Raw genomic sequence first — 254,117 nt, 5'->3', positions numbered from 1 at the left:
AGCCCCTCTCAGAGCCTTTTATAAGCGATGCATTATTAAAAATACCCCGCGCCATCACTCACGGCCAGCGTGTCTCTGAATGCGGCACGGGCGCCGCATCAAACCTGATAAATATTTCAGGCCCTGAAATCTCCCCGCGCCTTTATTTTTTATCCCAAGCACCCCCCCACCACTCCCCGGATTTATTAGCTTGTTTGCTTCCCTGCGATTCGGCACCGAGGGTGCGGCGGAGGCAGGGTCGCTGCACGCGTGGCGAGGCTGAGACCCGGCAGCAGGGCTGGGACAGCCCCGCTCGTGTCCTTCCCCCGTGCCTCAGTTTCCCTCCCTGGCTGCAGGGGTGCCTGCTCCCCCGAGGTCGGGAGGATTAACGCAGCCCTAGAGCAGCTCTTTGAAGAAGGAAGCAGCCCCGTGACCGCAGCACATTTCCATCACAATGCCGGTTCCTGCTCCTGCTGCACCCTGCTCGGCCCCTCGCCCGACCCCTCGCCCCGACCCCTTGCCCCTATCCAGGCCTGGGGGGTCGCTCGCTGCCAAGCCACAGCTCCAGCCGAGCACCCTGCGTGCGGAGAAGTGACCTAGGGCAGCGATGGAGCTGGCTGCACATCCCCTGCGCAGATAGAGCCAGCGCAGCCCCACTAATCCAAGTTTGGGGCCAGCTGGGGATCCAGGGGCACTTCCCGTGTCCCCTGGGACCCTCACACACCTCTTCTGGCACCGAGGAGCCTGGCACCACCACCCATGAGGTGGCACCACCCTGGCACCACCACCCATGAGAGCAGGCTGGGAGCACGGGGACAGCCCTGGGCACGGACCCCATCCTGGTCACCCCCCCCGCACCCCTTCCTGCAGCCGCCTGAGCTCCTGGTCCTGGCAACTGCAGCTGCTAATTGTGGCGTGATCTATGTACGGCGGGAGCGGGATATTGATGCCGCCTGTCACCCCGCTATCGGATTAATGTCACTTAGGCACCGGTAATGGGTGGCTCAGAGCTCTCTGCTGCTGGGCTGGGAGGGGGGCTGGCAGCGGCTCAGGCACCACCGCCCTGCCCCAGCACACAATCCGGGTGCCTCTCGCCACCCCCCCTAGGTCCCGTTCCTCGCTCAGTCCCCGCGGCTGCTCTGCTGGTGGCTCTGTCACCCCTCTGCACCCAGGGCACCGCCGGGGCCATGGTGGGGTGCACACGGCTGCCTGTGCTGGGATGCAGCGGGTGGCCCCTGTGCGTGCCGACAGTGCCGGCACGCGTGCGCCTGCACACACCCACGCACGCTCACCCTCAGGGTGCACACGGGGCCTCGGGCACGGGCAGAAACCGTGGAGCTGGAAAAGGCCAGGTGTAGGCAGCGTTCGAGGAAGGCGAGACGCCCGTCGCCCCCGCGCCGCTGCCAGCCCTGAAGGCAGCCTGGGAGTGTTGGAAGTGGGTCTGTGGGACAGCACGGCCCCAAAAAAGGCTGAGCCGAGCCCAGACCCCGGTGATGCTGCGAGGCCAAAAGGGAGCTGAGCACCAGGGCAGGAGGTTGCAGGCCCAGCTCTGTGTCCTTGGCCCTTTTGTGGGGAGCAAGGGCTGCTGTGCTGCAGTGGGGCCAGGTGCCAGCCCCCACCATGCTCACCCTGGTCCGGCTCCCTCCCGGCACAGCCCTCGCACCCCCTGGAGTGTCCTTGCCATGGCTGTGCTGGAGCAGGAGGGGCTGGGCACAGGCCAGCGGGGCTGGGGCTGCAGCTGGCAGATGATATTGGAGTGATCTTGAGGCCAGGGAGGGAGGTGTGCCACGCAGAGGAGAGGAGAGGAGCTGGCTGAGCCGCTCAGCGCTGGCTGCTGACACAGGCGCTTCTTGCCAGGTAGCCCCTGCTGCGGGCACGGGGGCTGTGGGGCCGAGCGGTGTGGGGAGAGGGGGCAGCAGGCCCCCCAGCACCCCCCCCAGCACCTGGTTTCCACCTGCACCCGCGGTGCTGCCTCGCATTGCGGTCCGAGGCGTGCGCACCGGTGTCAGCGGCGCCCCGGGGCATGGAGCCCGGTATCGGGCTGTGATCAACCGCGGCAGCACCGCCGCGCCGGGGAGCAGCGTGGGGTGACAGCGGCTGCGGCTGCCGGGCCGTGGGAACCCCGGGGACCTGGCCACCGCCGTGTGCATGTCTACGTGTGTGCGCACACGGGCAACCCCAGCGCCTCCTGCCCAGCCCCTCTGGGTGCCCGAACCGCCGGGTGCTGGTGGGATTTGGCATCGAGGAGTCTGTGTGCTGCCCCGCCGGAGCCAGGCTTCCTGCGAGCAGGCGCCTGGCGCCCAGGGCAGGGATCCTGCGGCTTCCTCCCTCCCAGGGGAGCAGGAGCTGCCAGGCCCCGTGAGAAACCTCGGGGCTGGCAGCGGCGGAGCCAGGAAGGTATGCATGACTTAATCCCGGCGACTTCGCGAGGAAGCTGATTTCCTCCGACAGCCTGGCTCTGCGCTGCCACTGCCACCCGGCACAGGCGCCTGCTCGTGTGGCCGCTGCGAGCGTGGCGGGGCTGCTGGTGGCTGTTTCTGCATCGGTAATTAACCCTCCTCTGCGAGCCTGTGCCATCAAGTTCCCCATCAATTAACTCAAGCCATCGAGGCGATAATTAACAAATCACCCCCATGTTCATCTCTGTAGCGGAGCTCACCTCCAGCCCCCCAGCCCCTGCCACGCACAGCATGAGACTTCCAGCGAGGTGGCCCCATGGCCCTGCCACCCCTCTTCCTTCCTCGGTGCCACCTCCCTGCCCTCAGATGACACTGTCTGGACCAGCAGCACCGCCACCATCCCGGCTCAGTCATGGGGCTGCAGTGCCAGCAAGACACAGGGTGTCCAGTGGGAGGCTCCCAGGCCGGGGGTCCCCCTTCTCCCCAACACGGGTGTCCCACCCAGCACCCGGCGCTGCCACGGGGGCAGCTGGAGCCCGGCGCTCACAGAGACGCTGACGCAGCGCGACCATCCGTGAGGCCTTCATTCAAATTTAAAGACCGACACGTGGACGAAAAAGGAAGCGGGGAGCAGGGCGCAGGGCGACCGTGCTGCGGCGAGACCGTGCCCCAAGAACGCCAGCCGCGCGCACTCCCCGGCGGGCCGGCGGCATGCTCGAGCTGCGGCACGGGGCTGGATGTGGCCGTGTCGTTTGTACGGCTGAGCACTGGGCTGGATGTGGCCAGGCCATTTGTAGGTCTGAGCGCTGCCCAGAGGAGCTGGCACGAGCCAGCTCCGCACAGATGTGCCCGAACCTCTGGCCACCTGCTCCGCAATCCGGGGGCTGCAGCATGGCCCTGCCGCCTGCACTGCGTGTAATTAGCATGTTCTTGCCGTGTCCGCTTGGACACGCGCTGGCGCCTGGCTCCTCCCCAGCAGGTCGGGAGCCCTGAGCTCAGCGTGTTCGGGGACGTGTAGGTGTGGCTGGTGAATATTTCATGCCCGCGTTCACCGAGCCCTTTCTTGGTTACACTCCTGCCTCCTCCCTGCGTTCTCGCCATGTTTATTTATTTAATGAATTATTTATCGGCTCCCCCTCTCGCTTGGCTGGTCGCTGCTCCGCTGCTGCCCCCCCCGCTCTGCTCCCACCCCCCCGGCGCCCAGCCCAGCGCGATGATTTATTGAATGCTGGCTCTGCTTTGCGGTTGCGACATGCTGTCACAGGAAGCCGTGGTTAAATATTAACCAGAGCAGGCGATGTGGGTCCCCCTGCCCCGCCGGGCACACACGGCCGACAGGACCCCTGTGCCCACCCCAGCTCAGGCACCGCGGGCTCGTGGTGCCCCCCCCCCGCGGGGACAGGGCTGGCCAGGGACAGGGTGAGCCCCGCATGGGGTGGGAGCTGCTGTGCCGGTGCCCACATCCACCTGCTGCTCTGCTCCGACCCCCCCCCCGTGCCCCCCGTGTTGATGCACAAATCTGCTGGTCCTCACTGCGACGGGCGCAGGGGGTGGAAGAGCCGGGGGGCCTTGCAAATGGAAGTTGGGGGGGGAGACCCCCGGCTGCTTCATACCATGGCGCTCCTGGAGCTGCTGGGAGAGCTCGAGGCCTCTCGCATCCTCCTGAGAGCGCGGCCGCCCGGCTGGCAGTGTCCCCAGGCTGTCCCCGCTGCAGCCGCCGTCTCCTGCTGCTGGCAGCAAAATGGAGCCGAGCCCCTCCGCGTGCAGGGTTGGGGGGGACGGGGGGGGCCTGCAGGGTGCAGGGGGTGCTGCCAGGTGCGTGCTGGCACCCACAAGTGGGTGCACGGAGGGGGCAGGGTTCACTCGGCCACCCAAGCCCCTCCATCCCCGCACCTGGGCATGATGGTGCAGTGCCCCCTCCCCCTTCCAGTACCGGGGGCGGGGGGTAACGGGGTGCGCGGCCGTGCACGGGGTGCTTCCAGACGGGCGAGCGCGTTGCCATGTGCGGGGTGTCTCCATGTGGAGGTGTGTGTTGCCATGGGTTTGCCGAACGATGGCGTTTCCATGGCTGCAGGCGCGTTGTTGGTCGCGGTCCCTTCCAGAGGTGCGCGCCCCCCCCCCCCCCCACCGGCATGGCCCCCCCGTCCTCCCAGCACCATGCCCCAGCCCTGGGACAGCGCAGGGATGGAGCCACCACTGCTGTACGGGGGGACCCGGGTGCCTCGATCCCCCCTGCAGCCCCCGGCCCCCTCCTGTGCCCCCCAGCTCTCCGCCCACCTCCCCCCCATCCTTCCCCCCCCCCCCCCCAGGCCAGCCGGGGCCCTTTCTCACGTGTTGTATTTTCTTCACTTCACTTCTCCAGATGAATAATTAATAGATGCTTTTTTGGTCCTCCCGGTTGTTTCACCAGCACCCTCCCCCTTCCTGGCAGGACTCTGCTGGGGGCTTGGCCCCCCAGTGCTGCTGGTGTGGGTGGGGGCCACGGGGCTGTGGCACAGCCCTGCTGCAGGCACCACTGGCAGGAACGGGGACCAGGGAAGGACCCAGCACGTGCTAACTGGCAGCGAAACCAGGCAGAAAGTGGGACCAAGTGACCTGCCCTACCCCAGGCACCGCTGCCCTCAACCCCCCTCCACGGTCTGGGGCAGCATCCGCTCGTCTGGAGGGTGCTGGGGAGCCCGCAAAGGGGTCCCCAGGGGGATGAGGCTCTGCTCCCACTGAGAGGTCCTCGTTGTCTGGCAGCAGATTCCCCCCAGGTTACACCGCGTCTCCCTGCCAGTCCTGGGAGCAGCCGTGCTCGGGCGCAGGAGGCACGGGGAACGGGCGCTTGGCCCCGCACCGCCGCGGCCGCGCTCGCTGCCACCACAAGGCGCTGGGCCCGGCAGCACGGCCACCGGCGGCAGCACCCAGGGCTGGCTCAGCAAGCTCGGCTGTGGTTTCGATAGCCTCCCGGTTTCGCTTGCAAGCTCCCAGAGCCGCCGAATCCCTGGGTCATGTGCAAGGGCTTGGGTCAGTGCCGGCAGCGGGCACGCGCGCACGCTCGGCCACGCACCCATGTGCGAGCTCGCAGCGAGCCGGGTGCGTGCGTGCCAGTGCCTGCACTGGTGCGAGCGTGCTCGTGTGCGCACACGTGTGCCGGGGCGTGGAGCGCCTGGCACATGGGACCTCTGGGCGGTGCCGCACCAGCAGTTGCTAAGGGAACTTGCTGAGGACGGGCAGCTCGGAGCTGGCACCCAGCTCGATCGGCACCCAGCTCGATCCCTTCCCGCATGGCCCACGGGGACTGGTGCCCAGGGAGCACCTGTGTCCCCCGCCCCAGCTGCCACGGGTCCCCTGGGCACCTCTGCCCTCCACGGACCTTCGGGGGAAATGAGCCACGAGCGCGGGAAGGGCAAGGAGACAGGGCCAGCGGGTGGGTGCGCAGCCAGACGGGCTCCTCGGGGCAGGACGGGGCAGAGCCTGGCACTGTGACTGTCCTCCCCCGGCATCCGGGGTGCCCTGGCTGGGTGCCCACCTGCTCTCTCGGTTGCCTAATGGCCTCCGGGGCGGCCAAATCTGCGAACCCCCGGCCCCCCCGTGGTGCCAGCAGCACACCGACCCGCAGCTCTTCCAGCCACGCGAACCTCCAGGGGCTGGGGTGCTCAGCCCCGCCATCTCCCCCCCCACTGGGGGGGCTCGGTGGGATCCAGCCCCGGTGCCCCCACCCGTGCGGGTCCCGGTGAGCCTCCCCGGCAGGACACGGTCCCAGTGAGCCCCCAGTCCCGGTGGGAACCGAGCCCAGTGCTTCCACCTGCGGGGGTCCCGGTGGGACCCAAGCCCCTTCCCCTCCCCCCCCCTCCACCGCCGCGACCCCCATCCCCGCCGCCCGGTGCCGGTGCAGGCGAGCCCCGGGGCGGCGGCGGCGGCGGGCGCGCGCGCGCGCGGGGGCGCGGCGGCGGGCGCGCGCGGGGCGGAGCTGGGCGCCGGGGGCGCGGGGCGCGGGCGGCTCCGGCTCGGTTCTTCCATTCATTGGGATCGCGGCGGGCACCGCGGCGGCGGCAGGATGGCTGCTCGGCTGCTGCCCCTGCTCCCGCTGCTGCTTTTGCTGGGCCGGGGGCCCCCGGGGGCCCTGGGCAACCGGCACGCCGTGCACTGGAACAGCTCCAACCTGCAGTGAGTGCGGGGCGGGGGGGGGGGAGTCCGCCGGTACCGGCATGGGGGGTGGGTGGGGGTGCAATGTGGGGGGCGGTGGTGGCGGCGGGGGGGGGTCCCCGGCGCCGGTTTGGGCGGGGGGCGCCGCCGGGAAGGACGCGGCGGGGGCGCGCTGAGGATCGCGCTGAAGGATGCGCGCCCCGGGGGCGGCGGGGGGGGGGGGGGGTCTGCACCGGTCCGGGGGCGCGTGCACCGGGACCGAGTCGTTCCCCCTCCCATCCCACCCCCGGTACCGGTGCCGGTGCCGGCGCGACGCCCCCGTGCGGGCGGGGCTGCCGGGGCACGGCCCCCACCGGCCGCTCCGCTGCCCCTCCCGGGCCGCCGCACCTCGCCCTTCCCGCGGAGGCGGGGGCCGCTCCGGCCCGGCGCACCGGGTTTTTTTTTTTTTGGGGGGGGGGGGGGGCAGGTACCCGGGCCGCCCTGACCCGACCGGCGGCGGAGCGGAGCCCCCGGTGCCACGGTGCGAGGCGGCGGGGGGTGGGGGGGCGCGGGCACCGTCAGGGTCGGAGCCCTCCGGCTGCGGACGGGCTCGCCGCTGGCACCGGGGCTCGGCGGCACCCGGTGAACCGGGGGGCAGCGCGGCGGTGCGGGCGGGGGTCGCTCGGTGGCACCGGGGCCGAGCCCTCCCCGACGGCGCGGGAGCTGCCGGCGGTGGGCAGCGGGGGTCCCGCGGACCCCTCCCGGGGCGCCGTACCGGGCACCGGGGTCCCGCAGCGCCGCCGTTCCCGTGGCCGCGCCGCCAGACGCCCCCCCCGCACCGCCTGTCTGGGCGCGGGAGCGACACCGGCGGTGCGGCGCGGGGGGGGGGGGGGGGGCTGAGAGGGGAGGGCGGCGAGACCCCGCTGCCCCCCCGCCCCCCGCACCGTCGGGTGGCCCCGACACGGCGACATCCCGGCCAAGGTGGATGCGAGCGGTGGGCAGCCCCCCCCCGCCATTCCCCCCCTCCCCGTCCTACCGGGGCTGCCGGCTCCCCCGGCGGGGGCTGCGGGGGCGAGTGGATGGGGTTTGGAAGCGAAGATGTGGAAATTGCCGTCGCGCCCACGGCTGCTGTCAGCGGAGCCGCAGGGAGCCCGGGGCGATCGATGGGCACGAGCAGAGCCGGACCCACGGCGCGGCCCCCACGCCTCGTGGGGGGGAAGCTGAGCGCTGCCCTCGCCGGCGGGGGGGGCCGGGTGGGCGCGTGGCACTGCTGCACGGTGCGGGCACGGCTGTGCCGGGGGGGGCACCGCGTGGGCTTTGGGCACGGATGGGCACAGATTGATCGGGCTCCTCCCTGGCTTGGCAAAAGGGGTTTTGGGGACCCCAGGGGGTACGTGGACCCCCCTCCATGGGAAGTGGGGGCCTCAGCCTGCTGGGATGGCCCCTCTCGCTCACTCCTTCTCCGGTGCAAGCGCTCAGGGTTGTGGCTGGGGGCTGCACCCAGCCAGAGGGACCCCCGCCACCCGTCCGTGCTGGGGCTCCCCCAGGCTCCCCTTGACCCTGCACCCCTTTGTGCGGGGAGGGAGCGTTTGCTGGGCAGCTCCTTCCCCTCTCATTGAGGCTGTGTCTCCAGGCGGAAGCCCAGGCCCCATAAATCGTGCGTGTGTAAGACGTGCAGTGCCGAGGCGCAGCACAATGGCAGGGCACTCGGCTCGTCCCGCTGCGCTTGGGCACCTTCCCGCACCCCGCTCCTCCGGCCAGACCCTGCTGACGCCCCCATCCCCGCTCTGTGACATTGCCGGGACCCCGGCGGATGGGCGATTCCCGTGCCCACCCTCGTCCTGCTGCTCCCGAGGGGCTGCCTCTCCCCACCCCATCGCCCGCAGCCAGAGCTGTGACCCTGCACTGCCCTCGCCACCTCCTCGGGGACGGGGCGGGGGGGTGCCGGAGGTGCCCCCACTGTGCTGTGCCATGCCATGGGCGTCGCAGCCAGCTGCCTGCGCCCACCGCGCACGCGTCTCTGGCGCGGCTGCGAGCGTCCAGCTCAGGGCACGGGCGGCGAGGTGGGGGCGGCTGCGGCAGAGACGTGTCCCAGGGACTCCGGAGCGAGGATATTTATTGTTAGGCAGTGCGGCAGCTCGGCCGCAATTATAGCCGCACGGCAAAGTGTCTGGATTAGATAAATTATGGGGGGAATTAGGCTCCCTGGGCCGCAGCCTGCAAATCCCAGCAACCCCAGTGCAATCAGAGCAATAAACAAGCCCTGCACAGCACCCGCGGGGCTCTCCGGGGAGCAGGGCGTGCGCTGCCAGGCTCGGCTGCGGATCTGTCCTCCAGGGGTGCCGGCTGCGGCAGGAACCCCACAAATGTATCGCAGCTCTGCACCGCTCCGGCCACCGCAGCCGCTCCCCTCGCTGGGAGGATGTCGCTTGTTGCTTGCTGGCACGCTGCTCTGCTCCTCCACGTTCCCTTGCCACCACGGGAGACAACGGGTTGTGCACGGAGGACAAGGGAGGCAGAGAGGGCAGGGCACCCCTCTATGCAGCGGTTTTGGGGTGCCTGGTTGCAAGGCCTGGGGTGGGGGCGAAGGCAGGAATTGAGGCTCGAAGGCAGCGGAGGCTTCTGGCCGTGCTCTGCGTGCCGTTTGTCTGGGTGTGCTCTCTGTCTGTCACGCTGTTTCTGCTGGTGGCAGCGTGAGGGGTGCGGGATGATCCTTGGCCCCTGCCCTCCGTTCCCAAGTCCTGCCAGGAACAGGCGCGGTGGCACGGGGCAAAGGTGCCAGGTGGCCGTGTCCCACCCAGCGCTGCCGTTCGGGGCCACGGCTGCCTCCCAGTGGCGCCCTGCGGCCAGGGGCTGGGAGCTCTGCAGGGTGACCCCCAGAGTGCCACCTCCCTGCTGGGAGCCCCGTGCGCAAGGGATGGGGACAGCGACACGGGGTTTGTCCCCACACATGGGCACGGGCATGGCCAGCTGTCCCCAATGAGCCCCCAAAACCAGCTCCGGGGTCTGCCCCGCTGGCTGTTCCTGCAAAGCCGCGTCCCCCGAACCCGCGTGCCCTGGGAGGTGGCAGCAGACCCATTGCCCCGCGCCGGGGGGACACCGCGGGGCCCAAGGGCACAGCTCGGGGTGCTCAGCACCACGGCTGGAGCTGTGAGGAAGGGGTACGGGAGGTGCCGGTGGCCGGCCAAGGCAGGTGGGTCAGAGCCCACCTGCGTGCAGGGAGCGCCCAGCATTGTGCAGCCCCCCCAGCCGCCACCGCCGCCGCTGCGCTCACCACTTCAAGGCGGCTTTTATCTGCCTGACTTTGTATTTCAGGCGGCGAGAGCTGGAGCGGGCTCTTGAGAGAGCCCTCGTGAGGAGCAGCCTCTCCTGGGAGCATCTCACGCAGGAGAGCGGCCGCGGCCCTGCCGTGGGGCGGGGGGAGCGGCACACCCAGGCCCCCCGAGGGTGCTGGGTCCCGGTGCTGCAGCTCCATCCCTCGTCACCTGTGGTGTGATGGGGTCCCCCCTGTCCCCCGCGGGCATCCAGGAGGGAGGATGCTGCAGGTGTGGGGCAGTTACGCCATGCAGGGTGTGTATGGGGGGGGGGGGTCGCTTCCCACCCCCAGCGTGGGTGTGGAGATGGGGAAAGTGGGGATTGCACCTCTCCGGCTGGTGATGGCCTGGTCCCGGCTGCCAGCGTCCGTGCCATGGCATCCCCATGTGGGCTGGGGGTGACGGGGGGGGCTCAGCCACCCCCACCCGCAGCCGTTCCCCCCACCCATGGAGATCTCCCTGGGGTGCAAAGCCCTGGCTGCCCATGCAGCGCGGGGTGCTGGCTGCAGCGTAGCAGGAGGCGCTGCCCGGGGGCAAAGGGTGTTGTGCCCCGTGAGTCACCGTGCGGGGCGGCTCCGAGCCCAGGGGATCGCAGGGGCCGTGGCCGGTGCCCCGCGGGGTTCCCATGCCGAGGGAGGGCCCTATGGGAGCAGAGGCTGTGGCATCGGGGCGCAGGGGCTGAACCGAGGGTGCAACAGGGCTGGGGCCACCCGCTCCTGCCCAGGCTGGTAATTGAGTCACCGGTTGCGGATTGATGGTTTAATTAAAACCCAATTAAAAACCTCATTGATCTTGTTAGCAAAGCGGGAAGGTACGGGCTTTAGCAGGGATTAAAGGGATCGTGCAGCCGTCGATATGGATGGGGGGGGGGGGGGGCAGGGGCACCTGTAAGGCAACGCCGGGGACACCGTCCTGGGGCTGCGGCTGTGCCTGCCACCCCAGCATGGATGCGGCCCCATCCGCCCGCTCCCCAGTCCCTTCTCCTGCTGCCACCTCCCCGAGAGATTTATGGCAGCACTGGGGAGCAGCCCACGGCCCCCCAGGAGCCCCGATCCCCCCCCCGTGCACGCCCCCGGGGGTGCGAGCCGGGGAGGTGGCCCTGGGGACAGGGACGCCGTGTGCTAGCGATGCCTTTTGTGCCTGCACCTTGCGGCTGCGCCAGGCGTGAGCCAGGCGTGCCGGGGAGGGGGGCAGCACGGGGGGGCCGCCGTGGCACCGTGCCACCCGTGCGCGTGGGCTGTGTCGCAGGCGCTGTCTGCCGAGCGAGCGCGCGTGTGCGCGGCCGTCTGGGTGCCGTGACTTTGCAGCGCTGCCTGCGTGGGGAGGGGGACATCCGAGTCTGTCCCTCCGTCCGTCCATCGGGGGGGACCGGCCGCAGCGATCGATGCGCCTTCACCTCTCGCTGTCGCGTGGAGTGACTGGAAGGGGAAAGCATAAATCAATGGCACTTTTTTTGTTCGCCGGCTGATCGATGGGCCCCGGATGTGCCGAAAGGGCAAAGCTCCCAGAGCCAAACAAAGGGCTGGGGGAGGGGATCCGCTGTGGCCCCCTGCGCTGTCACCCACACTGGGGGACGCCCCACATCGCCCCAGTCCCCGGCACTGCCCTCGGCACTGTGCGACACCGAGCCCGGATCTGTCCCCAAACCCTCCGGGCCTTTCCTGGGACGGATCCCGTGGTGTGGGGGTCCCCGTGGGGGTCTGGTTCCCCCTCGTGCTGCTCCTGCCAGGGGTGGCCCAGGCGTGCTGCAGTGCACCAGGCGTTCCGTAGCAGCGCGTTAGCGAGCGTGCAGCGCTCAGCCCAGATTTATCGCAGCAGATGGGAGCGGAGCAGCCGCCCAGCTCGCCAGCGGCTGCGGCGTGCCAGGTAGCCGGGGTCCTGCCGGTGCAGGGCCCACGGGCGCCGAGCCCAGCCTGTGCTCGGGATGGTTCTGCCAGGGGAAATCCATCTGCCCAGCTCCGACAGGATGCTGGAAGGTACCACTGCTTTGCGAAAGCCCTGCTCTAAAAATGCAGTCGTGCAGAAGTGATGCTGCCCGTTCTGCTCCCACGCTTAACCCTTCGGGCCCTGCCGGAGCCCGACGTGGCCCGCCAGCCACAGCAGGGCTGTCTGCACCCAGAAGGGCTCTGGGATCTGTCCCGACCGGGGTCACCTCTCCCTGGGGCTTCCCGATAACCACGTGGGCCGCCAGGAACCTGGCGCCCTGCACGCTCTCTAGGGTGCGTTTCAGTGGGGAAAGGAGGCTCGGGACGTCATGCTGGGGTCTGTCCCATCCTTCTGCCTGAAAACAGGGTGCTCCGGAGGTGGCACCGGGACTGCTGGGATTCAGGGGCATCCAGCCATGCCCTGCCGCGTCGCTCCTCACCCTGCAGGTGGGTGGTCATGGGGGGCTCACACAGTGCAGGAGCCGAGGATGCAGCATCGCAGCCAGATCTGCTGCATCCCCGGGAAGGGGTGGGGACACCCTGGGGCTGCTCTCCCCCTGGTACCAGGGAGCTGGCAGCTCTGTGGAGGGGGCAGCAGCTCGTGTCCCGCCAGAGCCCCTTGCCGTGCCCCAGGCCATCGTGGCCCCCCAGCTCTGCCCGCTTTGGGGGTGATCCCCAGCCCTTCCCGGCTGGGGATGGTGCCCTAATGCCTGTGAGCTCCTTGTGCACGGTGGCCGTGGGGCTTGTTGCTGGCCGTGGGGCTCGCTGCCACGGGGCACAGAGCCCCTGCAGCACCTCCTGGGCTCCCCAAACCCCTCCACTGCAGTGCTGGCGTGCCCCAGCCCCGTCCCTGCCCGGGGGAGCCCGGCCCTCGGTGCCCCAGGGAGAGCGCTCGTTAGTTAGCGAGGCTGTTTATCAGGAGCCGTGTTTCCTAATGGGCCCCGGGGGGGTCCCAGGTGGGGGCACCCTCAGTGCTGGGTGCACCGGGGGAAAGGAGGGCTTCCAGCCCCGCTGCTCCCCGGCACAGCGTTTCCCTTGGCGCAGCGGATGCGGCGCCTGTTTTCACTCCCGTGCAGCCTCAGCAGTGGTCCGGGGGGGGGGGGGGGGGGGGCACGGCTGCCCCAGCTCCTTGCTCCTGTGGTGCTGAGCACCAGCTACCGGCCCCCCCCTCATGGTGTGGGGCAGCTGGTTCGGGGTGTGCTGGCGTCCCAGCCCTGAGTCCCGTATGGAGTTAATTGCAATTTTCTCCCCGGGGCCATTTCTTTAATAACAAGCCTCCCCCCCCCCCCCAACACCTCCCTTTCACACCACATCAAAGGTGGAACATGAAAGGTCGCCGGCACCGCGCGGAGCTAGGGTGGCTGCCTCAGCACCTTGATGTCGGAGGAGTTGCCCGGCGGCCGGCGGCTTGCTGGGCTCCTGCCTCGCCGGGCTGTGGGGCTGGGACGGGGAAATAGCGGCTGCGCGGCGAGGGAGGTGCCACGGGGGGGCTGCTCCCTGCCCCGTGGGGTCTGGCTCAGAGCTCCCCCCGGCACTGGCAGCACCGCCAGGAGGGCGGCAGCGCTGCTGGGGTCCCTGGCGGATGCTCGGCCCCATCCAGTTCCCTCCACGGTGCCGATCCGGGGCGCTGCGTGCCGGGTGCCCCGGGCCCTGGCCGGACGCCCGGGCTCCCCAAATGGTGCCGGGGGCAGTTTCCAGGGTGGGGCGTCTGCACGCGCAGCCTTGCCCGCTGCCTGCCGAGCCCTGCCGGGCGGCCATGGGAAGCTGCGCTGCGGGCACGGGTGCCAAGGGGTCCCCGAGCTCTTCGCCGGGGCCCCGTGCACCAAGATTCACTGGGAAAGAAGGGAAAGGGGCCGTGGGGTGGCGGTCCCAGGGGAGCGGGGCAAAGGGGAGGCTGCTCGTCCCTCCAAAAGCAGCAGGGTGGTGGCACGCAGGGGTGCCGGGGGGGTCCCCTCGCCGCAGCGTGGCCACGGAGTCTCTGCCGAGCCGGGCGATGGAGCCGGGTCTGGTCATCATCCCAGGGCTGCTGCGGCATCTCGGTGCGGAGCCAGCGCCTCGCAGCGCCGGTTGGTAATTAATTGGCAGGAGCAGGGGGTCAGCGCCAGGCGGCTCGGCTGCGAGGATTACCGCGGCCGGGATTTCAATCGGGCACGGATTAGGAGCCAGCAGAGCCTCTCCTGAGTGGATCTGAGGGGATTGCCGCTCCTAATCAATGTAAATGAGGCTCCCCCAGGGCCACCCTTTACGGCATTAACAAAATAACGGGATTAGCCAGAGCGGGGTGAGAAATCCTTTCTCTGAGCCGCGGCGCGTGGCGGTGCTGGGGCTGCGGGGCTGGGTGCGCAGTGGGCAGAGGCTGCCAGAGCACGGGGAGCACCGGGGCCATCGTGGCCGGGGTCCTGAGCCCCTCCTGTGTATCCATGGCCGTGCTCTGCCCCAGGGCTGCGCAGGCTCTGTGTCTTCCAGGGTCCCTGCATGCCTTTGGGACCCTGGTGTCCCTCAGCCCCGCGCACTGCTCGGTGTGTCTGTCTGTCTGTCTGTCTGTCCGTCCCACTCTGAGGCTGCCGACGCATTGCCTGCAGCACCCAGCACCCCCGTCTCACGCTCCCGTGCTCACACGGCGGTGTCACCCGTGCACGTGGCTTGGCATCCGTAGCATCCTTCCCTGTGTGGCGGCGTCACTCCTGCCTCAGGCAGCCCAGGGGGGTGGTGAGTGCCCGGGAGCCCCCACCCCAAATCAAGCCCCAGGTCCGTGGGGCACCGGGCTGGGGGGATGGGACTGTGGGGAGAGGGGTTTGCCCAGCCTGATGTGGGGACACAGGGTCCCCCCTGTCTCATGTCGCAGAGGTGGCCCAGCCCCGCTCTGCCCCCCGAGCCCCCCATGGCACGGCCCTACAGGAGCAGCAGACCTGGCTGCAGCCCCCGCGGGCTGGGGGATGTGGGGCAGCCCCAGTGTGCCACAAGCTCTGGTCCAACGTCCCCGTCTGTGCCGTCTCGCCGCGTTGCTCAGCCCCACTGCTGCCTTCCTGGTGTCCCGTGGGTCTGGGAGGCTCGCAGTTACCCACGGCAGCTGCCCTTGGGTGTCGTGCACGGTGCTGCAGCGGTGCCTCCCGGGACAGGGTCTGGGGCCTGGAAAGGGCCGGATCCTGCCCCAGGCTCGCCCCCACGCTGGGGGTCCGTCAGGCTGAGGCTGGGCAAGGCGGGTGCGTGGGGTGGCTCAGATGGGGGGGTCAGGAGGTTGGTGGTGGGGGCAGAGCACTCTGGGGCCGGATCCTGATTGCCGTAAGCAGGTCAAGCACGGGTGTCCCTAACCCCATCCCCATCCCTTCCCTTGCAGCCTGCGGCGGGAGGGCTACACGGTGCAGGTGAACGTCAACGACTACCTGGACATCTACTGCCCGCACTACAACGCCTCGGTGCCCGAGCACAGGCTGGAGCAGTACGTGCTGTACATGGTGAACGCGGAGGGCTACCGCACCTGCAACACCAGCCAGGGCTTCAAGCGCTGGGAGTGCAACCGGCCCCACGCGCCCCACAGCCCCATCAAGTTCTCGGAGAAGTTCCAGCGCTACAGCGCCTTCTCGCTGGGCTACGAGTTCCGCGCGGGGCAGGAGTACTACTACATCTGTACGTGGGGCAGCAGGATGGGACCCCCCCCCAGACACCCCTCAGCATGCCTGCCCCTGACGCTGGGTCCCCTGAATCCCACCCCAGCTCGTCCCCAGGCTCTGAGGGTGCCTTTCCACATCCCCCCCAGCTGGGACCCCCCCGCACACCCCTGGCCAGGCGGCTGTGCCCACCCCTGCTCCGAGGAGGCCCCCTGACCTCAGGGATGGGGCGAGGGTTTAGGGGTGCTGTGGAGGGACAGGGGGTGGGGGGAGCTTGGGGGTGGGGGTGCCAGTGTGAGGTGGGGATGCCGGAGCAAATCTGGGGTGCTGATGGGTGAGGTAAGGGGGTGCAGGGTGGGGATGCAGCGTGTTTCGGGGTGCAGGGTGGGGATGCAGCATGTTTTGGGGTGCAGGGTGGGGATGCAGTGTGTTTCGGGGTGCAGGGTGGGGATGCAGCGTGTTTCGGGGTGCAGGGTGGGGATGCAATGTGTTTCAGGGTGCAGGGTGGGGATGCAGCGTGTTTCGGGGTGCAGGGTGGGGATGCAGTGTGTTTCAGGGTGCAGGACGGGGGTGCTGCAACCCTCCCACACCCAGAGCCAGTGGGCAGCAGCTCGCTGAGCCGGGGGGATGCCCGGCACTGGGGTCCCCTCCACAGGAGCCACCCCAACCCGCTCTTGCTTTGCAGCCACACCGACACACAACCACCGCCGGGCCTGCCTGAAGATGAAGGTGTTCGTGTGCTGTGCCTCCAGTGAGTAACCCCCCCGTGGCACCGCGGGGTGGGTGCTGCAGGGATCCATCGGGTCTTAGGGGGCTTCCAGGTCCCCCTGTCCTGGCTGGTGGGGCTGCGGGAGCGGGGTTGGCCAGGGTGCATCACCCCGTCCCCTCTCTCCCTCTTGCAGCGTCGCACTCTGGGGAGAAGCTGGCACCCACCCTGCCGCAGTTCACCCTGCGGCCCGAGGTGAAGATCGAGGACCTGGGTGAGTCTGGGGCAGCCCCAGCCCCACGGCACCCGCACCCCGCAGCCGCCTGGTGGGGGGTCAGGGCCAGCAGCCCCCGCCGCTCCGCTCACCACCTCTCTCTTCCCGCAGAAAACTTCAACCCGGAGATCCCCAAGCTGGAGAAGAGCATCAGCGGCACCAGCCCCAAGCGGGAACACTTGCCCCTGGCTGTGGCTGCCGCCCTCTTCCTAATGACGCTGCTGGCCTCCTAGCTCCGAGCGCGGCGGGGGCCCGGCCAGAGCGGCACCGCGGAGCGGGGACCCCTCGTCCCCCCGACCTGCTGCTGTTTGCCAGGATGGAGCTGCCCCGGGAGCTGCGCCCGGCCCCTCTGCACCGTCAGCGCCTCCAGCCCAGGGACCCTTCCCGTGCGGGGCAGGGGATGGTGGCACGCGCCCGGCCCCGCTGGGACCTGCATGGGACTCGCCCCCACCCACGTCTCCAGCCCCTGCTGGGGGGACTCGGCTGGGTGCTGCCGCCTCCCACCGATGCCGTCCCACAGCGTGGAGCCCCCAGCCCTGCCCCAGGGCTGCTGCGGCCCCCCGGGCGTCCCATGGCTGGGAGCAGCGCTGGGCCCCGTGAGGGCAGGGCGCCGGGGCCGGGCAGCCTGTACATACCTATATAGAGATCTATACATACTGTACAGAGAGCGACTATATAGATATATCTATAATGTACCATAGGCAGCGGCGCTGGCCCCGGGCTGGCTTGTACATAGTCAAACGTGTTGGATTTTCCTCGTCTTCCGTGAAGACCCGACCTATGCAAACGCACAGACACTTTTTGGGGAAAAAAAAAAAAAAAAACAATCTCGACCTTTTTTTCAAAGTGCTTTGGCTGGTGATTTTCATATTCTGCTCTTAGTCTATAAAAAAAAAGGAAAAAAAAATCAAATAAAAGGATTTAAAAAAAAAAACACGAACGACCCCCCATGTCCCGGCCGTGCGCAGCGCACCCCGGCGCCCAGCCCTGCCGGTGTGGTCCCTCCATGTGCAAACGGACCTTCCACGTGCCCCCCGCCTCGGGCACAAAGGCGCCATTCGTGGGGCTGACAGCAAGGCCCCCCCCTCCTGCCCCCCGGCTCGTAGCTGCCCCGGGGCTCTGCGCTCCCTCCTGGGGGCTCTGCTGCCCCCCGACCCCGAGGCACTGACGCGGAGGCAGGAGGGAAGGATCCAGCTGGGACCTGGCGCTGCAGGAGCCCGGAGCACGCAGGTAAGGGCAGTGCGGGGCCATCGTGTTTGGGTGCCGGGTTGTGTCCCCCAGCCCTGGGGGGGAGCGGGACCGGGATATCCCCAGCCCATCCCTCCTCTGCGGGCTGGATGTTGCAAGCAGGGGGGAGAGGAGGGGGTGTGCAGGCACCCCCACGTGCATGGTGGCCCCACGGGAATCCCTGTGGTCCCCTGCTCGTGTCTCTGGCTGTGCCAGGCACCCCGGGGCTCCTGCTGGCACTGGGGGGGTCTCACATGCCTGTCTGCATGGGGGTGCCCCCGGCGCTCAGGAAGGACCATCGGTGCCTAGCGGGGGCTAAGGGATGCGTAGGGAGGGGACTGTGCCCTGGGACCCCCTGGGAGGGGGGCACACCAAGGGGCGGTGCTGGGTCTGTTGGGGAGTGAAGTGCACCCAGCCCCACGCCTGGCACCCCACAGCCCCCACGGGGTGAAGGGGAGCAGGCACCTGGAGCAGCCCCGGGCCTGACCCCGCACCCTGCTGCGCCCTGGGGGGGGCTGGTCAGCCCCAAGGGGGGGGCAGCCTGCTCTGCCCACCAGGCAGGGTGGAACAGGGCTGCACCCCCTTCTCCTGCTGGGGACGAGCATGCTGTGGACGTAGCCTCAGGTTCGGGGGGGGGTCCCCACGGCTGTCCCATCAGCGTGACGTGGCCGCTCTCCCCCCAGCCGGCGCTGCTGGGCGGTGGCTGCGCTTCCCGGCCGGCCTGGGCTTGTCTGGGTGCAGGACGAGGCGGCAAACCCGTCCAACGGGTCCTCGCAGCGCTCCCAGCAGGCGCCGCGCTCCCCAGCTCCCCGCGGCCCCGTCGCGCTCGCGCAGACCCGGCCCAGCTGTGGGGCCAGGGCCCCATCCCCCTGAACCCTCACCCTGGGGGCTCGGAGTGGGGCTGCCACGGCCAAGCTGGGCCACGTGGCCAGGTCGGGGGCCGTGGCACGCCATGCTGCCCAGTGCCGTCCCCACGCTGGGTGCTGGATTTTGGGGAGCAGCCGCAGCCCCCGTGCCGGCGCTGGCTCCCCGCAGCGCACGGCAGGGCAGGCTGGGGAGCCCAGCGCAGCCCCATTTGCCATTGCGTCGCAGTTGGGGGAGCCAGGGACTGAGTCAGCCACCCCGGCAGGGCGAGCTGCGCTTGCAAAATCCCTCCTGCCGCTTGCCTCGGCCTTGGCACCATTCCCCGGGCAGTGCGTGGCACCGCTGCCACCTCGCCGGGCACTGGCCACGCAGCCCTGCTCCGCTCCGTGTCCCCAGGCGCCACACAGGCGCTGGTGTGGGGACCCCCAAGCCCCAGGCAGGGGGGAGCCCTCGATGCAACCCCAGCTCTGGGGCTCGGGTGCTCCCCACGTGCAGGGTGGGCTTCCCCAGGACCCGGCAGCAGGTCAGGTCTGGGCTTGGGCGCAGGATGGGTGCCTGGACCAGCTGCATCGCGTGAGGCTTCGCACCACCCCACAGCAGTCCTCCAAGGTCGGGGCTGGCTGCACTGCGCTCTGGCCAAACGTGTAGGGGCCTGGCGTGGCCAGACAGCCTCCGGGACGCCGCACTGCCCCTGCCACGCGTGGGGCCGGCCCAGCCTTTGTCTACCTGCCGGGCTGCACGCAGCCGGCGCGGCACGTCACCGCGGCCTTCGCTCCCCGCATGGAGGGGACGGCTCCCGTCCCTCCTCCGGCCCCGTGGCCGCTGACGTCAGCCCAGGTAGTGGCTGGAGTGCACCTGGGTGTCCCGAGCCGATAAACCATAAACGGTTTGTCACGAGCTCGGTGGCCTCCAGCCAGCCCCACCTGCCCTGCTCTGTTTTGCTTCGAGTGTTTACGGTGTGTAAAGTTTTCACCTTTGGCTGGCGAACCGCGCCTGCGCGGCGGGAGCACTGCCTGCTCGTGCATCGACACCGTTCCGCGTGATGTGTGCTGGCCCCATGTCCTGCACGCACGCAGGGGGTAGCGTGGCCGTGACCTTGCACCCCCCTGCTCCTACCTCCGGCGTGCTGCGGGCAGGCACCCACCCCGCACAACGCGACGCTGGCTCCAGCAGTCACCACGTGCCTGCAGCAGCCTGTCCCCCCGCTGTTGAGACATGGAGAGCCAGCACGGGGATGTAACGGGGCACCCTCCAGCCCTGGCTTGTCCCCAGGCTGTCCCCAGCATGGCACGCGTGCTCGTCCTCCCTCCCCAGGCCCAGCCTGCCGCCGCCCTTTTGCTGTCAGACAGGGAGGGAACGACGCTGGGACCCGGCCAGGTCCCTATGGCCTCGCTTCCAGCCCTGTCCCATGTGCTGGGGACCCTGCCCCAGGGCTGGGGACCGCAGCACTCTCACCTCCGGCCATCCAGAGCAGGGGGAGCCCCTCAGCCACAGCACTGGGTGTCAGATCCCGGCCGTGTGTGGTGCTCCAGGATCCATCCCCGGGATGGATGTGGTGCAGTGCTCTTGCCGCACACCAGTGCTTGCACCAGCCCGCTGCAGGGGCAGCCCGGGGTGCTGGGGTTCGCTCAGCGCTGGAGCAGTGGAGGTGCCCACGGGGAGGGGACTGCGTGGCCCCCCCCACCCATCACTGCCTCAGTTTCCCCAGGCGCCCAGCCTGGCCTGGGGCATGCTTGGGGCAGGAATGGGGACAAAGCGAGGGGTGGGAAGAGGCCGTGGCGCTGACCCGCTCCACCCACCCACCGCAGCCTGGCTGCACCCAACCCAGCATCTCGCGCGTGACACGCTCGGGCGCTCTGATCCCGGCGGGCCGCAGACCTGAGGGGTGTTCCCGGGAGTTCCTCCCTGTACAAGCCGCAGCAGCGCCGGCTTCCCGGGAGCAGGAGGCCTCGCACAGTCATTCCAGCTCAGGGGATGATGTCAGGCCTGGCCACAAAGAGGGAGGATGAAAGGCAGCGAGCCGGGTCCCCGCTCCCCGGGGAACGTGGGGTGCAGGGACGGAGGGTGGGGAGAGTGGTCCGGGGTGGGACGCGGGGAAGGATGTGGGGCACGGAGCTGCAGCCCCGCACAGGCCCCGCACCGGCTCCTCGGGCAGCCGAGAGCCGTGGCAGCCGCTCTCCGGTTACAACCGCGGTGCCGCCACCTGCCCGAGCCCTTGCCGAGCGTCGGGGGAGCAATCCTCGCACGGCTGCAGCCAGCCCGCACCGCCTGGGCTGCGCCGGGCATGCAACATTACCCACAATCAATGGATCATTATGTAATAAACAAGAGGAAAGTTGTTTTGCAAATGCAGCTGAGTTATCGCTCCACGACACGGTGGCGAAGCATCTCTCCGCCGGGCTTAACAAGAACGGATCGGTGTCGGGGGCGGACGGGAGCAGGGAGCGAGCAGAGGCCAGGCAGCCGGCGGGGAGCCCGTGCCCCCCCTGCTCCTGCGGCGGGGGCTCGGAGGTGGAAATTTCACAATATCGAACCGACAGAGAGCGAATGTGAGCGGGGTGGGGGCCGCCTGCTGTGTTTGTCTGGCAAAGCCCTGGGGAGCGGAGGCAGCTGGTAAGGGCAGCAGGAGGACGAGGAGGAGGATGAGGAGGGTGAGGAGGGCTGCGCTTGCTGCTCCCTGTCCCTCTCCCTACCCCCACACCTTATCAGCAGCCGCTCTCAGCCCCCAGCCCCCACCTATCCAGGTGTTTCTGAAGTCCCCAAACATCTCAGATAAAGTTTTTTTTTTTTCTATGGCAAGGGCCGGGAGGACAACAGCAAGGCCCTGCGTGCCAGCAGCCTGCTGCCCGTGTCCCCTCTGCCATGTCCTCAGCGGGGGGGGGGGGGGAACGGACAGTGGCAGCTCCGTGCCCAAACCCCCGGCACAACCCAGGTCCCCCCCGGCACAAACACACGCGTGTGCGCACGGGACCCCGGCCTCCACGGGTGCCACAGCCACACGGTGCCACCGCAGCGGGTGGCAGCGCCTGACCCCGGTGACCTTCGTGCCGCATCCGTGCCTCCTTCATGCTGCCCCCCGGACCCCCCAGCACAGCCGAGGGGGGGGGGTTCAGGCCTCCCAGCCCCTCCCCACCTCGTCCCGGGGCTGTCCCCGCGTGGGGACGGGGGAGGTGGGGGGGGATGTCCCCGCGTGGCACCGTCCCCGCGTGGGGGCCGCTGCCCGTCCCCGCGCCGCCCCCGCCGTGTTGTTGTTGTGTCTCGGCCCCGCGGCCCGGTGAGGCGAGGCGGGGCCGGCGGGGGCGGGCGGGGCAGCGGCGGGGCCGCATTTAAGGACCGGGAGCGGGCGGGGCGCGCAGCCCGGCGGAGCGCACCGGCGGAGCGCATGGAGCGGCTGCGGGTGGCCCTGGGGGCGCCCCTGTGGGTGCCCCTGCTGGGGCTGTGCTGGGCGGCGGCGGCGGCCGAGCGCCACACCGTCTTCTGGAACAGCTCCAACCCCAAGTGAGTCCCGGGAGCCCCCCCCGACGCCCCCCAACCCGGGGCGGGGGGGGCAGCGCGGACCGGGCGGGCCCCCGAGGGCGCGGACGGCGGCGGCGGGGCCGGGAGCGGGGCCGCGTTCCCCGGGGCTGCGGGCTTTGTTCGGGGCGGCCGGGGGGGCCGCACGCTGCCCCCCGTTTTGCTCTTCCCCCTCCCCTTGGCTCCCCCTCGTTCTCCCGACCCGGTACCGGGGGCGCCCCCGGGGCCGGGAGGGGCCGGGGCGGCAGCGGCGGGGTGAAGTCCGCGGGGCCAGGTGCGGGCCCGGAGAACCGGGAAGGGGGGGGGGGGTCACGGAGAGGGGGGGCGCCTTTCCGTTCCCAGGGCCGAGCGGAGCGGGGCCTCTTCCTTCCCCGGGGGGGTGGCGCGGCGCCAGCGGAGGCGCCGGGGCTCAGGGAAGCCGTGTTGACAAACACGGGGCTGGCCCCGGGTCCCGCGGCACGGGCAGGATGTGCGCGGCCGGCGGTGCCCCCCCCCGGAGGTGGGGGGGGAGGGGGGTGGGCGGCAGGGGCCCTGGGCAGTCCCCGTGTCCGCCCCGGGGCTCGGTCCCCAGGTAGGGCCGGGTTTGTGGGGTGCCCACCCGAGGTTGTGGGGTTCCCTTGAGCGAAGTGCCCCTGTGTGTTGTAGGGGTGCCCCCCTTCTCTAGGCCGTGCCCCCCCCCCCCGCCTATGGTTGTAGGAGTGCTCCCTTACACGCTGGGGGTGTGCTCCCCAGCTGTGTGCCCCCATGTGCTATAGGGGTTACCCAAACCCCCGGGATGTGCCCCCAGCCCTGTACCCCCACAAGTTACAGGGGTTGCCTATCCCCCAGCCCTGTGCCTCCACATGTTAAAGGGGTTGCCCAAACCCCCAGTTTGTGCCCCCCAGCTCTATGCCCCTACATGTTATAGGGTCACCCCCCTTCCCTCCCCCCCACCCGGGATGTGCCCCCCCAGCTCCATGCAGGGCAGCAGACCCAGGCGGGTTCCCACAGGGGGGTTGGGAAGCTGGAGCCGGCCCCACTATGGAGGCCGTGCCTTCCCCGGGCTGCCACAGCCAGTGAGGTGAGGAGACCTCTCTGCGGCCCCTCGCAGGCTGCCTGCGGCCCCCTTCATCCCCCCCACAGCGGCCCCGGTGCCGTGCAGCCTCCCGGGAGAGCCGCGCTGGCGGGAGAGGTGTGGGGAGCAGCACCCTGGAGCCGGGCCGGCTGCCCCCCCCCCGGGCGAGAGCTGCTCACACCTAATGGCTCCCCGGAGCTTTGGGGACAGCCGGGGAGCGCGTCCCAGCCGGTCCCCTCCCTCCTGCAGTGGGGCTGGCCCCAGGGGGGGAGGGCTTTTCCTTCCCCAGCGCCACCAAAAAAAAAAAAAAAAACCAAAAAAAAAAAAACAACAAAAAGCACTCCCAAAAAGCACCGCGGGGGCTTTGTGCGGCGCTGAGCAGTTCTCAGGTTGCCCTGCGATGGGCTCTGAGGGTTTTGGAGAGTTGTGGGGCATGCTACCTCCGTGCCCCAAATCCCCCCTCCACACGTGCTGACCCCCGCCGCCCCCCTGCCCCAGGTTCCTTTGGAGCGACTACACGGTGGAGGTGCGCCTCAACGACTACCTGGACATCATCTGCCCGCACTACGAGGAGGGCAGCGTGGCCCCGCACGCCATGGAGCGCTACACCCTCTACCTGGTGGACCTCGAGGAGTACCAGGCCTGCAAGGCCCGCTCCAAGGAGCAGATCCGCTGGGAGTGCGACAAGCCCAGCGCCTTGCACGGCCCCGAGAAGTTCTCGGAGAAGTTCCAGCGCTTCACGCCCTTCACGCTGGGCAAGGAGTTCAAGGAGGGGCACAGCTACTACTACATCTGTGAGTGCCCGGGGGGCTGTGTTCCAAGCCCCGTGGGGCTGGGGTCCCTCTGGGTTTTTCCCCCTCTAACCGCCGCCTCCTGCCCGCAGCCAAGCCGATTCACCACCACGGGGAGACGTGCCTGAAGCTGAAGGTGACGGTGGTTGGCAAAGGCAGTGAGTATCTGCGGGCTTCCCCCTGCCTTGTGCTGCTTGCCCTCCTCCCCCCTCGAGGCCTTGGGTCCTCCGAAGGCTCTGCCTTTCCTGCGCTGAGTCACGGCGGGGCCGTGGCCCCCTGCCAGCCCCGGCTGCGGGCGCTGTGGGGCCGGGGACGGTGCCAGCAGACAGAGTGGGGATGGCACGGGGGAGACCGGGCTCCTTGGCTGGGGTGGGGGAGCGCTTGGTTGGGGGCTCGGGGCACTGGAGCAGCCCCTCACCGGCGTGTCTTTGTGTTTGCTTTGCAGCTCAGGCGCCGCCTGCCCCCGCCTCGACGCAGAAGGGGAGGATCCAGGCAGGTAGGTGTCGGAGGACGCATCCGAGCGGCTGCAGGGCTGGCGGGGAGCTCCCCGGGGCTGGCTCAGGAGCAGGGTGTGGGGCACGGGGGCCGCTCACAGCTCCTTTCGCCCCGCAGACGATGCAGCCGCGCATGTCCTGAGGAGCGTGGGGCAGAACTCGGCGATGCGGGCCAGCAGCCCCTTCACCTTCATCAGCCTCCTGCTGCCCCTCCTGGTGCCGCAGGGGCTGTGAGCGGGGTCGCCGGGACGGACCGCACCGCGCCGTGCCACCGGGGATGGAGCCCTGTGGGGTGGCCCCCGCCTGCTCGGGGACCCCGTGGTCCTGCACGCACACCTGTGGTGGGCTTCCCTGTGGACATCTGGGCAAAGCAAAGGATTTGTCAGTATTATAGGGCCAGCGGGCCTGAACTGGAGCAGCCAAAGCCCTTGGGATGCCACCTCGCCCTCGCAGGAAGGGCGCTTTCGGCAGCTGGAGGTTGAGCCCCGGACTGGACGGGCTGGGGGCTGGCCCCCCTGCCCCAGCAGCATGCAGCTCCCTGGTGGACGTCTCTGGGGGGGGCTCCGACTGTGAAGTGTCCCGCGGGAAGGGACACGGTGCTGGCCCAGCTGTGGCGGTGCCCTGGGGCTGGCTTCGGGAGCCTGGACGTGCTCGAGATGCCAGGCAGCCGGCGGAGCGGAGTCGCAGGGGACGGCGACTGCACGGCGCTGGGACCCCCTCCCCAGCATCCCCCCTCTTGGGTGGGGGGGGGCTGTGGAAGCTCCCCCTGCCTGGTGCCGGAGGGGCACGCGCCCCCTGCCTGGGCCAGCACAGAGGCCGTTTTGCCTGCCTCTCGATTTGTACAGCTTTGTACAGCTTTCTAACACTGGAATTTTTATACGATTGTCTTGAATAAATAACTGAGACCATGCCTGAGTGCGGGGGGAGGAAAGGGCCTGTCCCCTGCACTGGGGGCTGCACCTGGGTGGGGGAATGGCTATGGGGGGGTTAATTAATTAATGGGTGTTTGCACAAGGCTCTGGAGGGGGAGGTGTCACACGGAGTAGTGCCAGGGGTTGGTTTCAGGTGGAGGTACAAAGTCCTCCCGGGGCTGGGGAGCAATGAGTGGGGTGAGCCGGGGGGGGGGGGGGGGCTGTGGGTTTTGGGGTGCAGCTGGAGCCCCCTGAGCTGCTGGGGCGGGGGGGGGGGCCAACAACAGAGGGTGGTTATGGGGAGAGCTGGGCCCCAGAAACTGGGGGACTCTGGGGAAAAGGGGACCCTGTGGGGTGGGGATTCTAGGAAAGGGGGATCCCGGGGATGTGGGGTGCGGGGGGGGGGGTCGCAGGGCCGTGGGCCCCATGCACGCAGCACCCCGGGGTGCTTTGGGAGGAGGTCACAGGGCCGTGACCCCAAACCTGGGACACCCTGGGGGGTGGGGGGGGTGCCACAGGGCTGCGGGTCCCGCGCACGCAGCACCCCGGGGCGCTGCCCGCAATCCCGGTGCCGGTCCCTCCCCGGTAGTGCGCCCCGCGTTTCCCCCCGCCCCGCCCCGCCGCGGGCAGCACCGCCCCCGCCCCCCCCCGCCTCCGGCTCCCGGTGCCCGCGGCGAGCATGGAGCCGCTGCCGGTGCTGGCCGCCGCCTGCCTCCTCTTCACCGTGGCCATGTTCTGCAGCGGCCTGTGAGCGGCCCCGCGCCGCCGGGAGCCCCGGCACCGGGAGGCGGCGGGGGCGGGGCGGGCAGCGGGGAGCGGGGGGGGGGGGGAGGGGGAAGGGAGGGGCTCGGGGTGCCGGGGGAGGGTCCGGGAGGGGGAATGGGGGGTGCGGGGGAGTGGGGGGGTGCAGTGGGGGGTTGGGGGGGGCAATGGGCGTGCAGTGGGGGACTGGGGGGTGCAATGGGGGGGTGCAATGGGAGGCTGGGGGTGCAATGGGGGGGAGCAGTGGGGGAGTGCAGTGGGAGGCTGGGGGGGAGTGGGAGGCTGGGGGGATGCAATGGGGGGTGCAGTGGGGGGGTGCAATGGGGGGGTGCAATGGGAGGCTGGGGGTGCAATGGGGGTGCAATGGGAGGCTGGGGGGTGCAATGGGGGGGAGCAGTGGGGGAGTGCAGTGGGAGGCCGGGGGGTGTGCAATGAGGGGTGCAATGGGGGGGTGCAGTGGGAAGCTGGGGGGGTGCAATGGGGGGGTGCAGTGGGAAGCTGGGGGGGTGCAATGGGGGGTGCAATGGGAGGCTAGGGGGGTGCAACAGGGGTGTGCAATGGGGGTGCAACGGGGGGTTTCAATGGGGGAGCAATGGGAAGCTGGGGGTGTGCAATGGGGGGTGCGGTGGGAGACTGGGGGGTTGCAATGGGGGGGAGCAATGGGAGGCTGGGGGGGTGGAATGGGGGGGTGTGATAGGAGGCTGGGGGTGCAATGGGGTGTGGTGGCGCAATGGGGGGATTCAGTGGGGGGTGCAATGGGGGGAGCAATGGGAGGCAACATGGGTGCAGTGCGGGAGGCATTGAGGCTGGTTGGGGGGGCTGGGGGTCCAGGCTGAAGGCCAGGCATGCAGGGGAAGGTGGGGGCTCTGAGGGTGCGGGGGGGGGCACTGGGGTGTGGGAGCAGAGGCAGAGAAGGTCACAGCTGCTGAGGAGGGGCTGGCGGTATTTCAGGGGGGCTAAGATTGTAGTCCCCCCCCCAACACTGTAGGGCCCCCCCCGTGGCGCTGGGCACCCAGGAGGCTTCTCCCCCCCTGGCCCTAGGTCTGACCTGCGCTGGATGATCACCGCCAAGAGCGTGGAGAACATCCAGCTCCTGCCCTTCCTCGCCACTGATGCCAAGTACACAGGGGTCAAGCTGCGGGGGTGGGGGGGTGGGGGCACATCCTTCTGGGGCCGGAGGGTTGAATTTCGGGGGTGGGTGTGGGCAGAAGCCCCCAGCCTACAGCAGCAAGCAGCGCCTGTGCCGCTCGCCCTGCAGCAACCTGGGCTGGCTGGGTTACGGGTGCCTGAAGCAGGACCGGACGCTGATCGTCGTCAACAGCATCGGGGCGGCTCTGCAAAGCCTCTACATCCTGGTGTACTTCTACTACAGCACCACAAAGGTGGGTGCTGGCCCGGCTGGGTCCGGGGGGGGCACACAGCAGACCCCCACGCTGATGGCCCCGCGCTGTGTGCTGCAGCGCGAGGTGCTGCTGAAGGTCCTGGGGCTCCTGGCCCTGCTGGCCGCGGGCTATGGCTTCTTCACCTGCCTGACCCCCGACGAGGACACACGGCAGAGCTACCTGGGGCTCTTCTGCAGCACCTTCACCATCGCCATGTACGTCTCGCCGCTGGCCGACCTGGTGCGTAAAGCTGGGTGGGACTGGGGGGGTGGGTGTGTTGGGGGGGGCTGCGTGGCACCGGGCCAGCCCCTCGCTCCCCGCAGGCCAAGGTGATCCGGAGCAGGTCGACGCGCTGCTTGTCCTTCCCCCTGACCGTCACCACCTTCCTGGCCTCCAGCAGCTGGACACTGTACGGGCTGCAGCTCTCCGACCTGTACATCATGGTGGGTTGGGGGCAGCGGGAGGCCGGGGGCTGCTGTGGGTTCCTCACCCCCCCCCCCAAACCTCCAGCCCCTTTCAGTGGGGTGCTTGGCACCGGGCCGGACCCCGTCCGGCGTCGCGTGTGTGTCACACAGCAGAGCCCGTGACTAGGCTCAGCAAGATGAGTATTGATTTTAATTAATTAGATGGGATAAGGCCAATAAATCTCCCCCGGCGACGCGGGGCTGATGGCGGGGGGGGAGGGCAGCAGCACCGCGAGCTGGGTAACGCCGCCCGGCCCCGTGTCCTCCGCAGGTCCCCAACGTGCCGGGCATCGTCACCAGCGTCGTGCGGCTCTGGCTGTTCTGGCGCTACGCCCCGGGCCGGGACAAGCCCTACAGACCCCTGCACGCCTGAGGGGGTCCTGCCGATGCCGGAGCCCCGGAGCCAGGCCGGTCTCAGACACTTGGTGACCAAGGAAGGCCCCCCAGCTCGTCATTCTGCTCCTGCTGCCGCAGCGTGGCCAGCTCCCGCTGGGTGACACCAGGGCGTCCCCATCGGCCGAGGGCTCCCAGCAGGGCTGGGGCCCTGGGGGGGTGCCTCCGGCCCTTGCCACCGTGGTTTGCCCTCTGGCAGCTCCTCTCCGTTGTCCCTCGAGCCGGTTTTCCTGCGGTGGTGGTTGGTTTGTTTGCAGCGATGCCTTCGGGGCGGCGGGCTGCCCCTGCCCCCGTCCCCGCGATGTTCTTCCAGGCCCTGCCCCAGCGCTGGGCTGGGTGGGCAGCCCCATTTTGTACGAATCGAAGTGCCTTTTAATAAATCGCAGACTCTTCCCAGTGCCTGCTTGTCGTCCCCTCCCGCTTTGGGCTCTGCTGGCTGCAGAGGCCGGCACGGCTCCTGTCCCTGCAGCGCTTTGGCCTCGGGATGCTGGGGGCTAATCCTGGCACCTTCTGAGCCCCGCAGTTCCTCATCCACCAGCACCCGCTTGCCCGTGGGATGCAGCAAGCCCCCTGCAGGAGGCTCCAGCCTCAGCCTGGGGAGCGGGCAGCAGCACTGGGTGGTAGGGGCAGGGAGCAGGGCACGGAGGAAGGCAGCGCTGCCTGAGGGCGCTCCTCCGACCTCCCCAAGCAGCAGCACAGGGACACCGGTCACGACGTGGAACGAAAAGTCCTTTCCGTAGCATCGATACAGGGCTTGCTACCGCCCATTATGCCAGCAAACTTAAAATCAATTAAAATCCTCGCTAAAACCACGACGCTTGAGTGTGCGCATCAAATCAAGGCAGCCGTTGGCGTCGACCCAAGCTCAATTAATGAATTAACAATGATCTGGAATGAAGTTATCAGGCAAGCGCATCAGCAGATGGACAGGAGCGAGCGCGGGTGACCAAGTTACACAACAGACGCCGGAGCCGTACAAAACCGGTGGCCCGGGGTGGCGACAGCCCCGCGCAGCGAGGAGCCCCGTCCCTGCCAGCTCCCGGGAGGCCCTCGGCGTGGGCACGGCCGCAGCCCGGCTGACGCAGGCCGGATTAAGGAAGTGTTGACGAGGAATTTGGCCGTGCTTGTGCACTCAGACGCTCGCTCACACCTTGCGCCGTGTCCTGGGAAAAAATCAATACGGCGGCAGCGGCCCTGCCACGCCAGCAACAGGGCAGGGACAGGAGAGGGAAAGATGAACTCCAGCTGTGCTGCAGCACTGCGGGGCGTGCTGCGTCCTGCTGCCGTGGCCTGCGGGGTCCGAGCCCTCGAGGAAGCTCCTTCGCTGGGCTCCCCTTGGCTTTTCCAGCTGTGAGTGCAGGTGTTTCTGCCCTCGGGACTCCCCCATGGGGCTGCGCTCCCCGGGGCCCCACAGATGCTTTTCCCACCAGGTTGGAGCCACCGATCTGCTCCTCCTGGCCCAGGAGGAACATGGGGGGACAGGGCAGCTTTTCCCGGTGACGCAAGCGAGCAAAAACCCAGCTGCCAACCGGTCACTCCGGCTGGCGTGTGCCGCGAGCGGCCGTGACGCAGCCCCGCTCGTGAGGCTGGAGGTGAGCAAGAGCAGCCACCGGCTACGCGAACGCCCGCAGCGGGCACGTGCCCGTGCAGGGAGAAGCCGGGGCCGTGCTGCTACCTGCCAGCCTGCAGGGCTGCGGGGAGCCCGCCGAGGGCTCCCGGCCTCGTGCCACGCCAGCACCGCGGTCCCAGCCCCGTAAAGGCTGCGCTGAAGCTGAGGGGCTGCCACCCCCCCCCCCCAAAACGGCCGCACACAGGCACGGGACTGCGGGAGCCGCCCACCCCGCTCCGAGCTGCCACTGTTGCTCAGGAAACAGCTAATTAGTCGCTCCTGCTAATTAGCCCGAGTCCTCCCTCATGATACCAACTGCTCCTTTTTGCAGAAGGATGCGCAGCCGATAATTAAAAAAAACAAGAAAGTCCTTCGGCTGGTATGCGAAGAAGCCGGGGAGGCTGCCAGCAAGGCAGGCCCCAGCATGCGTCACCGCCAGCAGCGCGGCTCCGCCAGCCGGGCCGGCAGCGCGGCTCTCGCGCACCCCCAGACAGGAGGCACCCCCAGACCGAGGCCACCCAGGGCTCCCCCCCTGCTGTGGCAGGGACGTCCCTGCTGCAGGAGCCCCACCCGCAGCTCCGGAGCACCTGCGCCCCGTTTTGCCCGTGGAGGCGTGGGGCAGAGCAGCGGCAGCCGCAGCCAGTGCTCCGCCGGGATCCGGGAGCAGCCCCCCGGCGTGGGCTGCGCCGCCCCAGCAGGCTGGGGGAGACCACAGGCTCTGGGCACTCTGCATTTTAAAGGCTGCGCCACCCGCTCCACCCAGCCACGCTCTCTCCTCCTTCCCCGGGAAGCAGGCCAGCAGGGCCGGGCCGACTCTTTTTTCCAGCTCCCACCTGACGGCGCAAACCACATCTGAAGGGCTGCCGGGAGCCCGCTCTGCCCGCAGTGCTACCCAGCGCCGCGGGCTGCTGAGGCAGGGCCCGATCCTGCCCTCCCTACCTCGCATCCCTGCCTGTGCGGCCAAGCTCGGGGATGCTCGGAGGCTGGGTGGGACGGCGCAGGCTCCCTGCAGCACCTGCGGAGGGGTGCGGGTGCTGAGAGGGGGCCGAGGGGACGCCCTGCTCTGCTTGGAGCCCGCACAAAGACAGCTGGAGCCCGGCTGCACGTGGCAGGGCAGGCGGCTGCCCCCTGAGCAGCACCGGGGGGACTCAGCCACCCCCTGCCCGCAACTAGGGCGGCACAGTCCCGGCCGGGACCCCCCTTTCCCCTCCTGGCAGCATGGCACGGCCCAGTATGGCCCGGTACAGCCCATCACGGCCCGGCACAGCCCATTGCAGCCCAGTAAGGCCCGGTACAGCCCAGCACGGCCCGGTACGGAACACTTTGTCGTCTTTATTGTGCTCAGAAACGCAGCCCCCGCCGCCGCAGGTCCTCCCGCGCTGTGTTGATGTGCTCCCGGAGCTCGGCGGCCGCTTCCTCGCAGTCGTTGAAGGTGGCCACGCGGTAGCCCACGGTGGCCAGCGCGTAGCAGCCGAAGGCCACCAGCAGGTAGACGGGCAGCGGCAGCAGGGCCTGGCGGTACGGCGCCGGTAGCCGCAGGCCCGGCGGAGACAGCGCCAGGGCGGCCCAGGCCGAGCCCAGCAGGGCGAGGCCCCACAGCCACTGCGCCAGCTTGGTCATGGCGGCCTGCGGAGAGACGGACAGCGCCGTGAGGGGGCGCCGAGCCCCCGGAGCCGGCCCCGGTCCCTCCCGGTGCCCCCGGTGCCGGCCCCGGTCCCCCCCAGGCCGCCCCCCCCCACCTGCAGCGCTCCCAGGCCCGGCGCTGCTCTCCCCGTCGCTAGATGACGTCACCGCGGCGCGGCGGGCGGCGCGGGGCACGCTGGGAGTTGTAGTCCGGGACGGGGCCCCCTGGCGGCAGGGCCCGGCCCCGGTCCCGGCTCAGGAAGCGCCGCGTTTTGGCCGCCGGGGCCGGGGCCGGGCCGGGCCCCGCCGCAGGAAGCACCTGGCTTCCTCCGCGTCCGGCCGCGGCGGGGGGCGCGGGGGCGGCGTGGGAGCGGGCCCGGCCCGGCCCTCCCACGGGCCTGAGCTTCCCACGGGCCTGGCCGGGCGCCGAGCCCCGGGGGGCACCGGGCGGCCACGGCCCCGAGGGCCGGGGGTCTGCGTGGCCCCCCCCCCCCCCCCCCCGCACCCCCAGCTCGGGGGTTTGGCGGCGCAGCAGCTGGCAGCGAGGGCAAGAGGTGGCCCCGGGGGCTGCTGACGGCGCTGCGGCCACGGAGCGCGGCGGTGCTGGAAACATCCGAGCTCAGGAGACAGCGGCAGGAGACCGGGATCGGCCCGCGCCCCGCTGCTGCAGGGGGAGCGGGGTCCCCGCGGCTCCCGGGAGCTCAGTTAATCGCACCCGGGGCTGCTGGCGCCCCTCTTTCAGCACGTCACAGATGCTGTTCCCGGAGCAGAGGGCTCCGAGCATTTGCGAGGTGCCAAATCTACCGCAGGCTGCCGCAGCCGCAGGGTTGAGCCGGATCAGCAGCACACACGAGCACACAGCAGCTCGACAAAGCCAGGCTGAGGGCCAGCAGAGGGGACCCCTGGGTGCTGAGGAGGAACCAACCCTGAGGCTATAAAGAAACTGCTTTATTGCCTGGCTCAGAGTCCGAGTCCAGGCTGGAGGAGGGGGAACTGCCCCGGGAAGGGGCCCCGGGACATCAATTCCTCTTCCTGCCTTTGCCAAGGGCTTTGGTGGGAACAGCTGCAGGTGCTGCGGACTGGTAGAGCGTGGAGGAGATCTTATTGATGTAGTAGAGGCCGACCATGGAAAAGATGAGGCTGCAGGTAAAGAAGAGAAGAGGCTACTCAGCTGTAGCCCTTGTGCTGCAGGCAGGAAGGAATACGCCAAGGCCAAACTGACAGCACCCCCGCGCTCCCACTGCGCTGCAGTGCCTAGCACCGGTCACCCCAGGTGCCCCCGGCCAGCCTTGGCCCCGCTGACAGGGAGCACGAGCCACCAGGGCCCCTGACAGCCGCCCCGGAGCGTGACAAGCTGCTTCCCCACCCTCCGGGGCAGGCTCTGGTCTTACCAGGTGGTCACGCAGACTCTGTGGATGAGGCCGGAGGCAAAAAGAGCCAGCAAGAGGCAGGTGAGAACTGCAGGGAAAAACAGGAGAGAGGAGAGATGCAGCCACACCGTTCCGTCAGCTGCACAGCCCCTCCTGAGAACCTCAGCAACGCGGCGAGACAAACCCACATAAAGCACAGAGGGAAAGAGCAGGATGGGCTCTTTCCCTAGCTGATGGCTGGCATGCCGAGGTGCCCAGGGAAGAGCCGCGCTGCGTGCCCTCTGCAAACCCAACGTGGGGCTGCACGCCCAGCGCCCGCAGCCGACGGCGCCTTCCCCTCCCCGCCGGTGGCACTTACTCTCGGGGAATATCTTGGCCTGGAAGCCTTTGCCAAACACCAGGTTCTCGAGGTTGTTGAAGGCCTGCGCAGGGGGTTAAGGCACGGAACCGGGAACCACCTCCCCAGCCCCGCTCCCCGCGCGGCCCCAAAGGATACGGTGAGGGAGCAGACGAAGAGCGCGGCGCCCAGCAGCCCGCCCTGGATGGTGAGCCACTCGGTGGAGGCCAGCTGCCGGCTGTACATCTGCATCCCGGCGAACAGCAGCAGCGACAGCAGCGACGAGAGCGCCAGCGACGTGCCCGTGCCTACGGCTGCAGCACAGCCCCAGCTCAGCAGGGTGGGGGGCTGACCTCCAAAGACCCCTCAAGGCCCTGAAAGCCCCCTGAAGCCTCCCCAAGGCCCTGATTGCCCCCTGACCCCCCCCCCCAGGGCCCCGATCGCCCTCTGCACCCCCCCCGAAGCCCCCCCCACCCACTCAGGCCCCGGTCCCAGTCCCTGCAGCCCCCCGAGGCCCCCCTCGCCCCCTGAGGCCCCGGTCCCAGTGCCTACAGCCACCCCCCCCCCAGGCCCCCGATCGCCCCCTGCAGTCCCCCCAAGGCCCTGATCGCCCCCCCCGAGGCCTCCGCCGCTCCCTGAGGCCCCGGTCCCGGTCCCCGCAGCCCCCTCCCGGGGCTGCAGCCTCCCCCCCGAGTCCCCCCCGCCCCCTCTGGCCCCGGTCCCGGGTCCCTGAACCCCCCTTCAAGGCCTCGATCGCCCCCTGACGCCCCCCTCAGGGCCCCGATCGCCCCCCGCAGCCCCCCCGAGCCCCCCCCGCCCCCCCGGTCCCGTTACCCATGGTGCCCCGCGGCGTCGCCCCCCCCGGCCCTTTCCCCTCCCGGCCCCGCCGCCGCCGCTCCCCCCGCACTGCGCAGGCGCGCCCCGGATCCGCGCACGCGCGCTGCGCGGCCCCCCCCCAACGGGACACGGCGGCAGCCGCGGGCACGCGCGGCTCATGCGCGCCCCCGCGCGGGGCTCGGCCGCGGCTCGGGCGCCCCCTAGCGGCCGGGCGCGGCGCTGCAGGCCCCGCCGGTCCGCGCGCCCCCCGGCGGCGGGGAGCGGGGCGCGGGGAGGCCCCGGGGCACCGGGCGGGGGCGCGGCCGCCCCCCCCAGCAGCCCGCCCCCTCCTCTCCCCCCCCCCCAACCCTCCAGCCGGCTCCGTTCGGCCCCTTCCCGGCTCCGCAGCGGGTCCCGGGCCCGGCGCCGCGCTGCCGTCCGCGGGGAGCCGCCGGGGGCCGCCCCGGGGAGCGGAGGGGGCGTCCCGGTACCGGCCCGGTGCCGCCGCCCCCCGCCGCCCCCCCCTCTCCGGGGCGGGTCCCTCGGAGCATGCGCGCCGCCGCCCCCCCCCGCCCTCCCCCCGGTTCCGCCGCTCCCTGCACCAGAACCGGGCGGCCGCTGCTGCCGCCGGGACCGGCCCCGGGCGCGGAGCCATGGCCGAGGGCGAGGACCTGCAGACCTTCACCTCCATCATGGACGCCCTCGTCCGCATCAGCGTGAGCGGCGGCGGGGATCGAGCGGGGACCGAGCGGGGACCGAGCGGGGCCGGGCCGGGCTCTCCCGGGACCGGCGTCGCCATGGCAACGCGGCGGGGCGGCGGCGGGGCCGGGGCGGCGGCGATGGCCGCGGTGGGGGGGGGGGGGAGCGGCCGGGGTGCCCTTGAGGGCCCGGCAGGCCGCGGAGAGGCCTCGCTGCCTCGGCCCGTTCCCCGCCGGGCCCGGGGGGGCCGGATCGGCCCTCACCGAGCCCCGGGCGGGGCGCACCGGGCACCGGGGAAAGCTCCCCGAGGCCTCCCAGGACGCCGAGAGCCCAGCGCCCCCCGCGGGGACCGGGGCGGGGAGTGCCCGGTGCTACCCGTGCGCCGTGGTGGGGGTCCTGGGGCTGGGGCTGGTCCTGCTCCGGACCTGATCCCGGTGCTGGCCTCAGCCTGCATGCAGGTCCTGGTCCCTGTCCTGGTCCTGGTCCTGATTTTGGCCTTGATGCCAGTCCCTGATCCTGGTCTTTGATCCTGGTCCTGATCCTGGTCTCGATGCCGGTCCCTATCCTGGCCCTGATCCTGGCCCTGGTTCTGGTCTCAGTGCTGGTCCCTGATCCTGGCCCTGATCCTGATCTCAATGCTAGTCCTGATCCTGGCCTTGATGCCGGTCCTTATCCTAGTCCTGATCCTGGTCTCGATGTCGGTCCCTATCCTGGCCCAGATCCTGCTCCTGGTCCTGGTCCTGGCCCTGATTTTGGCCTTGATGCCAGTCCCTGATCCTGGTCCTTGATCCTGGTCCTGATCCTGGTCTCGATGCCAGTCCTTATCGTAGTCCTGATCCTGGTCTTGGTGCCGGTCCCTATCCTGGCCCTGATCCTGGTCTTGATGCCGGTTCCTGGTCCTGGTCCTGATCCTGGTCCTGCTCCTGGTCTTGATGCCGGTCCTTATCCTGGTTCTGATCCTGGCCCTGATCCTGGTCTCAATGCCAGTCCTGTTCCTGGCCCTGATCCTGGTCTCAATGCCGGTCCTTATCCTAGTCCTGATCCTGGTGTTGATGCCGGTTCCTTTCCTGGTCCTGGTCCCTGCTCCTGGTCCTGCTCCTGGTCTTGATGCCGGTCCTTATCCTGGCCCTGATCCTGGTCTTGGTGCCGGTCCCTATCCTGGTTCTGATCCTGGCCCTGATCCTGGTCTCAGTGCCGGCCCGTATCCTGGCCCTATTCCCAGTCCTAATCCAGGCCCCAGTCTCCATCCCGCCCCGGTCCCCGGCCCGGCTGCGCCCGGTGACGCTCTCCCCCTCTCTCCTCAGACCAGCATGAAGAACATGGAGCGGGAGCTGGTGTGCCCGGTGTGCAAGGAGATGTACAAGCAGCCGCTGGCCCTGCCCTGCATGCACAACGTCTGCCACGTCTGCGCCAGCGAGGTGCTGCTGCAGCACGGCTACCTCTGCTGCGACCCCACCTCCGAGCCCTCCTCGCCCGCCGCCACCCCGGCCACCCGCAGCCCACGCCTGGGCCGCAGGGGGGTCCCCAAACCCGACCGCCTGGACCGGCTCCTGAAGTCAGGTGGGACGGCCGGGGGGGACGGGGACGGCGTGGGCAGGGGGCAGAGGGGCTCCGCCGGCCCCGAGGAGCCGCAGGGTGCTGGGCTGCGTGTGACGCCTCCCCGGCCTCCTGTAGGGTTTGGCACCTACCCGGGGCGGAAGCGGGGCACCGTGCACCCCCAGACCATCAGCTTCCCCTGCCCGGCCTGCCAGCGGGACATCGACCTGGGCGAGCGGGGCCTCGGCAGCCTCTTCCGCAACCTGACCCTGGAGCGCGTGGTGGAGCGCTACCGCCAGACCATCAACATCAGCGCCGCCATCATGTGCCAGTTCTGCAAGCCCCCGCAGCTGGAGGCCACCAAGGGCTGCACGGAGTGCAAGTCCAGCTTCTGCAATGAGTGCTTCAAGCTCTACCACCCCTGGGGCACCCAGAAGGCTCAGCATGAGCCCACGCCGCCCACGCTCACCTTCCGCCCAAAGGTACGGCCTCCTCCGGCAGGGGATCTTTCCTACTTGGGGTTCCCCGGGTGCCACAGCAGACGAGCTGGGGAGAGACCCTTGGGGGGGGGGGGTCCTAAAACTCTGCTGAGCTTCCTTGTGTCCGTGCAGGGTCTGATGTGCCCAGAGCACAAGGAGGAGGTGACTCACTACTGCAAGACCTGCCAGCGGCTGGTGTGCCAGCTCTGCCGCGTGCGACGCACTCACACCAGCCACAAGATCACGCCGGTGCTCAGCGCCTACCAGGCTCTCAGGGTAAGGGCTGCTGCGGGCGCGGGGCTGCGCGCTCGGGTCGGGGTCAGGACGCCCACGGGGAGGCAGGGAGGAACCAGGGGTGCGAGCTCAGCTCGCAGCACAGATGGGGCGAGGGCTCTGTTTGTAGGTCGGGGGCGCACGAGGCCAGCGGTGGCTAACCTCCTTCCTTGCAGGAGAAGCTGACAAAGAGCCTTGCCTACATCTTGAGCAGCCAGGACACGGTGCAGACCCAGATTGCTAAGCTGGAGGAGACGGTGAAGCACACGGAGGTAAGGGCGCGAGGTCCCTGAGCAGTCCCTAGGTGGGGATTGGCACCGCCTGGCTGGTCCCCCTTTGTCCCGTGCTGTCTGTGGCGTGGGCAGGGGGCCGTACAGCACGCTGACAGCGCCACGCTTGGCAGGTGAACGGCTCGCAGGCCAAGGAGGAGGTGTCCCAGCTGATCCAGGGGCTGTGCGCCATGCTGGAGGAGAAGCGGGCGTCCCTGCTGCAGGCCATCGAGGAGTGCCAGCAGGAGCGGCTGGCCAGCCTGCACTACCAGATCCAAGAGCACCAGGCCATGCTGGAGAACTCGGGCATGGTGGGCTACGCCCAGGAGGTGCTGAAGGAGACCGACCACCCCTGCTTTGTCCAGGCTGCCAAGCAGCTGCACAACAGGTACCGGGCTGCGGGGACCCATGTGGGTGTCCCCGCGGTGGCGGGGCTGGCCGGTGCCCAAGGCAGCCCTCGTGTGCCACCCTGACGTCCCTGCCCTCCTGTGCTGCAGGATCCTCAGGGCCACCGACTCGCTGCAGAGCTTCCGGCCTGCAGCCACGGCCTCCTTCAGCCACTTCCAGCTGGATGTCAGCAGGGAGCTGAAGCTGCTCACAGACCTGGCCTTCATCAAAGGTAACCACAGCAGGACCCTGGCACCGGCTGCAGCCCGTGTGGAGGCGCAGCCCCCGCGGGCAGAGCAGCTCCGTGCCCGCCCGTCTCCTCCCCTGGAGCCAGAGCTCGGCTCCGGCCACAGAGGGATGCGCTCAGGCAGGCGCTCGTGGATCTGCCGGCCCCCCTCCCTGTCAGGAATGGCCCCAGCAGCCCCCAAAGTGCTCCCTGCCCTGCCCTGTGCCAGGGCTGCAGGCAAGAGGGCAGGAAAGGCAGGGCTGTGGTGTGAGGTAAGGGCAGCAGGAGGGTGAGTACGGAGTGGAGGCTGCCCCAGGTGCAGGGCAGGTGCTTCCCCCCCAGGGCAGGTGCCGCCCGGGCCCTGCCGGACCGGCTGGCAACACTTTTCAGACCTGCTTCTACCTCTCTTTGTTTATAGGCTGCGGCCGCTGCTGATCGTCACCGAAGTAACTGAGGCAAGTCACTCCCCTGCCCCAGAGCCAACCCTGCTCTCTCTGTCCCATCCCTCCATCCCCACTCCTGCCCCATTCCCACTCCGCCGCCATTGACCATCCCCGTCCTGCCCGCTGGTGGTGGCAGGCGGTGGCTCTGCCCATGCTCGCCACCCTTCTCTGCCCCCTCCCTCCATCTGCTGCAGCTCCTCCTGCCATCCCCATCCCCTCCTCGCCCCATTCCTGTCTCTGCATCCCCTCCTCACCCCATTTCTGTCTCTGCATCCCCTCCTCACCCCATTTCTGTCTCTGCACCCCCTCCTCGCCCCATTTCTGTCTCTGCATCCCCTCCTCACCCCATTTCTGTCTCTGCATCCCCTCCTCACCCCATTTCTGTCTCCTTTCCACCCCTGCTTCCCTGCTCCAGTTCCACTGGCATCTTCACACCACTCTGCCATTCCCATCTCTTTCTCCTCCTCCTCTCCTGCTGTCTCCATCCTCTCTCTCTCTCTCTCTCTTTCTTTCTCTCTCTCCCTCCCTCCCCCCGACTTGCACTCAGCCTCTCTGGTCCCTGGAGCCTCACAGCAGCCAGCTCCTCTGTCTCCCCAACTCTCTCCCCCCTCTGGTGCCTACACACAGTCTCTGCAGCCAGATTCCCCCTAGACTCCTGCTGGTTGTGCGTCCGTCCGTCCGGAATGCCCCCTCCCTGCGTCTGGCCGCCTCCCTGCCCGCGGGGGGGGGGGATGCTGCCTGATGCCTGCCCCCCCCCCGTGCCTCTCCCCGCAGTGCCCGAGGCCCCCGTCATCGACACGCAGCGCACCTACGCCTACGACCAGATCTTCCTGTGCTGGCGGCTGCCGCAGCACTCGCCCCCCGCCTGGCACTACACCGTGGAGTACCGCAAGACGGACACCAAGGCCAAAGGGCTCAAGCTGTGGCAGCGGCGGGAGGAGGTGCGCGGCACCAGCGCCCTCGTCGAGTACCTGGACACCGACAGCGTCTACGTGCTCCGGGTGAAGGGCTGCAACAAGGCGGGCTTCGGGGAGTACAGCGAGGACATCTACCTGCACACGCCGCCCGCCCCAGGTGAGGGGACGCCCACGGGCTCCGATGGGGAGCAGTCTCCCCCAGCCCGCCCGCCCCTCGGGCTTTTCACCGTCCCCTTCTCACCTCCTCTGCTCTCCTCCTCCCCGCAGTCCTCAACTTCTTCCTGGACAACCGCTGGGGCTTCAACCGGGACCGGCTGGCTATCAGCAAGGACCAGCGCGCCGTGCGCAGCGTCCCCGGCATCCCCATGCTCTTCGCGGCGGAGCGGCTGATGACCAGCTGCCACCTCTCCATCGACCTGGTCATCGGCGACGTGGCCGTCACGCAGGGCAAGAGCTACTGGGCCTGCTGCGTGGATCCCAGCTCCTACCTGGTCAAGGTGGGCGTGGGGCTGGAGAGCAAACTGCAGGAGTGGTTCCAGGTGCCTCAGGACGTGGTGAGCCCCAGGTGAGCGGGGGTGGGGGGCAGGGGGGCTTTGTGGGTCTGCGGGAGGTGGTGAGGCGGCCTTTGTAGAACCTCTGCGCCGGGCCTCACCTGTCCCCCTGCCGCAGGTACGACCCTGACAGCGGCCACGACAGCGGGGCAGAGGACACGACGGTGGACGCGCCCCCACCCTACGCCTTCCTCACCATCGGCATGGGCAAGATCTTGCTCTCGCATGGCTCGGCACTCACTTCTCGTGACCCCAACGGCTGCACCGTGCCCTTGCCACCGCGCATCGGCATCTGCCTGGACTACGAGCAGGGCAAGGTGAGCTTCTACGACGCCGTGTCCTTCCGTGAGCTCTGGGAGTGTGGCGTGGACTGCTCGGGGCCTGTCTGCCCCGCCTTCTGCTTCATCGGAGGGGGTGCCCTGCATCTCCAGGAGCTGGTGGCCAACAAGCAGGAGCGCAAAGTGACCATCGGGGGCTTCGCCAAGCTGGACTGAGCTGCGCGCGCGCTCCCTGCACCCACATCTGGTGTGACCCCTTATTGTCAAGCGAGCTTCAGGGCCTGGAGGGGACGCGACCATGCAGGGAGCGCAGCTCAGCAGGGGCAGCCCCAGCCCCGCCCGGGGCTTGGAGCAGGCCAGGTGTGTGTTTTGTGGGACTGGGGGGGGACGGGGACAGCTCCGCCGTCCCCTCCCTTCCCCATCCACCTGCCCCTTTCACCAGCTCGGCTCTGTGGTGCAGACCTGGGGCTGCAGGCAGAGGACGGCAGCAGGTCCTGGCAGAGGGTCAGCCCTAGAGGTGGAGCAGGGAGGGGGACGCCAGGGGGACGCAGGGCTGCACGGGGAGGGGGGAGGCAGGAGCTGGTTGGGGTGACGGTGGGGGGAGCGGCTGGGCAGTGGCTGGGGCGGGGGAGGCAGATGGGCTGGGGGAGAGAGGGAGGGGGGAGGCTGGGCTGGAACAAGGTACGAAGACTTTTTTGTAAAAATGGCTCATTTTTGACGCGGCTCACCCGGCTGCAGCATCGCGGCCAGGCACAGCCACCGCTGGGTCCTGTGGGGCTGCGGGACCTCGGTGTCCCCCCGCCCTCCTGAGGGGCTGCGGAGCACTGCCGGGTTCTCTGCTCCCTCCCCACTGCGTGGGGCCAGCCCAGCGCGGCACCCGCCCCCAGGACCCGCTCAGTGCCCCCCTTACACCGCTCAGTGCCAAACAGCCCCTGCCAGCCAGGGCTTGCGGGGTTGGGATCCGACGTGGCCAGGAGCCACGGGGGGGCTGCCCCCCGCTGCAGGGGCCTTGGGGCTGCGGTCCCACGCTGGGAGCCGTCCGAGCTGCTGTAGTTTCTCATGGGTTCTGTTACAATTGCTGTCTTTTCATGGTTTCCTACAATAAACTGCAATGCCAGACTTATCCAGAGCCACCCGAGGGCAGCCGCAGCCCCCTGGGGGGTTGAGGACAGAGCAGCAGCACCCACCCATGCTCTGCTGGCCGCTCCCTGTGGGGCAGGGCCCCGTGGTGTGGAGGCCGTGGGGCAGAGCTGTCCTTCGGGCTGTGGCCAGCAGAGGCCAATCCTGCCCGGGGCCGGCCTGGGCAGCGCTGACGTGTCCGATGCCCGCTCGGGCTGTGCCCGGCCACGTGGCCGCTGCTGCCCCCCTCTCGCTGCTCAGCCTCCCGGGGTCTCGCTCCCGTCCCACCTGGGAGCAGCGGCCATCTCCTGCTGGCCCTGCGAGGGACAAATCCTGGTAGTGGGTTTAACATTAGTGGGGTATGGTGAGAGGGAAACATCGGGGTCCTGGGAGCGCTGGCGCAACCTCCTGGGCTCTCTGGCATCCTCTCGGGGTGAGCGGCAGGGGCAGGAACCCCCCCGGGACCATGAGGGCAGGCGGAGGAGCTGCCTGTGGGGCTGGGCCCCCTCCCTGGGGCCGGCTCCTGCTGCTGGGAGAGGCGGCACAGGTGGGGCCAGGCAAGGAGCGGGGCCAGAACGGGCACCCTGCAAACAGGAGTTTCATTGTGGGGCCCAGCCCTGCTCTCTGTTTCGATTCCTCCAGGCCCTGCCCAGGGCTGGGAAGGGGGGTGAGGGGAAGGGGGGTGAGGGGAAGGGGCACGTTCACAGGGCTGGTGCACCCCTGGGGCTCTGCCCCAGCAGCATGGCCCCGCTCTGCTGCCCCGTCCCCAAAGCTGGCTGTGGGGTGGGAAGGGTGGACGTGGCCCCACGCCGCAGCCCACCTTCGGGGCTATTTTTAGCTTCGTTCCTTCCTCCCAGCAAATGGGGCAGGATCCGGCACAGCCCTCCCCACCTGGGCCATCCTGCTGCGGCCGTGCACGTGAACCCCCCCCAACCCGCGGTGCTGCCCTGCCTGCTGCCTTCTCCCACTGCAGCCCCTCGGCCCCGTGCCACCCGGCTGCTGGTTTCGGTTGCTGTTGGCAGCTCTATCGGCGAGGCACAATGGAAAATATAAAGCATCACCCCCCCTCACACACACACCGCATCCACACCCCTCGGCCCCATCTCCAGCCTCAGGGCTTGCGTCACCCACCCTCGCAGCCAGCGCAGCCATGCCCCGGAGCTCCCAGCCCCTCACCCTCACCCCCTGGCACCCCCCTGGCACCCGTCGGGGTCCCCAGGCACCCAGGTGACGTCCCCCTGCCCGGCACCCACGTGCTGTGGCCAAGGGGCCCGCGAGCCACGTGCCATGGGGTCACAGCTGGTCCCGGTCCCACGGCTGGTTCCTGTTGAAGCTGCTGGCCCCGCGCCCGATCTGACAAATGATTTCTTTATATAAGTTGTGTTTCCTTGTTTTTCTGGCCCTTCGGTAGTTGCCAAAACTCTCCCAGCCCCCAGAGCAGGCGCCCTGGCCCAGCCCGAGCCAAGCAGCTCAGCCCGTGTCCCCACACCGGGGCAGGATGCGTCCCCAGCCCCGGGACTTCCCGCTGCCCCTCCGCACACCCTGCAGCCCTGCAGCCCAGCTCCTCCTCCCAGGGCCTCCAGGAGCAGTTTCAGGGCTCTGGCTGTGCCAGGATGGCTTCAACCACAGCTTTCCAGGCTCCTGAGGCCAGACGCAGCCCTGGCTCAGGCAGGGGACGATTTTGGGAGCAGCCTGGCTCAGACACGACTGCAGCCCGCAGGCGGCTGTGACAGTGATGCACATGATACGTCTTTTACAGCTCTGTCCCCACGGCTTTATGGCTTGACCGTCACCTTCACGCGCTGCTCGTGCAGGGTGACAGGTTGCACTGACCGAGCCCCGTGTTTGCACTAAACAAACCCCAAGAGAACAGTGCTGGCCAGGCAGGGGGGGGATGTAACAGGAGCAGGGGCCTGGAAGGAGCCTGTGTCACACCCCGGGGGTGGGGGGGACGGACACCACCCACATGCAGGTGACTGTAGGAAAAGTGACAGAAATAACCTCATAAGCCGGAAACCTGAGAGTGCCTAGAAAGAGAAACGAGAGCAGCCGCCGAGCTGAGCGTCACTCGAGGTGATGGCGATGCTGGGGAATCTCCACCAGCCGCTGCTCCTGAAGGCATCAGCAAAGACCCCCCCCCCGTGGGAGCCGCCCCACGGGTGCTGGGGATGCCCCCCCACAGGACGCTGCGCCCAGAACCACCGCAGACCCCCTCGGCTGTGCAGGGAACCAGGCCCGACTGCGCCCATCCTTTTATTGTGAAATGCGATAAATACACCACCGCCAAGGACCCCGCGACCCCGCAGCCCCGCGGAGCCCAGCCGCAGAGCCTGGCACCGCCATCCCCTACATATATATATATATATATATATTATATAAAACAACACCACAAAAAGAACAATTGGAGCCCCGGGGGCGAGCGCAGGCAGGATGTGAGCCCAGCCCCCCGCCCGCAGCACGGAGCAGGGGGTGCACAGCCAGGCTGGGGGGCTTGGAGTGGGGCCATGGGGGAGGAAAAAAGGGTGTGTGGGGGGCACTTGTGCCCCAAATCTTTGTTCTTCCAGTTCTGTCATGCGCGCGAATCCGGCTGCTCCAGAACCATCCGGCTCCCGCTGCCCGTGGCGAGGGGCTGAGCGGCGCCGGGGGACGTGCCCAGGGCCAGTGCTGCCGCCCCAGGAGCTGGGGGGTCGCGGCCGTCCCGTCCCCTCGCATCCCTCAGAGGTTGTCGGAGGAGGCAGACGGGTTGGTGTAGGTGAAGGTGCCGCCCCCCGCAATGGTGCCTGCCACCTGGGAGGGGGGGAAACAAGGTGGGGGGGGTCACAACAGAGCCGGGCTGGGGAGGGCTGGGGGCTGAGCCCCCCCAAAGTCCCCACAAGGCCTGGGGGCAGTGGGAGACCCCCTGGCAAGCAGATCCATGGGGGTCAGCCCTGCAGCAGCCAGTGCCATGGGCACCACGAACAGCCCGGTTTTAACCAAAAATACCCATGTGGACACCCCCGGCCCTCCTCTGGGGCCGTCCCAGCCCCCCGGCCACGGGAGCCAGTGGAGGATCAGCGCAGCCAAAGCAGCCTGGGCCGCTTTTCTCTCCTCCCGCTGGCTAAGCCTGCCCAGCAAGAGCGAAGGTAAATATTTACCCAGGCCCCTGGTATTTGAACAGCGCGAGCTGCTTGCACAGCGCGGAACAGCTGGATACGGCCCCCGCCCCGCAGCACCGGGCGCAGCAAACAGTGGGGCCGGGGCCAGCCCCGAAACCCGCACCGCTCAGGGCAGCCGCAGCCCCGCACGTGCGCACGCGGCGCCCGATGCTGGTGCCAGGTCTGGACCCCCCCACACCCCACCCCCCCTTTGCCCCCTCGTGCCCCAGCTGCAGGGTGCCAGGATCTGGCCGAGCCTGAGGATGGGGCACGGGGAGGCAGCGGTTCCGCCGAGCCCCCGCGCACCCAGCGAGGGTGGGCGGGGGGGGGCGGCCGCCCAAGGTCGCCGGCAGCTTCCTGGCTCCGGCCACGGCTCCATCCAGGCGTGAAAGGTACGCTCACCTCCCAGCTCACCTCCCAGCCAGCCACAGCCCAGGGCAGGCTCCCAGGGACCGGGGCCACCAAGTCCCCGTCCCCACCGGCTGTTTTCGTCCTGCCGGCTCCGTCAAGGGCAGGGTCGAGGGACGCGGCCGCACCAAAAAGCAGAGGCCCCGGCACCACCTCGGTGCCAGGGCACCGCCGGCGCTCGGCTCTCACCTGGCTGTAGGGGTTGTGCTTGCTGTTGGGGGACACGTAGCGCCCGTGGCTCTGGTACGGGGGGTACTCGGCCATGGGGTGGTAGGAGTCCTTCGTGCTGAACAGGTCCAGCTTCCCTCGGCTCTTCCGGCGGCAAGAGCAGGTGGTCTGGGGGGACAGGGGGGCTCCGTGAGTGGGACGGGGCCAGGGGCCCAAAGGCAGCGGGGACGGGGACACGGGCTCAACAGCGGAAGGCCGGTGAGGATGAGGATGGGGACTCACCAGGAGAGCACAGATGAGGATGCTCAGCAGCAGCAGGATGCAGACCAGGACCAGCAGAGCAATGGCCCAGTCCGGAACCTGAGGCTGCGCCACCGGGGCCGTCACTTCCACGCCACCTGAGGAGCAGCAGAGCCGTGTCCATACCATCGGGCACAGCCCCGCCAGACCCCCGGGAAGGGGCCAGAAGGGAAAGAGCCCTCCTCCCCTCAGGCCCAGCCCAGCACACTGACACAGGCACTCGTCCCACTTGTCCCACCAAGGATAAACCCAGGACGGGTGCAGAAGCCACCCAAAGCGGCCGTGCTGGGCTCCCCCTGCTCAAAGCACCCCCGGGGCCCGAGACCCCCGCTCACTTTGGATGTCGGCCAGCTGCAGATCCATGATGTACCCGTTCGAGTCCAGCTGGCTTCTCAGCTTCTTCTCGGCAGAGTCACTCGTGATGGAGTCGTTGCTGTGCCCAAACACGAGGGTGGATTGCACTGCCACCGACCCTTGGCTGCTTGAGAGAAGAGGTGTTTGAGCTGGGACCGCCACCTCCCGCTACCCCCCCTGCTGTCCCCCCTGCCAGGGGCTCTGCACTGCGCTGGGCTTCCCAGCCTGAGCCCCTGCCCACGGTACCTGAAACGGAGCTCACTGCATCCCTTGTAGGTCTGCCTGCCCATGCAGCTTGTGCAGCCAAAGACACTTTCAAACTGGAAAAAAAAAGCATTGGGGGGGATCACGACCACATCCCCAGCTCTCACCCCACTGCCTCCCAACCCTGGCATCCTCCCCTTCACCCCAGCATGGCCCCATCTTCTGCTGCCCCCACTTCTCTCCCCAGTGGGACGGGGCTGCAGAAGCAGCTCACGGAGCTCAGGGCACGTTTACAGGGAGCCCCTACCTACAGTGGCTCCTTCCTGGCACAGACCACGAGGTCTTTGCTTGCCCAGGGCAGCCAGCGGGCAGGGCTGGCACTCACCATGGTCAAGACAGCACGGCTCAGGCTCCTGTACTCCTTCGACGTGGGATCGAGCAGGCTCTGGCTGAAGTTTCTGTTCAGAATGCGGAAGGACAGCGGGACGCGGAGGAGCAGCTGGACCACGGTGGGAGGCAGAGCTGCGGCTTTGCTGGGGTTGGGACCCCCGCTGCTCCCGAGCACGGCCGTGGGGGTCTTGCCGTGCGCTGTGCTGCCCTGAGAGGTGACAGAGGCTGTCTTTGTGGGGACAACCTCGGCGCTGCTGTTCGCGGTGGCGTTGGTGTTGGACGTGGGGATCACGGTGCCACCAGCCACGGGGGAGGTGGGAACCACGGAGCTGCCGTTGGCTGCGCTGCTGCTTTTGGAGGGGGGGACCCCATTGCTGTCGTTTGCGCTGATGTTGGAGTGGGGGAACATAGGGATAATGGAGACGGGCACCGCGGTGCTGTCGGCTGTGGCATTGCCAGCAGAGCTGTTGCCTGTTGTTGGGAACGCTGTCACATGGGAGGGGACAGGGCCAAGGGACCCATTGCCGCTGGTGTTCTGGGAGGTCACGTTGTTCAGAGTGGGCGTCATCACCGTTGTCTCAGTGGTGGTCTCGGTGGTGGTGGTCTCTGTGGTGGTGGTCTCTGTGGTGGTGGTCTCTGTGGTGGTGGTCTCCGTGGTGGTGTTCGAGGCGTGCGTACCTAAAGGACAAAGGGGGTCAGGAACTGGGGCTACAGCATCAATTTGGGAAGAAATTCTACACAACGAGGCTCCTTTATGAGACCTTCCTTGGGACAAAAAGGTGCAGAGAAGTCCCACAACCTCCATGAGACCAACGCCTGCGAGGCCAGCAAGAACTTCAGGAACAGCCCCGGTGAGACTCATGCTGGGCGCATGTGGCATGAGCAAGGGGTGCCTGGGCGGCTGCCCCATGCCCAGCCCTGCAGAGCCGTGCCCCGCTCAGGACCCACTGCCACGTTGTGCCACTAAAATCTTTGTGATGAATGCAAACGGCTGGGCTACAAAGGCAGAAAGCCCCACGGCGCTCACACCCCTGCTCCCCAGGATGTGCATCGCCTGGCTCGCAGCCAGCGCAGGCGGCTCCTCGCGGGCGCTTTCCCAGCAGGTGCCGCAGGAGCCCTGGAGGAGCGCCCGGGGTCCGGACATCTTGCTGAGGCACACGCCCGCATACCAGCCTGCGAGCCCCAGGCGCAGCCTGCTCCATCCAGCCCCAGCACAGCCCGTCCGCCCCGTGCTCAGCCCCGGCCGATCCCTTCGGTCGGCGCTAAAAGGGACATGGACACGGCCAAGGGCTGAGCAAGGTCCCCAGCTCCTGGGTTTTTTGGGGACAATCAGCCCTGGGGCACTGCACCCCGGGGACAGAGCACACCAGGCGGTGATGCACCCGCTGCTGGGTGCTGAGGGTCACGGGGTGCCACCAGGTCCCTGCTCACAAAGCCAACCGGGAGACCCCCCCCCCCCCCCCCCACCTCCCCACCCCGTTACCACCCCGCGCACCCAAGTCCCAACCCAGCTCCCACCAGCTCAAGGTGCCGCCAGCCCCCGGTGCCGCCAGCCCCAGCGCCTCACCTGCACCCAGCACCACGAGCAGCAGCGGCAGAAGCGCGGTGAACTCCATGGGGCTCGTCCGGGGGGGTGGGCCCAGTGCCTGTGGGGGCTCAGCGGCAGCTGCTCCTCCCGTTAGGCAGCGGCGTTGCGTGATCGGGAACTGGTGGCTCGGCGGCGGCTGCGGCTTTATAGAGCACCTGGAGCAGGTGGGGAGGCCCCACCCCGCCACCGGCCCCGACCTGCACGTGGTGAAGGGGGGGCCCCCTCCACCCTGCTTGACGCAGGGCACGAGGGTGCCATCTCACCACCGGGACCCCTGGGGCACCCTCCGTCCTGTGCTGGGGTCCTCCTGCAGCTCCGTGCCTTCCGTGCTGGGGTCCCCTCGTGGCTCTGCGCTCTCCCAGCTTGGGGACCACGGAGGGGACACTGCCACAGCGTCCCCCGTGCCGTGGGACGTGGCCTCAGGCAGGGGCGCTGGGTAGGGGGCAGCCATCGGATGGTCCTTGTGCACGGGGGGTCCCGGCCGTGCCATGGCCCCTGGGAGCTGGTGGGGAGCATGGGGTGGGGGCCAGAGCCCCGCAGCCCCCCTGTAGATGGGGGGGCCTCATCCTCTCATTCAGCCTGGGGTTAATCATTACCGGCCCGGCCACTGCCTCGCCCTACACTCAAATAAACTCTGGCACCCCCCCCCCCCCAAACTGCTTACGCAGGTGAGGCCCAGGGCCCCACTAAACCCCAGTCCCTCCCCACCGCCAAATGTCCCCACCTGGTCCCTGGGCTTGGCACCAGGGTCCCAGGGGGCACAAGCCCCCCTCTGCTGCTGGAGAAGACTTTCCTGCTCGCCCCGGGGGACACCAGGAGCAAACCCCGTGTGGGAGATGCGGCCCCCCATGCCTGGTGCCAAGCCGGATGCCCGAGCCCCACCCCAGAGGCACCAGGTGCCACCCAGGCCAGGCACAGAGCCCCCGTCCTCCCCTGGGGCCATGTGCTCCCCCCACGGCCAGGCTGCGGGGTCCTTTCCACCCCCCTGCCCCTGCCCAGGGGGGAGAGCCCCAGTTCCTGCGGAGGGCTCGGTGTCCCCGCTCCTGCCCAGCCCCAAACTCCCCCCCCCAACCCCATGCAGGTGGTACTGCTGTGTGCTGCGGGGGGGGGGGTCTGGGGGCATTGGGGCAAGGGGGAGGGCAGGAGAGGGGGGACCCCCGGCTGCAGAACAGCAGCACAACGGAGAGGCCGCCTGGGCACCAGACCCAGCTGCACCCAGCGCCCACGATGGGACCGCGCTTTCCTTACCCAGCCCCTCAGTTCTGTGCCCAGCTCGGCCTCAGCACCGGGGATGGGGGTCCCAGGCTGCGAGCCGTGCCCCCCCCCCCCCCCAGCTCAGCACACGGGCACAGGTTTGTGGTTGTGTCGTCGTTTGGCTTTGTTTTTGGCGTTTTTATGGGCTGCGAAACTCCTCTTAGCAGAAAAACACGGGGGGGGGGGGGGGGAGGAAGGGGCCGGGCACCCGGAGCTGCGCCCCCGCGCCCCCAGCGCCCCCCAGCACCGGGCTCGGGAGCCGCGGGGCCGGGCCCCAACCCCCCTCCACGCGTGGACGCGGGGCACGAACCCCACGCGCGCCCCCGCCCCACGCGCGCCCCCGTCGCCCCGCCCGGCGGCGCTGGAGCTGCGGCGCCTCCTGGCGGGCGCGGCCCCGCGCAGCGCCCGCACCGAGCCCCGGTGGCGCGGAACGGGACCGGGACCGGGACCGGGATCGGGACCGGTACCAGGGCCGGGACCGGGGCCGGGACCGGGGCCGGCAGCGGAGCCCCCGCGCCTCCGTCCCCCGTGGCAGCCCGCCCCCTCGGGCCCGGTGCCGAGGGCTGCCCGGGGATACGGGCACGGCGCCGGGCCGAGGGCGGACGGGACGGGACGGGACGGGAGGTGCCCGGTACCGAGCGGTGCCTCCCCCCGTCCCGTCCCGTCCCGTCCCGTCCCGCTCGGCGCACGTGCCCGCAGCCCCGCCGCTCTGCCCGGTACCGGCAGCACCGTGCCGGTAGCAAGCACCGGCCCATCCCCTCCAGGCTCCGGTACCGACGGGGCGGCGGCTGCCCGGTACCGCTCGCGTTGCCCTTTTAAGAGCGGGGCCCACCTCCGCCGCCGCCGCGGGGCCGGTGCCGGTGCGGGCCCCGCGCGCTCCGGGGCGGGGCGGGGCGGGCTCGGGAGGGATGGGGGGGGTTCGGGCGGGGGGGGGGGGCACATTCCGCCGCGTTGCCGGGCCAGCCGTCGCCATGGCGACCGGGCACTGCCGCCGGGGCTCGGCGCTCACGGCGCAGTTCCCACGGAGCGGCCCCGCGCGGCGGCGGCGGCGGCGGCGGCTCCGCTCCGGTCCCTCCGGGGCGGCGGCAGGGCCGGGATGCGGTGCAGTGTTGTGCCCTCGCCTACCAATATTGCACTCGTCCCGGCCTCCCGCCGTCCCGGGTTCCGCCGGTAGGACCGGCCGGGCACCGGGCTCCCCCCCCGACGACCCACGGGAGGACGGCGAGGGAAGGAACCGGGAGCACGGGGCGGGGGGGGGGGGGGGGGGGGGGGGCCGGGGCCGCCCCCTAGGAACGGGGCGCGCAGGCGAAAATCCGGTGGAAACTTTATGGCCCGGCGGCGGGCGGGGCAGGGCCGGGGGGGGGGACACGGCCCCGCCGCCCACCGGAGCCGCCCCGCTGCTCCCGGCAGTGCAAAGTCCGCGGGGGGGTGGGTGGGGGTTGGGGGCGTCGGGGGGCAGCGGAGCCCGGACCGAGCCCGGGTGCCGCGGGCGGAGGGGGGGCCCCGGGCCGGGGGGGGGCGGCTCACTCGCGGCCCTCCAGCAGGAACCGGCGGAAGGGCTCGAAGTCTGCGGGGATCGTGTCTGCGGGGGGGCGACAGCGGGGGGGGGGGGCCGTGAGGAGCCGGGGCGGGGGGGAGATAAAGCCCCCTCCCGGGATAGCCGGACCCCCCCCCCGAGCTGCCCAGCCGAGCCCCAGAGAGCGGGACAAAACCCCCCGGGCACCGGGACAGGCCCCGGCCCACGCGGGGGGGGGGGTCCCGGGGGACTCCCCGCTGGGGGGTGGGGGGGCATCCCGCTCCCCCCCACCGCCCCCCGTTCGCCACGGGGCAATAGGGGCGAGGCTGCTCGCTCCCCGCCCCGGTGCTCGGGGGAGGGGTCCCGGTGCTCGGGGGGGGTCCCGGTGCTCGGGGGGGGTCCCGGTGCCCGGGGGGGTGCCGGTGCCCGGGGGGGGGTCCCGGTGCCCGGGGGGAGCCCCGTGCTCACCGTTGCAGCGGTACTGCAGGTTGGACCAGATGATGTTCTCCTGGGAGAAGCAGAAGACCCCCAGCCGCCCCCCGCGCATGGTGGTGTCGATGATCACCCCCGAGTCCGCCACCAGCCGCGGGCCTTCGTACAGCCGGACCCTGAGGGGGGGGGCAAGGGGGGGGGGTCAGCCAGGACCGGGGACCCCCAACCCGGGGTGGGGGGGGTGCGGCACGCTGAGGAACGGGGCGGGGGGGGGGGGTGAACAGGGGCACCGCGACGGGGCCCCCGTCGGGGCTGGAGGCGCACCGGGGGGCTTCTGTGAGCCCCCCCCCCCCTTCCCCACCCCCAAAAAAATAACCACCGCCGGGATGGAGGCCGGGGCCCCCGCGCCGCCCCCGGCCCGGCCCCGCTGCCTTTTGTCGGGCGCTTTGCATGTGAAAGGCCCCGGCGGCCGGCGGGGTCGCCATGGAGACGGGACAATGGCCGCGGGGGCCCGGACGGGGCGGACGGGCCCGGCCCCCGGAGCCTCCCCCCCCCCCCCCGCGCCGCGGCGGCCGCCCCGACGGGTTCCTTAAAGGGGAAAAAAGCGCCGGGGGGGGGGGCAACGGGGCCGGACCCACCCCCAGCGGACGGAATCTGCCCCACAGGTCTGATCCCCGCTCCCAGTGGGTGCCGCCTCCCCCCCCGCCCCGTCGGTCCCACCGGGGCAGGAGCCCCTCCGACCTCCTCTCCGGGTCAGTCCCAAGGGGACAGGACCCCCCTCCCGAGGGGACAGGACCCCCCTCCCGAGGGACGCCATCCCCGCCACCGTGGCAGTCCCACGGGGGCAGGACCCCCTCCTCATTGCTGTCACCCCCCAACTCCAGTCGGTCCCACGAGCCCAGGACCCCTCCCCATGCTGTCACCCCCTCACCAGGCCGGGACCCCTCCCCGAGGACCCGCAACCTCCGCGCTGAGACTGGCCGGGCTCCTGCATCCCCCCCCCGGGTGCTGCCAGCCCCAGCGTCCCCCCCCCCCGCAGCCCCCCGCTCACCTGATGTAGCCCACCTGGGGCCTGTGCACCAGCTGCCAGCGGTACGACGTCTTGTCCCTCCAGCCCACGTTGCGCGGGTCCTTCCACAGCAGGCGGACGTGCTCGGGCGTGTGGCCCGTGTGCCACAGCGCGTTGCGCAGGTGCTCGCCGGGGCCCGTCGTGGACTTCACCGCCTGGGGGTGCGCGGGGCATCAGGGGGACCCCGCTGGCAGGGCCTGACCCGGTCCGGGGCAGGGGGGGACACACAGGAGGGTGGCAGCACCCACCTTGAGCTGCAGCCCCGGCTCGGCCACGGCACGGAAGGGGGTGGCCTGCCAGTACGTCTGCTCCGTCTGCTTCCACATCACCACGTAGAAGCTGGCGCTGTCCTGGTAGCTGAAGATGAAGCCAGCGTAGTCATCGTCGGTGACGGTGTTGACGTGGAAGGTGCCCTCAAAGTCCACCCCGTTGAAAGCTGTGTAGCCTGCGGGTGGGCAAATAGAGGAAGGAGCCCCCTCCCCAGCATGGGGACGGGACCCCGCGCACTGCCGCCATCCAGGGCGGTTTTTACCCCTCTCCACGGGGCACAGAAGTGGCCCTTGCCCCCCAGCAAGCAGGGGACAAGGATAAAGGGGCTGTCCCATGGGGTCTGCACCTCTTACCAACAGCCAAGCCTGGGTCGCTGTTCATGGTCTGCACAATCTCCATGCCCTGTGGATGAGACCTGGGTTAGGGGCGTCCCCGGGGACCTCCCGGCCCCTCTCTGCTCCCACCCCAGCAGAAACATGGGGGGCAGCACCCACACCTGGTTGAGGACAACCCAGTTGGGATCAATCTGCGCATCCCCCTCGGGGTCCAGGATGACGGTCTGGTAGGCGCGGAAGTCGGTCAGCGTCACCTCGGCGCTCTCCGGGCACACGTCCAGCTGGTCGATCACCGTGTCGTTGTCGAAGTCCTCCTCGCACGCGTCGCCCACGCCGTTCCCTGGGCACACGCGCACGGGTCACGGAGGGACGGGTCCTTCCAGAGGGCTCTGCCTCCCCCTGCCTGCCCAGCGCTCACCATCCGAATCCTTCTGGTTGGGGTTGGGGATCAGGCGGCAGTTATCCGGGCCGGGTGGTGTGTAGTCAGGGATGCCATCGTTATCATCATCATTGTCACAGTCGTCCCCCAGCCCATCGTTGTCTGAGTCCAGCTGGGAGCTGTTGGGGATCTCAGCGCAGTTGTCCTTGGTGTCCTGATGCCCGTCCCCATCACTGGCAGGAAGAACGCAGTCAGGGCAGCACCACAAACGCGGGGACCTGGCGCTGAGCTCCAGCACCTTCACCCACCCCAAAGACCCCTCATCTCAAGGACCCTCACCTGTCCTCGTTGGTGTCACAGATGTCCCCTACCAGGTCACTGTCCATATCTGTCTGGAAGAGACCAAAGCCCTAGTTCAGCGGGCACCCCAGGGCGACAGGACCCCAAACCCCGCCAGCCGGGGGGCAGGGTCCTGCAGACCCCAGGACACCCGTCTCGACGTGTGCTGGCTGCCCAATGCCATACCTGAGTTGGGTTGCTCATTTCAGGGCAACTGTCACAGGCATCCCCAACGCTGTCCTCGTCCCGGTCTGTCTGCAGCGGGTTGGGCACCTTGGGGCAGTTATCCAGCATGTTGGGAATTCCTGCAAGGACAGAGGCGTGTGGGTGCCCTCAGCACCCCAGCGTGGCTGTGACAGTCCCCGCTCTGCAAGGAGCCCCCCGCCACACGCAGTCAAGCCTCATGAGCCGCTCACCGTCCCCATCGATGTCATTGTCACAAGCGTCCCCCTCGCCATTGCTGTCCGTGTCCCGCTGGTCATTATTGGGCACGTTGGGGCAGTTGTCGCAGGCATCCCCAAAGGAGTCGGTGTCCGAATTCTGCTGGTCTTTGTTGGGGAAGAGCCGGCAGTTGTCCTGCAGGGAAGGGAAGGACAGAGATGCCCCCATTGTGGTGGCTGGCAGAGCAGAGCCACGCTCTGGCATGGGTCAGGGCAGGGGGACATCTCCAGTGTGCCTGGTGAGACCGTCCCAGAGCCACAAGCCCCGGTCTGCTGCCCCCCAGGAGCAGCATCCTGGGGGCGCCAGAATCAAGCCAAAGCAAGAAGCTGTGCCCCTTGCCCAGCACAAGCCCTAGCGCCACGGGCATGTCCTGCCCGCGTAGCACAAACACCTCCACGTTCTTGATGCCATCACCGTCTGCGTCATCGTCGCACTGGTCCCCAATGCCATCGTTGTCGGCGTCCTCCTGCCCTGAATTCGGCGTCAGGCGGCAGTTGTCCTGGAAGCACAGACACCAGTAAAGGCAGGGAGGAGGACAGCTCTGGAGCCCAGCCCCATGACAGGCTAGTGGGCTCCCAAGCCCCTCGCGCCCCTCGCCACGGGGAGGCCCACCTGCTTGCAGTGCTTGTTGTTGTCGATGCAGGGCAGGGGCTCATCGGGGTAGCCGTCGAGGTCCGTGTCTTGCCCGCACACATTGCCGTTGCCAGCCCAGCCCACGTTGCACTGGAGAAAGGAGGAATCAGGGGCTGGGAAACAGGGAAGAGTCCTGGCAGGAGCAACCGCTGCTCATGCCAATTCCTCCGGCACCCTCTGCTTCTCGGTCGTCCTGTCCCCGCCTTCCCGCTCACCGCACAGGAAATTTCACCGTTCCTCTCAAACACGCAGAAGCCGTTGATGTCGCAAGGGTTGGAGGTGGGAGTGCTGCAGGACCGCTGCGGGATGCAGCCGGACGTCTGATTCCCCACGAACCCTGACTTGCAGGGGCCACATTTGTAGGAGCCCTGGGAGAAACGGGGCACGGGGCAGGATCAGGAGAGTGAAGAGGCCCCCGATGTCGGGCAGGGGAGCAGGGCAGCTCCGCTCACCAGCGTGTTGGTGCAGATGGAGTTGGGGTCACAGCCACCATTGTTCCCATCGTTGCATTCATCAATATCTGTGCAAACCTGCAAGCAGGATGGGAGAAACCATCGACCTTCTGCCCCCGCAGCTCCTGCAGGAGACCCACCCCATGCCCGCGGCCTGCCTTCGGCACTGCTCTCCTTCAGAGCAGGGTCTGGCAGGCTCAGCATCCCCTGCTCATCGCTGCAGCCCAACAAACCGGAGCACCCATGGCCAAGCCCCACAGCACCGCACTCACCTGCTTGCTGGCCTTCGCGTAGTCGGCCCCCACACCAGAGACGGTGTTGCCTCGATAGCCACGGGGACAGGGCTCACAGCGGAAGCCGGGTGCTGTGTTGATGCACTTCGAGCCGGGGAAGCAGGGGTTGGCATGAGCACACTGCGGGCACGGGGAGAGAGAAAAGCTTTGCCCCGGGTACGGCACCGGCGAGAGCACCCCGGTGGGTCTGTCCCCACCGGGTGGCTTAGGGACACATACAGTGAGGGGAAGCATCTCGTGTGTGACACCTGCCCATGCTGTCTGCCAGCTCTGGGGCTCAGACCTCCCCCGTTGACAGGCACAAGGCCTGCTCACCTCATTGATGTCGGCGCAGTGTGTGCCGTTGCCCTCCAGGCCCGGCGGACAGGGCCCGCAGCGGTACCCGGGGTACTCGTACGTCTCCATGCAGTCCACGCCGCTGAAGCAGGGGTTGGGGTTGCAGCGAGAACGGTGCTCATGGAAGCCTGCGGAGATGAGGGCCGGGCAGCGTGGTGAGCTGGGATGAGCGCACGCTCCCCGGGGTGGCAGCCGAGCCACGGCAACACTCACCGCAGACCTGGCACTCCATGATGGTGTTGCGGATCAGGGACATCTCCTTCACCTGCGAGGCAGCAGAGCACAGGGCGTTAGGGACAGGGGTGACTTGGGGAACATCACGCCCCTGGGGTGCAGAACCCACATCCAAGCCCTGCCACGTATCTTCGAGCTCCACGCTGCCCTCGCGGTGCCCAGCGCCCTGCCCTTGGCCAAGCCCAGCCTGGGCAGTGCCGGTACCACTGCCCCGCCTCACCTGGTCCCTAATGTCTTCTCGCAGGTCTGTCAGGATGCGGTTGAAGAGGGTCAGCTGCGTGACCAGCGCCTTGGTCTGCTCGCCTGCCACAAGCAGGGAGGACAAGGTCAGCCCCAGCCCCAGGACAGAGGCAGCCTCCTGGGGCCAGGGGCTAGGGGCTGCCGTGCCCATCCCACGCCACACCGGTGGGCACGAGGCAACCCCCGACCCTTCCTTCTCCTCCCTCGTCGGGCGCAAAGTCACCCAGGTCCTGGGCCTTGCACTGCAAGGACAGGTGCCAGCAGCAAGGACCTGCCCAGCTAGTTCATCCCCACTGGGGTCCCAAGACCTCGCAGGACCCCTCCTGTACAGCACATCCCATGCCCCTCTGATCTGCCCCATGCCGGGGTGCCCAGCAGGTGCTAGGGACTCTGGGACAGGCTCCAAAGGGTTTTACACCTCCATGGAGCCTCAACCACCATCACCATCCCCACAGCTGGAAAAAGGGGAAGCAGAGCAGGGACTTACCCAGGATGGAGGCCAGCGCGTTTGTCACTGCAGGGAGGAAGACAAGATCTTGTTGAACACTGCTTTGGCCAGCACTCGGCCTGGAGACCCAGCACGCCCCCTGCCAGGGTGTGCTTGAGGGACACAGGAGCCACCAAGGAACAAGTTCCTCACGTGGAGGACTGCAGTGCCACCTGCCATCCCTGCACAACAAACTGCTGGGCAGGCTCTTGAGGCTCCGTGGCCCTCCAGACCGTGGTCCTCACCTTCCCTTGCATGGTTGCTCCTGGCCACCACGTGCACAGGAGCTCCCGTGTGCATAGGGCTGTCTGGCATGGGGCAGAAGCAGAAGCTCCCCCTGCACGATGTGATGCTGTGCCCCCTACGCACCAGCCTGTGCTCTTTGTGGTGCCCACCCAACGTGCCGTACGACACGTAGCACGCATGGGGGAACCAGCCAGCCCCCTGTGCTCGGAGCAGAACATGGACGTGCCGTTACCTGCGCTGTGAATGGATTCATCTCCCTGGAACGGACACTCGCTCAGGGCCCCGACTCGGCTCATGGAGCCTCCCAGAATCAGCTTCATGGACTCCACGAACCCCTGACGTACCAGAGGAGACACAGTCAGCCACGGGAGGCTCTGCCTGTCCGAGGGGTGTGAAGGACACTCGGCCCCACGCGGGGGTCCCGGCACTCACCTGCATCCTCTGGTAGGCCTTCTGTCCTGTGCGCACCTCGATCGACTCCACCTCTGCCAGGGGGATCTCAGACAGCTCGGGCAGCCCCACGCTGGAGTCCACTTGCTTGCAGTCCACGTAGAGCTCCACGCTCAGCATGTCCCCGCGCAGCCCGCTCAGGCGCACGATCACCGTGTGGCTCTGCCCGTCCGCCACGTGCGCGTGCTGCAGGTTGACCGAGTGGAGCTTGTTGTCTTCCCGCAGGTAGCGCACCAGCACTGCGGAGGAGCGGGAAGGGGCCGTGAGCTCTCCGCCCCGGCCCCTTGGGACCAGTTGCAGCAGACCCGAGCAGTCCCCGCCGAGCTCGGTCCCTGTTTCTCTTGCCACATCCCCGGCGTGTGCCCCCCACGTCCCCACGCAGCAGGCACCTACCCTTGTTGATCTTCCCCACCACGGACACCTCCAGCCACCTCGTGTTGTCTTTTTTGGAGTAGAGGCCAAAGAGGGTCCCCCCCTGCTTGGGGGGCAGGCGGAAGGTGGAGAGGAGGAAAACGTCGTTCACCGTCAGGAGCTCCATCCGGATTTTGTGCGTGATGCTGGCCATCTGCCGGGCCTCGCTCACCAGGAGCAGGTCGATGACTGCGGGGAGCCAAGGACGGGGGTCGCATCCTGCCCGGCCGCGCGGGATGCAGGGGGATGCCCGCTCCGGGGCACCGCCGCCGGCCCGACCCGCTGCAAATCGGCCCCGCCGGGCCCGGGGAAGCCCCGAGGACTCCCGGGGAGGCTCCGCACGGCCCCGCCGGCTCCGCCCAGCCCCGGCCCCGCGCGGTGGCGCTCCAGGACCGGGAGCGGGAGCGGCCGCCCCGCCGAGAAGGATCCGCGGAGTCCCCGCCACCGGCGGCCCGGAGCCCGGGAAACGGGCGGGGCCCCCGGCTCGGGGCCTTCCCCGCTCCCCCGTCGCTCCGGGGTTTCCCCGCGGGGGCGGCCGCACCGCCCCGAGCATCCCAGCTGCCGGGCGGGGAAGGCTGGCGGAGCCCCCGGCCCGGCGGAGGCGGGGAACGGAGCGGAGCGGGGACGCGGCTCCCGGGGAGGCTCCGGGAGCGGGAAGCGCGGAGCCCCACCGGGGCCGGGCCCCGGGAACCGGCGCGGAGCAGCCACCGCGGCCGCCCCGCCGAGGCGCTGCGGGAACCGGAGCCCCGGCGAGGAACGGGCCGGCTCTCGGCGCAGGCCCGGGGCGCTCCGGGGGAGCACGGAGAGCCCGGTCCCGCCGGGGCACGGCAGCCCGCTCGCTCCGTGCCGCCGCACCGGGCAGACCGGGAGGAGCCGCGACCCCGGGGCGAGCGGCGGCCGCGCAGCCCGACCCCGGCAGCCTCCCCGCTGGCCCCAACGCCCCTCGAGCCGGAGCCCTCCCGCCGCGGGCACCGCTACACGGAGCCGGGACGGGGACCGGCGTCCAGGCGGGACTGGCGGCGGCCCTGCCCGCAGCTGGCCCCGGGACTGCGGGCAGCGGCGACCCTCGGGGGTTCTGGCGGCCGTCCCGAGCTCCGGGGATGAATGTCCCTCTGTCCCCAGCGCGGAGCGCCGGCTCGCCGCAGCTGCCCGCAGCCCGGCTGCCAGACCTCCCAGGGAGAGCACAGCCGCTGTCAGCGGCCCCGGGCCGCCCGGCGGGGGCCGGCAGCCCCCGGCTGAGGGCAGCGGGGCAGAGAACCGCCGCCTCCCCGGCTCGCAGCGGGCCGGGAACGGCGGGGGCGCCCCGTTCGCGTCGCCCCGTCGGGGCTGTCCGACCGTCCCCGCGCCTGCCGCTGCCCGGCGGGACGGAGCGGCACCGGGAGCCGCCTTACCTTGCAGCCCCTGGCGAGCCGCGCCGGCGGCGCCCAGCAGGAGCAGCGCCAGGAGCGCGCCGAGCGCCGGGCCCCCCGCGGCCGCCGGTGCCCCCATGCCGCCGGTGCCGCCGGTGCGGAGCGGAGCGCGGCGGGGCGGAGTGGCGCGAGCGGGGAGGGGCCGGCGCTGGCGGCGAGGAGGAAACAAAGAGCCGTCAATCACGGACGCGCATCCCGGGGACCCCGGCGGGCGCTCCGCCGCGGCGGGCCGGCCGCAGCCCCGCCAAGCGGAGAGGAGCGGGGCGGGGCGGGGCGGGGCGCGGTGCACCGGGACCGGCCGGCGGCAGGGCCCGGAGCTGCGGGCGACCCCCGGGCACCTCGGCGCTGCCCGCCCCTGCACGGCTCCCGCTCACAGAAATTGAGTGTGGCAGGCGCCGGTTCACCGGGAGGTCAGGCAGTCTGGGGCCGCCTCGCTGAAAGCCGGAGCGGCCCCGGCAGCGCCGGAGCGTCCGGCCCGGGAGAGACGGGGACCGGGAGCCGCGGGGACAGCGCGGGGGACGGGGGGTGGCCGAGGCGGAGCCGCTTTGCCAAGGGTGCCTCGCGGCGGGGTCCCAGCCCCCGGGGCCAGGCGGCGCCCCCCGGGCAGCGGAGCCTCCGGGGCCGGCCCCGCTCCCCTGGCCGGAGAGGAGCGAGCGGAGCCAGGCCACCTGGAGCCGGCTCAGCGGCATAAATCAGCCTCAGGAACCGGCCCAAGCCTCCGGAGCAAAATAATGAGCTCATCCGAGAAGCTCCTTCACCTCTGCCCCGGGCTGGGAGCGGGAGCCCTGGGGACGCCGCGGGAGCCCCGACGGCGGGTCCCGACGGCAGCGGGGCGCGGAGCTCGGGGTGCGCCCAAGCCCCCGGACCGGGGACGCTCAGCCCCGGGGGCCGCCTCCGCTCTCAGGCCTCAGCCTCCCGGAGGGCTCGGGCAGAGCTCGGGGCACTCGGCCAGGCTGCAGCTGGAGGCCGCGGGGAGCGGAGCCGCGCAGCCGGGAGGCCGGGGCGGGCCCGGCGGCGGAGCAGCCCCGGCAGCTGGCCCCGCAGCTCCCGCTGAGCGCCGGCCAAGGCGAAGGAGCAGCGCGGCTCCCCGGCCGTGTTTACGGCTGTTTCCCCCGCCTCCATAACAACGGGCCGGGCCGGGCCGAGCCGAGCCGAGCCCCGGGGGCCGTCCCAGCCCCGCTCCCCCCCACATACAGCCGCTCCGGTGCACGCCAGGGCTGCCGGGGCCACACGGCTGCCTCCCCCTGGTCCCCCCCGTCCGGTGCGTGCCCGCTCCCCCCCGTTTTTTTTTTTTAATTATTTATTTTTTATTTTTTTTTCCCCATAGCAACGCGCGGAGCGTCCGGTAACGGACCGGTGTGTGTGGGGGGGTGGGCTCCGCTCCGTGGTGCTCGGTACCGGGATCCCGGCCGCGGAGGGGCCCCGGGCGCTGCGGAAACTGCCCCGACGGCGCGGCCACGGCTGCCGCCGCCGCCGCTAACGGGCTCGCCGCCGGTGCCGCCGGTCCCGCCCCGCGGTGGTGGCGGGCGGAGCCGCCCCGCCGTGTGGTTCCGGGTCGGGCGGGAAGATGGCGGCGCCCATGGAGCTGTTTTGCTGGGCCGGGGGCTGGGGGCTGCCCTCGGTGGATCCCGACTGCCTGGCCGTGCTGGTGAGCGGCGGCGGGACCGGCGGCGGGGCCGCTGCGTGCCCCCGGGCCGGGCCGGGCCGCCCCCTCCCGCCCCGTCCCCTCTCCTCTCTTGCAGACGTACGCGCGGTTCACGGGAGCGCCGCTGAAAGTGCACCGGGTGAGCAGCCCCTGGAGGAGCCCCTCCGGTAAGGGTCCGCACCGGGGCACCAAGCCCCGCTGCACCCCCTGCCCCATTGACGCACTGCCCCATTGTAGCCCCCACCCCGTTGCACCCCTTTGCCCTGTTGCACCCCCATTGAGTCATCACACAGCCCTGCTCCACTGTGCCCCCACCCCACTGCGCCCCCCACCCCATCGCATCCCCCACCCCATTGCGCCCCCGACCCCATCGCGCCCCCGACCCCATTGCGCCCCGACCCCATTGCGCCCCGACCCCATTGCATCCCCCACCCCACTGCGCCCCCCACCCCATTGCGCCCCCACCCCATTGTATCCCACACCCCACTGCGCCCCCCACCCCATTGCGCCCCCCACCCCGTTGCACCCCCTCTCCAACTGCATGCCCCCCATCGCAGAACTGTACCCCAGTGCACGCCCCATGCCCCGTTGCACCTCCCTTTGCCCTATTGCTTACCCCCCCAGCGTGCTCCACCTATCCCATCACGCAGCTTTCATCCCCTTATCTGCTCCCCTCGCATCGTCCTAGCCCCCTAGCCCCGTGCGTGTGCCCTCCCTCCCATCCTGCACACCCCTCGCTCTGCCCTGCGTGCCCTCACCCCAGCGTGGGGGCCCTGCTTCCCCCGCGGACCCCCCCAGCCCCTCATCACCGGTTGCAGGGGGACGCCCTGCAGCCACCCCTCTCCCTGCCCTCAGGGCGCCTGCCTGCGCTGAAGACGCGGGACGAGGGCACCATCTCCAAAACGCAGCAAATCATAACTCACCTCAGGAAGCAGGTAGGAGATGGCGACGGGCACCCCCTGGGTGCTGCAGGGGGCAGGAGCGCTCGCTGGGATGGAGGAAGCTGGAGCTGGAGCAGCAGCAGCGAGGGCATCCCCGGGGATGGGGCCAGGGCGCTCTGGAGGCAGCATGGTGCAAACCGGTGCGAGCTTTGCCCTGTGGACCCATCTGGCTGTCCCAGTGGTGGTGTTTGTTCTGGGGGCAAGCACAACACCATCTCGAGCCTCATGTATCTCGGGCAAGGTGGGCGCTGTCCCCTCCGTGCTCTGTGCTCCAGCGTGGCTCTGAGCAGGGAGCAGACCTGCAGGGCCCCTGGGGCACCCTCAGCTGCCCGCTCCCAGCTCTTCCCTTTGGGCCTGGAAGTCAAGACAAACCGTAACTCTCCTAGCGCTGGGTCTGGACACGGGTGGGTAGCGCTCAGAGGGAGCACAGCACCAGATCCTGCCCGCTCCGCTCCTGGGGTTGGCCGGGTGTCCATCCGGATAACCTCCCAACCTCCCAGCACACAGAGGAGCGAGAGCAAAGGGGGGTACGGAGCAGGGCTGGCCCTGCTGGCCGGTCCCTCTGCTCGCAGGCACTCGCTTTGTCACGGTCCCCTGAGGTTGCAGGATGGCTGCTTCCCTGCCAGCTCAGCCCCGTTTCCTTTCCTCCGCAGAAATACAATGCAGACTACGACCTCTCAGCCACGCAAGGAGCAGACACGCTGGCTTTCGTGTCCCTGCTAGAAGAGAAGCTGCTGCCAGTGTTGGTGAGTCTCAGTGTGGCCGCAGGGAACATCTCAGAGGTGCCTGCGTGCGCTGGGCACAGGCTGTCCTTGCGCCACCGCCATCGGCTGTGCTGGCTCTGGCACTCCCCGGAGCGTCGGCACGGGTTGTCCTCTGCTGCAGATCCACACGTTCTGGGTGGATGCGAAGAACTACGTGGAGCACACGCGGAAATGGTACGCCGAGACCATCCCCTTCCCGCTGAACTTCTTCCTGCCCAACTGCATGCACAAGCAGCATGTGGAGCGGCTGCAGCTCATGTGGGGAGATGGCTACATGGAGGATGAGGAGAAGCTGGAGAAGGAGGTGAGGGGATGTGTGGGAAGGAGGTGCCCAGCTCCGGGCACCGGGGCTCCTCGGGGATTGCCCGGAGGGACCATGTAAGGCCGAAATCTCAGCCTGGGATCTGGGGTTCCCAGCCTGAGCACCCCCTCCCCGTCGCAGTGACACCGCGACGCTCTGCAGCCCTGGCTCTGTCTTCATTCTCTAGCTGTACCGGGATGCTCGGGAATGCCTGACACTCCTGTCCCAGCGCCTTGGCTCCCAGAAGTTTTTCTTCGGAGACTCGTACGTGGCTACAGGGAGAACGTACTGCAGGGACTGCAGGGACTGCAGGGACTGCAAACCCCCTGCACCCAGGCAGGACTGAGCCCCCGTGGCTCACGGGGAAGCCGTAGCCCACAAACATTGCTTTGGGGAGTTGGACAGGCTGGAGGGGATGGAGCAACATGGGCAGGAACGATGTGAGAGCTTGTGGGATTTGCCACCAGCCTCAGCATCGTTTTTCCCCGGCTGCTGGGCATTTGTTGGAGCCGGCAAGGCTGCTCAGAGACAGGACTGTCCTGCATCCCACACCCCTGCCCTGTCCGCACCGCTGGGACTGGGAGCAGGGAGCCCTCCCGGCAAGGAGGAGCTGCTCGCTATCCCCAGGAGCGTGGCAGGGTGGCACAGAAGGGTGGGGGTGGCCGCTTCTTGGTGGCTTCGGGTGGGGACGGGGGATGGAGCTGCCCATGACCCAGTGGCGGATCTCTGTGCCCCAGGCCCGCTTCCCTCGACGCCTTTGTCTTCAGCTGCCTGGCGCCGCTCCTGAAAGCGAAGCTGCCCAACGGGAAACTGCAGCAGCACCTGAAGTCCCTGCAGAACCTGTGCAACTACTGCACCTCCATCCTCAGCCTCTACTTCCCCTGGGACGGAGGTGAGATGCACCCCCAGCCTCACACTGCACCTTTGGGGTGCCCCCCCTCAAAAAAAACCACACATGAAACCAAACACTGGTGCCCTGCTGCACCCTGTTTCCCCGCCCCCCCGCTCTGTTCCCCCCCAGGTGACCCCCCCACCAGCGCCCCGCGGGTTGGGGGTGCCGAGGGTGGCGACACGGAGGAGGACCCCCACAAGCGGCGCAACCAGCTGCTGTCGGTGCTGGTGGGGCTGGTGGCCATGCTGGGCTACGCCTTCCTGAGCGGCATCGTCTCCATCCAGCGCGGCGCCGTGGGGCCGGCTGGCCGCCAGCCCATCGCCCTGGAGGAGGAAGAGGAGGAGGAGGAGGAGTGAGGAAGAGCGGCCGCTCTCAGAGCTGTGATTATTTACTCGTCAGGCCACTTGAACTGACTGTTTTTACGCCGGTGGCCTCGCAGCGTTGCTCCCTGCAGGTGTGCCGCTCTGCGTCCCAGCAGAAATTACAGCCCTCGCCCGCCGCACCAATAAACCTCACTTTCTCCACCCGCGCTCTCCCGTCCTCCCTGCGGCCTCTCGTGCGTGCAGGGCCAGCCGCCTTTCCCCCTTCTCCCAGGTGCCCAGGCTGGGGGCACTAACGCGCTGCTCCATGGTTCCTCCAATCCTGTCTGCCCCCCCCCCCCCCCCCCAAATCCTTCCCTTATCCCCAGGAGGTGGAGGTCTGCAGGGTCTACAGCACCGGGAAACGTGGCGAAGAGGGAAAACTGTGGGTTTTCAAGGTCCTGTAGCTGCTCAGCACCTTTGTTTGCATCTGTGGCAGTGCTGGGAGCATCTCCCTCCCTCGGCAGTCGTGGGGCTGAGCCCTCTGCCTCTTGCCCTCGCAGCTCCCCTGCCCTCAGGCTGGCCAGGCAGAGCCAGCAGCACGTCCCATGGCACTGGTGTCCCCCTCCTGCTGTGCCACAGAAGGTGGTGCCACCCAGGCGGTGCAGCAGAAAGCAGCAGCGCAGGAGCCCAGGCTGGCAGCAGGACGTGTCCCCGGCCCGGCAGGCCACGAGCTCTCCCCTCGCTGCTGGAGGGCCGCCCGCCAGCCCGGCTCACCGCAGCAGCGCGCGTGGGGCGGCGAGCAGCCACCGGGCCTGTGGCTGCAGCAGGAATTCCTCCAAGGATGACAACTCTGTTTGCATTCCTCCACGCCTGCCAGGAATGGGGAGTTCCTTGCAGCTGGCACTGCCAAAAAGCACGTAGTGCGGTGAACGTCGCTCCGCAAGCGCTGCAAGACCCAGGGCTGGGGGGTCGGGGGGGGCTCTGTCCCAGCACCGAGCGGAGCTGCCGCTCTCACCAGGGGCTGCCCGGCCTCAGGGCTCAGCACCCGGCCCCGGGGGCGAGCGGGGCCATCAGCGATGCTGCGGTTTGCCCCAGCTGCCGTCAGTTTACGAGGATGTAAATGGAAAAGCGGTGTCTGGCCAGGCTCGCACACGCGTGTGCCGGCTGCCAGGCGGCACACAGCCCTCGCTTGTTCGGCTGCATGCTGGGGCTGCCACCCTGGCTCCGGTGCCCTCTGGGGTGGTGGGGGGATGGGGGTTGGTTCTGCACCCTGGGAACACAGCCCCATGGCACACGGGGTCCCGGTGCAAAGGTCCTGCACCGGGCATGGGTTTGCAGGCCAGGGGCCCCCGGGTTTGCACCGGGGCCGGGAGAGGAGCCAGGGTGTGAATGGTTTCCCTCACCCGCGTGGCGGCCGTGGAGCCTCCGGTTCGAGGGGCCCTGCCGGGAGGGGAATGACTCAACGCAGCTCCCCCCGGCCCCGCTCCCCCCATAACGTCACTCGGGAAGTATGCGCCCGACGCTCCAGTTTCCCATTAGCGGAGGGGTTTATGGCTGCTCCAGCAGCAGAAACCGCAGCGAGCAGCCTCCTGCTCCTGCCAGCGGGAGAAACTGGGGCTGCTGACGTCAGGCCCCGCACCGAATCCCAGCGGCCGAGCCCAGCTGCCACTGTCCCCAGGCCCGCACTGGCTTCGGGTCCTGGCTCTGCCACAAGGACCCTGCCGGGGGGGGAGGGGGGAGAGCAATGTCCCCGAGCCCCCCCGGGCACAGCCTTCATGAGGCTGCCTCCCACCGAGGTCACGGCTTGGGGGACGAGTGGTGGGTGCCCAAGGGGTGCCGGGGGTATGACCGCTTCCATGCCTGCCTCCTCACCCAGCTCCAGCACCATGAGGCGGCAGCAAGGCAGGGCAGAGGACGCACAGGCAAGGTTGTAGAAAACCTCTTTATTTTATGAAAACATCTAGAAAACAGCAGGCGTCGTGGCCTGTTGATCAATCAGGTCCCCTGGGGCGGTGCAGGGCCACAGGGGACTGCCCCCGAGCCCCCAGGGGGGTGAAGCAGCCCCCCAGCTGCGCTGCTGGCACCGGAACCGCTGCAGCCACGCTAGGCCGGCTGCTTCCACAGGAACGTCTGGATGGAGTCGCTGGGAGCTGCGGCCTCAATGAAGCCGACTCTGGGGTCTGAGATCCCAAAGGAGACATCCAGGGGGGACCTGGGGGGGATGCGAGGAGGGAAGTGGGTCAGAGGAGGTGGCTGGGCTTTGGGGTCAGGGCACAGGGCCAAGCTACTCACCGGTTCAGGACCACCAGGACCACAGCGCCGTCGGGGCGCAGGAAAGCCGTGTGCTCCAGGTCACACCTGCGACACTTCTTGGAGACAGCCAGCCCCACACGCTGTGAGCCCTCAGGGATGAACTTGCTGCAAGGACAAGCAGGGTCTGAACGCAGCACCCAGGGGTGCTGTTGGGTCCCCTTGCCGGCCACCCCCAGCCCCAACCCACCTGAAGTGCCCCATGTGGTAGAACATGGGCTGCTTGTAGAAGACGTCCTTGCTGCTGTCCACGATGACGGGGCTGTCCACGTAGTTCTTGCTCCAGTTGGGGCCCCCCTGAAGGTCCAGCGCCAGGTTCCAGTCGGTCCAGCCCGTAACATAGTTGTTGAGGTCCTGCAGGAGTGGTCGCGGTGCTGAGCTGCACGCAGCCGAGGGGGGCAGCACATCCCACGGGCCCACCCAGCCCTACCGTGAGGATGCTGTGGCTGTACTTGCTCCCGCGGTCCCAGCCACCAAGCACCACCCGGGGCTCCCAGAAGTAGGAGCCAGTGGAGGCCTCCGTAGAAAGGAGGAAGTAATTGGGGAAGAGGTGGTGGGTGATGGAGAGGGTGAGATCGATGGGTGCCAGGAAGTCCAGGTACCAGTGGATGCCAATGCCGCTGATGTAGCTGGCGGCCACGGGGTCTTTGAGAACCTGGGAGGAGAAAAGAGCGAGGCCCTCAGAGCCGCTGTGGGGCAGGGCAGAGCCGCCGTGGGGCAGGGCAGAGCCGCCGTGGGGCCTCACCACTTGAGCCCAGTAGGGCAGCATCACGCGCTGGTCATCCAGGATGATGAGCTGGACGTTGCGGTGGGAGCTGTTGGCCAGCGCAGGGCCCAGGTCCTGCGCGATGAAGTCCCGCTGGTGCTCCGGGGAGAAGCCCAGGCACTGGAAGGGGTAGAAGACGATCTCGCCGGCCGTGGGCTCGTTCCCTGCTGTCACGGCCCAGAAGGTCAGGTTGTGCTTGGCATATTCGTCCAGGAACCTGGGCACAGGAGCAGCAAGGTGAGTGATTTTATCACAGCAGTACCAGCCTGGCTCTGGGGTGCAGCCCCCGGTGCCCTTTGGGGTCCCTCAGCTGCTCACCGGATGAAGTATTTGGCCCAGGCCTTGTGGTACTTGTCCCCCGGGTTTCCCTTCAGTGTCCCTCTCCCTGTCATGGCGCCATTTGTCTTCATCCAGACCGGGGATGTCCAGGGGCTGGCATACAGTGACAGGGGGCGCTTGGCTACTGCCTGGGCTGCCTGGAGGATCGGGATCTGGGGACAACACAGAGATGGCAGCGAGTTCTCCCAGGTCCGTGCCAGCTCCAGCACCATGGGTGGCAGGGTGAGCCCTCTCCCTCCCCCTGCCATGGGGAGCCACCTTCCCCAGGCCACCCGTCCCACCCAGGACCCAGCCCCAGCACCTCAGGCTTGCCCAGCCCATGTCTGCCCCCCATCCACGGGACTCGCCTTCATCCGCGTATCCTCCTCCGTCAGGTTGAAGTGCTTCAGCTCAAAGTCACCCTCCGCATCAGCATAGGTGTAGAGACGCACAGAGAAATCGGTGCTGGCCATGGGGACGCGCACGAGGTTGTACTCAATGCCTGGGGACGGGGCGGGGGGTGATGGGGGGGCCCTGGGAGGCATTCGGGGGGTGCAACCCCCCAGTCCCTCAGCTGCTCTCCAAAACCAAGGCCAGGCACCCAGCGCTCTTGCCCTGCCCCGGGCTCACCTTCCTCAGAGAAATAGGAGCGGAGCAGGTGGCTCTGAGCCTCCTTGGACAGGGACTGGATGTTTATGGCAGCCGAGTCTGTGACGGAGCCTCCAAAGCCCTTCACCTTCTGGTAGCGCTGTGCCGTGTCCAGAGTGAGGTGGAAATCTGCGAGGGGTGAGCAGCATCACAGCCACAGCATGGGGACAGTGCCTCCGTCCCTGGGGATGCGGCACCGCGTCCGCACCCGGGGCAGGTACCTGGGGTCTCTGCGTTGCGCTGGAAGCTCCCCTCGCTGCGCTCCAGCCGCTTGCCAGCCTTGCTGCTCTCGTACTTGACGTAGGTGCCTGGGGCCGGCAGGACCACGGGGTCCAGCGTGTCGCAGTACACGGCGCTGCAGGCACACACCAGCGAGCCGTGCCCGAAGTCCTTGGCATTGCAGGGCCGGCCGCCTGCAGCGGGAGGAGAGGGGCAGGCAGAGGTCTGCCGCAGACCATCCCCTGCCAGGAGGGAGCTCCTCCGGCCCCCAGCTCACCCCTTCTGCCCCGCACAGATGCCAGACCCCGGCTTGGGGACACAGCCCAGCTACTCACCTGCCACGTGCGGTGCTGCCTGCAGCAGCAGGAGCCAGCCCAGGACGCTGGCACACCCAGGCCACATGGCGCCTCCACTGCCGTGGGACTCGGACAGATGCAGTCAGCGAGCTCCGGGGCTGGCAGCAGGGCGGTGGATGTCAGCAAGCAGCTCCTCTGCCCCGCCCCAGCCCCACACAGGGTCAGAAACCCCAGGCAGTGACAGCTCCTGATCTGAGACAATGGGGTCTGGGAGCCCCAGGACCCACCAGCACCCTGGCCCGGCACTCGCCCTCCCTCTTGCCTCACTGGCAGCATGCTGCTCCCATGGGGCTGTCACCCATGGGTGTCTCCAGCCACACTGAGGCCCAGAGCATGCGCACCCCAGCCAGAGGTGCAGCCCCCAGCATGTGCCGCCCTATGCCCGGTGTTCTGGCACTGCCAGCCGCCCACGCTGGCGGCACCCGGCGGGTCGGATCACTCCCGTCCTCGCCTTCCTCCTTCCCTGCTCACGGTGCATGCCTGCCTCCTTCCCTCGTTGTGTGACCCTCAGCCGTGCCATGCCCCCGGCAGGACTGGGGGGCTAGCACATGCTGTGGCCCCACGGGATGGGCTCTGGATGTGTCCCTGGTGCCTCCTGAGCCACGGCCAGGAGCAAGCAGCTCCGTGCTTGCACCCCAGAGCGTGGCAGCCAGGGCTTGCCCAGCCAGAGAGGTTTGGGGCTGGAGCCCAGAGCATGGGGAGGTCCCACATTTCCCTGTCCTCTGCAGCTGCTCCCACACTGTCTTGTCCATCCCGCTCTGCTGGGCAAGGAGCATCTCAAAGAAAACACGGGATCAGCCACCTCTGTGCCTCCCTGCGCTGCTGGCACCAGGACAGGGGGAAGCAAAGTTCGGGACAGTGCCACCACGAGACCCTGCGGGATGGGGACCGGGGCCAGGAGGGCTCTCATGCACCCGTCATCTCCTGCCAGCAGTGACCAGCCAACACGGTGCTCACAGCCTTAGCCTGGTCCCAGGTCCTCGGCCAACCCCGTCCCCGCTGTCTGAAAAAAAGCCATTCCAGATCCAGGCTACTCACCTGCTCCCAGAAAACCTTTTCTTGCCGTGTCTCTGCTCGGGAGCAGGGCGGCGAAGCGGCAGGACCTGCTCCCTGGGCTGCAGCTGGGTAGGAGGCGACAGCTTCTGGCTGAGCAGGAAAGGTGAGTCCCAGGCGAGAGGACGGCTCATGGGATTTGGGTGCGTTTGAAGAGGAGCCCGAGGAGGGTTTTGCAACACCGCGCCAATGAGAGCTTTCAACACTTCCCTGCAGCGTTTGCAAAGTTCTCCCGAAACCTGTCCCAGCATCTGCAAGGCAGCCAGGGAGGGGGACGGGACTGCCCACCTGCACCTCCCTGCAGCAGCTCCCCCTTATGCCTTGGTCATTCTGGCCACATCTCCCCATGCAGATACCATCCCTCAGCCCTGACGTGGTTCTCTCCGTGTCTCCTGTGCCACAGACGCAGGCAGAAAGCGTCTCTAGCAAGTGCTGTGGCTGAGACCCACGTCCCACTCATGGGGAGCACGCACCAGCTGGCTTTCCCCATGTGGCAGCCGTGTGGCCAGGGCTGCAGGGCACCCCAGGACCATCCGAAAGCAGCAGGAGCCATCACACCACCCCTCACCGCTCCTCCTTAGGGGTGATGCCAGGGGCCGCAGGCTCTGCACCGTGTTCCCCTAACTCGCCCCTGCCGTGGGGTCGCATCCCCCGACGTCAGCCCCGGCCACGCGGCAGCGCTGGGTGGAGCGGGCTGCAGCACTTCATCGACCGCATCGCGGGCTGCGGAACAAGCCCAGACAGCGCACCTTCTAATTTAGGATCCTTTCTAATTGCCAGCACCTGCCCATCAAGAGAAACAGGATGGGGGCAGCACCTGCCCCGTGCCAGCCCCACTCCCCCCCAGGCTCCCCCCTGCAAGGTCCCCAGGGCAAATCTCACAGCCTGCGCCCTTCGCAGCCACGGCACGGCACCGGGGATGGCACGGCCCTCGCCGTCTCCATCGGCGCACGGGGAGGAAGGCAAGGCACCAGCCTGCGGCAGCCGTGCTTGCAGCTGGCAAGGGAGCACCGAGGCTGGCTGCTGGGGCTGTGCCGAAGTGCTGCAGCACACGCGTGTGCTTCAAGCATGGCAAACAGCAGCTGCAGGCTCCAGACATGCCCATGTGTGCCTCCTCTGCATGGTAGAGCTTTAATTTAAATTAGGAAGGGAAGGAATTCCAGCTGCGGTTTGGTTCAGCACTACCCAGAAGCATCGACAGAAGCGCAGGACGGGCAGAAGTGCCCTATGAATAGGGCTGAGAACGAGCCAGGTGCTGTCTTCATGTCGAGCTCCAAGACAGCTGTTAAACCTCTTTTTTTTTTTTTTTCTTTTTCCTCCAACATCAGCAACTCCGCAGCTTACACACAAGTGGAATTTGCTAAGGAGCTCTCTGGCTTTCTAATTCCTGGACTTCAAAGATACTGGTAACCTTCCCAAAGACTGGAGCAAGCAAAAACTGTAACTGGTATTTAAAAAGAGTAAACAGGATGGTCAGGTAATTGTAGCCTGTCAGCTTGATTTCAGACAGAGCCAGAATAGAGGGGAGTCTGTCATGAGGCTCTATTAGCAGAGGATTACTGGAGATGGCAGGCGGTGTGAATTTATGGAAGAGATGGTATCAAATTAATCTGGCTGCCGCGGCTGCGGGGTTTGGTCGATGGGGACATGGCTCCAGCATACTCGGCCTTTTGTGCAGCGTCCCCCCTGATGCAGCATGACATTTTGATTTAAAAAAAAAAAAAAAAAAAAGCAAGCTAGGAAAACCAACGGCACATATGAAACGAATCAAAAGCTGGCCCCCGGCACAGCCTCTGGCTGCAGCTAAAAACGAGGCAGCCACACGGAGGACGCGGGGACGGAGGCTGCCCTAGGACCCCCTCGGCACTCAGCGCCTCACCCACGTTGTGGAGGAAAAGGGAGGAAAACGGAACAATTTCCGAGCACGTAGGGGAAACAATGACGGGGAACGGTGCATACCGGAGAGAGCACGTCAAGGCTTTACTTGGCGTGCGAGACACACGCGAAGGTTTGGAGGGAGCCACGTGTGGAAGCGTGGCCTGGTGCAGGGCATGGTGTCCCGGGGGACGCTGCCGCACCGGGAGGGGGATGCAATGGGACCGTGGCATCCCTGGCACAGAGGTGGGAGGACCCCTGGGCCACCCCATTTCCCCAGGGTGCCACCACCGCTGGAGAATGCTGGAAATGGTGTGGGGAGGGCTGCCACCCGCAGCCCCCAGCACCCACCCCCAGCCCTGGGGACAGCCCCATCACTGCTGCTGCCACAGGTAGGTCTGGATGGAGCTGGCCGGAGCCACGGCCTCGATGAAACCGACCGCGGGGTCCGAGATCCCGAAGGGCACATCCCAGGCAGACCTTAGGGGGAAGACGAGAGGGGCTGAGTAGGTTGGCACCGCGAGCCCCCCTCCCCAGCCCCCACTGACCTATTGAGGACCACCAGGACGACAGCGCCGTCGGGGCGCAGCAGTGCCACGTGCTCCAGCTGGCAGAAGAGGCACCGGCGGCTGCTGCGCAGCCCCACGCGCCGTGAGCCCTCGGGGATGAACTTGCTGCAGGAGGGGAATGGGGGCTCCAGGGGATGCCAGCAACTCCGTCCCACTCCCAGTGACCGTGGGGGGCAGGCGGCCTCATCCCAGGCATGGGGCACAGCTCCGAGGACCACTGGAGCCAGCCCCAACCCACCTGAAGTGCCCCATGTGGTAGAACATGGGCTGCTTGTAGAAGACATCCTTGCTGCTGTCCACGATGACGGGGCTGTCCACGTAGTTCTCGACCCAGTTGGGGCCCCCCTGAAGGTCCAGCGCCAGGTTCCAGTCGGTCCAGCCAGCCACAAAGTGGTTCAGGACCTGGGCAGCAAGGAAAGGGGCTCAGGGCGGCCATGCCGTGCTCGCGGCCGTGCCGGGAGAGGCCGTACCGTCAGGATGCTGTGGCTGTAGCGGTCCCCTCGCTCCCAGCAGCCCAGCGACACGGAGAACCGATAGGTGAGGAAACCACTGCAGGCCTCAGTGTAGAGGAGGAAATGGTTGGGGAAGAGCTTGTGGGTGGCCTCCAGGCTGCAGCTGGCTGGGACGATGCTGTCCAGGTACCAGTGAACGCCGACGCCAGCCACGTAGCGGGCGGCGGTGGCATTGCCCAGGACCTGGTGGGACAAAGGAGATGCCTCAGGGGCCACCCCGGTCCCCACGGGGCTCGGCACATGGACCCCATCATGCTCTGCCAAGACTGCCTGCCTCCCCTCTTGCAAGCACCAGGGGCTCCTTCACCTGCACCCTAACTGGCAAGGAGCACCCAGAGGTGGCTCCAGCACCCTGCTGGGCACAAGGAGGGACACCTCCCACCCTTCCTTCCTCATCCTTGGCACCGCTGACCCCCAGGGTCTGCTGCTCTGAAGGAAGGAACACACTCACGCTTTGTCCGCCCCCTGCAGCTCCATCCTTGCTCAAGGCAGAGGCAGGAGCAAATTTTCCTTTCCTTGTTCCTAGTCTAGATGAATTCCCATGGCGGCTCTTCAGTATGGCAAAGGAAGGAGGGCAAGGAGTAAAACAAAGCAGCTGAAACTGCCTGGAGAAGCAGCCGGCGTACAGGCAGTGCCTGTGGCTGCCCTGCTGCAGGAACATGGGACGAAGAAGCCACCTCCCGTCCCTGCCTCAGACAAGAGCGCAGGGGTGGCTGCTACCAATTACCCAGCTCCTGCTCCCTCTGCAGCACGCCTGATTTGCCTTCCCGTCTGTCTAGGACTGGGAGCGGCTGCAGGCCTAATTTCAGGTTAACATTCAATGGTTAGGCGTGAAGCAGAGCAGACTAGCTAGAGGGGAAGCCCTGCGCCTCACCGCTTTGGCCCAGGCGGGGAGGTGGATGCGCTGGTCGTCCATGATGATGAGCCGGGTGCCGTGCGAGCTCCGGGCCAGCGCAGGGCCCAGGTCCTGGGCCACGAAGTCCCGCTGCTGCACGGCGGTGAAGGCGATGGTCGGGAACTGGGGGTGCGCTAAGAGCGCTGCGAGGGGCTCGTTTTGCGCCGTCACCGCCCAGAAGGTCAGGTTGTGCTTGGCGTATTCGTCCAGGAACCTGGGAGAGGGGAAAGCGGAGGGATGCTGGCCACGCCGCGAGCGTCCCCTGCCCCAAACACGCTTCCCTGTTTGCCCCAGCCCCAGGGCATCCCAGCCGCAGGGAATGGTACTTGATGAAGTAGTTGGCCCAGGTCTTGTGGTACTTGTCCCCCGCCTGCCCCTTCAGCGTGCCCTTCCCGCGGACATCCTCATTGCTCTTCATCCAGGCTGGGGAGGTCCAGGGGCTCGCGTACAAGGACAGCGGCCGTTTGGCCATGGCCGAGGCTCGGTGCAGGATGGGGATCTGCAGCACGGGGCAGAGAGAGGCTCAGCTCCAGCTGCAGCCCTTCAAAACCCCAACAGGAGGAAGGGGAGCACCGAAGGGCCCTTGCGAGGAACGGCAGCCAGAGAGCACCACCCATGGCACGGTGCCCCGGCTCCGCTCCCTGCCAGCACCAGGCGGGCACAGCGGGACGCACCCCAGAGGAGGTGCCAGCTCCTGCGGGCTGTCCCCACGCACCCCGCACCGGGATGGCAGTGCCCGGGCACCGGGGTCCCCACGCAGGAGCTCCTACAGCTGAGCCGATGGAAAGAGAGGGACCCAGGCACTGGCGGCGGGCTCAGCCTCCTACCTTCATCTTCACGTCCTCCTCTGCCAGCTTGAAGTGCTTCAGCTCATAGTCATAGGGGACGTCGTCGTCGTAGCTGTAGGGGCGCACGGAGAAGTCGCTGCAGGCTATGGGGAGCCGGACGAGGTTGTACTCAATCCCTGTGGAGAAGGAAAGGCACTGAGCAGCACCGGAACAGCAGCTCAGGCGATGCACGTCCCTGCAGCTGGGACACCGCAGCTTCCAGCAGGGACCCAGTGAGCTGCCCCATGCTGCCGGCACCCTCGCTGCTCACCGTTCTCGGAGAAGTAGGACCGCAGCAGGTTGTCCTGGGCCGGCTGCGACAGCCCCAGGATGTTGAGGGCAGCAGCATCTGAGAGAGACCCACCGAAGCCCTTCACATGCTGGTACAGCGCAGAGATGTTGAGCGTCAGCAGCAGCCCTGCGAGGGACAACCCAGCCTGGCTCAGCTCACAGGGGACCCGCAGGACCACCCGCTGCCTGCACACAGCAGGTACCTGGGGCACGGAGGCTGCGCTGGAAGCTCCCCTCGCTGCGCTCCAGCCGCTTGCCGGCCTTGCTGCTCTCGTACTTGACGTAGGTTCCCGGGGCCGGCAGGACCACGGGGTCCAGCGTGTCGCAGTACGTGGCATTGCACACGCACACCATGGAGTCACGGCCAAAGTACTTGGGGCTGCAGGGCTGGGCGCCTGCGGGCACAGGCAGATGCTGGAGGGGGATGCTCCCTAAGGGGCTGTGGCCTCTCGAGAGCTCTCCCTGTGCCTTGGGGTGCTCCCTAAAACCCTACAGCCCCGCAATCCCCACCCTGCTCACCCCACCCCGCCACGTCCCTGCACTCACCTGCAGCTCTGGGCACCGTCTGGAGCAGGAGCAGCCAGCCCAGGACCCCGGCACGCTGGGCCCACATGGCACTGCCACGTCCCCTTGGCTCGGGCAGACCCCAGGGAGCAGACTCTGTGTTTGGGGGGCACGCCGTTAGGAAACCCTGAGCTGGCGCAGGAGGGGATGGACAGGGCAGGCTGTGCCCTGCATCGGGGAGCAGGGCTGGATCGGCTGCTTTGCCTTCAGCTGCTGGAACTGCTGCCTCACCAGCCGTCCTTGCCCTCCTGCCAAGACCCTCGTTTGGGGCAGGGGAGGTAGGTCTATCCTGCCCCCAGGGAACCCGGAGCCCACCTGCCTGTGTCGCTTGCCGTGCGTTGCTGCCTCCGGCCCCGCGCTGCACCAGACCTCCTCCTCCCGAGGCAGCTCCGAGCTCCCCACCTTGCCTTTAAGGGGAGCCGAGTCGAGACCTTCCCTCGCAGCACACCCTCCTCTCCCACCCCCACAGCTCCTCCTTGCTCTCCCTCTGGTCTCGGACCCGGACCATCAGGTATGTGTCTTGCCACAGGCTGGCGGGGCCAGGGCTGAAGGAAATCAGGTCCCGTTTGCCTCCCACTGCTTTACCCCCAGCAGAGGCAGAGCCAGAGACATCGTGCTGATGGATCCGGCTGTGCCACCAGCCCTGCCAGCACGGGGAGACACAGCGTGGTGCAGCTCTGAGAAGCCGTTGCAAGGTTCTGAAGAAGAAACTCATTTCTTTCTTTTGTCAGACAGGCTCTGGATGAATCCCAAAAACCACAGCAGAGCCCACAAACGCACTCGGGGACATTTTGGGCTGCCCTGCTAATGATTTCCAACAGCACGTTGGGCAATTTACTCCTGCCCGTCACCTTATTTCCCTAAGAGCTGCCACAGCCACACGCTGGGCTGAGGAGGGTCCTGGATGCCCTGGCAAGGATGGCAAAGGGAGAGCAGCCACCAGGCACTGTGCGGGAGCCGGGGTTGCTGCCATGCCCGAGCCTTTTTGCGTCGCTCGCCCCCACCCCAGCACTGCTGGAGGAGGGCAGCAGCAGGCTGCCTAGCGCCGCCGTTCCTCCGTCTCAGCACCGAGGAGCCAGACCCGTGGAGGGGAACCCGCTGCGGTGCCAACGGTGCCTCCACCCCGACAGCAGCGCTGCCAGGGAGCAGAGCTCAGCTCTTCCACGCCCGCGGGGCCAACTCCGGGAACGCTCCCTGCCACGGGGCTGCTCCTCGAGCAAAGCTTCGCAGTCAAAATTGCCAGGGCTGAAACTGGCTGGGCACACCGCCTGCTCCTGGTCACATCGTGCGGGACACGCACCCGTTTCTGTACAGGCACCCTCAGCAGCCCGGAGCGGCAGGGAACAGCTCGCCCCCTGCCCGAGAGCACCAAAAGCTGGGGCTGGCAGCAGAGCCCAAAGCTCCCCGCTGCTTCTCCACCAGCACTTGGTGAGGGTTAAACTGCTCAGCCACCCTCTGCGCCGTTAGCTCTCCCTCTCCAGGGTGGAGCAGCAATTTATGACTAATTTTCTCCTTTTCAGCCATATCAGATACAGCTGTAGGGCAATCCGATCCATCTTCCCCTGCCCTCCAGCACCGTCCCGCTGCGGTGGGGTGCACACCACAGCCCCCCACGCGTGCCTGGGGCCAAGCCCCAGGGCCACCCACTGGAGGAAGAGGGTTCCTGGGGCCAGGCAGCCCCCGGATAAAACCTAGGGAGCCAACAGCCAGCCCCAGAAGGAAGCTGCTGGCCCGTCCCCTCTGCCCCATAGGACTCCCACCTCCAGCTGTGACTAACCTGTCAGCCAGGTGCTACGCCCAGGCTAATTAGCCCCAGTTTTGGGGAGGGATTAATTGATCAGCTGCATCCTGAGGCTGCTGGCCTGCTGCCCCTGACCTGGGATGCCCCGTGCTTGCCCCATTCTTTTCCTCCCCGTTTTGGGGTCTGGCACGGCTGGGGCCCCGTGGCCAAGCTGGGTTCCCACCGCAGCCCCAGCAGAGCCTGGCAGCCCCGAAATGTCCCCAAACAAAAACAGCGCGGAGGCTGCCGGGATAGCCGGGAGCTCGTCCCTATCAACAAGGGCTGATAAGAGCTTCTTGCTCAGCAGGAAAAGTGAGACCCAGGGGAAGGGCAACGCCTCGGCGCTGAGCTGGTGGCACAGGAGCCACCGGGCAACCCCGTTGAATCCCCAGCCAAGCCGTTCCTTGCTGACGTCCCCAGCACATGGGATTTCTCGCTCCTTCTCGGGTGAAGGAGCCTGGGGCACGAAGAGTTTGTCCCTCAGCCAGGCCAGCGCCGTCCTGTGGGGACGGGAACCTGTGCAAACACAGAGCTGGGGCTGAGCTGCCTGTGCAGGACTGGGGGGTCTTGTGTGTGCCCCAAATGTGTCAGTGCTTTGTATGTGGGTTAATGAGCCAAGCCCCGAGCGCAGCGATGGGATTTTCCCCTCTGCGTTTAACCCAGGCTTGTTTGGTCCTTCGGGGCCGAGCAGAGCAGCAGGACGAGGGGATGTGCGCGGAGGAGGTGAAGCATCTGGACACTGGCTTTTATTACTGAGGCTGGGAAAACCTCCAAAAGCGTGTAAGTGAGGGACCTGTGAAAAAAAAGAAGCGGGTGGGAGAGCAGCAGCTGCTTGCTGGAGCCTGGTGCTGGGCTGTGGGGATGCCTGGAGCAGGCTGGGAGCCGCCGCGATCCTGGAGAAATATTTCCCTCTTGTGGACAAACGCAAAGGGCCTCTGGGCAGCAGTGGGGTCCAGCAGCCACCCCACTCCCCAAATTGCAGCTGTGCCCCCCCAGACATCAGACAGGGGGCTTAAGGGGAAGTCCCTTCACTGCTGTCAGCCCTGATGGCACCGGGAAGCTGCATCTTGCCTGCCCTGACCCAGCCCCAGCCTCCCTTCCCAGCCCTGCCTGCAATCGTGACCTCCCCTGCCCTAATCCCCTGCCCAGCACACCCTCGTCGCTGCCTCCTTCCTTCCTGGGTGTGCCGGCACTCTGCACCCACTCCTGGTCCCATGCCTGCTTACTCACCCTGCCTGGCCCCGCAGCTCCGGACGGTGCTGAGTCCCACTGGGGACAGCGTGCCCCCTCACAGGGCTGCTGCTGCCTGGCGGGTGCCATCTCGGCTCCTTCCCTGAGGTCTGTGGGCTGAACCTGCCTTGCCAGGGCTGAAGCTCACCCAGGTGATTCAAAACCTCAAGTGGCTCGTGGGTATGAAAGCCACCTGAGCTCCAGCTACATCCAGGGATCCACCTCCCTGCAGAGCCCCACGAAGCTTGCAGACCCGTGACCCCATCCAGAGCAGACTCGTGTCCCAAGCCCCCCACGCTGCAGTGCTCCTGGAGCTGGTTCTGCCTCCAGCCCCGGTGCTGGGGAGCTCCCTGCAGCCTGGGCTAAGACATGGCCAGGGAACATGCAGCCCTGCAGGGCTGGGGAGCCCCAGGACAGAGCAGAGACGACAGGGGGCAAGCCCCAGCTCCAGGAGAACGAGGCCAGGCCACATGTGAAGCCCCCAGTGCTGGCCCAGACGGCTCCCACCTGGCAGGGTGGAAAGCTGAAGCCTCCTCCTGCTCCAGGAGCATGCGTGTGCAGGGTAAACCTGGAACCATATCCTAAATCTGCCCACAGCAAGGCAGCTGGGGAGCATCCAGGCTTGCTCATCCCCCTGCCAAGGATCCCCTGGTGCCTGGATCCCCTCCCAGGGCTGCACCCAACCACTGCACCCACGGAGCAGGGCAGGGACCCGGAGGTTTCTCTTCCAGCCACAGACACAGAGCCAGCATCAGCATTTAATGTTGGAGCAGCAGAACCAGCGCTCACAGCCTGTAGGATCCCCACCCTGGGGGTGCCAGTGCCCCCGACCCGTGCATGGCGCTCCCTGTCCCATCTTGCCCGAGCGCTCGGCTCCGCCACGGGGCACAGCACCGCGCCGCCTCGGCCACATCTTCCCGGCCCGAGCACGCGAGCAGCGTGGGGCCGCATATTCACTGTCTCAGTCCAGCCCCTGGCCAGCCATGGGCATCTCAGCCCCGTCACTGCCGCCGCCACAGGTAGGTCTGGATGGAGCTGGCCGGAGCCACGGCCTCAATGAGGCCGACCACGTCAGCCAGCCCGAAGGTCACATTTTGCAGGGACCTGGAGGGTGAGGAGGGGCAGCAGGGTCAGGAGGACCCTGCAGCAGGTCCTGAGCGCCAACAGTGCACGAGGCCCAGCAGGATGGGTGCGCACGTAACGGCCTGGCTGGCTGGGGTCCCGTGCTTGCAGGCCGGGCTGCGTCGCTCACCTGTTGAGGACCACCACCACCACGGCACCGTCGGGGCGCACGAAGGCCGAGTACTCCAGGTCGGTCTTCTTGGACTCTTTGGAGGCGACGAGCCCCACGCGCTGGGAGCCCTCTGGGATGAACTTACTGCACGAGCAAGGCCAAGAAGCAAGCCCAGGAATGAGGTCAGACCCCAGCAGAGCTCTCTCAAGACGTCCTGCACGGCTCTCCTCCCAGCAAGCTGCTGCTGTGACCACAGAGCTGGAGGCCAGGCAGCTGGGGAGCCCCAACCCACCTGAAGTGCCCCATGTGGTAGAACATGGGCTGCTTGTAGAAGACGCCTTCACTGCTGTCCACGATGACGGGGCTGTCCACGTAGTTCTTGACCCAGTTGGGGCCCCCCTCCAGGTCCAGCGCCAGGTTCCAGTCGGTCCAGCCGGCCACAAAGTGGTTCAGGTTCTGCAACGGGACAGCACAGATGTCTGCCCAAGCAGCAGGGCGATGAGGGGAGAGGGGGGTGCCAGCACCCCCCCCGGGGGCCCACCATGCAGGGCAGGGCAGGCTCTCACCGTCAGGATGCTGTGGCTGTACTGGTTCCCCCGCTCCCAGCAGCCCAGGATAACATCCCGCTCCCAGAAGTGGGCCCCGATGCATGCCTCCGTGGCCAGGATGAAGTAATCCGGGAAGAGCTCATGAGTGGGCACCACGGTGTCCTGTATGGGACCGATGAAGTCCAGGTACCAGTGGATGCCAATGCCGTGGACGTAGCGAGCTGCCTGTTCGTCCTCCAGCACCTGGAAGGGACAAGAGTCGGCCAGCGCCAGGTGCCGGGGGGCAGCACGCCAGCACCCGAGCCCCAGTGCCGCAGGACGGAGCAGCCGAGCCCTCCGTAGGGACGCACGCCCCAGCGGGACCGGGCTCAGGACCCCCTCTCCTTCGCTGCGCTCACCACTTTGGCCCAGTGCGGGAGGTGGAGGCGGTTGTCATCCAGGATGATGAGCTGGACGTTGCGGTGGGAGCTGTTGGCCAGCGCGGGGCCCAGGTCCCGCGCAATGAAGTCCCGCTGCTGCTCGGCCGTGAAGCCCAGGCACTGGAAGGGGTAGTTGTTGATCAGCCCGGCCGAAGGCTCGTTCTCGGCCGTCACCGCCCAGAAGGTCAGGTTGTGCTTGGCGTATTCGTCCAGAAAGCTGAGCGCAAGGGAAGAGGTGTGATCCAGGGATCTCCCCAGCTCCACCGCCGAGGATCCCCTCGGCGTCTCCCCCCGTCTGCGCCTCTGTACCGCACGAAGTAGTTGGCCCAGGTCTTGTGGTACTTGTCCCCCGCCTGCCCCTTCAGCGTGCCTTTCCCAACGAAGGACTCGCTGGTCTTCATCCAGGCCGGGGAGGTCCAGGGGCTCGCATACAGGGACAGCGGCCGTTTGGCCATGGCCGAGGCTCGGTGCAGGATGGGGATCTGCAGCACAGGGCAGAGAGAGTGGCTCAGCTAAAAGCCCCTGTGCCCCTTCCTGCGTGACCCCTCGCTCCCGCCCACTGCTCACCTTCAGCTTCGTGTCCTCATCCCGCAGGCTGAAGTGGGTGAGCTCGTAGTCATAGGGGACGTCGTCGTAGGTGTAGGCATGGAGGGAGAAGTCACAGCTGGCCATGGGGATGCGGACGAGGTTGTACTCAAGCCCTGCCAGGCACAGAGGGGTTGGGATGGGCAGTGGGACAGGTGGGCTCCAAGTCCCATCGGCTCCCACACAGCAGCTCCCGAGGGTCCCCATCACCAGCCCCTCTGCCTTCCCCACGACTCCTCACCTTCCTCAGAGAAATAGGAGCGCAGGAGGTGGTCCTGGGCTCTCTCGGGCAGGGAAAGGATGTTTATGGCAGCCGAGTCAGTGACAGAGCCACCGAATCCCTTTACCTTCTGGTACCGCTGCGTCGTGTCCACAGTCAGGACAAGATCTGCAGGGGAAGAAACCCAGCGTGACAGAGGGTTGTGGGAAGGGCTGGGCCCATTTCCACCAGCCACAGCAGGTACCTGGGGCACGGAGGCTGCGCTGGAAGCTCCCCTCGCTGCGCTCCAGCCGCTTGCCGGCCTTGCTGCTCTCGTACTTGACGTAGGTTCCCGGGGCCGGCAGGACCACGGGGTCCAGCGTGTCGCAGTACGTGGCATTGCACACGCACACCATAGAGTCACGGCCAAAGTACTTGGGGCTGCAGGGCCGGGCGCCTGTGGGCACGGGCAGATGCTGGAGGGGGATGCTCCCTAAGGGGCTGCGGCCTCTCGAGAGCTCTCCCTGTGCCTTGGGGTGCTCCCTAAAACCCTCCAGCCCTGCTCTCCCCACCCTACCCGCACCCCAGAGCCCCCCAGAGCCCTTGCCACCCCGCCATGTCCCTGCACTCACCTGCAGCCCTGGGGACCACCTGGAGCAGCAGCAGCCAGCCCAGGACCCCGGCACGCTGGGCCCACATGGCACTGCCACGTCCCCTCGGCTCGGGCAGACCCGGGGGAGCAGACTCTGCAAGTTAGGGGGCACGCCGTTAGGAACCCCTCGAGCAAACCCCAAAAGAGCCGTTCGCAGCTGTGCTGGCACCGCGTCCGCGCTCGCTGCCAGGCCGCCTCCGCAGCGCCAGTGCCAGCCTCGCCTTTAAGGGGACCCGAGCTTCCCGTCCCTCCCACGCCGCAGCTCTTCTTCCAGGAGCAAGATGGGGACAGGGCGTGATGGGGACAGGCCGCGGCCCATCCCGCACGCGTGCCTGGCACGGCAGCGTCTTGCTCAACCGGGGTCACGGAATCACGGCACCACGGGCTGGGGTGGCGGGGAGCTCAAAGTCCCCGTCGTTCCTGCCCCCACCATGGGCACCGCTCCTGCCCCCATCCCCATCCAGCCCCCATCCCAGGCTGCCCCCATCCCCATCCAACCCCCAGCCCCACCCAGCCCCATCCTGCCCCCACCCCCATACAGCCCCCAGCCCCGTCCAACCCCATCCTGCCCGCAGCCCCATTCAGCCCCACCGTGCCCCCAGCCCCACCCAGCCCCATCCTGCCCCCAGCCCCATCCCGCCCCCAGCCCCCCCAGCCTGGCCTTGCTCCCCCCATCTCCCCCGGGCAGCCTGCGCCGGTCCCCGCCCCCCCCCCCGGGAAGGATTTGAAGGATTTCCCCCCGGTACCCGCCCCAAAGCTCCCCCGGTCAGCCCCGAGCCCTCCCCCCCGCTCCTCTCGCCGCAGCCCCGTGCAGAAGCCGCTCCGCGGGGCAGGAGCGGGGCCGCCCCGGCAGCAGCAGGGCCCCGCAGCCCGGTTCCCGTTCCCGGGACGCCCGAGGGGAGCCGCCCCGCCCCCCCCCCCCCGCCACCGGCGGAGCCCCGGGAGGAGGCGGCCGGGCCGCCCCGCGCTCACCCACCGCCGGCCCGGGGCTCGGCCCGGACCCAGGCTCCCGGACCCAGGCTCCCGTCCCCGGGCACCAGCCCCGTCCCCTCGCTCCCCGCCGGCCAGGCAGCCAACGGATCCGCCACCGGGAGCCGCTCCGCCCCGCCGCTCACGTGACCGCCGGTGTCAGCTGACACACCGGCACCGGTCCCCCCCCCCCCGGTCCCCACGGAGCCCCCAGGCGCCCATCCAGCCCCCCCCGGCCCTGTCGGGCAGGCGAACACCTTTATTTGGTTCTCTAGCGAGTGGCAGAGCAGCTGCAAGCGCCGCGGCCCGGTGGCAACGGGACAGGCCCCCCCACCGCCCTTACCGACCCCCCCCCATCTGTGCAGGGACCCCCGGGGCGGTACCGGGGCGGCGGGGGGCGCGGGGACACGCAGGCACGGCCGGTGCGGGACAGGGCTGGGGGGGCCAGGCACAACTGGCGGGGCTGGGACGTGGGTGCAGGGCCAGGGCGCTACCGGTATGGGGCCAGGGCACTGCCGGTATGGGACCTGGGTGCTACCGGTATGGGGCCAGGGCACTGCCGGTACGGGGCCGGGGCACGGCCAGCGCAGGGGACCAGGGACAGCAGTGGGGACAAGGCACGGGCACTGCGGGCACAGGCACAGGGTCGGGGCAGGGGACGGGGGCACAGCCCGCTTGGCCCCACAACAGCCACCCCAGGGGACCAGCCCCTCGCCCCCGACCCCGGGAAGGGGCCATGAGGAAGCCCCAGGACAGCGACACCAGGGCCCAGCCCCGCAGGTGGGCAGCAGCGTCCAGGAGCGGGGCCCTCCTGTCACCCCCCAGCTCCGGGGGTCGCTGCGGAGGCCGAGGCCGTGCCACGGGGCCAGCGACACCCTCAGAGGACGCTCTCCTTGCAGGTCCCACTGAGGCTCCGCGGGCGGCCACGCTCCAGCCGGCGGGCAGACAGGAGCCGGCGCAGGGACGAGGTGGAGCTCAGGTCCCCACAGCTCCGCAGGTGGATGCCTTCCTGGGGCTGCTCCGCTCCCGGCCAGGCGCTCCAGGGGACCTGCAACCCCATGGAGACAGGCTGTGGCAGTGCTTGCCCACCCCGTGGGACGACCTCCCGCAGTGGGAGGGGAGGCCCGTGCTTTTTGGGGAGCCCCGTGCTTTTTGGGGAGCCTGTGTGCTCCAGCAAGGAGGCTGGAGGCAGGCGGGCGCGCTGGGCAGGACAGCAGGAGTGGCAGGGGATGGCAGAGGCGTGCATGACACGCATACGCTGTCATTAAGGACAGACTCATTCCCATCGCGGCTCCCCAGGCTGCGCAAGGCCTCCAGTGTCCCGCAAGGGAGGGCTAATCCCAGAAAGCAGGAAAAGGATCATTACGCTCCCCGGCTGGGAAGTCAAGGCTGGGATGTCACAGCGGCTTCCTCGAGGCTGCAGTGACTCAGGAGCAAAGGCAAAGCCATTGCAACACACGGGGTTCCCACACTCACGGCTACAGCTGGTCAGGGCCAAGGGGAAGGGACGCATCCTGGCTCCCGGAAAAAGGAGCTGGCGTGGTGAGAAGGGCTGGGCAAGGGACGGTGCTGCGGGACAGAGCCCCCGCCTGCAGCCAGGGCCCCGACACCAGGACAGGCAGCACCCAGCCGCAGGGGGCCAGGGGAGCCAGGACCCCAGAGAGGCCAGCGCCGAGGTGCTGGCGGGTGGGAGAGGGCACGCGTGGGGCTCCCTGGGGAAGGGGAGCTGGGGAAGGGTGGGCAGGGATGCCCCGGCTGTCGGAGCCTACCTGCTTGTGCCCCTGGGGGCTGTGCCCAGGCACCTCCACTCCAGCTGCGGGGTTGCGCTTGGGTCTCTGCAGGAACCTGGCCACCAACCCGCGGGTGCCCCGGCAGACCTTCAGGTCCCCCAGGGAGCGGGTCGTTGTCTTCGACAGCTGCTGCGTCACCTTCTTGGACACCGGCAGCTTGTTCTTCCCCACGGAGCCAGCGCGGAGCAGCGGGGGCGAGTCACAGTGCGAACGGTGGAGCAGGCAGGCCTCCGAGCACAGCCCTGCAGAGACGCAGCTGTGAGGTACCAGGCAACGTGGCCCTGTCCCTGCAGTCCCTGTCCCCACTGTCACTGTCCCCGCAGCTCTGGGGACCCTCTCGCCTCCTGTCGCCTACCAGTGGGCACAGAAGCACATGCAGATCTCCAGCATCCCATCGCCAAAACGGGTGGTGCTGACCCCTCAAGGGGCTGCCGAAACCCTCCCCCTAACCCTCCCCAGTGTTCCCGAGTGCCCTGACCTGTATCTGCAGAGGAATTGGACACGGTATCCTCCAGTGCTTTGGTATAAAGTACTTCCCTGAAATCTGCTGGAAGCACAAAGAGCACGTTCAAGGTTTGGCGCTGTCCTGTGCTGCTGTGCAGCCCCACAGCTCCAGCCAGTGCCCCCGCCAGGCCCAGCACCAGCATCCCCATCCTCCCAGCCAAGCACTCCGTACCTGCCTCTCCCCCATCCCCCAGAGTAGCCGCCAACCCCAGCCCAGCTTTAACCCTGCCCGGCCTCAAAGAAATGCAGCAAACCCCACGGAGCATCCCAGCTGCACCAGTCAGAAACCGCTGCACACATGTCCCCGTCTCGGCAGCCGTTCCCACCTACCGGTGTCACCAACCATCAGGACACCGGGGTCGCTGTGCGATCTCACGAGTGGCCGCTGGCTCAGCCCCGGGGCTGGAGACGAGGGGCAGGAGGTCTCGCTGTTGCGCCGTGGGTGGAAGAGGCGCCCGCTGCCGGGTCCTGCGGAGCGGCTGCCCCTCTGCCCCTGCAGCGAGCTCTTGTCCTTGAGCCGCACCTCGGGGAAGCAGGGCCCGATGCAGCGGGCCAGCCCCTCCAGGCGGTTGCAGCTGTGGGTCACGGCTCCCCCCACCAAGATCCCGTTGTGGCCAGGCTCTGCTGTGGAGCAGGAGTAGGAGCGCTCGCCACGTGCCCGGGGCTGCGGCGTCTCCTCGAAGGGCCCCTGCAAGCCCAGCGTGGGGCTGCGCGCGTGGTGGCTGCACTGCACGCAGTCCACGCTCAGGCAGTAGTCAGCGCGGCTGCGCTGGATGGAGCGGAAGAGGACGTAGTCCACGGAGCGCATGGAGCCCTGGAGCTCCAGCAGGCATGAGTCCTCCGAGGGGCTGCTGTCCCCGGGGATGTCCACGATCTCAGACATGATCAGGGACCCGCTGTCCATGGACACTGCAAGGAGAAGAGCGGGCGTCAGCAACGAGCTTGCTGCAGAGGGCAGCTCCTGCAGCGCCGGGCCCGGCCCGCTCCCTCCTGCCCCGTGCCCTGCGCTTCGCAGCGGGGGTGCGCAGACAAGGCTGCGCTCACCTTCTCCGCTGAGCACGATGGAGGGGACGCGGTCGCAGGTGCAGGCGTGCGAGCCGTCAGTCAGCTGCGAGTCGAACAGCGTGGCCTGCAGGACAGCACCATCAGGGCACAGGCAGGGCAGGAGCGGAGCCGCGCTCTGCCCACGGCCCTGCGGCTCCCACCTGGCTGTCCCCACGCAGCCCCATGACAGTCTCGTAGGAGGGGGGAAAGTCGGTCGGGTAGAGAGGCACAGGGCTGTCCATGGAGCCATTGTAGGTGATGCTGAAGAGGCAAGAGGAGAAAAGCCACCTCAGGTAGGACAAGCTCCGTTCGGTGACAAACGGCCCCCCCCTGCTCCTGCACCAAGGCGCGCAGGCCCAACTACACCGGCCTTGCTCCCTGCCGGGTACCTCTGCGCGTCGGTCTCGGAGCTGCACGTGTACTCGGGTGGGTAGTACGGGGGGGGTGGCACCGGAGGCACGAACTCCTCGAAGTCCAGCATGCTCTGCAGAAAGGTGTCGGGGGGCGACGTGCATTCCAGCGTCACGGAGTTGGAGCGCTGGGGGACCAGCTGCAGGGAGAGGGAACAAGGAAGAGCTGGCACAAGGGGCAGACCTTGTCCAGAGATCCGGCAGGAGCGCACGTCCAGCTCCTCTTGGTCCCCGCAGGGCCCCTGGGCCACGTCCTGCCCCGGCCCCCTGGTGGCCCAGCCAGCCTGGGGACGCTGCCTAGTCCCGTGTCCTCCCGGGTCAGGGCTGGGCCTCACCACGTGGACGATATCCAGGGAGAAGATCTGGATGCAGCACACGACGGCAGAGAGCGTGCAGATGATGGTGGAGAAGACGGTCAAGCCACAAACGCTGAAGAGGAGATCCTGGGGAGGAGCAGGACGAGCTACGGACGCCTGCAGAGCCTGGAGGGGTGCGCAGCTGCTCTCCGAGGAGCCCTCACCCACCTTGAGTGCCACGCGGATGCTCCGGCAGTCAGGGTTGGGGAACATGGTCAGCATCTCGTCCTGCTGGCTGCAGGAAGCAGGCGCGTGCCCTAGGCGGGTCTGGCAGCAGATGCACGAGTCCTTCTCCTGGGGACGAGGAATGCCATGAGGGACCTCCAGACCCCGTGCTCTCTCCCAAGAGCCACCAGAGAGCCCTGTCACCAGCTCCCCACGTCCTTGGAGCCCTGCAGCTGGGGACGATTCGCTGTGCCACGGCCTCTCCGCCTTGTCCAGCCTCACCCTCTCGCAGGCCTCCAGGGACTTCACCAGCTGCGCGTTCTGGCAGGACAGGATGGACCCGGCCAGGCTCAGCATGACACCCAGCACCGACAGCAGCGTGAAGAAGGTGATCTGCAGCAGGGAGGAGAGGGCCTGAGAGCTGGGCAGAGCTCGCAGCGCAGGGAGCCGAAATGCGGGCACGGCCACGAGTGCGAGGGTGGTGGTGGGGGGCACACGCGGCCCCCTCCAGCCTGCCCCAGGACATCTGCAGAGGGGAGGGTCCCCACGACACCTACCACCAGGGTGAAGGGCCGCTTCCAGGAGACGATGCCGATGAGCCCGGACAGCGCCAGCTGCAGACACATGCCCAGCAGTGAGGATGGGGAGGGGTCCCTGCTGGGCAGCGTGGCCCAGAGCAGCCCCCCCCTGCCTGGGAAGAGCCCCCCAAGCCTTGCTGGCCCAGAGCTGGCCCGGGAGCAGCAGGGCCATACGGACTGCTCCTGCGCCGCAAGCCTGGAGAAATTGCTGATTCAGGGCAGCGGAGAGCCCGGGGACTGCAGGCAGCTCGGTGCCGGGCAGCAAGGCCAGGCCCGGCCCGGTGCCGCAGGGTCACACCAGGGTCCTGCCCTCGCCCAGTGTCCGTGGCAGGCAGAGCGTCCCGCGGCACAGCTCGGGAGCAGGGCCAGGCTGCCCCGTACCCCTCCACGCTGCCACTGCCGCACCCCGCACACCCTTCCCCTGCCCCTTCAGGACAGGGCCGTGAGCACATCACCTCGATACGTCGTACCCCCCCCCAAGACACTGCCCTGGGGTCCCCATCCCTGACAGTCACCCCAGGGGAACCCCTGGGATTCTCCCGCGGTGCCTTGCGGCAGCCCCCGGCACAAGGTGGAGGAGCAGCAGGGCCGCACTCCCCCCAGGAACCGGCAGCGCATTCAGCATGGCGCCTCGGGAGCAGCGGGGACCCGGAGGAGCAGACCTGCCCCGGGCCCCTCGGCACGCGAGCCCCTGCCCGGCACTCACCGAGAAGCCAGCCCAGGAGGGGCAGGAGTGACGGATCTTGGCGGAGGGCGTGATGGTGGCTGCCACCAGGCTGAAGGTGACGATGAGGACGCCCAGGATGACCTGGATGAAGCCCAGCACCAGCAGGATCTGCAGCCAGGTCCTCTGGACGCGGAGGTGGGTGAGGCTGCGAGACGTCCGGCCGGTCAGCGAGCGGCTGGAGTCGCTGGGGGAGGGCATGGCGGCCCCGGGCAGCGAGCGGGAGCCGCCAGCCCCAGAGCCCCCTGGAGCTCCGGGGCCGCCGGTGGGACCACGCCAGGACGGGGACGAGCGGCCCAGGGGAAGCAGGAGCGGGCGCTCGCCACGAACAGGCCGGGCTCCACCTTTTGTCTCCCGGAGGATGCTGAGGGTGGTTCTTCCCAGCGCTGGGTGCTCGGGGCAGCGCCCACGGCCACGCAGGACCCGGGGCCGGTCCCGCCGCTCCCAGAGGAGGTCCGGGGGACGGCCCGGGAAGACAACCGGCCTCAGCGGTCTCTGCGCATCCCACCGCTGCCCTGGCTCGGGTCACAGAGCCCGCCCGGAGCTGCGGGCTGGAGGCAGCGCTCGGGCCCGGGGCTTCTCCTCTCTCGCCGGCCCCCCAGCCCCAGGGTCAGGCCGCCAGGCGCCGGGGCTGCTCCGCAAAGGCCGGGAGACGGGGCCGGGAGCGCGGCCCCGGGGCCGTGCAGCGGGTCCCCGAGGCGGCAGCGGCGGGCAGGGGCGAGCTCGGGGCTGCGCTCCCCCCCCCGAGCCCCCGAGCATCCTCCGGAGGCGGCGGGCGCAGGGGCCGGGCGCACGGAGCCCCGCGCGGAACCGGCCCGGCCTGGCCTGGCCCGACGCCCTCCCCCCCTCGACCCCCCCCCGAAAAAAAAAAAAAGAGCCCCGGTTCCTCCGGTTTCGCCGCAGCCGTTATCGGCGGCCGCGCCTCCCCGGGCCCCCCAGCCCCGGCTGCGGGCGGAGGGAGCGCCCGGCCGCCGGGATCCCGCGGGGAGCGCGCCCGAGCATCGCCCCCGCCGCGGCCTCCGGGGCCGCTTCCCGGAGGGCGGCGGAGTTGGGGGCGGGGGGGGGGGGCGCCGGTGCGGCGGCGGAGCGGGCGCGCCCCAGGCAGAGCCGGGCGGATCCGGGCACGCTCCCGCAGCCCCGCCGGGAGCCCCGGGATGCGGCTGCCCCCCCCCCCCCCGGCCCGCCCCTGCGCGGCACGCCGGGAGCTGTAGTCCGGGAGGCTCCGGTGGGGCCCGGCCGTCCCCCCCCCCCCCGTCCTCCCCCCCCGCCCTCCCGCGCCCCTCTGGCGCCGCAGCGGAGGCGAGGTAGGAGTCGGAGTCGGTTTATTTCTTAAATAAAACCTGAAGGCGGCGTGGCGTTGGGCACGGCAGCGCGAGAGAGGCCCGAAGGGGAGCAGGAGGGGAAGCAGGGACGGGGCCCAGCCCTGGGGGGGACGCAGGGCAGAGCCCCCCCCCCCCCCGCGGCAGGGAGCCGACCCCCCGGGGAAGGGCCGACCCCTTCCCACCAGCCCAGTTTCAGCAGGAGGGGAACCCAGCCGCATCCCCAGGTGGATGAAAGCAGAACTGGCGGCCCCCATCGCCCTGGGGATGGGGCTGGGGCCACCTGGGACAAGGGGACACAGGGCACAGTGCGGGCAGCGCTGCACGCAGGGACCGGCTCAGCTCCCCCCCCCGAAGGGAGGAGGGTGAAGCCACACAAAGAAGGGACACGGCTGACTGAGGAGGGCCAGGGAGAGGGAGGGGGGCACTGGCCCCACAGCGGGCAGAGAGGAAGAAGGGAGAAGCTGTTCCCCATGTCCCCGAGGGCTGGGAGCGAGGAGGTGCAGAGGGAGCCCAAGCTGAAGAGGTACAAGGAACCTTCCTCAGCACCCAGCCCACAGGTAGGGTCCACCAAGCACCAGTCCCAGAGAGGGACTGCACGCAGGCTAAAGGCAAAGAGCCGCCATCAGAAGCTGATGCGCCACCGCTGCCTGTCCAAGCAGTGCCCTCCTCACGTCCCCGTGCTTGGAGTAGGCTCAGCCCAGCACCATGAAGGACAAAAGAAAGGGAACTGGATGGAGTCTGCCTCCCAGCTCAGCGCACTGGGGCAGAGCCAGCCCAGTCCCACATGAGCACTCCCCTGGGGAAGACAGGAATGATTTCTGGGCAGGGACTGAGGTCCTGCTTCAAAGGAAAGGCAGGCAAAAGCCTCCAGGGCTGAGCCAGCCCACGCACACCCTGGGACTGGACACAGGTGGGAACCCTCCGTGCCCCGGAGCACACAAGTGGCATCACCAGGTGGGGAAAGAGGAGATCCTGGCCAATAGAGGGGGGAAGGGCAGCAGCCATTTCAGTCCCTGTCACACACCCGGAGGAGACTCCTGCCCCCCACCAACTGGTGCTGGAAGGGAGGACAATGACTGGGCCACTGCACCTCCCCACCCTGCTCCTTCCCCCAGTCCGCTGAGGGAAGGGGGCCAGCACGAACCAGACCAGCCTCCATCCACAAGGAAAGGGGTTAGAGCAGCAAACGATTCAGGCACCAGCACTTCCAAGCTGGGATGAGGCAGCCTCTGACAGCTGATGCAGACACACGGGGATCCAATGAAAGTGCAACTTGCATTTCCTCTTCTTTACCAAACAGCCCACGTGTGAGGGAGAAGCCAGGGCCCCCACCCCGCTAGGGTGCCCGGAAGGCGTTGGTGGCTGCACCCGCGGCAGCGTTGGCTGCCGCTGTGCGCACCGCCTGGTTGGAGAAGACCCCTGCGGCAAACTCCTCCTGTGCCTTCTGGAAGCTGGCACCCGTCCGGCGGTACAGAGAGTGAATCTGCAAGACAGCAGCAGGCTCAGGAGCCAGTGCCCCAGCCCCATTCCAACACCAAATGCACAGAGCCGTGCTCCACGCCAGCCCAAACCCACCCGTCCCAGTGTTTCGCCCCAGCGTTCAACTCCTCACTCACCTTCTTCAGCATAATGATGCCCAACACAGCCACCGCCGTGAAGAACAAGGACACCAGGATCATCATCACAGCCACAGCCGTGTTCTTCCTCAGCGCTATCAGGCTCAATATCCAGCCGCTGTAAAACAAGCAGCGGCTGTCCCCGGATTCTCTCTTCCCCACCCGCCTCCTCCCGCTCCGGGGCGAGCGCAGCGCGTACCTGAAGCCCCAGTTGGGTATGCCGATGGCCTGCAGCACGTACATCACGTTCTGGGCAAAGAAGACGAAGAAGAAGACAAAGAAGTTGAACGAACTGTCACTCCTGGGAGAAAGAGACAGGCGAGGTTAGGCCAGAGAAAGCGATTCTCAAACCTTCCTCAAAAGCAAGGAGAACAGGCAGGCGCCAGACGTGCAGCCACCGGTTAAGGGACTTGTAACGGGGAGAAGGGGGAAGCAAGAGGAAGAGGCACGAGGCAGTACAGGGACCTCCAACAACGGCCACGGGAAAACACTCCTGGGACCTCCTTAGGACGGCCCCATCCAGAGCAAAACGTGTTCCTCACAGCGAGGTTCAGCCCAGGAGCACGTCTCTGAGACCCGTAGGGAACACCGACACGGAGCTGGGCCACCCTCCGCGCGCAGTCCTGCTTTAGCACAGAGCCCCGCTTCCCCCGCTACAAGCGCCAGCCTGGCAGACATCCCACCCCGCCGCTTTGCTGGCCAGTGAGCTCCAGCAGGTACACACCTGAAGGCTTTGTACATTGGCCTATACCAGCAGACGAAGGAGCAGGGCGTGTAGAGAAGAGCCCAGAGAATGGAGAGGCCGAACCCAGAACCTGACGAGGGATCCACGCAGAACCAGGCGAGCGAGGACAAGAAGTTCAGGAAGAGAGCAATGGTGCTGGCTGAGGGAGAGGACGTCGGTCAGGCCACCCGAGCGAGGCTCCCCGCTCCCCATGCCGAGAAATCATCCCCCTGGGGCCTGGGCACCAAGCTGCAATCGCAGCTTCTCCAGAGCGGCAGCATTCCCTCGCGAGTAGGAGGCTCGATCCTCTACCCGCTCCCCAGACCTCAGGTTCCACGCGGGGACTCACCCATCCAGAGGTAATACATGGTAGAGACGGTCTTCTGGAAGTCCGCAGGGATCTCCACGGGGATGTCCTGGTAGAAGCAAGGCTTCACGGGGCAGAAGGACGGCAGCGGGGGCCAGTTGTTCGGTCTCGCTGCGAAACGAAAGGAGGTGAGAAGCAGAGAAGAGCAGCAGCCGTGCAGAAGGGGCCCGAGGGGACCTCAGCCGCCACCCTGGGGGCACTCACCGGCACCGCTGCTGAGGGCGGCGTTCTGCAGCTCCCGCTCCCGCCGGTCCAGCTCCTCTGCCTTGCGGTTCAGCTCCTCCTGCCGCTTCAGCAGCTCGGCCGTGGCTGCCGCCGCCGAGGCCTGCGGAGGACACGCAGCCCTCAGCTCCCGGCTTCTCCCCCGGCCCACCCGGGCCGCCCGCCGCCAGCCCCGGTACCTGCGTCCCATAGGAGCCGTAGTTCCGGGGCTCAGTAGGGCTTGGTCTCCTCGGGGGCTGCGCGGTTCCCTGCGGCGGCGGCACTCCTGCGGCGGGCGGGGCCCCGGCCGGGGCATGGTACGGCGGCGGTGGAGGCTGCGGGACCGAGAAGGGGGCGGTGAGCCGCCGGTACCGCCCGGCCGCGGCGGGCAGAGCCCCGGGCAGGGCCACCGGGAGGCGGTCCCGGGGCACCGCGGGGCCCGGGCCCACCACCCCCGCCTCACCGCGCCGTTCTCGAAGGGGTTGTAGGCGTCCAGCGCCGCGCTCTCGGGGCCGGGCCGGTGCTGCACCACGGCGGGGTCCTGCAAGAGACGCGGCGGAGGCTGGCACCGGGAGCGGGACCGGCACCGGGGCCTGAAGCGAGGCCCTGGGGCAGGACGGAGCCGCCCCGCACCTGGAAGGGGTTGTCCGGGAGCACCGCGGGGCCACCGCGCTGCGCCATGGCCGCACCGGGACCGGGACCGCCCCGCAACTGCACCGGCGGCTCCGGGGAGGCCTCGCCGCAGGGGGCTCTGCGCCTGCGCGGGGCGGGGCGGAAGCGAGCACGTGACGCGGCCACGTGGCCCCAGGGTCACGTGCCGGTGAGCCGTTTTCTCTCCCCCCCTTCCCTTTTCGGTCGCTCTCCCCCGGCCCCAGCGCAGGGGCCGCTGGGAGCGCGTCCCCATGGCAACGCCGTCCCCATGGCAACGCCGGGATGGGGCCCGGCCTCTCCGAGGCCTACCAGGCCCCACCAGGCCCCACCGGGCCTGTGCCTCCCCCCCCCCACCCCCCGGGCCGGTTGCGCTGCACGCAGGGCCCCGTTGAGCCGGGCCCAGCACAAAGCCGCCCTCCCCTGCGGGTACCCAAAAGGCCTCAGCCCCAAAGGCAAAGGTTTGCCCAAATCTCACCGCTGCAGCTCCCGCGGACAGGCGAGCGTTAGCCCCAGGTGCTGCAAGGTAGCTGCTTCGCTACCCCCCCCCTCCCCCCGGCGATGCATGGCTGAATTCGTGGACGTGAAGGACGTGAAACGGTCGGGGATGGATTTGTGGCATGGCAAGCGGCTTGGATAATTAAAGTGGGGCCTCCCGGATCAGTTATTCGTAGGGATCGCTGATTCCAGCAGCTACAGGCAGCATGCCGACAGCCCCCTCCCAGAAAGGAATTCCTCAGCATCCCGAGGGCTGGGACAGCAGCATGAGAGAGAAATCCCCACCTGCCCTTAATTGCCATCCCAGACTTCAGTGCTTAGCGGCAACTACACCTCTCATCTAAAAATATTCCCTCCCTCTGAACGGAGGAGACTTAGAGTTACGCACAAAGCAGTGAGTTCCCCCCCCCTCAGCCCAGACAGCTGGCACCTCAGCGTGGTGCTCTTGGCTGGGAACTTAAAAGCTGTGGATTCAGATTTTGGACACCGGGGTGCTGTGTTTTTTGAAGTCCGAGAGACCGCAGATATTATTTGCTCAATTTAATTCTCATCCAGGCTCACCCAGGGGCTGGCTATGGACGCAGCAGGACCAGGTCTTCCCCACACTCTCGTTCCCTGGCACGCACCGCCTATGAGCTGCATGGCTGTCTGCCCTCTGACTGAGCAGTACCGCAGGAAGCAGGTAAAAGCTCCCAGCCCAAGCTCTTTAAGACCACAAGCGCGTGAAGATGAGCCAGTGTCGCTCCTTTTGCACCTCCCCCCCACTAACTCCAGGTGAAGCTGGTGTTTTCCTTTATCTCTTTGCATGATGACATGGACAGAGCCTGCCACAGACTGATGGCGCAACAGCAAAAGGGACACACTCGTGTAGAACAGACCATGTGTCTGCTGTTCCTGACGCAAGACTCTTCCAGACATGCGTGGGCAAAGCAGCAACACAGAGGTCCCATCAGGTCCGTGACTTCCCCCAGCAAATCCCATGGAAAAGTCCAAATCCCATGGAAAAGTCCAAGTCAAGGGCCCAGCCTCACAGAAAGGCACAGACAGCCCCAGTTCCCTGTGCTGGGCTACAGCGTACACCGTTGGGCCACCCACCGTAGGCATCTGGACAGCCATCGATCACCCTGTCCGTGGAGCGAGGGGGTTTCTCTAGTAAAGAAAAAGCACCTAGGCTGCTCCCTTCGGACCTTTTGGGCCTGCATTTACCACACTTATCGAAGTAGCCCCTGTTGTCCTTTTGCTAGAAGAAAGACTTGTTCCGTATACTAAATCTTCCCACCTTTGAATACCGGTCTCAGGGCACAACACAGGATCCATGTTTCGCCACCCACCGTGCCAGAATCTGCTTTCCCTGGGCCTACTTCAGGCCCAGCTGCAGCAGCTCAGAGCAGGTGCAAGCTCAGGCAACAAGGCCATCATCCAAGCTCGGGAAGAACTGAGCAGGTGGGTGGATAAAGCTGGCTTTATCACACAGGGTCACAGAGGGGTTTACCAGACTGAAGCAGCTTTCTTCCTGCAACCCGAGGATGTATCTTCCTTCCCTCTGCAGGGTGCAGCACACAGTCACTGCCTCTCAGGAGTAAAAACAAGCAGCAGAACAGCCTCACGATAGGCTGCTGCTGGTCCGAACACCAGCCGGAAGGTTTATTCACTTCATATTTATTTTTCACAAAGACTGTACAAAATTCTTATAAAACTCTGGTGTGGGGATGGGCTATGACATCGATCCAAAAAATAATTCCCATGCAATCCCACCAGTTTCATAACTTACAAGGAAACAGATAAGCTACAGAGCTGCGAGTCCTGGAGTATTTACACTGAGGCGGGCAGGAGAGAACAGGAGACAAAGCAACACGTGAACAGAGGTATTTACAACATGGACATACAAGCCCCTCGCCTCATGACAGCGGCAGCAGCAACGGCAGGAGGTTGTGGTGCTCAGAGGCTGATAGAGAATACGGGCTATTTACAGTATCTCACATATTAACAGCTTTACAAACATGTCCAGGGAGTTTATGTATAAAAAAAAGCACCAAATGTCTGAATAGAAATCACACAGGCCTCCACGGGGGCTAGAATCTGAGGGCAGGCTGGCACCTGTGGCGTCACCGGCTGATGTCCCGGCTAGAGTCCCACATTTTTGTGCTTGGCTCCATCTCCAGCATGTCAAAGAACGGGTGCTTGAGGGCTTCAGCCAGGCTGATGCGCTTGGACGGCTCGTACTCCAGCATGCTCTCAATGAGGTCAAAAAGGCGGTGATGGTCCTCGGCCTCAGAAGTCAGGTACCGCTGCGGAGAGAGAGGGGAGAGGTCAGGGCGGAGGACACTGCACACCCTGCTGGTCACAGTACGCTCCCTGGGCTGAACAGCTAAGGTGGGGGAGGACTGGTCTGTTCAGACCTTCATTCACCCTAAACCTGAACTCTAGGCCACTTTAAGAAGCACGGAACTGTCGAGGGTTTCCCCCAACCCCTCCCCATCTTCCCCAGACACTTCCTGAAGTCTCCTCGCCCTCCTCCTCATCCACTTGAGGTTAAGCTCAGGCTGCTGCAGTCTTCCTAGTTTATGTCTGGGACAGCCAAGGCTCCTTCAGGAAGGTACTGGTCTGACCCTTTCAGTGGCCCAACCTTGCCCACGGGAAGAATCTTCAGAACCGGGGCTGGCACTGTAAGACTCTGCAATGAGAAGAGGATAAAGCAACCAGGTGCTCCTGCCCACCCCACCTTACCCGCAGTGGCTTGCAGTTTTCCCTAACATAACGGCCAGCAGAGGTGTTCTCATCCCAGTCCAGGCGGCCATGGTAGAAATATTTTTGCTTCCTGTCAGAGTGAGAGGTGGGAACAGGTTACACCCAAGCACCAAACGCCTTGCAGCAGAAGCAACACGCCAGCCCTGCCACTACTCTGCCAGGGGCGCACAGATCACTCAGGACACTGCGGCAGCACGGACTGACTCAGGAGGCAGCCGCAAAGTTTGATCCCTTGAAGAGAACCGCTGCACATAAAGCGGGAAAGAGCCGGGAAGCCTGCAGTGCCCAGCTGGCCTTTCTTACCTGGTCTTCCGGATCATCCGAGAAGGAATCGGCCCCAAGATCCTCTCCATCATGGCCAGGTGCTCCCGGTTGTCATGCGTCTGAGGGAGACAAACACAAAGGGGAGGCATGGAACGGCTTGCACTCATTCTGCCTCCAGACCTGGGTGATTCCCAGTTCAGGACCCCCTGCTGGCCAACACCTTGGTCATCCCTACAAGCCTGCGGTGATGGAGGGAACTCCAGCAGCCCCTGAGGCTCCTGGCTGTGCTGGGACACAGCCAGCGTCCTCTTTCATCAGCTGTGAGGAAGCCACAGAGCACACGGTTCTCACCTGAAACAGGGTGAAACCCACATAATACTCAAAGATGATGCAGCCGATGCTCCAAACATCACAGGGCTGGCTCCAGCCAAGCTCTAAAAAACAATGTTTTTAAAAGAAGATATAGTTATGGCCCAGGATTCCAAGCCCCTCTCCCTCACCCTTTCAAAAACCAACAAGTAACTGGAAAAACAATTCCCATTCTGGCCTTCCCCTGCCGCGTCAGTGGCAACACACTGCCCAGCTGATAGCAATGCCAAACCCACCAGTTTCAAGTTGTTGCCCCCAGCCCTCTCTGAATTAATCCAGCAGGCACCACCCGGCGCCCTTGGGACAAAAGCCTGCCGCTGCAGAAAGGCCAAGGAGAACCTACCCAGTATGACCTCCGGGGCCCGGTAATGCCTGGTGGAGACAATGGTGCTGTGATGCTCGTGATCGAAGGTGGCACTGCCAAAGTCCACCACTCTGATGGCCGTGCTTTTCACACTCCGCTCATCTCGCTTCTTTGAGAGGGAGAAAGACAGCAGTTACTCAGGAGCTTCCAAACAAGGACTGACACCCTTCCTTACACAACCGAGGCTTTGCCACAGGGGAAGGGAATGCTCTGCAGGGTCTATTAGGGCTGGCGGATACCCTCCGATATGCAGCACAGCCCCCCCCAAAAAAAACCTCTCACTCAGCTGCAGTCTGTGGTCTCCACAGCTTACTTGTATACAGGCCGTTCACCCAAATTTGTCCTGAACAAATGCGTGAACGCAGCCGGCCAACGCTATCTGCTATATTCCAGCTCCTCCCCCTGCTAAGGTCAGGGACACCAAGAACCCGAGAGGAGACTTCTAAAGCAAGGCTGTTGCGTTACCTTTTCCAGGTTATAGGTGAGCTCATAGTCAGAGTTCACAAAGAGGATGTTCTCGGGCTTGAGGTCAGTGTGAGTGAGTTTATTGTCGTGCAGAACTGAGGAAGCAAACAGAACCAGGGTCAAGAAACAGAAGCAAAACGATGCTGCATCCACCTGAGGAGCGAACAGCATTAGCTCGGGTTGCTGCTGGCACGGTTTTAGCCCGTGTTTGAAACTGGGTGTGAACAGACAGGCTACTCTAGGCCAAGGTGCTTCGACAGAAGCACAAGGATTGATCGTATTGATCACCACGACGTACACAGGAAGGTGGACGCTGACGTGCTCTGGGCTGCCGCCAGCCCACAGGCATCAGAAACACTATAACCAGGCAAAGAAAAAGGATTCGCTCCAAGCACACATTCACCACCGAGGGGCAGGGAAGCTCAGTCTGAGGACTGGCAACAGCAGCACCACGGCAAAAACTCATTGCATCGGGCCAGCAGCTGCAGAACTGGCGCTCAAGTTGGGAGTCGCACAGCTCTCCAGGTCAGTCTAGGACCAGCAGAGAAAAAGAGCAGTGAACACTTACATTTCACGGCCTGGCACACCTGGTAGGCCATGTGCCGCACTTGGTGGATGGGGTAAGGCAGATAGTTGTTGTCCTTCAGGAAATCGAAAGTGCTGAGCCCCAGCAGTTCGAAGGAGATGCACATGTGGCCATGGTAGTCAAACCAGTCAAACATCCTGACACATAGGCTGAAGAGAAAGATTCAGATTCGGGACGGATCTGCACACACCACTCAGACGGGCTGTCCCTGCACCAGGCTCGCCCCTTCCTTGCTCGGTCTGTATCCCATGCCACTGAGAGCTAGCTACAGGTGAATTCAGTCACGCGCCAACCCAGTACCTCTCTCATCCCATCCCTACAGCCGCGCTAAGGTGATGCTTTCCCTTCCATTTTGTCACACGCTGAGCGCACTCACTTCTTGTTCTCGGGATCCTTCTCGTTGATTTTCTCCAGCACATTTATTTCTAGTCGGGCAGCCTCTTTGTATTTCTCCACGTTTTTAATGATTTTGAGAGCAACGCGTGCACCACCCCTGGGGAGAAACGGGAAGAAAACTCGAGGTCACTCTGGAGTTGGGTCAGAGAGACTGTGCCCTGCAAAAAAAGGGCTTTCTGAACTGGTCTCTTCCTGCGAAGATTTATACATCCTCCCCCTCCCTATGAACAGCCCTGAGACTCCCCCCAGTCCCTCTCCACTACACAGACGACCCACCGGGTGGAGCACCCACACCAGCGGAGGAATACTAGAAATCGAGACACCCGTTTCCACCCCAGGCTCCTGCTTTAAGCAGGGGACTATTTCACCAGCTGCGCTGTCTTTTTTCCCTCATCGCCGCAGCCCTCCCTGCCCCAGGAGCAGGCGTACCTCCGGTGATCCATGCACTGCACCACTCTGCCGAACGTGCCTTCCCCTAAGGTGCTAATAATCTCATCTGGGAGGGAGAGAAGAAGAGAAAAGCCCATGAGAGAGTGAGCACGACCTGGATGCAGCGCATACACAAGGCAGAGGAGAATGCATTGCAACACCTAACCTGCACACAGCTTGAGAGACCGGAGCAGCGGAAGGCTGACACCGGCTGCACAAGGCAACTGCCCTAGTTCCCTGGCACTTCAGTAACAATACAAAATATAAACGTAGTTTTAACAAAAGGGGAAGGAAAAGGAGAGGGTTTCTCTTTAATAAACAATGAAAATAAAATGAAACAGAAAGATAAGACAGATCTGCGACTGCGATGGGAGCTTAACTAGAGAGCTAAATTATGTTACGATTTGGCTGTACATCTTTCTTGTAGCCAGTCGCCGACGCGATAGATCAGATGCCCCTCGTCGTCGTCCTCCACACTCTTGGCCCTTCTGCTGCTCTGTCGACTCCGCTGCTGGCCCAGGCAGACAGGGAATTCATCATTCACCAATCAGATTTTCAAACCAGCGCAGCAGCCAGCGTCACGCATTGGTTGGTTTGGAAATTCACATGGTTGTTTGAGGAGGGGTTGCAGGAGGAGATTCCCAGCCAATTCATACGGCACAGAGGAATATATAACGATAGGGATATTGCAAGGGAACATGTCAAGATACAACACACTAGCTCAGAAAAGAAAAAAACAGTTTGCTTTTCGTTGTAGCAAAAAAAAAAAAAAAAAAAAGAAAAAAGAACCTACAAACAGCCCCACCCGAACCAGTGTGAGAGCAGAGACGGGCAGAATGAGGGCTAGCAGAGGGGCAGTGAAAGGAGCCAGCTGCTCTTGCTCCTGTGGGGGCTTGGAGAGGAACGGCGCTGGCCTATGGGTCCCGGATCAGTGCCAAGAGAGCACGCCAAAGCACGACTCCGCAGCCGGGCACTCAGTGACCGCAGGGAGAGGCTCGCTTCAGCCCCGCATCAGCCACTGAGGAAAGGCAGCAGGAGGCAGGGGCTGGGAAGTCCTGCACAAGCAAAGGGCCAGACTGCCCCACAGACACTGCCCATCCCATTCCAACAACCTCCCACGGTGGCTTCCCCCAGCCCCACCACTCGGATTAAGATGAATTCAGAGGTTTCAGAAGCAACTCTTGGTACAACGATCCGTCAAAAAAACAGAGGATTTACAAGTAACTGCCTGGGGGCAGATGTGACACTTCTTTCTAGACCCTCCCCCAAAGAAGCTGATCCTGGAAAGGCCAACTTCCAGGAGAGAAGCAGAGGCCCAACAGGGAATAGGGACAGCCTGGGACGAGGCAGATGAGAGATTTTACGCCAGAGAAGAGAAAACTCCTGCCTTTGGTTCCGCTAAGCATCCCCACACCTGGGAGCAACCAGACAGCAGCCTTGGGACCTGAATCCAGCCCATAACCCCGTCCCCGGACACACAGTCAGAACAGACCGGACAACACTGAGAGCTCCACACACAGAGCAGAGAACACGTCTGGGGTCTAACAGAAGTGGAAGGCGAACAGCAGAACAGATGAGAAGAGAAAGCCGGGGACACTGCTGGGAAGAGCCTGGGATGGTTACTGCCTCCACCCGGACTGACCAGGCCACAAGCTACGTTCACCTGCCAAAGCCCCTGGCACGCCAGCCCAAGTCAGCTGCGCCCGCCCAAAGGATCCTGCTCTGCCACAGGACCCAGCTCACAGAGACGGGGCTTCCTGCCACACAACACAGGCCCGGATCAGGGATCAGCAGGGGCCACGGGGACCTGTCGCAGACAGACCGAGCTCTCTGGGATCAGGAGCAGCTGAACGCTTTCTGTACAAACCTCACACAAAGACCGCTCAGCTGGGGTCCCTAGCCAGCCCTTTAATGGGCATCACCAAACCGAAGCAGCGCTTGGTAGGGATAAAGGAGCTGTGGAGCACGGCACCACGCCAGGGGGACGGTGCCAGCCCTGCGGGGCACGCCTGTCCTTCCACTTCTGAGTGGGCAACGCTAAGGCAGGGTCTGAGCTGCCTGTGCCCAGCTGGCACCGGGCAGCCACCGCTGAGGCGCACCAGGACGGTGGACAGGAACCGCTGCCTGCATCAAAGGCTTTCTAGGCATTTCTCAAGCTGAGTCCGAGAGAGCGTTAGAAAGTGAGTTTTCTACTTACCCAGCTTGCCACCTGCGAGAGAAAGGTTACAGGGGAGGCCCAGCACAGCAGGATACTCACCGATGAGGAGCGACTAAAGGACCGGCTGCGGCGCCGCCTCCGCCTGTGCTTACGCCGGCTGCTTTTGCAGCTCCGGTAGCTGCCCTCGCGGTCCCGGGAGCGCCGGTACTCGTAGGAATGACGGTATTCGGGTTCATAGTAGGCTTCTCCTCGCTCGCGGCTGTAATCGTTCCGCCGGTAGCTATCACAGTAACGCCGGTCGTAGGCCCTCCTGTCTGCCGAGTGGTCGTCGTAGCTGAGGGGGGAAGCAAGCCGTGGGGATACGATTACGAACGCTGCTCGGGAAGGGACAGCTCAGGGCACGCGAGCCCGCTGAGTACAGGACGGGCTGAAACGCTTCGGGCCACCCGGGGACAGGTGAAGCGCGGGGTGGCTCTGGCAAAGCGATAGCAAAAACGAATCGGCCAAAACCTGAGCAGCTCTGCGGGGCTGACTCACCTCCTGGACCGAACGTGGTAGCTGTCCTCCCGACGGTGCCGACGGTCACGCTCGCTGCTGCTTGACCGTGACCGCGTCCGCCGTCGCTTGTGCTTGCGACTTCTGTAACGCTCATGGTAGCTGCCCCGGCTGCTGCGCTCCGACGAGCGGTACCTTCTGGAGTGAGGCATCTGCAGGAACGACAGGAGGCTGTGACTACGAGGCGATGGCAAGGGAGAGAAACCAGCACGTACGGCCAGTAGCCAAAGAACCATTAGGGCAAAGAGGGGGAGGCAACCAGCAGCGTGTCCGAGTACCCACGAGGGATTTGAGAGGGAGGGGACAAACCTCTGAGAAACCCCAGAACCTCGTAAGAGCGAAGATGCAACCACCCCCACGGGCCATGCCTGCTGTGTTTTTGTTCCCCAGGTTACGTTTCCCCCTTCACTTCTCATCCATGGTCTTTACTGGCCACAGCTCCAGGAGCAGCATTTGCACTTTCAGTGCCCCTGCTTTCTCTCCCTGACCCGACGCACTCCCCAGGAAGCAGAGAAGCTCCACCGGGATGAATTGAAGATAAAACAAAGCTCAGGATATTACTGATACCAGGCCCAAATCCTTGCAGCAGCACTGCAGACACCTAAGTGGGCAACTGCTGAAGAAATGCCTCTGTCCTACTGCCGAGCAAGCACCACCTACAGCTCTCACTCCAAGCGCAGAGGCCCCTACAGGCTCCAAGGAGGAGCAGGAACGCCGTCTGCATGCACAGATGTGTGAAGGCAGCCTTGCAGGCTGTACTTCAGAGGCAAGGAATACTCCCAACTCTGCCCTGCAGGTGGGATGTTAGAGTCAAGAATGAAGAAGAAAACACCTCAGTGAGACCACACACCAAGTTCCACCTCTGAAGCGTGAGTTCTTAGGGTCCTGCTCCTATCCCCAGACCTCGCCCCACAGCTACCAGACTTTCCCAACGCGTATTTTGGTTCTCAAGCATCGAGCTGCTCAATCTGCCTTGTCTCCGCAGGTAAGAAGCTGGATTTCTGCCCACAAACCTCCTGGTGGATCTTCTCTCCCTCCCCCAGAAGGCACACTCGCCTACCTGGCTGACTTTCCGCACGCAAAACTCTGCTGACGTTAGGGGCAGGGCTACCAGAATGCGAAGCTGCTCCCACAGACGTGGCGAGCTACAGGCACGTACTCAACGCCCGCCAACAGATTTCACCCTCGGCAGCCAGGCCGGGCTCTGCCGAGCCCCAGGCGGTCCCTCCCCGGCAGTGGCTTCACCGACAGCCGGCGCCGGGGCCGGGGCAAGCGCCGAGCCCGTCACACCCCCCGCGAGCGCCGCGCAAGGGAGCCGCTCCCAGCCCTTAATTAAAGGCAGCGCCGGGAGGCGATGCTGGCAGCCCTCCAGCGGCCGGGCAGCCCTCCTCACAGGCAGGCGGAGGCCGCACCGGGGCGTTTCGCTGCTCTGGAACCGGTTTGGGGATCAGCGGCGGCGGAGCCGGGCCGCGAGCAGCGAGGGCGGCCGCCGGGCGGGGCCCGCACCGGACGCTGGCCCACCGCCGAAAGAGGAAGCGCCGGGACCCGGCCGCCAAGAGAGGCCACCGGCGCCGGGGCACCGGGACGGACCGCGCCGGGGGGGTGGGGAGTGGGGAAGGAGCGGCGGGCTCGGAACCCCCGCCCAGTGCCCCCGGGCCTGGCCGCGGCCTCCTCGGGCGCTCCGGGCCCGCCCCGCGAGCGCCCCCCCGGAAGCGCTCGGGCCTCGGCAGCGCGGCCCCGACCTTGGCGAGGAGCCTCCGGGCGGTCCTACCCGGCCCGGCCCTGCCCAGCGCGGCCCCGGGAGCGACGCCGCCGAGCACGGAAGCGGCCGCCGCGGCCTAACCCCGCCCGCCGCGCCCCGAGCCGCACCGTCCTCGCAGCCAGCCCCGTGCGCTTGTCCCACAGGAAGTCCGTGATGGCGGCCGTGGGCCCCCGGGGATCCCGGGCCCCGCTCCGGCTCCTCTCGGGCTCCGCCGCTCGCTCGCTCGCTCTCCGCCGCCTCCTCCTCCTCCGCCGCGCCCCGCCGCGCCGCGCCGCCGATCCGGGTCTCAGCCAGGCCGCGCGCACGCACGACGCGCACACGGACGCGCTTGCGTCACGCGACGCGGCGCGCGCACGGGCCCGCGCGCGAAGGCGGCGGGGCGGGGCGGGGCCGGGGGCCCGGGGGCGGGGCGGGGCCGGCGGGGCGGTGGGCGGGGAGGTGGGCGGGGCGTCGCACCGGGCCACGCCCCTCCCGGAGCCCCGCCCGCCCCGCCCCGCCCCGCCCCGCCCGCCGCGGGGTCCCGCGCTGCCGCCGCCGCCGCCGCTCCGGTGCCGCCGCCCGGGCCTCGGTTGCTCGGCGCCGCTCCGCTGCCGCCGGCGCCTCCCCGCTGGCGGCGGGGCCCGGCCGCGGGGCCCGCGCCAGGGCGTGCGCAACAGGCGGGCGCCGCCGGGGCCGCGGGCGCCGGTGAGCGAGAGGCCGGGGGCGGCGAGCGAGCGGCCGCCCGGGGCCGGGCATGTGCGGCGGGGCGGCGGGCAGGGCGCCCGGGCAAGGGCGTTTGAAGGAAACGTGAGGCGCGGCGGCGGCGGCGGCGGCGGCGGCGGCGGCATGGACGCGGCGCCGGGCCGGAGCCCCGAGCCCCGGGAGAAGCCGCCGGTGGCGGACGGGGAGGCGGCGGCGGCGGGGGCGGCCGCTCGGGGGGCGGCGGGCGCGGCCCCGGCCTCGCCGGCGGCGGCGGAGCAGATCGTGGCGGAGGGCGAGGCGGCGGCGGCGGCGGCGGCGGGCACGTTCGTGCAGCGGCAGCTCGGGGCCATGCTGCAGCCCGCCGTGAACAAGTTCTCGCTGCGCATGTTCGGCAGCCACCGGGCCGTGGAGATCGAGCGGCAGCGGGTGAAGTCGGCCGGCGCCTGGATCATCCACCCCTACAGCGACTTCAGGTGGGACCCGGGCCCCGCGCCCCTCCCCGGACGGGCCTGGCCCCGGTGCCCGGTGCTCGGTGCCCGGTGCCCGGTGCCCGGCCCCTCCGCCGCTGTCCCTGGTGCTGAGCGCGGCTCCCTCCCGGCCCCGCCGCACCGGCAGCGCCCGGCGGGGCAACAAGTGAGGGGCGGCCGCGGCGCTCCCCCGGCCCCTCACGGGGGCCCCGGAGGGCGGAGGCGGCCTCGAGCAACCGGGACCGGCGAGGCTCCGACCCCGCTGCCCGCACCGCGAGCCCACCCCCCCCGGTCCCTTCCCCACCCTGGGCGCGTCCGAAGCCGGCCCCGCAATAACTCAGCCAAGTTTCCTCCGGTTCAGCCCCTTCCCGGTCTCCGGTATCCCCCCGGTCCCCCGGGGCTCCCCGCCGGGCAAGGAGCTCCCCGGCATCCCCCAGCTCCGGGCATGCCGAGGAGGAGGAAGGGGCCGCCTGGTTTCGCCCCCAAGCAAAGGTTTCCTCCCTTGACACCGCTTTGAATTTCCAAACGGGCGCAGGACTCGCGCCGACCCCACACGGTGCCCGCGGAGCCTGCCCGAGCACCGGCCCCGGCCCCCCGCAGCCCCGGGCTGCCGGAGGAGGAGAGGGCAGGGCGCTGCGAGGCGCCGGGCCTGGCTCACCGTGTCACCGGGATCGCCGGGAAGAGCGCAGGGCCGGCTGATGTGGGAGGAACTGGGTGTCACGGGGATGTTGAGTCATATAGGGTGGGCTTTCTCTACGGGGGATGAAGCTGCGAGGCAGTCATCTCCCACGGCGAGCTGCGACACGGCCGACGTCCCCAGCCTGGTGAGGAGCTCCGGAGCGGGGCTGGCACCCGGCGCGGGTCCCCGGCACCTGTGGGCAGCTCCGCAGCCTCCAGGGCCTGCTCTGCCCCTCGCAGACTGCCCTGCGCCTCCCCAGCGTGACCCCGAGGGGCGCAAAGCCCTTACGGACCTTTTTTGGGGGGGGGAAGCTGCCCCCCAAGGTTTGCGAGCCCGAGCTCTGCAGGAGCTTCACCCCGCTGTGAAGGTGACATGCAGCGAGCCGGCTGGATTACGCCGGTGTTTATCACATTAGGGGGATACTCAAAGGCCACGGAGATCAGGGCCCTGTGTGTTCGGCGTGACACGGAGTAAAGGACGGGGCCTGCCCTAAAGAGCTTAAGCCTAAATCTGAATCGAGCGCGCCTGGCAGCTGGGGGGGGGGGCAGGCTGTTTTCCCATTCCGGGCGCAGAGTTGGGGTGCGGGAGGCGTTTGTGCAGCCAGGTCAGCTCCGTTCTGCCTGGCCGGTGCCTCCTCACCGACACAAGCAAGCCCTGGCCGCGGCTGAGACAGCGTTAACACGGGCGAGGGGTCCTCGCCCCCGGGGGCAGGGAGCACCAGCCTCAGCTGGGACTGAGCGGGGCACCCGAAGGCGGGAGCTGGGCTTTCTTTCCCAGATCCCGTAAAAACTTTGGGCGTGGAGCTGGGAAGCCCCCCCGAGCATTACGTGCGCTTGCATGAAGGAGGCAAACGCAGCATTTACGTGTGGCTGGGGATGCTGAATTTCACGGCATGGTCAAACTCTAATCAACCGATGCTGGGGACCTCATGGTTTTTCTTCTGAAGCCTCTGAGCTTGTCCTCTCTCAGAGGAAGGAGGCAGATGAGGTGCTCCTGCAGGCCTAGCACTGTGTGGCTCCTGCCCACAGCTCTCAAGCACCCTTTTGGGGTCAGACACGTTCCTTCCACCTTCTCCATGGGGATGGCACTTGTCTGGCCTTGCTTCGCTCCTGCCCGGCTGCCCCACGCTCCCGTCCCAAGTGCCTCCCTGGCCCCGAGTCCCTCGGATGCCCTGGGAGCTCAGCACTGGGTTTGTGTAAGCAGCAAGGCTTATCCCAAATCCTTCTAAGCCAGCCTGGGCCGTGGTCGGGAGCTGGCGGACGACGGGGAGCTCTGGGGAGCAAAGCCCGTGTCCTCCCTGCGCTCTCCTCTCTGCGACATGTTGGACTCTGGCTTCGGTCCTGGGTTTCTTTTCTAACTGGCTGTCCTACCCCTCCTCCTGCTCCCTGCCCACTCCCTTCCTGCAGGTTTTACTGGGACCTCATCATGCTGCTCCTGATGGTGGGGAATTTGATCATCCTGCCTGTGGGCATCACCTTCTTTAAGGACGAGAACACCCCTCCCTGGATCGTTTTCAACGTGCTTTCAGACACCTTCTTCCTGGCTGACCTGGTCCTGAACTTCCGGACAGGCATCGTGGTGGAGGACAACACAGAGATCATCCTCGACCCTCACACCATCAAAATGAAGTACCTGAAGAGCTGGTTCCTGGTTGACTTCATCTCCTCCATCCCGGTTGACTACATCTTCCTCATTGTCGACCTCGAGACCCAGGTGGATTCGGATGTCTACAAGACAGCGCGGGCCTTGCGCATCGTCCGCTTCACCAAGATCCTCAGCCTGCTGCGCCTGCTGCGCCTCTCACGCCTCATCCGCTACATCCACCAGTGGGAGGAGGTGAGGGTCCCTCGGAGGTCCCAGGCCCGGGGCAGGTCAGGGATCTCTGGCTGTGGGGTCCAGCTGGCTGGAGGAGGGAGTTCAAGCGACCGTACTGGGGAAGGAGACAGTTTCTCTGTAGCTGCGCTCCTGCCTCTTCCCCAGATCTTCCATATGACTTACGACCTGGCGAGTGCTGTGGTGAGGATCTTCAACCTCATCGGCATGATGCTGCTGCTGTGTCACTGGGATGGGTGCCTCCAGTTCCTGGTGCCAATGTTGCAAGACTTCCCTGAGGACTGCTGGGTCTCCATCAACCGCATGGTGGTGAGTGCCCCGGGCGGGGGCGATACCGGTGCTGCATCCACCAGGGGGAGGAGAGGAGGTGGTTGCACGTCTCAAACGCTCAAACGCCGGGGCACAGTCAGCCCCCAGAGCTGCCCGGCGGATCCGTGTGCTGCGGAGCAGCAGTGAGATGGTGTGGGGGGAATCTCTGCATCCTCTTCCTGTCTCAGCGCACCTTGGCTGCTGCTGGAGTTGGACCAGCCAGGGGAATCCCCTGTGCCCTGCCAGGAGGGAACGGGGCACCGGGGCTCCTGTCTGCTCCCCCAGAGGCAGTCACAGTCCCTGATCCTCTTCCCCGGGCAGAGCTCTGCCCTTCGGTCGTGGCCACATCAAATACCTTTTCCCTGGCTGCGGGGAGGGGGAACTGGACGGTTCGGCCCAGCGGCTCCTTCCGACAGAGCCCCCCAGCGCTGCTGTTCCCTCTTCTGCAGAACGACTCCTGGGGGAAGCAGTACTCGCACGCCCTGTTCAAGGCCATGAGCCACATGCTGTGCATTGGCTATGGCCAGCAGGCGCCCGAGGGTATGACCGACGTCTGGCTCACGATGCTGAGCATGATCGTGGGAGCCACCTGCTACGCCATGTTCATCGGCCACGCCACTGCGCTCATCCAGTCGCTGGACTCGTCCCGGCGCCAGTACCAGGAGAAGGTCAGCAGGGTGCTGGAGAGAGTGCCTGGATCCTGGGGGAAGTCATCCCGGCACAAGTGGGTCGAGCTCCAAAACCTGCTCGGTGCGGGCTCCCTGCCCTGCAGCCTCCTGCCCTGCTGTCTGCCCTTGCTGCCCACTCAGGAGGTGGGGGTGTCAGGGGGGCAGGCTCCCCGTTTGGATAGGGACACCCCACTCATTGTGCCGGGGTTCACCCTAGCATAGTGAGGCCCACATCCTGGCCTCTGCCATGGGACCCTCTCTGCCCTGAGTGCACGGGGGTCTCGTGTGGCCGGATCCCAGCTCCGGCAGCGGCTGCTTCTCACCGCCAAGGGGAGGGAAGGCGTGAGCCGGCAGTGCTGCCAGCCCTGGCACGGCGCAGCTCGTTTCAGCGCAGCCCAGCGTGGCTCTCTCCTGTCCCCGCAGTACAAGCAAGTGGAGCAGTACATGTCATTCCACAAGCTGCCTGGGGACACGCGCCAGCGCATCCACGAGTATTACGAGCACCGCTACCAGGGCAAGATGTTTGATGAGGAGAACATCCTGGGGGAGCTCAGCGAGCCACTTAAGGAGGTATGGGCAGGCACCCCAGTGCTGGCGGCGTGGGGGAAGGAGGGCAGTGCTCGTTGGGGTCAGCGCTGACCTGCTCCTCACCCCACAGGAGATCATCAACTTCAACTGCCGCAACCTGGTGGCCAACATGCCCCTGTTCGCCAACGCGGACCCCAACTTCGTGACAGCCATGCTAACCAAGCTGCGCTTCGAGGTCTTCCAGCCTGGAGACTTCATCATCCGCGAGGGCACTGTGGGCAAAAAGATGTACTTCATCCAGCACGGGGTGGTCAGCATCCTCACCAAGGGCAACAAGGAGACAAAGCTGTCTGATGGCTCCTACTTTGGGGGTGAGGCTGTGCTGAGGGGCTTGGAGAGCAGAGGGAAGTGAGAGCTGCTGGGGGATACGCGATGCTTGCACCCTCTGTCCATCCCCTCAGCACCAGCGCCAAAGGCTGGGCGTCCACCTCACTTGGGGTTTCTGGGGCTCAGAAGTCCACCTCCCTGGTTCTTGCAGGGTGTCTTGTCCCCAAGGTGAATCAGGGGAACCAGCAGTCAGAGAGCCCTGAATTCTGGCTGTCTTGGCCAAAGGGGGCATCCACCCAGCCAGCCTCTGGCCATAAAGCAGAGGTGTTTAGAGCAGAGCACCTGGGCCAAGTTTATGGGCTACAAGCACAGTTCTGGGAGAGAACTGGGTCGGGTGACTGCAGGAGCTGCATCCAGGGATGTCTCCGTGGCCCAGGGAGGGAGGAACAGGTTGTGCGTGGCCCAGGGCACGGCTGTGGCTGTCCAGGCTCCTGGCTTCGCTCCTTCTCCTGAGCCGTGCTGTTCCTGTGGGAGCGCTAGGCAGTCCTGTCCCCGCTCTGGGAAGGTTGCTGGGGAGGGGACGGATGGCTGCATCACCCCGCCACCCGAATCTCTCTCCCTGCAGAAATCTGCCTGCTGACACGGGGCAGGCGGACGGCCAGCGTGCGAGCTGACACTTACTGCCGCCTCTACTCCCTCTCGGTGGATAATTTCAATGAGGTGCTGGAGGAGTACCCCATGATGCGCAGGGCCTTCGAGACGGTGGCCATGGACCGGCTGGACCGCATAGGTGAGGAGTGGCCCCTGTGCCCCGCGCAGCCACCTCTGTGTCTGCTCCCAGGGTCCCGGCACCCCAGCCTCACGGGTCCCCAGCGGTGAGGAGGGGGAGCACAGGGATGCAGCCTGCCACCAGGGCCCCTCTTTCCTCCCAGACAGGATCTGGGCAATGCTGATGAGCTGCCCAGGGTGGGGCTGTCACCCTCCCTACACGTATTTGCACTGTCTGGCATTGGCCAGCTGCTCGTCCTCGTCCCCCCTTGCCTGCTGAGTACAAGTGGGACCACAGACTCCAGCCCCCAGCCCGGAGCCTTTGGGATCATCCTTTGGGCTCTGTTTTGCCCCTGCTTCTCCCTCTGTGCCGAAGCCAGGACCCTCCCCAAAGCCTTGCTTCCATTTGGTAAAGCAGTGAGGTTTTATTGTCCCTTCCCCACCGTCACCCTGCCCTGCACGGTGTCCCTGAGAGCTCCTAGGGTGGGTGACACCACTACCTCTCACCCAGGGAAGAAGAACTCCATCTTGCTCCGCAAGCGAGCTGAGCACAGCTCGGGGCCCATGAACAACGAGATGATCCAGCAGATTGTGAAGCACGACCAGGATGTGGCCCACAACATCCAAGAGCTGCAGCAGATGACAATGGGCCGGGAGCTGAGCGGCAAGCCGGTGATCTGGGAGCCGCTGGTGCACGCGCCCCTGCAGACAGCCGCTGCCACCACCAACGTGGCCATTGCCTTGACTCACCAACACAGCCTGCAGGCCCACATCTTCCTGCCGCCCTCCTCCATCTCCAGCCCGCTGTCACCTGAGGCCACCCTGCTGACGAAGCAGGTGCGCAGGTCCCAGCCCAGCCTGGGGGGCTCCCGGCCCTCCTCTGTCAGCTCCCCGTCGGGGGCGCAGTCCCACCTGCAGACACCGGCCGCCGGTTCGCCTTCCTCCCCGATGGTCCAGTCCCAGGCACCCCTGGAAGGCGGGGGCCAGCGACCAAGCCACGGGGGGCAGCCCTTGCCGCGCGCGCCGCAGAAGGGAGAGCTGCCGGCAGCGGCCAAGCAGCCCCCAGCAGGATCCCAGCCCCAGCTCTCCAAGTCCCGGGGCACCTCAGTTTCCACTTCTCTGCTGCAGCAGGCGGCGGGGGCGCCGTCCCCCAGCTCGGAGCAGGCGCTGCCGGCGGGGAGAACTCTCCACTACAGCCTGTCCCGGGCCACCGGCTCCCACATCTCACTTCTGATGCAGCCCCAGCAGCTGGTGAAGCACAGGAGCATCCAGGGCCTGCCGGTGGGGCGGCTCACCCAGGATGTCCGTCTCCTCTCGGCCTCCCAGCCCTCCTTGCCCAACAAGGTTGCTCAGCAAGCAGATGGGAGCTCCTTGCAGCAGGGGAGGAAATCCGTGGGGAACCTGGCCCGCAGATCCTCTCCCTCGGTAGCCGGACTCCTCGCCAAGCCATGTCCGGGGATCGCAGGCCAGCCAGCACACCCGCAGCAGGTGCCTTCAGGATCGCTGGCTCAAGCGAGCCGCTCCGTGGCAGGAGCGTCCACCCCGCAGTCCCCAGTCTCTGCACCCAGGCAGGCAGCAGCTCCCTCCCGCAAGGGCTCCGTGGCCTTCAGCCCTGAGGTGGAAACGGGGAAGCCCAAGCTCCCATCCAACATGTGAGCCCCCAGCAGCACCCGTGCACGGGTAAGAGAGAGACGGGCACCCGGGTGGCACCCGCGGGAGGAGAGCGGAGGCAGCAGGAGAGGCAGAGCACCTTGTGGAGGCCTGGCTGTGTCCGAGGGAAGGCGAGGTGAGAGGCAGGGCACGGGGATGTGCACCGGCCGTGCTGGGTGCTGGGGACGCAGCAGGGGTGGGCTTGGAGCAGCCCCAGGAGCTGGCCTGGCAGGATGAGGAGGGGGCTCTCCCGAGTGTCCTGAGAGCAGGACCATGCCCTTGCTCTCCCGACCCGCTCCATCACCGTTTCCATCCTGCCACCTACCCTCCTCCTGGAGGCAGCAGGCAAAGCTGGAGCCCTCGCCCCAAATCCAGGCCTCCCAGGGGAGCCCAGCTCCCCACAGCTACTCCTTCGGGGCTGGGCCCCTCTCTGCTCTGCCCTCGCACCCTGCAGCCTCTCCTCGGGGCTGGGGCGATGCTGGCAGGCTCCGCTGGGCTCGTCCTCCCACAACAGCACCTGCAGCATCCCCACCTCCATCCCTGCAGGTGCCCAGCGCTTTGGTTTTTTGGGAGAGGGGAGAGAGCCAGCAGCCTGCTGGTGCTGAGGGCAGAGGGGGCTGGAGCCCACTGTGGGGTCTCACCGGGCAGGCAGAGCGCGGGTACCTGGGGCCGGGCGGGGGCCAGGTCCCCGCTCCCCGAGGTGCCAGCAGCCACGCTCGGGGCTCAGTGTCGGGCCCTGGTGGTGCTGGAGCCCTGTGCCAGCCAGGCAGACGCCCTGGTGTGCCAAGTGCCAAAGCCAGGGGCAGACAGCTCTGCCTCCACAGCATCCCCCGGGGTGCCTCTGCCTGGCTTTGCAGGCCTCACCTCTGAGGTGCTGCAAGGCCTCTGCGGAGCGCGTGGCCCTGCCGAAGCTCCGCTGGCAGCTCACCGGGGCTGGGATGTGCCTGGCGGGGCTCTGCCCCGTACCTGGGCACCAAGCCCAGGCCCTTGGCCGTGCTCCCATGCGGAAGCAGCGCGGGGGCAATCCGGCTGCCCGCAGCTCCAGGGGGGATGCGTGCTCCGGGCTTTGCTCCCCTCACGCCCTGTGCTGCGGTCCCCTTTATGGACCGCCTGGAGAGGCTGATCATCAGTGCCGCAGCGAGCAGAAGGTGGTCTTGAGGAGACACCAACCCCGGGCAGCGCCTGGGTGGCGTGTGGGGCTGTGGGGCTGCCTCCCCTCGCCCTTCCCGCACAGAAGGGCAGGGGCTTGGGGGCTCTGCAGCCAACCCCGACTGCCCCTCCGGAGCCAGTAGTCATCCGTGTGTGTTCGAGTCGTGGCTCTGCCGAGCAGCTGAGCTCTGCTTACAGTGTTGCTTTGGGCTCAACCGCGTTACCAGTCCTGGTTAGAGTAGTGTTCCCTCCCGACCCCGCTGCGCTGTGCGAGCTGCTTTCCACTACTAGAGTCAGGAACCATGGCTTGTAGTCGCGCTCTGGGGCTTGGCTGCCGCTGAGCGGGGCCCGGGGGACCCAGTGGCCCTGGCACGCGCGGCCCCAGCCGCCTGGCGCAGCGGGCGAGGGTTTTGTTTCATGCAGTACTTCTTGAAGTGAGTTCTTCAGTTCTCCCCCCTCGTGTTTTGGGATATTGGGACCAGTCTGAACCACTTGGCTGCTCCGGGAGCCAAGCCCTCAGGGCGCAGCAGCCCGGTGGGAATCCATTAGCGTGTCTGTCGGAGGGGATGTCCAGCACTGCCTTTTTTTTTCATGGACTTGAACTCCCCTTCCCCATCCAGCCCCTGCGTCCCGCTCTATCCCCATGGTCGGTGTCTCCCCGGCAGCCCCTCGGGAAGGGGTCTGCGGCCGGGCCGCGCAGTCAGACGTCCCCCAGGCCGTGTTTACGCCCCGTGTTGTAGATGTTTTAGTGGTCATCATAGGTGTTCCTCACAGAGCGCGTGGGCCAGGCTGGGTGGCACCGGGTGCGGCACCATTTCTGCCAGCTGTGCTGCCGGTGACCCCTCCCCACGGCCGCAGACCCACGCCAGGAGCCGGAGCCACCCCGCGTTCCGGTCACCGCTGCGGCCGGCTCCACCGTGGCGACCAGCGCCTGCTGCGAGCTGCGGCAGCTCGTGCCCCCGGCTGGCAGGACCCTGGCGTCCCGGCCCCGAGGGGAGGCGAGAGGGGGGCGGCTGGGGGGGGCCAGGGCCGGGGCTGCCGGCCACGCGCGCGTCTCTGTGGCGTGGGTGGGCGCGAGTCTCGTCACCAAAGACCATGATCCTTCACTCTTGCACTCACGGCAGTCGATGTACAGAGCTTGTAGTTTTCATATTGCAGAGAATTTAAAGGCGTTTTTTTTTTCTTTTTTTTTTAATTATTATTTATTTTTTGGTCGTTGTACATAATGGATTTAAATAATAAAGAGAGATTCTGAGCTGGTCTGGGGGAGCCTCCTTCAGTGCAGCCGGTGCCTTGCCCGCGAGGATGCGATGGGGCAGCGGTGGGGTACCGCAGAGGGGCAGCCCCGCTCCTTGTTAACAGCAGGATTTAATTGCCTTCCCCTGACAGCCAGGAGCAGATGGGAAACCCCGAGGAGCATCTTGGGGTGCCTCCGCCCGGCCCCACAACCTCGGGCACCACAGGAGGAGCAGAACGGCCGCAGATCCCCCCCCCCTTCCCCTCACCCCACCAGGCATTTGGGCCCCGGGGGATTAATGTTTAATCTTTGGTTATTTTCCCCTTGCATTTCCCTTCCGTTTATTAACTCGGGGGGGGGGGGGGGGGGGGGCTTGACCCTGCTCGCGGAGCAGGCTGCGGGCATTAAACAGATTAAATGAAGGTCACGCAGCACGGGGTGGGCTGGGGGGGGGTGGTTTGCGGTGCTCAGCCCCCGTTCCGCCGTGCCAGCACACCCTGCACGGGGCTCGGCTCGGGCCTGTGCCCGGTGGCTCCGCCCCTGCGCCGGCACCGCCGGCACCGGGCACTGGGCACGGGCACCACGGGCACGCCCCCGCGCCGTGCCCAGCCGCGGGCTGCAGCACCGGGGCAGCCCCCAACAAGGATGAGGCTCGCTGACGCCCGAGGAGCCCCGGGCCCACCGGCGGCCCCTCCCTCACCCCGTTATTCCCGGTTACACCGGGGCGAGGCGGGGCAGGGGCGCGTGGAAGCCGCCGGTTCCCCCGGCCCCGGCCCCCTGAAGGGGCCAGGCTGTGCCGACGGCTCCCTGGCAAAGACGATCCCGGCTCGTGCGTCCCACACCGAGCCACGGCCCCCACCGGGCCGGGAACCCAACGCGGGACGGGAACGGGAACGGGAACGGGAACGGGAACGGGAACGGGAACGGGAACGGGAACGGGAACGGGAACGGGAACGGCCCCGGCCCCGGCCCCGGCCCCGGCCCCGGTGCCCGCCCCCGCCCCCGCGCTGCAGCCGCGCCCTCGCTCCATTCCCTCCCTTCACCAATCGCACGGCTCGGTCCCGCCCCCCCCGCTCTCCTATTGGCTGAGCCTCCTTGGTTCCATCTTCATGCGATGGAGCGGGCCAATGAATGCAGGCGCCAGGCGCGGCCTCCCGCTGCCTCCTCCCCCTCCTCGCGGGGTGCGCCGGGAGTTGTAGTCCGCTCTGCTGTGCGGCTCGAGGGGCTCCTCCGGCTCCGGACTACGCGCCCCGGCGAGCCCCGCGCCCGGCGCCGGGGCGGAGCCGCCCTCGGAGGTCGCGAGGGCGCGCGGACGAGCGGAGCAGAGGGGTCCGGTGCGGGCAGGGCGCGATGAGCGGGGACGGGGCGCGGCGGGCGGCGGGCGCCGAGCGGGAGGAGTTCGTGGGCTTCTTCCCGCAGGTGGTCCGCGACCTCACCGGGGACGGGCTGGGGCACCCCGAGGTGGGCGACGCCGTGGTCCGCCTGAAGGAGGTGAGGGCGGGGGGGTCCCGGGGGGGTCCCGGTAAGGCCCGGGCGGGGGGCTTGGGGGGGTCCCGGTGAGGCCCGGAGGGGGGGTCCTGAGGGGGTCCCGGTGAGGCCGGGGGAGGTCCTGGAGGGGTCCCGATGGGGCCTGGAGGGGTCCCGGTGATCCCGGTGAGGCCGGGAGGAGTTCCTAAGGGGGTCCCAGTGAGGCCCGGGGGGGTCCCAGTGAGGCCCGGGGGAGGTCCCGGGGGGGTCCCGGTGAGGCCGGGGGCTGCCCGCTCGCCTCTCCCCGCAGGTGCTGGAGTACAACGTGCCGGGCGGGAAGTACAACCGGGGGCTGACGGTGCTCGCAGCCTTCCGGGAGCTGGCGGGCCCCCAGCAGCAGGACCCCGAGAGCCTCCGGTGTGCCCTGGCCGTCGGCTGGTGCATCGAGCTGGTGAGAGCGGGGCACGGGGCCGTGCCGCGCCCCGCGCCTCTGAGGGCTCCCGTCCCCCAGCTGCCCCCTAACCCAGCCTTTTGCAGTTCCAAGCCTTTTTCCTGGTGTCCGATGACATCATGGACCAGTCCCTGACGCGCCGGGGGCAGCTTTGCTGGTACAAGAAGGTGAGAGCAGCCGCGGTGCTGGGACGCTGCTGCCTGCTGGGGGGGGGGGGGGCGCGGGGGTGCCGCAAGGTTGGGTGTGCTCAACCTCTTCTTGTCCTCCTGGTGCAGGAGGGAATTGGGTTGGATGCGATCAATGATGCCTTCCTCCTCGAGTCATCCGTCTACAGGATGCTGAAGAAGTACTGCGGGGAGCGCCCGTACTACCTGCACCTGCTGGAGCTCTTCCTGCAGGTGAGGCTGCCCACCATGTCTCCTTCCATGGACCTATCTCGGGACTAGTCCCAGTCCTATTTGACAGCGTGTGGATCTTAGTCTGCTCTCTAAGTCCTTGGGCATCCCACCAAAAATATGCACCCTTGCTCAGCCTTGGCAAGGAGCTAAAATGGGGCTGAACTTCAGGGTTTTTACTGTACTGTTGGGACTTTTCTGGGGACCGCGTGAACAAATCCTTAAATGTTTCCTCTTCAGACTGGCTACCAAACTGAGCTGGGGCAGACGCTGGACCTCATCACTGCTCCTGTCACCCAGGTGGATTTGAATCGCTTCAGTGAGCAAAGGTGAAGAAATTGGAGGGGACAGATGCCAGCCCAATGCTGGCTGGGTGGCTCTGCTGCTGGCCGTTCTGGACTGTGAAGGAGACAACCAGCTTGCTAAAATTCTGCTGTCGTCTATCAGACCAAAGTCCAGACCAAATCTTTGTTTGCTGTCAGAACTTGGAGGTGGTTTAGAGGGAGATGCTGCTCTTTTCCTGCTGTCTTTGATTTGCTGAGCACCAGTGGGAGGGGAAGGCCTGGGATTTCTCACTAAATGTGATTCCCCTCCCACAGGTATAAGGCAATCGTTAAGTACAAGACCGCGTTTTATTCCTTCTACCTGCCAGTGGCTGCTGCCATGTACATGGTGAGTCCTGTGGAAAGGAGTTAAGGGGAGAAAGGCAGTGCCTAAACAGCATAAGGCTGTCTAAGAGAGCAGGTGGTCTGGGAGATGAAGATGTAAAAACAAATACTGGAAGGCTTTCTTTCTTTTTTTAATTCCTTCTCCCTATTAGACTGGTATTGACAGTAAGGAGGAACACGACAACGCCAAAGCAATCTTGCTGGAGATGGGTGAATTCTTTCAGATCCAGGTACAAGGCGCCTCCCAGTCCCTCAGGACTTGTAAGACGGTGGTTGTGGTGCTCATGTTTCTGTCTTTGTACAGGATGATTACCTGGACTGCTTTGGTGACCCGGCACTAACAGGGAAGGTTGGCACCGATATCCAGGACAATAAGTGCAGCTGGCTGGTGGTGGAGTGCCTGCGGCGGGTCACACCAGATCAGAGGAAGATCCTGGAGGTAATGCCTTGCAGAACCCCTCTGGACACAGTGGGAGAGGTAACACGGACTCCCTGCCTAAGGGCACAGTGTAGAGGAGGTGTAGAGCTGTAAGGTGTACCTGGAAAGCTGCGCTAAGCATTGCAGCAGTGGTGGTACCTGGGTGGGAGGAGGCTCAGTTGTTCTGAGCACTGTAAGACACAAACGGAGCAGAAGAGGTGACTCTTGGCACGTTTTGAAGGAGCAGCTGTTGTTGTAGCCATAAGCTAAACGCCAGACTTACTCATTCTGGTGCCTCCTCAGGAGAACTACGGCCGTAAGGAGCCAGAGAAGGTGGCTAAGGTGAAGGAGCTCTACGAGACTCTAGGCATGAAGACTGCTTTCCAGGAGTACGAGGAGAAGAGCTATCAGCGCCTGCAAGAACTGATCAACAAGCACGCAAACCGGCTCCCTAAGGAGATTTTCCTTGGCCTAGCTCAGAAGATTTACAAACGACAGAAGTGATGGGGGGCTGGCGGGCCTGTTGGTGAACTCTGGCCTCTGCTGCCAGGGGTGGGCTGGCAGCCCTGGTGCTGGGTGCGTGCCGGTGCCCCCCCCGCCACCGCCCTGCTGCCTTGCGGTGGGGGGCGGCGCGGCGCGTAGCAGCCCCCCTCCCGGTGCTCGGGCCGCCAGGCCTGCTGCCAATAAACGTAATTTATTGCCGTTCTGCTGCCTCTTGTGTTCGCTGACGCTGGGGGCAGGCCGGCTCCCCCCCCCCCCCTCCTCCCGGGGTTGCGCTCACCGGGGCGGGGCCGGGGCCGCGGCTCCTCCCCGCCGCCGCCGCCGCCGCCGCAGTCAGCGCCCGGAGCCGCCGCAGCGCCGAGGGGTGAGAGGGGGAGCGGGGCCGGGGGGCGGCGGAGGGGCTGGGGGAGGCTCCGAGCTCCGGGTCGGGCTCTCGGGAATCCCCCGCACCCTCCGGGCTGGGCCCCGACCCTCCGGCCGCGGGGCTCTGCGGTGAGGCCGGGGCGAGCCGGGGCTGCCCCCGGTGCGGGGCTTTGGGCTGGGGCCGGAGCTCGGCAGCGCTCGGGGAGCTCCGGGCTCCGCAGTGGCTGCAGCGGGGTCCAGGCTGCAGCCTCCTGCTGAGGCCAGGCCAGGGCCGAGTGACCCCCCCCCCCCCCAGCGCATTTTGGGCTTCTTTGGCCATTGATGCGCTGGCCTCGGGGCACCGCCGGGGCCGCGTTCCTCTGGCCAGAGGCCAGGAGCTTCGCTGTCTGACATTTCAAGGGCGTTTTCTCCTTGACAGCATCTCTGAGACGCTCCCTGGCTGCCGAGAGCTGGCAGAGGGAATCCAGCCCTGCTACTGCAGGCGCCTGGACCTGCCCACGCTTCCTCAGCCTGCGCTCGAGCCCTGCCCAGGGGAGCCGCGAGTGGCTGCAGCCCCCTGCCCAGCCACAAGGCCTGAGCCCGGGGGGGTGCTGTGGGGGAGCCCCTTCTTGCTGGATGCGTTTCTGTCCGCGTGAGCCCTCAGGCTGGTCCCTGCAGCCTGCCCTGCCCGACGACTTCCACAAGGTCAGCATCTTTGTTCTTTTTCCCAGTTCGTTGTTCTCCGGGTTTGCGCTGCTGCTTTCGCCGCCGCTGTGTGAATAGACGCTGGATGTTTGCAGGGAGCTGGATGGTGTGAGCAGAAGAGCTGTGGGGCTCTCTGAGGAGCCCCAGAGCTAGCGGTAAGACAGCATCATGCTGGCTCCGAAGAAAGGCCTGCTGTGCAACCTCAATCACATCCACCTGCAGCACATCTCCTTGGGGCTACATCTCTCCCGGCACCCGGAGCTCCAAGAGACCTCTGACTCCATGAGTCAGGGGGAGCAGAAATGCTGCAGCGGCTGTCAGGAGAACTGTGAGCAAGTGGATGCCAATTCCAACAATCCCTCCTTGAAATGCCAGTGCTGCGAGTCTCACGCTGAGCTGCCTGTGACGCTGGCTCTCCAGAACCAGGCAGCTCAAGAAGATTTCTCCTGCCTGCATGCTGGGGAGGAGGTGGCTTCCCCTTGCAATCTGGCTTCCACCTCCTCCTCTGTCAGTAGTTGTTCAGATTTCAGCTTGGATGACTCCCCGGTCTCCGTGTACTGCAGGGGGTTCTCAGGAGAAGGGTCCCAATCCCCTGAAAATCAGCCCAATGTCATTCCCATAGAAGATGTGGGGGACGGCCTGCTGCTGGCGGACCAGGGCAGGACGTGGGATGGAACAGATGGCAACCTCAACCCAGCAGTGCTCCAGAGAGCAGACATCCTGGCTGGAGAGAGCCCAGACAGCCTCTGCAGCAGCAGCTCGCTCAACTCCCAGTACGACGAACCCTTTCTCAGCACGGTGACACAGGAGACCACAAGCACCTGCGTTGACCTAGACCCCAACTGCAACCCCCTTCCTGACCCAGTCGCCGCACCTCCAGCGTTGGCTGTGCCAGGCCAGCAGGATCACAGTCCGAGCAGTGCTCCTGAGCCACGGACCTGGGCTAAGAGCATCCCCCCTCCCATACCTCCCCGTCCCCGGAGACAGCTGCAGATTCTCAACGGGCACAGAGCAGAGCAGCCGGTGCTGCCCGTGAAGCCAGCTGAGCCAGAGCCCGCCTTGGGTGACCTTGGCAGAGATGGGGGCAAGAAGAACATCACCTCCTTCCATGAGCTTGCCCAAAAGAGGAAGAGGAACACCACTGGGACCACGCTCACCCAGGCCAGGGGTGACCGAAGTGACTGGCTGATTATTTTCTCACCGGACACAGAGCTGCCACCCTCCAGTGAGCTCCTCTCCAGCACCGCAGGCCAGGAGCTGCCCCGGCCCCAGCTCCAGCAGGAGTGGCGGGTGAGACCTCCCGGTTTGAGGCAGAGAGAGGTGACCACTTTCAAGGAGCTCCGGTACCGCAGTGCCTCCAACAAGCCCAAGGGCCAGCCAGACAGCGAGCGGGTGGAGCCGGTGGCATCTCAGCACCCGTCTGCACTCCTCGAAATGCCTGCAGGCAGTTGTGGCTCGAGCTGGATGCCACCTGTGCCCTCGGGCAGACAGTTGCTGGCATCTACAGAAAGCCACCAGACCAAGAGGAGGAGATCTCGACCGGGACTGCAGCCCATCGCAGAGGGACAGCTGGGGGATGCTGAGGAAGGCAAGCTGCTGCCACAGATCTGCATGCCAGAAGAGAAGGGGCCAGGCTCTGGCTGCAACGGAGAGGCGCTGATTTGGAGGCTTGGGGGGCCTGGCGGGGACCCCTGGGTGCCAGGGGAGGTTGAGCGAGGAGATGAGACCTGCAAGGAGGGTAAGTTTGCGTCATCAGAGGTGACCACCCTTGCTGCAGGGCACCCCCTCTTTCAGGTGCCGGGTAAGGGGACTGGGTCTGTAGGATCGCCCTTTAGAGGACCTGTGCGCGGGGCAGGGAGGAGCTGCAGGATCCAGGGCTGCAGCTGCGGCCAGGGGCTGCCGGTCCTGGAGCTGGCGGGTGCACGCCGCAGCTTCGCGTCGAGCTGGCCTCTTCATTGCTGGCCGCTACAGATCATTTCTTTGCCTCCCGGTCGCTGCGTGCGAGGCAGGCCTGGTCTGCTGCGAGGTGCCGGGTGGTTCCAGGGGCTCCTCGCACGCGCGGGTTTCCCCCTCCGTCACTTCTGCAGGGTTGGCTGCCGCGAGGACGGGGGGCTGCGGGGGGCCGGGAGCCCCCCCGGGCTGCTCCCCCTGCGTCTTGCGGCGCCTCCGGCGCGGCCCTTCCCTCGCCCCGCCGCCCTTCTCCCCTTCTCCTTCGTTTCTCGCCCCGCCCGAGCCCGCGGGGTAAGGCCCTGGGCGGGCCCCAAGGGCGGCAGGGCCCGGCCCGCCCCGCTCCACCGCCGCCCTTCGCCCGGCCGCGGCCTCCGGCTCCATGAGCGACCGCGGCCCGCCCGGGCCCGGCCCCGGCCCCCGGCGCGGTGAGTGGGACCGGGAGGGGCGGGCCGGGGCCGGGGCCGGGGCCGGGGCCGGCTCCTCCCGGCGGGGCCGGGCCTCCCTCCCGCGGCCCGGAGCCCCCCCCGGGCCCCGCTCCGCCGGCTCTGCCCCGAGCGAGGCGGCGGGGAGCGGCGTCGGGCCGCGCCTCACGGCGGCCTCCCCTCTCTCCAGCCAGGCCCTCGCCGCCCGCCGCGGGAGCCACGGGCGCGGCGCAGCCCCGCGGGGGGAGCTCGGAGAGAAGCCGCGGGGCCCTGGCGGAGCAGAAGAAAGGTAACGGGCCCCGGGGGGGGGGCGGGAGGGGCGGCGGGGCTCGGCCTCCGCCTTTCTCGGGCAGCCCCGGGCGCAGGGCTCGGGCCCCGCGCTCGGCAGGCGGTGCTGCTGAGCCAGGACCGGGCTGGGGAGGCCCCAGCACGTCGCGGGCTCCTCGGGTGCATGCTCGCACCCACCTGGGCTCTTCCCTCGGAAACCGCCGCTCTTCGCAGCCCCGAGGAGCTGAGGGTCCCCACGGCAGCCCCCTGGCAGCCCCCTGCCCTGCAGAGGCTCCTGGAGCCCCCGGTCCTGCCAGCCTGCCCCTCTCCGGCTCCTCCAGGCCTTGGGGTGCTGAGCTGCTGCGCGCCGCAGCTGGGGCTGGTCAGCCCCATGCTGCTGCAAAGGGACGAAGCAGGTGCTGCTGCAGCCGCGGTGTTCGTTGCCGCGTTGACTCCTTCCTTTCTGTTGTCTGGCAGCCCTCTTGATCGCCGTCAGCACCGCCGTGGATAAGATTATCGCCCACTTCAGCACTGCGCGGAACCTGGTGCAGAAGGTGAGGGCCTGGGCTGAGGCGCTGACGGGGTTGGGGTGGTCAGAAGTAAGGAAAGGCCACACAGGCTTTGGCAGGAGGGGTTTGGGGAAGCTCAGTCCTGCTCCCTGGTGCATGTCACGTCCTGATTGCCCATCTCTGGAGGTGGCACAGTCAGGCAGAACCAGCTGGGAGTGAAGAATCCCACCATCTGCCCCTGCAGGCTCAGGGTGAGGGGCTCCCCTTCCCTTCCCCTCCCCTCTCCTCTCCTTGTGTCTAAATGCTGATGCCACCCTGCTTCAGGCGCAGCTGGGAGACAGTTGGCTCAGCCCAGATGTGGGCTACCTGCTGCTGCACACGCTCTGCCCCGCACTCTATGGCTTGGTGGAGGATGGGCTGAAGCCATTCCAGAAGGATGTTATCACAGGCCAGAGGAGGAATTCCCCCTGGAGCTTGGTGGAAGCCTCCGTGAAGACAGGTAGGTTGTGGGGGGTTGTGCTCCTGGAGACATTAGGACCAGCACCTCAAGGTGCTTGGAGTCCTTTTCCAGCCTGGGCTCTGACTGGGGAGGACTTGTGTCCATAGTGATTATCTGCATATTGTGTGTTCCACAGGGCCCAATACCCGCTCTCTCCAAAACCTCTGCTGGCATGTGGCTGGACTGGCCCCTCTCAACAGCACCAGACAGAAGTTTCATGCCTTTATCCTTGGCCTTTTGAAGTGAGTATTGGTCCTTGTTGACCCAGGCTGTCCTTGCCGTGATGGCTGGCTGGAACAGAGTTCTGAGGGCTCTAACTCTGGTTTCCTTTACTTTGCTTAGTACTAAGCAGCTGGAGCTGTGGATCTCTCACCTGCAGAATAGCCCAGGTAGGATACAGTGCCCAGAAGTGTCCGTCCTCCCCCAGTCCTCTTCTACTTGTGCAAAGTCAGCCTAGTAATTCCCACACCCTTTCCTCCCACAACGCTTGCTCAGGATTCCCACAGTGAACGGGGGCGTTGCTTTCCGTGGCCATCCCATTGGGTGAGGGCAGTCAGGGAGGCAACTTGGAACACCTTCAATGCAGCCCTCAGCAGAAAGCTCTTTGTCAGACCTGCTAGGATGGACCAGCTGGCCCCGGGGGGGGGATCTGTGGGTAAGGGGTAGGGGGCATTTGCCAGCTCTCCAGTGTTGCTCATATCTCGTAGGTGTAATATCCGTGCTATATTTTCCCACGGCCTTCTTTGCCCTGAGCCAAGGCCCTCTTCCCCACCTCGCTGATGAACTGCTGCTGCTCATCCAGCCCCTCTCGGTGCTGACGTTCCACCTCGACCTGCTCTTTGAACACCATCACCTCTCCGTGGATGTAAGACCTTTGTCCCGTCAGCTGGAGTCGCCCCCAGCTCCTGCCCATCACTCTGCTCAGGCTCGGGGGATTGCGCAGCCTCCTCTGGAGGGCCAAAGCACCACTGCAGGGGCCAGCCTGGAAGACGAGATGCCCCCTGATGCTCTGGGGAGGGCAGCTGGTGCGGAGGAAACCCCGAGGTCCCAGTCCCAAGCAGCTGTGTGCAGCCTGCTCCCCAGCCCCCAGGTGGGGGCTGCCCTGCAGCAGACCTTCCAGCACGTGCTGCGCTGGGGCGACCAGCTCAGTCGTGCTTTCCTGGGAACTGACAGCTCCCCGGAGACCGGCAGGCCCGAGGCAGGCCCTTGGGATGCAGAGGCTGGCCCTGGTGGCTGGTGGACCCAGCTGAGCCAGGCCTCCAGGATTTATGCTGCTCCTAGCAAGGAAAGGTTCCCCTTCGTCTGGTGGACAAAGACGGCTGCGGGGGATTCGAGCCCTGGCCAGGTGGCGCGACCCCAAATACCTGCAATCGAGCCTCGAGGCACGGAGCTGCAGTTCCTTCAGACCAAAGCTATCCCTGAACTCTCCAGTCCCAACTCCAGCAGCGGTGCTGACACCTCTGGGACCTCTTCCCCTGAAGACCTCATCCCGCCCTCTGGAGCAGGCGCACCCACCGATCCAGCTGTTCCCACTGCTGGAGAGAAACCCCGGGCTGCTCCTCCAGAGCCTTGTGTGGCTAGGAACCAGGCAGCCCCTTCCAGCCCACCGGCCAGCAGTGCTCCTTGCCCCGACAAGGGCACCTGGCTGGGCCGGCTCTTTGGAGCCAGCAGCCCCTCTGCCCGGAGTTCCCTGCGCAGTCCCAACACTGTCTCAGCTAGGTCCAGGTAAGGCCCAGCTTGGGCAGGCGGGGGGCTGAAGCAGCTTGTGCTCAGGAAGGGATTGTCTCACCCGGCAGCACGGATATCTCATTTACTTTTTTTTTTTGTAGAGCCCGTAATCCAGGGCTGCTCTGCCCTGTCATGGGATTAGTGCGCGTCCCAGGTGCTGCTGCCATCGTATGATGGCAGTCCTTTAGAGCAGGAGCTCATGGTCAGGCCGCAGTGGTATTGCCATGGCTAAATCAGCTCCCAGAGCACCAGAACTGCCCTGCTGAGCGGAACTGCTGGTGCCTGGCACTTGGTGCTGCAGGTGTGCCTGGTGCACGCAGCATGGTACTTACTCAAGGTTTCAGATGGCACAAAGTTTCTCTTGGTGTCCCGGTCGTGGCGCAAAGCCTCATCCCACCCAGACACGTTCACAGCCCCAGCAGCTTGCTAGCTCACAGTGTTTTCCCTCTCCTTTGTGGCAGGAGACCCTCTAGCTGGCTGTCCCCCAGCGCGCACGTCCTTGCCGTGGTGGTGAAGGGGCTGGCGGCCGAGAAGATCCACGCCCAAGAGCAGCCGGAGAGGAACACATCCAACTCGCCCCAGACCCACAGGTGATGCAGGGCACTTGCTGTGATGGTTGGGGTTGGAAAGCTGGTGGTGGACTTTTTTGGGGGGGGGAAGCAGCGGTTGCTGCCAGGCATGGCTTAGAGATCCAACACCCTTTTCTGGTGAAAGGCTCATTTGACCTCTCACTGTTGCTAACTTGAACCTTGACTGCCCGCCCTGGGGCTTGCCCTCCTCTTCTGCTGAGCTGCAGGTGACTGTGTACCTGCCTACATGGAACCAGTTGCTTTTCTCAGACATTTTGGTGGGGGAGTTTTGAGCGTTTTCTTCGTGTGCTTTCTGGCTTCGTAGTACCCCGTTTGGAGCAAGTATGTGGCAGGTCCCCACCCAGCTGTGGTGGTACTTCTGTGCTCCCCCAGCCTGTCCAAGCGAGCACAGAAGGGCGCCTGGCCCTCCCGCACTGCATTTGGCCATCTCCCTGCTCCCCAGCACTGACCTAGAGCTTTCCTCCTCCGCAGTGCAAATGCTGCTCACATTCTGATGCTGCTCCAAGGGGCTGCTTGGCAGGATGCTTTTGTGATGTGGACTGTTGATCAACTATTGGTGGTCACTGGCTCCACAGCTGAGCATCAAAGCCTCTCCCAGTCTTAGGCGAGCCTTTCTTAGCCATCTGTGGGGTTGGTGGGGAGGCGAACCCCTGATGGCATTTGTTGTGTAGGGAAGTTCGGGCGCTGTGTGACCACACAGGTGCTGCCGATGGGCACCTGAGCTTCCAGAAAGGAGACATCCTGCAGCTGCTCTCCACTGTGGATGAAGACTGGATCTGCTGCTGCCATGGAAACAGCACTGGCCTTGTTCCTGTGGGCTACACATCCCTGATCTTGTGAGGAGGAGGAAGAGGAGGAGCCCTGAGGAAGCAGCTGAGTTTGCAGAAGCAGGTGCCGCCTCTGGGAAGGACTGTCTCCCTGCCACATCTTCACCACCGTCGGGGCTGGCAGTTCTGCAGGGGGCCCCTGCTCTGGTGCCAGCCCCTGCTGCTTGCTAGCACGATGCTACCTTCTGCCAGGGCTGCGTCCCGCGAGCCGTCGCTGCGCGTGTTGCCACGGAATTGCTGCCAATTCACCGCAGGCCCCCCATGGGACCTGCTCTTGCTAATGTCGTCTCAGCTGCTGCCCGTGCCTGTGTGAAGGGAGGGAAAGGCCCTGTCCCCGTGCATTACTCACAGTCCTGTATGCTGTCTCTGTGCCGTCATGTCCTGTCACTGCCACGTCCACCACCTGCCTTGCTTTGCCCCATGGCTGGGGCATGCAGCCCGGGCCAGCCCCAGCCACACGTGTGCTGTTCCAACACTGTAAATAGTTGTAACCATGGGAAGAAGCGTATTCCAGGGAAAGAGCTGGAAATAAAGGTTGTGACTTACGTGTCCTCGGCTGTGACTGGATCATTGCAACTGTGGGGCTGGAAATGGCTGCATTGCCCCTCCCTGCACGCGTGGCTGGGGCTGGAGCTGGGTGGTAGGTGCCTGCAGGGGAAAGCCACGTGTGCAGGGACGGTGCTGGTGCCCAGCTTGCTGCTCCCTGCCCATCCAGGTTCCTCCCGTGCTGGGGACAGGCTGGCATTTACAGGGAGGTGCGTAGAGAACAGGACCAGGCTCCTGTGAGGTGCCTAGCGGTGCCAGGACACCAGGCAATAGCACAAAGTGAAGCACAGGAGAGGCCACGGTTGCTGTTTCAGTGGCACATGAGACCGTATTTCAGGAGCTAGGCTGTGTCCTGCTTTGAGGATAAAGTGGATTTTTTTTCTTTTTAATTCTGTTCTCATTTTCATTTCTCGCTCCGTAAGTTTTATTCTCAGAAAAGGGATGTTACAGCTTAATTGGAATGTTATTTGGCTTGCCTTAAGTAGGTTTGATTGAATTCCACAACTGCCTCTGGATTTTGAAATGGGGTCAAGCCAGCAGGATGGTAATCCGGGTACTTTGTCAATTACTGTCATTTTTAAAGCACTACAATCCTTGGCATGGTGTCTCTGTTTAAAAGAAAAAGACATTGCAAAGTGTACAGGTCAAGCATGGTGTTTTAATGACACCACAGAGAGTCAGGAAATGGAAAAAAATTATCAAGTTACATTAAAAGGGCTCATCAATATACTATTTCATTCCTGCGTAACTAATGCGGATAGTTGCCAAATTTATTCCCAGAAATTACTTTTGAACCAGAGGAAATTTAAACCCTAAATGAAGATTTGTGAGGATCATCGATCTCATTAGTGCCAACCTTGGTAGAGGCAATCGGAGAAAGTGCAAGGTTGAAGATGCCTCAGAAAGGACAGCGTGCAGGACACAATGTTCTCAATTTCTGTCTCTCCCCGTTGCCACATCCTGTGTGTTCCTCATGATCACGCCGATGGTTCCCAATAACTCAAAATTAATTACCTCTCAGTCTTTCTAGCTTGCTTGACTTTTCGGTAATGGCAGGGGGGATATTGCTTACAGTGCAAATCATCTGTCTGATGTGACTCGCATCTGATGCTAGTGGCGACTGAGATGCACTAACAAACCTTGGAGCTGACGGAATCGACTCTGTCGTCTCTATGGGCATGGGGGGCACTGCCTCTAGGCACCAGGGGTCTATATTCTGGAAATAGGCACTAAATTCATAGACTGAATTATTCATGTACTAACCTGCCGTTGTACATGGTTACACATCCTCTGACTACCAAACTGCATGTCTGTGCTGATGCTGCTGTCTCTGCAAACACGCTGCCACCATCCTTCCTGCCAAGGGCTGAACAGAACCATCAGCATCAAGCTACAACCTCGCAAAATGCCATCAGCAAGCAGGAAATTGGGTATCTGAAAGAAACGGGGCAACAACTCACATAAAAGAGGCTGCAAGAAAGGCAGGACATGACAGGAGGGGCCGAGTCAAAGAGGCAATTAAAAAAAAAATAATAAACCAAAGACATGTCAAAAAACACCCCACAAGTCATCGATAGGAAAAGATTTTCCATTTAATACTAGACTCTCTCAGGATTGAGATGCAGGCTTTTTATGCAATTACATCCAATGTTAAAATTGGTAATACATAATTTACAAAGATTAACATCAAAACAATGATCTATTTAGATATGCTTTGTAAAAAGGAAATATATTAGCAGCATTTATTTTCAGCAATCACACAGCCTACACCCATGCAGACTAAGAGTTCATATCTATTTGCAATAATGTAGTGCTTCCTGGTCTTAAAACAGCGATCCTGGTGACACACTGGTCTTCTCATTATTATAAAATAACCGAAAAATAAAAAAAGTCATTAATTTCTACACCAGTAAGAAAAACAATTCTTTGCACTTACCTAACATTTGATTGTCTAAAAAACATTTTGTTTAGTCTTTCAACAAAAGAAAGATAAAATGACAGAGCTAGTGTCTCGCTTCTGTACGCACTTTATTTTTTAAAAACTTTTTAGTGTTTAACACCATTTGAGACAATGATTTCTGTTTTAAACTAAATGAGACAACTCAAGATTTTGGACATGCGATATTCCTACTACACGCACGAGTATTTTATACTCAGGGTTCCTGGTACTGTACAGTGCTTCTCTACAGTAAGAAAATATTCCAAACTATTTTCTTATTTCTTTTTTTTTTTAATAAAATATTTTTTCTCAAAGGGTTTTTTTCCTTTCTTTTTTTTTTTTCTTTTTAAATCAACACATAAAAGTTAATGGAATGAGTCATGTTCCACTAAGAGTAAAATAATTATAATAATAACAAGAATGTACATTAGGACAAGCTTGGTCCATTAAAAAGGAACATGTAACTACTGTATTGCTTTACATCCACGCAGCAGATATATACAACTTGGCACATTAAAAACTGGTTTTCTTATAAGAACATCTAAAACAGGACTGTATATGCATATGTACGTCTGAAAGACAAAAAAGCAAAGCCATTTTAAAGGGTCAGTGTATGCCTATCACCCCCTCCCTCTGCCACAGCCTGGGCTGGACCCAGAGGCAGGTGACAGCTTTGTGGCTCCTCACGCCAGGGCAGGTTATCGGTGTAACGCGAGGGGTCCTGCTACAGCACTAGCTCATGGTACACCACGGAAATCGAGATTTCATGCAGTGAGATTCAGTGCCTTGGCTCTTACTTTTGGGAATAATCATCTTTGTCAGGGCAGAGAGAGAGGGTGGTGCGAGATACACTGTCTCTTAATTTAAGAGACGGACATTTTAAGCTGTACAACCAGAACACAAGAATAGTGTTAGCAGTTGATATATTCTACAGTTCACAACAAATACTCGCTCTGAATACTGCTTGACGGTTCATGTAGTGAAGGTTTCCTTTTTTTTTTTTTCCTTTTTCTTTTTCTTTTAACAGGTTTTAATTTGCACAACACACTAGACACACAAGAACCACAGCTTATCAAAAAAACCAACAGCAATGGTGTTGTCAGGATTTGACTTGCTTTATAAAATTTCTCTGCAGAAAAAAAGTGAAAAAAATCACACCCCACCCCCTCCCCCCTCTACAATGCAGTACAAGTGCCTCAACCAACCAACTCTTGCTTTACTCCAGCGTGACTTTGGAAATTGCTCCTTGTCACAGATCAAAGGTACATGTGTGCACTGGCCGTTCCACGGTGAACATTTTGCACATTCGGGTACGTTTCTCTCTTCTTGGAACTTGTGCAAATCAGAGGCCACAACTTTAGGGCAGCCTTTAATTTTAAGCCACTGGGCCTTCACCCTCCCATCTGGATTTCATTCACTGGCATGGCCAATGGTGGTGCCAACAGTATCTTGTACAATCACAGGTTAATTGGCGAACGTGGGGAATATTCTCAGAGTAAGTCTGTCCTCATCCTTCTTACCTCCCCATCTTTTTTTTTTTTTTTTTTTCCGCTGAGTGGGAATATCAAGCAAAAATAAATTAAATTTGACCATCCTGGACAATAACCACGAGGTTTTTCTCAGTACCTAACATCAATACAAGGCACGCCCAACAACACACACACCATAAGAGCACTGCAGAGCAGGGCAGGGCAACCTGCCAACCCAGACATCTAAGTGCTAACTGTTTGTATATTTGTCAGTTTTCTGCTGCCCTCTTTTCCTTGGCTGGTGCACAAGAAGTTGGGCTCCTGCCCTCAGTCCTCAGCAGACCTTGTAGCAGACTCCAGACCACAACTTCCTCTCGTGGCATCACTTTCTGAAGCTGCTCTCTGGGATGGTGAGAGTGCGCCGCCTCAGTTTTCTTCCTGATCCTTCCTCCAGCAAGTAAGTGACATCAATAGCTGCAACAGACCACAGGCTATTGGTAAAGATGGTGACACCAGGTATAGCTTTACTATTTCCTTACTCACAGTTTTTTCAAGGATGATTGCATCCATAGGGATATTCAAAACTCCACTGGACAAGCTGCTGAGCAACCCAATTTGTCTGAAGTTCGCCTTGCTTAGATGGGAGGATGATTAGACCTCAACCCAAATTACTCTATGAGGCTATGCATTATTATTTTGTGTTAGCTCCCAGAACATGAAAGAAAAAAGTGATTTACTGGTCTGAACGCAGCTCATCCTAGGTTTTAATTCTAATAGTTATCTAAGCTATCTCTAGATCACCCTGAGAAGCGTGTTACAGTATGATTATGTATACACAAACCAGTTTGTGGGGAGCATACGCCAGCAACCAAAGCACGAACTCTTCGAATACCACTGGCCTGTTAAAAGGATGACCTGTAGCAACATTCAGGTTGCTGGATCTCCACTGTCACAGCAGCTAATGATATTGCAATTAAAAACAGGGAACTACTTAACCAGGGCAACCACTGCACCATCATTCTACAGTTCAGAAGTTACCCAGAACCCAACAGTAAGAACTATCACTAAAAGTCAAAAATTACTTCCTAAATTCTTTCGTCTTTCATTGCATGTCTGTTATGTTTCTCAGTTGTAAACAAGGAGTAATGGGGGAATGTCCTCAGACAGTCTTTGTGGTTACTAAAAATACTATACAAAACAGTGTCAGTAGTAAGAAATTTCATATGAATTCAGAAAACTGCTACTGTTGCAAAAGAAAACATTACTGCAAAGAAAACTAATTATTAGTAATGTCCACTAGAAAAATATTCAGACAAAAGTATTAATTTTATCAACACAGTCTGCAGTGAGCTAAAGAAAAAAACAAACAAAACAAAAAAATCAAACTACAGAAGAAATGCTCTTGTGTAACCACAGCATAAAATCTCACCGTTTTTCCCTGGGATTTTCTCTAAGAGGGTTAGCAGGATTTGATTAAGTCTCTCTCTCTGAATATGCCGCCTTTCCTCTGGAGTGCACAGCTGCCTTGTGTCAGAATTGCCTTCTTCCACCTTTTTATCAGTTTCACAGGTCTCACTAGAGACTGCCTCTTTTTCTGGCTCCTCTGTGCTAGGCACCTCACTTGAAGTTTGCTCTTGGTTTCCTAATACATCTTCAATAAGTGGAAGAGAATCTTCTTCTTGGTTTAAGTCTTTGATCTGTGTTTTTGAGCGATCTGTTTTCCAGGATGATCTGGCAGGAAAAGAAGAGTTTAAATACCAAATTTTTTCCAGACACTTACCTGAAAGGTGAATTACTAGAGAGTCAAGGACTCTTCAATAGGTAGGAGACTTTCTGGAATCTCGGTCATTTTACTTAATAATACATGCATTCAAACCCACCAGATCTATGGGAGGATATAGGCCTATAATCTCATTTGCATAAGGTCAAATGCAGTCTTTCAAAAAACAATTCCTTTTTAATTTCAATTTGTAAATATTTTCATTTGCCAAAATAGTTGAGCACAACACATACTGATGTTTTCTTGTCAACTACCATGGCTCCTGGTAAGTACTTGTAAAGTCTCTAACAGAACTGAGAGAATGCACTGGCCCTGGCTGTTATTACAAGGAATACGTGGTCAGTCTATTCAGTGACTGATCTCCCTCCTGTGCTGGGCTATGCCTTCTCCCACATTCAGCTGCTTCTGCTAACTTTCAAAATGGCTTCTGTACTTTCCTGACTAATAAGCATATTATTAAGGAACACCAAGGCTGGTTCTATATTCCCTCTCTTCCCCCTCATTCCCTTTTCTTTCTCTGAAAGTTCAGAGAATTGCTTTAAAGAATTTAAGTATTATTTCCACAGCACCCAGGAAAATGGGTACGAAGAACACTGGACACTTGACAAGCACACAGGATCTATCCCATCTCTTCTCAACCAACAATCTGGTAGGTAAGACTTACCGGCCTCCATTTCTCTTGTAGTTGTCTGGTACATAATGAGGCTATAACAACAATAAAGATTATGGTTAATACTGAATAAACTTCACAGTGCTGGTCTAGTATTATGGAAGTACCAATACAGGACTTGCCTATCTGGCACTTTGCATATGCCAGTGCATGGCTGGTGTATCTCACACATTAGACAAATCCAAAGGAGAAGGGATAAAAACCTCATGTAATAGGGATAAATTAGAGCCAGACTTGCTATCTGATTCTTTTTATCTTCTAAACAAATTTTAAGCCATAGACCATTATGAAAAAAATGCTCTTTACTTTTTGCACAGCACAAGTTCGGAGCCTTCTCGAAATTCACTATAAGAATCTCTCTGCTCCCGAAGAAAAGTGCTTACTTGCAGAAAATCTGCTACATCTGATACCTCAAAACTCAAGAGACAAAGTAGTGTTGTGCAGGAGGATGTACACAATGAAGAGTTGCTACTCCCACAGAATAGAGGAAAATAAGACTGGAATGAATGGACAATCAGATGCAGCATGGTAAGGCAAGGTGTACTTCATGATCAGGCCACCTACCTATTAGGCTGCTGTTTTTTGATAAGACATCCATTTTCAGTGATTATTATATAAGAAAGCAAGTGGTATGTCATTTGATAAAGCAGAGAAATGGAAATAAGAAAATTCTGCTTTTCTGTATTTGGAATTCAAAGGTACTGCTGAAAAGCATTTTATAGGCAAAGTTTATTAAAACATCGAGCAATTATATCAAAGGAAAGAAAGCCTGACACAGACTGGCTAACAAACTCACACTGGACTATACGCTGTGTGGTTCTCTGAAACATACGAAATTATTTTAGAGCTGCAGAATTGCTGCCCAAAAGTGAATTTTAAGATTTCCTCTGTTCAGGAACGACTCGCACGAAATTACCATCTAGATTTCTGTCAGAAACCAACATCTCCAAACTTCCACATCACTATTTGTTTGCCTCAACATCTGTTTGCCTTTCAATTGCATATTCTGTGTCTACAGTCAATTTTTATTTCTGAGCTTTTTTCTAGCCAACTATTCATCCAGTCTGTGTATGCTTATGTGCCATTTTCCTCAGGTTTACAATCCTTCATTCATAAACAGAGAGGCAGGGGCTTCCGAAAAATATGTCCAGCCTTCTGGTAAAAAAAATAAGGAAGCTACGAGAAGAAACACTTACTGAGAAGTCTCTCTTGGGTGTGAGTTTCTTGGGGAAGTGGTCAAAGGCATAGGGCTTGGTGCAGACAGGGTAACGATTCCGGTGGATCTTGTAGAAGAGATGAGCAGATTTATCAAGGCGGTAATCACAAATATATACATCCTGCTCCTTCACACCTTTTGGCCTCCCTGCAGTTTCAAAATGAAGTACATATGAAAAAAATATTAATCAGATTCAAGAGAAGACAGAGGATACCAGAACAAAGCCATACGCAGTGTCAGAAGTATGGGCTTTAAGGTGTTAAGTGGGATGGCAGGTATCGTTACGATTCTGAATCAAGGGGAACAAACGCTGGACACATTCCTAGTTCAAATGTAAGAGAAAAACCTGTAGATTCCAACCAAATAATTCCAAACCTATTTTTACCACCATCACCGTCTCTTCCTTATGCACTGCAATACAACCCTGCCGCTATCTCCTCAGTACTGCCCCTTGTGCAGCAGAAACCACTGTTCAGTGCTAAGGCAATAGCGCCTCCTCAGCTCTGATACCCTGTAAACACTGGCTACTGCCTTTTTGCAGCACTATTTTAGCATACTTCCCAAATTTAATTTCTCATCCTATTAAGTTTCCTTACCTTTGCAGTAGGTGTATAGGTCAAGAACACAGCACGTTCCCACAACAGCCTCTAAGGGGATAATTTCATACAATGGCACCCGGAACAGCTCATTGTGATAAAACTTTCGAGAAGGGGAATGATGTGTTTCATGTGGACGGAAATAATGATGACCAAATGCAAACCGCTCCTCTCTGCTCGAAGATGTGTAGGTAAGAGAAAAGAACAAACAGAAGAAAAAAAGACTATTTCTATAAACTTGTGATACAACTTTACCTAATGCCCTCCATTTAATTTTGAACTATCTACCTTGTACTTTGCAATGGCTGTGATGAAAGGCAAACTTACATGAATATAACACTTTCAACTTTATCTCCTTCAGCAAGTGGAAATATTCCTATTGTGATTTTTATGAACACAGCAGACTTACCATGCTGCTATCAATGGGGCATAAGCATTTAATCATGTTACAGTGGCTTAGCAAGTCAGTGATCATTAGCTGAGCCAATTCAGCTGTCAGTGTGTATTCTCAGCCTATTCCAACAGTGAAGGAAATGTATCAACTTATATCTCTTATCCCCTGCTTACACCTCCAACTTTATATGTTTTTACTTCACAGTTGTGGAGTACATGCAGAGACAAGTGGGAAATCATCTAGTCTTTGTAACTTAACCATGTTCAGTCCCGCATTTTTAAGCTATAACAAGACTTCCACAAAATTACTGTATTTTGACAGGTAGGTATATGGAATGTCTCAAATTCAAAAGATGCCTTGAACATACTTCTCATTTTTCCAGAGTTTTTCAATGCGGAAAATATCGAGTTTCTCCCTGTTGATGTGGGACAGCAGCCGATACGACTGCCGGACAGGGTGTCCATCTGGAGTTCTACGGCTGTCTCTCATCAGGTAAACACAATCACCTGGCAATAGGCACAAAATACACACCTGTAACTTCTCATCAGTCCAGCACACCAAAAATAGAGGAGTAAATGGTTTCATTAAAACTAACATGACAGAGCTACCTAACATTGAATTGCAGAGTGATGCAAAACCAATCCAGAGCCAGTAAAAGGAGGAAAGGTGACCCTCATCATTTTCAGAAAAACTTTACTAGCAAAGAACTAAACATAACTTGAACTGCATGCCCACACTGAAAATAGTAACGTGTAACGAATCCGGATAAATTATGGCAGGACATGTAACAAAGTAAGTTTTTATAATGACAGTATGTACAAATTAGTGATAGCTGCAATTTTTAAAGAATAAGACTTTAAGAGGTCCTCTAACCAGAGACTGAAGAACCCTCACTTATTTATAGGGATTCAATCACAGTAAAGTGTACACTCACATGTCAGGCAGTTGGAAGCTTTTCAGCCTTGTTCATTGAAAACATGAGGAGTTCTCAAGCTTGGAACTTGAAGATAGACTAATTCAATTGTTCAGACAACTCCCTGGCAGTGAAGGCAGACTGACATAAAGAAATGCTATCCTCTCATAAGCCTTTTCAGTCTTATCACAAGATCAGCCTCTTCCTAATATACAACATGCAGGAAAAATGTCATAGTCTATGCATACTGCAACTGCAGGCCTGATGGTCACTACGGTCTCTTTTGCCTTGCAATCTGCAAATTGCATGACCTTATGGAAACCAGAGACAGAAAAAAACTGTTTCAACTCTGCAACTGAATCGCAGCAATTACTATAGGCAAACATCATGCTTCAGAACCTTTGGTGGAGAACTCGAGATCAGCAAAGAATCCATGTTTTTTCCCTTTTTCTACTGTAATGTGTATTACTTCCTAGCACCTTCCGGGCATAACCTTGCTCAGTCTATTCCCTGTAACTGCACAGGCACTGTTGGGGCCTAACTGTTGGTGGCAGTTCAGTCTCCTTTGTCCTCTGCTAATGATAAACGGAGTTTAGCCATGTAAGCTAACATTTTTCTAATTAATCACCAATCAAGCCCTACAAAATTAGAGGTATGTGGTTTTGTCATGACAAAAATGACCTTAACACTATAAATGACTGGAAGTTGACACAAAAAGAGCTAAAACATAACTAAATGAAACAGATTACAGAAATGCTGATGCAACCCTAGAAAGACAGTTATTCTCCAGGTGGCAACCCAGCAGAAAAACATGAGATGGGAACACCAAATGGCTGAGCTATAGACAAGACAGAGAATGCAGAGCAATGTTGAGAAAGAATGAGGGAATGTAAATTCTAGAATGCTGCAGAGGATAAAGAATGCACTGTTCCTTGGTTTTTTTTTTTTGTTTGTTTGTTTTTTTAATTCTCCACTTCCCTGAGGACTCCTATTCCCCACTAGCAAACATGCCAACTGGTTTCATTCACTCAAGAGCATTTCTCTTAAGAATAATATAGGATTCTTTCTAACCTTGTATGTATCTGAAGAACGAAGTTTAAAAAAAATCAGTGATCTTCTTTGCCTCTACTTCTAAATGTTAACTACTGGAAGCTGACTCTACATCTTTCTTCTTTGGCCAGAAGCAGAAACCTATCTGTGTTAAAGGTAATTAATGTTTCTTCGTCAACCAGTCAGTGAGAACTCAGGTTCCTTACTATGTGTCATCCCCATGCTAGCACAGGGCGCAGCTTTTTACTTCTAAAAAGATAAAAACACTTGAAACGAGGCGATGCCAGAAACCTGTGTACTCTTATCTGATGGAAATCATGGTAGGCACCAAAGTAAGCACATACCTTGGCGCAGCAACAGATCATCCCGTAACAAGCATATGTAGTAAACGCAGCCAGGCTGGGCATAATGGGGACGAGGAATCATGGGAACCTCCTGGAGGAGGAGAGAAAAAGAAAGGAGATGTTAAGACAGCCACCATAATCAGCGCAGAAGCAGGTCTGATACCCTTTTTGAAATATGCAGACGTGGCTACAGAAGAACTGACACTTAACATGACTAAATGTAATCCAAGGAAGCTACATTATAAAGTAAGAATCTCACAACGGCCTTGCCAATGTCACTATATATAAATGAAAAAACTGCTTCAATTTGTAACTGTAGTAATGAAGAAATATTTTTTACTCTGTTCACAGATCGAGGTTCACACTGCTCACACAAGTAGTGTTCAACGTCAGAATTCACACCCATACAGTCGCAATGCTGCCAGACCTAGAAAAATAGATGCATCCCAATTAGAAATTCTTGTGATATATATTATTTATAAATTGTACTTTCTCAAAAAGTATTAAGGAAAGCACGAAAATAAGCTTCACAAAGGAAATTCAAGACTTTCTCTGAACTATTTCATACTGTGTAAGAAGACAGGTAAGATCTCCATGCAACTCTTTATGTAAAAGCCCGTAATTGTTGAAATTCTGCTTGACCAAAGACAGGAGTTCTGGCAGTTTCAGGAAGTGCTAGCTACTCTATACAGAAATGCAAATTGCATTTCCTCTTTGAAAACAGAATCTCTCAATTCTTCTGGAGAGGAAATGAAGTTCTGAAGAGGTAATTTAGGCTATTATTAGTGATGCAGAGGCTGCTGGTGGAAGTTCCACTGGTTATAGTGAATAGAAAAAGAGCTCCATTTTGTGTTCCCAAGCCTCACCATGCACTTTTCACACTGGATCATGAGTCCTTCATCTTTGTAAAGGCCACAAATGCAACGGATCACATCCTCGTCCTTCTCATGACCATTTTCTTTTTCGCAGACAGATGTCTCGCTGCTGTCAGCTTCACTTGCTGTTTCTCCCACTATTTCATCAATTTGGGCAGATGCCTCATGACGAGCATTATAATACGCTTTCCGTAGCCGGCATACATCACGACCAGTTGGAGACTTTCTGCCGTAGTATTTCTGAATAAAAACAAAACAAAGAAACAAAAAACCTTTGTATGTGTTTGGTTTCCCCCCGCAGGTTCCATGTTTTTGCGCATTTCTCCTGTTTGTACACACTCTTGAAGGTGCATCCACCCATGTGGTAACATGACTGTACACCTACTTCCTTTACTTTGAACCGCAGGTCCATGTATCTTAACGTATGACACTAAAGGACAATTTACTTCTCCCCAAAAGTACTGAAATTTCATTACGCTAGCTATTGATGCATGTCCTTTACTTTCATTCGTCTGACCTAAGGCAAACAAAAGCACTAAGAATAAGCTGAAGTACATTAATTATCAATGTCTGTTCATCAGAAAAGGATTATCAAAAGTTCCCCTTCTCTAAAATATTTTTTCTTCTTTCATTACTCTAAGTCAGCAAGAGCATTAAACTAGGATATATTCCCAGTGTCTATGCAACAGCCTTAAGGCCAGAGGGAGCCTCACCTCTGCATTCCGGAAGACCTTCAGCATGTCTCCATCAAAAGCCTCCACAGTTTTATAATAGCCAGTCAAGATCTGTTTCTCAATGGTGGCAAGGTCCAACGGGTCAGAGATCTTTTCATAATAGTCTGCATTTCTAAAATGGGAACGTATGCAGAATGTCAATTTCACCAGCATTTCAAATGTATGCAAATCCCTTATAGAAAACCATGGGTTGCTCTGAGAAGCAAATACTTACTTTTTCTTTGGGGGTAGGTTGAGGAGGGGAGCTGCAAGAGCCTGCCTGGAGGAATCTGTAACAGGAACACACAGTTTAGCAACACTTACTTGAATAAAACTTAAAAAAAAAAAAAAAAAAGTAACTAACTATATTCTATCCATTTTTAAAAGAAAGGCTCTTCTGGTATCAGGGAACTAAAATGGAGTTTGTTTCAAGAAGCTGGTTGCTGTACTCTGGATATATCAAAATGGAGGGCAGTTTCCTTGCAGTTCAGTAAATTGTACCATTTTGCTAAACTACTGAAAAATCAGTTTAAAAGCACAGCAACACCTGCAGATTCTGGTGTCAGAGGAAGGGGTTGAGGATAACATTGGTAGCAGGAGAAAGGAAAAAAAAAAAAAAAGCAAGAGGTTATTTAAAGTCCTGACATAAACTCTTTTTTCTATTATTTCATATTCAGAGAATTCATTGTTCCGGAGGCTGAAAAACATCTCTGCAGAGATTTTTCAGGAGCATCACATCACCTTCACCTTTGTAGGATATGATGCTATCACATATTTCCTTGAAGATTTGTGCTAGGCGGGCAGCACGAGCCACTTCAATATTCTCTTCAGCTGCAGCCAAGCGTCGTGTTCTCACAGAGCGGGCGGTCTGAAGGGCTGAAAACTGGGTCATGAAGACGTCTGAAAGAGAGCAAAAAAGAATTATGTCTAAACAAGAATTTACTTGAAGATCAAATTACAGTGTCTTTTCGGATCCAGCAAGTCCATCACCAATTATTAAAATTAACTTTTTTTAAAGCTACTATAATAGTAAAAGATTATTTTCACAAGTAGGTTCTCTCACTGCTTATAGCTCATCCAAATGGTTAAGATGGTTACTAAGGTATTTTATGTTGCTGGAGCAAACGTAGCATGTCGCTAAATTCACTCAAAATACTCATTTCCCAACTTCTCGTATACCTTACAGTGGGGACCAAATCCTGCACAGCAGTGAAGATTATGGTCCTATGAACAAAGGGCTATTTTGAAACAGTATTAATACATTCATTCCAATACCTATGTTTTGTCCCATTCCCAAAACTGAATGCCAAAAAGCTTTCTTCTCTAAAGGCCTAATTCGTAAGAAAAAAGCATTAATTATTTCAGAGGAAATTGCAGAATCCCCTAATGCAAAAATACATTGAAAATATAAGAAAAAGTCTGTCTTACCCTGCTATGTAAATATAAGAGCATACATACACAACTACACACATATGTATTTTTTATCTGTAGGGCATTCCCTGTGTGCATTACAATAGACACATTGATCCTGTAGGAAGGCTAACTTTGATTTACATACAGAACTTAAGCTCTTCTTGGACATATCACATAGGATCTCAAAGGAGAAGAGTAGCAACATGAGGAACCTGTCCTGGCCTTACCAGATTTAATGTTGCCATCATCCCGACAGATTCCATTCCAGCGGTTGTATAATGATGCAGTATGGATATTATCACTGACATGCTTCACTTCCTCTTGTTTTTGTCGAATCTTTTCCCAGTTTCGTACCAAAAACACATGGTGTTTTAACACAAAATTTCTATATGAATTTAAAAAAAAACAGCATTCAGGAATCACATTCTCTGTAATTAATACCTTAACATGGCAAAAAAGAGATGTTCAGACATAAGCTTCTCATGTCAGTGGTGAGAAATGCCACCCTAACTCGTTAAAGAAGAACCAAGAACTTCTTACTCAGACATTCAGCGATGCCCTACCTTTTAGAAAATATCAGTTCAACATTTGCACTGCCCCTCAATTTCGGAGGAAAAAAACACCACCACCACCACTGAAATCATTCCCTACCTTTCTCTGTTAGACATGGGCTTCATCTGAAGCTGTGGCGTCAGCCTTGTTGGTGTGTTCACGCTTTCACTGGGTTCCTCTGGCATGTGGCCCCTCTGGAAAACAGATCATTCTGATAGACAGGAAAAACTGTGCCAAGAACCTAGCAAACCAGTAAAAGTAGTTTCTGAGACAGAAACCGTAGTATTTCTTTTACGTTTAAAATACACTTTTTTTTAGTATGATGTCACAAACTGATTTCTTACTAACTTTTATCCATGAAAGAAGCTGTCTTTACTACTTACTCTCTTTTTTAGTTTGTGCTTTGACTTCCTTTTCTCTTTTGACCGTCCAGTCCTTCTGTGAGTGCTCACAGGCTGGTTGCTTTTGCTTGCAAGTCCATTCATTCGTTGACTTTTACCTCCAATTATTCCTCTGCATTTGTCAAAACCACACTTGCAGAGTTGCTTTGGAAAAAAGAAAAGTTACTTTAAATAAAACCCGAAACACTTGGATTATCTCTCAGCATTAAAACCCGTTCTATTAAATACAACACAATAGGTTTTGCTAATTGACCTTCAACTCTACTGAACTGTTTGTCGTTGGTTATTTTTTTCAAGGTCTTGCATTGTGATCCTTACCTGTTTTTCAACATTAAATGAGTGAAAATTGTAGTCATAAGTCAATTCAGTACCAGCAGGCATGTCTTTAAGTGCATACAATCCAATCCGGTAAACACCATTAACAGACCTGCAGAGAAAATATAATGAAATATTCCAAATAATTAAAACGAAAATTGTCTTTGTCCACATAGTGGAAGTGTTGCAGACAGGAAACAATACTTCTGCCATGCTCAGGAGTACTCTTGTTCTTCATTTGACCTGTTCTCTTGTTTCTGTCTCTTACAACAGACTTTGAAAGCCACCAAAACTCAATGTTATGTTTACAAAGAGCAGGAAGTTGTGCTACAAATAGAGAAGCTATAAACTGTATCAGCTAATATGGCTGATCCACTTATCAACTCAGGCCCTCTCCATAAATCAAGAGCTTACACTGAATGTTTCACCTCATTTCACAAAATGCGCCAAAATTTACTGTCTCTCTGATTCTTTCACTCATTTTTCGTGTTGGATTCTAATATTTTTAAACTTAATTACTATTGCTTAAAACTACTAGAACCATCTGAGAATCACAAGCTTCCCTGCTGTACTACCACTATAGCTGATCCCTATTACAACCATCTGCTTTTTCACTCCGAATTTCTCAGAAGCCCTTCCTACTAGCCTGGCACTCAATTTATTCTGCTAACATAGTACTGGTATGACACAGGGTGTGCTGAAATCAGACCACTCCCCCGTTCATATGCTTTAAAAACATATTTGAATTGCCAGACAGAAAGGATCTGGCTGGGACGGAGTTAGCTTCTTCACAGCACCCTGTAAGGTGCCATGCTGTAGATCTGGTGCCAAAATAATGCTGGTAGCACACTAATGCTTTAGCTGTTGCTGAACAGTGTTTGCACAATGCCAAGACCTTATCTGTTTCTCTCTCTGACCCTACAGTGAATAGATGGTGTGTGTGCGCGTGCATGCGTGTGTGTGTTTCACAAGAGGTTGGGAGGGGACACAACCAGGAAGATGACCTGAAATAACCAAAGAGATATTTCACGCCATATAACGTCATGCTCAGCAATAAAAAGGGAGTGGAGGGTGTTCAGAAGGTTGGGCATCAGCCTGCCCATGGGACGTGGTGAGCGATTACCTTTACATCACTTGCTTTGTCTTGTTTTCTTTCTCTCTGTCTTCTTCCACTTCTTTTTTAGTTATTAAACAATTTTATATCTACCCACAAGCTTTCTTGCTTTTACTCTTCTCCTGTCCTTCGCACCAGGGGTGTGCAGGGGAAGTAAGCAGCTGTGTGGTGCTTAGCTGCCTACCGGGATTAACCCACAACACCAGAAGGAAAGAATACACACAGCGATTGTTTTATGGCATTACCTAGTCTTCAAAATTTGTAGCAGGTTAACAGCACGACAAACAAAAATGTTGGATTTGCCTTGCCAGAAAACTTAGATCCTGTCTCCAAAATGTCCACTTGAAAACAATACTTCTCTTCTGCAATGCGACCATGATAGTAAATATTTTTTACACCGTTCAGCTCGATCCCCCTATTTTTAGATTAGATTCTCTTAGATGATCTGGTTATCTATATTTTAGCCACTGCCATACCAGTCTCCCAGTAAACAGAATATATTTTTCTTACCATTTCTGCATCTCACAGTTAGGATTACAGCTGTGGTTGATAAAACGAGCCTCATTGCCCATACGATAACTATCTATCACCATTCCACTGTCTAAATTCAGGCAGTAATGATCACTGTGATTATGGTACTGTTCAATCATCCGGTTCCTATGAAGCAACACAGGAAAGTTATTTGTGATTCTCCTTCTTGCTGCAAAGCATACAGGGAGTAACATAGGAATAGCACATTCAAGAATTCTGAGAGAGGGTTTTGAAGAAAAAACAATTGTAATTTTTATACTTTATAGAATCGTACACCTAGAGATGGAGGAAAACCATTATAATACCTATTTTTATAAGTCAAGGCCACTGACAGAGCTTGGATTAGAATTTAGAAATTTGCTCTTCTGGAATGCTCCCTTTTGGGTTCTGCAGATTATTTGTATACATTTCATGTTGATAACCTGTGTGTGGAAGAGAAAATGCAAGTATACATTCTTCGATGTGTATATGTATGCATGTGTACAACAATCAGCTCCTCCCTTTCATTATCTGGGGTTGGACACAATTTCTGCAGTTACATCCATGGATTACAGCTACTTCTTTTTCGCAAGAGAGCAACAGTGACAAGAGAGTCAGTTGTGTCAACAGTTATCTCTGTATGAGGAGATCGGATTTGCCTTCTGATGGAGCTCTAAGAGAAGCACATATGTCTCGCCAAACTAAATTATCCTCTGATGTTATGTAGTTAACAAGACTCATAATTTCTTTCTTCCATTAGGTATTAGTGCTCCCACTTGTTCTTTTGTCTTCATACCTATCTGCGAAAGCTCATTTCTTTTTCTGCCCCATTCTGCCCCCTCGATTCTATTTTTCACAATTCAAATTCTGCACAGTACTCATAATATCAAATTCACATTCACTTGTGGCATTTGGCATTTACAGAGCAGATGTTGCATTCCATACACTAATCACTCCTCTATTTGACTGAGAAAAAGCTGGTTGATCAAGAAAGCTGAATTCTAAGCCTTCCTTCTGGTGGCAGTGACCAGAAAAGCATTCTTTTTTCTTTCCATTATTCTCCCATTCATTTCTGTCTTAGGATTTCCCAACAATTATAATAGATGCTAAAGTCATTTATTGAGCCTTACATGCTAAAATAGTGAATAAATATTTCTACCTGAATTCTTGCTCACTAACAACTTCTCCCAGATATTCAATGATAAACTGTCCTGCTTTCAGGGGTTCTTTGGTACGAATACCCCATCCTTTCTCCTCAGCCCGGAACCTTTCCAGGCACTGCACCCATTCGTGCCTCTGTATCCGCTGGTTACAACACTGTTCACCACAAGGGCAGGTGTTTGGTGAACACTCCGCAAAGATCATCCTAAAATAAAGAACAAAGAAGTTGAAAGAAGACAAACAGAATACTCTTTAAACTATCACACAAGCAAAAAACCTTCCTCTGTTAAGTAAAAGTTAATTAATAATTAAAATGCTTCTTGTTTTCGAGGCACAATTCACACAAAAATTCACACCCCGGCTCTCACTGATATTCAAAGAGCAAGATGTAGCTTTTATTGGGATATTCCTCTGAAGAAAAGGTAGAGGAATACCTGCAGCAGAGAGTTACAATGTTTGCTCTTTAACAAAACCATTTTTTTTAACAGGTGTGCATTCAGCACAACTCTCTTCTTAAAATATTATTAGTTTATGTGAAATAATACATATGTTGAAATTCTCTTATTATTTACAGTCAACCTGTTTCTAACCTGTTAAGACAGTCTTCCACACAGCCCTTTCCGTTGCCATCATCTGGTTTCTTACAATTGCAGGTAGTGGCCTCATAGCCAGAAAGAGGTTTGACATCCACATAGACATCTATAGAGGGGAGGGGAAAAGAAAAGGAGAGGGGGGAAATTCTTGCCAGGTGAAAAATGTAACTATCTAGAAATTTTTCAATCCACTTACGTAAAGCAAAAATAGAAGTTGGAAGTGTCTTTGTTAGGATGAAGAGCACAAAAGAAAGGAGGAGTGTTATGAAAATTCCAGTTGTACATTTTAGTAACAATAAGATTTTACTTACTAGAACGGATTTTTTTATAAAGTGGGACATCTGGCTTTTTATACAACTAAAAGGAAGAGAAAGAAAATTTTAATACATTGCATAACTGCATCTGTTATTCAAAAGAATCAGGGAAATTATGTCCTGTTAATATATAAAGGTTTTGTAATCATTACTAAATAATTTGATTCTATGAAATATATCTGCATTCTCTTCTTTAGGCCCAGATTACATTTAGAAAGAGGTCACAGAAGTACCCAATCAAGTAGAAGTTATGCTTAATGAAGTAGCTAAGCAGTTTTTCTAACATACTGCTTATTCCCTCCATAACATCTGAACAGAACGAGATGTTATCATGAGGACCAACTATTTTGGGATTATTCTGAGCAATGCTGGTTTTTTTCAATATTTAAAAGAAGAACAATTATTTAAAACTACTTTGGAGAAAGTATCTTTGGTGGAATTATCACATGCCAACATTTAAAAAAAAAAGTGAAAAAGTAAAATTAAGGTGATAATCAAAACTGTGACTACAGGTAACAACCAAGAGAAATGAAGATTCCATCTTCTAATTAGAAAAGCGTCCTCTGCAGATGCAGATGACTGGAGGGAAAAGGGAAATTCTTTCAGACAAGCTTTAAGGAATAATTTCAAATTACTACATATATAACCCACGTACTGCACTAAGAGCCTTCCATCAGTAACATACATGGCAGACAGGCATTGTACGAACTATACAAATGTTGTACAAACAAGACTATTCTGTAATGGTTTTCAATATTCTAGGTAGCTATGGAAAATGTCAAGGAAATAGATCATATGTATCCATTATTTATGCAATATTGAACAGATAAGTCAGGCAGATGTAGGCAATCTTCAGTACACGGCAAGAAACTGTCCTCAGCTGAAATGTCAAGAGCTATCATTACTTTAAGATTACATTTTGGTGGTATTTCAAAAGGTAGCTGGAGCCACAACCACCTGGGAATTTGTCTTGCTCATTCACATGCTTAAGTTACATGTCTCAGAGCGCTTTCTTGCTGTACAGCTGGGGACAGATCTACCTTCCAGCATTAAATCCTGTGTTAAATCACTTGGTGGAAACTTCTCAGGGAAAAAAAAAAAAATCCTATTTTTAGTTTTGCACATATTTAAAGCTCTTTAAAAAGAATGTGACTGTTAAACACTTTCTCTTCTTTCCTCAGTACGAAAATTTCAGCTTGCAAGTGAAAAATAAATTCCACTCTGCTGGGAGTGATCCAAGAAAAATAAGGCCTGAAATTTCTCTGTGCTGTTGGCAGTACATCTGAATTCTCCTGAGGCGTGTCTAAAACAAGATCATTGCAGAAAGCAGGCACACTACCAAAATAAAAGTCTGCAGCAAAACTAATGACTTTTTTGGCAGAAACTTATAGGATTGCTATTTTGTAAGAGATAGAATAATGGAAACTCTTCACATTTAATACATATGCAAATCCTTTTTTCCTCACCCAGTGGCAGCAATAAGAATATTCATTAATACATAGAATATATAAACATAGCTTTCATGCAAGAATTCTATTTTTTTTTTCCAAGACTTCCAATCATAATCTTGGCAACGAGTAACTTTTTATCTTGTACCTGATTGTGTTTCCACTGCCAGAGGATGTCGTAAGGCAGCTGGAAGTCAATTCTCTTTTGTCTGAGATACTTCCCTGAAACAAAAAGGTTTATAAGTTGTACACATTCATATTCACATATCCCCAAGGGGCAAAAAGGACTGCTCCTAGGCATACTGCCAGAATTCTGACAGGGCCTCTCCATGTCTGAAAGTCAAAAAGTCAGAATAGCAGAATCTTCCGAGAACATTTTATTTATTAGTGACGAGCACAGGAAAGAGCATTCCATCTTGCTAGCCTTTGCATTCTACTCTGGTTTTGCACTGAGGTTTAAAGCTGTATAGACACCACGTAAGCTACTGTCTCAGAAACGAGATGGGCTTGCTGAGTTAGGTGACAGAGGGGAGCTGCATTCTGCTTCGATGACTGAACTTTAAGGGTGTCATTAAACTTTAACAGTTACAGTTAAAGTCTGAAGAGCCCTGCCAGGAACCCTGCAGGTGTTTGTCCAGGAGGGGTTAACTGAATGCAAGTTACAGAACAGCAAATAATTGACAAAACTGAAGACGGCTCTGTGTCATACAGCAGACACTGGTAACTCCTTGCAGCAATCCCAAACAAAGGAGATGCTTTCTCCTTAGCTGTGTACATACTAAAATGACTTAGCACAGAGATCAAACACATATACAAAAATTCTGCATATGTGATTCATACAAGGTGGTAAATCACAGTAGCGTACTTAAAGGAAACAGATTTTGAGTTTTGAAAAGTTTCCAAACCTTTTCCTACAACCTTTACCAAAGTAATTCAGACTTGACAAAGACATTCCTAATTGTTTCAGAATGACTTCAGGATATTTTCAGCAATATTTGAAACTTTTTAGACAGGAGACACTGCTTTCACTGTAGATTTTGTCTTTATTCCAAAACTTACCGTCACCCCAATCCTTTCCTAAAGGAAGGAAACTGACTTAATAAATGCTCTGTTAATATTAAGACCTGAGGCTTGACACAAGTGCTAGGCTACTTCTAGCTAAGATTAAAATGTTCTCTTGGCATGTTGTTGGAAAATTGTCACAAAACTGTAGCGAGAAGAGTGACTAAAGATGAGGTGTCAGTCTCATGTCAGATTTTCCCAGGTTTTCTAAATGGTGATAAATGCCTTTACGTTCCTCCAGCAATAGACTGTGATTTTGTGTAAATTCACATGCATACCCTCACAACTGGAAATTAAAATTGTGCTGTTTTCCTTACAATGTACTCCTAAATTACTTTTTATTTTCAATGCTTTATTCATCCATAGCAGGTTCCAGGAAAGAGCTAAATCTGCCGGGAATTTGCTTTCACTTCTATGACCTCACCAGGCGAAACAAAAGGCTCTTTCAAGTGCCCTGGCACCGTGCCTGCAGTATGTGGAATGTCCTTCCAGCCCTCATCAAGTAGGCACTAGTACAGTTATCTGGCACAGTCCTAAACCTTGTAACTCTGCTCTGCAGTTAAACTACTCTCCAGCTACCCAATACAGAGCAATTAAAACAGCCTTATCTTTATTGCAGAAGCTTGTTTGTGTCTGCTACTACAAACAAACTTGAGGTCACGGCCTTATGAAGAGAACAGGATCACTGCACTGCAAACTGAACCTGAGCATCCCAACAGATGGTTCAGTCGTGCAGCAGGGTTATATGACCTAATTCAAAAATGAATTGAGAAAGGTCATGTTCTTGTCAATTTAAATTAACACCTTCAGTTCTGAAAACTGCTTCTTAAATGTTTATGCTTACTGATTCAAACAGATCTTTCAAACTCTTCAGCTGGTATTGCCTCTCTGGGAAAGCTGTGCATGGAGCACAAAGGTTCAGTTTAAGATGACAAACCAATTAAACATTTGTATTTGATGGGACAAATACTCCTTCTGAACAATGTAAAAATTCTCAAATCCCTTTGCATGACAGTACTTGAAGTGAAAAACCGCAGCATTTTAGGGGATGAAAAAATTACCTTAAAAATAATAAATCGATTTTGTTTTGTACTGGGAAATGACACGAGCTGCAAAAACTTCAGTCTGAGAGTTCACAACCATCGTCCCCAGGCAGTTCAGTCAAATGGACTGGACTTGTCAATGGCGTCATGGGACACAAGTTCTAAGTCCTCATGCTACCCATAGGTCATGGTTTCCTTATGCAGAGGGCAAAGAAAAGACCCAGGCCTCATTTATGTCCTACTTCTCATTTCTATCCTATGGGGGAATTTATTGCTTGCTTAGCATTTGAGATTTAAGAAACAGTAATCATCATCTCTGGCTATTCTACTGTAATATTAGTTTGAAAAGGAGGCTACTGTACTGCATTTAAGCTAAAGCATTATGGCAGTTAAAGCGTGCTTAGAACTAGACTGCTACTTTCTTATGATAAATAAAAAATGAGAGCAAAGGTCAAACAGCAACAAAGAAGCCTGGAGTCAAACTTGTGCACTGAAAAACACAGAAGGATGAGTATGACCTCTGACAAAGTTCATATGCTGAAAGATATGAGTAACCTGACAATGCCGTAAAATAAAAAAGAAGAAAGGGAGAGAGACAGAAAGACTATGAAGTTCAAGCAGAGTACTTCAATGTCACCTAAGAGTGATATTTGTTTCCCAACAATTAAAACATGTGAATTACCCACCAACGTGAATAGGGGCTGGAAACAGTCCATGCTCGTGCTCTCCAGGAGTGTACTCCAGCTTTTCTTTCTTTAACTGTATGAGGCGGCTCTTCGGACTGTGGACAACAGATGAAGGCAACAACAACAAAAAATCAGAATGAGGCACATTTCTGACATTTGCTAAAAAAAACGTATTTTCTGTTTTATTAAGGCATGAATGTCTAGAACATCGAGCAAGAGAATAGTAATGTAATAGGAATGGCCAAAAAAATTAATTTCCAGGTTGCTTGCCAAATTGACTTATTGTATTTGCTTTAAAACTGGTGATTTGATTTTTTCCCCGTAATTTCTATTTAGGCAACACCTAATGGGACACCATCAACTTTAAATTTGTAGTACGCAACAGATAAGTAATAACTAAGATTACAAGAGTAAAGCAAACTTAACAAATCATATCCAATGTTGTTTGCTTAGGTATTTGACATGTTATACATATATAGTGCCTGCTTTCTTACTTTGCTGAGAAGAAATGTTCAGGTTCTGTTCCTTTAGTAGGCTATTTATCATTAAAAGCAGGAAAAGAACAGAAACCAGAGTTAAAAAAGCAACAAGATAGCCCCTATACAGAAGGAAAAAAAAAACAGGAACATGAATTAAAAATGGTTGTATGGATCAGGCAGATGTCAAACCACCTAGCTCAGTACCCTCTTTTCTAAACACCTCCTTTTGGCTACTGACAAAGAAAGCATGGAAAGAAAAAACTGATGTGGTTATATTTAGTACCATAGCTCTGCAACATTCAGAAGAGGCATCTAAATGTTAAATATACCAAAGATAAAAATGTTATTAAAGCCTATTAAAGTTTACTAAGCTTTTTAAGGAATTCATGTTTAATAATTGGACATACAACTAACTGAAAGCTGACATTAAAAAAATACGGCATTGTTTAACCAGTGAACAGAAAACTCAAGTTAAAAACAAATTTTGAGATACAGAGATCAACAGTGGAAAACCATTATTCAAGGTAAAAACAGAACTTATGGATGGCAGTAATATGTGGTCTGCACACTCCTGTAATCCCTTCCGGATTTCTAATATTTATTCTCAAAGTATAACAAGTTAACTAAATTTTAGATAGTGGAAGAGAAATTAAGGCATACTGCTGAAATGAGGGCTCTGAATTAGATGCTGCATATATTCTTCATTAAAGTACTCTGCTTTTAATAGCATTGTGTGTTAGGGCTCTGGTTACTACAATACGCTTGCGTTTAACCTAATGCACATATACAGGCAGATACATACACACGGTAATGAGACATTTTAAGATCAGAAGATATTTTTACAGTAAATTAATTTGACTTCTGATATAACATCATACACTTGAACTCAGTCAAGTTTCTCTCTCTAGCCAAACAATCCCTACATTTTGTGTTCAAAGGATGCATTTCAGGAAGCCACTGTACCTTGATTCGAAGATCTGAAATGAAAGACAACTTGCTGTCTTCTCTGAAAGACTGTTTTGGCAGCTCGCTACAGTGCATTATTAAAATGAAACGGGACTATCTGAGTACAACACATCTGAAAGCTATTATCTTCATTTAAGGCACACAGGTATTCCACCACCAGAAGGAGAGGTTAGCCTGCTCCAGGTCACAGCGTAGGGCAGAAGGAATGTTAAAACACAGATCACCTATTTCCAGTCCAGTGTTTCATGTTCCAGAACGTATCACCAGCACAAAGCTACTGCTTGTTCTTTACATAAATACAGCAACTGCAAACTGAAGTATACTTTGTCGAGCTATCCTAATAAAAAGCAGCAGCATTCTCTCAAATAATAAAGGTTACTGCTTTTAATATTAATTATGACCCTCTGTTTACTAACGGCAGGCATTTGTTTAATTTGCTTTGGCAAACAGACAGCTCCTTCACCCACCAGGAAAAAGAGTTAACCTAGAGAGGATAAAAAAAGAAGTCGGGTCTTCTGTCAAGTTGTGCTGCACTGAATCACTAAGACTTGCAAAGAAAGTTACTCTGCAGTAACTACTTACAAGACCTGGAAGGCAAGTTCTTATTGAGAGGCAAAGGAGAAGCATTTTGAAAAGGCAAAGTGTGGACCTCCATTCTCAAGAGACAAGCAAATCCTTAAACTAAAGGCAAAAAAATAAAGAAAGGAAAACCATTCCATAGAAAGGTACGACCTAATTCCAGCCAAACACGCACCCTTTAACACCCACCTACTCAGTGGTAACTGAACTGTAAGGAGGAAACCAACTGGAGAAGGAAGCAGCGAAAGCAACTAGCTAAAAACACTCACTGTAACACAAAGTTCTTTAGGCATTGTCACAAAGAACAATGGGAAAGCACCTATTTTATTTTTCTCCCGAACACAGTGATGAAGTATTGTTAGAGCCACTTAAGAATTGTCATGACAAATCAATGAGCTGAACCAACGTCACCAATACTTCTGCGATTTCAGAAGGATGGGGTGAGAAGTTAAAATGAAACAAGTATTCAATAAAAAAGGAGAGTATGCTAAAGTAATCAAGGATAGACACACAGCTTTATAAACATCAATACCATGCAAAAAAAAAAAAGTCACTTGGATTAAAAGAGGCCTCTCCACAACATCAAGAAAAGGTCCGTATTAGCAGGCCCATGCAGCCCCACTAGGAAGATAACAAGCTTTTCTTTTGGGTTGGGGTTTCTGGAATGGCAATACAGGTTCTGTTTGGTGGACAGACCCCTCCATTCCCCTTTGCTGAGGCACGCCGACGGCCTCGCAGAAGCTTCCAGCGGGTGGCCGAGTGCCACCACCAGCCCCTTGTGACCCTGTGCAGCCTCGCCAGGGGCTTCCCGCAGGTCCTGTGCCCACGGCCCCAGGAGATTTGTTTATGCTCAAGCCCTGGGCACCCGGTCCCTGCCAGGCCTGTGCTGCGTGCCACCCATCTCCAGCCCAGCCACAAGGGCTGCTGATGTGGGGCGAGCCCTGTGCTGCCTCCATGGCTGCAGCCTGCACCTCTCTGGTGATCCCTGGACTGCGTTGGACGCTGGTCATTGCCACAGGGCCTGATCCTGACCTGCACATCAACGCCCCCGCTCCACCTTGGCCTGCCTCCTCACCACAGACGGCTCTGGCAAAGCGGACTCTCGGTCTCTGCAGGCTTTTTCTACAGCTTTGCTTCTAAAGCATTCCGTTAGCTACTGTGATTCACCCTGCAGCTCCACAAACATCAGCAAAAGGAAAGCCCTGATAGGAGTAAATGGGTGGAAACCTCACATTCCAGCCCGTGCTAAACTGCAGTGTCTGCGTACGCCAGGCGAGATGCAATTCAGTTCTGATCACAGCACAACTGTGCAGACAACACTCCTGGAATGAGAACTCAGAATTTCTTATTGCTGATAAAAAATCATATACAATATGAAAAACCTTGCCAGATATTTCCCTAAAGATAACCATATTTTTGTTAAATACTAATTTACTTTTAATTATTTAATTTCTCTGGTGAAGTAGACTTTGTACTCCTCTAGGAAAGCTACTACTGGGTAAACAGATAGTGACTCCAGTACACAATCTTCCTTTGTTCTCAAACCTGCAGTCTTGTGCAACCACACACTGAACTTCTCTTCAGCAAAAGATCTGTGTAATTCTTCCAGTGGGAGTTGAGGATTTTGGAAAATTCATGTGGACCTAACAGCTAATGCTGTCTACAAAATTACTTTTGGAAATCGAGGTAGAACTGAGGCGAACTTCAGACATCGCTCCTTTCCTTCTTAGCTTATTTGCAAGGAATTACAAAGTTTGAGCTTTCTTCACTGCGTTTTAATAAAATCTCTACATCGAGGTCAGCTGGAGTGAAATTCTGGTTAGGCAAATCGTACAATTCAAGTGGCAGCAGAGAAACTAATGCACAGTTCTCTCTTAAAACAGCACAGTAAAACTAGCAATGAAATGACAAATATTTTCTCTGCTGTTGTTTTAGCAGTTGGATGTAACTGATCTAGAGAGAGGCTGTAAACTGTAACAATAAACGTCAGTAAAACTTCCACTACTTTATCTGTTCTAAGGACACTTAGGATAATTTGAGAAAGACGCAGTAGGGTAGGAAAATGGCCTTTACAGTGAAACGTCTGCAATTGTACATTACAAAGAGAAACAGAGACAAATGAGTACAATATCAAGTAGAGAATGCAGAAGCTGTTTTTGAAACAATGATGACAATTAACTGTATCATCACTAGAGGGTGCCGTACAATTACAGAGCTGCATTTCTGTTTTCAACTAAGATCGTGTTTTCATACTCACACAGCTGCAAGTTATATGAATTATCAGGATAATAACATGAACTTCTGATGTCCTCTTGCACTGGCACACCTCTGACTGCAACAGAACTGGAAGAGCGAGTTTAATTAACAGAAAATTATTTATAAAAAGTGACTACTACACTGCCAACTTAGTTTGCTGAACCAACTTAGTACAAGTAAGAAGAGAGCCAGTGCCAGGACAAATGAAATGCCAGGATCAGCCTTTTGCACAGCACCTTGGTGTAAGAAAGGACACCTAGAACAAGATGGCCACAGTTCTGTCCTTGCCCAACTATGCATCTCCGTACCTTGTTTCAGTATTAGTGTTCAAAAAACTATCAAGAAAGGTAGCTCAGATTGTGTAGGCTGCATTTACTTACTTGACCGGGAAAAGTTTCCTCAGTAGTCTTAAGCAGCTCGTCACAAACATCCTTACCAGTGCAAGGGAAGGACTCGCTATGTGGAGCAAGAGGCAACGTGAAGACCAAATCAGGCCTCTTCAAGCTTCCATGGAAATGCAACATGAGATGTGATGGGAGAGGGAGGATTGCAAGCAGAGGTCAGCTTTGTGCTGGTCTTCTCCATGGCAGTGACCTCCATTCCACCATCACTCACAAACCTCAACTTTCATTTCTTGCATTCATGCAGTTTTTCAAATGACATCTGCTTAAAGGCTATGAAGTAAGGGTCCTCCCTGGGGGCTGACTAGGACTGACAATGTCACTGACGTTTTATTGTAAAAGATTCTCTCAGGTCCCATCCTAAAGCAACACACCCCGTTTTTAAGAAGCAATACTGGAGTGTTGCATGACTGTGTATACCAGTGACAGAACATCCAAATACTATAAATTTTAGCACAGCTGCAAAAGAGCATGCTTTCTAACTATTAGGAACAGATGCACTTCGATCAGACCTAGATCTTTGCTTCTTCCTTAGAGTCTTGATCCCTTATTGATGCCCTCACTCTACAGTACAAAGGACAGTGACCGGAACAGCAGATAAAACTACGCTAGCAGCCTCCCAGCAGGCTGCGTAACCTTAAGTGGTCTACAAAGTAGGATGAGTCAGAAGGTGAACAGTTTCCCTCTTTTTAATCTGACAGATCATATTATAAGAGAAGTGCAAATTCCTGACTTTCAACACAATTGCTCAAATGGCTGCAGAAATCTTATGTAACTACAAAGAGAAGCAGAAGCGAGCTGGTTATCAGAAATGGGAGATGCCCACCTTCTAACGTACACCAATGAAGTGCTCGATTTTTACACTGAACAGCTCATACAAAGCAAAGGAGATGAACTTCACTTAGCTGTGAAATGAACAGGGTGCGTTCCTGAAATTCTTTCATACCAAAGATGACCACTCAACACCATTCAGTCAATAAAAATAGAAAAGTAATGGCCCCTTTTATGTAGACGCTGTACTCGTTACCTGAACACCTCAAGCTCTGCCAGCAATTTTACTGCCATGATCATTAAGATTGTAGAAAGAAGCTGTCTTACCTTCTTCAAGGTCGATACTCAGAAACACTTTCAGATTGCTGGAGGCTGCTTTCTGACCGGGGCTATATTTTAAATCTTCACTGGGTCAGATTCTGATAATTATCATGTGTGTTATTTTTCACGGGCTTGAATTAAGTTGATGGTTTTATTTCAGCTACTTATTAGTAGCAGCTCTTTATGGCTCTAGCTGAAAGGAGACAGTTTCCACCGGAATATCAGACAGCAACTTTCCCCTGGTATTACTTACTCTGTTGTTTTGTACACATCAGAGTAGAGCCCTGCCTTCTGGTACTTCTTCTTTGGGGGCCGAGGGGCTTTTTTCTCACGCTGGGCAAGAGAAGGCAAAGGCTGTTCAGTGTTTTCAGGTTCCTGTGGTTTCCCAAGGGCATCATGTGGACTGGGTGGTTCAGCTGCTGTCTCAGAAAAACTGGAAGGAAAAGTAAAGATTATCTTAAGTATTTCTTACCATAAACATTATCTTACCACATGTCATTATTCCTTTTTATGGTCAGCAGCAAAATAAAAAGCCCAGGTTTCTGAATTACTAGGTGCCTCAGCTATTTAAAAATGTAACACAATGATCATGATCAAGTGGTAGTTAATCATAAAAAATGGAGGATCTTTTCAGAGTAATGTTATTACTCCTAATATTTACTGGTTGGAGCCTTAGTGGAGTAATTTAGAAGGTGGCTTATGCCATCTGCTTTTGTACTCTAAAAATAGTATGTGGTAAACCTTTTCTGAGCTTTTGGGAGAGCCATACAATATATCCTTTGAACACACAGTTCCAGCAAAACTGTGCAATTCTAAATGTCTATATTTTAGTATTAATTTCTGAAACACAAATGGATGATTATTGTTCCAAATTGTTCTGAAAACACAGGAAGGAAGGCTTCTGAAAGAGCTTGATCTGTTTATACCGATGACTTTGGGGACAAGCTCGTGAAGATTAAATCAGAGACTTCTAGTGGGTTCCTTTACCAGCCAGTGATTGCACTCCTAAGACAGGTGCATAGCGTAACTCCCATTTGCAGCTTTGGTTTTACTCTTTATTTGCTGTATATCAGTTGATCTCACCTGACATTGTGTCGCTTGTAAATATTTGCTTATCATGCATAAAAGTCACACACTTCAGGTTCCCATGGAGCATGTAGCTCCTATAGTTCGTTATTCAGCACATGATGATCTTTGCTAAAGTGCCTCATTAGTAAACTTGTTACCAACACATTAAATGTATTCTTCATTGAGATAATCAGAAAACATGTTTCACTTGAGACACAAGCACAAAAACAAGTTTTAGATTACCTGCAATTCCAGTCCATTTTGGGGTGTGACGTTTGGTAGCTTAGGAAGACCCTAAGCTTTCTTAACACTGACAAACTCCTTTGTGAAACCAAATGTAACGAGCAGAGCTCGTATGAGTAGGATCCTTTGATGGTATGAAATGTTATAAATGCCAACATATAATGGAGGTACATAATTGTAAGAGAATTACCTCTTAGTGCTCTCCTGTTCTTCTTCTGGTAGAGACTTTTTTCGCTTCCTGACCTGTTCCTCTGCAAGCCACCTCTTTCTCTTCCAGCCTTTTCGGTGATCTGTATTCAAGTTCACACTTTGCACTACAGCTTCAATTACGTCTGTGATGGTATCAGGTCCAAGGTGTAAAGGACTGCTGCTTTCTTCCCTTTTGTCTAACTCCTGACTGACCAGTCGAGCTGCCTGGAAAGCTTGCATTGAGACAACAGCCTGCATTGGGTATTTCCGGGGCCTACCTGGCCTGCGCTTCACAAAATTATTCCCTGTCCGTGACTGCCTTTGCAGCTTTTTGGCTTTCAGAATTTTATTGACGTGGTCAAGATTTTTTTTTGTTGCCAAGATCTTGTTATAATTGCACATTTTCCTAGCTTGTCGCTGCATGGCTTCAACCACACTTCTCTTCAGATGATGTGGGGAATAGCTGTTTGGTAATCTGTCTGACAGAAGAGAGATACTATCACTGCAGGAGCTGCTTGGAATTGCTGGAGCTACAAGGCTGTCCTGTTTTCCTAGGCTCCTCTCCCTGTTGTGGTTTCGAGCAGGACTGGCTGATGGTGGAACAGATACATTTGCAATGACTGCTTCTATGGTTTTGTCCAAAGTAGCCTGGCCTTCATGTTGTGCCATGCGCTGCAGTAAGCTGTCCACTGAATCATCAACAGCAGTTGCCAGCCTTGTCCCCCGCGTAGGTACTCCAATCACTGAAACACAAATAAATATAAATATACTGGAACTTAAGCTGGAGATTGAAAAGCATGTACTAATGTAACTGCTAAAGGGAAGATGACAAAATATTTCTGTCAAAGGGTTTGTCTCTTTTGGCAATAATGACATCAAGCATTAGCTGTCAAAGATACAACACAATGTACAGTATTTTCTAGTCCAAGTCTGTTACTTTGGGGAAATGTGATCCTCATCAATTTTCCAAAGTAACAAATTTGCAAGTGCAAATGAAAACACTGTTCCCAGAGTCGAAATGATTTAAAGGAAGAAGAATCAGCAGGTCAACTTCTAAAAATCCTCCTATGAACAACCTTCTTCCTGCAGGATTCAAAAAAGAAACAGAGCAACATGCTTGTATGGGCACTGCTGTAAGCACAACTACAACCACTTGAAAAACCTAGCAGCCTGAATAATTCTGAAAGCAAGGGAAGGATTTACACTTTCAGCTTTCAATTTTAGATGAAATAATGAAGACAAATTACCCTGCTTTCTTATGGTCTTTAAATACACATTGGGAGGGAGCTGAAAGTTTCTTGCAGAAACACCATCTGTTTAGCACAGTGAGCTCCGTAAGCAGCTGCACCGCCCGTGATAACCAAACGGCATGACACAACGCATTTGGACAGCAGGTCTAGTGGCTGTCCTTGAACTAGTGGTTCTGTTTGGAAACTGATCCAAAAGGATCAGACAACTGAACCACAAACCCCAAAACAGCTGCAAGCACTGGTCATGCATGCTTGCTTGGCTGCAAAGCAGCTCTCTCTATGACAAATGCACTGAAATCCCACATGCAGCCAGATCTGCATAAAAAGGTAACGAAGTCTGGTCTTTACCAGCATCACTTCAATGTCTTTGAAGCTGAAAAACCCATGACTCAGTTTTATTCCTGTGCTCTCCTGCACAAGAAATGCCTGACCTTTTAACACCTGCCTATACACAGCCTTAGTTTGCTGTTGCTCCTTTTAATTGAGCAAGTAAAAGAAATTTAACAAGTCAGAGAAAGAGAACACTTCTTCACTGTATTTTCTTTAGCATATGCTGAAGAAAGCATCTGTGACAATGTTTGTTTAAAGGGAGGAGGAAATAGCAGTTTTGCCACATTCTTTACATACAGAAATTGTAATACGTAGTTCTGTAAGTACATATCCTAAGGATGTTTACTACAAATTTGCAATCAACTTCACTGTCTAAGAATGTCTGAATTCTAACAGAAGCTTTTTCTGCAACTGGGATTCCATACAAAATTCATCAGAGTTAAGGATTTTTTGTGTCCAGCAGCAGGTAAGCTTACACTCAGTGGCAGTGGGACTGCAAACAGGGTCTCTTTTTACTACATGGCTGACAGCTTCCCGGGAATACACAGGAAATGAACATTTTCAGATCTCTTTCCCTCTGACAATTTGGTCAAAGGATTCAACAGTTCCGTAGCTGTGAAAATCCAACAGAGCAACACGTACGCATTCACTCCCAGTGTGACTGCACGAGTCTTGCCTCCCTACAAAAAAAGGGCTCAAATCCCGTAAGTGCCTTGCAGAACGACTGCTGACTACACTACAAGTCACTTCATGCTGTTAACAGACAACTAGGCACACTCTGACTTAACGGCTGTCCTATTAATCCAGCAAATTCCTGCGATATTACTGAAGTAATTTATACGTTGATACAATTTACCTTTGCTGCAGCGCTCCCCAATCTATCATTTAAGGACTACATGAAATATGGCTCCAAAACTGCAAATTGCTGGATAATCTGTAAACACACACTACATACGCTACTGTGCAATGACCCACAACTTTTCCACTCACGCAAACGTGCGCGTTTGTCTGTCACCCAGCCCACTGAAACATAAGACCTTTTCTTTAAAAGAAAGTTACCCGTGGACAGAAAGCAGCAACACAGTTACAGCAAAAAGCAGACTCCATGTCAAAGACAGGATTAGACTGAAAATCGAGGAGAGGACAAGCATTGCTCCTCCACAACATTAACTGTCAACTTGCAATTTTAAGAACAGTACGGTGCACGAGCAAGAGAAAGGTGTGCTGTTATAAAACAGCAGCTAACACAGAAATGCATTCTTCATCTTAAAACCTGCCAGCTTAAGTAGCAGTTTATCTAGCACAAGAATAACAAGAAACCAGACTAGAAGGGAACCCGATGCCTACTTGTTAATGCCCTTTCTAATGAGAACTGGAGCAAAAAATGCACCGCATTACATGTACTTCAGACACACTGTGATTCTTAGCATCACTTGAGGAAAGCCTTCCCCCTTTGCTAAGCATCAAGAACAATTCTATTCCCTGCATTTCTTCTAGTTAACGCATACTCACAGGATGGATTCTTCCACCTTCATGTCCCTTGTTAGTTTTATCTCATTATAGTTCTTGAGGATTTGTTTTGTGAGGATTAATGTCCTCACACGTTTGTGCTGTTCTTTTATAATTAGCTTTAGTAAACTGTCCTACATTTCAAACCAGGAACTTTTAACTTTCTACATGCTTTTGTGCTTGCGTTTGAGATGACTAAAAGGTCGTGGATTCTGCCAAGCTAGTCTTTTCACATGCTTCTTCTCATCCATCATCTCCAGTTCATGTCCCGAATGACGCTTTTTAGTGTGAGCCTACCTTTAGCACTCTTTTCCATTAAACTTGCCTCCTAAGAAATCATACCTACAAGATCTGAACTCACTGATATCTTCCTTCATGAAATCCAGTTTTTATTTTACTGTTTGCTATCCAACTGCTTCCTAAGGATATTTTTTTCGTGCATCTTTCATTCATATTGTATTTCACATTGACATTTTCAGTCTGTTCCCCCCTAATGATCACAATCAAATCTAGGAGTCTCTCTTCCCATTGCTTTTCCAGTTTTATGGTTGAAAAAGACTGTCCTCCATGCTTTGCTCATAAGTTTTTATCTTGCCGAATTCCCTTTCTAATGAACGTCACACCAGTTTCTTACTGCTGTTTGAAAGATGCTGCAGATTGTGCCAAATATGCCTTTCTTGCTTCATCTTCTTGGCCCAATGGGCTGTGGTAGATTGTTACGATAGTGCCCACAAGCTTTCCTACCACTAAGTATCACTCGAGTTATCTTCTGCGGCTCTAAAACCTCCCTTCCATTTGGGACACGAGGAGGTGAAAAACCCTTCACTTTCTTCCTTGCCTAGCCTTTCTACAAAAGTTACATTATTTAGTGTGAATACCTTTGTAGTGAACTACCCCACTAGGTGTTCATTGTGCCGGTTACTCAATCTTTTAACTAGCCTTCAAACATTTCTATCTAATCCTATTTATTTTCCAACCTTTTTTGCATTAGTATATTGGCTTCTGTTTATTAGATTTCTGACTCATCCCTCTCCTTGTTCCTCTTTCTACGCAACGCTATCTTTACCTCCCTTCAAATCTTAAGCCTCTGCTGAGGTTCTCAGTGTTTATATTATCTATATGTTTTTATCACCTGTCTTTGCTGAGCTTATTTTTAAGCCATACTTCCCCAAATTAGCAAACTGGTACACAAATATAGGCTTTGCCTCCTTTGTCAAGTGACGGGATTTGGACTTCAAGCAGCAACCTGTGTAGCATGTCACCCCACGGCTGACAAAGCCAACTCCATTGACATCTTGCCGACATTCATTTGCTCAACTTCACAATACATTTGTGCATCAGTTCTTGTTTGATAGAACTGATGAAGAGTTCCCAGCCCTTTCGGTACTTCAGACTCTTTCCTGTTGTGATTTTTGACCTGCCTAGGCTCATTCACAACTATGCAATTGGGGTTGACTAGGATGGACGAGCTGCTTGTCATCCTCCATCACCTTAGCAGGATTCTCGCATACGACAAAGACAACACATCAGCACATCCCTTGTTGATCCTAATAATTATCTACCCCAGTTATCTGCCTTCGGAACAGCCCAGAAGTCAAGCTCTTCCCCACAGAGGAATTTATTCATCTAATTTATTGATTAACTGTAGTGTCACAGGTCTTAATAGCAATTAAAGACTCAAGCTTCACGAAGACTAATTTAACATGGTGAGGAGCCAAACTCCATTCCACCATAGCTACGCTGCTGCTTCCATATGTATCAGCTCAGTCTCCCCTATTCTACAGTCCAACCTGAACTGCTTGTATCCCAAACTCTAAGCAGAAAAACTCAGCATCTCCATGAAAATACTGCTGCTGTAAAATTCTCGTAACAATGTTGTCTTAGCTGCCTGTAGCAGTATAGGTCTTAGTATTGCCGTGGTCCCCAAAACAAGATCAGCAAATATTACTTGCCTGTAGAAGATGTGCTCTCAGATGTTGATCTCTTTCTGGAAGGGCTGCAATTTGTGCTCTCTGACTGCCTCTGGGAAGGTTTGTCCTGTGTTGGCAGAGTGCCTGAAAAGCAGATTGGGGAAGACAAAAGCACAAAAAAAACACCTCACTTCAATCTGGCAGTGACAATAAAACACACTGTAGATGCTAAATATTCAAACTAATATTACTCTTTTTTAGCTTTAAGAACACTTGCTATGATGCACGTACCTGCAGAAGGATGGAACTGAACCAACACAACAGAATTTCTTACAGACCAAAGGCATAGAAAGGACAATAAACAAGCCATATGGAAGAACCACTTGGTATCTGAGTATTGGCTTTTATGTAAAAAGCAAAAAAAAGGAAAAAACAACCAACACGTCCAGGGATGGAGACTCCATAACCTTCCTAGGCAACCTGTGCCAGACTTCAATCACCCTTATAAAGGCACATTTTTTTCTTCTGTATGAACATCATTTCCCATATTTGAGTTTGTGCCCACTGCCCCTTGTCCTGTCACTAGGCAGCACCGAGTTTGGCTCCATTTTCTTTAACCCTTGCCATCAGGTATGGGCAGCATGGATAGGCTCTCCCTTGAGTATTTTCTGCTACAGGCTGAACAATCCCAGCTCTCTCAGCCTCTCTATGATGGAATTTCCAATCCCTCAGCCGCTTTTGGCTTTTCACTGGGCTCACTGCAGTATGTCCATGTATTTCTGGTACTGAGGAGTCCGGAACTTTTATGATGGGTATTATTAGCTTGTGGTGTAACAACTAAGAAATGTTCCACTGAAAGAGGAAGTAAACAATACCACTGTTCCAATTATTCTAACTTCCTGACAAGGCAGAAGAATCAGATTTAATTTCTCAGGAATTCTTCTCAGCAAGGGCATGATTGTAAGGCTGCTGGACACTGTCCTGAGCTGCAAACCAAAAATCTTCCTGTGAAGATTTTCAGGTTTTCCTGCATGGCATCCTGACGTAGAGATGGTGCTGAGGGCTCCTGAGGTGGCTTCTTTACAGTCTGTTTCTACAACATGCAGGCAGAAAGGAAGGTGTACTGGGACTCTGCAGGGAGACTACATGCAGTTGCTTAATCTTAGAAAGAATGATTGTTTCCTTATTCCAGAATCAGTTTTTCTAGTAAAGAACTGTAAGAGACAGTGATTTCATGCTGCACAGATTAAAACAGATGTCCTGGGACCTCAGGAAAATAAGGGGGTTAAGGAGAAAAGAGGGAAAAGAGACGAAGCAGAGAGGGAAGGAGGCAAAACAGAGAGAAAAAAGAAAAAGCGAAAAAAAAAAAGATCAGAAAAAGAGGGGGAAAAAAAAAAAGGAAGGAGAAGACTGCTTGCTCTGAGCAGGAGGAGGTTATACGGCTGTCCTAGGACAGAAGAAAAGTGAGAGGGCCCCGGGGGGCCGCTCGGTCTCGCCCCGAGTCCCCTCCCCGGGCAGCTCGGTGCAGGCCCGAGGCGGCGCGGCCCAGCCCGGCCCAGCGGCGGCAGGGGGCGCCGCTGCCCGCGGCCCGGCCCCGGTACTCGGATGGAAATCCGGTACCGGTACCGGCACCGGCCCGGGGGTGGCTAAAACGCCAAGAGGCCTCGCTTGGAGAAGCGGGCTTCCCTCGGCCGCGCGGGCTGCCCGTCGGCCTGCGGGCCCCAGGCCTGCCCTCGCGTTGGAATGGCTCCCCGCGGAACGGCTTGTTTTGATTTTGCCCTTTCCTTCCAGGAATTGTGAGCAGCCCACCGAGGCCGGCCTGCGACAGGCGATCGCCGCGAACAACTCGTGGTGCAGAGCTGCACACGCTTACACACCGCTGCGAGCCCCGGCTGAGCGGGTCACGGTGCCCACCACAGCCCTGCTCCTCCACACGGCCCCCAGGCCGCGCTCCCCCGTTTGACTTTGGCAGCTGGCTAACAAAAGCACGCCAGGAAGGGAACACGAAGCAACGAAGGAGCCCGCGATACTTGCTTCTCAACATCCTCGCTTCACGGTTTAAGAATAAATCCGTGCTTTTTTTGTGGGACCCCTGATCGGAGCAGGCGCTGTTAACGCTGCTCATGTATAACGCAAAGCAGTTTTGCCTCGTGGACACGAGACTGAGCCCGTCACCCGCTGTGCTTCCATACCCTTTTTGGGACGTGCTCCCAGCTGCTCTCACCAGAGCCAAGGCAGCAGGCGAGGACGCTGCCACGGGCAGCAACACCAGAGCTACCGCCTATTTCACCATTTAAAGACAAAAAGTTACAGCCTAGGGGCCTTTGTGTCGGAGCGTGAACTGCCAGTTTTAAACAACACATCTCTAGCATGTAAACATCTCTCTAAACTCCATCCCCTGTGAGATACCAACACTCGCTAGCATCCCTTCCCCAAAACATTCACATTTTGATTACAACTCTGATACAAGCGATCAGAGACCGTCTAGCATCAGCTGCAATCACAGCATCTGTCGGTTCAAAAATCTGTGGAAAGGAAGGGTATTTTTCAGGTGGGTATTTCTGAAATAAACTATCATGAATGTCCCCTATGGATCATACAGGTCAATTTTAGGAAGCATTGCCCCAATGCTGGTCTTGGACTTTTCTTTTTAACAGCTCTGATTCAGCATTCCCCCCACCATGCACCTTAGCTGCATCTGGCTTAATAAATAAAAAAAATCTTTGCTGCACTTCATTTTTTCTCTCCATCTATGCTATTTTGTGAAGTACACAAAAATATCTAAGTCTTTCACGGTAATAGCTTCAGAATCACAATTCAGCAGCAGAGAGAAAAAAACCAAACAACTATGCTACTTGACATCGATCTAAGCAAAAATAGAGGCCCTTAACACGCAGCTTTTTTCTAGATGCAGTCTTAAGTTCTCTGATGTACTGCACATACGTGATGCGGGGCACTAGGAGCTCCTTGTGAATGAGATGAATACTGAGCTGAAGGCTGGCCTCACAATAAAACAGCTGGTTGCAATTGCGAGAAATACATGCACTGGAAGTGATACATTGCATCTGATGAACCAATTAAACACTCCAAGAGGGAGAGTGATTCAGAGCCTTCACTAGCAGGTTTCAGCTTAAAGCATCTCTGCTTTTTCCTTTAATTAGGCTGTTCCTCATAAAAACCCAAGTCAGATCATTCACTGTAATGGAATTCCTCAGGAAATTCCCTGAACTGCACAAGCTACCACAACTAATGCTTCAATCCTCCGAGACAAATTTAACCCTTCAGTGACCCAGCACTTTGAATTTGTCTTTCCATTGCAGCAAGAGAAGCAATCTTACAGCTTTATCTCTTTCTCCTGACACCCTCCCCACAAGTAGTTTTAATAATACGAAGTAGAGATATGAAAAACCTAAAATTTTATGTTTTTCTAACTACATTGTATGCAATGTACTTTACTTTCCTCATACTGGACCATAAAACAAACGCATGTTTTCAAAAAAAAAAAAACACCCCAAAACTGTTTAGATACACACTATTTAAATATATCATCAAAAGTTATGCTTCTTGGGTGAATGGACAACTTGTAAAAGAACCCTGCCACTTCCAACTGCCCTTAAAATAATGAAGCAAACCAACCAACCAAAAAAGCCAAAGCCAAAGGCAAAATAACACCTCCATCCATGCAAGGTACTGTAGTGAGAGCACGAAGGTGGCAGGAGGCATCAGAATGGGAGCGTTACAAGAAAAGGAGGAAGATGAAAGTAAGGAATGCGCGGAGTTAGTATTCCTTATTGACAGTTAGCTGTTTCCTTAGCTCTCGGTCTGTGAAGTATTAGTCACAAGCGGTTTTGGGTAAATGACTTAAATTTACCAGGGAGAGCGTAGACAAAGATCAGAGCAAGGGAGGAGAAGCTATCAGGCTTCTTTTATGCAACAGAAGCAAGTAAGTAAAAGCACAAGCCACACTTTTGTCTTCTGCATATTATGTTTGTTATGTACTCTCACTAAAACCTCCATGGCAATTAAGACAAAAGTGGGTAAAATGTGAAAATTACTCCCACCAACAACTGTAATAATAAAGTACAGCATGAAATGACAACATGAAGCCAGTAGGGAAACCGAGGTATAATATAGTTTGTTCCAGTCCTAAACTTTGTATTACATATTCTGTTCTTACTATCATGTAAATGACGAAGTTCATAGCTTCAGAGACCAGGTCCTTCCCTTGAACAGCAATCTTTTGATACCGTCATTGCAGTTTTCTGTGTATACAGTCTCAGCTAGTTCCGTTTCACTTCTGTTTGAGGCTATATAAGATGAGTTTCCCAGCTATTAATAAAGCAGTCATTACAAAGTTTGGTCTTAAGCATTCCCAGAATCATTTAGCAACTGTTTGGAGGTACTGCTAGAGGCCTCAAGTCAGGGATTCAAAGCTACACTGCAGTAAAAATTATCAAAATACCTAAAATGGAGTCATAAAAGAAATATGAAACGTTTTCTTTAATGGAGAAGTCCTTCGCAATAGTAGTACTAATAGCTAGTCTAAAACCAATGAACCAAACTTCAAAATAAGCAGAAAAAAGACTTTTACAGTATCAACAGCCTTGAGAAATTTTAGATAGTTAAAACTGTAAGGGAAAAACAAACAAACAAACAAAAAACTTTTCATGAGAAAGCATCCCTAGCAAAACTTTATATACTGTTATAACAAAGCAAGACAGATCTGGTGGGAAGAGGTACTTACACAGTCCCAGAAGTCTGTACCAAAATATACGCAGAACTTTAATAGTAGAAATTTTCAAGAGCAAAAGCACTAGTAATACCGAAATTCAACGCAGAAAAACTGCCACACAGCCAAAGCTATACTTGCTTGCCTTTTCTAGGGCACATTTGCTAGAACATAAAATAGCAAGGCTCGTATGAAATGATACAATTAGAGCTCCCTTACCTGACAGAGGCTGCAGTGCCTTTTCAATAGAAGGCAATGGTTCCTTTCTAAGAGGTCGATTTAGCGAGGTGTCTTGTGCACTGAAGAGTCCAGGGCTGTCAGTTAATTTTTTACGTCCATTGGTGCTGGTAGAGTTCGTGACTCTGCAGCTGCCTATTGCACTTGTGAAAAGATTTGTGTGCTCATCATTGCTGGCTGGCTCCGAGCTGGGAGTAAATCCCCCCAGGGACAGACCTGGGGAATTTTCCGAACAGTCTATCTGTAACGGTGTCTGCAATCCCAGTGCTAACGAATTCGTCTCCGAAGGCTCTCTCCTGACCCATTGTTCATCTCTGCTTAGCAAACCCTTTGAAGGTGACAGGTGTGGACAAGACATATGACATCTGTGTTTCTCCTTGTGTTTGTACCTCTCACCAACAGCCTCCTTCCCAAATCGGTAGCGCTTCAAGGACTCCAGAACAGTTCTCGAAGAGCTATTAGCTGTTATAGTGTCCATGGAAACCTGTGGCTGTTCAGAAGTACGATGTTCTCTGTGTTTGTGGCGATGTCTATGCTTATGTTCAAGCATCCAGCCATAAGCCATTTCAGGTGGCACACTGGGGTAGGTGCTCATTGACAAGAGCGGAGTCCTACTCGTTGTGAGGAAAGCCTCCTGGCGTAAAAGTTTATGCTTCTTCTTGTGATATTTGGTGGGATTGAGAAGCAAATGGCCTGTATGCATGTAGGAAGGTGGTGGCAGTGGGGTAGTGAAAGACGGGGAAGGTGGAGGAGGATAAAGGGTTGGAGGGTACCTTCCATAATAACCTAAACCTATGGGAGCAGCTGCAAGGGGAGATGGAGAATAAGGCATGCCGTAAGAGGGATAGAACCCGGTACTGGAGAGAGGAAAGCTGAGACTATGCATAAAAGGCATTTCTGCCATAGCCTCCCGCATTTTTGGAGGCCTGCCTCTCTTTTTCTTTAAGTCAGGTTTTCTAATGTAGTGCAATGGATCTAAAGGAAAAGTAGGGTGAGTATAGAAACTATTGAAATTTATCCTAAAAATGGTAGGCAGCAAGTCTCGGGGTATAAAATGGTGACTTCTGTGGGTTATTCTAATTTCACTTAACCGACTTATTAATTCTTCTAATTCAGCTAGAAAATCTGGGTCCTGCCTGCCTCGGAGTTGAGGATACTTCTTTTTCCTTTTTCGCTTCTGCCTCTTCATTTTGTCGTAGCTAAGGTAATCGTGACTTCGGCGCTTGCACTTGTGTTTATGCTTCTCTTTGAGATTGCTTAAAACCGTGGAAGTTTCAGGCGTAATAAGGGAAACATGATCAAATGAATGCCTTTTCTTTTTTTGCCCACAAAACTTCTCCGCTCGATCCGAAGTACTGTTATTATCTGTTCCTATCCCGCTGTCACTGGGTATCGTCTCATCGCTGTGAGACTCGCTCACTGGGGAAGGAGTAGCTTCTTTCAGGGATGTCAGCTCACTCAAGTGAGAAGGAGAGTTTGGCAACAGCGTAGGTGGAGATAATCTCCTCCTTCCCTTAGCAGCTTTCTTCATTGCAAGTGTCTGAACAACACTTCCTTGTCTGGAGTGGATATGTAAATACGGCACAGAGCTGGGCTCGATAAATCCGGCGTCGCTGCTGACGGGGCTCTGTCCCCCACTCACGGCAGAAGACTGAGAACAAACGGGAGATGGAAGAATCTCGGAACTATTAGCTGCTGAAGGCAGCAAATGGGGAAGTACTTGTCCAAATGATGTCCCGGGAGTTTGCTGGGCAGACTTCTCAAGAACCGTCAAGCTGGCAGAATTGCTAGTTAAAATACCATTCAGGACAGCTTTAGGTTTCCTTCCTCTCCTTTTTCCTATATAAATTGTTCCTTTCTTGCTGACATTTATTTGCTGGCCTAATTTTGAACCAAAAGTGGCAGCAAGAGTTGACACCGTATTGTGGAGTTTAGATTGCACTTTCCCTTTGTTATTTGGTTCCACTGTACTAGAGAGAATCTGATTCAAAAGTTTCTTTCGCTTCAAAGTTTTCATTTTATTTATTTTTCGAATAATTGTTTTCATTAACTGTCCATTATTTCTCTTGGCAACTTTTCTGTCTGAGTCTACTTCCAAATCAGTCATGCTACAAATATTAGGTTTTTGGACTTCTTCTGGCCCTCGGAGCTGGTCCGTTCTCTCAAAAAAATCCCCACTTCGATGCTGATCACTTTCAGACTCTATCTTGTTTGAATTCTCTGTTCCAACAAAAGGTGCCACAGAAAGAATAGGTGGCTTCATTTTAATCGATGACCTGATCTGTCTTTTAGGTCTCCCTCTCTTTTTAGGAAAAGCTTGTCCCGATAAACTCTGTTTTAGTGAAGGAATTTCTACTTCAGGCTGCAAAATGGGAGGTTCTTGCTCTTCTTTTGACTGCACTGAGAAGACTTTTGATGCTGGGATCTTTAGAGTTCTTTTGGGGGGACCTTCCAGCTCTGGCATCTCCTTTGATTTGGGTCTTCCTCTTTTGGGTTTATACATGTCAGGTAAGAAATCATCCGACATACACAAACTTGAGGGTTGTTTGTGAGTGCTGTAGAACTTTTGAGTCTGCTTGTCAGTCTCAGTTAACAGTGCAAGAGACTGTCCATTAGCCTCATTCAGTTTTGGCAACTGATGTTTGACAAATTCGTGCTCCACGAATGTAGATGATCCTATGTTTTTCAAGAACTTGGCCTGCTCCAAATTACTGCTTGATAGTGCACTGTATGAAATGTTTTTAAAAAGCTCTGACCTTTCTAGTTCCAGACCCTTTGGAGGTCGACACGTGTTTCTTGACACCACTTTAGTCCATCGTGGTTTCCTCCCTTTTCTCTTCTTCAAAGGTTTTGATTGCTGACTAGCGCTCAGATTTTTTGCTCCTTGGCAGGATTTATCTGGTGCAGCTATTGCACCAATCTTTAGGAACTGCTTGCTACTAAACAAGCTTGTAAAACTAACTACTGAAGGGGTGACAGTAGCATGAATGCTTGTTTCAGCTGCCAAAATAGGTTTTTTCCCTAGAGAGGGACTAGTTCTTGAAGTTTCTACATAAGTAGCTTTCGAATCATTTAGATCTTTATCAGCACCTTTAAAATCGGTGCTCAGAGTATGGTTCAATGTTCTGTTTATATTCAGAAGTGTACTGTCAGGCGAAAACTGAGTTTTGCCAATCTGATCTGAAATGCCTTCTAAGAGATCAGCTGTGGAACTTAAATGCAACGTGTTAGATGCTAACTGGGAAGATGCTGTTGAGAGGTTCCTGTTTAAGGTTGTAACAGACACCGTGGGTGAAGGTGATGGGAGGTTTCCCTCTCCTACTGCACTAAACGGGGACTTTGCTGTGGATACATCTGAAGCACCTCCTGTCCGGAAGTCTGGTGAAGTGCAATATACTGGAGGCTGTTTTTCATGCTTAGATGCTTCATAAATCCCTTTTTCACTAGTTGAGTAACTGTCCTGTGGAACACAGATTCCTTCATTAAACATCTCTTTGCCCACATCAGCAATTTCCTTCCGAATTGAAAATTTTTCCAAGATACTTTCTTTACTTTGCCTCATAATATGCTTCTCAAATGTTTTGCTGGTAGTATTTTCTTTCAGTAGATCTGCAGAATCATGGCTTTCGAGGCTACCAAGGTTTGAATTGCAAGGAAGCTTAAAGGGCTCTGAGGCAGGCGTAAGAGTGTCTGCTTTCAGAGTTCCAGAGTCCTTGTTAACCAAACCCACTGGAGTGCTGATTCCTGTTGGCTTCTTTCCAGAGTCCTTGTTAACCAATCCCACCGGACTGCTAATTCCTGACATCTTCCTCCCAGAGTCCTTGTTAACTGGTCCCACTGGGCTGCCAATCCCTGGTGTCTTTCTTCCAGAGTCTTTGCTAGTGAGAACTGTCGTACTGCCATTCCCTGGCATCTTTCTCCCAGAATCCTTGCTAAGCAATCCTGTAGGACTATTTATGCCCAGCAACTTCTTCCCAGCATCCTTGTTAATCAAGCCAGCTGGAGTGCCAGTCCCTACTGCCTTCTTTACAGACTCCTTATTAGTCAATCCAGTTGGAGTGCTGATACCCGGAAATTTCCTCCCAACATCCTTGTTGATTAATCCAATTGCAGAGCTGGTCACTGGCTGTTTCTTCCCAGAGTCCTTGTTAACTGACCCAGTCGGAGTGCTGATCCCTGCCGGCCTCTTTCCAGAGTCCTTGTTGACCAATCCAATTAACGGGCCAATCCCTTGTGGCTTCTTCCCAGAGTCTTTGTTAACCAATATGGCTGCACTACCAATCCCTAATGGCTTCTTCCCTGAGTCCTTGCTAACCAATCCAACAGCAATGCCAGATCCTGGCAATTTCTTTATCAAATCTTTGTTTACTATCCCACTAGCAGTTATGGTTCCTGGTAGCTTCTTCCCAGAGTCTTTAACCAAACCAGATGCAGTTCCACTTCCGGGCTTCTTCTGCTTTGTTTTGGAAGACTTCGAAGGAGGACAAGTTGCAATAAGCTGAGCCAATTTCTCTGTTACAGTTGTTGCTCCATTAATTTGTGTTCTATCCTTTAAGTCAGAATTATGGCTACTGATAAGAGTTGGAGGAGATGACTTTATATAATCTGTCATTTCAGAGTGCAATGGGGAAACTTTCTTAGATAAAGGATTTGTTTCTACTTGTATACCTTCTTCCACATGTAATTCAACTGTTGCGACATCTCCAGCTTTCTTGTACGACTTTGAAGGGTCCTACAAGTCAATAGAAAGAGAAATTCTTTAGGAATAGAGCACAAAGACTCTGAGTGACACAGTGTCTTGCGGAGCTTATTAATACTTGCTTTTGGTAAGGTAACTGTATAACCTGAATCTATGAATTTTAAAGCAATTATATTTCAGTGGACATGTTAAGGCTTTTCTAATGTTAAGGAAAAACAAACTCACCACCAGTTCTCAATACAAACCATTTAATCTGTTCCCTAGTTATAAGAATTCTCCCACCACCCCTGAAAAAAACCAACAACCCACAACCAACCTACCAAGCCCTACTGATATTAAAACGTCTCAATCTTGTCTCGTGATACTCTCAATCAATGTAGTACCAAGTTCTCCCCAGAGAAGACTGCTAATTGTACTAAAGTAATTCAAACTATTCTCTTGTTTGTATGGGATGAGGGAGAGGGAGAAGAACGTGAAGTAAATGAAGCTTGCAAAGTTTTTTTCAGTTCTGTTCTAATCAAATTTGAAACTCTGTAAAAAAAAAAAAAAGCGCAATATCCATTACCTCAACAAATCCTATTAGGAATCTGTCAATAATATATTTTAGTTGTTGTTTTTGAAGGACTTTCTTTTTACATATAGCTCCCAGCACATCTTTGAAATGTATGGGATCCAGTCTCTCCAACCTGGACCTAAAAATGGAAGACCGCCATCCCTTACAAGATAATTACATGCACACACTATTTGAAAACTTTATGGGATCTACTATCTCAAAGATTAAATGTACAGCAGAAGACATCAATGCCATACCTATCCATCCCTCTCCAATAAAAATAAGACAATTGCATAGTATTTCTTGTACTTAATTACAGTCAGCACTAGATTAATTACATTTTAGAAAATTGTAACTATGGTTGGCAAATATCTGATTATGCTGAAGAAAGATACAGCCTGGATTCCTCTGAAATTATTTGATAAATAGCAAACTTTGGTGAAATGAATGAGGTATTTACTCAGCAAGCTAACACCAGCATGATTTTAACAGAGGACTGCAAGCTGCATTCAGGCTCACATTATTTCCTAGAGATGGGAAGAAGTTGCTTGGGTAACACGTGTTGCCTGAGCTGTCAGAGCCTCTGCAGTGCATAAACAGGCACTCCTCATGCTGAGCTACTGCTTTTCTGCAGGGCCGGAGCCAGAGGTATGCTTCTTTCCGCCTGGCACTTACATGGAAGCTACTGAGTCAGCACGATGCACAGAGTGGTTTCAAACCTGGAATCCAACCACTGCAGCCGAGGCTCTCAGACGTACCGCAGGTGCAGGCAGACAGAGTACTGCAGATCTTCACTAAGCAGGATTAAAGCAGTCTTTCTGATCGGGGTGGAAAAGACCTTCAAGATCGTCATGTCCAACCATCAACCTGGCCTGCTGAGTCCCATCACTGAACTGTGACCCTTAGTCCCATGTCCCCACGGCTCTGAAATCCCTCCAGGGATGGTGACTCCCACTTCCCTGGACCCCCTGTTCCAATGCTTGACCACCCTTTCCAAGGGTGGTCAAACAAAACACAAAAAAGCACACAGATTCAGAGCTCTTTCTTGCAATTTTGTATTATTAAAAGTTTCTATTAAAGTGAAGGGGAGGCATCGCTGTCACTAAGGAGTATCACAAAGAGTAACTGCTGTAAAAGGATGATAAAAAATTAAACTTAAGCAGTGCACAGACATGAACTTAGGAACACTAAGGAATTTTTTGTACGGAAGGTAACAATGGAAGAAAAACATCTGAATATACTGCTCCCATACTGAGGAAATCAAGCAAGTCTCAGCTGAAGCCAGCATCTGTACAACTCCACCGGCACCAGCCATAGCCTAAGTGCTTATAAATACCAACTATAAGTATTTTTAAGGAAGTTATTTAAAAACTAGTCAAAACAGGTCACCCCATCTATCTGAGTCAAGCCTTGATCACGGGCTAGATCTTTACTAGGCTCACACTAAAATCCGTGATGGACCAGAAGCTAAATTTCACCGGCTGTTACCACCACCGCCCTATCAGCCTAAGTGTGTTTCCAGAAAACGAACAAGATATCCCCGGAGCAATATGTAACTGATCAAAGTGCTCCTTTTGGGGGAGGCTGCCGACAAGCACTGGTAGGGGTCGGATGCCTCCAAACCTGCTGCAGCACCAGAACAAAACCCACCAGTCATATTGGCTCCTGGTTTTTAGCTGCGGTGCAAAAAGACTGTGGTCCCCAGAGAACAGTTTGGCGCATAGCCCAGCTTTTCTGTGGCAGCTGCAATCTTATGTAAATTACACAGGAGCGTCACATTTCAGAAACTTCCCCCCTCAGTTCACCCACCCTTGTACTCACAAAACACAGAGCTGGGGGGGCAGGGAGCAGCCGTGGTATCCTAACGCACGGGCAACAAAAAGGTGCCAGTCCTTCATGAAATGACTTATATTGTGCAAACAATCACTGCACTGCATGGAAAGGAGTAATCTGAAGTCCACAACATATTACAGAGTGCTTTTGATGAGGACAGCACTTCAAAGCTTCAGTGGTTTGCTTGGCCATGTTCACATGCAGCTCCACAACCGTGCAGCGAGTCTCATGCCTTCGTTTTGTCCCTGGTGCGGGAAGCTTGCCTTACGTGTGGCTCAAACAGCATTTCACTTTTCTCTTCTTGTGGTTCCGCAGAGTAAAGAGCCCTATCTCACCTTCTGAAATGATGGAGTACAGTTTTATATTCGAAAAAAATTAAAGTTAAATTTTAATGGAGATAGTTTGGTGAGCACTACTAACAAATCACTCAGAAAAAGAAATCTCATGTCCCCTAGGAGTTTTGTCCCTGTAACTCGCCTAACATTTCTGCAAACAAGAACACATGCCAAGCTTCTGCTCTGATAGCTCTATGCTGCAATACGCAGAGACCGGGCCATACGAAAGTCCCAAACAATTCTTGGATTACATGCATTTCCAATTAAAAATTTGTCCTGGTTTCGGCTGAGGTAGAGTTAATTTTCTTCCTAGTGGTTGGTATGGTGCTATGTTTTGTATTTATGATGAAAACTCTTGACAACATACCAGTGGTTTCGGTACTTCTGGACAGCGCTTATGGAGCAAGGACTTCTCTGCTGGGGGGGCGCAGGGATACGGGAGGGTGCCCAGCTGGCCAACGGGATACCCGTGCCACGTGGCGTGCTGCACAGCACAAGCTGGGGGAAAGCAGGAAGAAGGGACGTTCGGAGCGATGGTGTTTGCCTTCCCAAGAACCGTTACCTGTGCTGGGCCCTGCTGGAAATGGCCAGACACCTGCCTGCCGGTGGGAAGCAGCGACTGAATCCCTTGGTTTGCTTTCCTTGGGCCCACGGCTTTTGCTTTACCTGGTGAACTGCCTTCACCTCGCTCAACCCACGAGGTCGTGCACCTTCACCTTTCCGATCCTCTCCCCCACCAGCGGCTGGTACTGAGCCGCCTCCTGGGTTAACCTGCGCGAAGGTCCTGGACCTGCTCTGCATTACTCTGCCTTTCAGATAGGAAGTTTCAGTGAGGCCCCAAGCTATTAAGAAGCTCTAGATTACATCATGACAAAACTCATTCTGCGCTTTAAAACCTAAAACATTTATTCCCGTGCAATCTTTACCTACGACTGCCTGGATTAAAACTCTGTTCAACAAAAGTCTCACCCCAAACAACTATAAAATGCGTAATTTTTCATAAAATTGCTATTATTGTTAATTTTGCACTGATCTGCATTTAAAGTTTTAAGTATCCTATGTGGACATACAGTTACTAGACTTGCATTGTTAATTAACAGGTTATAATCAATCACTGCAGAATCATCATAGCCACCAACAGCAAAAAATTGGCTCTACTTCTGGAAAAGGCATTCAGTGTTACACGACAGTGTGATTTCAGCCTTTATTATTACTAGATTATTGTTTATTATTGATACTTATTTGCAAAAAGCTTAAGAGCAGATAATCTCTTGAAAGAGATCAGCTGCTACCTAGGGAAATTTAAACTTCTCACACTAGAACGAAATTAGGAACTGCAGGAGAGCTTCCAGCTCCAAAAGCTGAAATGGTTAAAAGCAACCAGCCTGGTAACAAAAAGTGTGTTGGTTAACTCTCTTGAGAACTACCAGCAAGCAGTAAGGATTATATATAGAGAGAGAATTTTAAATATATAAATAATAAATATACATGTATATAACTACTATATAGAACGTGTAATATATAATATACCATATATAATACATATTTACTTGTTATTATTTTAGCTGCTATACTTCTGGTAAATGCCAGGCTCTAATTCAAACAAGCATTCTGAAGAATCACAAAAATTACAGTGCGTATGTAGTTGTGGCATCAACGTGTTCTACACGAGTTCCCAAAATAAAGGGTGAAACCGTGTTTTGTGTTTTTTACCACTGAGACTCTTCTAGTCTTTTCTAAAGGAAAGGTTTAACTAACTACCAGGAAAAACGTGATTTTGCGTAATTAGACAAAAAACTCATGTCTCAGATCCCGCAGAAAAGGTTCTTGGGATACCCAAAAGAAAGCAAAACATTTCTTTAGCTTTGTTATTTTTTTTTGCTCAAAAGTTTTCAGTTAGCGGCCGTGATTTCATCAGCAGACGTTCCCACAGAGCTTCCCTATGTGACCAAGGGCAACAGAAAGCACTACAGAATGCTGCACTCAGCAGTTTTACAGAGGAGTAAGAAGATGGAGCAAAAGGGCATGTTCCATCTTGCTCCACTGCTTTGCCATGAGTATTTTAGGATTTCATCTGACTGTTACTATCACTTCTTGCCTTCCTGTTTTCAAAACCTTCAGTAATGCAACCTGGCTGTGCCGCTGTCTGTACCCACCCCGTATCCGCAGGTGAGCTGTTCAGACACCTCTCGTGTTAAAACCAGTGGAAGATTGTATTTATGTCTAGGGCTCCCATTTTCAGGCTTAGGAAAGGTGCACTAGCCATACAGCAGTGTCTGTTGGTCACAGGACAGTTTTTTTTTCGCATCAAAGAAGTCCAAGTTTCGTACTCGATGCCAAAAACCAAATTCAGCACTGCTTCGCTACGACAGTATCTTCTAATCCTGTTCCTCTTAGCACCTGGGAATCTTTGCCATTTCTTTTCTGCCCAATTCTCTTCAGCAGGCTGTTAGCTCTCTCCCTACACACTTCTGGAAGACAAACTAAACAAACTTACCCCCTTCTGCTAACCCACTGGTCTTTGCAAGTGAGGGAAACCCTCTGTTAACAGCTGAAGACGCTGCTCAAGCTGTAGGAGTCCTTTCGGCAGCGAGCTTGAGAAAGAAGTGTAAAGGTAAAGAGATGGAAGCGCAGAGGATTTTCCTACTACTTTGATGTTTTACACTGATATTTCCAGGCAAGGAGTAACACTGCTTGTGTCGTAGTGGTTAACTGAGTACGCTACAAGTGCTAAATTGTCATTCAAGTTCTGAATTCCTCCTGTAAGTACGGACAGCCTGGCTTCACAGCTCAACAGCTCGTCACACCTTGCCCTGAGCTGGCCACGTAATTGCTTCCCCCCGCCTCCTCTCCACAGAAAGGAAAGATTAAGGGATCAATTTAATTTTCCGAAGCGTAATTTTCAGTGCTGAAGCTTGCTTTATTTCACTGCAGTAAGATAAAAGAAATCCCTCGGGTATCATATTCAAAACATGCAATAGTTTTAAACCACGTCTGCCATTTGTTTCTAGAAAGACAATTTTCATCACTTGCTAGAAATGAGTAGGATGCTGTAAACCATTGTTTCTATCAGGGGACACACGGAGTTAAAGAATTTATAAAACATTTTGGTACGATTCTACAGAGAGAGTAGGGTATCTGAAGTGAATTATCATTAGTCAGGGATTTGGAACTATTTTAAGCAAGGAGCATTTGAATCGTAGAGACAGATCTGCATTTCTCTATGCTACGCATTTAGGTTATTAACCAGACAAGCAGCAGGAGTAACTCCACTTAGAACTGCTGGAATGAAAAATCGATACCAGATCTATGATATAACATACTGACAACATAAAATCATATAAAAAAGGGTACTACTGGAAGCATGAAATATAGCTTTGAAATTTATTTAAGGGCAGAAAGGACCACTGATCATCCACTGTGACATCCATCTGAAAAGGACCAGGAACTCCACCTAACTGATTTTACCCCCCCAAATTTCTAATTTCCATTTGAAATATGATGGATCTTTTTGAGAAAAATCCAGTATACAAAGATGTCAAGGAAGAAGAATCCACGTTGTCACTGAGTTCCAACATTAATTATTCGCTCTGGTAAAAAAAAATCCCAGGGCATGATCAATTAATGGAGTGGAAAAGTTTCCATCCTTAACGGTTCAGGGCTTTGCTAAAAAGAGAGTTTTAAGCGCAAGAAGTACCTCAATTCGGACGTAAAGAGAGATCAGTGACTGGATATTCCAGACTGCCATAGCCAAAGTATTACGTTACATACTGCACCGCTCCTGTATCATAGGCTGGCTAAAAAATCCCTTCTGTTGATAATGTAGAAAAGGAAAGGAAGTTGTGTGGTAGAATCTGGAAGAAGTCATTTGAGTCATCACCTGTAACATACAGCACACTTGGTCCTTAAGGGCATCGTTTATTATTTGTCCTTGAAGATGCTCTTCCTGAAGGAAAACTTAACCATGGGCATGACAGGCAAAAGAAAAAGGCTTGGGTATGTCAGAGAGACATCATCGCGGTACAAAATAAAGGAATTTTCCTTCTTTGGGTAGGCTGTACCAAGACAGAATTCACACAGGCAACCTGACCAACAGGACGCAGGCTGGAGCAATGAAATGATCTTTGGTTTAGGGGACCTTTTACCCAGGATCTGTTACATGCCGTAACAAAACACCTCTAAAATTTAGTATCTCTGCAACTACATTTGTAGGTCTTGTCATTTCTCCTGCTCTCCCCTTCTCTTATGGCTGCTGTTACTTGTTGTATCATGACGATGATGACAACAAGACATCCCCGAGGCAGGGCTATCTCTTCAGATTTGGAAAAGTTTTAAATACTATATTCAAATACCATAGAGACAAATACAGCAAATACACAGTCCGACTTCAATAGAGGAAAAAATAAAAATCTTCAACACAAGAGACTTAAGATTACACTGTTGCTTTTCAGGTTCACCTCAAGTCAACATCATTTTTCATGACTACTTAAAAAAAGGTGAAAAGCTGTGAAAGAGCAAAATCTCTCAATCAGAACTAAATCAAACCATTTCTAACTTCAGTATCAGAGGTCACATCCAAAGCAGTCAGTAGAACGTGATCATGCAGAGATGCTAAAAGCTTTTAAATGGAGTTTAAATTTACTCTGACTTGCAAAACACTTGATAAATAAAAGCACTACTCACTTGTTTTGAAGGACAATGCTCATTCTTCTCATCTGTCATCTTCCCACTCTTTGGTGCCCTTCTTGGTTGCTTGATGCTGGTTTTTATAGCAGGCCGGCACACATAATTCTCAAGGTTCTTAGGAGGCTTTTTTGTTCTCTTTGCTTGAAGACCAATCTTCAATTTCAAGTTTCCCTCTGAAAAGTTTGTTTCTTTCACTGAAAACTGTTGCTGTGCATCAGTTAGACCCTCGTTCTTCCCATTCTCAGCACTGCTCCCCTCCCGATTCTTCTTCTCACCGTCTTCTTCCTTGGTACAACTTTCTAGCTCTACTTCTCCTTTTCCCACCAGCGTGCCAATGTTTACCACAGAGGGGCTTTTCCCAGAAAACCCTTCAGAATCAGAGCCCAAGCCTAACATAGCAGTATTCCGAGGGTCCATCACAGGCGGAATATATGCCTTCGGGTAATTTTAGGGAAGATTTACAGAGATATGTTCCGCAGCAGATCTGTTCTACTACTGGCAGTCAGCATCTTTTACTCTGGAACAAGAAAATAAAGACAGAATTAAACTTCAATTTTACAGCAGAAGTGAAATAAATATTCAAAATGATTAGAAAGCAATCGGATTTCAGAAAGTTCCAGAAAAGCTGTCACACAGCTGAAGTTTCAAAAACACCAACCCTTCCCGTAACCTACTACAAAATAAAATTTATCTGTAAAACCAATTTTAAATTGTAGTTGAAAAACAAAAATATATGACTATTACCATATACTTTCCAATTCACCCACAAGGCATTTTTAATTAAGGCTTTAAGACTTTTAATATAGATCATGAAAATAACTTTTTTTTTTTTTTTTTAAATCTGTACCCTGCTGCTTCTAGCACTGTCACCCTGCCCGAATGAAATGAACTAGTCGCAGCTAAGGAATGATGCAGATGCAGCCAATGAAACCTACGATAAAGCATGCAAAAATAAGAAACAATGTGGCTTTAATCATCTGAGCCACCAGGAAAGTTAGGCTTAACCCAAGTACTCGCTGGTTCTCAAAGACGCTGCAACAGGACTTTTCACAGGACTTTTCACAATCCTAGAAGGATGGGGAAAGGGGAGAACAGCAAAAAAAATAATGTCACACTAATTTGTACTTCCAGGCGTACCGAAACAGGGAAGTCCATCCTTCTACCCATCATTGTTGCACTGTTATGTATGTATAATTAACCTGTTTGTCATAAGATAAATTATGACAAATGATACATTTGAGGGAACTTTTTCATCTCAAATTCTCTAAGAACTAAAGCAAAAGTTTACTTCAATCACCTTGCTACTGCAAGGCTTCCTGGTCCCCGGCTGGCAGACTGCTCGAGCAGCGTGCCAGCACCACCTCCTGTGCTTGCACACAGACCACCGCAGAGCCAGAAGCTATTTCCCCCGCCGCCAAAGAACAAACCAACTCCGCGCACCCCGTTACATTTTCATCCACAAAACCAAAAAAGCATCGTAGAAAGCATCCGCGGAGGGCACAAACACGGCGCATCGATGACTGCCGGCTGGGACAAATCGCAGGTCTGTGTGCGTGGGCCAAGCTAAAAGCACGCCTTGCACCATGACCTGACATTTGGAGAGAGCGATGTAAGAAAAGGGACCCGAGCGCCGGCCGCAGAGTGGGGGCTTGGATGAGCACGAGGGCAGGAGGAGCACAGCCCCTGGTGCAACGCGACGACGGCACAAGGGCGGACGCGGCCTCACGGCACGCCGAGCGAGCGCACAGTCGTTCTGCTGCTGCTCTGGCAATACGCCGTCCACCTGCTCGCCCACCCCGTGGATGTAACACGTGGTACCCCAGATCAACCCCCTCAGCCTTAGCAGCCCCTCAGGGAAAGGCTCTCCCTTCGGAGACTCCAGGGGCTGAAAGTCAACCAAGCCAGCAGGCGGCCTTTGTTACCTTTGGGGCATTGTAAGCAGATCGTCTTTAAATACCTTAATCGTTTTTGAAGATGCAAATATACAAGGAGCAGGCCTGAAAAAACCATCAACGTACTGAAAAGAGCACCACAGGAACTAAAGCAACATGATCTCCTGTTCTTATTTTCTATAGGATTAAGGTAAACCAGCACGATCGTGGAATCGTGGGATGGTTTGGGTTAGAAGGGACCTTCAATATCATCTGGTTCCAAGCCCCCCGCCATGGGCAGGGAAACGATGAAATGAGCACAACGATCCGTTCCTATTTTCTACATGATTAAGGTTGAACTGTAACAATGCCACGAGAAGATTTTCGTGGTTTCAGTGAGCTCCAAAATGAGTTTCAACGGTCGCAGAGAGCTCGGCAGACCCCTCGGACACACGGCCTCCTGGGGGCTCAGACCACCGGCACGCAACCAACGGGGTCCAGAGCCACCGGCCATATGGCCCACGGGCCTCCTGTCGGAGTCAGGAGGTGACACTGGGAGGTGGCTCACCGAGCACTGAAGTACAGAGGAGACAGGAGCAGGGGTGTGTAAAGTGGCCCCGAGGAGGACAACGGCGGCTGCAGCAGGCATAGACTGGAAGTCAGACACCAGAATTATGGGGGGCAGAACACAAAATGGAAATCGCCACAAAGCTGGGCTTCACCAGCTGCACTCTCAGAGAAAAATGACTTATTTCCGTGTTATTAAAAGGGATTTCTGTTTACAGCTATGACTTTTTAACTAAGGACATCCCCCCCCCCAAAAAAACAAAAATGGTATCGTTGCTCAGAAGACCAGAGGTAATTAGACAAAATCTCCATTTTACAGCCAGAAATAAAAATAAAAAATCAACAGAGGAGCACTAGAAAGCAAGCTGGGGACAGCTCCCAGGCCAAGGCCCAACGTTCAGGCCACTAGGCTACCTCAGATCAAGGGAAACGGGATTTTCTCCTACATGCTGATGAACAAAGGAAAACCGGCCAACAGTATGGTAATTCTAAGCCAGGACATGAATTTTTATTATTCGTATTAAGGAAAAGGAGGGAATCCACCAGCCAAGGCAAGTCTCACGTCTACATTCACACATACGTTTCCTTCTCTAGTCCGGTAACTATTGTCCACAACAGCCACAAACCTTCGGTCATTTTCTTACAATTATAATTAATTAATTAGCTTAGAATCTGAAACCAAATCAAACTGAAACACCACCATACAGCACTGCTGCATTTGGCTCCGTATTTACTTAATAGTGAGGCTTTGAGGAGGAGGAGGATCACACTCGTGCTGCAAACCGCGAGACCAAGACAACGTTCAGACTCCAAGGCTGAAGGGAGAAGGGGGCTAAAACCTCAGTGCGTGGCAATGCCGCATCAGTCACCACCCAAGAAACAAAGTCACAAAATTGATGACTCTCATAAACATGTGGCAGGCCATTTTATTTATCCATTAATTCCTCTCTAAACGGACAACAAAAATGCTAATCCCGGACCTAATCATCGTGTTGCCTTGATCACTGTAATCTTCTTCTCTCAGACTCTCCAATTACCCTACGCTAATTCATAGCAAACGTGTCTGCCAATTTGATCATTTTCATAACCACGATGAGCAGATCTCATCTCTTTGAATTCCAATAATGTTTTTTTCTTCCCTACCTCAATACAAGCTTCCTGTCATTGTCTTCAAGGTGTGCACAGCTGGACCTTGGGTCTTGAGTTGTCCCCCTGCCTTAGTGCTTTCTGTTTCGCTAGTGATAACCATGGCATGTGTTCTTTTTTGGTTGTTTTTTCCCCTTTTCCTAAGAAACTACAGTTTCTGCAGTACTCTTCACGCCTGGGCTGGTTGACTTGTACCAGCCTATAGGATCTTCTTGCAGGTCGTGCCTTAAGATCTCCCTGTGGATGTCACGGAACCAAGCAGCAAAATGCCAACAGCCACAGTTGGAGCCATGGCAGAGAGGAACCTCGGGAGGTTCAACAAAGGATCAGCTCCGGAGGCCCCTTCCAACCTCAACCACTCGGTGGTTCTGTGACACTTCCACGGCGGCTATAAAAGCTTGTAATGAATTTACCCCGAAAACTCTGACAAATTGGTACTTTTGAGACAAAAGTGTGATATAACGTACGTATCTGTGTCTTCCCTTTCCACATTTGTTCCACTAACGTGCAAAGACTGTTTTTTATTATGCTAAAGGCTTCTTCAGGTCAGAAAAAACAGACTATCGACTTACAAAGCACCTGCTTCGATGATGCCGACCCCTGGAAGACATCTCTGCACGTCCTGCGCTACCAGGAGCTTTCCAAGAAAAGTAGCATATCCCGTCCGGTGTGCCCCAGAAGATTCACGTGGAATTAAAGCAGTGAAGCCTGACTGCCCATGCCCACAATTAAGTATTTGTTAAACTTGCAAGCTGTCATTTAACCACACCGCTTCTTAACTTCCAGGGCTAGGAAGTACCGCCACCGCCAAGCAGCACGGCATTCTGCACCAGGCCAAGAGCTCTGCTCAACAATTCCCTTCCCACTGCTCGTGTTCTGCAGGTCTCTCCACAGCAACACCCACGTCTCTGCTGTAAAGCCTCAGCGTGATGAAACAAACTGCCATGTCCCACTCTACTCCAAGACCTAATCCGCATCTGCCAACAACTTCCTTCCATGGGATCAGAGGCTAATGCCAAGTTTGCTAGATTACGAACTCTCCAGGATCAAATCTCTCTATGGCCCAAACAATGATGAAGACCCAGCCTACCCATCTCCCTAAACGAACTCCCCTAAATGCCTACCCATCTCCCTAAACGAACTTCCAGGCCCTCACCCAGCAGGTTCTGTAGATCTCAAATCACTCCTGTAATCGCTGCTCACCACAAAAGATTCAGTAAGAAGCATTTTAACATCCCTTTTGACACGTGTCCCTAGAACTAAAGGGTGTGCATTAATGACGTTTCTAATTTCGTATACAATTTTAATTCCTGTTATTCCTTCTTATTCCCTTGTTGACACATCCGAAGCCCTTTGTGCCTGTTAGCCATTAGGATTTCGGTTCTCCAGACTCCCTACTCTTCCAGAAAAAATGCCAAGAGTCGGCTTCTACCGTCAGCTCCTAGATACGCTCCCCCCCCCCAAGTTATAATAAATTATTTTTTTTTCCTCTGCTATCTTAATTTCTGTTATTCTTATGCTGATGTGAATGTATTGTGATTTTATATTTGAAAGATGTTTTCTTTTGGCTCTTTCCATTGCCTCTGTTCCAGAGGACATGTAAAAAATTCAGCTGCCAGAATCAAAAATTTGAAATCCCACAATATTTCTAATATCTGTATGGCCTCCCACAAGTCCTTCTCATATGCCTTCCATGAATTCTTTTTTCTGCTACTTAAGAAAGCTGCTACACTCAGAAGTTCCTTCTCAAAAGGAGAATAAAATGTCATAAAAAAACCACAAAAAACTATATTCCTCCACATCACGTACCCCGAGAAGCAACACGGATCACTGGAAGTCACTGAAACAGAACTTCAAGGACCTGGGATTACCTCTGTGAGTATTTTATAAAAGTTCAGAGATGGAGACACTTGCCAGAAATAAAATGACTTTGTTTGTTTGTTTGTTTTAAATACGAAGTGACAAATATTTTACAATTATAATCTGTTGGATGTGTTTTTGACAGGCATAAAACAACAGAGCCCCTGTCTTGTCAGGAATGAATATTCTGCAAACTTGTCAGTGGCAAAGACAGTGGGGACCTCGTGCTGGAACGGCCAGCGGTGGCGGGACGTGCATTTTGTAGGAAGAAACGAGTGCAGACACGAGGGCACTTCACAAGGATGTTCTAGCGGGAGAACAACTCTGTAAGGAGATACAGGATTTCTTTTGATTTCCTAACTGAAGAGTTTGGAAACACAAAATTGAATTTTGACCCGCCTGATAATTTGGTTGTTTTGCTGCTGATATGCAAATTAATTTGTAATTGCTGAACGCTGCATACATTTCGCCTTGTACTGTTTGTCCCAACATTGGCCAATACTGATTGCCTCGAAAAAGTATGAAAACCAAACGGACAAAGTATGCTGTGATAATCCCCCTACAATATTCTCCTAGCCCCTAAATTTGTGATTCAGGAGCTTCCCGAGAGGTACATCTCTGGGTCTAATGCCTTTCAATTTTTTTTTCTGAACTCCAACTTGTCATTTATACCCACGTAGTAAAAAATAACGTTAAGGACATAGTAAGCCAGTATTTTGCCTTGAACCCAAGACATACTGCCTTTGGTTATGCCAAAAAGCCACTGCTAGGACGCTCACACAAACCACGTGAGCCATGCTGCCCAACAGGTAAGGCTGTGATACAGGAAATTAGGAACAAATAAAGATTTTGTTTTCACAGAACAACCGCACTAGATCTGCATATTGGATTTTTTTTTTTTCTAAGCTGTGAAATGAACACAGGATTTCACTGGGGTGGAAGAGATGTGTCCACAATGGCAGAAGCCCACTTCTTGCCACTGGCAGCGCAGCAATTTAACAAGTCAACAGTCCATATGACAACAACACCTATTTCAAAATAACCACCATTTAATTGTACATGCTGCCTCCGTTTTTCTCTTCTGACATCAGCATTACAGCTTGTATCAATAAGCCTGTATCTTGCACCAAGTGTTGAAACTGCTCTTGGTATCCTCAAGGACAGTTTAAACTTCTAAAAACAACTGAAAACAAGTTTCTTCTTTTTGTAAACTATGACTTAAATTGTTTTGCTGTTCATTAGCGCTTAAACATTAACTATTTTTCAGATGACTGTTGATTGCTTGTAGCAATCAAATGTAACTGGAATCCAAAAAGTTGGGATAATTTTGTTTTTGAAAGCAAGATGCATGAGAGCCCTCCCTGCCAGTCTGCCTTTACTTTTATAGAGTTTAGTATAGAGTTTAGGAAAAGCTACTGAAGCTTTCATTTTCGAGTAAGAATGCTTCTTAAGAACTCAAGTAGGCAAACAGATGATGATTTTAGAGCCCATCTCTACCCATATGTTCAACCAGCTGCTAGAACAACTCCATTCACACGGAGGCGGAAACACCAGGGATGGTCTCCAGGTCCTCATGGATGACCATGCGAAACACAAAGCGTTCAGGATTAACCCCCAAAATCTTACACGCTCCCACATTCACAGAAAGCACTGCTTTTGCAGGTGCAATCTACGGTAACACAAGGAAGACAGCCCAAACAAATAACACGAGATGCAAAAAGGCATGCTGTTCTTGAGAATGAAAACTAAGTGTATGTAAATGTATGGCCATAAAGTCAAAGAAAATTTATTTAACCACACATGCAGCAGGGCCAGCTCCCCCAAACTCTACTGACAAGACTGGAAAGCCAGTGTAAGATCCCACTGCCTCGTTTCTCTGACCTGCTCCTGATAACGCACAACTACCAAGAGTGCGAATCTATGTCCTGAGGCCATCGCATGGAACCCACGCTCCAAGTTGTTTCCAGTTCTCTGCTAAGTAATTAACGGGGTGAAGGAACCACAAAACCAAGGGTGCAAAGCAGAAGCTACAAACTCCGGGGATTATCTAATACAAAGAAAAGGATAGCAACACGCTTTGGCTTCTGGTCTTACAACCGAGTCAAGCTGAGGACCCACCAAATCCCAGATTACCGGCCGGGAAACTAAACGAGATTAAAACCGCAACGGAAGGGAAATTTTGTGAGTATGATTTGGGGCGGGGGGGGGAGGCCCGCAAGCAGAGGAGCCCACCCGAACCAGCCGGCATCCCGACGAGCGGAAAGCCGCCTACTCCGCGAAAGGCGACTCGGGGAGAGCCCAGCGGGGCCCGGCTGCCGAGGGGGCTCCCCGGGAACCGGCTGCCGCCCGCCGGGCCCAGCTGTCAGGCGGCACCGCGCCCCCCGCCCGGCCCGGCCCCACGCGGGGGCACGGCCGGCGGCCTCCCCCACCCCCCCCCGAGGGGCTCCGGGCGCACCGCGGGCACCCCGGGCCCCGCTCCTGTCACCGGGGAGCCTCCCCCGCCGCGTCCCGGCCCGGCCGCCGGGGATCCCCCACCACCACCGCCGCCGCCGCCGCCTCGGCAGGCCGCGCCGCCGGGGCTGCCCCGAGCCCGCCGGCAGGGCCGCGGCGGGGGTGCGGGGCGGCGCGGCCTGGGCGCCGGTGCGCGGCGGGGCGGCCCCGCGGCGGCTCCCGGCCGGGCTCCCCTCCCCCCGGGCTCCGGGCCTGAGGCGGTCCCGGTCCCCGCCCGCCGCCCGCTCGCTCGCCCGCCCGCCCGCTCCTCACCGTGTCAGCGACAACGCGGCCGAGGCCGAGGCCGGGCTCCTCCGCGCCGCATCCTCCCGGCCGCCCAGCGCGGACGGGGCCAGGGCGGGACCCGGACCGAGCGGCCGCCGCTCCGGCCCTGCTCCGAGCCGAGGCAGCGACACCAAAATGGCGGCGGCTCCTGCTCCTCCGCGAGAGAGCGCCCGGCCACGCCCCCCCCGCGCGCCAGGCCACGCCCCCGCCCGCGGCCACACCCCGGGGTGGCCCCGCCCCCAGCTCCTCGCCCCGGGGGGGGCGGTGCCGGGATCCGCGGCCGTGCCCCCCGGGTGGGGCCGGCCCGGGCCGAGCCCGCCCCGCGCCGCCTTTGGGCCTCGCGGGGACCCGTAGCGGGCTCGCGCGGGCCGCGGCCTTGCCTCGCCGTGGAGCCTGGCGCCTGAGGTGAGTGCGGGGGCGGGGGGCGGGGGGCAGGAGCGGTTTTAATCTCCTCTTTCCCTGCCGCCCCCCTCTGAAGGAGCGCCAGACTTCCCAGAGGAGCCCTTACGGCGCGCTCTGTGCTTGCGGAGTTCTGTCAGGGCGGCGGGGATGCCCCGAACAAACAGGGACCAGCGCACCTGGCCGTGCTTGAGCCTTGCGAGCCGTGTCTGAGGAAACGGGGCTTCACCCTGCTCTTTGTTACCGTCGCAGCTGGGGCTGGAAACAAACGGGAGCCGTTCCCCTGACGGACTGAGTTTCTTCCCCCCTGCCCGCCGGACGTGCACAGCAAGGTAAAATGACCTGAAAGGCCCTGTGGGCTCATCGCTTCCCTTATTCCCGAAGCAGAAAAACTGGAGCTTGGTCTTCAAATGTGTATTGTGCAGTAGGTGAAAGAATGCAAAGCGTCCTCACAAAACTCCCATCCTTCAGTGGGAGGTTTTTTACTTGTCCTGTGTGCTCACAGCTGTAAGCATTGTCCTGTACAGTCCGAGCAGCTTCGACGTGCTTAGCGTTAGCGCTGCAGTTAACCGTGAGTTCCACAAAGACACAAATTCCTCCTAAGGAATTACAGAGTAATTATCTTGCTTTGACTGTACCATGTGTCTCACCACAACCAAGGATTCTTACAGCATCTCGTTAGGGTATTGTCATTTTCTTCTAAGAAAGTGGATGGAGAAGGCCTTGAATGCCAACGGAGGCGATTTAACTAATTTACTTACGTTTTTGCCTCCGTTGCATCACAATTGCTCGAGTGTATTTTTTTTCCTCCTGTCATAACCAAAGATGTCTGAGCAGTAGATACTGATACGTGGTTATGCTGAAGCTGAAAGCATAGAAGCACTTTCAATCTCTTCCTTATTTCAGTTTCTTCAAAATATTCGCTGTGTAGCCCTTGCTGTTACATTTCTAACAGCTGCAGTCAAAATAAATGCCCATCCCTGGGAAAAGAATCTGTCTTCCTCATGAGAAGAATGAAAGATCTTTGCTTATCAAATAAGTTGCTTGTTTTTCTCCCCAAATGCTTTTCCAAAATGGCAACATAACTAATGGAATATTTTTTCAGATAGGCAAATTATGCTGACTAATAGTCAGCTGTATTTCTGTAGAGCAATCTGAGAGCTTGTGTGAATTATTTGTGTGCTTGGACTTTAACCTCTTTGGGCAGGAGTGATTCTCCCCCAGGCTAAGATACATTAATCAAAATAATCAAAACAATGGAAAATTCACTTCTGTCTCTGCAGGAAAAATGCTGAGAAGTCTGAAAGGGCTTGTCTGCCATCCTCTGAAGGTAAGTCTTGTGGCAGTATGATGCTGCTTCCAATACTTCAGCTGTCCTGTGACCTGGAACAACAGTCTACAACTATAAAAAGTGGTGTCTCTTATAAACTGGTCGTGCAAGCTCCCATTATGGAGAGAGACCACTGAGTGTTATTTCTACTTTTCTCTCCATTCCTGTAAACGTGTGGGACAGCAAGTGTGTCAGTGAGTCTGGGCAGTTGGCTCAAGTGAGATGGTTGTTAAACGACTGAGTCTAGCATCCTGAAATGTCCAGAATGCTGAAGAGTCTATATCTTTGATACAAGCGTATCCCAGAAAACAGAGAACCTACTTGCTCTGCACTGCTGGAAAATGTAAAGGAAGAAGCCCTTTCTCTCGGTACAGAAGAACCAATCTTTCACGAAGGCTGTGTGTGGCTCTTTCACAAAGCCAAAGATGGCTTAGTGCTTCAGGTGGGTGTAGGAATGTTAGCTCTGTCACAACACTGCAGCAACACTATGTTATTAGTAAAGCTTCCTTGTATTATATGCAGCATAATGAATTGATGTTGCATATCTGGAGTGACTTCCTAAAGGTAAAGAATTTCAGTTGTTTAGTTTTCTGTTGTCTTTGAAATGTTTTTTCATTAGTACGTAGTGATTATGCACCCGTTGAAGAGGAAGACTGTTAAAGTCCTTGCTTCCGGAGACGAGATCCTGGTTGTTACAGTACGGGGTTTATCATGGCAGCCTGTATGAAATCAGCAGTCTTTTCTAGAGACTTATATGTAGCATCATGCAGGAACAGCTCCACCTTATGGCACATGACTTTATGATTAATCTCCATGTACCACGTGATAGTTTGCTGCCATTTCAGGGATTTGAGTTAAACTACTGTCCTTTTGCAGATGGAAACTTACTATAAAGTCCACTCTATGTTGTTAGGATAAGCTGTGTTAAAAGATGACACGACAATGTGAGAGCTTTGCATGCATGTTAAGATTTGCTATGCAGACCTACAGTGAGCCAGAAAGGTGTATGCACGTATTTCTGTCATTCTGTGTAAAGCGAGGGGATCAGTGTTAAGCACTGTCCTCTGTTCAGGAGAAGGGACCAAGTGATGTGTTGCTTGCTACTCCAGAAAGTCAGAATATATAATGCATTAAAAGTGATATTTTAGGTCATTCAAAGGTACTCTTCTGTAGCCTTGTTTTATCCAGATGTGCCTATGCCTAAGGCCAACAAGGCAAGCATCCTGGTGGGGGTCTGTTACAGACTGCCAAACCAGGATGAGGAGACGGATGAGGAATTCTACAGGCAGCTGGCAGAAGTTGCGAAATCGTCAGCTCTTGTCCTCGTGGGGGACTTCAACTTCCCAGACATATCCTGGACATGCAGTACAGCTCAGAGGAAGCAGTCTAGGAGGTTTCTGGAGAGCGTGGAAGATAGATTCCTGACACAGCTGGTTAGTGAGCTTACCAGGGGAGGTGCCCCGCTGGACCCTCTGTTCACAAACAGAGAAGGACTGGTGGGAGGTGTGGTGGTCGGGAGCTGTCTTGGGCAGAGTGACCACAGAATGGTAGAGTTCTCTATTTCTGGCGAAGTCAGGAGGGGGGCCAGTAAGACCGCTGTCTTAGACTTCCGGAGGGCAGACTTTGAGCTGTTCAGGACACTGGTTGGCAGAGTCCCTTGGGAGGTGGTTCTGAAGGGCAGAGGAGTCCAGGAAGGCTGGGCAGTCCTCAAGAAGGAGATCTTAAAGGCTCAAGAGTGGTCTGTCCCCACGTGCCCAAAGAGGAGCCGGCACAGAAGAAGACCAGCCTGGCTGAACAGAGAGCTGTGGCTAGAGCTTAGGAAAAAAAAAGAGGGTTTATGATCTTTGGAAAAGAGGGCAGGCCACTCAGAAGGATTATAAGGATGTGTAAGGATGTGTAGGGACAAAATTAGAAAGGCCAAAGCTCATCTGGAGCTCAATCTGGCTACTGCTGTTAAAGACAACAGAAAATGTTTTTATAAATACATTAACACAAAAAGGAGGACTAAGGAGAATCTCCATCCTTTACTGGATGTGGAGGGGAAACTTAGTTACAAGAGATGAGGAAAAGGCTGAGGTGCTTAATGCCTTCTTGGCCTCACTCTTTAGTGGCAAGACCAGTTGTTCTCTAGATAACCAGCAGCCTGAGCTGGTGGAAGGGGATGAGGAGCAGGATGTGGCCCTCATAATCCACAAGGAAATGGTTGGTGACCTGCTACATCACTTGGATGTACACGAGTCGATGGGGCCAGATGGGATCCACCCGAGGGTGCTGAGAGAACTGGCGGAAGAGCTGGCCAAGCCGCTTTCCATCATTTATCGGCAGTCCTGGCTATCAGGGGAGGTCCCAGTCGCCTGGTGGCTAGCAAACGTGACGCCCATCTACAAGAAGGGCCGGAGGGTAGACCCGGGGAACTATAGGCCTGTTAGTTTGACCTCAGTGCCAGAGAAGCTCATGGAGCAGATTATCTTGAGTGTCATCACGTGGCACTTAAAGGGCAAGCAGGTGATCAGGCCCAGTCAGCATGGGTTTATGAAGGGCAGGTCCTGCTTGACGAACCTGATCTCCTTCTGTGACAAAGTGACGCGCTTGGTGGATGAGGGAAAGGCTGTGGATGTGGTCTACCTCAATTTCAGTAAGGCTTTTGACAGCGTTTCCCACAGTATTCTCCTCGAGAAACTGGCTGCTCTTGGCTTGGACTGGTGTACGCTTTGCTGGGTTGGAAACTGGCTGGGTAGCCGGGCCCAAAGAGTTGTGGTGAATGGAGTCGAATCCAGTTGGAGGCCGGTCACTAGTGGAGTCCCCCAGGGCTCAGTGCTGGGGCCAGTTCTCTTCAATATCTTTATCGATGAGCTGGATGAGGGGATTGAGTGCACCCTCAGTAAGTTTGCAGATGACACCAAGTTAGGTGCGTGTGTCGATCTGCTCGAGGGTAGGAAGGCTCTGCAGGAGGATCTGGATAGGCTGGAGCGATGGGCTGAGGTCAACTGCGTGAGGTTCAACAAGGCCAAGTGCCGGGTCCTGCACCTGGGGCGCAACAACCCCAAGCAGAGCTACAGGCTGGGAGATGAGTGGCTGGAAAGCTGCCTGGCCGAGAAGGACCTGGGAGTATTGGTGGATAGTCGGCTGAATATGAGCCAGCAGTGTGCTCAGGTGGCCAAGAAGGCCAACAGCATCCTGGCTTGCATAAGCAGCAGTGTGGCCAGCAGGTCGAGGGAAGTGATTGTCCCCCTGTACTCGGCTCTGGTGAGGCCGCACCTCGAGTGCTGTGTTCAGTTTTGGGCCCCTCGCTACAAGAAGGACATGGAGGTGCTTGAGGGAGTCCAGAGAAGGGCGACCAAGCTGGTGAGGGGTCTGGAGAACAAGTCTTACGAGGAGCGGCTGAGGGAGCTGGGATTGTTCAGCCTGGAGAAGAGGAGGCTCAGGGGCGACCTCATCGCTCTCTACAGGTACCTTAAAGGAGGCTGTAGCGAGTTCTCCCTGTGCCTGGTGACAGGACGAGGGGGAATGGGCTAAAGTTGCGCCGGGGAGGTTTAGGTTGGATATTAGGAAGAACTTCTTTACTGAAAGGGTTGTTAGGCATTGGAATAGCCTGCCCAGGGAAGTGGTTGAGTCACCATCCCTGGAGGTCTTTAAGAGACGTTTAGACGTAGAGCTTAGTGATATGGTTTAGTGGAGGACTTGTTAGTGTTAGGTCAGAGGTTGGACTGGGTGATCTTGGAGGTCTCTTCCAACCTAGATGATTCTGTGATTCTTTGCATGAATTTTGTAAAGGGAAACACAGTAATTCACAAAATGCAAGTCTGTGTCTCTGAAATCCAGATAACTGTTAGTAGCGTGGAATTCTCTCACTCTAGGACCTTACCTTGGTTTGGTAGCACTTTGAAGACTTAGGAAGGATTTCATGTCTGCATGTACTTAGAAGCTGCGTCTACAGCCCAGCATGATCTCAAGTCCACCGTGGAAAAGTTCCAAACCACTGGAAGGCTACGTAGTGATTATGAGGAAGATGTCATGCTAAGGGGCAAACAAGTGATATTCTAAAACGGTATCTTTCCAAGACTCTGTAATGTAAAGATGGGGTCTGTTCTGCTGATAAAAAATAGAAATTCTGCGTATCTGGCTGTGAGAACAGAGATCTGGACTTCATGACAAAGTCCCTCTCACGCTTGCATCCTGTCTTACCATGCTGTCTCCTACTCCTTTCGCAGGACTTCCTAGTAACGGGCTTTTGTACCGCAAAGGCTTTGTGTGGTACTCCAGGTAGAAGATGCCCACAGTGCAGTAACCTTGTCTTTTCTCTTAAACGAGCAGAACACACGGCCCTAAGACATCCACTTGTGATTTGAGGAGGCGGGAGCATAAAATGCTCAAAGAAAATGAGAGAGCCTGAAATTCTAGGCTAAGAATGACCTAGGGGTGAAATGTTCTGGGTGAATGGGTGACAATAGTTGCGCATTGTACTTATTCATGTATTAAATTAGCACCTTAGTGTCTTGCTCCAGGCTGTAAATTAAGTCACTTTAGAATAGCCAAATAAGATATCCTAACTGATCATTTGAATTTAAGGAGGAAAAGAACACTGTGGGAACAAGAGAAGATGGTATTAAAATGTGATGATAAAAATCAATATTTATTGTTCTTCCATATTTACACCGCTGCTGTTCGTTATATAGGTACACAGTATTGAGTGCAAGACTGTTAACTCCTTCCTTCCCCCCCCTTTTTTTTTTAAATAATGTGCTGAAATGCTGATTGAAGAGTCCATTGTGTACTTAACGGGGGATGTGGGGTAATCCGACATCACACTTTCTTCTGAGCCCTTGTGGCTCTCAGATGACCCCCTGAGGAAAACTCGGGTGACAGCAGAATTGCATCATGCTGCGTAGAACTGCAACAGCTGTTCCTGTCTCTAAACTTGAGTTTAGGACTACTCTCAACTACGCACACAGACAAAATAGGAAAATACTTGCTCTGTTTATACTTGGGGCCTGCAACTGTTCCAGTCAGTAATATGGAGGGTAGCTTTCAGTTTTGGTTGCTTTGGTCACAGCTGCTGGAATATAAGCATTTTTTATTCATTGATGAATCTGTTTTTTTCATATTTTCTTGCACTGTAACATAATAAAATGCTTGTCCTTCTACTGCTCGCTCTTACCTGTTCTGGCTGGGCTTTATGGGCATGCTTCAGGAGTCTGTCTATGGAGAAAAGAATTAATCAGCTTAGCTGGCTGTTTCAGTTTCTCAGCCACATCTGTATTATAATGAAAGAGTCTGTATGCAGGGACACAGTTAGGAAAATCAGTGCAGGGAATGTAATTATAAATATCAAATAGTGGGCAGCGCTGTGCTAATCCCTCAATAATTGAGGTGATTATGGATTACCAGACAGCTTGAATTTTCAAGGTAGTAGCTACTGTTCATCAGTGTAGGCAGAAACACTATGGGAACTTCCCAGCAATAAGGCCCCAATGGCTGTACGTGTGCTCTTAAGCAACCTCAAAGGGGGTAACTCGTTTTGGTGCAGGATTTGGCTCGTTAGATGACCTAAGTGAACGGAAACAGTTTAGAAGCAGGCATCTAAATATGAAATGTGGTTTTAAAGCGCTTGTTTTTTTCATGACGAGTTTACACTCTAATCGTGAATTTGTCTTCTGATTGCAGAGACTTCTGCCCTGTGTTGCGTGTTACCTAGAGCCTATCACAATGTGCATGCAGTGGGTGCACAAAACAAACTCCTGTCTGGTTTTCACTGCTACCAGTCTTTGACTGCTGAGAAGTTGGTTGTCTGATTGCATTTTTCTTTCTGTAGTTGGACCACGGATATGCTCTCCATACAGCAGCCAAAGATTGCTTAAGTTCTGTCCTCAGCCAGGATGTCCAAATCCCAGCAGAAAGACCAAGAGCAGTTTTCTATACCAACGAGACTGACCCGGTGAGTAACTGCCAGGATTGTTATTGTCAAACAGCAGGTATGTACATCCCAACAGTCTGTGGATGTGACGGAGCCAGGAGTGCTTACCGGGGCTGTGTTGTTCTGGTAAGCATCAGGGAAAGCAGCACAGAGACCTAGTAACAGGTACCTAGACCATGATGCCCAGCCCAAAGGAAAACAGGCAATGGCTGTGCAGTTTAAAACAATACAGGGCCGGTCCTCTGCCTCAAAGCTCCTGGGAACAAGTATTGATTCCTTCTCTATAGTTGCGTAGATGAAATAGCCACATCTGAGGCTCTGCAATATACAGTTTTAGCTTGTCATCAGACACCATTAATTTCAACTCCAAGGTTATCCTTCCCTGACTAACCTCCCCAAATTGCCTATGGAGGGGGATAAAAAATACACCCCAGATGACTTCAGCACAGGATAGCTCTCCAGTCTTCATCTCGAGCACAAAATGAAGTGGGATAAAGGAATGGAATAAGCCTTTGAGATGCTTTTCTGCTGCCTCTGTAATTGGAGTCTTTCAATACTGATTCCTCTGGGGTCTCTATGGAAACAGCAGCATGCAGATGATCTTGCTCATGTGGTCGGAGCGTCTCTATAGATTGCACAGGAGAGTCCAGATGGCAAGAATTGTCTCCACTGTCCTGTACCTACAATTTATGTTGCCAGGCAACTGGCTTTGGCATTCTGGCTTCACGTGCTGATGTTTGGCGACATCCACCATTGCTTACTAATTTATCAGATCAGCATTCCTCAGACTTGCTGTATTGCAGATCGCATGTTGCAGCGGATCAGCTCCGCTGGCTTGCTTCATCAGCAAACCCGATAGTTCTAAGTGCAGTCATACTTGTGCACAGTAAAGACCCATTAAAAATGGATTAAGAAGGCCAGACAAAAACTAAATTTTTAATAAGACTTAGCATTTATATACCTTTCCATTATCAAAACTCAAAGTGACTAAACATGATGATAAAGATACTGACCCACTTTGCAGGTGTAGGAGCTGAAGAGTGAAGGAATTTGCCTGAAGTTACGCAGTGGGTCAGTGATGAAAATGAGAATAAAAATGATCTCTGGAGTACTGCCCGTCTATTCCAGTCCATAGATAACGCTGCCATGCAAAAACACAGCTGCTGCTAGTCTGTGTCAAATGGAGATACACGCTCCTTAATCAAGTAACAGATACTTAGTGAAATTATCTAGTTGCAGACCTGAAGTACACTTGAATCTAGCAGACAACTCAGAGGGCAACCACATTACTGTTCGGGTATTGCGGTGATCAGAAGTACAAGCGGACTAATAAAAGATTACATAAATTCATAAAGCACAGGGCTGCGGGTGCCCACAAAACAATGGCTCATACACAAGTTGAAGTAATCTGTTTCTTGCCTGGTAGGATATACTTTAGACTGTTCCTAAGCATCTGCCAGTAATTTTCTGATACTATTTCTGCCTTGCTTTAATATTCAAGTTCTTCTGACTCTCCGTAAGCATCTACTCGTTTTGATTGAGCGTTCCCTCCCAAGCCTTCTGGGTGCAGAAGAGGTCAGACTATCTAATCAGACTATCTGGAGCCTTACAGTTTGCAATTTACCTTCCCAGGCCAACCACACAGAACACCACGAGGGTCGCCACTATAGCATTCCTCTTGAGGAGGTGAAAGCTGTTTTTCCACATGGACTGCCCTACCGTTTCCAGCAGCAGGTACTTTTGTCTTAAAGTAGATTTGTAGGGAGTGGACTGGTACTAGGGAAGAACCGATCTATCAACTGCCATGCTTTTCTGTTGGAATAAGACAGAGTGGTAGGTGTGCTGATTATTCAGCTGAAAAAAATATGCAAGAATGCAATTATTCCTGGTCCTCAGCAGCATTTTCTACATCTCAAAGATACAAATCAGTCTAACCAAAACAGTGGCAGAAGAACACGTGGATTCTACCTTAGGCAACATTCCTTCCAATGTTTTTCACCTGTAACTTTTGAATGCATAATGAATTACAGAAATATTTTTCCACAATTACGTTTCTGTATGAAATGGGGTAGCTCAAGAAATAATCTTACCAGCGACAGACGTCTTGCTTCTTGATTTCTGTTGTGAGACTGATCGTGCCATGACTGGATCAGGCTTTGTAAACACGTAACATAGACTGACTGACTTTAGGAACAGATTTCTTATCCAAGTTAGCAATTCTAGGTGGTCAGATCTTGATTCATTGACGCTATTGAAGCACTAACCACTTTTAGTCTTGCACTCACTAGCTTTCCTACACTCAGCATTTTCCCAATTCAGACTGCAGTTGGAACCTCTTAATTTCTCAATGTGCCTGTTGTTAGGCTTAAGATAACACAGTAGGGAGAGCGTGTCTACTACTACAGCTTGGTAGCTTGCAATATTCAAGGCTTGGGTCTGTAAGAAACATTTTTAATATTACAGAAAAGACGGGAAATGAAAAGATAACATTCTTTAACATCTTAGATGCTTGGCTGTTTGATAACAGGCTTGATGAAGTATTACAACTATTTATCCAAGGCTTGGGAACACTGAGAAATACAGAAGTATTGTTTAGGTTTTATATTTGAAAGTAGTTGGCTGTTTTTTCAGCCTGAGATTACAGAAGAACCTCAGTGTAAATTGCTGTGTTTCTGGTAAAATCACCTCTTTACAAATTTGTTCTGTTCTAGTCTGGGAGATTGAGAGACCAGAGTGCAGACTGGTTAGAACTACCATAGAAGTTTGATGTGGAACTTAGAACGGCCCTTCTGAATATATTAGAGATGGTTGTATAGAGCAACAGCAGAAATGTCACGATGAACCAAGGCATAATGGAGTTTTCCTTCTGCTGGAACCATCCGGGAAGGACCGTTGACAGTATCAGAGACGGAGTCATGCTAGGAACAGCTGTTGTGTGCTGGCATGTGGCTTCTTATTCATGTTCTGTTCCTTTTTTCAGGTGAAGACCTTCAATGAAGCCTGCCTGATGGTGCGAAAACCAGCTTTAGAACTTTTCACTTACCTGAAAAACTCCAACTTTGCCCACCCAGCTGTCAGATATGTGATCTGTATCTTTTATCACTTACTTGATAGTAGAATGCAAGTTAAACACAAGCAGGTGAGATTACACACGTGACGAGATCACACACATTTGATTACTGCTGAGTACCGTGGTTTAGTCTTCAGGGGGTGGTTCTACCATGCCTGTTGTCAGCAAAAACTCCTCTGAGGAGTTCCTGAAGCTTGTCTGTGGCACAAATAAATGTGTACAAGTCTGACTTAAGGTCCACAAACAGTGGTATCAGCACAGCTGAGGGAATGGCTATCAATTAACAGTCAACTAATGCTCATTAGCGTTTTGTTGGAGACTTTCCTTGATAGACTGTGTTGGAGATGGTGAGAGAGGAACAGGGAAAACCATGACCCTGTGCCATGTGGTTCACTACTGCGCGAGGCAAGGCTGGCTGGTGCTGCACATCCCAGATGGTAAGACCACTGATGCTGTCTGTAACTACATCAAATACACTTGCCTATCTGGAATATGCTGCTTCAAGAGAAAGCTGCAGGGTAGGCCAGTGCAAATTATCTTTGTTTTTCTGTAGTGGAGAAGGTTTACTAAGCACACAAAAAAAACCATCAACAAAATAAAGTGGAACATAATGTGGCGTTCATCTAGAAGAAGGGTTCTAAGGAGGACCTGGGGAACTACAGGCCTGTCAGCCTGACCTCGGTGCCAGGAGAGGTGATGGAACAGGTCATTTTGAATGCAATAACACAGCATGTGCAAGACAAGTAGGGTATCAGGCCCAGTCAGCATGCATTCATGAAAGGCAAGTCCTGCCTGAGCAACCTCATCTCCTTCTACGACCAGGTGACCTACCTGGTGCATGAGGGAAAGGCTATTGAAGTAGTCTACCTAGACTTCAGCATATTCTTTCTATGTAGCAGAATAAGGATAAGAGAGAGAGACCCTTCCATCCAATTTATACAATTATTGTAACTAAAAATGGCAACTGTTTTCTTTTGCTTACAGCTCATCTCTGGGTGAAAAACTGCAAGGAGCTTCTGCAGTCTTCCTATAAAAAGGAGCGGCTTGATCAGCCTTTGCAAGCATCTTCCTGGCTCAAGAATTTCAAAACCTCAAATGAGCACTTTCTAAAAGAGGTTTGTAGAGTTGTCTTGGTTAGTAGCTAAGAACTATCCACAGGATTGTTTCTCAGGAACTACATGTGCATGTGCTTCCAGTCTTTGAAGACCTGGACGTGAAATCTAGACTTGCACATTTTTGAGAAATGCTTCATGTATTAATGCATGCACTCATATTGCATACAAACCCTACCCATCACTAGAATGCAATTTTTTGTAGAGAAAGAAGTACTATAAATCCCCCTCTGGGGATGGCTATTTGAGCTGAATTCTTTGCACAGATTCTGCACTAGACTTTAATGCCAGAAAAGAAGCAGGAATCTTGCCATCCAGAGCTGCGAAGCTACCTCTGTGCTCCCTCATTCCTGATTTAATTCTTCTCTTACACAGATAAAAACACAACAAAAATATGTATGGGGCAAACGAGAAAGTACGGAGCAGGGCAGACCACTGGGTGAAGTGGTAGAACAGGTAAGGAGTAACAACCATTTCTGGCTTTGTCTTGCCTTTTATTAGAAAATTTCATCATTGCATTTGTAAAACAATACTGCTTCTAAAAAAAACAACTTACAAACAGTATTCTAGGAAGCGGAAGGCATTTTCCTATCAACAAGGTCACTATAAAAACCATAATGGAAGTTGCGATGGATCTCTAAAGGGATATGTAGACCCAACTTGAATAGAAGCAAAAATCAGAACTTTCAAGTTCCTACGTTGTTTACTATGACACCAGGTTGCTCCTTTGAAAGGAAAGAACAGACTTGACTGTTGTTATATCTTCCTTACCACTTAGGAAGGACAGATAGTGCCCAGAGCTGCCAACATCATCTATTGACGAGAACAACCTGAGTTATGTTTCTTTTCCTACTCTAAGGGTTTAGCTCGAGTGAGGAGTGCCAGCGATGCTGTAGGGGTGGTGCTGAAAGAGATAAAGCAGCAATGTCATCTTGGTTCGTTTAGAGTTCTTGTGGCAGTGGACGGCGTCAACGCGCTCTGGGGAAGGACTACGTTAAAAAAAGAAGACAAAAGCCCTGTAAGAAGTGATTTGCTCTGATGAAATTTCTGTGTATATAGCTGTACTGCAAGGGAGAGCAGGGGAGGGTGTATTGTTTGAAGTTCAATAGTAATCCCTACTGTAGAACTTCTTATACGTAGTAAGGTACACATTTGGCTTGTCGCCTATAGTAAAATGCATGTTTGGCTTTGCTAGCTCAGAGGGACCTGCAGAATACATGCTGTTCTTTACACATTTTTTGCTGAAGAAAGTTCTCTCAATAAGAAGAAGGGATGTATACATAGTGTTTTGGTAGGAAAGGTTTGGGCACTTCTCCATGTAACATTACTAGGGCTGAATAGTGCTAAGTAAAAGCAAAGGAAAAAAATGCACCTAAATGATGCACACGAGGGATTTCCACTCTAGTTTAAAGTGGGGGGAGAAGAATTTATTTCTTGGATGAAAACTACTGGCAAAAAAAAAAAAGTCATACCAGACAATTTTCATTAGGTTTCTCCAGAGGAGCTGACACTAGTGTACAACCTAAGGAAGATGATGATGAATAACTGGGTGAGTCTTGTTCTTTACCTTCGGGTGCCTTATTTGCAGCAATTAAAGCTACATGCTGGTAAGTGTAAAGCTGCAAACTAACATTGTGCTATTTCTTCAGTGAAGAGGAGCATAAGCACAATGCGACTGTTTAGGGTTAGTATCTCATCAATGTTTCTGACATCGGCCAGCAGCAGCTGTGTGTACCAGAGTATAAGAACAGCTTAAATGTGTAGTGATGATTTTCTTGAATGCCAGACTCCAGTTTGACTCACACTTCCTGAGGTAGCAGTTTTTAAAAACTCTTAATAACATTTTGTTTTATGATTTTGTTGAACTAATGAGAACTTTTAGTTTCTAGAAACTGTTAAACTTCGTGCTGTAGGAGGTTAATTCCTTCTGCTGCTTTTTCAGTCCCTTGCATGTTAATCTCTCAGGTAGTCTTCAGATTTAAATGTATACAGAGAATTTCTTTTAAAAGTCTCTTCGATGTTTCAGGTGTCATTCTTACTCATAAATGGCATTCATGTTTCAGTGCCAACACTTAAACACCAGCTCTCTTTCCTGTGCTGCATGTATACTTGGAATAGCCACGATTAACATACTTAGGAGCATTATATTGGGTCCATTACACAGAATTTTGGAATTGAAGTAACTGTGAGAACAGGGAAGAAAGGACCTCACTTGTTTAGAATCTGTAACTATTTCACAAATGCAAAGTTTGCAGGTAAAATATGCTGTAATCTACATCTCTTTTAGAATGGAGGTGCTATTGTGACAACGCTTAGCCAGACTGGCTCTCTATTCAAACCAAGTTCTGCATATTTGCCCCATGAGTTACTAGGAAAGGTGAGTTGTCTTTTTTTTTTTTTTCTTCCCTTTCTTTCACATTAGAAAACAAACAGAAATCCTTGTTTTGGAACTGTATTCAGGTCCAAAGATTGCAGGCTTTCTTTAATCATCTTCAGATCACGCGCATCGTTAGTTTCCTTTGCTTAATTCTGTGTGAGCTTGCCCCTTGCAGACAGCTCCACCAGTGCCACGAAGCTGTGCCCGTGTGCTCCTGACTGTCGGCAGCCTTCCTTTTGGCACTCTCAGGCTTCCCTTTCCCTTCCAGGAAGGATTTGACGCTTTGGATCCTTTTGTCCCTGTCCTAGTTCCCAACTACAGCCAGCGGGAATTTGAGAGCTGCTACCACTACTACCTCCATCGGAAATGGCTTCAGCACGAGCAAGGTGCGGCCTGAGCCGGCCGAGGGCCGGGCAGAGGCGGGCCGGGGGGGGATGCCGAGGGTCGGGGCCGGCCGCGGAGCCGCAGCCTCAGCGCCCCTTCTCGTCCCTCTTGTCTTGCAGCGCGCACGGAGGCCGGCAAGGAGGAGCTGCGCTTCCTGAGCGGCTCCAACCCGCAGCAGCTGGAGCGCCTGGCGGGGCCGCTGTAGCGCCATCAATAAAGGGCGGAGCCGCTCCCGGTGTCGCTCTCGGTGTCGGTGGCTGGAGGGGGGCCCGCGCCGTGACGCGCCTCCGGTTCCGCGGCCCGGCGGGGCGATGGCGGCGGGGGAGGCGGTGACGCTGCAGCTGGGCCCCTACGCGGGCTGCGTGGGCTCCCACTGGTGGGGGCTGCAGGTGGGCGGCGGGAGGAGGACGGGGGGGGGGACCGGGAGGGACCGGGAGGGGGCCCGGCGCTCACCCGCTCGCCGTCCCCCGCAGGCCGCGGCGCCGCGCGGCTCCGCCGAGCTCGGCAGCGGGGCCCTGCTGAGGGCCGCGGGCGGCCGGGAGGAGAGCCGCACGCCGCGCCTCATCGCGCTGGAGCTGAAAGGTAGCGCCGGGAGGGCCGGCACGGGGTGAGGGAGGGCCGGAGGGAGGCCGGGGCGCGGCGGGGCCACCCCGCTCCCCGCTGCTCCCCTCTTGCAGGCGGCGTGGGCTCGCTGGGGCGCGGCGCCGCCTGCCCGGAGGCTCCGGCGGCCTGGTGAGTAGCGGCGGCGGGGGCGGTGCGGGGCCGCCGAGGGGCAGCCGGCAGCCGCCGCCGCTTTGCGTTGCAGGCGCGGGGACGTGGCGAGCTACGTGGAGCAGCCGGCGGCCGGAGGCGCCTCGCCGCGGGACCGCGGGCAGCGGACGGTGAGGGAGGGAGGAGCGGGGCCGGAGGCAGGGGCTGCGCCGGGGGCCTCGCCTCGGTTTCCCCGGGCGCGGCGCGGCGCCTCCGGGTCCCGTCCCTGGTGCAGAGCAGGGCGCCCAGCACCGCGTCTGGGTGGCGCTCGGAGATCTCCAGGGTCTCTCGGGGCTCCGCGCTCGCTGGGTACCCGTGCCGGGGCTCCGTCACCTGCCCGGCCGGGCCGTGCTTCCCGGTGCCCCGGCAGAGCCTCGGCACGACGTGGAGGCTCTGCTGGACACCGCTGGCAGGAGCCTGCTGCTCTCCGCGCCTCCCGGCAGCGATTGATGGACGTGGATGGGATCCCTCGGAGCTGCCTCCTCGTGGCTGAGCAGCCCCAGCTCTCAGCTTCTCCTCCCCACAGAGGGGCTACAGGCCTGTCCGCGGTCTGGTGTCCACACGTTGGGCTTTGTCCTGTACGTCCACGAAAAGAAGAGGCAAAGCGTCCCGTAACCGCCTTCCCTGGGCTTTTTCTTTAGGGAGATGCTTGTTCTGATGGAAAGGGCAGCTTCGGCACTTCTCGTCAAGGTGTGCATGTGCTTTCTGTATGTTATGTTTTTGTCTTACCTGGTTTGTTCAGTCCTGATGGTTTTGGTTTCCTTGCTGAAGATCAAAGAATTCTGGAAAGGCAGAGCAGCCCTCGTGACTGCAGACTGATGGTAGATGGTTTGTCTGTGAACTAATACAAGGGCACAAGAGGAAAAGTTACAGAATAGCATTTCTTTGCTTAAAGAAGCATTTATTTGCTTAAAGAAGCAAACAGGTTGAGCAACTGTACCACACAACTTCAGGGGAAGCTTTTTTCCCCATTTGCCTTTCCTATCAAGGGGATATTCAGAGTGGAAAAGATGTTGGCTCTTCATACTGCTCTCTTTCCAGATGCATCTTCTGCCCCTGTGCAGCTCGATGTTTCCCAGGATGTTTACTCAGGTAGCAGCATGCAGGTCTGGTCCGATTACCTCAATGTGCAGCTGCATCCCCGGAGCATCTACGTCATCCAGCAGTACAATCACAACGGGTAGGTCTTAGCAGAAGGCTAACAGGCAACAGCCATTTAGTTCAGAATTTGTTATCCAGAACAGGATCTTAATTTTGTCTTCAGGGGAACATTAAGAGAGAGTAGAATAAGAGCTTTTTCTACTTTTTAGGGAGTCTGGTCGTCTAGAAGCCTTTGGACAAGGTGAAAGGCTCCTGCAAGAGCATGGCTGTGTAGAGGAGCTGGAAGATCGGTTGCACTTCTATGTCGAAGAGTGTGATTATCTGCAGGTTTGATAGCTCAGTCCAACCTCCCCCCCCTTTCTTTTTAAACAAACTTCTTTTAAGATTGAACAGAAACTCATGTCATGTCTCTTGTTTTACACAGGGATTTCAAGTCCTCTGTGACCTACACAGTGGGTTCTCTGGAGTTGGTGCCAAGGTGACAGAACTGCTCTACGATGAGTATTCAGGAAAAGGAATCCTGACCTGGGGCTTGACTCCAGTCATGCATAACATGGGGGTAAGTAACTGAAAAAAAAACAAGAATATGTAAAGCTATCATGCCCAATCTGAATTAAATGATCTCGTTTGCATCTTTAAGAACACATTTGTTGGATTTTTCTCCCCAGGATTCTCAGAAGAACTTTTACAGGCTGATGAACACAGCCCTAGGAATTGTACACCTCTCCAGTCACAGCTCGCTGTTTTGCCCAATGTCGCTCAATGGGAGTCTAGGACTCAAGCCACAACCTCCCATTACATTTCCCTACATAAACTATGATGTATGTACTGTGTAGCAGTTTACCTAAAAAAATGCTTTCTTTCGTAGCTTACAGCATTTTTTAAGACTTGACACTCAAAATATTTTCTGCAGCTACATATTTTAGTTGTGTATTTTATAATGGTGCTCTAGTAAGCAGAAATGATTTTTTCCCTGTCAATAGACCCATCTGCTGACCTACTATTCCCCCTTTTTTTTTTTTTTTTAACTTTTAAAAAGATTAATGAGTTTCTCTTTTTGGATGCTTTCAGTTAGTGTACTATTTTTAGTTTCTGCACTGAAAAAAAATACTGGCTAATAAGCTGTTTCTCCCTTTTTATTGTATCGCTCGGTCTTAGCTCCTGTTCCATGTTATTATTTGCATTATTACTGTTAACTTTTAATTAAGTGTCAGTCTGTTACAGCTGAAACTAGATTTCTGAAGTATATTAAATACATGCAAAGCTAGTTCTAAGTCAATAGCCTGCTTGAGGTATGAACAATACTTCATTCCGTTACAGTTTAATCAACTGAACAGAACATGATCTTAACAGTGTAGGTATTCTAGAGGTGCAGGGTATGAGGGTATGCACCTCAAGCCCTGTCCAGGCACTAAAAAGCTGCTGACAAGAAAACAAGTAACAGATCAGTTGTTAGCCAACAGCTGACACTTACCCAAAATCTTAAATAATTGTTTAGCATACAGTTGTTTTTTTTATATAGGCCATGTTTAAGTTAATTGCTTTTTGTACATATTTTTAAGGAACAAAAGAGTTTAACTTGTCCTGTAACAGTTCCATTTGTGTCCTCCATAGGCGTCACTTAACTACCACAGCAGTGCAATTTTGGCAGCAGCACTTGATACCCTTACTGTTCCTTACCGACTCTGTTCCTCTCGGGGCTCTATGATGCACCTTGCTGAAACACTTAATTTTTCTGGGAGAAAGGTAAGGGCTTAGAGAACAGCACCCTTTAACTCTTTCAGCTCTACCTGAACTACTGCTGTAAACAAGAGCTGGTGTTATTCTACTTCACGTACATGCAGCAATGTAAGCACCTTCTTTATAGGACAGAGGCCTGTGTCGGAAGCATGGGGAGCGTATTACAGACCATGAGTTGTCACCCCCCTCTCCAACTCACAGGTTGCAGCTGCATGGGCTTCAGTTCCCTTTCCTGCTGTGTATGGCCACTCGCTTCCAGATGTTTTACACACATACCAGCAGGACCTGCCCTGGAAGCTGCTGTCTTCATGTAGGGAGCAAAACGTCAGCTGCTGTTTTGCTCAGTCTGTTGTGCTAAGAGGAATTTGCAAAGAAGGTCACATCAGGTAATCAACATTTGCACTACCCTTTTCCTTCAGAACTCTGGCAACTTCTGACACAAGTTTTTACAAAATGACTGTCTTTCCATTAGGAGTGTGACTTGAATTAAGACAAGCTAGCGATCTTATGCTGCTAGTTTAATAGCGAAACAACTGAAGAGCAGCTAAATCATCACCATCTTCATTCAAGCCCTCCCCCCCCCCCCCCCCAAAAAAAAAACCCATTAATTTTTCTTTGTAGCAGCTGTCCAGGAAAGCAGCCTACTTCTCCACTCGATGCTTTTGAGACAGCTGAGCAAATTCTGCAGCAGTATTTACATGCTGTGTTTCCTGGGGCATTCAGGTGGGTAAGTCTCTTTACAGAATACCAACTAGAAAGGGAAGATAGCATTTTGTGTAACTTTATTCAGTTTCTTCTTTACAGCACATTCCACGTTCTTGAGCAGCCGTGTATGACCCGGCCTCCATATCCCCGTTTTTTTTCTCCTCTTCTGACCAGACAAGGCTTCCTCCTGGACAAACCTTCCAGTTATTCTGCAGCAGGTAATGTGTGGTTAAACTTATTTTGTAACACAAAAAGGGGCAGTAGGGTCTAACAGAGCTAAAGTGTTATTTTTTTTTTTTTTCCTTAAAAAGCACTTCTGAGGTAGCAGGGCAAAAAATGAGTCGCAAGCGCATTTTTTTGCTATGCTGACTTCAAGTAAAGCAACTGCTTATCAAGAAGATCATTAAGTAGAATAGACTAGGGAAACACATTTTGATCGCTGTATTTAAACAACGCTATCTTTCCCTGCAGCTGTTGAAAGTATTCCTGTATTAACATCCCTGCAGTCTTCGTCTGTTCTGCACACGCTCCTCTACAGCTTATACAAGGATCTACAGAAACTGAATACTCGACGATGGGCCAGCTTTTTCTCTGCAGGAGTTGAACAGGCTGACTTCCACGAGGCCGTAGAGGCACTAAGAACTCTATCACAATGCTATGAGACAGGTTTTGGAGATGATAAATCTGAAGATGAAACAGATTCAGACTGACTCATCTTTATTACTGGAGATAGGGGAAGGAAGAATATTCTTCAAGATTGCTTTCAAAATAAAGGAAATGGTGCTTGAAGATGGCCCCTCTGCTCCTTCCTTTTAATTTCACCCTATTACAAAGGCTGGCTTAAGTTGTCCCCCTACTTGAAGTTGTAAAGGAGGAAAGCTGCTTGTTCTGGTGGTGTTCTGTTTTTCTAAACTCTGCAAACTCGTGTGCTTTGCATGTTAGATTAAGACCACACAATAAATACAATTTGAATTCTGTAACTTTCCCATGTACAATCAACACAAAGGAAAAAATTACAAAAAAAATCGTGTTCCACATGAAAACAGACATCTTATGATACAGTATTTACATGTTCTCTGCAAAGGTATGATGGCTGAAGTCGTCGTAACAGACAGAGGTCAGTGTCCACAAACATCACTCCTGTCATTTTGTTTCTGAAGTACCCTGTATAGATTCTGAAGGATGTTAACGCTTTCTTTGTTCCTTTAGTTTGATACAGATGGAGAAGTGCTGCTTGTCAGAAGTTACTAAGAAAGTGAACCAAAAAAGGTGCCGTATTAAGTACCTGCAAAAGCATTTTTTCCTTTATCCACAGCACCTGTCTAGCAGCGAACTGGCAAACAGCTCTCCTGATGCAGTCAGCAGCTTATCAAACCAGGAAACCCTTAGTCATCAGGTTCTTCCTCAGAAAGCAGCAGATCTTTATCTGACAATTGGTCTGCATTACTAGTACTAGTTGCATCCTCCTCATCTTCAGAGCTCCCATCACAGGATGTATGAAACAGCTTCATCAGTTCTCTGAACCTGTGGGATACCTGAAAAACAAGGGAAATTCAAGCTGATTAGTGGCCTGAAAGGTGGTGTGAAATAGAAGTTTCATATTAGGAAGTTCAGGGTTATGTAAAAGCACAATCACATTCTATGCAAGACTCAATCATAAAGGGAAAGAGGAATGGAAGTGCACAGGGTTGTTTTCTTTGGAAGAAAGACAGGTTCCCTGTATTTAAGTAGAGGGCTGACAACCCAAGTACCATCAATGAAATAATTCTGGTACCAAATATAAGGCTAGATTACAATGGTAGTGTTGTAAAAAGGACCAAGTCGTGTGTTACATTTTTTGGCTCCACTGCAAGATACCAGCTTGTTAGCCTTTTAGAAAGAGTCAGAATTTTCCAAACAAAATCTTCATGAATAGGGAAAGCTATCAGGCACAGGCAAGCACTTAATTCAAGACAGCAAAGCCTAAATACTCGGGGAAGAAGATGTAGCTAACTATCAGTTAATAAATAAGGAAACAATTGCAGTTAACTAAGGCACAGCAATAAGGAACAAGTTTCAAGCAGATGAAGTAATAATCACCCTTCAAACTGGGTTAACTAAAATGGCTGTGAAGGAAGACAGCAGTGTTACAGACCTTTCAGACAAATGAAATTAAATTGTCAACAGTACAAATGATTTTGGAATAATATAACACCACCACTTTGCACATGCTGTAGAAAGCCACATAACATTTGATCAAAATGCACTAGAAATGCAGGTATAATTGCATACTTTTGGGGAAAAAACAGAAAATATGATGCATATTTGATCTATAGTAGAATCTTAAACGTACATGGTGTTGGTTACCTGACAGAAAAGTTTATAACAGTCAGAAAAAAGACAAAAAAAAAAAGAATGGATAGCATACAGCAAACAGACACTAATCCTTGGCTAGATTTTAAAAAAAAAAAGGCAAAATTCAGGAATGGAAGCATTAGATATGATGAGTGATTGACCTATCTCCTGTGAGTAAGGTGGCTTAATGTGAAACCTCCAACTTAAATCCCTAAAAATCACGCACTACTGAAAATAACAGCAGCATGATGGGGAAAAACTACTACATTCCTATACTTCTCCTGTTCTCACTGAGCACGTAGTAGGGCCTACTACCAGACAAGACATCAGACCTGTTGTTTAAACTGACTGAGCTGTTCTTCATAATGAAGCTGATTAATTAATAAAAACACGACGAAAAAAATCTGTAAAGAGACTTGACTATCTTTACAGGCAATAGCTTCTTTCTCTTCAGTAGTCAGGTACACTGAAAATTCAAAAAAAAAGGAAGTCTGTGATGGTGCCAATCATTTAATGGGGTTATAATGTGTTGCTGCATAGTCATTTCCTCCAAAACTTTGATCTTCATTAGCAGTCTCTTCAGCAAATAATCATATAATTTATCTGAAAAAATCCGTGACTGTGCAGTCGGGATTATTTTCCTCTGATGCCTCAAATTTCAAATTGAAAATTAGGTCTGAGAGGCTATTACAACAGCCAACCCCCACACCTCCTTCCTTTCCACCCCCTTTTCCCTACTCACTCTAGCAAATGCAAGCGTTTCCACACCAACCCCTTACCTCACTAGCGGTCTTGTTGCCCAATTTCTGTGAGATGGCATGGAAGGTTTCCAGATGGGCTCCTTTCTCCTGACAGGTGGTAAGGATGACTCTGTCAGCTTCCCTACAAGGCAGTACAATGGTTATGAAAGCAGTCAAAAATGAGCGTTAACACACTACAACCACTACAAACCTGAGAGGTTTGTTCTGAAGTAAAGATCTAAAGATCAAACTTAAAAACTTCATCATGGAACAAGTCCAGCAGACCTGTTCATTTACTACTACTACCACCACCACTCACAAGACACATCTCTAAGCAGAGCCACATTTAGCCTGTTTACATTTTTCTCATAAGCTTTTTGTGGGAAAATAGGTTTCTTTCCTAGCCTGGAGTATTACAGTGATTACACTGCCACAAGCAGGCTATACTTCCGATCAGACCAAGATGGCACTTATGATGGACTGTGGTTAGAGGAAACAAGGCAAGAATATTCAAAGAAGGGAAGCTGCAGAAGACATTAGAAAATGGGAGAAAAAGACAAAAATAAAGAACTCTATAAATATCAAAGCCAAACTTTGAACACCAAACAAAGCCAAACACTGAACGCACTGAAGTTGTAAGGTGCAGTTAAGGCAGATATACCTGGTCCAGAGGACAACCTTCTCCCCTGTGGAGCTGACTTTGCTGTTCTTGGCACACACAGTTGCTTCTGTGACTCGCTGCTGTTGCTGCTCCTCTTCCTTCTGCCCCAGGGAGGCAGTAACCACTCTATACTCTAGCTCCTCAGAATGCTGATGCACCTGGAAGCAGTTGTTTGCATTTGACTTTAATCTGTTCTCAGGAAAACTTCCAATGCAGCTCGTATCATCTGCTTCCGAAACACAATTATTGGGGGACTGTGAGCAGCAGCTCTTACCCAGTGCTGCCTTTCTATCTGGCGTTATCCAGCCTTGCTTTGCTTCAGATTTTCCTTCCAGAGGCAAAGGTGGTCCTTCAAATTCTCTTGCACTTAACTTTGAAGAATGACCGAAGATGGCATACTTGTCTGCTGATTCAGAGTGAAGCCCTTCAGTCTGATACAAACTGTTTCCAGAAAAGGAACTAGGTCCTGTTAAACCTTTCATTGTAGCAGAATGAGAAGACAACAGCAGATCTCTGCTCAACCCAAGGGAAGCATTTGCATTTCCTTGATGTTGTTGGTTTAGTCCCTCACTAACACTTCTTGCAGTGCAAGGGCTGCCTTTGGTTTCTTGAGGTAGGTTTTGAGTAGCTTTTTGTAGATGTGTGCATCCAGGGCCAGTGATAAAAGAATGACTGTCTTTTGTGGTATTCACGACGGCACTGACGCCTGCTTCTTGAACCTGATTATCAGGCAACGCTGCTTTTTCTGAAGATATATGTCTGCCACAGACAATTCCTCCTTCCAGGGGAGATCCTGGTAAGAAACCCATACAAGTTCAGACTAGCTGTTAGTAAGAAAAAAAACTTCCAGAAGTTTAATTTGCTTATTTTAAAGAGATTTTTGGATTCTAGGGGATAATGCTGTAAATGAGAGCACAGTTTGGGAGCAGCTTTGTAATTCTAGCTGCAGTTTATACATCCTGTACTTCAAAGAATGCACTCTACAATCAATTTTGTTCACCTTTGTGGCTTACTACAACCAGGTAAGGGGAAATGATGAGCACATGAAAGAGCTTAAGTACGCAGCCCAGAACAAAATTCTCTTATTTTGAGTTGTGCTAACATGAAAACTAGCAAAAAAATAAATAAAAACTATCATGGACAGGTAGTACTGGGGATAAGATTAATATGCTGACAACAGAAGCTTAAACGTATCAGTAATTCTACAAACTGGAGAGTATTTCTCTGGTCAGGAAAGCTTTTTTCAATGTTCTGGATATATGCATGTTTAAAGCATCTAGAATGGATGAAGACAAGGAAAAAATGAAAGAAATATTAGAAGTTATTATCTCAATGAATCTCTATTAGGAAGTTCTATACTTATTTTCACTTGTGGGAACCAGTTTGGACAAAAATGATAGTAGCTGCCTGCGCAAGAGACTTTCACGTACCTGACGTGAGAGAGTCCACTTTCCTAGATATGGTTTTTGTTCTGCGCTGGACATCCTCTCCCTCATCTCTGTTTTCCAAGCTTTCTTCTGCAGGTTCCTTAGACATTCCAGAATCCTTCCCTTCAGGCTGAGGACTTGATTCTTGTTGAACAAGGGAAGCAGTCAGTTCTTGAGAATCTTTATTTTTATAAAACTTGTTTTCACACACCTGCAAACCAATATATAGGCATGTAATTATAGACACAGTGTACCGATCCAAACCTAACACCTCAGCCTTTCTTCCAAAGCATTACTTGACTCTAACTAAGCCTTCAATTTGGCAATATGCTTGCATTTAGGAAGCTGAATCTTTATTATTAGGAATAGGTAGAGTTCTCTCCGTATAGTGGCCACACAAGCATCTTCCACCAAAAAAATATATAATCTTATTTTTAACTCAAAGGAACGTCAGAATTGACACTATTTAGCATAGCAAGGAAGGGCAACAGAAAGCGAGGAGATAGACGAGAGAAGGCCGGGTAGGGCAGTCAAGGCTCCAAAGAAGACAACACTATTGGTTATCTTTTATTTTCTTCCCCAACACATTACAGAGACAGGAGGTCCCAGGCTTAACAGATCATCACAAAAAAACAGTGGGACTCTTGACAGAACTATTCTGCTCACTCACCACTCCAATGACGTGGCCTATCAACTAACCTTACTACTGCAATGGCTGCAGGTCCTCCTTTTGCTTTTCTTTAGCTTGAGGTCGATACTCCCTTCATGGCAGGAACATGAACATTCCTTCATCCCATCTACCCACTCGACCTCCTGGAAACAGACAGACTCCAGCTGATAAATGTGCACGGTACACAAAGATGACGGTCAGGGCAAGGTTGACCCCAAAGGGAGTCAGGAAGGGCTGGAGCAGCACTCTGCGTGTACCCTGAGAGAACTAAAACAATTATGCTGCTAGCAAGCAAAGCACAATGGAAACATTTCATTCCCTTTCTTAAAATCTTTATAGGCTATTGTCATGTCTCTATACAGACATTTATCCTCACAGACATGTGTTTGCTTAGAGTCCAAATATGTGGACTAGTGAGATATCCCAGGCCCACCTTGTCATTGTTCTGGCCTCCGATCTCTTTACGTTTCTTATTTTTTGAGGCTGTGTGCATCTTGGGTGGTTCATCCTCTTCTTCTACATCTGGCAAAGACACCTCTTCAAACCCATCAAACTAAAAAAACAAAACAAAAATTGCTTATCGTGATAGCTCTTCACAAGACCAAACTTAATTTTCCCCATGAATTTCTGAGTATTGAGCTCAGTTCCAGTGCACCACCAGTTCAACTATGTTAGAAGAGACATAAATGCTGTGAAGACATTTGAGAAGTTTGCTCCAGTCCACCAACAGCTATCCCACCCTGCTATTTCAGTCACTCTGGAGATGCAGCCACGATTTGAGTCCTTCAAGTTGAAACATTTCTATCATCTCTGCTTTTATCTTTTCTGGTCTTGCAAAAAGATTCCTCCACCTCATATTCCTTCTCTTCTGTCCAGTTGATTTCCTCAAAATCTCCCATGCGGTTGGCCGAGGGACGTAAGTGATCAAAGAAAACTGAGAACTCATCCTGCAAGTGGTCATGTCCTTTCAACAGTTGCCACACCTGAGTCTTCAGCTAAAATAAAGAAATCCAGAGAAAACAAGCATTTCATTCCATGTCATCACGTTCTTTGAAGGATTTCTTAGGGTAAGCAGAACATCAAGGCTTATTATAACTCCAGCATGGAATTGTATACTTGCATTGTTACTACCTCATGAATATTTTGAGATCACTCCATATTCAGCTATCAAATTAGCAAAAAAAAAAAAATCCCTCCAAAACTCTAGGCAGACTGCAGAAGGCACTAAGCTAAAATGTCACTGGCAAGGTGATAAAAGCAAGGTGGAGGTAGGAGAGAGGAGACTCAGGCGGGCCAGTTAATTGTAAAGCCTGTTGAGAAGGGCAGCTTCGATTCTCTACCACACCCCACGGAGGGGGATCAGACTTGGTAAATGCTCATGATCCCAAAGAGCAGCACATGGGAACAGTGAAGCAAGCTAGCTTATTGTGTTCTCAGGACTTATGAGAGAAAGGAGGTACCTGGAACCCTCATTACCTCTGCAATCTCCTGCGGAAGGCAGTCCACACAACTCTGCAGAACTTTGATGATCTTTTGATGGTGGGCAGGATTTTCAGCAAAACAAATCTCCAGTTGCCTGAGGAACTTCCGGCTTTTTTCAAATGCTTGCTGCTCTTCAAACTGATCAAAAGAAAAAGATTCACCCCTCACATCCAAAGATGTACTTCCAAGTATCTCTAGTTGGCTTAAACAAACTATTAAAATACCTCTCCTCTTTTGCTATTTGTTTTCCATTTGTATGGATACACACTGCAAAACTGAGAAGAGGTGGAAGATGAGAAATAAATAGCACTTTGTATATCGATACTTCCATGAGCTGTAAAATTTTACTTCAACCACATGCGCAAAAGACAGGAAAATTCAGAAGGAATGTAACGGGCGAAAGCCTGCATCTTAAAAAGTGGAAGGCTGATTTCTGAGACAAGGGAACCATTCCACTTGCTGCACATTGCCTCTCTGCAGTCAGGTTCTAGGATGCAACTTGGAAAGGCTGATTCCCCACAGTCATATTTGAGTTTTATAACAGACACTAGACTTTTCAATTCCAACTAATAAAACAGAAGGTAAGCAACTGATTTACCCTGTTTTTCCTTGCCCTAGGAAGATTTCCTCATTCTTTCATTCCCACAAGCATTGTCATTGTCTGCTTAAATTCTGGTCTGCTTCTTTCATTCTACCTACCAGTCCACACTCCAAAGCTTGTTCTGGTAAAAGGAAGGCAGCGAAATCTGTGAGCAACTGTGGCCAGTCATGCAACAGTTTCTGTAAAGTGAAATAGAGATCCACAGCTGTTCGCTTGTCCATGCTAATCTCAAATTCATAGATAACACGAAGGAAGTCTTCATACTTTCCAGGAACATGCTGCAATGCTTCACGCACCTGCAAAGAACAAGACCTTTATAGGACTGCCTAACATTCAGGAAGAAAATAAATTAATCTGGGAATCTCTGATCACTTGTTACCCAGCTTTCATATAATGCTTCCAGTTTTGGTGGGCCAAGAAAATCTCTTCCTTAAAGATAAATGCAGATTGCTCACAAGAGAGAAAAGAACCAAATTCAAGACCCAAGAAATTCTGAAATTAAAACTGACCCAGTGTTGTGGGCTGACCCCAGGCAGCAGCTAAACACCCCCACAGCCTCTCACTCTCTCCCTACCTCCCCAAAAGAGGACAGGGGGGAGAATAAGAAGAGCAAAAGCAAGAAATCTCACAGGTCAGGATAAAGACAATTCAGTAAGTGAAGTACCACCAAATGGGGTGCTAAGAAGAAAGGTAACTCCATCCTAGTCAGAACCGTTAGTTAGTTTCTAACCGCAGTTAGAAATGGCAGTTATGTGGCTCAGGAGGGAACTGTGAGGATTCACAGTGTGCGACGTTCCTGTTTCTGGGTTACTTATTGGTCTGGCTTACTCTGGTTAGATAGGCTTGTGCAAATGCCAGATCTTTCTGTTCCCGCAGGGGATCTCTCTCCAGAATGTCTTCATCATACAAGAGGAGCAGCTTAGACGTGTCTTTGCTGGCACGAGTCCGTCCCCTCTTATTTCTGGCTCTGTGGGAACTCCTACTTTTCCCAGGGGCTTTCACGTTCTCTCCTGTGAAGAAGCACAAAGCAAGTTGTACATGCACTTACACATTCTCTGGGCTGGCAGACAACTACTCCTCTAGACCAACATTACGATAGAGAAGTAGGTTTTCAGACTTAGCGATGAGTGAACTGTTTACATCCTCTTGTATGTGTATGAGCAAAATACCTCTTATTAGTCAGGCTGGCTAACATTTAAAATTGGCTGCTTACAGCAACTGATGAGAAAAGTCTCTGGATACATCAAGAAACCCATCTTTGACCCTAGCTGCTACTCAGCTAGCAGTCTGCTAAAAAACGAGTAGGTAAATCTAGTGAATACCAGGGGCAAAACTGCAGATGTGGTATGAGCAGCAGAGCTGGACTTAACACTTGCAATTTACTCTTCTGGCTTATTACTCGCACAAATACAGTTAACATCACAGATAACTAACTGGTGTCAGATAATATGGAATGAAATACCACACAAAGATTTGCTACCTTGAGATTTTTGTGTCTTTAATCTTGGGAATCTACTGGTCTACTGGGTCAACCTCAAAGATCCCTGTTTAAATTCATCTACTGGTTGCTATATTCTGTAAAGGCATTATTTTGTTTCCTTGACTGCTCCCAGCATGACATTATAACACAAAATTCAACTTAAAAGTATGACTATTTAATCTTGTTCTTGTATTGATTTGGGGTATTAGTTGACACAAGGCACAAGTCTCACGTCTGCAAATTCCTAAAGCATAAATACATTAAAAAGAACTGAAGATGCTCAGCTGACATAAGCAAGGGCTTCTATGTTAAGAGCCATTCTTACAGAATTATGATTGTTATAAAATTTTCAGATGGAAAGCAATACTAAGCTCAGAAATGCTAAGTGAAATTAAACCCAGATGAAGTTTCCCTATGGTTTTGCTTTTAATGCAGGCAGCAGTGCCCTGTACCCTGCATCAAAAGAAGCCAACAAAACTTACCTGGTGGTATTCTGTGGGCTTCCACCTGTGGGGCCATCTTTGTCAAGGTGAAGGCTGATTTAGGTTCTTCTGACACATCTCCACAAACTTCATCATCTTTCTGTAAACTCTCTATTCCTTCCCCTTCCTCCTCCTCTTCCTCCTCTGGCTCAGAGTTCTCTTCCTGGGAATTCTCTTCTTCAGAATCTCCTTCTTGGCTTAAGCGTCTCTCTGTTGCAAGCCAAGTAAGTTTTTCCATTGTCTCCTTTGAAAGCAACAACAGAAATCCACATTATTTTCTTTCAGTGTTTCTTTGAACGTCATTCAGCAACTAGCTCACTCCATTATAATCCTAACAGTGCTGAACACCACCACAGATCAATATCTGACCACAGGGTTCTAGTAAAATGACAGAATTCCACAAGAACCAGAACTGCCCATTTTTGTATCACACACAAACTTCAACTCAGAATCGAACATGTAAAAAAGCCTTAAGTTAGAAAGGATTCCTTAATGGTCTTATCTCTTAAAGGCTCAGTGGAATTGTGTCTTGGAAATTAACGCAGTTAAAGTATTTCTTATTAATGAACAGCTTCAGCTGAGAAAGTCCTTACAGATCAGCAGAATTTAAATCTGGAATTTTGCAAGACATTCCTTTCGCTTAGACTTAAAATCTCAGAAATACGTGGTGTCCAGTTTCTCCAAAACCAGCACAAATATCATGATAATACATGGTTAACAGTCCAGCTTTCCAATTGGAATCAAATTGTGATTTGCCCTTACGTCACTAAGGTGTTTCAGCACACAAATTATTAGCAATTTTTTAAATCTTTGCTTTTACCTGGAGTTCTGGCACTGAAAGAATAGATTCTTCTGAGGCTGATGACATTTCTTCGTCCTCATCTTGTGTGAAATCATCGAAGTCATCATCGTCTTCTTCCTCTTGTCCTTCTCTCTCTCCTCCAGCTTCAGGGCCAGCTGGTGTCCCAACAGACTGGCCGTCCATACTGGACGAATCTTCTGGTCTTCCTAGCGGGCTACTAAATTCTGCTTCGAGATCCACTGTGTATGAATGATTCTTTGGAGACTCGCTGCTTACTTGTGGTCCAGTAACACCACCTGCATCTACCTGCTGTTCATCACGGGGAGATGACTGCAAAGCCCGTCTTTCTTCTTCTCCCTTCTCTTCACACACAGCGTGCTCCTTTTTAATTTCTTTCAGCTCATTTGGACATGAGCAGGCCTCCATGTTCAGCTCCTGGCCAAGACCCAGCATGAATTCCTCCTTCACCTCAGCACATAGAAGATCCCTCTTCGGTACTGGATTTACTTCCTTGACAGCATCGTTTGAATCTTCAGGCTCAATTTTCACCGTTTCATCTGGATCTTCTAAATGAGGCAAAAGGTCCACAGACAACGGCTCTGAAGCATTCTCTTGTCCTTCTACCACTGTCCAGCTACAGCAGTCATTCTTATTTACCATCTCCTGACTGCCATTATTTGAAGTGGCAGGATTTGTACTACATTCCTTCTTGGGGGAGACAGCTGAGCATGTAGCATACAACTCCTGGGGTTCAGCCTTGGGCTCCACCGTGGGGTAGGAATTTTTGCTGTTTCCAGTAGGGCACGAAGGAACCAGATTCAGTTGTTCTTCATTTTCACCAACGGAAGATGCAGAAAGACCAACAGGGTTAGGAGAAACTATCAATGAAGGAATTGAAGAAGTCACTAGAGGCTGATTTAATGGACATGGGAAAGTGGATGGATTTACCAACAAGGTTGTAACTGGAATAGCCTGAGTGCCTCTCCCAACAGTTGTATTTATGGGCTGAATCATGTTGCAACCACTGCCTATATTTACCACTTTCACTGTGGTAGCAGGTACAGTAAGGATGACTGGAGATGGCTGGATCAAAGGCGAAGTCTTTATCAGTGGGGCAGATTTTGTCCCTTTTTTCTTCTGATATCCCTTGCGAACACAAGGTTTGCGTATTTTTGCTCCAGCCAAAGCTGGTAACATTAATTTTGGCTGAAAAGTTATTGGATTTGAAGACACTAATGCTGGTGGTACAGCAGCTGAGAAAGCTTGCCTGGAGTCTGGATGTGAAGCAGAGAGCACATTCTGAAATTCCAAGCCATCCCCACTTCCCACCACTGCTGGAACATTCAAAGGCTGCACTCCTGGCACTGTCTGCATAACCGTAGCCGGTTGGATTAACCGAGGAATCTGAACCATAACTTTGCTGGGTGGAGCCTCTGACTGGGATAACTTCATGGTTTTCTGAATGTTAATAGTGTTGGAAATGGGCTGCAGACAAGGACTTGGTCGAATGAGGACAGGCTTCAGAGCTGAAGACCTCTGTCTTCTCCATGCTCTCCTAGAGAATCGGTTGGCAAGAGGCTTTAAGGTCAGTACTAGTCCCTTTGGCATGAGTAGAGGGTATTTTTCATCATGTTCTGTGTCTGAAGTTTCCTTTTCTGTGCCCAAAAAGACAGATTCTTCATCAGGTGAACCTGGCATCTCCCTCGCATCTTCTGCTAATTGCTTCAATTCCCCCTGAATGGAGGGCAAACTTGCCTAAAGGAAATAAGAGAGTTTTTAGTCCAATCCACAGGTTCTGCCTACCTTCAAACAGCACTGCAGAAGAAAGGCAGTAACTTGCTTCTTAAAGTAAAGCAATTTTTTATTTACTGTTTAACATTCCCAAGTTTTACTCCAGAGCCTTCAAAGGAATCCAAATGCCTAGAAGAAATAACAGAACCAAATTGCTTTGTAAGCGTTCCTTCAGTAAATACAAGGCTGTGGGAGGGAAGCTTCACTGTAACAGTGCCATTAAGAGAACTAGATTTTAGGGCATCTCATTTTTTCCTCAGACACAGACCTCACTGAGTGACCCTCAGTGCAGTCACTATGCCTCCAACTTAGTCTTCACTGTGCAAGGAATCTCAGAGAAAGAATCCTTAGGAAGGGTGAGACATTCGGGTATAATAATCACCAGCCACACTGCAGGTGAACATCATCTTACAGAGAAAAACACAAAAAGGCTGATGGAGCACTGGAACAGGCTGCCCAGGGAGGCTGTGGAGTCTCCTTCTCTGGAGATATTCAAGGCCCGTCTGGACGCCTACCTGGGCAGCCTGCTCTAAGGAACCTGCTTTTGCAGGGGGGTTGGACTTGATGATCTCTCGAGGTCCCTTCCAACCCCTACAGTTCTGTGATTCTGTGAAAAAAACCCACAGATTTCTCCTTTCCTCTTAAAAGGTTAGGTTTTAAGGAGAAAGAACAAACGCTTTCTCCTGGCTATAACACAGTGGGAAAGATAGCAACACCGCTAACCGTAATGCGTAAGGCAAGGGTCAGACTATGTCAATTAACAAATTGATGAAGTCAAATTAAAAAATAAACACATCGAAACAGTCATTAGAAATATGCCCATGTAGCGTGTACAAGGATGTGCCAAAAAGCAAAGAAAATCCACAACAACTTCAGCTCCATACTGCAGCTGGGCAGACACACCAGGAGCAGTGTATAATACTTCACGCTGCTAAGTGCTGCTCTTGATAGATTTACTACCTAGACCCAAGATAACACAGGCTCCCCTGCAATACAATCAGACTACTTTTTGACTTCAGAGCTGTAGCCTACCCAAATAACTCATTCTGAACCTATACTGTATGAAGAACAAGAAAAAAAAAAAAAGAGAAATAAGCAAAGCTATGCTGGATGAAGAAACAGCAGAAACTGTACCTTTAGCCAAAATGGCAGGCGATGTTCTTCTCTCTCCACAGGTGGTTTCCACTCACTAGGCTGGATTTCCTCACAGCACTTGAACAGAACGGGCAACTGCTTTGTCTTTTTATAGTACTGTGTGAAGAGAGGAGAGAATGCAAGACAAGACAACCACGGTCAGAACATCTGTCCAAGAACTGCTGGGATGTAGGCTAAGAATTGTGCTCTGGAAAAGTGTTCATATGAACGCTCGCTGCCATCTTGGTTTCTCTCAGAAAAAAGCACGAAGTTCTAGCAGTTGTGCACGTGTACTAGCTTTAAGTTTCTGTTTCTTATTTTCTTTTCAGCACTGGCCATTAGTTATGGGAGAGGATATTAGGCCTGTTGGACCTATAGCTTGACTGTATGTTTACGTTTACTTTATGTTTTGCTATTTAAAATTTATTTATACAAATTTGTCTGGATTATTGAAGCTACAGCTGTACCAGGACTGTTTGCAATTAGGCTCTGGATTAGATTAGATTAGGCTCTAGGCTGTCAAAATATTAATTAAAATACTTGCAAAATAAAAATCATACGGTCATTTTGAGGAAATTGTCACCCTTAATGGAAGGATCACATTTTCCTTTAAGAAAGCATCAGCACATGTACAAAAAGGTCCTCGGAACAAACAGCACATCTCTTTTTGTATGACAAATATGAACCAGATAGACAAATGTGAAAAATACCAATCCATAATCTGAATGCATCACTTACTCTGATGATATTATCAGGGGCTCGATTCATATTGAGATTCTTGATTCGCACTGTCAGCTGGTGGGCAGTTTTTGTTGGCAAGAGATATTTGCTGATCAAAGGCTTTGGAAACTCTGTCCCTTCAAAATGTTTCAGACCTAAAGCTAATAAACTGAAGAAATAAGGAGAGGGGGAAAAAAAAGAAAAATAAAAAAAAGCAGTCTTTTAGACAGTACTTCAGATTGCTACTTGTATGTGCTGTTCCACAACAGACAGATATTCTTAAAGACTGCATCCTAAAACTTTCCCATATAAAAGGAAGTTCATTGGTGTGCATGTTATTCAGCAATTCTAAGCACCTACTTGTCCTCTGCTTTTGTGAAGATAATCTTGTCCCGGGGAGGGTTTGCTTTCAAGGAACATATTGGCAATAACTCTGGATACATAAAGACTCTCCTTGTTGCCAAAATCCATGCCACTTGCTTTGGCAAACATGGAAATTCATTGGCTGTGTAAAGAATGAACAGATGAGGATAGATAGAGGCATGGGCAAATACTGTTATTCACTACTGACTTCTTGAAAACACTGTTTCTTTTATTCCCTTCACCGCAGAAAATGCTACTTCCTCCCTGGTTTTTAGAATTTGCATGTTATTTAGTTTCTGCTTAAATTTAGATCAGGAAAAAGTAAAAGTATACATACCACTCTTCTTCACAGCTTTGCGAGGGCTCCAGTCAACTTGAACTTGGGCATGAAAATCTTCAATGAGCTGCAGTGCTCCCTTCAAGTTACATGGCTGGAACATTGTTTGAAATTTAGGATAGAATGACTGACGAAGCAGTGTAGAGCTTCGAGCAAAGTTACCAAGCTCACTCTACAAAGTCAGACACAGAGAAAAGATAAAAGGTTAAGAACACATATGTAAACACAATAATGTGACCTGTAAAAGCTGGTGAAGTCACAGGCACAAAAATACATCACTACAGATATCTTCTGTCTTATTTTTGACCTCTAAATCTAGGAATAATCTCTGTATTTTTTTTTAAAAACTTACTTTTGTCTGATCATATTAATTCACCAACTTTCTGGAATCTATCAAGATCACAGAATGTTCACTAATTACATAAGTTTTTTGAACTTTGTTTTCAGTGTTTCCAAGCAAACAGTAGAAAACTACAAAGATACGCCACTTCAAAGCACTGTTATTAATCAGCAAAACGTGATTTATTTCTTCAAGTAGTGAGCATGCTAACAGGAGGCTAACACCATTGTCTTGTTTAGTGGTAGTCTCTCTCAATTGCATGGGATCAGTTAAACAAATTAAGCTCTCTAAATATCACCAGTGACCAGAAATCATTAAAGCTTGTGTAGCTCTTTTTAAAGACATATCCTTACCAAAAACATCCTAGTGGTACTGGCCTCTGAACTTAAAGCAGGGTTGGAACTTGCAAGAAGATGGATTTGAGTCAGAAGCTGAACATGCTTGAAGAATAAAATCAGACAAATAGGGATTGTCAGCGTATCAGTAACACAAGAAACTGGAAAGCTTAAGTATAAAGGTTCAAGAAACATCTCCCAAGCACCACAAAAAAAAAACAAACCAACAGTCTGACTTCAAAAGAAATCCTTTCAACAATAGAAAACTGAGGGGAAACTGGAATACAAATAGGCAGCATAAAAAATTACTTCTGATATTATAGTTTCTATTCCACAGAGTTGGAACACATCACCTGTTTAAGTCTTAGGGCACATTCCTAGCTTTTATACAAAATCTCACACCATAATGAGCAATACAGAAAGGATTTTTTTCTAATAAAATACTCGTTTCTTCAGAAAGAATGACTTCAGCAATCCCTATGTGCACATGTTCAAACAACATATGCCTTGCTTTGCAGCTGAAAGATTAAAAAGGTAATTTGCTTTACATGTATAACACAAGATCTTTTTCTTTAGCTTGCATTTGAGAGATTTGTGTCCTTTCCTTGCTGCTACACACCACGACAAGACACTGTATTGGGTAACTATAGTTAATTGTAGCTTTTTCAATTAATTTCTAAAAATGAAACAGCAAGCCAAAGTGCTTGCCGTACCACTGGCTTCCCCCTTTCCCATGCTGCAGCAGCATACAGCATACATACAATATATGAATATTCCATAGCCCAAATATAATATTGATAATATTTTATTACCTGCTGCATTTGCTGCTGGAGCCTTTTTCTTTGCGTACAGTCAAGAACAAGGCTTTGGAGAGGCTTCTCATTGTGAGGTTTTGATTTCTCTATCTCTTGTGGTGGCTTGATAGAAGACTTTTTCATTCTCAACTGCTCAAGTTGTTCCTTCACTGTCCGGTGTTGTTCATTCAGTAAATTGGCCAGAGGCTCTTCAAATCTGTTTGAGACCACAGAATCACAGAATCGTCTAGGTTGGAAGAGACCTCCAAGATCATCTAGTCCAACCTCAGCCCTAACACTAACAAGTCCTACACTAAACCATATCACTAAGGGCTACATCTAAACGTCTTTTAAAGACCAGGCAGACCAAAATATAAAAAGCATAGGACCTAATGACCATTCCTATTCTATTAGAATATTTTACTTTTTTTTCCAAGTTGAAATATTCTGTCAAAGTGTTGAGTAGCATGGAGAGAGTAGTTCTTAAACTGTACACCCCGTAACACTGTTTTAGTTTTGGGATGCCATGCCAAAATTATTCCACTTAACCTCTATTCCAAGCACAGCTAACACTCTTGTTCACTGTTCTCAGTAGTGCTCCACGTTTGTTGTAGTCAAGTGCTCAGACATACTCCAGAGCAGCCAGGAGCTAACGTAATCTATAATACAATAAACCCAACCCTATTTAAATTATAGCATCAGGCAAGGTCCAAACTCAAGGTGTTATGGGTGGCACGTTACTATAATTATCTCCAGAAACATCACACGCTGACTCAAATGCTATTACTTTTTCTTCTTCCTTTATTTTTCTCCACTTTTTTTTTTTTTTTTTAAGGTTTTGCCTAGCTTTATGCAGACTATTCCACTGGACATCCGATGACACGATAGTAAAAGCTACTTCTGTAGCAGAAAAGGGGATGTACGTATTTCTGTTCTTTTCAAAACTAACTTCATGCATCCTCCCTGGCCTTATGGTGTAATTAAAATACGTATTTTGTTTTGTTATTCAGTTAATATTCTGATTTGTTAGTTAACAGCTTTACTTTTGTAACAGGCCAAAAGTCGATTATAAATGAAGTTGTTCCAAGATGCATCTAATGTAAGATATCATAAAAACAATAAACTCAGGAAACAGGTATTTTGCTACAAAACATACTTAAACTTCAAGAGTCCTGTACACAGATAAAACTGGGGAAGAAAAAATTAGGAGGAACGGCATGCCAAAGAAGTAAGAATAAACTAGCCATCACCAAAAACAAGTGCATACAGATTGTAAGAGAGAGCATGAAGTTTCCCTGATTTTAGTCTGTAGCTGGTTTAAGATTTGCTGTGCTCTCCTCTGGTACTGCTCATCCAGAGAGAGTATCAAGAAATTCCAGCCGTCATTTTAGCTCCTTTCCCAAACAGATACAGCTTGATCTTGAGGTGATCTGCCCCATAAATAAGGAGACACCATTCTTATCATAGTTCACCTTTAGACAATTTTCGTAATTTCTTTAATAGGCTTGTATTATTACCTAGAAAGTAATGCTTTAAAGTCTTTTCTCTCTGAGGTGCTACATCAAGTATAACCCACATCAAAAATCATTAGAAGATAATTTCTGAATTTTATAGCTGTTTCAGACCTAGGCCTCAGCAATTGTATGTAGTTCTCTTCCTTTGGAAATGCTACTATTATATTCAAGTTATTTGCTTAAAAGACAAGATTATACGCTTGGTCAAGCTCCTCAGGAGTCTCTTATAAAAAAATATAAGGGCAGTAACTGAACTTTACCAATCAACCCTCCCCCCCAACAACAACAAAAAAAGGCAAGAAAACTATTATCTCTTTGAAAGGAGTTCAGAACACTACACCCACCACCAAACTGTAAAGCACAAGAATTAGAGAGCTAGAGTACCTATTGCTTTGAGCTTGGGTTGTTCTCTGCACAGAATATGCACAGCTTTGATCACATACACAAACAACATATGCAGCAACACCCCAGTATCCAGTGTCTCTATCCATCGCTTTGAATCATGGTGTTGTTGTCAATCAGGCAATATACTGCTCCAATAACTATTGTTTTATTGTTTAACAGCTGAAGCAAGTGTCTTAAAAGCTTGCCAAGCCATTTTCCCAGAAGAATTAGTGTAATAAAGGGGTTATATATGGAAGGCCTTCAGATAAAATGGATGATAGCCTTTAAAGCAGTAGCCTTTTCTCAAAAGGCATTATCTCCTTAGGGGATGGTATAGTACCTGCAGGTGACCAAAGGCTTTTTACCGTAAGAGAATTATTAATATTTAGTTTTATGACAACTATCAAATGATCCTACCTAAGCGCCTGTGGTGTATTAAAATTTGGCCGTGACTCTGTAACATTATCTTCATCTTCTGGACCTTCATCTTCCATGTTTGAGAAACCCATCTCATCCTGAAACTGACAACGCGTGTAGTAACAATCAGAAAAAAAAAAGCTCAACAAGTACATTTACTACACAGTGTCTTCAGTTAACAAAGCTCATGGTGATCCTCTTAGCACGTACATTCATCTCTACAGGAATTTATGGAAGTTCCTATGTAAGTTCCATCCCAATGGTAAAAATTACACTTTTATGGTAGAGCCCTTTGCACATATTCAGCACTGAACATTTACAAAGGCCCCCCTTATGGCTTTAGCGATTTCATGCCAGATCTGACAAAGATCTATTACTCTTCAGTGCTATACCCAATACATCACTTACTGTCTCAAACAGCTCCTCCATCAGTTCATTCACTTCCTTTTCTGCAAGTAAAATTAAAAAGAAAAATGAAGATTCCTCGTGCAAGAAACATTCATCAATCCTGTCATAATCTCAAGCCAGTTAAGGAATCTCTCTTGCAAAGCGTAACCCTCCTCTTGTAAACAGAGGGCCGAGAAGGAACAACCTCTGATATATACAGAATGTTTGAGGTTGGAAGAGACCTCTGGCTTCATCTGGTCCAACTGCCTTCCTCAACCAGAGTCACCCACACCCACTTGCAACATCCAGGCTGCTTCTGAAAAATCTCCAAGGACGGAGATGCCACAGCCTCTCTGGGCATCCTATGCCAGGGCTCAGTCACCTGCACAGTGTAAAAGTGTTTCCTGATGCTCAGACAGAACCTCCTGCTCTTCACTTTGTGCCCATTGCTTCTTGTCCTGTTGTTGGGCACCACTCAAGCAAGCCTGCTCTGCCCCTTCCCTTCAGGTATTTACAGACATTGGTGAGATCCCCCTCGATCCTCCTCTAGACTGAACAGCTCCAGCTCTCAGCCCTTCCCATATTTGAGATGCTCTAGAACCCTTATCATCTTTGTTGGACTCTCCTTGTTACATCCATGTCTCTCTTGTAATGGGGAGTCCAGAACTGGAACTTGTACTCTCGGTGTGGCCTCACCAGTGCCGAGTAGAGGGAAAGGATTGTCTCCCTCAACCGACTGGCAACACTCCTCCTAAGGCAGCCCAAGATACCATTAGCTTTCTTTGCAGCAAGGACACACTGCTGGCTTACATTATATTATACCCCTTTTTATTGCTGGGCCCAAGAAAATTTCTGTTGAGACTGTTTTTAATCACAAATATTTTGGAAAAACTAAATTAAAAAATAATAATTTTAAAACGAAGTTAATCTGCAGTAAGACCTAAAATAAATACGCTTTACTGAGAACACAATAAATGATACACTCTTTAAACTGTAACTCAAAGATTGCAATGACTTGAAGAAAACACTCAAAACATAAGGCAAGCATTCACTTTCCGATTTGGCTGTAGCTTTATGAAAGACTGCACTATCTAAAAATTATTCTTCATTCTTTGCTATACAGTAAAATGCATCTGATAGCACAGCAGCTCTGGCTAGATACTTTTATGTATTCACAGAAAGCCAGTTCTGCATGGAAAAGGTGTTCAGTATGCAAAGTGTTTTTATTCTATTTTTTTTTTACTTATTAGCCTACACTGCAAAGCCTTTGCAACAAAACACTTTTCAAAATAAATTACTAATCCTAATGAGAAAGGAAGTGGGATTCCCAAAGGACTTACTGGTAATTCTCACCGCACGATCATTTCTGAAGTCTTCTGTATCTGGTTCATCCAGATCTTCCAGGAAGTTGTACTCAGGGTCATCATCATCATCTAATTCATCTAATAGGAAGCATGTTTTGAAACGTCATTACCCTGCCCCAAGACCAAACAGTATCCAGGAAGAGAAGCACTTAGTTTATTGCCTGATCTTACACAAAGAGGGCTAGGATTACTGCTTGAAATTAACTGTTTATTTTTATGGAAGCAATATCAAGTCCATCCTCTTCAAACTAAGCTACTAACCACCTTTATTCTTAGTCATTCCCATTTAGAAAAGTTAGATTTGTTCTGTATGGCCCGAGTTTCAGCTAAAATTAGAAAGAATGAAATATTGCAATACATTGGAAGAGTATTCCAATTTTTGTTTTACAGTCAATTGTACAACTCTATGTAACCTGTAAATCCAGAACAAAAGAAAGTCAAGCCCAAAACTGTTCTCTCTCTTCAAGAACAAATTAATTTTTTTTTCTACCATAACAGGTCATGTCCCTGCAAAGGAGCATGGCACATTCAGATTCAGGCATACCTATGCTGCCAGCTTCATGACACAGCATGATGCATTAAAGGCTGAACAACAACTTTCATTTATGGTTGCCAGTTACTGCATGTGCTGGCTAGTTAATATTTAAAGTGAGGGTTTTTAACTTCAGGTGTCTCAGAAGTGTCCATGCAGAAGATGAGGAAAACTGACTGTGTGCAAAACACATGTGTATTGTTAAACAAGATAATGGATGCAGCCAAGAAAATCACGAGCAACGGGAAGAGAAAGTAGCCAAGAACAGGAGGAAAAACCTCCAGGATCCCTCTGTTCCAATGAGCAACGATGTGTTGTACGTACCTTCATTCTCCACATCATCATTCATGAGCCCTCCAAGCCACCTTTTCCATTCTTCATCATCTGCAGTATTGGGATCATACATATCAGGCGTGATATCTGGGGCTCGGAGCTCAGCCTCCAGTTGACCAAGAGGAACATCCTTCAGCGGTCTCTTCGATCGGGTTCTGAAGGCAATGAGGCTGTCTTCCAGAGACTGAAACATGAAGGAAAAGCACAATGGAATTAAGAGTTTCTCTGCTTTCCTCACAGCTTCTTTGGCAGTAGGATTTTCATCAGAGCAAGAAGAATCCACTATCAAAAATATTAGATTCTTGCCACAAAGAATTGTTTATTTTGGTATTCCAAAAAAGCCAACCATTCATTATTCTTGCTATTAAATTATTATTCTTTATGAATATATTATTGTTCACTTATTTTGTGCTAAACTTTTATCCCCCCCTTGCAATATTTGCCCCCTTCATGTACATTTTACTCTGTTGCCCCGTTTCTACTATCTGTAATTAACCTGAAGCTACAGTACAGGACTCTTTCTTTACAACTCCTCACCCTTGTGCAGTAGAACAGATCAGTAATATTTTTCTCATTATCAATATGAAATAGTGGTTGCCTTTGCAACCGAGCTTCTTTGCACGTTCATAGTGTACCTGCCTGCAAAATACAACCAAAGTGACCGTTTCCTTTTAAAAGGGGAGGTATTTTCCTTACCTGTGTAAATGCCACAATTACAGTTAACAGTAAAAACAATGTAACTGAGAAGCCTACAAGCATAAACAGAAAGCGTAGTTATGATAGAAGAAATTAAAAGTACGTGTCACTGATAGCCCTGTACTAACAGCTACCTCTATTCTCACACAGAGCTTGCATGCTACCCACTAAAGAGATTCATCTTATTTAAATTTACTAAAGGAGCACAGAATGAAATTTTAACTCAAACTGAAAAAATACCACTGTAGCATCCCAAAACACAGTACCTGGTAGGAATCCATGCATACTGGGCTTGAAGCCAGCTCTTCATCCACTGCATGCAGCTTCTCCATGAATGTGCTGTCTTTGCTTTGCTTTGGTTTAGGAGGTGGTGGAGGTCCCATGGGAACTACTTCAGCACTAATATGTCTAACAACAGGTGTAGTAACCTTCTCCACCTAATTAGAAAGGCCTTTGTGTTATAAAGCTGTATTTACAGCAGATTTCCAAGGACAGAATAAGCCTTTTTTTTTTTTTTTTTTTCAGTTTGACCACAGGCTAGCAAAATAGAAATGAGAGAAATGCTTCACAGAAGGAAACGGATGATTCGTATTACGTTCACTTTGATTTTCAGAAAGTACAAATTCACTATTTAATGAACTTTCAGGAAAGGAGACATTTGGAAATGGTCATATGCTGGAAAGTTTCAGCATTCAGATTTATCATCTCTAGTTATGCCAGTATTTGTGGCACACACCCAACCCTCCCCGAAACAGTCCCACAGTGAGTAAACTTGGAAATATCAGTACATTATTCTTCTTTCTCTGATTCCAATGCCAATGGTCAGTTCTCACAGTTGCTTTCTGATTCTTGTCTGGTGATACTCACTCCCTGTCAGCTCCTATCACACCGCATATTCTTTCCACTGATCTGATAGTGCATACAATCACTACAAATACTTTTATGCTTTTATTAATATCACCATGTCCTCCTGAGCCAAGCACAGAAAGCATTTCTCCCTCAAAAATAATCAGAAAAATAAACATTATCTGAAAAAGAAGCAGATTGTTTCCATTGGTAGTGCCTTTTTTTTTTTTTTTTTTTTTTTTTTACGGATTTGCATTTATTTTTGACTAAGCTTTTTCTGCAAAGGATGAACTTAACTGCTTATGCAGGAACCATTGCAGTGGTACCCCAAATCTACATAGCACCTGTAATGCCGCTACAACTTAAACCAACAGTATATATTTTTGCTTTCTTATTAATAATTTAGGAATAATGACTGAAGATTGCTTTCTTTAGAAACAAAAACTCTCTTGCAAGCTCACCTCACAGAGCGTCCCTCCCTCTTCATCAGATGATCGCCTTGTCCTAGATCGTTTTGCTCCCCGAGGAGAAGAAGCAGTGCTCTCTACATCACTTTCCAGTAAACTCTATAGTGTAAGAGATACAGAACTCAATCAATCATGCTTCAATCAAGACAAGACACTTCTTTACCCAAATAATACAGCATTGAAGGAAGATTACTAGAAACTCTGGGGTGATTTACAATCATTCGTGTGTTAAAACAGAGCATTCTGTGGCCTTAAACGTGCAAGCTCCATGCTGAACAGATCTTTGTACAAGTTACATTTACCTCTTCTGCAGTCTCATCTTCATCCTCATCATCAGGCTGGTATTCCTCATCAGATGAATCGTCTTCCTCAAGTGGAATGTCCACAAACTGAGGAGGCTGCAACAGAGCAGAAGAAAGGTGACAACTTTTTACTGGCAAGATAAAGCATTGCACTCTAATGGTACACTATCTGATCAAATATATGCAACAGCTGAGGAAATACAATGAAGCTCACAAAGGAAGGAGACTACAGATAGAGGCTGAAGAAACCAAATATATTACTAAAGTAAGATTGGTAAAGCAAACTAAGTGGTATGAAAAGGTATGAGAACAAATGATTTATCATTTATACAATGGAAACATTACATAAGCAGACACTTTCTCAAGGACATGTTTCTTTTACTTGAATGGCCATTCATTCCTGCTCTGCTGCTGAATCCCCTCTACACCTATATTATAAGTCTTTTGGAGCAGGCAGGTCTCAGGCCAAAAATTGAGATCCAAGCCACATTTCCTGGCAGTCCTAAAATACGTATAACAATCTCAAGGAGGAGCAACTCACAGCATGAGACCTGGGCAGCAGCATTCGCTATCAGGCATTTCATCCAGGTAGAGGCTGCTGCAGTACCAAAATGGGGAGCTGGATCAAGTAGAAGAAAAGACCCCTTCCTCTGGCATGTCATCATTCTTTCGTGTTCTGCGGTTCCACTGCAGGCAGCTCTTTTGGGTTCTCTGCACACTTCTACTTTAGCTGCCTTGTCCTTCCCTGCATAACCCATTCGCAATGCTGGTCACTGATACTCCCAACATGCCAGAGGCAAGTCTGTTCCAGCCCACCATTAAGATTTACTGCTAAGCAGGGTGTCTCTAGCACTGACTCCAATTTCTTTCACTTACCTTTACCTCATTTGCCTTCTTAATTGGAGAAATATTCCATGTTGGAATCACCTAAAGATAGCAAAAACATTTTAACTCTCTGAAAAGCATGCTTTTGTATGGCTTAGATAACCAATTTTATCAAATAAGTATCATAGAATCATAGAATATCCTGAGTTGGAAGGGACCCATAAGGATCATCAAGTCCAACTCCTGGCACCGCACAGGTCTGCCCAAAAGTTTAGACCATGTGACTAAGCGCACAGTCCAATCTCTCCTTAAATTCAGACAGGCTTGGTGCAGTGACCACTTCACTAGGGAGCCTGTTCCAGTGTGCAACCACCCTTTCGGTGAAGAACCTCTTCCTGATGTCTAGCCTAAACTTCCCCTACCTCAGCTTAACACCGTTCCCACGGGTCCTGTCACTGGTGATAACAGAGAACAGGTCACCTGCCTCTCCACGCCCCCTCGCGAGGAAGTTGTAGACTGCGATGAGTACTTGAGCTTGACATCTTATTCTCCAAAGTAGCTGCTTAACAGACTTTGAACAAATGTTTTCTAAACCACCCATGTGATCTCTACAGACAGTAACTTTAGTATAATGGACACTGTCAATTCACTGCATCTTCTAACTCTGTCCTGGTTCTATTCTGCTCATCTAAAATGATTTTTTTTTTTTACATTGTTGTATCAAAAAATATATGCACAGAACTCACCTTATCATTTTAAGAGTATAAAAAGCATGCATGACACTTTTAATAGAAATCCCAGCAATCAAAGCCATTAGGGTAGGGGAAGGGTGCGATAATGAAAGCAGATGAGCTACTTACCACTCCTTTCTCCACAACTTCCTTCAGTTTGGAACGAGTCATTTTGGGTTCCTGAGAGTTTGAAACAGAAAACCACAACCTGCTCAGCTATTTTTCTTAACTGCAGCCTTTTCCCCAGCAACTGTTTACTGGAAGCTTTTTCTCATTTTTGAGCTCATTACCTTTAAGACATCATCAGTGACATGAAAAAATAACCCCTGATAATTCTGTTTCATGATTTACACTCAGACACGACTCACTTCATGCAGGTGCCAAGTCTGGTTGCGAAGTGTAAATTATACTACCTATTCTCCTCCTACCACATCATAACACAGACCAAGAAGGTAGACTGGTAAAGGAATCATCATTTGAATAGACAAAAACTGTGGAAAAAAAGTTTTTTACTTACAAACAAAGGTATATCTTCTGTCTCACTGATGGCTGCTTTCATCATGGCAACCACATGCTCATTTGTGATCACCTCCTGCAGGAAACACACAAATAAAAAAGTCTCCTTTACATTCTGTTTGTTAAAAAGAAGCAGACTTAACGATGAAATAAAACAGTTGGAACCATGATGGAGAAATAGTGAATGTTCAATAGATGTTGCAATTATGCTGTGAAAAAGACTATTCAGTGATCTGACAAGAAAATATAAAGTGAGCACAGCAGTGATAAAAACATTTGCACTGCATTCTCTGTGAACGCTCCAAGGAGGAAACTGACAGAAGGAGAAAAGAAAATGGTGTAAATAAAAGTCCACACCAGCTTCCCTTCCCTCCTGTCACACAGCCAATTTACAATTTTACGATGTGCTGGTCCCATCCACATAAGACACACAGCTGCAACAGAAAACTTAAATCCTTAAGGTCCCATGAGCTTGCAAAACAGTAAGGGTCTAACTCTAGGGAAAGTATCTAATGATCTGCTCTTTGAAACATCGTGCTGTATCATTTCAGAGAACACTGGAGATATTTGAAAAGAAAAAAAAAATATATGTGAAGGCCTAGGAGACCTAGTATCAGTGACTACATTTTCGGAATGCCACCACGAGGTTCCAGGGAAGGTAGGCACCTGTGAGATGTTTACAGCCCTTCAATGGTGCCACATAACAAAGAAAGACACTAACTTATGGCACTTGCACAAAACCAGCCGATGAATCTGCCTGAAAGAAGGGTCATGTCAGCCTCCAGTTTGTTTTCCACACGGATTGCATAACATGAAAATATTTGACATCACCTGGACTAGAACAGTACTAGATGGAGAAAAGAAATGCACAATTTTTTATCCTGGGGAAAACAAATAGCATTTCTCTCCAGACACTGCTCATGGGACAAACTGAAAGATACGCAACTGACATATACATAAACCTGGAACCAAAAGCATGAATTTTAGTTCAATCACTTTAGTGAATTTAGTTCACTCCTACTACTGCTATTAGGGTACAGTAAAACAGACCCACCTGTCAATAAGTTGAAGTCAGGGACCGATACCCACCCATAAAGCCAGGTAACTTGTATGTACATAACTTGTACATTTGCTGTATTAAGTGCACTCACATGTAGGATGTTTCGCACATTGACAACCGTCAGGTTATGCTGCTTAGCACCATCTTCTAAGGTGCGATCAAGGGTATCATCCAGTTTGATGTCACAAGACAGAGAGCCCTCCTCTTCTTGACCTTTCCCTTCCCTTTTCCGTTTGTTTGCTTTCCTCCTCCTCTTTCTTCTCTCAATATCTTCTCCATCTTGCTCCTCTGAAAATTAACAATGAAAATTAAAATCTAAAAACTCAGATAATTCACATCCAGCACATTCAAACAGTATGAGTTTTTAATTTAAAAAAAATAAAATTATGTAGATTCTGAAGTGACTACAGCTTGCCAACAGCCAATAATGAAATCTTCCAAACAGAAACGGCCATAAGAGCTAGAAGCAGTGTTTTTGAACAAAGGATTCAAGTTCTGTAGGACCTGAGCAAGTCATACTAGTCAAGCAAACAAAGGTTACATATCTGACACCTCTATTGGACTGATTTTGAAGAATAGTCTCAGCACCCCTTCTACGCTTTTCCAGAAGGAGCTGTTTTACGTATGCGGTCAAGATTAAAACAGCAGCAAAACTACATGCCCAATGCAGCAAGACTTAAAATGTTTCCCTAGCAGTGCTGTTTTGCTGACTCAAGGAAAGGAATCAGAACTTCCTCTGACGGAAAACAGACTTTTTAGTAACTGTAAAACGCAGAGATCAACTCCAGCAAGTTTCACTTGAATACCAGTGGTTTTGTGAATTCAGAACACATAATGAAAGTGAAATTTCAGAACACATGATAAAAGCTTCAAAACACACTGCACTTGAACAGCCCCTAACATGGCACACACACATCCCATGTTCCTTGTCTACCATACCAGGTCACTGGTCTGCTCCTTGCACAAAGCTAACCCAATGGAACAAACAGCCCCAAACTCTCATTTTCTTCATCAGTCTGCTGGAGACACTCACCAGTTCTGGTGTTCTTCAATGGCTTCATCATGGTAGGACTTCTAACAGCCAGCTGCAAAGAACTTCTCGCTGGAGACTCCTGCGCTGCAGATTGGTTGTCAGTCAGATATGGATCTCTCTGCAAATTTACTTCCACCTCTGTATACAGTTTAGGAGTTTTCCCTGTAAACAGTATACACCAGGTTGTAGTCCGATACGCCATACGGACACAGATGAGCAAAGTTGAAAGGCTGCTACATTACAAAAATTCATCCTGATCCATTTAAATCTGTTAAACCAACTGCACAAGTCACGCTCCCTCACCCAGGTTGTGACAGAGATCCAGGTACACTGAACACTTCAACAGCAGCAGTCCCATGTTACTATCCTCCAGAAACAAATCTGGGTGAAGCAATCCTTACCTCCAGCTATTTCAGTCTCGCTACCAGCATTATCAGTTTTGCACAGCTGTGCTCAAAACCATCCCTGTCAAATGATCTAACCACCAAAAAATAGTGATTTCTTTAAAGTGTGGTTGCATTCCGTGTTGAATAAACAGCTAGGGGCAAACACTCTTTCACCCAGTCAGAACAGCCTAGTGGACTACAACCTTAGCATGCACTTTCATTGTTACCCTGGGCTAATTTCAGACTGTACTGCTGCTGAGAAGTCCAACAGATGTCCCTTCCCACTCCCATTCTGCACATTTCTGGAAGTTCGGCAGGCCTGGATAGCAACTGTAAACTGACCACTATGCCACCACAAACCCAGCTTTCAGTCAAATCAGTGAGCTAAATCACAGCAGCACAACAAGCAGAGACAACGCTTCTCACAAGCGAATAAGGAAGCACTGTCCTTTTTTGCTGCAGCCTGTAGTTTGATGCATTTACAATGAATATAAAAAGTAACTGAAACCTGAGGTTTCTTGAAAACGTTCAACCAGTATGAAAACAATTTGTCTTCTAACAAAACCAGCTCTCCCACCCCACAGCATTTCCTGTTTTGTGCCCGCACAGGTATTTGTGTAGTCACGCACTAAATCGGATCAGGTGGTTGAACCAGACGAAGAGGAAAATACACCACCTCCCCCCCCCCCTTTTTTTTTCTTTTGCTAAATCTATTTTCCAATCTCATCGAACTCAGAGACAAAGATGTATGCCAGGAAAAGAAAAAGATGAATACAACACGCAGTTTGGGAAGACAGGACCACCACTTATGTCAGCAGACAAAGAAGATCTGAGCTACAAAGTGAGTGTCATTTTGATCACGAACACCTCACCTCTTACACAAGTTCACACATCAGAGATTCACCGAGTAAACCTCTGAGCAAGCAAGGTTTAACAGGGCCTTTTTACTTCCAGAACACCTCTTTCCACAGCAAACTTGTAACTTTGTTAACACAGGTCCTGCTTCAATGGTTCTCCTAAGGGGTCACAATAGAGTCCCACACAAGTGCCACTCTAGACTACATCTTCTGAGAATGAAAACAAGGGTGGATAAAAAAATGAAAAACGGGACTTTTCGAAGAAGCAGCTTGTAGTTTTACCAGTCTTTACACCTCACTAGCAAATCACTTCTTTTGAAAAACTAAATGCCAAACAATTGTTTCAGATCAAAGCTTGAATTTACAAAGACTTGTGTAAAGACCAGCTGAAAGTCAAATACCTTACGCAATAGAATATTATTTTTATGAAAGTTATCATTAGGACTGATCACTACACACGGTCCACAGAAGATTAAACACAAAGATTAGACCAGGAAAATGCGTGTAAAGACTGTACAATTGGGTACTTGAGAAATCTGAAAGAAGCTACTTCAAAAGTGTTTGGCAGTGCTGCTTAAGTTCTCCATTTGTTTCCTAAGATTTTGAGGGAGGGCAAAAAAAAAAAAAAGAAACATTTTAAGTTGGAATGCCTTCTAACCTGTACCACTTCAGAACCAATTAAAAAAAGAAAAAAAAGGAAGGGAGAACAAAACCAAACAGCAGAGGTCACGAACCCCTCCCCTGGCTCACCTCACCCTCACGGCGACACCGCCGATGAGGTTCCCTCAGCGCCCCCTCTCCCGGGGCAGCTCTTCGCAGCCCCCCGGCAGCACAAGCCCCTTGCCTCGAGTGTTTACACCTGACCGAACCGGCGGGGTCCCAACGCACACATTTACCTTCTCTGCCCCCTTCCAGGTTTTTAATGTCTTCGGCGAGCTCAGCGGCAGAGCACGGATCCTTCGCGCCCGGGCGGCCGTCGGCGCTTTCCTGACCGGAACCCGGGGCCGCCTTCGCGGGGAGCCTCTTTCCACTCTTGAGGAAAGCCTCCCCGGGTCCCCTCCACGAGCCCGGGCCCGGGGGCAGCCCGGCGGCCCGGCCCGCCGCCGGTTTCACGGGGGAGCTGCCGTCGACAGCGCCCGCCACCGAGACGCCTCCGGGCTGCTCCCCGTCCTCCCCGGCGCCGCCCCGCTCCCGCGGGCTCTGCAGCCCCGCGACCGCCGCTCTCCTCTTCTTGCAGGGCAACATTTTCAGCGAGAGCGACATCTCGGCGCCCACCTAGAAGACAGGAAAGCGGCTGGCCGCGGGGCCGCCGGCCGGACCCCTCCGTCCCGTCCCGTCCCGTCCCGTCCCGTCCCGCTCCGCTCAGGAAGCGGAAGCGCCCGGCGGGGCCGCGCGCAGGCGCCGCGCCGCCATGTTGGGGCGCTGAGGGAGCGGCCGCCATGTTGGCGGAGCGCGGGTCGCCAGCCCCGCCGTGACGACCGCGGGGGACTGCAGGCGTCGGAGGGGGGGGGGGGAAGTGGGGGTGATGAGGAGCGCCGCCATCTTTACGGGGCGGCTGCGTGGTGACAGAGCCTCGCTCCCCGCCTGAGCCTCGCCCCCGCCTCGCGGGGCTGCGCCTTGTGGGGAGAACGGAGCCGCAGCTCCCGAGCGCTGCAGCACGCTCGGAAGCGGCCCCTTCTGTCCCGGGAGCGGAAACGCCGCCTTCCGCAGACCCCGCACCGCTGCCCCCGGGGCCTCGCCTCTGCCCGCGCCCCGTCCCCGCCGCCACCGCCCGCCCGGCTCGGCGCCCGGAGCGCCGCCACTTGCCGAGTCACCGCCGGGCGGCTCCGGGGCGGGGCGAGGCGGTGCGGGGAAGGGGGGGGGGGGAGGCGGGGCCGGGCGGGGCGTGCGCTGCATCGGGACCAGTCGGCAGCTCCTGCATCCCGGGCGAGGAGCATCCTCCGGGCGGGGGCCGGTACCGCGGCGCCTCCGCACCGGGTTCCGCATTTCGGTTGCTCCGGCTTATCCCGGACCATGGCGGAGATCACCACCGTCCACCCCAGCTTCGGTGAGTGGGGCCGGGCCGCGCGGAGGGCCCCGGTCCACCGATTCCACCCCCGCCCCCCCCCCCCCCCCCACTCCGCCAGTGCTGAGCCAGGCCCTGCCTGGTGCCACCGCCACCCCCCCCCCCCCCCCCCCCGCCTCACAGCGACGGCCCCGGCAGCAGCCAACACCCACCGGCAGCCGGGGCCGCGCCGGGGCTCGCCCCCGCCGCCGAGAGGATGCGAACGGAGCTGGAAGAGCCCGGGTGGGAGGAGCGGGAGCCCCGCGGCTCGGCCCGGCCGCCGGTACCGCGATGCCGGGGCCCGGCCGCGCCTCAGCCTTTGTCTGCGCTTCCCCGCAGGCCGCCGGGGGCCGCAGGAGCGGCTGCGGGCCCGTCAAGGCGGTGCCCGCCGGGGGGGGGGGGGGGGGGGGGAGTGGCGGGGACGGCGCGGGGGGGTCCCCGAGGCGGGGGCGGCGGCAGCCTCCGGCCGAGCGAGGCCCCCTGGGGCTGTGGGGAGCGGCGGCGGCGACGAGGAAGGGGGTCGGGCAGCCCTGCTAAATCATCGCAGGCGAGACGGCCCCGAAGTGCCCCTGCACGGCCGCGGTCGGGCCCCGGCGTGCCTACGGGAGGTGTTCTCGTCGGCCGGGCCGCCGGCAGCACCGTCTTCCTGAGCGCCGGCAGACCTCTAAGGGGCCTATGCTGTCCCCACAGGGCCTGGTAATAGGGCAGTTGGGGTGCACGTCAGGTTGGTTTCTCCAGCCTTGCAAATTCAAATTGCTGCCTCTTTCTGTCCTCCAGCGACTGACTGACCTTCCCTTCCAACTGTAAGGCCCACGAATTAAAGCACGGTCACCGCATTTCCTTTAAATTCTGAAACGCTTTATAATAATAATCCATACTATACCATTTATCTAATATACGCATTTACCTTTTGTGTCTTTCCTGGAACCTGAGAGCCTTGTACTGTCATAATTCAACTGCTGGCCACCAGTGGCCATTAGGGTATGATCAGCAAACACCAGTATTAACAAGAAGTTTTCAATGATTTTTCATTAATTGAAAACATCATTCCATATCCCAAAAAGTTAGTTTGTAATTCAGTTAAATATTAGCATCGCATCAGAACAAAGCTCTCTTTTACAAATTTTGAATAAAAAAAGTTCTTTTTGAGAGGAGACAAAATAGGCTGCTGTGTTATTTAAAATGGACATTCAAAACACTATTCTGTGCAGAAACTTGCAAAAGCTTCACTAAAGTATTTTTTAGGTAGCTTTGTATCTGTGCAGCTTAAAACTGTAAGGAATTATGGAAACAGAATTCATGAATGTATGGAAAGATTACGTAAAGTAGGAGTCTTCAGCCAGGAAAAGAGAGGTGCCACAAGAAGCACAGAGCAAGTAGGGAATGATCATTTCTTACTCTTTCTTTCAATACAAGAACAGGCATCAAACAAAGTGAGGTGAGGTGGACTCAAAATTAAAGCAGTTGATTTTTCAGGCCACATAATTAAGCTGAGGAACTCTTTGCCACAAGGCATTATAGGAGCCAAATTCAGGAGTTCAGACATTTTGATGGAAGACAAATCGCAAAGACTCAGCTGACACTTCCTAGTGTGACTGCTGGTTGCTTCTTCTAAGATTGTGTATCAGGAAATAAAAGGTACAAGAGCTGATTCTTTGAGGACACACTAGAAACAAAACCCACAAAAAAATGAGATCAGGACAAGAAAGGAGTTTCAGCACTTGTCTTTTTTTGCTTGTGCACTGAAGCTTTTCATATCTGCATATGGCTGAATTGTACTGTATTCAAATTGGCTGTTAAAGACCACTTGCCTCATTTCAAGGAACATTAAATAACAAAATAAAGATATGCGTATTACTGTTTTGTTAATGTTGTCAATACCTCTTGCTTTAGTTATTCCAGTCCCATGACTGTGCTTGGCAGTAGGTCCTAAGACAGATTTATCTGTGGAGTTGGTCACCATGTGAAAGATATCCAGCTTCAGTAAGGGAAGACTTCTATCTAATCAAAAGTGATTCTCCTAATTCTGCAAAAAGGAGGCGTATTGTTACTTGAAAATCACAGTTTTCCCTCAGTTTATCAGATAATCAGGTTATAGTCTGCCAGTCTTGTCCTCTGGACTAGTAACCTGAATGAAAAATAATATAGAAAGAACAGAGAAGATAAAAAATTCAGGTGCTCTTTGCAGTTTCAAGTATGAGTTTGGAAGATTATTTTCTGTTGCTTATGGTACAGAATGAAATTAAGAAAATCAGACGAGTTTATCTTTTGTACCGGCTGTTGCATTTAGCTATTGTCATGGCAGTGATTTTTTGTTTTCTATTCTACTGTGGAAACAATTTGGAAAACTTGTAAAGAAAAAGACAGGGCTAGTTGGTTTTGTTTTCCTCAAAAAAAATTTGCTTCAATAATTATTAAAGCAATAACACAATAATAATGATAGCAATACCTTGATTACCAAAGTAGTACAGTAATATAAAAACATTGCTTTTAGTGACAAGTAACTTTTTGAACTTCAGATGTTTAGACTATACAGAAAGGTAAACACCTCAGAATCAGCGGCTTGTTTATTTTTTAGATTAATTTAATTTCTAACTCCTACTTACTCCTTCTCAGTTTTAAGGGCGTCAAGGAAAGTCTTGCAGAAGGCATCTGTCCAGCAGAAAATAGGAATGTTGCAAGAATTAAAAACAAATTTGAATACTGTGTGTAGGGAAGGAAGGGAGTTGCTTCAGAGAGGGAGCAGTTCTATGGCAACTGCAGTAAAGATGTTTGCAAAATGCCTTCAGCGCTGTGCAATACTGGAGGAGGAGTGTCTGGGCTCAGAGGCACCCTTCCTTCTCTCCCAGCTTATACTACCCACAGCTAGCGTGCGAGCGCCTCAGTGCAATCATCTGCCTGCGTTGGTCTTCTTTTGATTAGCCGTGGAATAATCTGCTGCCACGAAAGGAGGGATTGTCTCTGCAGTAATCGGGCCAGAAATCGTTCAGTATTGATAGCACGATGTCACCGGTAGGAGCGCTGATGAAGATAAGGTGCTGTGGTTGCTTGGTGGGTTTTGCCATCGCTGTGTGCGCTAGGCTCTTAATTTAACGTCTGTCCATTGGAAGAGAGAAATCAGGTTGCTGAGGCCCATTTGAGCATCTCCAGTGCACAGTCTCCACAGGCTGTCAGCCCCTCTGCAGTGTTTGGCCCTCCTTACTCTGAATTCCCTCCCTCTAATTTCTCCCTGGATTTCCCAGTGTTACCGTCTGTGTATGGTGCTCTTCATCCCTTTGCTGTGGGGGGGTCTGAGAAGAGCCTAGCTCTGTCTTCCCACTAAGAAAGTGAAGACAGCAAAAAGATCTCTTCCTTTCCCTTCTCTTTTATGACTGAGCACACCCAGCTCTTTCAATCCATCCTCATCTTCCGTCTGCTCACCGTTCTCCATCCTCCATCTGCTCCAACTCTTTAATTATCTTGGTGGCCCTTGACTGAATTTGTTGAATACGTCAATATAATGTACTGGAGAAATCAAAACTCCTGGTTTCATTCTGTGTTTGATAATACATCCCCAAAGTCAAGTGCTATAAATAGAAAGTAACTAGCATGGTTGCTAGAAATTAATACAGCGCCTTTTTATTCTGGCCTGTCATTGCTGAAGAATCCAACTGATAAACTCTAGAAAATATCAAATAATCCTGAAATACAAATGCCGGATATTCTGTCCGTTGGTTTTGAACATTAGATTTTTCACATTAAAAGGAGTCTTGGTAACAGTGGGGTGGAAAGACTTCTGTCAGCAGCTGCCAGCTCATCAAAATCTGAAAGAACGTAAATAGCAATACTGGGGTGAAAAAGCAGAGAAATGTTGAATGCAACACAGTGGAACAGCTAGAGAGCAACCTCAACTTTTGGGCGAGACCAATGCGACCACTTCATTCGTGTACCACCCACTTTCCTAGAGGAGGCTGTGGGAATGGTCAGAATGACAAGTGGGGGAAAACGATCCACCAGTGTGATAGAAATCATCATCATGTTAGAGGGACATACACACACTGTCCCTTTCTCTTATATAGCTCGGCTCAGGGTCATATTCACCCCCACCAGAAAAAAAAATAATTGTAATCTATCCAAGGTTTAAATTGTTCATAATGGATAACAACAGATCCAGTGTTTTGTCTGTAGTTATCGTTCCCTTCCTGTTGTTAAAATAGAACTGTGCAGTGTTTTTAAACAGGGCACTAAACAAAAAAGAGAGCCTCCTGCAAATCAAGGAATTCTGTTCGTGTGGAGCTATGTTACTGCTGGCAAAACGGGAGATTGGTTTTAGCAAGATCAGGAGATCAGCTGAGAGTAAAACATAAGTCAGGCATGCAGTAGGAGTGCAAAATGTCTCCCACACAGGAACACAGAAGTTACGGGAAGTCACTTTTTACTCTGGGGAAGCTTTGATACAAAGGTTATTGAGTAGCATCCGATAGATTTTCTATCCAGATGCGCCAGCTCCTGTAGGGCTATGGCAAGCACAAAGGTACGAGCTGTCTCCTCACTGCCTTGTCTTCCCTACAGATGTCTCTCCAGTTGTGGCAGGCCTCATTGGTGCTACTGTCCTTGTGGTTTCTGTCTCAGTAACAGTTTTTGTGTGGACATGCTGTCACCAGCAAGCAGAAAAAAAGCACAAAACCCCACCGTATAAGTTCATTCACATGTTGAAAGGCATCAGTATCTATCCGGAGACCTTGAGTAACAAGAAGAAAATTAACCGAATCCGGAGAGACAAGAACAGCACTCCTAAGGAGACTGGAAGGGGAAACCTTTTGGTGGATGCTGCTGAATCTGGTTTAATAGGGTCTGATAAAGCTTCAGATGGGCCAAATGCAGCTCCCCACATTGATCAGCTTCCAATAAAAGTAGATTATGGAGATGAACTAAGTCCAGATCAAAGCCTCACTCCGGGAGGAAGTAAAACCTCCTCCCCGTCTTCTCCAGGGGATGATGTCATGTTGGGAGAACTGACTTTCTCAGTGGACTACAACTTTCCCAAAAAAGCACTGGTAGTTACCATTCAGGAGGCTCATGGGCTGCCAGTTATGGATGAACACACTCAGAGCTCCGACCCATACATCAAGATGACAATTCTTCCAGACAAAAGGCATCGAGTGAAGACTCGTGTCCTTCGCAAGACGCTGGACCCAGTCTTTGATGAAACCTTCACCTTCTACGGGATCCCCTACAGCCAGCTCCAGGATTTGGTGCTTCACTTCCTGGTGTTGAGCTTTGATCGCTTTTCTCGAGATGATGTGGTTGGAGAAGTCATGGTGCCCCTTGCGGGAGTGGATCCCAGCACTGGGAAGGTTCAGCTGACCAGGGAGATTCTCAAAAGGAACATACAAGTAAGTGACTTCATGTGGTGTGACTTGAGACTGCTTGCATTATATTTGATCCCAGTTCTTTTGATTCGGGAGCCTGTGTGATCTAGTGAGCAGGAATTCTTAGGCATGAAACCCATTTTTCCACAGATGCATGTTATTTTAATAATACATGGCTGTGCTCTTTTAGTTCAGCAGCTCTTTGCTGTGTGGTTATGGAGGTTTGATAACGCAGAGACATTACAGAGTCATGCAAATGAGGAATGTTATAATCAATGAAGCTAAGAAAAAAGTACAGTCCCCATCTGCAAATAGAGGAGCTAATGTGAGAAAGGGGCATTCATTGGTGGCCCGCCTTCTTTCACAGACTGTGTTTGTGGGGGACAGCTAGAGATACGGGTGCTAAGTTTTATTGCAGGTTCTCAGTAACTATATCCTGCTCTGCAAAGACAAATCTCACTTAAAGAGGAATTCATCTGACCATTTTAGACACCTACATTTGTAATTGTCTGCATCCAAATTTGTTACTGTAGGCTGTAAGTCAGTAGAAGAACATCAGCATAGTCATCAGACTCTGACGTATGATTCTTCCTGGCCTGGAGTAGACATCTAAAACAGCTCAGATAAATCCCACCCTAAACGACCCTCTTTTTTTCGCCACGTGAGGATGAAGTGTGTCTAAGATGGTTTTGTCAAATGTAGACATCTAAAATCCAGGTGAAATGAATCCTATTCTTAGTGTCCCGTGCTGTAAACTAGAAAGATAAACAATCCGTATAAAAATTACGGCTTACGTTAATGAAGATGTCTTCCATCCTCAGGAAATAGAATCTCCGCAGCAGAGGTGCTGCAGCCCCTGAGCAACCTCGCAGCCTCCTCTGGCCCCGCTCCAACAGCCCCACGTCTGCCTTGTGCTGGGGACCCAGAGCCGGACGCGGCCCTTCAGTGGGGGTCTTCATGAGAGCGGGGCAGAGGGGGACGCCCCCCTCCCTCGCCCTGCTGCTTCACCACATTTGGTGCTGCCCAGGGTGCAGTCGGCTTTCTGGGTTGCGAGGGCGTGCTGCCGGTTTGCAGCCCCTTTTACATCCAACAGCACCCCAGGTCCTCCTCTGCTGCAGGGGCATGGTACTTAAGCGTTTTTTGTGTGGTTTGTTTTTTTGCTTAGTTTATTATTGCTGCCTGTCCTCCAGGTTCAATAGCAAATGTCATTTGGGGTCGCTTATTGCCAAAGCATGCCGAAAATTGTTGCTGAGCTCTATAAAACACATCATGCCTTAGAGCGACAGTATTTTACTTGAAGTTTTCTTCTACTTTATGCAGCATTAAACTTTTTTTTTTTTTTTGTAAAGTTATTTAAAGGAGACTTTGTCAGCAACCCAAAATGAACCAAAAGAATCACAATAAAAATGGAGTTCTGGTGTTTGCTTTTCTAAAATTCTTGGGATGCTTTACATTCTGATAAAACAAGTAATTGGTTTAGGTTCTTTTATTGTATTCTTTTCAATGCATTGACTATATCTGCTAGAATTTCTAGAAGTAATAGATTAAAAATAGAGGAAAAGATCATGCTAAATAAAAACGGATTTACTCAAGGATGCAAATTATTTAATGTTTCTTAGTAATTAAAGATAGATTTACCTTGGTGTCAGGTGTGCATTCTTGAAAATCTGCATAGTTTCAGAGTGTCAAAACAGCTTTTACTGAACATAATTTTCAGTGTTACAGGAAGTTTCAAAATCTGGAATATAGCATTGCTTTTAAAACCCAGGAAATTATTACACTTACCCAAGCCAGCAAAGATGCACATCGAAATGAACATTCCCAGTAATTTCGGACAGACCATTTAATGCAAATTACATGGAAGTGACTTCATTAAATTAGTTTAGAACGAAAGAACCCCAAAATGCTGACAACATACACCACCAAGGCTACACACGTTGTTTTCCCTCCCTCAAAAGATGAAAAAAATGTTATCGTAAAACTTTTACTATCCCATTTTCCTTTTTCATGCAGATAACAAGCCTTTTGAGAAGCAACAGACCAAACAACTGCACTAGATAACCAGTGTCCCTGTGGCCAATACTTGCGTGCTAGACCAGGGTCATTTTCTATATTATTAAGTAGCTGGCAACAGTATGAGAAGGTTATTAAATATTGCTCCCTTCCTAAAAGGGAGGGAAAAAGGTACTCCCTTTGTCCATTGTATTCTGGTAGCCAAAGTTCTTAGTATTTCCTCCTGGGCCAGGAAATAACATATTAGCAATATACTGTATGTAGTTATGTGTACTCACATCCCATAATTTTGCATACGCAGCAATGGCTGCCGTTCCTTACTTTCGAAAAATTTATCTTCAAATTAAACACATGGGAACTACTGAAAGAAAACAATGCCACCCCAGTTAGAACGAACGTTTTCTTTAAGTTTACACGCACGGTTTTCTCCAAATAATCGCAGCAAGAGCATTTGAAAAACATTGTCCTCCTAGGCGATCACCAGAGCACAGCTCACATTTATTGTAGTGATTTTCCTGGTGGAAGTCAGGAGAGTTCTTCCATTTGTACTGTACTGCAGGGCTAAAAGTACGAGGCAGTGATGGGGGCAGTGCAAGATGCTAAGTCAGAGCTTTGAGCATAAACTGTACGAGTTGTTGCAGTGGCTCTGCCATCAGTACTGTTACTGACACCACGCAATCCCATACCCATACTGCTTTCCTCAATTGCAAGTAAACGTAATCTAAATAAACTTAATCTAAATCAGTGTCATCTCAATGAAAGTTAATGAATACCATCTGGAAAACAAAACTAATAATCTTAATAATGTTACTCTTTGAAAGGTTGTACAGAAAGTTTAATGGAATAGTTTTTTTTTTTTCTTTTATCTTCACCCTTTACCTTTGCAGACTGGATTGATGCTGAATCTTTCAAAGTATGCCTACAGAACTTCAGCTACTCTCCAATCTAAGCTACACCAAAAGTCAATGAACTTTAAGCTGCGAAAACCCACAGCTGTTTCCAGAAGCAGACCTCAGATTGTAGCCAGAGCTGCTCTTTTCTCTAAGTATGCCCACCAGGTTTACCCTAAGGGAAACAGAATTCAAGGGGAAAAGCTGTAGCGATGTTTACTTTGCTCAGCAGGCACAGGGTGCAGAGCACAGGATGATTTACCTTATGCAACTTCATCTCCTTCTAGAGTTCATGTGGGTAAGGCTAAAAATGTACGTAAATAGACTGCACCTAATTTTCCAAATTCTTAGGCATTTAGCGTAGGGAAAGGAGAATTCTGGTGAGCTCCAACATTTGCCCGTATTTATAAGACCATCTTGTTGCCGTTTCTTTTTCACAGAAATGCATTAGCAGAGGAGAGCTGCAAGTCTCACTGTCTTATCAACCTGTGGCGCAGCGAATGACTGTTGTGGTGCTGAAAGCCAGACATTTGCCAAAGATGGATATCACTGGCCTCTCAGGTAGAAGCTATTTTCTCCAGCTCTAAATGTGTTTGCACTCTGTTTCACAGAGTCACACAAGAACACGCAGAGTGCAATTCTTAGGTTGACCGATGTATTGGACACCCTTACACAGTTTGGGGGTGCTGTAGCAAAATGTCACATTGTCGTTTGTAACGTGAAAGAAGTATAGCAAAATACAAACTGGGTCGGGGGAGAAGGGAAAGAGAGTAGCTGCTCATTGTTGGATGGGAATTGTATTGCAGAAGAAAAACGCTGTGCCTTCTGATAAGTAACAACCCTTGAGAGAAGAACCTCACTAGAAGTGAATTTTTTCTAGTCACTGGAAAAGTCACTAGATGTTCAGTTCACTTTCAGATCTTTTTACCTGTCTTGTCTGAACATCTTTTGATTGACTGCTTTTTCTCCAACTCTTTCTAAGGGTGGTGGATCACTAAGTGACAGAACAGATCAACAGAGGGTTATACAAACAAGACCAAATCTTTCCTAATGTGTTACTAACAGTTGCATCTTTCTGGCACCATCTAGTTTCATGCAGGTAGCATTTTCCGAATCCAGTCAAATCTCTGCGCCTCCATGCTGCCGTCAGTCATCATCTCCCTTAGAATCATTATGTCCACTGGGAACTGCACGTCCCTCAAATCCTGCCCCTGGCATAGGAGGGTAGAAGAGAGTGAGGAAAGAAAAGAGTAGGAGATAGCTTTGGAATGATCTGTGACATTAGAAACATTTCTGTTTGGTTGGTTGTTGGGAAATTCTGCTGTGTGAAGAGAAGAGCAGCTGTTGTGGCTTTCCTATTCTGCAGTCACAGCTTCTCAGATTCTTGAATCCCCCTAGCAAAGGTTTCTTTCAGAATTACGGGAAAATGACTGGAATCAACTTGAGATGTAGTGATTACCTGACTGATACCAAATGTAGTCCTGTTTCTGCAGCTCTTTGAGGTGGACAGAAAAAAGAATGGAGACTCGCCTTAATTCTCTATTATAGGTCTTAACTTTTTCTCAAAAAAAAAAGCTTCCCATGTATGATCTCCAATTACAGGATACATTTTTTAGTAACTGTTCTCATACCTGCTGAATCTCGCAAGGCTATCACCATTTCCTTATGTGATCTTTTTATATTTTTATATCTATTTATTCTGAGTGAGCTCATTGTTTCAGTTTTAAGAAGTGAAAATTAATTTTGTCAGCTGGGCAGGTGGCTTCCAGCTTCAAAACTTGCGCTACATGTGAAAAAGGACTGGATGCCAGGTGTCTTAATTTTAATCCTAAACAAACATCTGCATAAAGAGCAAGCTGACTGATAAAATAACGATGATGGTAGAAAAATGACGGCATTATTTTCAACTTTTCTCAGTTTTAATACCTTCCACTACAACTGTTTTCCATCCACAAAATCTTAAAACCATTTTGATACTTTTTGGGACTATTTCCTGAACTTGGGTAAAAATATTTTTTGTTATAGCTGACATTGCAAAGTGAACATTTTGACCACTTGGGCACTGACCTCACCAAAAAGCTACCTGTTTGGTAATTCTAGGCTTACTTACCACAATTTACATGCAATTTGCTTCCCCCAGTTTCCCATACGGTGCTGAAACTTGTAAAGAACGTCAAGTGGTAACTTCAAGCTGGTTGCCCTGCAATGAAAAAATGTGTGAACAATACCCCCTTACTGTGGGAGGTGAAGTGAGTAGCCTAGACTTGCACAACTAACTTGTAGCTGGCTCAAGTTCAGCAAGCTAAACCATATCCATTACCTCGAAGAGCATTACTGGACTGTGTTATTAGTTTGTTTCTCTCTTCTCTGGCAGATCCCTACGTTAAGGTGAACGTTTATTACGGAAGAAAGCGTATAGCAAAAAAGAAGACTCACGTGAAGAAGTGCACTTTGAATCCTGTCTTCAATGAATCCTTCATTTATGACATCCCTGTCGATCTCCTTCCTGACATCAGCATTGAATTTCTAGTTATTGATTTTGACCGTACCACAAAAAACGAAGTGGTGGGACGGCTGATTTTGGGAGCGCACAGCATCACCGCAGCTGGTGTGGAACACTGGCGAGAGGTGTGTGAGAATCCTAGAAAGCCAGTGGCCAAATGGCACAGCCTGAGCGAATACTAGCAGAGGTTGCGGCAGCAACAGCTGACTCATAGAACAGACTTAAACTTTGTTTTAGCTGTAGAACTAAACTTTCGTGAGCAGCAGCAGCTGATCGGTTCTCTAGTGATGTGATTTTGCAGGGCACTAAAATTCTAAAGAGCATTAAATTAAAAAAAAAATACCACAAATATATATAACAGTGTAATCACGCTATTGCATGCCTAATACAAACTGAAATTAGTATAACTACCAATATCAAGTTGCAGATTTTAATACAATTATCTGTCACTATGGAAGTTGTGTTTGTGCCGAACTGTCTTTGCTGGTATTCACCAAAACTGGCCTGTCTTTTTTAGGCTTCTCCCAAAGGTTCTGAATTCTGCTGTTTAACCTCTAGTTTCTTGTTAGTTTGCCTGCCCATTGATTCTTGCAGTTCTCTTCTTTACTGGTTTGGGAGTACCAACTGCATTTCCATATAAAGGTGGTTTTGAATTCTGCACTAATGCAAAAGGAAAATACAGGGGAAAATGGCACTTTCCTTCAGAGAAAAAAATAATTAATTTATCAGGTATTAAAGGATTTACGTTGTGATATACTTGCTATGGAGCTGTAAGGCTACATCAAAGGTTTGCATCTAAAATTCAGACACCAACAAACTGGTCACTTCGCATTTGCCACACGGAAATTAGCACAGACATGATCTTACAGACTATCGGAATTGGAGGAATTCCACTATATTACATTTTATTTTACCCTGTCTGTGCATGAAGGGCCTGAGAAAAACAAAAACTGACATCACTGATTCTTAAGGAAACTCTTGCTGAGTATTTTAAACATGAAATCTGGAATTCTACGTGACTGGTAAGTTCTGTTGTAATGGCGTAACACTGAGATCGGAAAATAGCTTGCGGAAAAGAGCTTTGAAGTGAAAACTTCACCAAGCTTCTCTTAAATTCATACCTGAGTGAATTTGCATTACATATGACAGCTCTCAAAAAAGGGTAACATAGGGCAAAGTCTGTCACTACAGAACAAACTCTTCAAGAAGTTAATTTTTAGGATTTCAAAGCAGCTTGAGTTAGCTCTTAAACTGTGAATATGACTTAGAATGCGCTTACTATCACCTCCTCTGAAATGTAAAAAAATGTTACTTGATAAATACAACCTGCAGCACTTTAGGCTATTAACCCTGAATAGTCAGTAGTTTTGAACAGAAGTTCATAAAATTCCAGAGATATGAGTGAAGTTTGGAAAGAGCTGCATTAGATCTCACTGTAAACACACTAGCCTGACATTTTTTTAAAATATCAGAGTAATAACTTGGCAAATGACGTGATTTGGCTTCTTACTACATTCAAGCCAGGAAAGGATAATAATTGGCAGCAAATAATGAATTGTAAACATTGCTGGTAAGCTGAGTGTAAATATTCATAACAAGCTGTAGAAATTCAAATTATTTCTGAAGTCTCCAATGGAAATATAAAGCAGAATGGAGCTTGCGAAGAGGCATGTAGAAGACTGCAAATTTTCAGTATTCATTTAGTTGCTTCCAGGCAGCCAGTCTGTTCTGTGCCCTGTGGAATGTAAATAATGTACTATAATTAAAAAAAAAAAAAAGATCATTTAACTCATTTACAGGACTTGACTACTTAATTTTAGAGCCCTGTTGGAAAAATGATCCTTTCCACCTTCTTACATATGAAAGTAGAATAATGGAGCAAGTCTTAGTTTTCTTTCCAACCACAGTGTAAAGCAACTGCTGCTGGGATGGCTCTTCATGCGAACAGTCAGCACTTTGTTAGTTGCCAATACTTTGCATTTCTTCCTTAGAAATTATTTTTGGAAGACTGAATTTTCTCACTCATAACGAGTTACTCATTGAAACTTCCTTCTAGACAGAGTGTCTTTTTAGCAACAGAAGTTGCATTGAAGCTGAAGCTCTCTATTTGTCAGTCTTGCATGGCAGATGGAAGCGTGAACTTTTGTTAGTGATTATTTGATCTTGATCATGAGGATTTCTGCCTGAGGTTATAGTAGATTTTATCTTTGTCTTAAATGCTTTCTAGCTCATGCTCTATTGGTGGCTTACAGCCACAAACCACAATTCTCCTTTGGAAACTGGTGTAGATCTATTCCACTCCTCGTTTTTGCACTAAGCAATTGTGTTGCTGAAGTTTAGAAACTTTTCCTCGGAACTGTGCTTTCCAATGCCGCTCCAAACACCTGAATAGAACACACTAACAAAAAAAAACGTTCCCTTTTTTCCTTCAGTGTGAAAAGCATGCTTAAGCCTAGATGATCTCTATAAGATTCTTTTAGCTGAAAACGAAAGATGAACTTCTTTGTCAAGGAAACATGCTCAGGGTAAATAGACTTAGGCTATCGGGCAGGTAGAAGTAGCTCCAACACTTCTGGAATAATAGGAAACTGAAGATGTGCAGATATATATTTTTTAAAACGTAAAATAGACAGTAAGTGACAGTGGACTCACTGTAAAATCTCCCAGATGTGGTTATTCTTTACCTTGTGTCTTCTATTGTAAAATTAACTTGGACAGTTACAACTTTGTGTGAAAAAAAAAGAAAAAAAGGCAAAAAACCTAACTCAACATGTGTGAAACTGCATAATGCTATAAGCTACTTGACATTATGTAATGCTATCTTGTATGTTGAATTTGTTAACGCACATTGAGCGTACAAATAAAAATTAAATCACTTTAGCTGCTGACTGTGCCCTGTTTGATTGTAGGCAACACATGCGTAACTGTACTGAACACGAAGAAGATTTCTAAAAGCATGCGTTTCTGCTGTGTCAGTTCACAGGAAAAGCATACATAAAATCTTTCTCAAACAAATAAAGAGATAACAAAATCCAGGCAATGTAAGCATAAAACTTAATTAAATGTTAGCATATACAAAAACTCTGTAATCCACACAGCTTAGTACATGGGTATAATTTAGCATGAATGGATGTTTATTAGCTGGCTAATTTGAACCTAAGTAAAAAAAAAAAAAAAAAAAAAGACATTAGATGGGCAGAAAAAGATGCAATTTGACTTTTATATTTCTAATCTAGACACATTCCTGGATTCCAAGGCAAAACTGAATTCTTCAGGAACACTTTCGTCCGTATCACTGTGTGAGATACACCAGTCTCTCCTATGTACAGTGATCTGGCTTCTGTAACTGGCTTTTTCTGCAGCTCCCCATCAGAACAACATTGCTAGGCACAAAGCCATGCCTATAGAAAATGCCAAATAGCACAGAACACTGAACTGTGTTTCCACAGCAACATAGGCTACAGCAAGCACTTTAATGCTGCACTTCACTCTTTGTGTACTTCCCTTGTGAAAGGGAAGCTATCACAAAGAAGCAAAATCCAAAGGTATTTTAGGTGTCTAAATACCTAAAATAAACTTCATGTGAACTTCAGGTCTCATTTTTAAGGACCGTGATGGTTTCAGTCCACACTTTATGAAAAGATTGTTTAATGTTCCAGAAAATTGAATGTGGTCAGTGCTCTTCATACACGATTTTCCACCAGAAAGGAACGGCTCACTTTCAAAGGAGGGAGCACCACATCCAAGAGATAAGAATATCACAAACTTTTGTGCCTTGAATTCCAACTGTAAAGTGCACTTTTGGAAGATTTTTGCATGCCTTCTCAAATACAAATGCGCCATAGTGAACATAGTTAACCTTTTGGGCAGGAGGCCAAGGCAGCACAGGGGTGCAAAAGGACAGGAAATACTAAGAAGTTGACGTAGAAATTCTGCCTCGACTTGACCCACCCTGTCGAAGGTGGGATCTTTGATTCCAGGAATTTTGAACAGTTCTTAAAGGAGAAGGTTAAGGTCAATAGAAAAACTGGAACCTGGGGAAACACCGTTCACACTGAACATTAAAAGAACAAACAAACAAACAAAACAAAACAAAACAAACACCTCAACTTGACTCCACTACAAGATGAAAATGATCAAGTTGCAACAGGTACCATGACCAGATTCACTGATGTCATTCTCAGCTATTTTAGTCATAAACTTAATAATACTGAGGAGGAAGTTACTGAAACGCTCAAGAAGTTTAATCAGCATGACCTGACTCCTGCTTTGGTGAGGCCTTTCTTAAATTCAGTTCCACCATACAGTTTTATAATGGCAGTCTGACGAGGTGCTTTACACAGAAACCAGAAATATTAGAAGCCACTAACTGCGATGCAGTGAGCCACGTTACTTGTGCATGCATCTGAAGCCAACGTCCGACAACTCAGAAAAGAGGGCTCCGTGTTTTAACACCTGTACGTTGTTGTCTGCGCTGGGATTGATCCCAGTGTTTAAGCACTGTCGGTTATTTATCACTGTAATAACTGCAGTTAGCAAAGCGGTTGACTCAAACTGCTCAGCCAAAGCACAGAGTCGCTGACTGTTTTCTACCGTGGAAGATGTGAAAGCAAAAATCTCTCTTTGCCCCTCTCTGCTTGGCTTCTGTGTCTAATACTGCACGCCTTTAACAAACATCCCATTTCAGGTTCTTACACTATTCAGCTGAAGCAGAAACAAAAGAATTTGCATTAGAAAAAGAAGAAAAAAAGCAAATAGAATGGGTTTGACAAACCATGAAAAGAGAAATGGTTTTCAGAAAAGCATGGAAGCTCTGCTCTGACTCTCTTCCCACCTTCTTTGGGTCTGAGTGCTGCTGCCATTTAAATCAACGGGATTTTTGCCATTGCTTTCACTGGCAGCATAATTGGGCCCCTCCTTCTCTGACAGCTCCTACCTCACCTAATTCAACAGAGGAGCAGGACTAGTTACCATGGTAATGCGATTTGCTTCTTCATCACAGACTCTGGGTCAGGGCTCTTTCGGCATTTCCTTTAACAGGCAGAGTCAGAAATAGCTCATCTCCCTCCAAGCCCCCTTCCCTTTCAGGGCAACCTGTCCCGTCCCTGGGCAGTGCCTCATGCTTTAGACCTCTCATCCCACCCTGGTCAAAATGCAGCATTTGGATCTTGACCATTTAAAAAGACGTTTTGAGACAGATAAAACGGCCCCAACGCTAGTAGTGTTACTGTTGAAACTTAACAAATCTTTGCTAGTAACTAAAGTTAAGCTCTCTCAGAACCTACAACACTAGAAAATTGTGATGTCTGTACACAGAAGGTCTGTAACGTCAAACCTGCCTGTTTTTCTTTCAAGTGCTTTGTCTAAGCGCCTGCTCTACTTTCTTCTTTCTGTGATTCTTGAGAAGATCCTTTATCTACCAGGCCAGTCAGGAAACACAACAGGAAAGGAAAAACATACCAAGAAATAAGTAGGAGAAAGTAAGGAGATAACGGAAAGGGAAATGACAGGAAAAATGAGGAGGGAGACTAGGCAGCAGAAAGGCAAGTGCTCTTTGAGGCCATTTGGTTTGGGTTTGGTTTAATTTTCAGCAAATTTAGAATCTGTTCCTTTTGCTACACTTTGCTCTTAAGTTTGACAGATTTCCTTAAGATACGCAAGGAGGAACCTTTCAGGTGGAAACCCTCCCTAACTGGATGTTTGGGTTAGGGGTATGGTTCTGGTCAGAGTTTAGGGTTAGTGTTACAGATAGGTTTGTTAGGCTTTAGGGAACATTAAGGTTATTGCCCATGAGGTGGAGTTTCAGAGGCCATTAGGGTTAGGGGCCATTAAAGCTAAGGTTCAGCTTTAGATATTTATATTTTTTTATGTAACATATATAATTATATAATATTACTGTATTTCTTGTCATTATGCATTTTTTCTGCCTATATATCAGTAAAAAAAAAAGGGAAAAGAATGTCTGGGGATCATGGGAAAAAAATCTATAAAAGGAGTGAACACAAAAGATGACCTTGCGCAAAAGCTGCACTTTGCGGACAGAAATCTAATAGTAAGCCTTTACAGAATACCATCTAATCATATTGGATGCTAACAGACTGAATAGGTGTCTTGTCCATCACCAACCCATACCTTTTTTAAAGTTATCAATATTCTCTTCAGAGAATATTATTTCCTTGCAACTCCAACATTAGTCACAATATGGCCCCAGAAGAAGTTCCAGTTTTTCTAATTATATTTTCAAAGTGCTGTAGTCTCTTCTTTACAATAAAGAAAGAAAAACAAAAAAACACAAAGGAACCAAAGGAACCAACAACCCAACCATACAACTGTCCTTTGGGATCTCATGGCAGGATTGGTTTTACTGGCTGATGAGTGTTAGTGTGACCGTGCTTAGGTCATGTAATAAGCTTGTTTTAATAAGCTTTATTTTTTTTTTCTTTTCATCCTTTCAAGTCATCTTAAGGTAACATCTCAAACTTTACTAAGTTTTGGTAATGTTTTCATAGTTGTTTTTTTTCTTCCTGTGCTTCTAGGGTTTATTTATTCATAGAGCGTTCCAGTTATATGCAGGATTTAAAGCTGATTATTAGCGAAGAAGGCGCGTGTTAGATCAGACCTTTCCATCCAGAATAATGCTGGTTGCATCTTCCGCTGTAGGCCATCTAGTGGTTTAGCTGTTCCAGTGCAAATTCAAGTCATATGCCTCTTGTGCATCTTCTGCGAATTGAATGCGCAGACTCACTGGAAGAAATGACCTCAGCCTACGCCGTGAAACATTCCAGCTTCACTCATTTGCTGTGGCTAAGTGCAAACCAGAATGCAGCTGGCTTGCGCTGGAGGAAAAGGATCAGATCAGGAGCATTCATCTTAAATCTTGTAAGGTTTCTTGCAACCGGATTTATACCTGTGTAAAAGAGCAGGCATGTCAGCAAGCTCCTGTGACCCAGATACTTAGTCATCTGTTTTCTATATAGCATTTTTTTTCACTCTTC

The 254,117-nt window shown here is 54.7% G+C and overlaps 22 protein-coding genes across 42 annotated transcripts; 11 read left to right on the top strand and 11 right to left on the bottom strand.

The window, feature by feature from the left end:
- The first annotated feature begins 6,329 nt into the window (after window positions 1–6,329).
- LOC310887584 (ephrin-A3-like) lies at window positions 6,330–17,962 on the top strand. The gene is made up of 5 exons (XM_083813662.1): window positions 6,330–6,530; window positions 15,065–15,354; window positions 16,021–16,086; window positions 16,238–16,315; window positions 16,427–17,962. The coding sequence occupies exons 1-5, from the start codon at window positions 6,421–6,423 to the stop codon at window positions 16,546–16,548; spliced, it is 666 nt and encodes a 221-aa protein (XP_083669788.1). The 5' UTR covers window positions 6,330–6,420; the 3' UTR covers window positions 16,549–17,962.
- Window positions 17,963–21,745: 3,783 nt separating this feature from the next.
- LOC310887586 (ephrin-A1-like) lies at window positions 21,746–25,167 on the top strand. The gene is made up of 5 exons (XM_083813668.1): window positions 21,746–21,904; window positions 23,472–23,767; window positions 23,857–23,922; window positions 24,210–24,260; window positions 24,377–25,167. Exons 1-5 carry the CDS (start codon window positions 21,789–21,791, stop codon window positions 24,490–24,492), a joined length of 645 nt encoding a protein of 214 aa, XP_083669794.1. The 5' UTR covers window positions 21,746–21,788; the 3' UTR covers window positions 24,493–25,167.
- Window positions 25,168–25,312: 145 nt separating this feature from the next.
- SLC50A1 (solute carrier family 50 member 1) lies at window positions 25,313–31,409 on the top strand. Of its 5 annotated transcripts, none has more exons than XM_083813665.1 (6): window positions 25,313–25,367; window positions 26,973–27,050; window positions 27,190–27,313; window positions 27,392–27,553; window positions 27,637–27,756; window positions 28,049–31,409. In XM_083813665.1, the coding sequence occupies exons 2-6, from the start codon at window positions 26,989–26,991 to the stop codon at window positions 28,148–28,150; spliced, it is 570 nt and encodes a 189-aa protein (XP_083669791.1). In that variant the 5' UTR covers window positions 25,313–25,367; window positions 26,973–26,988; the 3' UTR covers window positions 28,151–31,409. The 5 variants fall into 5 exon arrangements, with proteins under 5 accessions (XP_083669791.1, XP_083669790.1, XP_083669789.1 ...); XM_083813664.1 differs by having other exon boundaries at window positions 25,344–25,367; window positions 26,920–27,050; XM_083813663.1 differs by lacking the exon at window positions 25,313–25,367 and adding an exon at window positions 25,789–25,916.
- Window positions 31,092–31,399, bottom strand: DPM3 (dolichyl-phosphate mannosyltransferase subunit 3, regulatory; the record flags this gene model as incomplete). The annotated part of the gene is made up of 1 exon (XM_083813671.1): window positions 31,092–31,399. One exon carries the CDS (start codon window positions 31,397–31,399, stop codon window positions 31,121–31,123), a length of 279 nt encoding a protein of 92 aa, XP_083669797.1. The 3' UTR covers window positions 31,092–31,120.
- Window positions 31,410–32,335: 926 nt separating the features above from the next.
- KRTCAP2 (keratinocyte associated protein 2) lies at window positions 32,336–34,078 on the bottom strand. The gene is made up of 5 exons (XM_083813670.1): window positions 33,944–34,078; window positions 33,269–33,423; window positions 33,131–33,194; window positions 32,794–32,860; window positions 32,336–32,542 (listed from the first exon to the last, which is right to left on the bottom strand). The coding sequence occupies exons 1-5, from the start codon at window positions 33,945–33,947 to the stop codon at window positions 32,422–32,424; spliced, it is 411 nt and encodes a 136-aa protein (XP_083669796.1). The 5' UTR covers window positions 33,948–34,078; the 3' UTR covers window positions 32,336–32,421.
- Window positions 34,079–34,482: 404 nt separating this feature from the next.
- Window positions 34,483–41,102, top strand: TRIM46 (tripartite motif containing 46). Its single transcript, XM_083813636.1, has 10 exons — window positions 34,483–34,641; window positions 35,929–36,184; window positions 36,299–36,642; window positions 36,772–36,915; window positions 37,089–37,184; window positions 37,316–37,569; window positions 37,679–37,800; window positions 39,012–39,311; window positions 39,422–39,719; window positions 39,824–41,102. The coding sequence occupies exons 1-10, from the start codon at window positions 34,579–34,581 to the stop codon at window positions 40,197–40,199; spliced, it is 2,253 nt and encodes a 750-aa protein (XP_083669762.1). The 5' UTR covers window positions 34,483–34,578; the 3' UTR covers window positions 40,200–41,102.
- Window positions 41,103–43,342: 2,240 nt separating this feature from the next.
- MUC1 (mucin 1, cell surface associated) lies at window positions 43,343–48,988 on the bottom strand. Of its 2 annotated transcripts, none has more exons than XM_083813656.1 (7): window positions 47,628–48,988; window positions 46,056–46,738; window positions 45,713–45,786; window positions 45,448–45,593; window positions 45,095–45,210; window positions 44,834–44,980; window positions 43,343–43,889 (listed from the first exon to the last, which is right to left on the bottom strand). In XM_083813656.1, the coding sequence occupies exons 1-7, from the start codon at window positions 47,674–47,676 to the stop codon at window positions 43,818–43,820; spliced, it is 1,287 nt and encodes a 428-aa protein (XP_083669782.1). In that variant the 5' UTR covers window positions 47,677–48,988; the 3' UTR covers window positions 43,343–43,817. The 2 variants fall into 2 exon arrangements, with proteins under 2 accessions (XP_083669782.1, XP_083669783.1); XM_083813657.1 differs by having other exon boundaries at window positions 45,448–45,590; window positions 47,628–48,980.
- A 1,226-nt stretch (window positions 48,989–50,214) lies between these two features.
- Window positions 50,215–59,144, bottom strand: THBS3 (thrombospondin 3). Its single transcript, XM_083813634.1, has 23 exons — window positions 58,857–59,144; window positions 57,448–57,654; window positions 57,037–57,293; window positions 56,837–56,939; window positions 56,359–56,385; window positions 55,852–55,934; window positions 55,611–55,662; window positions 55,377–55,525; window positions 55,041–55,181; window positions 54,769–54,846; window positions 54,532–54,684; window positions 54,296–54,406; window positions 54,075–54,182; window positions 53,659–53,818; window positions 53,429–53,547; window positions 53,243–53,295; window positions 52,943–53,136; window positions 52,686–52,864; window positions 52,543–52,591; window positions 52,168–52,364; window positions 51,902–52,074; window positions 50,887–51,026; window positions 50,215–50,484 (listed from the first exon to the last, which is right to left on the bottom strand). The coding sequence occupies exons 1-23, from the start codon at window positions 58,951–58,953 to the stop codon at window positions 50,426–50,428; spliced, it is 2,889 nt and encodes a 962-aa protein (XP_083669760.1). The 5' UTR covers window positions 58,954–59,144; the 3' UTR covers window positions 50,215–50,425.
- A 440-nt stretch (window positions 59,145–59,584) lies between these two features.
- MTX1 (metaxin 1) lies at window positions 59,585–63,941 on the top strand. The gene is made up of 8 exons (XM_083813660.1): window positions 59,585–60,522; window positions 60,617–60,686; window positions 61,375–61,454; window positions 62,114–62,206; window positions 62,346–62,528; window positions 62,713–62,789; window positions 63,263–63,417; window positions 63,547–63,941. The coding sequence occupies exons 1-8, from the start codon at window positions 60,442–60,444 to the stop codon at window positions 63,771–63,773; spliced, it is 966 nt and encodes a 321-aa protein (XP_083669786.1). The 5' UTR covers window positions 59,585–60,441; the 3' UTR covers window positions 63,774–63,941.
- Window positions 63,942–65,642: 1,701 nt separating this feature from the next.
- On the bottom strand, window positions 65,643–78,531 carry LOC310887637 (uncharacterized protein). The gene is given in 21 exon segments (XM_083813786.1): window positions 65,643–65,931; window positions 66,012–66,137; window positions 66,220–66,383; window positions 66,460–66,684; window positions 66,775–67,012; window positions 67,114–67,286; window positions 67,482–67,615; window positions 67,744–67,890; window positions 67,983–68,174; window positions 68,316–68,392; window positions 71,643–71,809; window positions 71,812–71,938; window positions 72,072–72,235; window positions 72,304–72,528; window positions 73,220–73,454; window positions 73,567–73,739; window positions 74,068–74,204; window positions 74,339–74,485; window positions 74,562–74,772; window positions 74,905–75,018; window positions 77,933–78,531. Coding segments are annotated over 21 exon segments (3,375 nt in total). The 5' UTR covers window positions 78,023–78,531; the 3' UTR covers window positions 65,643–65,822.
- A 145-nt stretch (window positions 78,532–78,676) lies between these two features.
- On the bottom strand, window positions 78,677–82,687 carry GBA1 (glucosylceramidase beta 1). Of its 2 annotated transcripts, none has more exons than XM_083813642.1 (11): window positions 82,542–82,687; window positions 81,550–81,663; window positions 81,183–81,374; window positions 80,960–81,106; window positions 80,701–80,834; window positions 80,443–80,615; window positions 80,113–80,350; window positions 79,733–79,957; window positions 79,459–79,622; window positions 79,185–79,310; window positions 78,677–79,036 (listed from the first exon to the last, which is right to left on the bottom strand). In XM_083813642.1, the coding sequence occupies exons 2-11, from the start codon at window positions 81,614–81,616 to the stop codon at window positions 78,934–78,936; spliced, it is 1,569 nt and encodes a 522-aa protein (XP_083669768.1). In that variant the 5' UTR covers window positions 81,617–81,663; window positions 82,542–82,687; the 3' UTR covers window positions 78,677–78,933. The 2 variants fall into 2 exon arrangements, with proteins under 2 accessions (XP_083669768.1, XP_083669767.1); XM_083813641.1 differs by having other exon boundaries at window positions 82,546–82,681.
- A 90-nt stretch (window positions 82,688–82,777) lies between these two features.
- ENTREP3 (endosomal transmembrane epsin interactor 3) lies at window positions 82,778–88,943 on the bottom strand. 3 transcript variants are annotated; one of them, XM_083813638.1, is made up of 12 exons: window positions 88,092–88,943; window positions 87,365–87,421; window positions 87,090–87,200; window positions 86,811–86,936; window positions 86,622–86,729; window positions 86,266–86,426; window positions 86,038–86,137; window positions 85,877–85,961; window positions 85,163–85,741; window positions 84,807–84,872; window positions 84,308–84,570; window positions 82,778–83,586 (listed from the first exon to the last, which is right to left on the bottom strand). In XM_083813638.1, the coding sequence occupies exons 1-12, from the start codon at window positions 88,308–88,310 to the stop codon at window positions 83,416–83,418; spliced, it is 2,046 nt and encodes a 681-aa protein (XP_083669764.1). In that variant the 5' UTR covers window positions 88,311–88,943; the 3' UTR covers window positions 82,778–83,415. The 3 variants fall into 3 exon arrangements, with proteins under 3 accessions (XP_083669764.1, XP_083669763.1, XP_083669765.1); XM_083813637.1 differs by having other exon boundaries at window positions 84,807–84,875; window positions 88,092–88,942; XM_083813639.1 differs by lacking the exon at window positions 84,807–84,872.
- A 471-nt stretch (window positions 88,944–89,414) lies between these two features.
- Window positions 89,415–93,131, bottom strand: SCAMP3 (secretory carrier membrane protein 3). The gene is made up of 9 exons (XM_083813659.1): window positions 92,973–93,131; window positions 92,803–92,880; window positions 92,540–92,674; window positions 92,343–92,463; window positions 92,121–92,249; window positions 91,772–91,931; window positions 91,247–91,348; window positions 91,048–91,165; window positions 89,415–90,914 (listed from the first exon to the last, which is right to left on the bottom strand). Exons 1-9 carry the CDS (start codon window positions 93,018–93,020, stop codon window positions 90,768–90,770), a joined length of 1,038 nt encoding a protein of 345 aa, XP_083669785.1. The 5' UTR covers window positions 93,021–93,131; the 3' UTR covers window positions 89,415–90,767.
- Window positions 93,132–95,128: 1,997 nt separating this feature from the next.
- On the bottom strand, window positions 95,129–103,926 carry CLK2 (CDC like kinase 2). 3 transcript variants are annotated; one of them, XM_083813647.1, is made up of 13 exons: window positions 103,689–103,926; window positions 101,802–101,971; window positions 101,364–101,598; window positions 99,521–99,617; window positions 99,107–99,173; window positions 98,658–98,774; window positions 98,264–98,430; window positions 97,696–97,790; window positions 97,210–97,339; window positions 96,849–96,931; window positions 96,537–96,616; window positions 96,213–96,303; window positions 95,129–95,773 (listed from the first exon to the last, which is right to left on the bottom strand). In XM_083813647.1, the coding sequence occupies exons 2-13, from the start codon at window positions 101,969–101,971 to the stop codon at window positions 95,591–95,593; spliced, it is 1,515 nt and encodes a 504-aa protein (XP_083669773.1). In that variant the 5' UTR covers window positions 103,689–103,926; the 3' UTR covers window positions 95,129–95,590. The 3 variants fall into 3 exon arrangements, with proteins under 3 accessions (XP_083669773.1, XP_083669772.1, XP_083669774.1); XM_083813646.1 differs by having other exon boundaries at window positions 99,521–99,614; window positions 103,689–103,903; XM_083813648.1 differs by lacking the exons at window positions 99,521–99,617; window positions 101,802–101,971; window positions 103,689–103,926 and having other exon boundaries at window positions 101,364–101,488.
- Window positions 103,927–104,310: 384 nt separating this feature from the next.
- On the top strand, window positions 104,311–113,895 carry HCN3 (hyperpolarization activated cyclic nucleotide gated potassium channel 3). The gene is made up of 8 exons (XM_083813635.1): window positions 104,311–104,735; window positions 106,815–107,244; window positions 107,389–107,550; window positions 108,000–108,218; window positions 108,642–108,788; window positions 108,877–109,117; window positions 109,699–109,863; window positions 110,353–113,895. Exons 1-8 carry the CDS (start codon window positions 104,407–104,409, stop codon window positions 111,495–111,497), a joined length of 2,838 nt encoding a protein of 945 aa, XP_083669761.1. The 5' UTR covers window positions 104,311–104,406; the 3' UTR covers window positions 111,498–113,895.
- A 1,178-nt stretch (window positions 113,896–115,073) lies between these two features.
- FDPS (farnesyl diphosphate synthase) lies at window positions 115,074–117,981 on the top strand. Its single transcript, XM_083813560.1, has 9 exons — window positions 115,074–115,368; window positions 115,655–115,795; window positions 115,882–115,962; window positions 116,071–116,193; window positions 116,431–116,519; window positions 116,790–116,862; window positions 117,011–117,088; window positions 117,163–117,297; window positions 117,580–117,981. The coding sequence occupies exons 1-9, from the start codon at window positions 115,228–115,230 to the stop codon at window positions 117,778–117,780; spliced, it is 1,062 nt and encodes a 353-aa protein (XP_083669686.1). The 5' UTR covers window positions 115,074–115,227; the 3' UTR covers window positions 117,781–117,981.
- Window positions 117,982–118,040: 59 nt separating this feature from the next.
- On the top strand, window positions 118,041–126,167 carry RUSC1 (RUN and SH3 domain containing 1). Of its 2 annotated transcripts, XM_083813534.1 has the most exons (10): window positions 118,041–118,141; window positions 118,851–120,562; window positions 121,387–121,485; window positions 121,941–122,017; window positions 122,297–122,471; window positions 122,608–122,713; window positions 122,814–122,860; window positions 123,179–124,196; window positions 124,661–124,789; window positions 125,461–126,167. In XM_083813534.1, the coding sequence occupies exons 2-10, from the start codon at window positions 118,993–118,995 to the stop codon at window positions 125,627–125,629; spliced, it is 3,390 nt and encodes a 1,129-aa protein (XP_083669660.1). In that variant the 5' UTR covers window positions 118,041–118,141; window positions 118,851–118,992; the 3' UTR covers window positions 125,630–126,167. The 2 variants fall into 2 exon arrangements, with proteins under 2 accessions (XP_083669660.1, XP_083669661.1); XM_083813535.1 differs by lacking the exon at window positions 121,387–121,485.
- Window positions 126,168–129,087: 2,920 nt separating this feature from the next.
- Window positions 129,088–186,458, bottom strand: ASH1L (ASH1 like histone lysine methyltransferase). Of its 3 annotated transcripts, none has more exons than XM_083813529.1 (28): window positions 186,285–186,458; window positions 178,075–178,594; window positions 165,954–170,703; window positions 161,048–161,149; window positions 156,008–156,749; window positions 154,760–154,939; window positions 148,734–148,828; window positions 146,091–146,164; window positions 144,492–144,537; window positions 144,178–144,286; window positions 143,586–143,792; window positions 142,427–142,573; window positions 140,806–140,914; window positions 140,470–140,631; window positions 140,186–140,280; window positions 139,762–139,919; window positions 138,863–139,021; window positions 138,357–138,411; window positions 138,122–138,254; window positions 137,400–137,648; window positions 136,874–136,960; window positions 136,534–136,624; window positions 134,594–134,732; window positions 133,833–134,005; window positions 133,217–133,383; window positions 132,015–132,055; window positions 131,000–131,301; window positions 129,088–130,044 (listed from the first exon to the last, which is right to left on the bottom strand). In XM_083813529.1, the coding sequence occupies exons 2-28, from the start codon at window positions 178,492–178,494 to the stop codon at window positions 129,953–129,955; spliced, it is 9,084 nt and encodes a 3,027-aa protein (XP_083669655.1). In that variant the 5' UTR covers window positions 178,495–178,594; window positions 186,285–186,458; the 3' UTR covers window positions 129,088–129,952. The 3 variants fall into 3 exon arrangements, with proteins under 3 accessions (XP_083669655.1, XP_083669656.1, XP_083669657.1); XM_083813530.1 differs by having other exon boundaries at window positions 138,869–139,021; XM_083813531.1 differs by having other exon boundaries at window positions 170,640–170,703; window positions 186,285–186,430.
- A 105-nt stretch (window positions 186,459–186,563) lies between these two features.
- Window positions 186,564–201,118, top strand: DAP3 (death associated protein 3). 2 transcript variants are annotated; one of them, XM_083813561.1, is made up of 14 exons: window positions 186,564–186,701; window positions 186,948–187,027; window positions 187,979–188,025; window positions 193,838–193,960; window positions 195,572–195,673; window positions 196,920–197,028; window positions 197,354–197,446; window positions 197,994–198,124; window positions 198,497–198,577; window positions 198,981–199,139; window positions 199,611–199,670; window positions 200,409–200,498; window positions 200,767–200,884; window positions 201,002–201,118. In XM_083813561.1, the coding sequence occupies exons 3-14, from the start codon at window positions 187,984–187,986 to the stop codon at window positions 201,085–201,087; spliced, it is 1,194 nt and encodes a 397-aa protein (XP_083669687.1). In that variant the 5' UTR covers window positions 186,564–186,701; window positions 186,948–187,027; window positions 187,979–187,983; the 3' UTR covers window positions 201,088–201,118. The 2 variants fall into 2 exon arrangements, with proteins under 2 accessions (XP_083669687.1, XP_083669688.1); XM_083813562.1 differs by lacking the exon at window positions 186,564–186,701 and having other exon boundaries at window positions 186,775–187,027.
- Window positions 201,119–201,137: 19 nt separating this feature from the next.
- MSTO1 (misato mitochondrial distribution and morphology regulator 1) lies at window positions 201,138–205,969 on the top strand. 4 transcript variants are annotated; one of them, XM_083813554.1, is made up of 14 exons: window positions 201,138–201,271; window positions 201,356–201,464; window positions 201,560–201,614; window positions 201,688–201,763; window positions 202,274–202,322; window positions 202,674–202,812; window positions 202,943–203,060; window positions 203,158–203,292; window positions 203,402–203,554; window positions 204,348–204,479; window positions 204,675–204,859; window positions 205,098–205,196; window positions 205,278–205,396; window positions 205,650–205,969. In XM_083813554.1, the coding sequence occupies exons 1-14, from the start codon at window positions 201,194–201,196 to the stop codon at window positions 205,886–205,888; spliced, it is 1,686 nt and encodes a 561-aa protein (XP_083669680.1). In that variant the 5' UTR covers window positions 201,138–201,193; the 3' UTR covers window positions 205,889–205,969. The 4 variants fall into 4 exon arrangements, with proteins under 4 accessions (XP_083669680.1, XP_083669679.1, XP_083669682.1 ...); XM_083813553.1 differs by having other exon boundaries at window positions 205,095–205,196; XM_083813556.1 differs by lacking the exons at window positions 201,356–201,464; window positions 201,560–201,614; window positions 201,688–201,763 and having other exon boundaries at window positions 201,144–201,271.
- On the bottom strand, window positions 205,239–236,307 carry LOC310887536 (GON-4-like protein; the record flags this gene model as incomplete). Of its 2 annotated transcripts, none has more annotated exons than XM_083813532.1 (32): window positions 205,239–206,713; window positions 208,292–208,394; window positions 208,914–209,706; window positions 210,344–210,551; window positions 211,040–211,153; window positions 211,444–211,563; window positions 211,862–212,005; window positions 212,487–212,630; window positions 213,192–213,389; window positions 213,922–214,103; window positions 215,056–215,299; window positions 215,876–217,612; window positions 218,783–218,899; window positions 219,521–219,671; window positions 219,863–220,007; window positions 220,203–220,374; window positions 220,896–220,982; window positions 221,690–221,888; window positions 223,987–224,090; window positions 224,395–224,435; window positions 225,714–225,815; window positions 226,594–226,786; window positions 227,565–227,735; window positions 228,606–228,710; window positions 228,914–229,009; window positions 229,790–229,840; window positions 230,599–230,649; window positions 230,987–231,061; window positions 232,137–232,333; window positions 233,079–233,240; window positions 235,218–235,596; window positions 236,128–236,307. In XM_083813532.1, 32 exons carry the CDS (start codon window positions 236,305–236,307, stop codon window positions 206,564–206,566), a joined length of 6,915 nt encoding a protein of 2,304 aa, XP_083669658.1. In that variant the 3' UTR covers window positions 205,239–206,563. The 2 variants fall into 2 exon arrangements, with proteins under 2 accessions (XP_083669658.1, XP_083669659.1); XM_083813533.1 differs by having other exon boundaries at window positions 213,192–213,272.
- On the top strand, window positions 236,234–250,002 carry SYT11 (synaptotagmin 11). Of its 3 annotated transcripts, none has more exons than XM_083813558.1 (4): window positions 236,234–236,368; window positions 240,917–241,740; window positions 245,060–245,180; window positions 246,994–250,002. In XM_083813558.1, exons 1-4 carry the CDS (start codon window positions 236,335–236,337, stop codon window positions 247,302–247,304), a joined length of 1,290 nt encoding a protein of 429 aa, XP_083669684.1. In that variant the 5' UTR covers window positions 236,234–236,334; the 3' UTR covers window positions 247,305–250,002. The 3 variants fall into 3 exon arrangements, with proteins under 3 accessions (XP_083669684.1, XP_083669683.1, XP_083669685.1); XM_083813557.1 differs by having other exon boundaries at window positions 245,060–245,183; window positions 246,994–249,902; XM_083813559.1 differs by lacking the exons at window positions 245,060–245,180; window positions 246,994–250,002 and adding an exon at window positions 244,617–244,920.
- Window positions 250,003–254,117: the final 4,115 nt, after the last annotated feature.

This window comes from Anser anser, assembly GCF_964211835.1.
Source record: "Anser anser genome assembly, chromosome: 28".
NCBI lineage: Eukaryota > Metazoa > Chordata > Aves > Anseriformes > Anatidae > Anser > Anser anser.
The sequence above is the reverse complement of the archived record's forward strand: the minus strand, read 5'-3'. Positions and strand labels throughout refer to the sequence as shown.

Bases quoted from the DNA above. Each gene is read 5' to 3' on its own strand.
- TRIM46 (XM_083813636.1), top strand. From the start codon at position 34,579: ATGGCCGAGGGCGAGGACCTGCAGACCTTCACCTCCATCATGGACGCC. The intron at 37,185-37,315 runs GTAAGGGCGCGA...CACGCTTGGCAG, and splicing joins AGACGGTGAAGCACACGGAG to GTGAACGGCTCGCAGGCCAA. The intron at 37,570-37,678 runs GTACCGGGCTGC...CCTGTGCTGCAG, and splicing joins GCCAAGCAGCTGCACAACAG to GATCCTCAGGGCCACCGACT.
- LOC310887586 (XM_083813668.1), top strand. From the start codon at position 21,789: ATGGAGCGGCTGCGGGTGGCCCTGGGGGCGCCCCTGTGGGTGCCCCTG. The intron at 23,923-24,209 runs GTGAGTATCTGC...TTTGCTTTGCAG, and splicing joins GACGGTGGTTGGCAAAGGCA to CTCAGGCGCCGCCTGCCCCC. The intron at 24,261-24,376 runs GTAGGTGTCGGA...TTCGCCCCGCAG, and splicing joins GAAGGGGAGGATCCAGGCAG to ACGATGCAGCCGCGCATGTC.
- FDPS (XM_083813560.1), top strand. From the start codon at position 115,228: ATGAGCGGGGACGGGGCGCGGCGGGCGGCGGGCGCCGAGCGGGAGGAG. The intron at 115,369-115,654 runs GTGAGGGCGGGG...CTCTCCCCGCAG, and splicing joins CCGTGGTCCGCCTGAAGGAG to GTGCTGGAGTACAACGTGCC. The intron at 115,796-115,881 runs GTGAGAGCGGGG...AGCCTTTTGCAG, and splicing joins TCGGCTGGTGCATCGAGCTG to TTCCAAGCCTTTTTCCTGGT.
- ASH1L (XM_083813529.1), bottom strand. From the start codon at position 178,494: ATGGACCCTCGGAATACTGCTATGTTAGGCTTGGGCTCTGATTCTGAA. The intron at 143,793-144,177 runs GTTAGAAACAGG...TCTTTATTTTAG, and splicing joins GTGGAAGACTGTCTTAACAG to GATGATCTTTGCGGAGTGTT. The intron at 132,056-133,216 runs GTAAGTGTTTCT...TTGTTGTTATAG, and splicing joins CACCCAAGAGAGACTTCTCA to CCTCATTATGTACCAGACAA.
- RUSC1 (XM_083813534.1), top strand. From the start codon at position 118,993: ATGCTGGCTCCGAAGAAAGGCCTGCTGTGCAACCTCAATCACATCCAC. The intron at 122,018-122,296 runs GTGAGGGCCTGG...ACCCTGCTTCAG, and splicing joins CGCGGAACCTGGTGCAGAAG to GCGCAGCTGGGAGACAGTTG. The intron at 122,714-122,813 runs GTGAGTATTGGT...TACTTTGCTTAG, and splicing joins TTTATCCTTGGCCTTTTGAA to TACTAAGCAGCTGGAGCTGT.
- LOC310887584 (XM_083813662.1), top strand. From the start codon at position 6,421: ATGGCTGCTCGGCTGCTGCCCCTGCTCCCGCTGCTGCTTTTGCTGGGC. The intron at 15,355-16,020 runs GTACGTGGGGCA...CTTGCTTTGCAG, and splicing joins GCAGGAGTACTACTACATCT to CCACACCGACACACAACCAC. The intron at 16,316-16,426 runs GTGAGTCTGGGG...CTCTTCCCGCAG, and splicing joins GGTGAAGATCGAGGACCTGG to AAAACTTCAACCCGGAGATC.
- HCN3 (XM_083813635.1), top strand. From the start codon at position 104,407: ATGGACGCGGCGCCGGGCCGGAGCCCCGAGCCCCGGGAGAAGCCGCCG. The intron at 104,736-106,814 runs GTGGGACCCGGG...CCCTTCCTGCAG, and splicing joins CACCCCTACAGCGACTTCAG to GTTTTACTGGGACCTCATCA. The intron at 109,118-109,698 runs GTGAGGCTGTGC...CTCTCCCTGCAG, and splicing joins TGATGGCTCCTACTTTGGGG to AAATCTGCCTGCTGACACGG.
- MTX1 (XM_083813660.1), top strand. From the start codon at position 60,442: ATGGCGGCGCCCATGGAGCTGTTTTGCTGGGCCGGGGGCTGGGGGCTG. The intron at 60,687-61,374 runs GTAAGGGTCCGC...CCCTGCCCTCAG, and splicing joins CCCCTGGAGGAGCCCCTCCG to GGCGCCTGCCTGCGCTGAAG. The intron at 62,529-62,712 runs GTGAGGGGATGT...TTCATTCTCTAG, and splicing joins AGGAGAAGCTGGAGAAGGAG to CTGTACCGGGATGCTCGGGA.
- SLC50A1 (XM_083813663.1), top strand. From the start codon at position 25,849: ATGGAGCCGCTGCCGGTGCTGGCCGCCGCCTGCCTCCTCTTCACCGTG. The intron at 25,917-26,972 runs GTGAGCGGCCCC...CCCTGGCCCTAG, and splicing joins GCCATGTTCTGCAGCGGCCT to GTCTGACCTGCGCTGGATGA. The intron at 27,757-28,048 runs GTGGGTTGGGGG...TGTCCTCCGCAG, and splicing joins TCTCCGACCTGTACATCATG to GTCCCCAACGTGCCGGGCAT.
- ENTREP3 (XM_083813637.1), bottom strand. From the start codon at position 88,310: ATGCCCTCCCCCAGCGACTCCAGCCGCTCGCTGACCGGCCGGACGTCT. The intron at 86,937-87,089 runs GTGAGGCTGGAC...CCTCGTCCCCAG, and splicing joins CCCTGGAGGCCTGCGAGAGG to GAGAAGGACTCGTGCATCTG. The intron at 85,962-86,037 runs GTGGGAGCCGCA...GCTGTCCTGCAG, and splicing joins GGCTGCGTGGGGACAGCCAG to GCCACGCTGTTCGACTCGCA.
- KRTCAP2 (XM_083813670.1), bottom strand. The intron at 33,195-33,268 runs GTATCCTTTGGG...CCCCCTGCGCAG, and splicing joins TCTTCGTCTGCTCCCTCACC to GCCTTCAACAACCTCGAGAA. The intron at 32,861-33,130 runs GTAAGTGCCACC...TTTTCCCTGCAG, and splicing joins GGCCAAGATATTCCCCGAGA to TTCTCACCTGCCTCTTGCTG.
- DAP3 (XM_083813561.1), top strand. From the start codon at position 187,984: ATGCTGAGAAGTCTGAAAGGGCTTGTCTGCCATCCTCTGAAG. The intron at 188,026-193,837 runs GTAAGTCTTGTG...TTCTTTCTGTAG, and splicing joins TTGTCTGCCATCCTCTGAAG to TTGGACCACGGATATGCTCT. The intron at 197,029-197,353 runs GTATCTTTTATC...ACTGTGTTGGAG, and splicing joins AGCTGTCAGATATGTGATCT to ATGGTGAGAGAGGAACAGGG.
- CLK2 (XM_083813647.1), bottom strand. From the start codon at position 101,971: ATGCCTCACTCCAGAAGGTACCGCTCGTCGGAGCGCAGCAGCCGGGGC. The intron at 99,618-101,363 runs GTGAGTATCCTG...TGCCTGGGCCAG, and splicing joins CCTTTAGTCGCTCCTCATCG to CAGCGGAGTCGACAGAGCAG. The intron at 96,932-97,209 runs GTAGGTTCTCCT...ATTGTTTTTTAG, and splicing joins GGCCCCGGAGGTCATACTGG to AGCTTGGCTGGAGCCAGCCC.
- THBS3 (XM_083813634.1), bottom strand. From the start codon at position 58,953: ATGGGGGCACCGGCGGCCGCGGGGGGCCCGGCGCTCGGCGCGCTCCTG. The intron at 53,548-53,658 runs GTGAGCGGCTCA...CTGTCCTTGCAG, and splicing joins CAATGACATCGATGGGGACG to GAATTCCCAACATGCTGGAT. The intron at 52,592-52,685 runs GTGTGGGTGCTG...TCTCATCCACAG, and splicing joins ACTGGGTTGTCCTCAACCAG to GGCATGGAGATTGTGCAGAC.
- SCAMP3 (XM_083813659.1), bottom strand. From the start codon at position 93,020: ATGGCGCAGCGCGGTGGCCCCGCGGTGCTCCCGGACAACCCCTTCCAG. The intron at 92,250-92,342 runs GTGAGTGCCCCC...TTCGTTTCGCAG, and splicing joins CGCCCTCAGCAGCGGTGCCG to CGAGACCGAACAACTGGCCC. The intron at 91,349-91,771 runs GTGTGTACCTGC...TCTTTCTCCCAG, and splicing joins CCAATGTACAAAGCCTTCAG to GAGTGACAGTTCGTTCAACT.
- GBA1 (XM_083813642.1), bottom strand. From the start codon at position 81,616: ATGTGGGCCCAGCGTGCCGGGGTCCTGGGCTGGCTGCTGCTGCTCCAG. The intron at 81,107-81,182 runs GTACCTGCTGTG...CTTCCCCTGCAG, and splicing joins GCGCAGCCTCCGTGCCCCAG to ATCTTGTCCTGACTGTGGAC. The intron at 79,623-79,732 runs GTGAGAGCCTGC...GTCCCGTTGCAG, and splicing joins ACAGCCACAGCATCCTGACG to AACCTGAACCACTTTGTGGC.
- MUC1 (XM_083813656.1), bottom strand. From the start codon at position 47,676: ATGGAGTTCACCGCGCTTCTGCCGCTGCTGCTCGTGGTGCTGGGTGCA. The intron at 45,594-45,712 runs GTACCGTGGGCA...TCTTCTCTCAAG, and splicing joins TGCAGTGAGCTCCGTTTCAG to CAGCCAAGGGTCGGTGGCAG. The intron at 45,211-45,447 runs GTGAGCGGGGGT...GCTGCTCCTCAG, and splicing joins GCAGCTGGCCGACATCCAAA to GTGGCGTGGAAGTGACGGCC.
- MSTO1 (XM_083813553.1), top strand. From the start codon at position 201,194: ATGGCGGCGGGGGAGGCGGTGACGCTGCAGCTGGGCCCCTACGCGGGC. The intron at 201,764-202,273 runs GTGAGGGAGGGA...CTTTTTCTTTAG, and splicing joins GGGACCGCGGGCAGCGGACG to GGAGATGCTTGTTCTGATGG. The intron at 205,197-205,277 runs GTGGGTAAGTCT...TCTTCTTTACAG, and splicing joins GTGTTTCCTGGGGCATTCAG to CACATTCCACGTTCTTGAGC.
- SYT11 (XM_083813557.1), top strand. From the start codon at position 236,335: ATGGCGGAGATCACCACCGTCCACCCCAGCTTCG. The intron at 241,741-245,059 runs GTAAGTGACTTC...TCTTTTTCACAG, and splicing joins TTCTCAAAAGGAACATACAA to AAATGCATTAGCAGAGGAGA. The intron at 245,184-246,993 runs GAAGCTATTTTC...CTTCTCTGGCAG, and splicing joins TATCACTGGCCTCTCAGGTA to ATCCCTACGTTAAGGTGAAC.